The 286,956-nt window shown below is 46.3% G+C and overlaps 5 protein-coding genes and 1 non-coding gene across 9 annotated transcripts in view; 2 read left to right on the top strand and 4 right to left on the bottom strand.

Moving 5' to 3' along the window:
* The window catches only part of Ninl (ninein like), a 77,335-nt gene extending 22,018 nt beyond the window's left edge, over positions 1–55,317 (top strand). Inside the window, exons 2-24 of the mRNA XM_059261598.1 lie at positions 7,078–7,271; positions 7,854–7,950; positions 13,047–13,219; positions 14,672–14,738; positions 17,343–17,533; positions 18,209–18,361; positions 21,929–22,093; positions 24,562–24,698; positions 25,334–25,474; positions 31,145–31,319; positions 34,618–34,728; positions 34,854–34,934; positions 37,313–37,445; positions 39,366–39,472; positions 39,985–40,292; positions 42,458–43,543; positions 46,293–46,397; positions 46,715–46,784; positions 48,673–48,831; positions 49,522–49,635; positions 50,547–50,714; positions 51,202–51,315; positions 54,823–55,317. Coding sequence (XP_059117581.1) covers positions 7,089–7,271; positions 7,854–7,950; positions 13,047–13,219; positions 14,672–14,738; positions 17,343–17,533; positions 18,209–18,361; positions 21,929–22,093; positions 24,562–24,698; positions 25,334–25,474; positions 31,145–31,319; positions 34,618–34,728; positions 34,854–34,934; positions 37,313–37,445; positions 39,366–39,472; positions 39,985–40,292; positions 42,458–43,543; positions 46,293–46,397; positions 46,715–46,784; positions 48,673–48,831; positions 49,522–49,635; positions 50,547–50,714; positions 51,202–51,315; positions 54,823–55,014 — 4,230 coding nt within the window. The 5' untranslated portion in view covers positions 7,078–7,088 and the 3' untranslated portion in view covers positions 55,015–55,317. The remainder of the gene's footprint in view (positions 1–7,077; positions 7,272–7,853; positions 7,951–13,046; positions 13,220–14,671; positions 14,739–17,342; positions 17,534–18,208; positions 18,362–21,928; positions 22,094–24,561; positions 24,699–25,333; positions 25,475–31,144; positions 31,320–34,617; positions 34,729–34,853; positions 34,935–37,312; positions 37,446–39,365; positions 39,473–39,984; positions 40,293–42,457; positions 43,544–46,292; positions 46,398–46,714; positions 46,785–48,672; positions 48,832–49,521; positions 49,636–50,546; positions 50,715–51,201; positions 51,316–54,822) is intronic.
* A 3,516-nt stretch (positions 55,318–58,833) lies between these two features.
* Positions 58,834–79,760, bottom strand: Gins1 (GINS complex subunit 1). Of its 2 annotated transcripts, none has more exons than XM_059261596.1 (7): positions 79,527–79,760; positions 74,414–74,478; positions 71,025–71,123; positions 70,263–70,353; positions 66,046–66,162; positions 63,730–63,804; positions 58,834–59,291 (listed from the first exon to the last, which is right to left on the bottom strand). In XM_059261596.1, the coding sequence occupies exons 1-7, from the start codon at positions 79,599–79,601 to the stop codon at positions 59,223–59,225; spliced, it is 591 nt and encodes a 196-aa protein (XP_059117579.1). In that variant the 5' UTR covers positions 79,602–79,760; the 3' UTR covers positions 58,834–59,222. The 2 variants fall into 2 exon arrangements, with proteins under 2 accessions (XP_059117579.1, XP_059117580.1); XM_059261597.1 differs by lacking the exon at positions 79,527–79,760 and adding an exon at positions 79,388–79,511.
* Positions 79,761–81,992: 2,232 nt separating this feature from the next.
* Positions 81,993–165,897, top strand: Abhd12 (abhydrolase domain containing 12, lysophospholipase). 3 transcript variants are annotated; one of them, XM_059261594.1, is made up of 13 exons: positions 81,993–82,120; positions 139,837–139,961; positions 149,026–149,131; positions 151,162–151,281; positions 154,281–154,311; positions 155,766–155,811; positions 158,073–158,202; positions 159,303–159,340; positions 159,685–159,764; positions 160,691–160,773; positions 162,946–163,024; positions 163,899–164,026; positions 165,280–165,897. In XM_059261594.1, the coding sequence occupies exons 1-13, from the start codon at positions 82,008–82,010 to the stop codon at positions 165,317–165,319; spliced, it is 1,119 nt and encodes a 372-aa protein (XP_059117577.1). In that variant the 5' UTR covers positions 81,993–82,007; the 3' UTR covers positions 165,320–165,897. The 3 variants fall into 3 exon arrangements, with proteins under 3 accessions (XP_059117577.1, XP_059117576.1, XP_059117578.1); XM_059261593.1 differs by lacking the exon at positions 81,993–82,120 and adding an exon at positions 84,929–85,301; XM_059261595.1 differs by lacking the exon at positions 81,993–82,120 and adding an exon at positions 139,400–139,527.
* LOC131910160 (small Cajal body-specific RNA 17) lies at positions 86,822–86,960 on the bottom strand. The gene has a single exon (XR_009379021.1). It is a non-coding gene; the product is annotated as a small Cajal body-specific RNA 17 (non-coding RNA).
* Positions 165,898–166,887: 990 nt separating the features above from the next.
* Positions 166,888–217,362, bottom strand: Pygb (glycogen phosphorylase B). Its single transcript, XM_059261592.1, has 20 exons — positions 217,020–217,362; positions 199,414–199,515; positions 193,853–193,931; positions 191,172–191,275; positions 188,097–188,228; positions 186,304–186,415; positions 185,787–185,869; positions 184,730–184,873; positions 184,127–184,219; positions 182,917–183,063; positions 181,922–182,085; positions 180,991–181,105; positions 179,972–180,073; positions 179,046–179,193; positions 176,643–176,701; positions 174,208–174,349; positions 171,589–171,796; positions 170,315–170,449; positions 169,114–169,180; positions 166,888–168,471 (listed from the first exon to the last, which is right to left on the bottom strand). The coding sequence occupies exons 1-20, from the start codon at positions 217,260–217,262 to the stop codon at positions 168,319–168,321; spliced, it is 2,532 nt and encodes an 843-aa protein (XP_059117575.1). The 5' UTR covers positions 217,263–217,362; the 3' UTR covers positions 166,888–168,318.
* A 14,774-nt stretch (positions 217,363–232,136) lies between these two features.
* On the bottom strand, positions 232,137–253,803 carry Entpd6 (ectonucleoside triphosphate diphosphohydrolase 6). Its single transcript, XM_059261590.1, has 14 exons — positions 253,622–253,803; positions 248,996–249,323; positions 246,822–246,898; positions 243,092–243,235; positions 241,528–241,603; positions 240,667–240,702; positions 239,688–239,776; positions 238,674–238,753; positions 238,118–238,182; positions 236,734–236,835; positions 235,958–236,095; positions 235,516–235,572; positions 233,588–233,700; positions 232,137–233,365 (listed from the first exon to the last, which is right to left on the bottom strand). The coding sequence occupies exons 2-14, from the start codon at positions 249,285–249,287 to the stop codon at positions 233,267–233,269; spliced, it is 1,368 nt and encodes a 455-aa protein (XP_059117573.1). The 5' UTR covers positions 249,288–249,323; positions 253,622–253,803; the 3' UTR covers positions 232,137–233,266.
* Positions 253,804–286,956: the final 33,153 nt, after the last annotated feature.

Raw genomic sequence — 286,956 nt, 5'->3', positions numbered from 1 at the left:
GAGAGTTAAAGAATTCATATGCCTTCCCAGCCAGAGTCACTGCAGCTCTTAGAGATTAATAGAGGAAAACACTCTTTTGTAGCAGTAGGTGACTGCTGCTGTCTGGTGCACCCAAGGGAGCCAGCCATGAACAGGAATCCCTATCAGCATATGTAGGTTCACAGCATATGTAGGTTTGCTTTGGAGACCGGGCTGGCCTCGAACTCACAGAGATCCGCCTGCCTCTGCCTCCCGAGTGCTGGGATTAAAGGCGTGTGCCATCACCGCCTGGCTAAAACACCTGATGGTCTAATAAAGAACTGAACGAACAATGGTAAGGCAGGAGAAAGGATAGGTGGGACTGGCAAGCAGAGAGAACATATAGGAGGAGAAATCTGGGAGAAGAAAGGAAGGAACCAGAGAAGGAGGACATCAGGGGCCAGCCACCCAGCTACACAACCAGCAATGGAGAAAGAAAAAAAGGTATACAAAATAGAGAAAGGTAACAGCCCAGAGGCAAAAGATAAATGGGTTAAGAAAAGCTGGCAAGAAACAAGCCAAGCAAAGGCTGAGCATTTGTAAGTAAGAATAAGCCTCCATGTGTAATTTATTTGGGAGCTGGGTGATGGGCCCCCCAAAAAGAGCAAAAACAAACAACAAGAAAGAGCCAGCCCCAGGCAGCATCATTCCACAGAAGAGGTCTGTCCTCTAGGTATCTTTTCAGCTTCTGCCATTGAAGTAAAATTCAGGATCATTAGGACAATACAACTACAGCACTGGTAAATGGAAAAATTAAGGCTCCTTACAATTGTAGAGAAGAGCAGCAGTCCTTAAAAGGAGATGGTGTGGAGTGTATCTTATATAGATAATAACTAAATGCTGATTCAGCAGACACAAATAGATTAAAGACTGGGGTTTTAAAAAGCAAAATCGATCAGTAGGTGTGAGCATGTGCCTTAACCCCAGCACTAGGGAGGCAGAAGCACGTAGATCTATGTGAGTTCAGGACCAGCCTCGTCTATATTAAGTTCCAGTCTATCCAGGGATACGAAGAGGACCCTATCTCAAAGAAGTGTGGTTGTGTGTGTGTGTATCTGTCTGTCTGTCCAAAGAGCAGGTTTTACATCAGAACACACTGCAAACTGCATTTGTGGGTCACTTTGCATGTATTAACTTATATTTGTTTAAGTGCATAAACTTTGGCTTAATGTGTAATGTGTAGACACATATTTCTGAAAGCAACATATAAAACATCTACTAAAAAGCACTTTAAAATAGTGCTTACAGAGCTGTCTTTTAAAAAATTTTTTAATATAGATACCTGAAATATCTGTTTAAAGACAGTTTCCTAGATAGCCAAATGTCTTTAACATAAATAGCAGAAGGCAATTAAAACAACAACACATAAAATCTTATCTTCTCAATCAGGTATAAAATGGTCCTAAAAGCAACACGTCTGTAAGAGTGTTATTTGCTGTAGATGCAAAAATAATGCTCTAGTTGCATTGATGACTTTTTATTAGAGCATTAACATTTTTTAAAAATAGCTGAATATGGCCAGGCAGTGGTGGTGCATGTCTTTAATCCTAGCACTTGGGAGGCAGAGGCAGGTGGATCTCAGTGAGTTCAAGCCCAGCCTGGTCTACAAAGCAAGTTCCAGGACAGGCTCCAAAGCTACACAGAGAAACCCTGTATCGGAAAAAAAAAAATAGCTGAATATTATTCTGTTCTTCAAATAGAGATTTTAAAAGTTTTGAATTCTTTTTTCATTATGTCTTGTCTCTGTGTGAGTGGATAAGTAAGTGCATGTGAGTGAAGGTACCTATGTAGGCTACATGTGCTTGATACCCTGGAGCTGACAACTTGGAGGTTTTGAGCCACCCTGTATGGGTGCCGGGAAATGAATGTCCATCCTCCATAACAGCAGTAACTGCTCTTAAGCGTCTTTCCAAACCCACACACTCTAGATTTTTATCAGTGGGGATAGGACGCTAATTTCTGTCTTGTAGTCTTCTCAGCCTATGCCTAAATCTATGGTCAGGGTGGACCAAATTCTAACAAGTACACAAAGATCCAACAGTATCAATTAAATGACATTCTTAAGTTTCCTGATGTCAGAAGATGATGGACAGCTGTTTATGTGTGTCGACTTTCTTGCATTTCCCCCAGGTCTTTAGTAGACAAATGCTGTACAAAGCACTAATTACTCCTTAAACAGAGTTCGTATCTACCCACTGTACATTTTAGGAACCAAGAAACTGACCAGTCTCATAATTCAGCTTCTTCATGATTCTTTACTGTTGATTAAATAGTTAATCGATGTTTGGAAAGTGAACAAGCAAATTTGAAGTGAATCCTAGGAATCTATCTCTTACCTTTTGAATTTATTTATGCATTTGTTTATAGACATAGTTTCATTATGTAGCCTGGACTGGTCTGCAGCTTGCTCTGTAGACCACGAATGGTACTAGGAAAATTGGATATTTAATGTGGAAGAGTGAAACCAGATCTTTATCTCTCTGTCTGCATAAAAATCAGCTCTAAGGGGACCAAATACCTTAATGTAAGACCTGATACTCGGAAATTGCTATTAGAAAAGTAGGGAAAAACTCATCTAGGTAGAAACACAGGTAAGAATTTTGTGACTTGGACTCCATTTGCTCAGGAGATTTGGCCAACCATTGACAAATGCACTGTCATAAAATTAAAAAGCTTCTGTACAGCAAAGAAAACAGTTAACTGAGTAAAGAGATGCCTGCAGAATGGGAGAATATCTTTGCCAGCTGTATATCTGATGGAAGTTTAATGTTTAGAATATACAAAGAACTTAAAACTGATGAAGAAGAAACCAATCAAAAAGAGCTAAGGAGTCTGGAGTGATGGCTCAATTAGTAAAATATTTGCAAGGCCAATCAATAGTATAGAAATTGATTCTGATGGCTAAGAAGTGCTGAGAGCAAACACTGCTACTGAAGGCAAGACCGCTAAGTGTGATGTGTGGTACTCAGCTGGATCCTGGGCTCTGGCTCCTGGCAAACCAGGACCCCATTTGGAATGATTACCTTTGGTCTTCTTTGTTCATAGTAAGCAGATTTATAGAGGCCATTTGATGGGGCTTGTTTCCTATTACAGAGGTACCCAGGTCCCACAGAGGAGCATCACTTATGTAGCCTCTGAGCTGCTCCTGGTCTTTGATATTCAGTGGGGTCATGGGGACAGGGATTAGATTCCCTTGGGACTGCAAACCAGCATTGGCTGCCTCTGCCTCCAGAGGGCTTCTCTGTCCTGTAGAGTGACTGCCAAGGGTGATTGGCTGGGGCGGATCCCATGTGTTTGGAAGTAGGTTTTACTCCTGTGTGATGAACAGGCTTTGGCTTCCCTTGGCAGCAATGTTTACCGTTGAGTTTCAAAATCAGCACTTTTGAGACTCCTCATTTCTGTTAGAAAAACATATATCATGAAGCAGCCAAGTGAATTATTACCCCATTTTACATTTAGCTGCCCAAAGCCAGGCTTTTGGGTGGTTTGATGTGCAAATTATCTTACACATCTGTGGAATCCTGAGGAGTATCAAATAATGAATTTTGAGTGAAGAAGAAACAGAAAAGACTTTTGACATGCCCAGGGAAATGGTGTTCATTATTGACAACAAACTGTTTTGCTGCAGGTCTGGCCCGGGATGTTTGAATGGGTACAACAGCTTCCTTAGGAGGCAGTCTAGATGTCAAAAGATTCTTCACCCACTGAAAGCTGGCAACTGAGAATAATGGGAAGCAGTTTGGGTGTGATTTGTTGGGAAAGTAGAAAATCTGCCACATAATATTTTCACAAGTGTTAGGTTACAGACCCTCGAGTTGTGTCCACTTCCCAGAGTCAGGCTCCCCACCCCCAACCCCTGTAGCCTCCTTCCCTAAGGAGTTGGTAAGAGACACAGCGCTGGGACTTTGCAGCCCCCAGCTGAGTCATCTCCTCCTCCTTGAAGCCACGGTCAAGGCCGAACCTGCTCAGTGCTGCTCAGACCCAGGATGTCCTTCTGCTGAAGCTAGCCTTTCACCAGTGCCTTCCTGACCTAAGCAGGCTGGGTCACATGGAATGGAATTTACCTCCCACCCCCAAAACCTGTAAGGGTAAGAAACCTCCCTTTGTTCCTTGGGATCCAAGGCTCTTTCTGCCTTTAAGACCCCATCACTCTGCTGTGGCATTATAACTCTCCTGATATTGTGGAAACTGAGGGAACTAAGGGATTTTTTCCTCATGACCCTGTAATGCTATCCTTTATGGTTAATTCTAAAGTTTTTTCTTGGTCCTGAAGTCTTGCTGTTCCACTTCGGGCCAAGTTGCTGTCTGTAACTGCCTGAGAAATTTGCCCTTTAAGGATGGTTTATTCTTGGCTTCCTTTCTGCAGACTTGTTACATCTTTTATTGTCCTTGACAAGAGGCAGACCTGACCCATGCCTTTTGTGATGGCAAGTGGAGATCGGAAGTGGTGCTGTGGAAGCACCACACTATTCCCTTTTCTAGTAGGAAGGAAACCGGACAGAAGCACACAGCTGTCTTCCTAAGCTCAGCAGCCACAGGCTCCATCCCACCTCGGGGCTCTGGCCAGATGCACAGGCCACATCTGCCCCCTCAGTGCACTTTGATGCCAGCCTGGATGGTGACATGCATTTCTCTCTCAGTTGCTATTGCAGGACGTGGCCCAGTGAGACCTTACCTCCGTCCACACTAGGAACCAGTGCTTCTTGTCAATGTAATGTGAGCTGTGGACATTGCCACTTGGGGTGGAGGCTGTTCGGGGATGACAAGGAGAAGGAAGAAGAGAGAGGGAGTGAGGGGGCACTTGAGACAGACAGTGGCAGGCAAAAAAATGTAGGCACATGTGACATTGGGCCTTGGCTGGATAGAAGCCTGTGGGATGTTGCTGTGGGCCATGAAGATGGCAGAGCATTCTGGTATCCGGATGTATCCTACTTCTCTTTCTGTTACTGTTAAAACACTTGACCAACGGGTGGTGGTGATGCACGCCTTTAATCCCAGCACTCGGGAGGCAGAGGCAGGTGGATCACTGAGTTCAAGGTCAGACTGTTCTATGTAGAAAGTTCCAGGCCAGCCAAGACTACATTGAGACCCTGTCTCAAAAAGGGGATGGGAGGTGTCAATATTTTAATTACACAGTATTCTGGTTTTTTTTGTTTTGTTTTGTTTTTTGGTTTTTGTTTTGGGTTTTTTGTTTGTTTGTTTGTTTGTTTGTTTGTTTTTTGTGTGTGTATGTGTGTGTGAACTTGACACAAACTAGAATTATCTGGGAAGAGGAACCTCAATTGAGAAAACGCCTCCATCAGATTGTCCTTTGGCAAATCTGTAGGGCATTTTCTTGATTGATGATGGATATGGGAAGGCCTAGCTCACTGGGCACAGTGATACCCCTGGATAGTATAAGAAAGCAAGCTGAGGGGCTGGAGATGGCACTGGCTGCTCTTCCAGAGGTCCTGAGTTCAATTCCCAGCAACTACATGGTGGCTCACAACCATCTATAGTGAGATTTGGTGCCCTCTTCTGGTATGCAGGCATACATGCAGACAGAACACTGTATGCATAGTAAATAAAATAAATCTTGAGAGAGAGAGAGAGATTGAGAGAGAAAGAGAGAGAGAGAGAGAGAGAGAGAGAGAGAGAGAGAGAGAGAGAGAGAAAGCTAGCTGAGCAAACCAGTAAGCAGCACTCCTGGATGGCCACTGCTTCGGTTTCTGCCTCCGGTTTCTGCCTTGAGTTCCTGCTCTGACTTCCTTTAATAATGGACTGTGATGTAGAAGTGTAAGCCAAACACTTTCCTCCCCAAGTTTCTTTTGGTCATGGTGTTTATCACAGCAATAGAAATCCTAACTAAGACACATGGCCACCCTATCATCTTTATCATCTTTATCATTGATGGACACTTTGAGTGCTTCTCCTCTTGGCCATTTTGGGGTTAATGCTATAATGAATGTAGAAGTCCAAATATCTCTTTAAGACCCTACTTACTCTTCTTTGGGGGTATCTACCCAGAAAAGGCATTGCTGGTTATAGGATAACTCTTTTAGTTTCTCTAAAACTAAAACATCTCTGTGGGGGTTTCCATAGCAGTCACACCATTTTTTATTACCTCCATCCATCCATCTATCCATCCATCCATCCATCCATCCATCCTTCCCTCTTCTGTGGCTGTACACTTCTCCTAGAAAGTAGAAGTTCAAGTTCATCATCCACTCCAGTGGTTCTGACAGCCTGTGTCCGGGAAGAAGATATTCAGCTTCATCTTGACACGGCCAACCACCTGGGAGGTATCATGAGAAAGAGGCTTTAACGTTTTATGCCTCCTGCCTCAGCCTCCCCAGTCTCTAGGACTACTGCATACTTTTATTGGTGTTTCTCTTTCATATGCCCTTTTATTTAGTGAAGTTTAGTGTAGAATTTACTAACTTAAATTTTAAGTAGATATTTTTATGTAAAAGGAGAGATCTTGTGTTTATAAGGTAAAACGGAAGAGTATGTGTTTCTCTGTGTGTGTGTTGAAAAATGGTGTTTGCTCTTTAAGATATTACTAACATTTTTTTTTAGGTATTGGAATTGTGAATGCTTTGAGCTTTTTTGTGCTTATCTCTTTTCTCCTCCTCTCCTCCTCCGCCTTCTTTCCTCTCTTCTTCACTCCTTTCTCCCCTCCTCATTTCCTTCTTTGAAAGGAGTATTGTTATGTTGCCCAGGCTGACCTCAGACTCTGGGGCTCAAGCAGTTCTCTGCTTCAGTCCCATATGTTGCTGGGTCTGTAGGCAAGTGCCATAGCACCAGGCTTTGTCTGTTTTTTAGTTAGTTATTCTAGAGTTTGTTTTGTTTTCACAAGAACAAAATCCCTTTTCTTGTAACTGCTGACTGACGAACGGCTTGGGCCCCTGTCCTAGACACTAGCCTCTCCTGCAAAGAGAAGCTGATTCCTCCAGCTGCACTTGACCCCGAAAGGGCTCCTGATGCCTCTGTGGACACGGCTTTTGTCCAACATGTAGTCCTGAGAGGAATGGGGCCGGGAAACATATCCTAACATGTGCTTTTCTTCTTTGTTACCAGCCTGCTATGGGATGGACAACGAAGAAGAGGACCACTATGTCTCCCAGCTCAGGGATGTCTATAGCAGCTGTGACACCACGGGGACCGGGTTTCTGGACCAGGAAGAGCTGACCCAGCTCTGCACAAAGCTTGGCCTGGAAGAGCAGCTGCCAGCCCTTCTTCAGATGCTTCTTGGAAATGACCGCTTGGCCAGGGTGAGTGTGGGCTCCCTGTGAGGGAGTGTGTAGAGCTGTGCCACTGACACAGACATTTGGTACACAGCACCCAAAGAAAGACAGTTGGGAAAGGAAGGTCGCCAGCAGTGAACCAGGCTTGTTCTAGGGTTGTGGCAAGAGCTTGCGGGAGGGAGTGTAAGCAGTCACCCCCACCATGTGTAGGTAGTGTAGGTGACCCACCACACCAGCTGCTGTTCTCCAGTTGTGTTGTTTAGTTCCGTTTCATAAAATGATTTATTTGGTGGTGGGATGGTGGGTCACGTTTACCTTCTGTATTAGAGTCTTCTAGTGAAAATAATTTTAAGTACATATTTGGAAAAGTGAAAGGAATGTTCTCACTCCAAAAGGCAGTGATCAGACATCTTTTGAGAAAAAAGACTCTTAGTGGTTTGGTTTGGTTTGGTTTTGTCCATCAAATTAAATGTGAATCTGTGGAAAGTTAAATGTGAATCTGTGGAAAGTTAAATGTGAATCTGTGGAAAGTTAAATGTGAATCTGTGGAAAGTTAAACTTGATTCTGTGGAAAGTAACAGTGTCTTCTCCTTACTCAACTTCCTACAGGTCAACTTTGAGGAGTTTAAGGAAGGTTTTGTGGCTGTGCTGTCCTCTGGCTCTGGTGTAGGACCCTCTGATGATGAAGGTAGTTCCTCGGAGTCAGGTAAGAGACTTTCCTCTAAGCACTTAAGTTTTCTTCCTATATTTGTCTGTGACCTCTTAACTTTTCTAAATTCCAGCCTTTCTTTCTGTCACCATCAAGCTGTGTAGACTTGAGCAAAATACCTGGAGTTTCCGCTTCTGTAAATGTCCTGAGATACCTGTAGGGGGCGCTGACGAGTGAACTGAGGGGTGTGGAGCAGGGAGAGGTGGTACCCAGGGCTCTGAGGTACCAAGCAAGCAGACTGGCCTTCTGTCCTGGACAGTAGCATCTGCTGTCTGGTGTTAGTGTGCTAACAGGACCTACAGGAATCCAGTTGTGGAAATGCTTGTGGGGCAGGAACACAAGAATAAGTACAACTGTGTCATGGCAGGAAGCCACCAGGCCCAAGGACTTGGTCCTCAGGTACAAGAACAGTGGGCCTGGGGGCCGGGGGGTGGAGCTGGAGGCAGTTCTGTTGAGGGACATGAGGACTGTATGCGGTGGGTGTTTCACTGGACACAACTACCCCCTCTGGCATGCTGTATGACCATGTAGGGTGACTAGGTTGAAGGACCCTACCTAGTCAGGAGCAGAGACATAGAGATGAGTAACAGTGAAAGTCACAGGGACTGGCACTCACACCAAGTGTCTTCTAGGTGCTAGGCCTTGAACTTCATGTGTATTTTATGTAGATTTTACCCTCTTAGAAATCCCGGGGTCCTGTCATACCCACAGTTGAGCTGAGAAGACATTTGTCCCTGATCCGTCATTAGACCGAGACAGCTTGGGTTTGAGTCCCCGTTGTCCACTGTCCCTGTGCACACAGTGTCAGAACACGTGCTGCTCACTTTGGATGATGTCGTCAGCCCCTTCACCACCTCCTGTCTGATGGCAGAGACCCTGGGCACAGGACAGAGAGCCCTGGGGTCTGTGTCAGCCCCACACCGCGTGCACAAGTGTTTGTCTCTTCCCTTTCTCTCCAAACATGAAGAGGGCTTGTGGTCTCTCCTGACACAGAGTTTGGGCGGTAGTTGGGATATCAAAATGTCTTTGGAAAAGTGAGACCCAGCCCCTCTGTTGGACCCAAGGTCAAAGTTACCCTACTTCCTGTCATGTGACACTGCACAACTTAAAACCCACCGTCTCTGGAACATGTTCTGTTTCCCAAAGAAGTGAACCTCTTTAACGTCTGTACTTCTTCCTCTCCAATACCAGTTCTTTTTCTTTTCTTTTGATAGAATTTGAGAAGCTTTTCTCAGCTAAGTAGCTCCATGCCTTTCCTGAAACACGGCCCCATGTGCCATTGAATGGAGACCAACTCCTGCCCATCTCTGTTGTGGGACCTCCAGGGAAGAGATGTGAACAAAAGTCTGTTTGCTCTAGATAAAGCACTGACTACAGGCCAAAGAAAAGATTTTTACCCGTGCCTCAGTGGGGAAACCAGTGAGATTAGTTAGGCACAGGAGCATGGATGGGTCCCCACTCTCCACCAGCCTCTTTCCCCTGGCTGTTGCTCAGTGCTGATACAGCCTCGCACCGGGGTCTTGTGAGCCTTGTGTCTTCCTGAGCTTCCTCAGTCTGATAGCTTCAAGAGCTCTGCTAGTCTTGTGAACCTCCCTCCTGACTGGAGGAGGGAATGTTTCAGTTTGGAGAAACTCCTTATAGACAGTCTGGAAACATCTACCTCCTACCAGAACTGACCTTGTGTTATGGACCTCTGGCCACAGAGTTGGGTCAGCCCTGCCTTCCCCCTCCAGGGCTGAGTCTGGTTCAGTCTTTTTCATAGTTCTCTGACTTGTCCATTCCTTGTCTCTGGTGCCTCACCCCTGCCTGCTTCTCAACCGTCTGGCTATACTGCCTGCCTTTTTGGTTCCGGTTACATCATCTTCATCCTGATTTCCAGCTTCTCTCCTAGTACCCCCCACCTTGCCATTAGAATGTGTTTATGTGGCCAAATGCCTGGATTAGGAGGGGCCACCGTGCATTTCTGTTCCCCCTTTCTTTTGCTAAAGGCCATTGGTGAACATGTAACTAAATGCGCTTGACTTTCCAACTCTGTTGTACTTTCTCAATAGTCTGTACACTTCATAGTGGCACATCGGTCTCCAGAGTTCTGGCCAGACAGTGGGGCTCCTGCAAGCTGTTATGCAGTGCATATGGAGTTGATGTTGTGATGGACAGGTGGGAAACGCTGGGTCCAGGTGACTTACGGTGCTCCCACCTCATGGGAGAGCTATGGTGCTCTGTCCAGTCGTTTTTTCCACTGCTCTGCCATCGGTGCTTCTGTGCGGAAGAGCCCTGTGTGTACCTTTTCTGAGTAGTGCTTCTCCACAGTGGAGGGTGCTTTCTCCTTGAGCTGCTCTGGTGAGATCCTTAGGACTGTTGCAAGAAGAACATGTATTTTCCTCCATGGTTCACTACTCTAAGGGAAGTGCTGCCTGTCTGTGGTTGAAGATAGAGTCACAGCAGTATGGAGTCTGTGTGGAGCCTGATCATGGACAATAGAGATGTGAACGGCACCGTTGGACAGGAGGAGGCCCACAAGAAAGAGAAGCATGGCAAGTTGCACCGTTTTCAGATGTGACCGACTAACTCCAGGGTGGGGCTGTAGCCATGGCCTGGTGGCCAGGGTCTCCTCTGTGGCAGGCCTCCTGGTGGGGAGGACGAGAGTGGGCATCCTTTTAGGTTGCCCAGGTGTCTTATGCTTTCCACTGCACAGGACAGGGGTTTCGTATTTTAGCCCTACCAGAAAGTGCTTCCCCGGGAGACAGGAAGGGAGCGCCATGCCCAGCTGTACCTTGCGCACAGATAGAAGCCAGTCAATGACAAGAGCCTTTGTTTTGTGACTGCTCCTTCTTGAGAGCCAAGCAAACAGGTTTATTAAGGAAAAGTGAGAGTAACTCTATAGGGTGGTGGAAGGGGTCCCAAGGGAGGGAAACACGGCTGAGACATGTGTAGGGGCTTTTAATAGGATTTATGGCAAAAACTGGACAAAGACTGAGGTCGTTTGAATTGAGATGTTTAATGCTTTCAGCATATCACCCAGGGGATAACTATGCACTGTTCTCCCAGTTAGGAGGGTGGTCATCTGAACTGCCCTCTGTCCCTCTTTGGCTTGCTTTGGTAGCTGCTAACCTTGGCTTCTGCTGGCTGCAAGCCCTGACCGAAACTGTAACTATTGACCTTGCAAGTGTTGCTGCTCTCTGATCGTGCTGGTATTTTGTTGACCTCCAACTGAACTATACACTCTTTGTTTTTCTGTTTACAGGACTAAAGGTCTTGAGTTGGGGTTTAAAGACACTGAGGCAGATTGTTGAAGATATGAAGTTCATTAAAAGAGTTATTGTCACCACAGATAGACAGACAACAGCATAGCAGGGCCTCTGAGGGGAATTGAGGCTACAGGACCCGAGACAGAGAGTGTGCATGGTCTCTGAAAAGAGTATCCATAGCCCTCAAAGAAGTGTAGAGGACCTGCTTGAAGTTTTTTTACCATGTGCCCCCCCCCCCCCGGCTTTTTTTATTCTCTCTGCCTGTAGGGAATTGACTCTAGCCTCAGGTCATTTTCTCATGTGTTCTCTTGATTTCTCTCAGTGGAATGGATGCTTTTCCTTCTTCTCAACATGCCCCATGACCTCTTTCCCTTCAAGGACACTATGTCTAGCCTGCCAATGCCTATTGTATTAGAGTAGTTATTAGTGATACTCATGATGACTGTTAAAGTGTCCCTGAATAAACAACCCTGTGTGTTTTCAGACACCTTGAATGCTACACTATCACTTCACATTCAGCATATCCAGAATGGAACTCAGCATTGACCTCACTAAACCTTGTTTCTCATTCCCAATTCCTGTGTGTCTTCAGGTCACCCGGATTTCTCCTCGGATGGTCCAGGGGTCAACAAGTAGTGACTATCAGCACAGAGGAAAGAATCTAGGTGGTTTTTGGTCTTACGAAGCTGCCTTCTGTTTGATAAAACCTAAGTAACATGTGCTATGAAAGGCCTGGCCTCAGTGGGCTCATCCAGGTCTCCTTAGCTGCCCTCCTTCAGAATCCTGATCCTGAATTCTTCTACAGAATCCACATCCCAACATGACTGCTGATCTTGTTGCCCATCCTGTGCTCTTCTTCCCACCTGTGCTCAGTTAGGATTGTGTAGATGTGTAGATTGGATGAGGTAAGAAGGACCACAAGGAAGTGAAAGGTTTAGAGTATTCCCCTCAGTCTGGAGACTGCAGTCCATGCTGCTTCTGCCTTCAGACTGCACAGGATTGCAGAGTTTGTCTTTGTCTGTTGCCCATGCCTGCCTATGGAGCCCCTCTAGCCCCAAGGGCTTGGGATCCTAAAGTAATCAGCAGCCTAGCAAGAGTGAGAATTTTCTAAAGAGACACATGTGTTCCTCACTCTGGCTATCTGGACCAGTGGAACAAGGCACCCAGAGAATTGGGATTTCCCCCAGAAATCTCACACTGAGAGAAGGAAATTGCTGAATCCTGGTATGAGCCAGAGGAGGATCTTGTCTCTAGGAAAGCAAAGCAGAAGGATTTCACATAGTGCTGGCAGGTTTTCAGCCTTGCAGGAGAAACTGAAGTCAAGACAATGATGGGTCACTGATAGGCAGAACCATACCTTGATTGAGAGTGCCAAATTATGCATATCTCTTGCCTTCTAGTTAAACCTTAACCTCGGGGGAGAGGGGTGTCACTGGATCTCTTTATTCCTGATGGTGGCTGAGCTTGGCTTGTTGGGATACAGGCTGTGACGCTGAGTCTAGTACTAAGAAAGGAGTTCTGGGAATAGCCTGAGTTCTCTAGCTACATGTTCTTGGACTGTTGGCATTTCCCTGAAATATGCTTAGCAAAGAGAAAGAACACTTGGTGTTTAGTAGGCACCCCCTTGCCCAACCTGGCTTTCCCAGTTTTGCTTTAAGTAACCGGACAGCCACTGTTAACTGCTCAGTGTCCTTGTGTCCTCCAGGGTAACGTGCTCAACAGTGTGTCTGTGAGCCATGCTGGGGCTCTAACCTGCAGCTTCTAGGAAAGGACCTTGTTGACAGCAGGGCCACCAGCCTGCTTTATAGCCCTCCCCCTTCCACCTGTCTCCTTTTGTCTCTCCAGCCACTTCCTGTGCTGTCCCTCCGAAGTACATGAGAGGCTCTAAGTGGTATGGCCGTCGAAGCCGACCTGAGCTTTGTGACTCGGCCACTACAACCAAATATGGATCAGAACAGCAGCCCAAGGGTAGTGTGAAGCCACCTCTGAGGCGTTCTGCATCTCTGGAGAGTGTGGAGGTGAGTCAGCCAGCCCTTCCCACTCAGATTGCCCAGCATTAGGGAAGTAATTGTTGGTTCATCACTGTCCACACACATGGTCCTGGAGGATGGAGGCAAGTTCCTGGGCCTTGAGTTGTCAGAAGCCTGGATGTGCACGGCAGCTGTGCTTCATCTGAAACTCTCTTCTCTGTTGGTGGCAGTCCTGGGTCCAGGCCACCCTCCTTCAGATTTGGAGCAATGGGGACTTTGTGATGACCTTTTCTTCTCTTCCGTGGCTCTCCAGCCACAACTTCCTTTCATTGTGGAAAGTTCAAGTTAGGGTTTCACAACAGAGGAACATTACATGCCAGGGAATGGAAAAAGGAGCCTTTGGTGAGCCTCCAGGTTAGGAATGTGGGAGTATGGAGTCCACAGTACTGTCTGCCTCAGGGTATACCAAGGTCCACACATCTGTAGTCCAGCATGGTGCAGCCAGTGCCTCCTGGAGTGTGGGAGCTGAGCCTTTCCCTGCCTCTGAGCCTTTCACTGCTAGCAATGGAGCCTCGCCTGCTTCGTGTAAAGAACTCTGTGCATCAGGCAGGTGAGGAGACTCAGTGGAGAGAGGCACCTCTGCCATCCTGACAGGTTGAGGGAACACACTTCTGAGCCCGTGACTTTCCGTCTCCATTGTGATTCTTCGTCCCTGACTCAGAGTGCAGATTCAGAGAACACTGTGTTGTCAGCTGAAGTGCATGCTGTAGAAGAACGGAACTGTTTACCACCAACTTGAGTTCTGACCTCTGAGAGTTAGGGCAGCTTTAAAAGGGCAGTGTCTTGGTCACCCTGGTGTTCGTTCGGAAATCAGCAGGTCACACAGCACTTGTTCAGAAGCTGGCTTTAGCTCTGGTCTCCTGGTGTGGTGAGGCTTTTACTTAAATCACACATTCCTTCATTGCTCTGTCTTCCAGGCTGAGGTATTAGTGCTTACTATGGATTGTATCGTCCCCAGAGCCCCTAAAGGGACAAGGGCCAGCCCTTCTGTGTGCTGAACTAATAGGGGTAGGAAAGGTTGTGCACAGGGCCATGATACCACAGTATTTGTTACAGGTGTCCCATGAGTAGAATGTTGGACAATTTCTGTCAGATGCTGGGGTGTAAAGCTGGCCACAGTCTGCTGTGAGATACAGGAGCTTTCTGCGTTTTCAGTGGGACCTGTTGGTATTTTACGCTAAGGGCCTGAGTATGCAGAACAAGGCATGTGCTCAAACTCATGTCTGAACCCTTTGCTCTGGAGAGGGCATTAGTCCTCGTAACATACAAAGCTCCATTTAGTGGGACCACAGCCAGCTGAACTTCAGTCTGAGGGTGTCAGCCCAGAGTACATCTTCGGTGACCCCTCCCACCCCAACATCCTTTGTACTCATTCCTGACGCTTCACCCGCTGTACCACACACTGGAGTACTCACATCCGTTTCTTCACGTGTTCCGCAGAGCCTCAAGTCAGATGAAGATGCTGAGAGTACTAAAGAGCCCCAGAATGAACTGTTTGAAGCACAAGGTAACTATGGCTTCAATTTCATGCTGTGTCTGATTGGAACTCTGAGAGCCATTGCTGGACAGGGCAGTGTCTTGGGAACTACATGTTTTATGTATGTGACACTCATAGGTTCCTTCTCCAGAAGTGGTTAGTATGTTGGTGTCACAGCCCTGAGACAGTCACTTGGTCTTCAGTTTTCCCCGAGACCAGTTCCTGAGATAGAGGCTTCTGGCCGAGGTTGCAAGGTCCTGCTGCTGTGATTCACAGCCTGTGGGGTCCAGGTGTTACCCAGGAGTCTCAGACCAAAGGGCTTGGCTTGGCCTGTTTGCAGGCTCTTGTGCTGTGAAGGGGTAGCCTCTGGCCCTACCAGGGCTTGAGTTGTCCCCAGCAGAGAGTAGCATGTGGTCCTGCTCCTGAAGAGCCTCACACAGCAACCAAATACCCACAGTTGGAGCAAATCAGCATCAGGAGAGTGTGGCTGGTCCAGGGGCTCTCGGTCATCAAAGCTGCTGTGGTCTGTGTGTGACACTGAGCCCCAAATAGCCACTGGGTACACGGGCATGAGCCGGATGTGAAGTACATCTGCACCTTTCTGGGATGGCGATTGCATTACTTGTTCATGGGGATGTAGAAATTCACAAAAAAAAGTTTTTCATAGTAGTACCCCAAGAGATGGTACAGAGGCTTTGTAGGGAGGTGACTTTATTCAAACTCATATTTGCCTATGTTGCTTCTGTGATAAAAGGTAAAGAAATAGTGTTTAAGTGTTGGGGTTGGCTCAGTGAGTAGAGTGCTTACCATATAGCCAGAGGACCTGAATTCAGAGTCCCAGCACTAACATAACAGGTTGGTAAAGCAGAGACAGTGGGATCCCTAGTGTGCTGACCACCTAACCCAATCAGCTCCAGGTTCATTGAGAGACTGTATGTGTGCCAGCAAACACGTGTACACTGACATATACATGAACATGTATGCAGGTGTGTGCATAAACATGAGTTGAATCCTGGAATTTAACTAGGGAGACGAGACCAGGGCCAGTGGCAAACAATTCCAAAGCAAGAAGAAAGTGTAGGGGGCTGCAGAGGTGGCCCAGCAGTTAAGAGCATTGGCTGCTCTTCCAGAAGACCCAGGTTCAATTCCCAGCACCCATATGGCAGCTCACAGCTGTCTGTAATTCCAGTTCCAGAGTATCCAATGCCCTCATACAGACACACATGCAGGTAAAACACCAATCATATGAAATGAATAAATCATTAAAAAAAAAAAGATAGGGTATAATTACATCAGTGATACCGCAGAAGTGATAAAAGGAGCTGGCCAAGGGACCGCCTAGGCTTTTCTGAGCCTTTCAACAGGCAGAAAGCAGCCTGAGCGCCCCTCACTGTGCAAACCACGGCATTTGCAGAGGGTTTTTATGAGCTTGGGAATAAGAGTGAGGATCATACTTGGCCGCAGCGGCCAAAAGCTTCATACTGCTGCTGCAGAGCTGCTCTGGGAAGGGGACTGGGGTACTCATGAAGAGTTGAAGAAGGTGGGTAGCATGACTCAGTGTCATGAGATCCAGGGCCTCTGCTGAGGCTCAGGAAGGCTGTCCTGAATCGTAGGAAGATGTGATGGTGACTCACATATCTGGGCTGAGGCTCAGAGGTGGACTGCTTTTGAAAGTCCTCTCAGCATGGCCCGGCTTCCTCATAGCATAATGGCTCAGGTCTCCCCACACAAGGTCTGGCCAGCTGGACTGCCTATCTTTTGTGTTATAGGAACCTACCCTACAGTCACACAGCATGACTTCTTTCACACAGCATGACTTCTATTGGTGAAAGCTGTCTCCAGACTTCTGAGGTTGGAGGAGAGAGGCCACAGACCCCCGGGTACTGACGGAAGAGAGAGTCAGCATTTGGAGTCATGATGTTAAACTGTTTCATGGGGAAAGCCAAAAAGATGAGGGCAGGCATTTCAGAAGAGGAGAGGAGTAAGAACATGAATGTGGCACATACATCTGTAAGCAGTTGGGGAGCACCCTGTGAGGCCCTTTAAAGCCAGACCTGTGAGACCCCAGGGCAGCAGGAAGCTGTTGTAAATCTTTGGAGAGGGCGGTGATGAAAGAACTTGTGTGTTAGGCTGCAGTGACCAAGGAGGAGGAGTCTGGAGCTGGTTGAAGAGGTTGGTACTCTTCTGGCTGCAGAGTGCTAAGCCCCAAGCCACTTGTAAGGAACTGGGAGGTGCCTAGTGGATGCATTTGTGGAGCTGGTCTGTCTTGTTGGAAAAGACATTAGACCACCTGTGAAGACATGAAGCTTCTAGCTCTGTCTACTCCTGGGCCATGAGTGAAATCTAGGCCTCGTTAACCTACACACAGCAAGTCCCCAACATTGGGCAGAACACTCTGCGATCTATGTCTTGGATCAGGCTGCACTGGCCCCAGGCCCTTTGGTGTGCTTTTCACTACTCAGCCTATGGTATCATTTGGGAGTACTCAGCCTGGCTTTCTTTGGAGGACAGTAGCTTTTATGTTACTTGTTGAGTTATGAAAGTAACTAATGCCCATAAGGCTAAGTTTTCCATTTGATTTTTTTATTATGGGTGTATTTATCAGTGTTTAACTGTGACCCTCCCTTGCTTCAGGCCAGCTCCGATCCTGGGGTTGTGAAGTCTTCGGGACACCCCGGAAATCCTGTAGCCCCTCCTTCAACACTCCTGAGAACCATGTCCAGAGCATCTGGCATGAGCTGGGGGTTGGCAGCAGTGGTCACTTGAATGAGCAGGAACTGGCTGTGGTCTGCCAAAGCATTGGGCTCCACAGGCTTGAGAAACAGGTAAAGGTCTGGGGCCGCCCCAGTGACGTGGTATTTGTAGTGGTCACATTTAGTGCTGAGTCTGGAAAAGCAATTCACCTTCAGACAGCAGTTTTCTTCTGCACTTTGTAATCTCAGATCTTTTGATGGCTCCCAGTGCTGTTGACCAAAACCTCTTGGGGTCCATCTTCACCCACACAGCCCATCCTCACAAACTTATGGCTGCCCTCAAGGGTCTCAGCTGCTGCTGAGACCTTCACTTCCAGCTCTCCTTCTGCTCAGAACAAATACCTTTCTTCCTCTGCCCAGCCCAGCCCAGTCCAGCACCTTTGAGCTTGGCTACACCCCAGGTGTGTGCGCCATTCTTCCGGGAACACTTGGGCAGGAAGTTGGCTGTGGTGATAGCATAGGTCCCTCCTCTTACTGTTCCTGCCCTGTATCCATGATGGACTGTAAGGCCGAGGCTGGGTTTCCAGCAAGGTATCCCCAGTGGACACTGGAGTATCTGTAGAGTTAGGACATTCAGATGCTGCCCACTCCTGACAAGGCCACGTAGGATTCAAACCAGTTGTGCAGCCTTCGTAAAGCAGCTAGACAGCTTAATTTTTGGATAAGCTAAGTGCTCTGTTGGGTGCTTGGAGTGAGAGGGACAGAGAAAGGTGACTCCAGGCCTGAAGAGTGGTGGCTTTTGTCTAGGAACTTGAAGAACTGTTCAGCAAACTGGATCAAGATGGAGATGGCAAAGTGAGTCTTGCAGAGTTTCAGCTTGGTCTGTTCGGTCATGAGCCTCCTTCACTTCCAGAATCTTCCAGTCTGGTCAAACCAAACGGGCCTTGGTCTCATTATCAGGTAAAATGGGAGAATTAAATGTCCAACACCAGCAGGACTTGGTATTGCTCCTTGACTGGTGAGGGTCCTGGCTGATGGTTCTGCCAGTGTCACGGCACTGAGCCCAGAAGCTGGATAAACATGCTCACACACCCGTGCGTGTGCAGCACTCCGTGGACCTCAAGCTTAGCTGGTGATGCGCATTCCTGACGGTATGTTACTCACCTTCTCTGAGCTCTGTGCTCATCTGTAAAATGGAAACAATCTGAGCACCCACTTCGGGAATTTCCAGAGAGTAGTGCAGTGTGGGGCACATGGCAGTTCCTCAGCATGTCCTCTGAGGTGTGCAGTTGGGTGATGTTTTCCTCTCCATTATACACTGAGGATGAGTTGTAGGGTAGTGTAACTTGTCTGGGATTTCTCCCCCATATGGACTGAGGGTTTTCTGACCTGAAGTCCTGAATTTTATTTTGTACAAGCCACTGTACTCAGAGGCTACTGGCCCGGCACGTGTTTCTTTAGCACCAAGACATAGTGCAGGCTAGCTATGGAGACAGGCACTGGTATGGCAGGTGCACTTGAGAATCTTAAGTTTTTGACTGAAATCACTGAGGACAGGCAGAGAAACTCAGGGGAAACACTTCAAGATGATATCAGCCCTTGGAGTCAGAAATACCAAGGACTGGGTGTGGGTCAGTGGTGGAATTCTTGCCCAGCATCCCTGCACCATTCTCATACCATATATAAACACAAAAACATCAAGTCAGAAAGCCTGAAGATGAGACCTCCCCCACCAAGTCAGTGTTGGTTCAGCTGGATCCCCCTCTGAGTGAGGCCATGTGTCTCCTGTGCTTTGGTACCACTGGCAGCTGTTATCAAATGGGATCTCAGAGCCTTTTAGAAGGCCCAGCAACTACCTGGACACTCCAGGCTAGCATATAAGGAGGACTGTATGTCCCATGTGCTTCCCAAAAGTTGCCTCTTCATCTGGTAGCCTCACCTATGGTCTAGAATGTGCTAGAAGTTGTAGCTCCTCTCTGTATACCTTATTACCTTTCCTCTCCTGCACACGGTGAACTGCTCCCATGTTCCCGGCACTGTGGCTATTGGACCAACTTCCCACCTTGTTTTCTCTTCTCCCAAACTACCTACAGACAAGTGTGCAACACACGCATACAGCTGCATGCATCCATACCTACTGTGCTTTGCTCACTGTGTGTACATGCACAATTCACTGAGTACACACACATCCACCATGAATGCATTCCTACTGTGGACATGGCACGTCCATTTTATGTGTGTATCTGCTGTGTACTCACATTGTAAATGCTCACTAGTTGTACACATGTGTGTTCACTGTACACTCATATCAACTATGTACACACATTTTCTGTATGTGTACATCCATTGTACGTTTGAACTTTCTGAAGACACATGTGAATCCACTGTATGTGTGTACATGCTGTAGACCTTGTGTATCCGCTGTATCTGCATATCCACTGTATGTAGATGTGTTTAGGCTCTGTACATGTCTCACCCAGTTTAGAGACATTCAGTCCACCATACCTACACATCCACTGTACGTGTGAATCTGCTGTAGTAACATTCACATCTGTGGTACTTGCATGCCCACTGTAGATGAGTAGTCAGTCAGTCTCTGGCTCTGCACCACCTACTATTGACCTGTGCACATTCAGTATATATCTGTATCTACTGTTAACTCCACATCTTCTGTATGTACACATCTGCTGAAGACATGCACAGGTTCTGTACATGCACACCCATTGTAGACACATGAACAAGTTCTATATGTGCATCCAATGTGGACATGCACATCCACTGTTCTTGCACACTGTACAAACACATCTCACTGTATACACTCCTACTACAAGCACACGTGCAGGCTCTGTACACACACCCCCACTGTGAACAGTTGCTTATTCACTGTGTATGTGCACCCACTGAGTATACACAGATCTTCTGTAAGTGCTCATCAAATGTAGGTGTGTACCTGCTGTAGACACATCCATTATCACAGTAACTTATCTACTGAATGTATAAGCCCACTGTGTGTTTACATATATGGCACACATTCATGCATACTCATAATTTATATACAAATATATATACACATTAACTTTAGCCTATGCTCATTGTACATACTCCATAAGTGCACACACACTGTGTTCTAACATATTATTTCACATGCTGCCAAGATGGAGAGAGGGCAGATTCTGACTTTAGTCTGTGGAGCACCAAATTCCTGCCCTTCTGATGTCTCTTGTTTCAGAATGTCTGCCTCCTACTTTGGGCAGCATTCAGGACTCCAGGGACTTGAGCAGAGTGACCTGCTTAACTGCAGGTCCTGTATGGGCTCTGCTCGCTTTATGTGGCTGTGCCAGATCCAGGAAGGCAAGCTCCAGAGAGATTCCCGTCAGTCCTGCCCTTCTGCTGTTCCTCAGTGCATTTGGGTATCAGGGCTTATGCACAGGTGGCCATCACTAGGCATGGTAGAGATGTTCTCTCCCTCTGTAAATGGGCAAGATGTCTGCTATGTGGGGTTGTTAGACAGCCACACAGCTCAGGAAAAGCTCTCCTGCACATGCTGGAGAGGTAGGGCCAGATGAAAGAGCAGGTGTACAGGGATAAAGGGAGACTGGAGCCGCAGCTGGCAAGAGAGCCGCCAGCAGGCCCTGCCTGGGTGCTGCACCTTGGTGAAGCGTTTCCAGGCTGGTCTGTGGAGCTGTCAAAATGCAGTCTAAGAAAGGGACAAACCAGGCTGGGAGAGGACAGGCTGAAGTGTTGGAGAAGGTATTTCAGCACAGGAGTGTTGAAAAGAGAAGGAGACCTAGGAACTGGAGGTGGTGAGGAGAGTTTGCAGCAGCCCATCTATATCACACAGGCTCCTTACAGCTGAGACTTGTAGGGAAGGACCCCAGGTGGGACGGAGAGGGTGGGAAATCATTCTCACCCTTGGGTTCAGGTAGTAGAGAAGCTCACAGGCAGCTTTCCCTCTGGGAGACTTCTTTACAATCCCATAAACTTCCCCAGTACTGCTTAGGCCTGGGCTGTGGGGCTTGAGTTCTGGGAAATGTGGGGTTCTGCTTGGGCTATTCTCCCCTCCTTTCTGAGCCTGTCTGTCATTTGCTTTCTCATCCTGGCTTTCCCTGGCATGTACTTTCTTAACATAGGAAGAAATGGCCAGATCCCTTTGTGGGCCTTCTTTACATGATGATGTGTTGGGCAGAGCTGACTCAGGCCTAACAGGTATGAGGTGCCAATGACAGATAAGAGCAGGTGCCCATGGAGCCTTGCAAGTTCAGGGCCGGGGGCTTAAGGACTGGGTGCAGACCCACTTGTGTCCCTTGCAGAACCGTGTGATCCCAGGTAAACCCCAGGCCATGCCACACTTCTTCCCGAGGGAAGGGGGCTCAGGTCATTGCGGATGTATGCTCTCTTGTTTTAAGCCTGGATGAGAAGGCAAAATCCTGAACACAGGCTGGCAAGGTAAGGTATGTGTTAGAGGTCACGGACAGCACAGCCTCAAGACAGCTGAGTGCTCAGGGCCTCTTCCTTCCTGATGTGCAGGAGGAGAACGGCTGCCACACAGCCACCACCTCGTCCCTGGTGTCCGTGTGCTCAGGCCTGCGCCTCTTCTCCAGTGTTGACGACGGCAGTGGATTTGCCTTTCCCGAGCAAGTCATCTCCGCGTGGGCCCAGGAGGGCATTCAGAATGGCAGGGAGATCTTGCAGGTTTGGAACGCACTGCTTGTGGCTGCCCTGTTGGGGGGTGTCCACGACACTGTGGGGCTGAGCAGGGGACAGGAGAGGCCATGTGTCTACAGAGGATACATCCAGCAGAGCATGTGCTGTGTGCTGACGAACCCCCACCCCTGCAGAGCAATCCCAAAGGGAACATTTCTCCATCGAGTTTTGCAATTAAAATGTAGGACAATTTAATCTGCAAACTTAAAAGTACAGAGGAACAGTCTGGAAATGTCCATTCCAAGGTAAGTTTCAGTGTCATACACACCGTCCCCGATTGTCACCCAAAAGAAGGAAGTCACACAGCTTCTTTGTGCTAAGAGGAGCTGTAGTTACCACTGTCAGTCAGTCATGACGAGGCCACAGTGAACCAGAACTCCCTCTGAGCAGAGGCGGGTGGACTTTACACAGGTGGGCTTATTCTTGCTCTGTAAGTTTTGGTTGAGTTACATTTGTGGTTTAGATAGAGTTCTGCCCTGGGGCAGCCACACCAGGCTCACTGAGGCCAGCAGGGGTGAGAAACTACTGTCTCCTGGAAGTGTTACAAACTAGATTTAGTTTTCTTTCCAAATTTTGCTTTCCATTGTTTGAAAACAAAAGTTTCACAATTTAGAACGAGACGATAGCTCAGTGATTTAAAGTGCCTATGGCTCTTGCAGAGGACCCAAATTCAGTCCCCAGCACCCATGGCAAGTGGTTAATAACTGCCTCTAATTGCGACTCTAAGAGATTTCAGGTGTCTGGTCTCTACTGGCACGTGTACTTAGACGTGCACACACAGACACACAGATATACACAAAATTAAAATTTTAATATAATATTTTTAAATCACAGCTAGGCCTGGAGAAATGGCTCACTTGGTAAATTACTAGCTACAAATGGATGAGGAGCTAAGTGTTTGTAATCCCAGCCCTGATGAGGCAGAGACAAGAGGATCCTTGGGGTTTTGCTCAATGCCTTCCAGCTTAACCTACTTGGCAAAAAAAGACCCTGTTTCAAAGTAACAGCAGCAAACAAAAAGAAAAAGAAAAAAGAAAGAAATCTAGATGAATGGCGTCTGAGGAAGAACTCCACTGGCTTCCTTCTGAATATGTGCACACACACCCCTGCATGCCATGAGCCTATTGTGGAGTTTTTCCAAGCACAGAAAAGTAATTGTGTTTATACATTCTAGTTTAATTTTTTCAGTATTGGTATCAGAGTGTGTCACCACTAAATTATGCAGCCTTCCCTTGCTATTGGACAGGTGGGTAGGTTTTTCCATTTCTTTTCTCCTCAGCATATGTAAGGTATCAGCTTCCCTGTGCTCATGCTGACGATGCTCTGTGTAGTTGATTCTGATAGATTTTACCTTTTAAAAAACTCTTGTTTCTACTCTATGAGTTCTAGGAATAGAGGCATGAGCTACCACCTCACTTCATTCATTTTGTTTTTGGGGTGCGTGCATGTGTGTGAGCGCGCATGTGTGTGAGCGCGCATGTGTGTGAGCACGCATGTGTGTGAGCGTGCATGTGTGTGAGCGCGCACACAGGTGGCGGTCAGAGGATGACCTCTGGCGTCAGTCCATGTCTTCTGTTTTGTTTGAGACAAGCTCTCTTGTTCCTCAGTGTGTATACCTGGCTAGCTGGCTTGTGAGGTCCCAGGGACCCTCCTGCCTTTGTCTCTCATCTCACCGAGAGAGTGCTGGCATTACAGATGTGAGCCACGGCACCAAGCTTTCCATGAGTTCTAGGCGTTCAAACTCAGGTTCCCACACTTAAGCAGCAAGCACTGTACCCACTGACCCGTCTCCATAGCCCTCCAGGGTAGTTTCGGTGGCTCCCTTTTACTTAGACAAGAAGCTGCTGTTGCTGTGACATAATTCTGTTACTTTTTGGCTCTGACTCCATCTGAGGACCCTTATAAGGAAGGGCGCACTTGTGTGGCTCAGCATTCTTGTCATGAAACCTTTCTATACACACAAAAAGTAACCTGTTAGGGGCCCGGGTGGCTCCCAGGAGTTGGACATCAAGTGTCAGATCTTCTGTTTTGTGATGGTTTGGGCTGTAGGGGCATCCACAGGCCTACAAAGTACATAAAACTTGGTTTCCAGAGGGCAAAGGGCCACCTTCCCCAGTTCCCCTTTTTAGTTCATGTGATGTGCTGAGGTGAGACATGCCCCTTACTTCATCTTATACATTGTTTACGTAGAAGGATTCGGCCCATCTTTTGTTGTACCCACCAATGAAATGGTGTCTTAGGGACCACAGCATGATGGGGAAGCCCAGGGTTGACAGCCCAGTTGAGTTACTGGGGTTGAAAAGGAGCACCCCAAGAAACACTTGTAGACAGGAAAGGGGCAGGTGCTAGTTATGGCAGCCACTGTGGGTGTGGGCCCCTGAGCTGCCACAGAGCAAGAGAGTACATTTGGAGAAGTTCCTCACTCCCCCTTGCCTTCTGGGGCTTGCTGATTCCAGAGCCTGGACTTCAGCGTGGATGAGAAGGTGAACCTCTTGGAGCTGACCTGGGCCCTTGACAATGAACTCCTAACAGTTGATGGTGTCATCCAGCAGGCAGCGCTGGCCTGCTATCGCCAGGAACTGAGCTACCACCAGTAAGAGCCCATGAGGGAATGGGGATAGGGTCCCGCTGGCCTGGTCCACCTCCTGGGACATGCCTCCCCTGCTTCATCTGAGTTTCCCTGGGTGTCTCCTAGGCTGCCTGTTACCTACACTCCTGCCCTTGTAACCAGGGCTCAGATGCACAGAGCAGAGGAGGTCTGAGGGCCCACAGCTGTTCACTGCGGCTACTACTTGGATTATGTGTCCCCAGAATTAAAGATTACCAGAACATCCTCAAATATGGGATATGCTTAGAAATCCGTGTCTGGGACCTCATTCAGCCACTTTTATGATGTTTGAAGATTTAAACTTGACCCTCATCCTGCTGACTCTGGAGCTTACTGTTGCGGAGGCAGAAACCCTGTGGTTTGAGAGGGATCCCTGGCTAAGGCTAGCAACAGGAAAGGGAAGTCCATTTGAATACTAACCTTTCTGGTGGGCTGGGATCAGGGTTAGCTCACCATTGAGGAAGCCATTTGGCCTTACTTGATGTACGCACTGGTAAAATGGCCACAATTGTAGAGTGCCCCAGGAAGTGGTTGTGGGGCAGTGAGGTCACACTGGGCTGTGAGACCCAGGTACGTCTGTCAGGCTGACAGCAGTGTCCCATCTGTCCTTCCCACGGCAGAGGGCAAGTGGAGCAGCTGGTACATGAACGGGACAAGGCGAGGCAGGACCTGGAGAAAGCCGAGAAGAGGAACCTGGACTTTGTGAGAGAGATGGATGAGTGCCACTCCGCGCTGGAACAGCTCACGGAAAAGAAAATCAAGTAGGTTCTGGGCCCTCAGCTATAGTTCCTAGGCTGCCACAGCAGTGACCACTGCGTGCTTGGGCACCAGCCAGGGGCCAGGGACGCTGCCTGCTGAGGTGATCTTGCCATTTTACTGGAGCCAATGGAAGTTGGGACAACTTTGGGGAACACCTTTTTTAAAAGGAAGGGTTGCATCTGACAAGCAGTGTCCTGCTTTCTCTGATGTGGGAACAGTGACCCCTGGTGTCCCCTGTGTGCCTCTGGCCATGGGGAAAACCCTAGCTCTGTCCATGGATTTATCAGGCTCTGTCTTAACTCGAGTTGCCTGTTTTTCAAGATGGTGAGTGATTTGGAAGGAACAGCCCCTGGACTGATCCATAGGGTCGGTGAGAGAAGGTGGCTGGGTGAGCCAAAGAGAAAAACACAAAGTTGCCTCTTGGGTTTATTAACCAGACATTGGAGGAAACCCTGGCATGAAGATTTCTAGGGCTACAGCATGGAAGGAGCATCCCCAGCTCCACTATGGGAGTCGTAGGCTTCCCGGCCAGCCTCAGCTACGTGTCATCTGCCTGATGCTTTTAATCATCCAGCTCTGGGTTATGATGTAGCCAGAGAGGGCTGCTGCTTGTTTTTCCCTCTTCTCCATCTTGGGTTGGGCACCCAGCCAGGAGAGGCCTGCCCCAGGCCAGAGTCCCAGTCCTGCTGTGCCGAAGCCCTTCCTTCGGCCCCTCCCCTGTGGGCTGGGTAGGGCCAGTCCAGCATCCACATGCTTAGCATTGAGTGCACCACTTTGTCTCAGTGTGGCCTGCGCTGCATGAGGGGAGAAAAAGGGACGGTACTTCGTGTGGAATGGGTTTCCACCTGCTGAGGGGTCTGTGTACCCTGTCATGCGTACTGGGCATTTGAAGGCCGTGCTTCTTCACAGCAGTCCTGACAGCTGTGGAATGTGGAGTTGTATGTCTCCCTGCGTGTTACTCAAGATCTTGAAGAAGCCTCCCACACAGGCTTGATGGGAGTTCAGGGGATTTCACAGGGGTTTTCCTCCTCCTTTATTTGCCTTGGATGCAGCTCTGGTGCTAGAGTCTACCTGGCCAGGGGCCTGTTAGGCCGTCGTGGCCCCAGGGACAAGGGACGAACGGCATAGGGTCAGATTGGAGCCCCAGTGGCCTAGACAGCACTTACCTAGCTGAGGATAGCTGGTTCCAGGTACCACAGGCTCTGCAGGGTGATCCCCGTGCTCCTGGACCTCAGCAGCCAGCCCCTTCCTCTGTCAGTTTGCTTGTGTTCTGAGAAATGCTGGGTTTAAACCAAAGGCTCATTACTGCCTTCACCAGAGGTGCCCTGGACTTTTGCAGGGCAGCACAAAGCTGCAAGGAAGGAGATGACGAGTGCCCAGGCAGTTGTGGTCCAGTCTGTGTGGATGGTGTCTCACCTAACCCCCAACACCCATCTTAATCCCATTCTAGGCAGAGAAATGGAGAGTCACATAAGCTCGTAACTTGCCCACAATTACTCATGGGTGTATGCAGTTGAAGTCTTACCCGGTTCCTTTCTCCCTTCTTCCTGGGTCTTATGCATACTAAGCCAGTGCTGTACTATATCCCAGCCCTTTGTATTTCATTTCAAGACAGTCTTACTAAGCTCCCCAAGCCAACTTCCCACTTGGAATCTTCCTGTCTCAGTCTCCTGAGTAGCTGTGGTTATAAATAGTAGCCTGGGCCAGTGTGGCTAGCTAGTCCTGCTGTATCTCAAAGATAGCTTATTTCTTTAGTGAGTGTACGAACCTTAGGTGTGAGAAGCGCCAAGGGATGCGGAGCCTGCACACTTGGTCAGGCAGGGTGTGTTACTAGGCCTCTCAGAGTCAGCTGTGGCCTTCGGTTCAGCGTGGAGACCCAGTATCTCCCCTTTCTCCATGACCTGCCCCCCCTTCCTGCAGCCAGTGCTGCCCCACACTGGCCAGCTCTGGTAGGACAGGGCTTGTGTCTGTGGCCACATGCGCTCCTCCTCCCTGAGGTCCGGGGAGGGCCGAATACCACAGGCTCACGTGTTTGACAAGGGGTTGTGTGCAAGTTGACATTCTGGAGATGAGGAGGTGAGCCTTGACGCAGCTGTGTTTGAGATGAGTTTGTGAGTGCCAGGTGTGTGGAGAGATGTATGAGTGTGGATAAACAGGTGTGAGACGGTTAGCTATGTGTAGATCTGAGAAGAGGCATGGGGATGGATGGATAAGAGTGTGTAAGTGGGCATGGCTGCACCACCAATGTCTTGATAGGACGATGGTAATTTTCAAAGAAGCTAGAAGTGAGGTGTCTACTTTTAGGTGTTTCCTGTCAAATCTGAGCTGTGATTTCATCATAGGAGGGTGTGTATAAGACTGAAACCAAGTATGGGAGACCCACTAAGTGGTGGAGCCAGGGCACTTGGCCTTGCTGGTCTAGTCCCTCTTCCCTTTGGCATAGGCAACTTTTTTTTCTGTAAGAAATCACTTGTTATGCTTCTGCTGTTGTGAGTTCTGCCTCTGAAGTCTTCCACAGTGCCCTGCCCCAGGCTAACTCGTCTTCACAGTGTTGGTATTTGCTGCTCTAAGAACCTCCCCTTCTTCTTGTCCTCTCAGAACTGCTCATGAAGTCTCTGTTTTCAGAGTGAAGCTGTTGTCAGAAAGAGTAGAGGGCTGGAGAGATGGCTCAGTGGTTAAGAGAATTGCCTGCTCTTCCAGAAGACCTGAGTTCAATTCCAAGCAACCACATGGTGGCTCACAACCATCTGTAATGAGATGTGGTGCCTTTTTCTAGTGTGCATGCATACATGCAGGCAGAAAACTGTATGATAATAAATCTTTTAAAAGATATTTTTTAAAAAAGAGTAGAAAGGGCTTTGGGTTTGGTTCAAAGTTAGAGTGCTTGCTTAGAAAAAAAATTGGCAATTGCCTAAGACAGGCCAGTAGTGCAGTCACTTGAATGTCATTTTCTCTCCCTTGATGTGCCCAAAGGGTTGACACAACCATGACACTTTTACTTTACTCCCAAGTGTTGGGTCCAGAGTGGGTCCAGGGCTTGCTTTTAACTGCTCCTTGTTTGTGACACTGGGACATTAATGCTTCCTCTCCAGATTTCTTCATGCTAGGAGTGTGGGGACCATCCATCCTCTCAGGGTCATGCATCAGCTACTTGCCAGCCCTGAGTCAGTGATGTTCACAGAAGGTTCTCTTCTTTAAACATTGTGTTCCAAATTGATTTTGAAAGCGAACTGAAATCAAATTGATTTTGAAACGTAGTTTGAGATATAGAACTGATCTACCTGGTCAGCATATATAGAGCTTGCTTCTCTCCTAGCCATCTTGGGAGATTTGATGGTGTGTCTTTTGTGGGGAGTGGTCAGAGGAGCACAAACTGTGTGTGTGTGTGTGTGTGTGTGTGTGTGTGTGTGTGTGTGTGTGTGTGTGCGCGCGCGCGCGTGCGCATTTATATACAGGAGTAAATGAAGGTGGGGGTAGGATGCATGTGCCTGCAGATGTGCCTGCAGATGTGCCTGCATGTGGAGACCAGAGGTCAGCTATAAACCACTCATCTTGTTTGATGAGACAGGGTCTCTCACTAGCCTGGAACTGGCTGATTAGTCAAGGCTGGATAGCAGCCAGCCGCAGGGATCCTCCTGTCTTTGATTTTCTGGAGTTGGGATTTTAAGTATCACTACTGTGCCTGACTTTTTCATGGGAAGTGAGGTCCTCAGGCTTGCAGAGCAAGCGCTTAGCTGACAGAACCATCTCCCCAGGCCCAGAGGATCATAAGCTTTGGAACAGTATTCCTGTGTGTGAATCTGCTTGAGGGATGTATGGAGATGCTGAGTGACTCTCATCACATAGCAGTAGGGAATTATCAGTAGGTTCCTATATATAGCTTTCATGGTTTGGTTAGAGTTTTATTACTACAAATATAGTGAGGAATACATATTTGTTATAGAAAATTTAGAAAACCCAGGTAAAATCAGGAATCGCACTTTCTAGAGAGTATCTTTGCTTCTTTTTCATAAGCTTTTCATTACTTACACAATGACATTACAGGGGCTTTAGTAGATGGCTCAGTCAGTATAGTGCTTGCTAAGCAATCATGAAGCCCTGAGTTCAGACCCCAGCACCCATGTGAGAAGCTGGTTACAGTAATACACGTCTGCAACCCCAGCACTGGGAGCAGATGGGGAGGTGGACACAGGTGGATCCTGGAGCTGGCTGGCCAGTCTATCAGAACCACAAGCTCCAGGCTCGGTGAGAGACCTTGTCTTAAAAAATAACATGGAAGAGGCTGGAGAGATGGTTCAGAGGTTAAGAGCGCTAGCTGCTCTTCCAGAGGTCCTGAGTTCAATTCCCAGCAACCACATGGTGGCTCACAACCATCTATAATGAGATATGGTGCCCTCTTCTGGCCTGCATGCATACATGCAGACAGAACACTGTATACACAATAAATAAATAAATCTTTAAAAAAAAATAACATGGAAAAGCAGCTGAGGAAAACACTTGATATTGACTTCTGGCCTTCACATGCATGTACATGAAACAAGAGCATACACAAATAACCCCCCACACACACAAAGCAAGAGCACACATGAACACACACACACACACACACACACACACACACACACACGCTTTCCTGATGACTGCGGAGGTCCCATTGTGAGTGTGCAATCCTTTATCAACTTCCTTTTCACTGTCCATATCTAAGGTTTTTAAATAGGGTGGTAGGTCCAAATATGATAAGATATGTTGTGGAAATACCTCTTTTTTCTTTTCCAGAGTTGAGTACTGAACCCAAGGCCTATGTTTGCTAGTCAAGAGCTCTACCACTGAGCTAAATCCTCAACCTTTAAAATATCTTTAAAAAACAAAAATTTTCCAAGTTGTTTTTGAGCATAAATCACCTTTGTTGTGTTCCCCTCCCCCCCAAGTCACAGCTGCCCTTCCTCCATTTCCTCCCTTTTGGGTATTGTTTCTGGAAAGCTCTGAGCTGAGATTAAAGTCCTGGCTGTGTCAGCTGGAGCAAGAACCCACACCTTCTTCTCTTGGGTTTTTATCACTGACCCTGCCTAGGGTGTCCCTCTGAGGAGGAGCCTTGCTCACGGGCAGCTTAGATAGACTTGAAAAGCCCATGTTGCTGCGCTGCTTCGAGAGTGCAGACTAAGGCTTGACCCTGCTCTCCCCGTTAGCAGCACTTGTGGAAGATGAGAGCGGAGTCTGAGGGAGGAGCCCCTGCACCTGTTCCTCCAGTCCCTGGGAATTCAGTGTCCACAGGTTTTGTGCAGCCTGGTTCCTAGAGAAGGAAGCTGACTTTGATGTGCATCTGGCACCAAAGATGTGTTGCAGGGCTGCTGAGGGGCAGGGCTGCCCAGTGTGGTATGGTATAATGTGGGTGCAGGAGGTAGAGGCAGAGGACATCCAGGGTTCCTGCCCAGAGTGCTCCGCCTGCTTGCTCACCTCAGGGCTCCAAGGGCAATTTGGAGTATTTGCCGTGTGTCCACCAGCACCTCAGCCCCCTTGTCTGGGTGTCACCTCCACCAGCCCATGAGGGAAGAATATCCACTGTTCATCTGTTGATTGACAGGGTCCAGCAGAGGGGGCTTTCCAAGGACAGGTGTCCGGAGAGGCAAAGTGACACTTCCAAATGGGACTGTGTATTTTGTGCTATGTTGTAGGCACCTAGAGCAAGAGTACAGGGGCAGGCTGAGCCTCTTGCGGTCCGAGGTAGAGATGGAGCGGGAGCTATTTTGGGAGCAAGCCCGCAGGCAGAGAGCTGTGCTGGAGCAGGATGTGGACCGCCTCCAGGCTGAGGAGACCAGTCTCCGAGAGAAACTGACCTTGGCCCTGAAGGTAGGTGGGATACATCTCTGTTGTAAACTGTGAAGGCAGAGTTTTAGTTAGGGTTTCTGTCACTGTGAAGATACGCCATGACTACGGCAACTCTTACAAAGGAAAATATTTTATTGGGGCTGGCTTATAGTGCAGAGGTTTAGTCCAGTATTGTCATGGCAGGAAGCATGGCAGCATGCAGGCAGACATGGTGCTGGAGAAGGAACTGAGAGTTCAATGTCTTGAATGCAGGTAGCAAGAAGTGAACCATCTGGGCATGGCTTGAGCTTATATGAGACTTAAAAGCCTATCTCCACAGTGACACATTTCCTCCAACAAGGTCACACCTACTCCAACTAGGTTACACCTCTTAGTAGTGCTATTCCTTATGGGCCATGAATTCACATACATGAGTCTGTGGGGGCCATACCCACAGTGGAATGTCTTCAAACCACCACATTCCACTTCTAGCCCTATAGGCTTGTAGCTATAACATAATGCAAAATGCATTTAGTCCAACTTCAAAAGTCCCCATAGTCTGTCACAGTCTCAACAATATTTAAAAGTCTAAGGCTTGACCCTGCTCTCCCCCGTTAGCAGCACTTGTGGAAGATGAGAGCGGAGTCTGAGGCAGGAGCCCCCGCACCTGTTCCTCCAGTCCCTGGGAATTCAGGGACTGAATTCCACTGCATTCCTAACCCAAACCCCCAAAGTCCAAATTCCTTCAAACTAAAGCATGATCAAGCCTATCACAATACCTCAGTCCCTGGTACCAGCTTCTGTCTTAGGGTTTTTATTGCTGTGAAGAGACACCATGACTACAGCAACTCTTATAAAGGAAAACATTTAATTGAGAGTAGCTTACAGTTCAGAGGTTTAATCCATTATTGTCATGGTAGGAAACATGGCAGCAGAAATGAAAAACAGATCACATACTTCTAACATATAATGGCACAGGATATACATTACCATTCCAATGGAGGAAAGGGAGGCTAGTGAAGAAATATTGGACCAAAACAAGACCAAATACCAGCTGGGCAAACTCCAAACTCTACATCTCCATGTGTGATATCAAAATACTCTTCAGATTTCCAATTCCTTTCATCTTTGTTGACTGCAACATACTTCTTTCTCTTGGGCTGGTTCTACTCCCTGTTAGCAGCTCTGGCATCTCCAACATCTTAGGGACTCCAAGGCAATCCAGGCTTCAACTTCACAGCTTCATACAATGGCCTCTCTAGGCCTCCGTTCAAAGACACCCCTGACACATGCCTGGCCTTAGCAGCTTTCTATAGTCTCAGAGGAAAAATCCATAACCCCTTTCTTCTATCCCTGACTCTTAAAGCCAGAACCACATACTGAAGCTGCCTAGTTCTGCTGCTTCCTAGGGCTAGAAATTGCCCCTTTGTTCAAATACATCTTTATCAGCTTTGTGTTTTTGATGATTTCCTTCATTGCTTAAGCTTGGCTCTTCTGGAACTTGCTCTGTAGACCAGGCTAGCCTCAAACCCAGAGATCTGCCAGTCCCTACCTTCCCAGTGCTGGGATTAAAGGCTTGCACCATCACACCCAGCTCTAAGCTTTTCTTTAATTCCTTTTCACAATTGGAAACTTGGCTGGGTAGGATCTTGCCCTGAGGTCACCACTCCCTTTATTCCATTTCTTAATCTGTTTATTTCCTTGAAAATAAATGGATTAGCTCCATTCCACTTCCTGGTGTTCCTTTTCTCTTCAAATTGTACAGTTTGTATTTTTCCTTGCTCAGCTTGCTCCTTTTCATTATAGATCTTTATTAGAGTTAACAATAATAACCACACAACAGAGTCTATGCTAGGCTCTTTTGAGATTTCCTCTGCCAATGGAATTAATCCAAATATCTTCAATTTAGTTTCAGGCAGACTCTACAAGGGCAAAAGCAGCTACTTTCTTCACAAAATGTCACAAGAATGATCTCTAGGCAACATACTGAAATTCTTCTCCTCTGAAATCTCTTGAGCTAGGCCCCCACAGTTCACATCATCCTCAGCACCAGTGTCTTCAAACTAAAGCATGATCAAGCCTATCACAATACCTCAGTCCCTGGTACCAGCTTCTGTCTTAGGGTTTTTATTGCTGTGAAGAGACACCATGACTACAGCAACTCTTATAAAGGAAAACATTTAATTGAGAGTAGCTTACAGTTCAGAGGTTTAATCCATTATTGTCATGGTAGGAAACATGGCAGCATGCAGGTAGACATGGTGCTGGGGAAGGAGCTGAGAGTTCTACATATTTATCTGCAGGCAGCAGGAAGTGAACTATCTCACTGGGTATGGCTTGAGCATATATGAGACCTCAAAGCCCGCCTCTACAGTGACACACTTCTCCAACAAGGCCACACCTCCTAGTAGTGCTACTCCCTATGGGCCACACATTCACACACGAGTCTGTGGGGGCCATACCCATTCAAACCACCACAGCAGAGCAGGGTGATGCCATGCTCTCACCCAAAGTAAGAGGTCCTGGCTTTGCTCTATCCTCTGTTCTGAGTCATATGATCTCAAAATCAGTGAGTCAGCATGACTGCATCCCTAGGGTCTAAGAACACCTCTAGACCCTGCTGCCATGGCCTGGGCTCACAGTCTGGAGCAGACACAGCTTTTAGGGTTTTGATGAATGTCCATGCCTGTACCTACCCTGTCTTTGGCTCCCAAAAGCTGTCTGAGCTGTTTAGACAGCCAAGTTCCAGAAGCACTCACTGTGAGCCTTCTTGCTGTCCTGCTCCCAGCTTCTCCTTTCCTATGCCTGAGGACCTCTGTGGTCTCTTTCCCTCCCACCCTGCTTCCGGCAGCCCCCACCCATTGTGGTAGGAGTATCTGGACGTAACTGACATCACCCTAGTGTGATGGCACTGTCTGGACCCTTCTCAGCACAGCCCTTGTCTACAAACACTCCTGTTGTGCTAGACCTCTGAGCCATACTGACACAACTTCAAACCCATCATTTTAAAAGCAGCTCAAAGATGATGCATTCCCAGGCCGTTTTTGTGCCCCTCATGAACTTTCTGAACATGGGAGTAGGGGCAAGAAAAGGGGAGACAGTGGGGAAGCAATCACCTTGAAGGTGTTGGGTGTGTCATAGGAAGTTGTGGGTTCCAACAGCATACCCTGCCCGCTTGGTGCAGAGGCAGTAGGCACCCACATGCCCTGTCTTTCTCAGGGCTATTTCTGAGAAATACTGCTAGAAACAAGCCTCCAGCATACAGAGAAGTGACATGGACACTTGTCATTGTCTTTCCCTGTGTCCTGCCTGAACCCATGCCCATATCCATGTCTCCTAGGAAAACAGCCGATTACAGAAGGAGATCATAGAAGTGGTGGAAAAGCTTTCAGATTCAGAGAAGCTGGTCCTGCGCCTGCAGAGTGACCTCCAGTTTGTGCTGAAGGACAAGGCAAGCCTTTTTGCTGTTTCGAGTTTTCAGAGTAGTGCCTGTGGTTGGTGGATCATAGTCAGGGCATCACTGCTTGTCTTCTCCAAACCCTGATATGCTGATTTGTACATGTTTCTCACTTTCAGCTGGAGCCTCAGAGTATGGAGCTCCTGGCCCAAGAAGAGCAGTTTACAGCCATCCTGAAAGAATATGAGCTCAAGTGCAGGGTGCGTGCCTTTCCGAGTCTGCTTGGCCATCTTGAGCATCCCCGAGTCCTGCTCCTACAGCCTGTCCTGCAGCAGTGGCAGGAAAGGAGGACCACTACACAGGGCCAGCACTGTGGCTTCTCAGAAACTCCCTGGCTCTGACCCTGGAGGCCATGTGCGGCCTCCTCTCCCTCCCCTCCTTGGTCTACAGGTGCAGGGTGGCCCACAAGTGACTGCAGGAGCATCTTTCCCAGCAAGAACTTCTTATTCAGGCTGTGCTCAGCCATGCGTGGGCATTGCTTAGTTGTGCAGCAGATATCCCAGTGACTAGTCAATCCCAGGACAGAAGGTGTCCCTGACTGTACTCCCAGGGTGAATCTTCTTAAAGAAATTTCAGTGTAAGAACAGAAAGGAAAATCAGAGTTGACATGGTCTACTAATGATACTGGAAAGACCTTTGGTTTACAAAGTGATCTATCACAAATCCTTAGTCAGTTTTTGGTTAGGCTTAATTTATCAAAAGTTAATTTATGTAAAACTTACCAGAAACATTATTTACAAAGAGAGGCATATGCATGCTTAAAAACTCCTGCCCTTGAAACTGAATATACAGTAATGTGCTGTCTCGGCAAATGTAGGAGCTGATGCAGGAGAATTGCTTGCACCCAGGAGCTACAGGTCAGTCTTAAGCCAAACACATGCTTATAATCCCAGTGCCTGGGAGGTAGAGGCAGGAGTATTGGAGTTCAGGGTCATTCATCTTTGACTACATAGCCAGAGGGAAGTGCACTTGGGCCAACTGAGACCTTGTCTCCAAAAAGCAACCCCCCCCCCAAAAAAAATAAACCCCACAACAAAACAAATACATGGGAGCCTGGGCAGTGTCGCAAAATCTGTCTCAAAAACAAACAACAAAATCATAAGAGCCCACAGGCTCATTTGCTCCTTTATGTCATTGGCATCAAGAAGAGTAAAAGGATAAGTAATATGGGTGCTCAGGTAATGAGTGAGCACTTAAAACTGTACATGAGGTTGTAGTTCATTAGAGGACCCCCATACATAGCATGCTTAAGTTCTGGGTCTGGTCTCCAAAGCCAAAATAAAACAAACCCACTCAATAATAAACCCCACTGACAGAGATAGGAAATCTAAGGAGATCAGTAGAGTTTACTGTTCAGTCATTTATTTTTCTCATGGTTTTACTACAATAAAAATATGACAAACGATAATTTACAGCTGTCTGAAGACATTACTAAAGGATGTGGATGAAGCAGACAGCTGGCTTTAGTTGCATCTGATTCTTTACAGCTCCATTGACTGTAAGGCTTTGCTCTGAGTCAATTCATGCTGAAAATCGGTAGCTATTTCTGGGGATACCATTATAGGCATTGTTAGAACACCAAGAGTTTTATATAACATGAAAGTTGATTCCCACATTGCAGAAGGCTGTAAAGAATTAGACAGAAAACACTCAGAAATGGAACTGCTGCTGTTTTATGCATGTCCTTGGTTCCTCTTCCCATGCTATGTCTTGAGCTTCCTCCGGTTGGAGTGCCCTACAAGTTGCATGTCCTGGGAAGACATGTGGCCTTGCTTTTAGGGCCCTCTGGTTGGAACAGTCACAGGACTGGAGATATGAGCCTCTGTCAGGACTGATTGTTGTCATCCTTCCCAGGATTCTGCAGGACCCCAGACCTCCCAGGAAAGTGTACTAGAAGCTTCTTTTCCTACAATAATAAGCAAGTGTCTGAGCCTGCTCATCCAGACACATGTCATTAAAGGTGGTGCTTGTCACAAATGCAAACTCTCCATCCTCACAAAAGGATGTCTCTCCCAGTTCAATTTCCTGTTGCCCATCAGCCAGGCTTCTGCTTCCCAGATATTATCCTTTCTCTCTGCTAAGTGCATCACTGCTCTATAGCATTTAATCTAAAACAAATGGCCTAACAGCTATGGCTAAAAGAACCTCATGCCAATTCCACTGCAGCTGAGAGGAGAGAGCAAACACATAGCCCCAGACATGTCCCAAGATGTTGATCCCATGCACGTGACATGCCACCACTCTGGTGATAAGTAGCACCCGTTGAAAACTTGCCTGTCTTCACAGCCGCAACCTTTTCCCCCCTTGAGTCCCCTCCATATATCCAGTGATGTCATGTGGTATCCAGTGATATCCATGAGAAAGTCAAGAAATGGTTTCCCCAGTTCTGCTAGGACCTTTAGGTAGTAGAGTCTTAACTCTAGGTTTAGGGTTACATGCTGGAAGTCCAGAATCTACAACTGCCCATATGTCTAGCCTGTGGTGGACACTCACTGCGGATGGGGCTGGTCTTGGGTTTGGCCTTCCAAGGCTGAGTGGCTGCAGCAGCTGGAGGAGGTATCTGGCTCTGCCTACACAGGACCTACAGGATCGCAATGATGAATTGCAAACTGAGCTAGAAGGCCTGCGGGTACGGCTTCCCAGGAGTCGACAGAGCCCCTCAGGGACCCCAGGCACTCACAGAAGGCGGCTCCCTGGACGTGGCCCAGCAGGTAGGAGCTCAGTCCTGAGGGTAAGTTGAAAGTGGAGCTCTCAGACATGGCCACAAGGCTGCACGTTAATTTGGCACCCCAGAGGTCAGAGATGAGGAAAAGAGGGTGGAAGATTTTGTTAGGTTTGTAGAAATCACAAAAGTTATAATTACCTGACCCTGGAGGATACAGGTTTGCCCTAGGGACCTGCTTTTACAGGAAATCCTATGAGATCACAGGCAACTTTGTGGCATGGAAGGTCACTGGCATGGAAGGTCATATAACAAGGTGGCTAATAGTGGGCATGGGATATTCCCAACGGAGGGAGTCCTGGCTGCTGGGTTCAGTTGAAACCACACTACAGGCTCTCCTGCTCTTGGGCAGTGGGGTCAAGACAAAGGCCCATGTTCAAGTATTGTTGGACTTTTCTAGAGACTGACGGAGGGGGGAGGGGCCTGTTGTGGAGGTGTCACAGTCCATGTGGAGAACAAGGGGTACTTGGCTACTCTCTGCCCTCCCACTGGTTGTCCCAGGCTGTCACCAATGCAATCACTCCAGCTCTGCTTCTTCCGGCAGTATCATATGACACATATGACACTCACGGCCCCATCTCTCTGCTGCCCATGGAATCCAACAGCCCTGACTACCCCTACTGAGTTACGCTGTGGCAGTCCAAGCCCCTCCGCATTGTTCTCCAGTCTTTGAGAGCTCGAGTCTCCATGTACCCTACAGCTATTTATGTTGGAAAGCAGAAAAAAAAAATATACCCCAAAGAAACTTAGTAGAGACTTTACCTATGTGGGACATGAATGGCTGCCGGAATCCCTGGGGAGTCTCAGGAAGAAACAGAGAGTGGCCTTGGCACACCCTATGGGGCTAGGGTAGAGGAAGAAGGTGTGGGATGCAGTCACCTGTGCTGTTCTGACAGGAGCCTAGCCTAGTAAAACATGATGGTTGCTCCTCTGGTGTCTAGGGAGCCTGAGTTGCACAGAGCATGTGGCCCTGGTCAGGAGTGTGGGGATAGACCACTGTGGAGGTATTCACAATTCCCTCTGCACTCACCAGAGCCTTCACACACCAGGATTTCCAATGCTGGACTTAGGTGACTGGACCATGTCAGTGTATGATTTAAAAACGGATGACACAGAATCACCGAGAACACACAAGACCAAGACGGAAAATGTGAGCCCATGCATACATGTAAACATGTTCAAGAGTGTGGAGACTTGGGCATGAAGCTCTACACAGTAGGGAGGTTGTGAAGCTCTTGTCTTTCTGCCTTGTCTTCTCCTTTCCTCTGCTCCTGGCATCATCTGGAGCCAGATTTTAAACACAGTGAATACACCCTCTGACAAGGGTCTTTCAGAGAGTTAAAGGCCCTGATGAATCTAGTGGGAGCCTCCTCGTTCTCCGTTAGTAACCAACCAGTGATATGGTGGAGACTTGAACTATGCTGGGGAGATAGTTTAGAGGTTAAGAGCGTGTATTGCTCTTGCACAGGACCTGGGTTCAGTTCCTAGCAACCACATGGTAGCCCACAGCCATCTGTAATTCCAGTTGCAGAGCAACTGGCCTCCTCGATCTCTGGCCTCCACGGGCACTGCACACATGGTATGCAGATACATATGCAAAACACATACTCCTAAAATATAGATAAACCTTTTTTGAAAAAGACTTGAACGTCTGAGTTCTTTGTAGTGTCAACTTGCAAAGCAGTGTGATCCTTCCTTCCATCCCCAGAGTCCTCAACCACTATGTGCCTGGAGGGCGGAGTGACCCTTACCACCAGCCCCACGTTCTTTATACAGTGCAGGTGGAGGGCAGGAAGACCTGCACTCACATGTCACAGGTGGAAAGCTGCCATCTAGAAGTCAGATGAAAGGGGACAAGAAGTCAATGGAGGCATCCTTGGCATAGTGTCATAGAGTGTCTTCTTTGCAGGCAACCTGTTCATGGGTGACTCTACTCCAATGAGTTTGGAAACAGAGATAATGGTGGAGCAGATGAAGGAACACTACCAAGAGCTCAGGATGCAGCTGGAGACCAAGGTCAGGATTTGGGACTTCAGGCTGCAAGCCATGTGTCTAGCTCCTCAGACTGCTTAACAGGACAGGCCATTCTGTTCTACTATCATATCTTTGCGTTTTCTGGTAGATATGCTGGAAGCTTCTGGCATGACTGTGCCTGTATATCTTGATTATTTCCCTTCCCCTAGGGCTTCCAGGCTGTGGAGTGCTACCCCACTGGTCTTGTGAAGCCTCCTTCGTTGAAACATCCTCTAGACTAATGGTACTTGCCAGGTGCTTGGCCAGTCTTGGTCCCGAGCCCCCAGAGCTCACCCACCGACCCTACCCCAGGGTTACTGTGAAGGGGTCCATAGGCACATACACACCTTGGGAATATCACTATCCTGCCGTTCCCTTTTCTAGGCCATGGGACCTGGTCAGGTCTGGGCCATCAGCTCTTTTGAGCATCCTGCCTGATACCCCCCTGTTCATGTGTTATGCTGCTCATCAAATTGTTGCTAGGACTTCCTAATTCACTGCTCATCTTTCTTTAGGTAAATTACTACGAGAAGGAAATTGAGGTCATGAAGAGAAACTTTGAGAAAGATAAGAAGGAGATGGAGCAGGCATTCCAGCTTGAGGTCAGCGTGCTGGAGGGCCAGAAGGCAGATCTAGAGGCCCTGTATGCCAAGTCTCAGGAGGTCATCCTGGGCCTGAAGGAACAGCTGCAGGATGCGGCACGAAGCCCTGAGCCTGCAGCAGCCGGGCTGGCCCACTGCTGTGCACAGGCACTGTGCACTCTGGCCCAGCGGCTGGAGGTGGAGATGCACCTGCGACACCAGGAGCAGCTGCAGCAGATAAGGTTTGGACGGGTTTTTGTTCAGGGCGCTCACCAAGAACCAAAACTTGACCCTAGGCTTATGTAAACTGGTCAGGATGAAGAGCCTGGTAACAGGCAAGATTCCTTCCAACAAAGGCCCAGAGAACACATTTCTATAGAAGGATTTCGCTTTCAATCCACCTTGGGCCATGGAGCAGTTTGCTGTGTGGTGTTTGGACTCTGTTCTTTTACTCCTTCTCACTTGTCTGGTAGCAAGATAATGTATTCCCCATCACTGAATACTGAGGACATTAGAGAGTAGGTGTATTAGTCAGAGTTCTCCAAAGGAGGGACTGATAGAAGAGAAAATACACACACACACACACACACACACACACACACAGAGAGAGAGAGAGAGAGAGAGAGAGACAGACAGACAGACAGACAGACAGACAGACAGATAGACAGACATAGTAAAAGGGGATTATTAGAGTGGCTTACAGGCTATAATCTGGCTAGTTCAACAGTGGCTTTCTCTCAACAGAAAGGCCAAGAGTCTGGTAGTTCAGTCCATGAGGCTGGATGTCTCAGCTGGTGGAATCCTGAAGAAGTAGGGTTCTAATACCAGTGAAGGAATGCTTCAGCAATAGGGTAGATGACTTTGTCAATGAGTGTGAGGGCAAGCAGGCAAAAATCAAAAGCTTCCTTCTTCCATGTCCTTTTATGTGGGCTGCCACCAGAAGGTGTGGCCCGGATTTTGGGTAGGCCTTCTCACTTCAAGTGATTCAACCAAGACATTCCCTTACACATGTACCCAGTTGCTTGGGTTTTAGTTGATACCAAATGTAGCAGAGTTGACAATATTAGTCATCACAGCAGCAGAGGAAGGAAAATCCAGAAGCCCCTCTAAATAGACAGTTAATTTGGGTTGAGAAAAGTCTTGAAAAGCTAAAATATTTGTACCAGGAAGGAAAGGGTCACTTGGAAACTGTGAATGTGGTGGGTTTTATTGTGTCAGTTACCTGAGAAATGTCACCTGCCCTCTATTCCTTGAAGCTGACTTGGTAGAGTCAGTACGTAGTTACTGGGGACACATAGGCAGTGGAGGTTGTCACCCCACAAAAAATGGTCCTTCCTACCTCCTGGCCCAGCCACCCTCATGTTGGGGGCCAGAACCTCCCACTGGCTAGACTGAGCAGATGGTTCACTTGGATGTTATCTTGAGGCTTGTTGGGTCCAGATGTTGACAGTGAAGGGATGCATTCCTGTCATGTGAGAGCCACAGCTCAGGTGGCTGTCATGGTGTCAGTTCCTGTTAAAGTGGGCACTCTCCTTGGGGGGAGGGAATTGAGAGTAGCCAGAAAACAGGATGTGAAGGGGAGAGAATCAGAGCCTCTTCTCCCTCCCTTGGGGACGATAGCAGAGACACTGGGGACCTGAGGGAACTGACTGTTGCAGTCTTGAGGGGCAGAAGCAGCCATCTTCAGGTCACATGCTCTCCCCAAACCTTAAGCCATCTCCTCTTAAACATGAGGATTGTGTTAAGGGACTGGAACAAAGCTCCTTTGGGGCCTGGTGTGGCGCCTGAAGGCAGGGGCATGGGAGCCTTCTGTCTTGCAGCATCCAGGATGTGCCAGGCTCCTCCTTCCCGGGGAGCTGCTCAGCTGGGCACCCGGTAGCTTCTCCGTGGAGGTGGAGCCACAGCTAGTCCAACTGTACTTATGTCCCCTGCCAGGGTGCACAGAATGCCTCACCAAGCTGGGCGTTTCTGTCTAGCCCTCCCCTCACTCCTACATTCTCTCCACTTTCTCTGGGCTCATGAGACCCCAGGCCAAACCACTTATAGAGTTTTCAAGGGGAATTCTGAGTATGGGTCAATTTTCCCTTTCTCACTAACACCCAGTATCAGCGCTGCCCAGCAGCACTCAGTGCAAGGCCCCCAGTCAAACTTTATTAAGCACTTGCAGTGTGCCCAAGGACAGGAATTACCTTTAAGCTGTCAGACATGGTGAATGATTCTGTGCTGTGGAATCCACAAAGGACTCCAGGGAAGGAACAGGGCATCCTGACACAGAGTAGGGCTACAGAAAGGAGGGAGGAGGTTAGCTGGGCACTCAGAGCAGGAGTGGCTCTTTTCTTCCATGAGTTTCCGGAAGGGCCTGGGATTCAGCTGGCAGAACCCACAGTGTGTGACTGTGTTTCTGCAGGAGAGAGGCAGAAGAAGAGCTGAACCAGAAGCTGTCGTGGCTGGAAGCCCAGCATGCGGCCTGCTGTGAGAGTCTGTCCCTGCAGCATCAGTGTGAGAAGGACCAGCTGCTGCAGACACACCTGCAGCGAGTAAAGGACCTGGCTGCTCAGCTTGACCTGGAGAAGGGGTGGAGGGAGGAGAGGGAGCAAGAGGTCCTGGCACACTGTCGGAGGCAGCAGTTGAAGCTGCAGGCTGTGATGAGTGAAGAGCAAGCTCGGATCTGCAGGTCATTCACGCTGGAGAAGGAGAAGCTGGAGCAAACCTACAGGGAGCAGGTGGAAGGACTTGCCCGGGAGGCAGATGCACTGCGTGCTCTCCTGAAGGATGGAACCGCTGTGGTGAGTGACCAGCAGGAGAGGACACCCAGCTCCATGTCCCTGGGTCCAGACAGCAGGCCGCAGCCACCAGTCCAGCAAGCTGTCAGTCCTGATGGAAGGACAGGGGCGCCAGCAGAAGAGTGGCCTGGCCAAGAGAGAGCTAAGGGGAATGAACTTCCTGGTCAACCTTGTAATATAGTTGCCATGCCAAGGCCAGTCCCTACCCCGGTGTCCAGAAGGTCCTCGGAGAGCCTGGGTGTCAGAGACAACCATCAAGGTCCACTCAGTGCTGAGGAGGGAACTGTCCTAAAGGAGCCAGAGCCTCCTGCTAGGACCTTACCAGGCCAGGGCCAGAAGCTGCCCTTGCCCACTCAGCCCCAGATGTTGGAGCCATGGTTGGGCCCAACTGCTCTGGACAGGAAGCCAGCTCCTCTTGGGTTTCAGGGACAGGCTTCAGAGGAGCCAACTGGGGATACTGAGGGTGTCCAAGAGACTTGGCTCCAGTTCAGGGGAAAAGCTTCCAGCATGAGGCTCTCACTGCTCTGCTCTGAGCTCCCAGATCCACAAGAGGCCAAGTTTAAGCACCTTGCCATTCTCGGGGAGACAGAAGCCAAAGTGACATCAGTGATGTCAGAGAGTGAGATGAATGATGTGAAGAGCAAACTTCTGCAGCTGGAAGATGTTGTCCGGGCTCTTGAAAAAGAAGCAGACTCCAGAGACAATTACAGGTTTGTCACTGCTAGTGATAAAATGCAGAAGAACCCCTCAGACTTGGCCCTAGTGACCACTGTACAGTCCCCTCAGTTTCTAGCTCTTGACCGCCAGTGTGGCTGTGTAATTAATATTACTTGTGCAGAAATCACAAGCCCACTCCTGTCTCCTGTCTCCCCTGGTCCCTGGGTGTCAGCAAGTGGGTCAAGAAAAGAAGAGTAGGCCTTTCTGAGGCAGCTGAGCTGGCTCTGGTGTCCCCACATCTCACCTCAGGAGGACTATGCTTTGGAGGCTTCACATAAGTTGTGAGTTGTCTGAACCCTCTTACCTCCGAGTTTCAGAGAAGCAGGGGTTTGGGGTGCAGCATGCCTCTGTGCCAGGCTCTTGGATGAAAGTGAATCAACAGGGTACCATGCTAGTTGTTAGGCAGCAGCCAATGAGGCTTTCTGTGGAATGGGCCCCTGGCTGCAGTGCTTTGGGTTGGCCTGAGCACTGTCCGGTTTGGGGAACATTACTATAGAGCTGTAAATATTTCTGTAGCTGATGTCATTGGAATATCCTCCGTGGGAAGGAGGCTGAGGTTTTGGTCTGTTGGCCAGATGGCCAGGAGTTGAGATATGGATGGGTACCAATTCTATCACAGATGCAAGGATTCTGGGAAGGCTCGCCTAAGCTACAGGCCATGGCTTCCAGAGCCTTCTGGCTCCTTCTTTGGCAGTAGAGGGGAATTTGCAGGCACAGGATTGTGAACCATTTATACTTCTCTTCACTCCCACCATCCCTCCACCAGGGCACCAAGGAGATATCTGCTCATGTAGAGACAGACTACAGGTCAGTACAGGAAGCCCAGGCTGGTGACACACAGTAGGCACACATTTTGTCCCAGGATGGTGCGTGGTCACATATGAATGATACAACCATTATCACTAAAAGGTGAACTGCTCACTGGGGTTTAGGTATGGCACAGTGACATAGCATGTACTTAGCATGTGTGAGGCCCTGTGTTCTATACCCAGCACCAAAATGAATGAATAAAGCGGGATTGCAGACATGTAAATGTCACTATATAAACAGCTTAAGAAAGCAGACATGGCTTCCTTTCAGCAGGAAACTATCTTCCAAGAATTCACCAAAATAGGGCTGGAGAGATGGCTCAGCGGTTAAGAGCACTGGCTGCTCTTCCAGAGGTCCTGAGTTCAATTCCCAGCAACTACATGGTGGCTCACAACCATCTGTGAGATCTGGTGCCCTCTTCAGGCATGCAGGCAACATGCAGGCAGAATGCCGTATACATAATAAATAAATAAATCTTTAAAATAGAGCCCAGCCCCTGTGAATTCATGGTCAGGGAGGGGGAGACGTGAGTGGCCCATCAGCCCTCAGCCCTCAGTTCAGCACACTGCTCCTCTAGACAGGCTGTAGGTCGTCGCAGGGAGTCTGGGCTAGTGGCACATAGTAGGCCACTGAGCCATCTCTCCAGCCTCATTTGTCACTTTTATTAGCTGACATTCTTCTATGCAGAATTCTAGGAGAAGAGATGGGAGAGAAAAAGGAGAGGGGGTGCCAGCCTAGATAGTAAAAAAGGTTCTCTTAATAAAATTGAAGTTTGCCAGGTGTGGTAGCGCATGCCTTTAATCCCAGCACTCAGAAGGCAGAGACAGGCAGGTCTGTGTGAGTTCAAGGCCAGCCTCCTCTGCAGAGTGAGTTCCAGGACAGCCAGGGCCGCACAGAGAAACCTTGTCATAAATAAATGTCTCAACAACAACCAAAAAAAAAAAAAAACCAATAAATAAATTAAATTGTAGGACAGCCAGGGCCACACAAAGAAACCCTGTCTCAAAAGAAAAAAAAAAACCTATAAATAAAATAGATTGAAATGTATTCCTCCGTAAATATTTAAAGCAAAAAACAATACAAACCCCGGACATTTTTGATGGGCTAGAAGCCCAGCACCCTCCAGGCCTACCTGCATGGTACCCAAAGGGCTCGCTCTTCCTGCAGATATCTACAGGTGTTTCTCCACACCTTTGCCTCTTAAGCAGGTGTCTGTGCGGTGTAGAGTATTGTCCTCAGTACCCTGACTTCTGGTAATGCTAGTGTCTGAAGTTCCTGGGGATCTGATTAGGGGTCCGTTTGTTGTTTCTGCTGTCATTCCTGGTGGCCTTTTCACATGTCTGCTAATCTCTGTGTGCTCACATTTACCTGAGGTTAACCACAAGGAATCTTGAGAGCTTCAGCAGAGGGTGCTTTTCTGTATTGCCTTTGCAGAGAAGTGGGACACCACTCACCTGAGACGGCCCGGGCTTCTTTCTGTGCCCCAGCTGTGTGAGTGCCTAGGGTATAGCTTCTCTGCCCTCCTGATAGTGGTGCTGACACAGATCCTGTGCTATGGGCCAGCCCAGCTCTCTGAGGCATACTGCTTGCCCACAGCTTCAGTTCAGCTTCCAGTTTTTTGTTTGGTTTGGGGCCCTTGGAGTATGGCCTCTGTGAAGATGGCATACACTCCAAGTGACTTGGCTCTTCACAGGCTCTAGGTGTCTGCCTAGTCCAGGAGCTGAGTACGTGTAGGAGTTGTGGGTATGGTTCAAAGGGCCTGACGTTCAGGGAGTACACACCAGAGCTTGCTCCCCTGGAGATAGGGAATACCCTTGTGCTTGTCTCCTCCTGAGAGGGGATGCAGCCTGCAGTTTTCAATGAGCTGGCTGTGAGGTTGTGTCCAGCTTACCCCTTCCAGCTTTCAACTGGCCTCTTCAACTTTAACCACAGGGCTGAGTTTCAGAGGCTTTCTGAAGAAAACTTCATGTTGAAAAGTGACCTGGGGAGGATTCAACTGGAACTAGAAACTTCAGAGAGCAGAAACGAAACACAGAGGTAAGGTGGGCCTCATGGTTCCCTAGACCTGTGTCCTGCAGCCTATTGATACTCTAGAATGAACTTAGGAGGGGCAGGTCAGTGGGGGACTGTGAGAAGATGTGCAGGCTTCGGGGCTCTGCAGAAATGTCCCACATGGCACTTGAGGACTGGGGCTGCCAGTGTTTGGAGGGGAGCAGAGCCTAGCACAGCCTGATGGTGGTCCACTGTGCTTTTCTCCAGCCTTTACTATGGGCATCTGCAAGTCAGTGAGTCGGAGCTGGGACAGGGCTGAGCCCAAGCTATGACGTGATGTTTTTAATCTGCTTCTTTAACAGGCAGGAAATCGAGGTTTTGAAGACAGACAAGGAACAGGCCTGCTTTGACCTGGAAGAGCTTGGCACACAGGTTGGATACTGACTGGCATGAAGGTGCCACCTCCCTTTCTTAGTGTCTTAAAGTGGTTTCTCTCTAGTGAAAGAAGAGTAGAGAATTTTTTCCCTACAAGTTCCAGTTGCAGGCGACCCCAGCTCTCTTCCTCATGTCCCTAGCGAGGATCCGAAGGCCCCTCCCTAGGTTGGCAGCTCTCCCAACTGTTAGCAGTCATGACTGCCATCCAGTCTCCTTCAGTCTCCACATGGTAGTCCCTCCGTGAGTATCTGTGTCCTCACCTCCTCTCACGAGGACTCCAGTATCACCTCAGTTATTCTTTAAAGCACTCCTCTCCAAATCTAGTCAACTCTCTGGGGTGCTATGGTTAGGATCTCAAGATTTGAATTTTGGGGAGGACATGCCTCAGCCCTTAACAATGCCAGCCAAAGTACAGTATTGATAGATTCTTAGAGCATATTTAGATCCCCCAGTTTTCATACCTGTCCTCATTGGCTGCTTATGGATTGGATGCTGCATAATTGTATCAACTGAGTAGACTTTTGCCTATGTTCTTGGAAGACATGTGACTGGTGTTCCTACTGGGGAATCCCTGTTACCTTTTAGCTGCCATGCCAGCTTTCCCACCTGGCAACCCCCGTCTTCCCTCCCTTCCAGAAATGTCCTTTCAAAGTGTAATGTAAGTGGAACTATACCAAGTGTGGCCTTTGGGGTTGTCTTTTGTCACACATCACCCTTCCCTGGTGAGTTTTGGGGACTTTCTGTGTAGCCACAGTTTCTCATTGTTGCTATATCTGTGTTTCCTGTGTGTGTGTTCTTCTGAGTCGTATCATGACACTGTGCTCTTAAACACTTCAGCAGGTGTGTTCCCAACAGGTGCATCTTTTACTAAACGCAATCTTGCTCTAATGCCGAAGAGACTTAACTGCTAGCTCAGGTCATACTCACATGGCTTCAGTGATCCAAAAGTTACACAGTAAGCAGCTGGCATATTGCATGTAACTATCAGACCTTTTTTTTTTGGCATAAGCCAGCCACTTTGTCTTGTTTGCATAGTGAAGGGGTTAGAGAATGAGCCTGGCACATCTCTGGTGATGTGCCTTGACCAGCACCATCATGTAGCTGAGAAGACTGGATAGCTGAGGTGATCAATAGCATTCCTAACATGCAGGTCTGTGGGCATGGCACTTCTCTGTGGGGCCAGGTTCTGAGGAGTGTCCTATGCAAAGGTACCAGAGGTCAGCATCCAAGAGGGTCAGGTGGATACTTCTTCCCATGCATCCCATGGAGACTCATGGAAGCTCAGGGTGGCTTCCTCACTGGACCCATGTCTAGTCACATGGCAAACAAGGACCCAGGGGACACTGCTGGGTACAGATATGTAAGCATGGTCTTCTGCAGTGACTCATTAGCTCTAATTGAGCCAGAATACCTGCTTTTCTCCGTGACACTGGCTTTTGGAAGAGACTGTTCTCTCACAGGCTGTCCCTATTCTGTCTCTGTTAGCTGCTTCCTCAGGGTGCCATGCTGTTTGGTCCTATGTTACCTGTTTGACTTGCAGACCAGAAGAATGATAAAGACTAGAAGGCATCAGAAGGGTAGTTTGGTGGCTATGGTATATAATGACCGCTGGTGGCCTGGGTTGTCTCTTGTCTTACAGAACAGAGCAGGGTTTCTAGTTCTCAGCTCTGCTGGCTGCTAAGGTTGGATCATCTCCTGCCTTCTGTGTACAAGTACAGCCCACTTGCCCAGCTTCTTTGATTACTTAAAATGTCTCCAGGAGGTGCCAGATGCCCACAGGGAGAAAAAGTCAGCCCTGGTTGGGAAACTCTGGAATGATCTGAATTGAGCTGCTGTTTAAAGGCTTTTTTTTTTTTTAAATATGTTTTAACTCTTTTTACTGTAGACTCAGAAATACAAAGATGAATTGTCACAGCTCAACTGCAGGATCCTTCAGCTGGAAGGGGACACTTCTGCCCTCCATACCCAGAAGGAGGAAAATCGTGTTGCCATCCAGCTGTTAATGCAGAAGCTGGAGGATGCAGGGTGCCGGGAGGAGCAGCAGGTCAGAGGCCAGGCTGTACCTAGGGAGTGGTTGGAAGGTTGTCTTTTGGGCCTACTGGGTGGTAGAGACCAAGGAGGTAGGTGGGTACCCCCAAAAGTGAAGTAAAGGGCGAGCCCTGGAGAAATGGGTCAGCCCGAGCAGCTCTGGCAAAGCCACCAGGATGTAGAAAGGGACCAAACTGTGTTACTGCAGGAGACAGGAGAGCAACTGGTGAGGGTCTCCAGCTTTCTTAAGTAAATAGCAAGAGCCTGAGAGTGTCCATGTGTGTTGGCATTGTAATTTTGCTTGTGAAGATTGTACCTAAAAGCATTATGGATTTGGCTGGAAGTGTTTTTATTGATGTCCTGTTTATAATAGAAAAGCAGGGCCAGAATCAATTTGAACATCAGCAGTAGGTGAATGAGTAAATGATGGCGCAGCCATTAGATACCATGTTCTCAAATAGCAGTGTTTGGGAATGATCCAGGTTCCATAACTGCAGGACACTATGTGCTTTCTGATACAAGCTCACAGTAGATGTGCACTTGGATAGAAGAGGGTAAAGAAATTAGGTGTGGGCCTCAGGCTCTCAGGGTCATGGGAGATAAAAATTCTGCAGTCTGTAACTTTCTTATTTCTGTGTCTGTGTGTCAGGCTCTGCTTATGATTATGAAAATATTTTTGGGTTTTTTTGTTGTTTCTTATAAACAGGGTGTCCAAATCCAAAACCTTGAAGTTGAACTTGAACGTGTAAATGAAGAATGCCAGGGCTTACGACTGTCACAGGCAGAGCTGACAGAAAGCCTCAAAGAAAGTCAAGACCAGGTGGGTAGATGAGGTGGTTGGAAGTACTTGGTCTAGTCCTAAGCTATGAGAAGTATCAACAGGAGGCTGACAGATCTAGCCCAAAGATGTTATTGGGCCAGCCAGATGCTCCACAGCTGACCAGGAACTCACTGGGCTCAGAGGCATCCCCATTCTGTTAGTAACATGGACAGATCAGCTTTGCCTCAGACACGATCTCTGATAGAGCTAGGCTTCTCACTCCTGTCTCTGGGATCTTGGGGGTAAACGGACTGTGGCAGCCGGTGCTCTGAGCTGTCAAGGGTGTTCTGTGTTTCAGATAAAGCATCCAGCATCACTTATTGAACTTGTGTTTCAGTCTTACCTTTAATTGCTTGATTGAAGGAGTTGGCTAACTTATGCATAGTTTAATAGCAGAGACTGCTCATAGCCATGTTGAGCTCTGTGGCTCTGGTCCCCTGGGTTTAGGACCTTATGCTGCAGTCAATTCCATCCCTGTCCCCAATGTCCTCAATGCCTTGTATATTAATCACACTCTAGGACCTGAGCCATAGCCAAGTCTCAGGACCATGAAATCCCTTCCCTGAGTAAGGAAACCAGGCAGGGCTCACATGGCCTGTACCTCACTCTGGTCACATGAAGTAGGTCATGATGGATAGTGAATAGAACAGAACCTGATCTAGCAGCCGTTGTTTTGAGGGTTCCAGACACAATCTTTCCCTACCACATTGCATGGAGACACTGTGGCTAGTGGGAACTTAGTTCTGAGTCCCCGAAGACTGCTGTACACACACAGGCAGGTCCCACAGCACAGGGAGTGGGCCTTTATGTCCTCTCCAGGGTGACCTTAACAGAGGTTATAACACTAACACTTTCACTATGTCTGATAATGACTCTGCATTTATCAGTCATGCCAAAACTTGTCCTTACAGCTGCACAGTGCCCAGCTGTCACTGGAGGCTGCACAGTCCCAGCATGGCCGGATCGTCAAGCACCTGCAGGAGCAAATGGGTCAGTTGGTTCCTAGAGCTCATGTAGTTGAGCTACAGCACCTGCTCAACCTTGAGGAGGAGGCTGGGAGACGCCTAAATGCACAGCAGGTGAGTAGGGATGTGCCACTTCCTGCTAGCTGCTTGGGAAATGGCATTAAGGACAAGGAATATGGAATAGAAAGGGACATCTAATAGAAGCTGAGGGTAGATCAGGGTCATAGTTGAAGACTAGGAAGCCAGCCAACCAACCCTAATGGCCCCTCCAGCCAGGGTCCACAGGTCCTCCCAACTCAGTTTGTCTTCAGATCACACCATCATAGTCATCATTGGTGAAGAGTGACATCATTGTGGAAACTCATTGGGTAGTGGTCATTTATGATTAAGATTCTGAGGACAGAGTGGTCTACAGTGTCTCCATGAACTAGAGAAAGAGGTGGTTACTATATATAGCCTGGGAGACATTGCTGATATCTGCGCAGCTAGCTGATCATCTATATCATGCTCAGATTTGTGCATTTAGTCATTTTTTCACTTAAAAAACCACCCAGGGGCACTGCTTGTGGTACAAGCACTGGTGTGTGTAACTTCTGTGCAGGAAGAATACAGGCAGCAACTGAAGGCCAAGGAGGACCAGGTGGAGGATGCTGAGGCTCGGTTACGCAATGTGGAGTGGCTGCTCCAGGAGAAGGTGGAGGAGCTTCGAGAACAGGTGAGTACAGCCTCTTGCCCTTCCTCCTTATGGCCCAGGAAGGCTCTGTTTCCAGAGATCCATGAAGGAAGGGTTCATTCAGAAGCACAGGCAGAAAGTGCATAATTTTTCTTTAGTAATTGCTAATCCAGGGAGATGGACTTCTCAATACATGTCATACTGTATTTGTATATCATTCCAAAATTGTGGCTGCCATTCTCAGGGTGGACACTATTCATTCATCCTTTGGCTTATCAGTCATCAGATGCCCCTCCCTAACCCAGGACAGGTTCTTTGTGAAGGCTGTCTGAGGGATCTCACTCTAGAGGCAGAGACAGACCTTAGATAGCACAGGTGATCTCAGCTTTAGTCCTTACTCATACTCTGAAGATTGGAGATTGGAGGGAGGGTCAAGGAGGGTGAGCAGAGCCACTCACTCAGAGGCTGTGCTATCCCTGGCAGGAGCCAGGTGGACTTAGCAAGGCTCTCTACTGGGTCAGACTATCCTGTATGTTAGAGGGGGAAGGCATTTGCACTGTGATCACAGAGCAGCATGGGAAACACACCCTCCTGTGCTGGGTGCCCTGTGGATGAGGTATATGGTGTACCCAAAGGACCCTTAAATGAATCCAGCAGGACGAGACATGTGTGCCTTTCCTTCACAGGCCTCATGGGCTGTGTGGAAGGATCTAGTCCAGAGTCACCCTGTGTAATCTATCCTCTTCTGCATCTTCCTCCTCAACCTCACTGTCTCCTGGACTCCGGTTACAATGTGGCCTCACTTCCACTTAACCCATTGTATTCACCTGTTTATCTCTTGTCTAAGAAACGTTAATTCTGGTCAAATTCTGTAGCTGCTACACACTTCCCACGCCTGCCCTGCTGAAGGGACCTCCCTGCCTCAGCTCCCCTAACCTCACAGCACTGTCCCTGCTGCATATTTCACAGGACACGCTGTTGATGCTTCTGACCCCTCGCTACCTAATGCCCTACACCTGCCCTACCTCTTATGAACATGTTTTTTGGCACTGTCTAATCTTGTTACTGCCTACATACCAGTCCTCCCAGCTGCTGGCTCAACCAGAGACCTTGGGGCCGTGGCCACCTCCTCCCTTACACCTTGTATCATATCTCAGCTTCACCTTGGACACCAAAGCCAGCCACTTGTCATCCCACCTACTCCTAACTGGCTTCCTTCATCCTCCCTTGTCTGCACTCAGCCCAGGGGCAGAAGCCAGCTTTTAAATCACAACAGTCTTAACAAGTAAGATGTGCTGAAAAAAACAAAAATTCTAAAGGGCTGGGGAAACAGCTCAGCTGGTAAAGTGTGGGAGGCAGGCAGACACAGGATTCCTAGAGTTCTCTGGTCAATCAGCCCTAGCCAAAGGAGGGATGGCAATACACCTTTTTTTTTTTTTTTTTTTTTTTTTTTTTTTTTTTTTTGGTTTTTCGAGACAGGGTTTCTCTGTGTAGCTTTGCGCCTTTCCTGGAACTCACTTGGTAGTCCAGGCTGGCCTCGAACTCACAGGGCAATACACCTTATCAATTAAGAGTGCGCACTGCTTGCTCTTACAGAAGTACTGGAGTTTGGTTTCTAACATCCAAGTTGGGTGGCAGACAACTGCCTTTAACACCAGCTCCAGGGGATCCAATGCCCTCTTCTGACCTCCAAGGGCACCAGCACTTATGCCTGTACTCACACACACAGACACACAACATACATATAATAAAAATAAAAAAGAAGCAATTGAGGAAGACTCCAGACTTCAACCTCTAGCCTCCAGATGATTGTATACACACATCAACAGACACACCTAAACACACACACACACACACACACACAAAATTCTGCTGATAGAGTTCCCTTCCTTTGCCTTGCTCCACATTACATAATTGAGCCCTTCTGCCTCCTTGTCATGAATGTCACATGTCAGAAGCATTTGGACACATTTCTGTCTTTCTACAGTGTCAGAACTGATTAGATTAGTCATAAATTCACAAGCTGCTATATCCCTGTCCTTGGCTACAGTTTGACAAGTACTTCTGATTTCCCATGGTAACTGCCCACTGACAATCATAGGTTCTTTTATTGCAGACTTAATATTAACTGTTGTACTACATACTGCATTTCACACAATAATCTACCAACATGTAGGCCACAGGATGAAAGAACAGGTCAGACTGTGCAGCATTCAGGGGGTGTCCTGAAGTTGAAGATGGAGCTGATACAGGTGTACAGAAGAGCGAGACAGTGAGGCAGACAAGGAGTGCAGGCACAGAGCTGGACACTGCAGGTGTGTCAGGTCAGGTAGAGGCCAAGGGTCAGCTTGAGCTAGCTCAGTGTCACATGCAAGAAAAACTACGCTTGAACTGCAGCCCGGGAAAAAGGCAAGATTCCTCCCCTGTGGCAGTTTTCCTGGATGAGGCTTGGGCTGAGGGACCTCATGACTAGAAGTGTGTCCGCTGCATGCTAGCCCTGCACTGCTGCTCCCTTTAGTCTCGGGCAAGGGGTTACTGATGGAGTGGCTGAGCTCCTGGGCCTGGTGTTTCTGACACATTAGTTGGTGCCTCCTGGTGTGCCGCAGATGGCTTCTTTACTTGAATATACAGGACACAGCCATGCTTTTCTTGCCACTTATATTCCAAACACAGTAATTCCATTCGAGGCTGTTGCTTTATAACATGGAGCCATCCAAGGCTAGGCACCAGCTAAAAGCTGCTACTCACACAAGAATAATCTAGGACAGGCCCAGCCTGTTCTCACTTCTACTCCAAGTCTGTGGAACCATAGCTGTCCCCAAGCAGTGCCAGCCACAGGGCCTCTGTATGCGTCCTTCCTCTGCAGTGCTCACGCCGGCTTTGACTAGCCTTTTGACTTTACTCCTATCTCTGTCCTTAGAGAGGCCCTACCCTGTTCATCCCACCACAATGGCACACACTGCTCCGGTTCCTTTGCACGTTTGTTTCCGGCTGCCTCCATTGTTAGCGTGTTCTGCCAGAGTAGGCACAGTGATTATGTCCATGTACTCCATGTGGCCTCTTGGAGCCCAGCGCTCAGATCTCTGTGCCTATGTGTTTTGAACAAGGACACAGCAAGGGCCACTGCCTGGAGATGTCGGTTTCCATCACTGAAACCTGTCCAGACTCCCTGTACCTAGTAACTGGCTCACACACCTAGCTACAGGGTGGCTGTAATGACTCAGTGTGTCCCACATGGCATCACCATGGCAGAGCTCATAGACATGTGTTCTGGAAACTTGAAGGTTTCATTGTTTCTTCACTTAACAGCAGGGTTTTCATTTTGTGGCAAAGACAGTCATAAATTTGTCTTAAGTTTTCTCCACATAGTTCTGCAGATTCTCACTTTTCTCCCTTATGTCAGGGAACAGAAATTTGTCATTGTATCCAGTATGTATGTGTGTCAGAAGTCAAGAACGCCAAGGGTAGGGCTGGAGCAGAGGATGAGGGGCAGGCTGGCCTAGCAGCCTGCAGCAGATCACAGGAAGTGTGGCTCTCTCCTCTGTCTAGTTGGAGAAGAACACCAGATCTGATCTGCTGCTCAAGGAACTGTATGTGGAAAATGCCCACCTCATGAAAGCTGTTCAGCTCACAGAAGAGAAGCAGCGAGGTGCTGAGCGGAAAAACTGTGTCTTGGAAGAAAAAGTTCGAGCTCTCAACAAACTGATCAGTAAGATGGCACCAGCGTCACTTTCTGTGTAGAAGCTGCTGATTCCTAGAGTTCATGTGAAGGAATGTCTTTTCAAATAATGCGACTCTGATGCCATAATTTTCTATGGCTCACTAGCCACACTTCCTAGACACGTAAGGACTGAGTCCTGTTCACCCTACAAGCATTCAAAGAATGTCTACTATGTGCCAGGTGCTGGGAAGTCAGTCTAGGTAACACCCTGGGTTAAGTCCCCAAGTTTGAAAGACAGGCTCTCAGCAAAGAGCAGCAGAAAGAAAGTGGCTGAGCATTTTGAGTGTTGTGCTTTGGGCTGGAAGACTGAAATGCAGAATCAGGTTCTGGGTGGGCTCTGTCAGAATCTGGGTGGGCTCTGTCATCAGAGCTCTCTGTGTGGGTCAGTACACCCCAGGAAGAGGGCGTCCCCCAGCAGTCCTCTGCTGCTCCTAGAGGTGGGAGGGAGGGAGGCATCTGAGGTGGTGGGCTCAGGGATAGCAGTGTTTGTTGATGCAAGTGCAATCTCATTACAGAAATGTTATCACACTGGAAATTGTACATATTTTTTTAAAAAAGGTATAGTTTTATAACTGAGATATACCTAAATTATGACCATTTGGTTTACTACTGTGATATGAAAAGTTACTGTATTTTCAATAACTTCTTTCCTATTAAAATTTATTTAACTCTTTAAGTTTTTTAAAATTGTAAATTATTCACACATAAGTAAAAAGTTGTATTTATCACTATGGGGCTAGGAAGAAGGTCCAGTGGACAAAGTGCTTGATGGACAAGCATGAAGACAGCGTTTGGACTCTTCCAATAAAAATACAAACAGGGATGGATAGGTATAGTGGCACATGCCTTAATCCAGTGGTTCTCAACTCGTAAGTCACAACCCCTTTGGGGATCACATATCAGATATTTATATTATAACTCATAACAGAAGCAAAATTGCAGTTTGAAGTAGCTATGAAATAATTTTATGTGGGAGGCACCATAACATGAGGAATTGTATTAGAAGGTTACAGCATTAGGAAGGTTGACAACAACTGCTTTAATCCCAGGCGAATCTCTGACTTTGAGGCCAGCCTGGTCTACAGAGAGTTCCAGGACAGCCAGAGCTACAATAGTAAGAAAAACAAAAAAACAAGATTCTCTACTCCAGTCAGCTCTTCACCCCAGAAGGGAATGCTCTTAAAGAGTCTAGTTTTACTAACCAGTAAAATACTTAGTCTCAGTATAGTTGCCTTATACCTGTTAGTAAACTGGTTGCAACTCTGTGGATTTGGTGTCCCGGGTTTCCGCACCAAAAATGAAGGTAAATTGGTTGCAACAACTCTGGGGAAAGGTATCCTGAATACCTGGGGAGTCAGGCAACACCTTGAGCTGCTTAGGACAGCTCTGATGGCTGAGCTGCAAGGAGACAATTCAACCCTGGAGGGTGAGGTATCCCAGACATCTCAAGCTGCTCAGAACAACAGCTCTGCCCTGAAGGTGTCCCAGACACCTAGAGCTGTTTAGCACAGCTCTGATGGCTGGAACTGCAAAGCAGCAGCCCAGCCCTGGAAGGGAAATTTTCCTGACTTCTCCGGAGAGTCAGGCCTGGAACTGCTTCAGCAGGGAAGGGTATCCTGACTCCTCAGGAAAGTCAAGGTATACCTGGTGTGATGGGGGATGGTCTCACCGCAGGATATATCAATCCTACTCCTCTCCTGGAGAGCCTCTACAGCTGAGCTTTGCTCAGCCCCCACTTAAGGGGGCTTCCTAGCAGAGCTCTGCTTCTCCGGCCTAAGATGTTGCTTCTTTTGCTTTACTCTGTGAAAGGGGAAACCCCTGCAGAAATGTAGATATCTCCTCGGGCTCCTCCGGAGCAAAGTGTTACTTTTCAGCTTGCTGTGTCCACTGAAAAGATCTCAGCAAAGGTCTGTTCAGCTCCTCCTTGCCCTACTCTTTCAGCTCTCCCTTATTTTGTCCACTGGGGGATGTCTCAGCAAGGATCTTCTCTATGTCAGTGAATGAAGATCTTCACACCCAAAAAACTCTTTTGAGAAAAAGATTTATTTGAAAGGAGTAGTCCAGGAGAGTAGCTGCCTCTACCAGGATGGAGAGAACAGCCTTTTTTTTTTCTAACTGACTAGGCAGGGCGATTTACACAGGAAGTCTAGGGGGTGGAGTCAACCCTGGGCCCAGGATTCTACTATCCTGCTCTGTGATTGGTTGGTTTCACAAGTCAGTTGGCCAGGGGCAGAGATGGCTCTGATCTGACTGAACCAAACTGTGTTTCTTTCTGCCCCGATCTGAGCCATCTTTCCCTAGTTCTGGGCTCCAGGGTCAGGGTGGATTTCTTTAGCCAGCCCCTTTTTCCTACAATACCAGTATAGGCATTGTCAAAACTCACAGTGGGGTGGTGGTGGTAGTGCACACCTTTAATCCCAAGCACTTGGGAGGCAGAGGCAGGTGGATCTCTGTGAGTTCAAGGTCAGCCTGGTCTACAGAGCAAGTTCCAGAACAGCCAGGGCTACACAGAGAAACCCTGTCTCAAAGAAAGAAGGAAAAAAAAAGAAAGAAAAAGAAAACCACCTCCCAGTGGGTGCACTTCTTTACTTTGGGTTCTGCCTGGAACTGAAGTACAAGGTGAGAGGGCAGGAGATATGCGTCAGCTGTAAAGCTCCTGCTGCACAGATATGAAGACCTGAGTTCAGATCTCCAGAACCCTTATAAAAATCTGGCTGTAATCCCATCCCAGGAGAAGTAGAGACAAGAGGTTCCCTGGAGCTCACTCTCCAGCCAGTCTAACTGAATTAGTAGGCTCTAGGTTCAGTGAGAGACTCTAGCTGAAAAAATAAGGTGAAAGCCATGCAATGGGGGTGCACACCTTTAATCCAGCACTCAACATGCCAAGGCTACACAGAGAAACCCTATCTCAAAAAAAAAAAAAAAAAAAAGCAATTGAGGAAAACATCCAACACTCAATATCTGGCCTCTACATATATGTGCATTAGCAACCACGTGTACACACACAAAGTAGATTGGTTAAGGACTGAAAACATGATCAGCTAACTGACATTTACAGAAAACTGACTCCACTCCCAAATCAGCATTAGTAAATAAACCTGTAACAATTACCATGATGGACCTTGTTTGGGGCCTTAATACAAGTCTCAAAAAATTACAGACTGAAGTAGTATCAAGTGTGTTCTGTCATCATGATATCTAATACTGTATATACTAATCAAAAATTTAGGAGGTGAATGGGATCAAAACATATTGTATAAAATTCTCAATTTATAAAAATTGTTTTTTAAAATTAATTTTAAAAATATATTCTCTATATAAATGAAATCAAATTAGAAACCAAATCCTAGCACTCAGGAGACAGAGATGTAGATCTCTGCGAGTTCGAGGCTAGCCTGGTCTACATAGTGAGTTCCAGAATAGCCAGAGCTACATAGAGCCTGTCTCAAACAAACCAGCAACATCAAAAAGAATCCAAAACCAGACTGAGAGCTGAAGCTAGGCGTGGCAGCTCAAGACTGTAATCCTAGCACTTAGGAGGCTAAGGCAGGGCACCAGCAGTGCCAAGGTCTCCTCTGGGCCCTTACAAGGATGCTGCTCATCTACACAGTGTAAGTTACCTGCTCAGCACTGTCCAGCCTCCTCCAGCCTCCTCCAGCTCCTGAAGAAGGCTCAGCCTCACCTTTGGCCTACTAAAACCTTCACTTGGCCAAAATAACTCTTCCTGGGGGCTTATTCTACTGCTAAGGAAACAGATTTATTTCCCTACCCCTGGATGTTTCCATCTTCTACTAGATAAATGTTTGCTACTTTTGAAAAAAATGTATCATGAAAACAGATTCGAACTGAAGACTGTTGATTTTTATTTATAAAAGTACATCGTTTACTGTGGGAATGCAATGATTAGAGATATAGCTTGTAACAAAGCTTAACAGGTGGCAGATTATACTTGTAGCCACATGCTCCTGGTCTATAGTCTGCTCTTTGATTTTTGTTGTCTTGTCTTTTGAGGTGCTAGGGATGGAACCCAGAGTTTCTCAAATGCTAAGCAAGTGCTCTAACACTGAGTCCCCCCACCCCAGGTGCCCTTCGTGGTTATTTTAGAGCATGTTTGTAAATTTAAAATCAAAGAAGGAAGGGAGGTCCAGTGAGGATGTTTCCATGAGCTAGACTTAGCTTCACACCTGGCAGAGCCTGAAGTCCCTGCTGTCGTCATCCTGGAACACAGTCAGGACAGCACATGCTCCAGAACCCCTTGTCTGATTAACTGCTCACACTTCCACCGAGGCAAAAAGTGCTACGAGCAAAAGGAAGCAGAAGGGAAAGAATGAGAGAAATGATTAGGAAAAAAATTTAATTATATTTCACATCAGTAAAAAGCAACAGTTATTATATACCTTATCAACTTCTACAGCTAAGTAAATAAAATTAACTAATTTGCTATTTTTATTTATTTATTTATTTATTTATTTTGGTTTTTCGAGACAGGGTTTCTCTGTGTAGCTTTGGAGCCTGACCTGGAACTTACTCTGTAGCCCAGGCTGGCCTCGAACTCACAGAGATCCACCTGCCTCTGCCTCCCGAGTGCTGGGATTAAAGGCGTGCGCCACCACCACCTGGCCTAATTTGCTATTATAACCAAGTAAAATTGATACTACTAAGAGATGAACACTACTAGTAAAGTTATTATTTTTATAAAAGTCATTGCCTAATTCTTAAGATTTATTCATTTTTATTTTATGTGTATGACTGTTTTGCCTACATGTATCTATGTGTACCACATGTATGCCTGTTGCCCATGAAGGCCAGAAGAGGGCACTAGATCTCCTTGGACTAGGGTCCTCCGCAAGAGCAGAAAGTTTACTTAACCACCTAGTCATCTTTCCAGCTCTTTATTCACCAAGTTTTTAAAAATTATTAAGTGTTAAACACACAAACACTGAGTGATACATTTGATAGTTGCTTTAACACCATATTCATAAGTATTAAAGAATACATGTTAAGCATATCTCCACTAGTGTCTGAACTATGTGGATGACCTACACAGATACACAGTCAGTTTTAGGTGTAGCCAGATATATTTTTAAGTAACTAATTTAGTATGCATGCATGCATGTGTGTGTATGTGTGCATGTGCAGATACAGACATGCATAGGCCATAGCATGCATGTGAAGGTCAGAAGACAACTCTCAGGAGTTGGTTCTCTCTTGCCATCTTATGGGATCCAAGGATTGAACTCAGGTCATTGGGCCTGTGTGCTAGTACTTTTATTTACTATGTCATCTTGCTGGCCCATGATCAGGTATTTTAGAAATTCCTTAACATTAAACAGTAGGGTTTCAAACACAGATAATGTAAGTTGTTGAGGCTGTTCACATGTCCACACAGGAGCAAATGAATAGGCTCAGGCCTCACTGGCTCAGCACACAGTGGGCAGATCAGCAACAGAGCTCCAGAAAACCTCAACAAATTGAAAGCATTTCCACTCATCTTGCTGAGGACAGCTTTGCTCCTGGCAACTGCAGGTTCCCATGGCACCTTCAGAACACAGATTTTTTTAAAACCCCTTAATTCATCATCTGGTTTTTTGGTGCAGTATGTTTAAGGAGACACATGGGAGAGAACAGTTGGTTTAACAAAGATTTTAGGCTATCTTTGAAATCAGTTCTACAGACCTACTTTTGGGAAATGAAAGCTGCACGCTAATAAAGCAGATCAGTCACCCTCTTGGGCCAGAGCACAAGATGACTAGAAGTATTCTGTTCCAGGATGTAAACATTCAACAGCATGATTTAGGGACAAGACACTAACTGGTTAACACCCACATGGCAGGACAGGCAAAGAAGAAAGAGTGGCCCTTATCTTCCTTTACTATGACTTCAGAAAACGGGGAGAGGATAAAAATGAACTGGGTTAATAAGAAGTCACAGCTCTTCAATGACAATTATGGTGATATTTTATTTGTATTAAAATGTTATTTGTATGTTAATAAATAAAGTTGCCCGGGGGTCGGAGCTATTAGCAAGCCATAGGAAAGCAGGGCAGTGGTGGCGTACACTTGTAATCCCAGCACTTGGTAGGCAGAGCTGGGTAAGTCTCTGTGTGTTCAAGGATACAGCCATTATTGGACACACATGCCTTTAATCTCAATACCAAGCAAGAAAAACCTGGAGGCCTATACAGACAGGCCGTGAGGAGGCGGTCATGTGGTTGGGTTTACAACCAATGAGAAGGCAGAACAGGAACACTATATAAAGACTTTAACACAGGGGTAGCCTAGTTTGGAGAGGTAGGACCACCGCAGGAGGAAGGGTAAGGTTTTAGCTCTTAGCTCTGACCTCTTGGCTTTCTTTTTTGCATTGGTTCTGTGTTTCTTATTTAATAAGAAGGTTGGTTACATCTACAGACAATCTTATCCTATTAAGCTTACATATTAAGTACTTAAAAGTTCTTGATCTACACCATGATTTCTTGCTCTAAAGAACAAGGTTAAAATGAGGTATAAGCTGAAAATGGTTGCTTAAGAATTTTCATAAATTCGCCGGGTGGTGGCGGCGGTGGTGGCGGCGGCGGCGGCGGCGGCGGCGGCACACACACCTTTAATCCTGCTGCAGACCTCAGGAATGTATCATAAGAACTCAGCTGGTTATGGCAAAGTCACTACCTGGAGGGATCAGGGAATTCCTCCAGAGGAAGCCAAATTCCAAGAAGTTTTTGGTGTTATTTGGCTTGTTATAAATCAGCTGTATTTTGTTATGAAAATCAAGTGTGCCTTCATAGTTTTCCCAATTGACTTTTCCCTAAGAAGGGCTAACAGTGTGGACTGATCACTCTCTGGACATACACATTCCAGGTATTTGGAGAACAGCCTCAGGAAAGGCTTTCTCTGGAATCAGATATCTCCCTTAGCCACTTTCAAGGATTAACAGAAGACACCGCCTAGGTGGGCGCCCAACTTTCAATGACTAACAGTGATAGCAGCCCACATGCAAGTCTCCTGACTTAAGGTAAATTCCACAAGGAGATACCCCCTAGGTGAGGTGGACGTTAAGTAAATAGCTTTACACAATTTAGCTCGGACCCTCCCTTTTTATACAGGAACTTCCAGGGCACGTAGAAGATGGAGAAGAGAAAAGAGAATGGAAGAACTAGATGGGTAAGAACTTGAGAGGAAGCCGGGCGATGGTGGCGCATGCCTTTAATCCCAGCACTCGGGAGGCAGAGGCAGGTGGATCTCTGTGAGTTCGAGGCCAGCCTGGGCTACAGAGTGAGTCCCAGGAAAGGCGCAAAGCTACACAGTGAAACCCTGTCTCGAAAAAAAATAAATAAATAAAAAAGAACTTGAGAGGAACAAATGGAGATGGGAAAGAACTAGATTGAAGGGCTAGAAGAGAGTACTAGAGGAACGAGATGGAAGATGAGGAAGAGTCAGATGGGAAAGCCCTAGCTGGGTAAGAACAAGGTGAAAAGGACCTGGATGAGGCAGAATTAAGACCAGAGAATTAAGATAGAACTTAAGGGCTGGAGAGATGGCTCAGAGGTTAAGAGCACCGACTGCTCTTCCAGAGGTCCTGAGTTCAATTCCCAGCAACCACATGGTGGCTCACAACCATCTGTCATGAGATCTGGCGCCCTCTTCTGTGTACATAATAAATAAATAAATCTTAAAAAAAAAAAAAAAAAAAAAAGATAGAACTTAAGAGGGAACAGCAGATAAACAGAGAGAAATCAGGCAAGAAAGGAGCTAGGCACGAGAACAGAACTGAAGCTGTGTATATGTGGATGTTATGCCAGAGGAATTAAAGCAAGTGGACTATAGAGCTCGATGTGCTGAGATTCTATTTCCTGAAAATAGTCCTCGCCGTTAGTAGTTCTCTCTCCTAAGCCCCTGGGATGTATAATATTAAGGCTGGTCCCTCTAATATTATACAAAATAATCCCAGCACTTGGGAAGCAGAGGCAGGCAGATCACTGTGAGTTTAAGGCCAGCCTGGACTAGAGAGCGAGTTCCAGGATAGGCTCCAAAAGCTACACAGAGAAACCCTGTCTCGAAAAACCAAAAAAAAAAAAAAAAAAAAAAAAAAAAAAAAATCCATAAAGTCAGGGATAAGCTCAAACCAACATTCTTTTGCTTCTTACTCTAGTACTATAGATATGAACCTATCTATAGCTTCATGCACGCTGGACAGCTGGACAAGTGCCACCATTGAGGCACAACTCCAACCCTCTTTTTATTTTTTGAGATAATATCTCACTAAACTGCCAGGTATGGCTTGGAATTTCCTTTGTAGCCCAGGTTGGTTTTGAACTTGCTATTGTGACCAACCTGGTCTGGAACTCTGGAATTAAAGACAAACACCACTATATGTGGTTGGTCTTCAACTTTTGGTCCTCCTGCTCAGGTGGGATTACCTCCTGAGTAATTGGGATTACCAACTCTTAAATTCAGTATTTTAATAGTCCCCAAATAATCTGTCAACTAATCAGAATAAGGCCCATCATAATAATTACTCAGGAAAATGTTTAGTATTAAATATAATCAGCAGCCTAGTAAATAAATAATTTTTTCTTGCCATATGAAACATTTGCTTCAAGTCTTAGTATTTAGAAAAAGTCCAGAAAAGGTCTGAGATACAGAGGAACATCACAAGGAGATACTCATTTTGCTACTGAATCCAGCATTTCCTCACACACATTCTTAACAAAGTTTAAAGTATATGACAACAGAAAATACCTGACTATTTTTTTTAAGCAGGACTGAAGTGCCGTCATCAACTTCAAATTCTCCATAGTCTTTTAAACACCGTACCTGAAAGAACAAATTGAGACTGTTTTTTCTTTGAGACAGGGTCTTTAGCTGTGTTGACTAGTTGAGTCTTAGGCTCAAGTGATCCTACTGTGTCGGTCTCCTGACTAGCTGAGAACGTAGCTATGCCCCAGCATACCTGGTTTATGTTAACATAGGTAGTAATCAAAAAGAAAACAGGTGCTGCACGAATATCTATGTAATATCTAGATCCACTCCAGCCTCACTTTTGTAGTAGTAGTATGAGAACAGGATACAGGTAAGTTTGCCAGTTCCTACTTTGGAAGAGGAGATTCTTCCAGTCTTCTTCAATAGGCAGACTCATTCCAGGGAATTCTTAGCAGCAGAAAATGAAAGCAGTGCCACAATAGAAGCAAAAATGAAGTTGTACTAAATTATCTTTTAATTTGTAAAAATTCTTAATCATCTCAGCTTGTCCTCATCTTAACCTTATTCTTTAGGCCACCAGGTTACCAAAAGTGAGGTCCTGGTTGGAAGGTAGAGGAGCGAGGCAGTCTTTGACAGCAACTCCTACAAAGAAAAGAACTATCTGGGCCGTCTAGATAGCTGAGAGGGTAAAAACACTTGCTGTGTAAGCCTGGTGACCCCTGACCTCACAGGATAAGGAGAGAACCAACTCCCCAAAGTTGTTCTCATGTATACCAAAGGACACACAACTGCCCTCAGGTACACATTCCATGTAAATATTTCTTTTGAAGGGACAACACTAAGTGCTCTCCAGGAAAACGGAGGCATTTCCACCTCAGGAGAACTGGGAAGGAGTTTACTCTCCTGAGGGTTAGGACCCACACTGCACTGCCACTGACTTCCAGTAATGCCAACTCCAGCAACAAGTACCAGATATTTCTACATGTCCTAGAATTAGTCTGAAATTTGACAACGACTCTCAGAGCTTTTTAACTTAAGGTGAGAAATACTATTAGAGGAAAACCTCCACTGCTGTATTGACTTCTTTGAAAAGACTGGTTTTGGGGAAAAGGTGCTGTGGCCAAGTGTGTCCCCTCAATCACTTTAGGATTACTTTTTCCCCATTTTGAGACAGGGTCTCCTGTAGCCCAGGCTGGTTCTAAACTCTAAACTTCTGCCTCAGCATCCCAACTACTAGGACTACAGGTATGAACTACCACACTTGGCTTAAATTACCTACTTCTACACATTAATATTCTTTTTTTTTTAAAGATTTATTTTATTATGTATACAGTGTTCTGTTTGCATGTATCCCTGCAGGCCAGAAGAGGGTGCCAGATCTCATTACAGATGGTTGTGAGCCACCATGTGGGTGCTGGGAATTGAACTCAGGACCTCTGGAAGAACAGCCAGTGTTCTTAACCTCTGAGCCATCTCTCCAATCCCCGGCATTAATATTCTTAAATAAATAAATAAATAAATAAATAAATAAATAAATAAATAAAGTCAAGCATGGTGGCTCAAGCCTGCAATCCCAGCACTTGGGAGGTGGAAGCAAGAGGATCATGAGCTAAGTAAGAGTTACCCTTGACTACAAGGCATGTTCCAGGTAAACCTCAGCTGCATGAGACCCTATCGCAGTATATATATAGTTGTGTGTGTATACACACACACACACACACACACACACACACACACACACACACATACTTGTCTCATATCATTACTCATTTAATATCCAAAAGTTCCCACTTGTCTCATACATATTTTGGTTTTTTCCCCATTTTATTTCATGTATATGGGTGTTTTACCTTCATGTATGTCTGTACACCACATGTATAGTATCCAAGTGGGGCAGAAGGCATTGGGTCCCCTAGGACTGGAATTACAGATGGTTATGAGCTGCCATAGAGGTGCTGGGATTGAACCTGAAGCCTCTGGAAAAGCAGCCAGTGCTCTTTACCACTGAGCCATCTCTCCAGTCCCTCATGGATATTTTTCTAAGTTTTCATGTTGAAACTAGAATCTGAGAGAACTACACATTGTACTTTATGTCTTACCTTTCAATCTATAGGTTTCTCTCCCTCTTTAGAAACTTTTTCTTTCCTTTTGGCAATCTATTTGTGGTACCAAAACTAAAACTATTAAAATGGGTGTACTGATGAAATTTTAGGTGTCCATGCTAAAGACAGTGGAAACTATCTTCTCCTCACTCTTTTGTCTTAAGTTTCCTTTCTTTCTTTGTAAGAGAAGTTAGTAAATCCTCATCTTTGATAAAGGGTAGCACAATGTGCACATTAAGGTAAGTTCACCTACTTCAATATAGAGGCTTTTTGGGGGTTTCACATCCTGGGTGATGTCCAAGCCTTCCTCTCCTCCCAGTGACCTCATGTAAGTAGCAAGAGACTTTTTATAATGGTTGAACCACTCCATCTGTGAACATAACAATGGTCATTTACAAAGGTTTAAGAAAATTTGTACAGGGCAGTGGTGGTGCACACCTTTAATCCCAGCACTCAGGAGGCAGAGCCAGGCGGATCTCTGTGAGTTTGAAGCCAGCCTGGTCTACAGAGCGAGATCCAGGACAGCACCAACGCTATACAGAGAAACCCTGTCTCGAAAAAAAAAAAAAAAAGAAAGGAAAATTTGTACAAACCACGTACTACCATTTCAAAATTGACACATCCTAGGGCTGGATCTTCCCACAGCAATTAACTTAATTATTAAAATCCCCCACAGACATTCCCACTAGCCCAATGATCTCTTCCCAGGAATTTCAGGTTGTGTCAAGTTGACAAAGCTATCACAACTACCAAAGTGAAGGCAGCTCTGGCAGACATCAGACACTCAGCCGGCATGGTCTGAGCAACAGCATATAAAAACCATAGGGAAGACAAGGGTCCACAAACTCCACTCCACTGACCCTGCCCCATGTGCATGGACCTAGCAGACTCCAACTTCAGAGGACCCTCAAGAACGACCAGAAAGGTGCCCTAGTACCTCACCCCTGTTTTATTTCAAACCCTGTGGAACCCCTCACCCTTTTATTCTTCTTGGTACACCATTAGTGTTACTTTTACCCCTCCCCCTTTTTTTGTTTGTTTGGGATTTTATTTTTTGGTTTTTCAAGACAGGGTTTCTCTGTGTAGCCCTGGCTGTCTTGGAACTCACTCTGTGGGCAAAGCTGGCCTGGAACTCACAGAGATCTGCCTGTCTCTGCCTCTGAGTTCTGGGACTAAAGGTGTGTGCTACTATCACGGCCTGGCTTGCTTGTTTTTTGAGGTGACTATGGTTGAGATATCATTTGTTTTTTTCTTTTCTTTTCTAATTTCTTGCTCTTTTCCCTGAATAACATTTATCTCACTCAGCTTCTTTCCCCATTCTTGTATTTAATCTTGCTTCTCTATTTTCCCCCTTTTCCTGCCTCCTCTTTTTATGTCATTCATTTACTGTTTCCACACTCACTCTAAAAATTACCTTTGTCCCACACTCTACAGTAGCTTTGCTAGTTTTACTTTTGTGGTCACTGATGATCCATTAGTGGGCTGTACTTGACTTTAAGTGTATTTCTATATCTTGCATGGCTTCTTGGTTTGCTGCTATCACAGAAATTTGCTTTCTCTCTACAGAGGGTACTTGAGATTAAGCCTTCAAGAAGATCCCCAAATAAAACAGGAAGAGAGTTCCTGACCAGCAGATAGGCACATCACAAGACAGAGACCCCAAAACATGAGAAAGTGGCACACTGGCTCCTCCAAAAGGCTCTCTGTAATTCACTACCAAACTCAGTGACAGTGAAACAGCTATAATGCTAGCTGATGATCTCAAAAGTTTACTAGTAAAAACTGATCAATGTTTTCTAAGACAATACAAATAAAAGGATTCAATAAATCCAGAACCTAAAGAGAAGAAAGTCAGCAATACAGAGGGTAAGGGAGGATAAGGTAGTAAAATGAATGAATTAGGGACAAAAAGGCTGCAACCTGCTGGTGGTGGTGGTGGTGGTGGTGGTGGTGATGGTGGCATACACCTTTAATCCCAGTGCTTAGAAGGCAGAGGCAGGCCTCTATGAGTTCGAGGCCAGCCTCGTCTACAAAGCAAGTTCCAGGACAGCCAGAGATGTTACACAGAGAAACCCTGTCTTGAGGGGAAAAACAAAAGCAACCTAGTGGAAAATGTCAGAAATTGTGGGGAAACAAAACAAAACAAAACCCATGGAGAAGAGGAAATAACTATATTCAAGATCAACAAGGAAATAAGCATCACCACACAAGGACCGAGAACTCTGGTGCACAATCAAGAGACCAAACCTAAGAATCCACAGGTTAGAAGTGAAGGTAAATTTTAAAGGGTTAAGAGATTCCACTCAATGAGATTATAACAAAAATTTCCCAAATCTAGAGAAAGAAAGATATCAGACATAAGAGGTATTAGAACCCTAAAGACAAGACCAGAGAAGAACCTCTCTAACATATTGTAGTCAAAATGTCAAAAATGCAAAGCAAAATAGAATTACAAGATGATATAACAATTGGAAACATATGTTGAGGGCTATAAAAGGTCAGATAGGTCCTGATCCAATGGCAGTAGGTGATTCAACACACCATTTTCATTCAAACTGAAACCTGAGTTAAATTATACTGCAGAGGCTGGAGAAATGGTTCAGTGGTGAAGAAACACTTGTTGCTCTTGCAGAGGACCTGGGTTCTATTTCCAGCATCAACATAGTGGCTCACAACCAATTGTCATTCCAGTTCCATGGAATCTGACCCCTTCTGACCTCTAAGGGTACCAGGCATGTACATGGTGTCCATACATACACATAGGCAAACCATTCATACATACAAAATAAATCTAAAAAATCAAACTACACTGTAGATCAAATGAGCTTATTAGATACACACAGAATATCTATCTAACAGGTAATGAATATATATTCTTCTTAGCAGCCCATAAGCTTCTAGAAGAGAGAGCACATTCTGGGTCACTAATCAAGTCTTAAAAAATACAAGAGAATCTAAATAACTTCTTGTATCTTATCAAATTGATGCCATAAAACTAGAAATCAAGAAGAAAACTACTGAAACCACACAAATACTTGGAGAATCAATAATATACTTTTGAATGACCACTGAGCCACTGAAGAAATTGGGGAGGAAACTGAAAATTTCCTAGAATCAAACAACGTGAGAATACAATTTGCCAAAATCTTTGGTCACAGCTAAAGCAGTTGTCAGAGGAAAGGTGGTAGCTATAACAAGCACTCACCCAGAGAAATTAGATAGCCCCCCACAAAACAAAACAAAACAAAACAAAACAAAAACCTGGCAATGACTGTTCGAGAAAAACAAGAACAGTCCAAACCCAAATGCAGGAGGACGAGAGAAATTATAAAGATCATGGCAGAAATTAATGAAGTAGAAACTAAAAAAAAATAAAAAATGGATAAATTCCTAGGCACATAAGATCTGCCTAAAGTAAATCAAGAAGAAACAAATCCATTATAATCAGTGAGACTACAGCAACCATAAAAGGGCTCCCAACAAAGGAAAGCCTCAGGACTAGATGGGTTTACTGTCAAACTCTACCAAACCTTTCAAGAAGAACTAACACAAATACTTTTAAACTATTCCATAACAGAAGGAAGGAAACAATGCCAAATGCATTGTACAAAGCCAGCATTATCACGACACCAAAACCCCATGACACAACAAAAAAAGAAAACTACAAAGTTCCCTGATAGAGATAAAAATTTGCAATAAATTCTTAGAGTCAGAATTAAAGAACACATTAAGAAGATCAGACCATGACCACGTTGACTTCACTCCAAGGACGCAAGGTTGGTTCAACACACACAAATCAACATATAAATAGTTACGGACAGAAATCATGTATCACTGATGCAGAGAAGTATCAAGAGTTGTCAATGAGGACTCTCCATAGTGGAGCTAGAAACCACACAGTCAGTGGACTGGGCTTTGGACCTCACTAACAGTGTGGCCTCCTGGAGGGGAGGAGAGAAGACGGCTCTGTCAATTTGAGCCCAGCCTGGGCTACAGAGCGAGTTCCAGGACACCCAGGGCTGTTATACACAGAAACACTATTTTGAAAAACAAACAAACAAAGAAATATTGGGACTCTATTTTGTTAAGTACCTAGTTTTCCACACAGTACAGGCACTTAGAAATACTCCCCACCACATACTTCCTATCATAGTATATAAGAAATTAGTCCAAGGCCAGGTGTGGTGGTACATGCCTTTAATTCCAGTACTCAGGAGGCAGAAGCAAGCAGACCTCTTTGAGTTCAAGGCCAGCTTGGTCCACAAAGCTAGTTCCAGGAGAGCGAGGGCTACACAGAGAAACCTTGTCTCTAAAAAACAAAAACAAACAACAACAACAACAACAAAAAAACCCCAAGAAATTAGTTCAGGTTAGAAATTGCTGAATACTAAAGACAAAAAGAGAAACACAGATAACTACTGTTAGAGAACATAGATAGCATTTTTATACATTTGAATAGTGCTAACTTACTTCTTCAGCAGACATGTGGAATCGTAAAGCATTTGGCAAGACACTGCCATATTCCCACCTGAGTGCTCTAATCCGAAGCAACCGGTCATACCTAAGATGTGAAGGGATTAGATGGTCTAAGAATAAAAGGAGTCAAAAGTCATTCTCATGAGAAGCCTCAAGACTCACAAAAACCTAAATGGAACATGGGGACTTTGTGTGGCTACTGATAGAAAGACACCAACAAGAAGACATCTTTGGGACAATGGAAAAAAACATGCATAAAAACTGTTTAGATTGTTGGTGTGGTGGCAAATGCCTTTAATCCCAGAACTTTGGAGGTAGAGGCAGGAGGATCACTGTGAGTTCAAGCCAGGACTACTTAATGACACCCTGTTTCAATCTTAGAAAATTGTTTAACTCTCCAAATGTGACAACATGCAGTGGTTACAAAAGCCAAGAGATCCTTACTGCTTAGAGACAAAAAGCATTAAGAATTCAGTGGTGAGCTGCCATGATAATCCAAACTAGTGCAGCGTAAAAACAAAATGCAATGAAGTAAATGTGGCAAAACACTAAGGTCTAGGACCTAGGTTCTACAGAGCAAGTTATATTATTTTCACTTTTTATGAATACACTAATATTTCATAATTTTAAATTAAAAAAAAAATAAAAAGGAACAACAGAAGATTTCTTTCTTCCTTGCTACCCACTGAGAAACCAAACTACATCAAAAACCTTCCTAGGTTCCCTGACACTCCAAGCAAAACCCAAGACACTTACAGGTATGCTATAGTGCAGCGTCGATTTCTTAACAAAGAACAGTGCCGAAATTTGATGGTTGGTATCAAATCACCTCGTCCAGCTGCCTTTGCTTCATTCCTGGTAAGGACACATAAAGAGCAAGAAACATATTCCAGTGAAGGCAAAAGTTTCAAAGCCAGAATGACTGACATACATGCTTGCTTTGTCCATTTAAAGGTAGCAGCAGTCAACCCGAGCAGAGTAGCTACCACCATGCCAGTGCTTTCATTAGTACGTTAAAAGATAAAGACCAGAACTGGGTACAGTGGTACACACCTTTGATCCCAAGCATGTAGGAGGCAAAGTCAGAGAAATCTCTTGAGTTCAAGTCATCCTAGTGAGACCCTGTATTTATCAGAGAATCTAGGTTGTTTTGTTCTTGGGGTGCTGAAGATCAAACCCAGGGCCCCACACATGGGAGATGAGAGCTCTAGCACTAACTTCTTCCTGACCACAGAGAGCCAGTCTACATACTTCTGCCCCTCTGTGGAGGTCAGGCTAAGTCTCCACATTCCTTACAACTGCTTACAATGTAAAGATATCATCCCCAGATTATAAGAAACCAATATAATTAATACATTTGGACTAGCAGGGCATGGTGGCACCATGTCTATAACCCTAGCACTTGACGGAACTACAAAATGAGATTTTTTCTCAAAAGATTAAATTTAATAGCCGAATAATGTAGAAAGTACACGTAAACACTCTTCATATTGGGGCTGGAGAGATGGCTCAGAGGTTAAGAGCACTGACTGCTCTTCCAGAGTCCTGAGTTCAATTCCCAGCACCCACATGGTGGCTCACAACCATCCGTAATGAGATGTGGCTCCTTCTTCTGTGTACATAATAAATAAATAAATCTTTAAAAAAAAAAACTCTTCATATTTACACATGATTAGTTGAAGGGTTCCCCTTTATTCACAAGTTATTTTTTAAATTTTTATTGCATTTATTTATGTGTGTACGTAGTTTGTGTAGAGAACAGATCAGAGGGCAACTTTAAGGAGTTTATCCTCTCCTTTTACCATGTGAGTCCTGGGGGCCTAACTCAAACCATCAAACTTAGCAGCAAGTACCTCCACCCACAGAGTCATCTCACCAGCCCTATTTTTTTTTTTTTTTTTCAAAATCCTTTTATTTGAATTGGGTGGTGATGGCACATGCCTTTAATTCCAGCACTCAAGAGGCAGGTGACTCTCTGAGTTAAAGACCAGCCTGGTCTACAGAAAGAGTTCCAAGACAGCCAGGGCTATACAGAGAAACCCTGTCTTGAAAAAAATTTAGAAAAAAAAAATCTTTTTATTTGTATAGGTGTTTGCACCACATGCATAGAGTTCCCACAAAGGCCAGAAGAGGGTGTCAAATCCCCAGGAACTGGAGTTTTAGATAATTGTGAGCTGCCATGTAGGTTCTGGGAATCAAACCCAGTGCTCTCAAAGCAGCTGGTATTCTTTCTTTTTTCTTTTTTTTTTTTTTCAGGGCTGAGGACCAAACCCAGGGCCTTGCACTTGCTAGGCAAGCGCTCTACCACTGAGCTAAATCCCCAACCCCGAGCAGCTGGTATTCTTAACCACTGCCATCTCTCCAGCCCCCTCTCAGATAATTTTAACCAGAAACTAGTAACAATGATCACCTCCCCAGCGAGAATTTAACAAAGTAAGGGACAAATTTCTGGACTATTAATTTGCACAGAGTACAAATACATGGAGTACAGAAAATTCAGTCCCTTACTGGACCAAGACCTAATAGGCCAACTCTAAAATATATCTTTATTCTGTTTATTGTAGTCAATGACCTGAATGACCACTGTGCCTCCTCTCTGCTTGTTAAATACATATAGCAGCCAGGATGACCTTAAAACAGACTGCCTACCCCCCACCAATTATCTCATCTGATGACACCCTCTTCTCCTTGCTAAGTTCCAGCCACACTGGTCTTTAAGTGTGGTTTCCTGAGGACTAGCCTCTTTAAGATCCTTAACATATGCTGTAGCTACTGCCTGAATGCCCTTTGCTCACCTTGATTGTTTTAGTGACTAAAACCCTCTTCTTGAAGCCTCAGCTGAAATATCTTTTCCTCAGAGAAAACTCTCAGTTCCTCAATTTCAGTTATACTTCATATTGGCTCCTATCATTATTCTCTCTTATAGCCTTTCTTTAGAGCAAAGTGTCTTACTGTCTGTCTCCTAAACAGTAAGGGTCATGAACAGAAATCTAGGCTATGTTAGTTATCATGGAAATACCAGAAATATTTATCAATGCAAATTTATTCAGTGTATGTCTATTGAATGGATTAATGAACAACTTTGCAGAATTGAGTTCAAGACTTGTCATTGGACTCACATTTACCACAGTCCTCATTATATTGGTAAAAACTTTTCTGTTATCTACATGTATTGTGTTCCTATCGTTTGTATACCTCACAGATCTTATCATCATATTATTAATTTCTACATCCAAGTAACTCAAACCTCTCTAGGTAAGATTCTGACTACCACTGGGCATTAATCCCAACACTTGAGAGGCAGAGGCAAATGGATCTCTGAGTTCGAGACCACCCTGGTCTACCCCAGCTTTATCCAGTTCTCAGTACTCTTTTTTTTTTTAATCTTACCATGTGATGGCAGCCTCTGAAGTCTGTTCACACAGTCCAGATTCACCACTGTATGAAATGCCAGGCCTCACTTAAATATCCAATAAATCTATAGCCCTCTCTTGACCTGATAAGTGGTAGCCTTTTGTGATACCAGTTCTCAATAAACTCTACTCATGGTGTCAGAAATCACTGCTGTTCCTGCTCAGAGGACCCTTCTCCTTCAAACACACTAAGGCATTGGTTAATGAAACGAAGAGTGGGAACTAAGTATTTACTTGCATTGTGGGTTTTATCTGCTCCTGTCTCATCTTTTAAAATCTACCTTAATTCTTTCAACTTAGAAGTCATACATCATAATACATCACGAAGATGTATTAAGCATCTAGCATATGTGAAGCATTGTCCAACCACAGAGCAGCAGAAACTCCTTTAGGTTCAAGTCCTGTGTTTACTTGTACAACCAGGGTAAGATCAGGTTCAGAAAATTTAAAAAAAAAAAAAAAAAAAAATTACATCCCCCAAAGAGATAAAAGGTTCCGATCTTAACATCTCATTTTTTATTTTTATTTATGTTTGTTTGTTTGTTTTTTTATTGGTTTTTCGAGACAGGATTTCTTTGTGTAGCTTTGGAGCCTGTCCTGGAACTCGCTCTGTAGACCAGGCTGGCATCAAACTCACAGAGATCTGCCTCCCCAGTGCTGGGATTAAAGGTGTGCGCCACCACCGCCTGGCTCATTTTTTATTTTTAAAACATTGATATTATCACAACTTACACATCAGACTGGTTTTGTTCATACAAAGCTTTCATCTCCTCCAGAACTTGTCTGAGTCCATCCTCCTGAAATGTATAAATATATTAATTGATTTCCCGATTAATTTCAATCTGTACTATATTTATCTTTCATTTACATACCTTAACAAAAAATAGTCTTCACAATATATTTCCATGGCTACAGATATTGGTAAGGAACATAAAATGGTATAGCCTGTGGAAATGAGTTCCACAGCTGTTCAGACACTTAAAAGGAATGGACAGAGTTCCTGAACCCAGGATGCCAAGCAGGAGGATCAAGACTTCAAGGTCTTCATACATGACATAGATACCGATCTTAAACAACAAAGGACTATAGGTGCAGCTCATGGGTAGAGCACTTTCCTAGCTAGCAGAAGACCTCCATCCCCAGCACCAGAAAAAAGTTAAACTGAACTACCAACCATATGACCCAGCGATTTCACTTCTAGTTTTAGACCCAATCCCATTCTTAGACATATTTTCTTTGTTATTTTCTTCCTTTCACTCCTTCATTTTTTTCTTTCTACTACTGAGCTAAACCATACACAAAAACTTACACACAATTTTACTGTGTTTGATTTTTTTTTATTTTCAAGTTTTCATAATTTTGTTTTGTTTTGTTTTTTGAGACAGGATCTTGCTAGTACTATGTGACCCAGGCTGACCTCACAATAAATCTTCTGCCTCAGCATCTCATATCCTGGAATTACAGGCATACACTGGGCTTTCTGCAAATGTTCTTGGCAGCATTATTTAAAATAGTCAAAAGCAAAAATCATTCAAAAGACCGACAACAGATGTGGTATATCACCCAATGGAGTATCATTTAGCAATAAGAAGGAATGAGTACTGATACGTGCTACAACATAGATGGATCCTGACAATTCCATGTTAAACCGGAGACAGCAGACACAAAAGGACTGTAATACCTAGGAAGGCAAATTCATAGACAGAAAAGCACTTTAACCAAGCATAGTAGCACATGCCTAGAATCAATCCTAGCAACTGGAAGAGTATCTTCAACAAATGGTCCTGGCATAACTGGATATCAACATGTAAAAGATTGCAAATAGATCCATATCTGTCACCATGCACAAAACTCAAGTCCAAGTGGATCAAAGACCTCAATGTAAATCCAGTTACACTGAACTTGATAGAAGAGAAAGCAGGAAGTACTCTTGAACACATTGGCACAGGAGATCACTCCCTAAATATAACACCAGTAGCAGTAGCACAGATACTGAGAGCAACAATTAATAAATGGGACCTCTAGCCAGGTGATGGTGGCGCACGCCTTTAATCCCAGCACTCGAGAGGCAGAGCCAGGTGGATCTCTGTGAGTTCGAGGCCAGCCTGGGCTACAGAGTGAGTTCCAGGAAAGGCGCAAAGCTACACAGAGAAACCCTGTCTCGAAAAACCAAAAAATAAATAAATAAATAAATAAATAAATAAATAAATAAATAAATAAATAAATGGGACCTCTTGAAACTGAGAAGCTTTTGTAGGGCAAAAGACACGGTTAGCAAGACAAAAAAAGAGCCTACAGAATGGGAAAAGATCTTCACCAACCCCACTTCTGACAGAGGGCTGATCTCCAAAGTATATAAAGAACTCAAGAAACTAGACATCAAAATGCTGAACAATCCAATTAAAAAATGGGCTAAAGAGCTAAACAGAGAATTCTCAAAAGAAGACTCTCAAATGGCTGAAAGACATTTAAAGAAAGCTCAACATCCTTAGTCATCAGAGAAATGCAAATCAAAACGATTCTGAGATACCACCTTACACCTGTCAGAATGGCTATGATCAAAAACACTAATGAAAGTCTATGTTGGAGAGGATACGGAGCAAGGGAAACACTCCTCCACTGTTGGTGGGAGTGCAAACTTGTACAACCACTGTGGAAATCAGTATGGCGGCTTCTCAGAAAATTGAGAATCGGGCTGGAGAGATGGCTCAGAGGTTAAGAGCACCGACTGCTCTTCCAGAGGTCCTGAGTTCAATTCCCAGGAACCACATGGTGGCTCACAGCCATCTGTAATGAGATCTGGTGCCCTCTTCTGTGTACATAATAAATAAATAAACCTTAAAAAATATTAAAAAAAAAAAATTGAGAATCGATCTACCTCAAAACCCAGCCATACCACTCTTGGGCATATACCCAAGGAATGCTCAATCATACCACAAAGATACATGCTCAACTATGCTCATAGCAGCATTATTCGTAATAGCCAGAACCTGGAAACAACCTAGATGCCCGTCAACTGAAGAATGGATTAAGAAAATGTAGTACATATATACAATGGAGTACTACTCAGCAGAGAAAAACAATGACATTATGAAATTTGCAGGCAAATGGATGGAACTAGAAAATATCATCCTGAGTGAGGTAACCCAGACTCACAAGGACAAACATGGTATGTACTCACTCGTAAGTGGATACCAGATATAAAGCAAAGGACAATCAGACTGCAACTCACGGATCCAGGGAGGCTACCTAGCAGGGGGGACCCTAGGATGACTGTGGCTTACAAGTTTTGGTTTTGCCCAATCACTGGGCAAGCTTTAGTTAAACATTTCACTATTAGGATAATAATTTGTACCGTATCAAGCTGATGAAAGAAAGTGTTGGCTGTACTTTCAGGAGGGGAGGCTAAAATCTTTTTAGACTATGGATTAGCCTATAGAAAAATGTCTGCCGTAAATCAAACAGTGAAGGGGAAGATGAATAGGAATCTCACTGACACAACTTAAGTAAAACATAGCTCTCTGAACAGATGAAGATAGGTTTCTTCTGTATCCTAGAATCTAATCAATATTTATATGTATAATTCAGCTATTATTCGGCTTAAAAGGGCTTATTGGGAAATGTTAGCATTTTTACTATTTTCCACAGAGAAAATATTTTCCAGTTTCAAATAACCCTGGAATTTTGAATTATAACCTGTTTTTATGTTCAAGGTATCTGTGTATTATTTCTCCTGCAGTTGTACATAAAATGTTTTTACATTAAAAAAGGACAAATACTATAGAATTGTATTACATGAAATATATAGAATATACAAATTCATAGAGACAAAAAGATTAGATGTTATCTCAAGATGGAGAAGAAAGGAATATAGAGCAATGATTTCCTAAGTACAGAATTTCTGTTTTGTGTGATGGAAAAGCCCCACAAATGGACAGTAGTAAAAGGACATAATATCATGAATGTAATAAATCAATACAATTAATGTAATTAATGAATATCATAAATATAGTTATTGAATAAAAAAATAAAATGGGCAACTTTATATTAGAATGCATATTTTACCAACTAAAAGGTAAAACAAATAGCCATTTAAAAAGTGCATAGCTGGGCGGTGGTGGCACACGCCTTTAATCCCAGCACTAGGGAGGCAGAGGCAGGCGGATCGAGGCCAGCCTGGGCTACAGAGTGAGTTCCAGGAAAGGTGCAAATCCCTCCCTAGTGCTGGGATTAAAGGCGTGTGCCACCACCACCCGGCTACCTCTATGTTTAATATAGCGGCTGTTCTGTTCTCTGACCCCCAGATAAGTTTACTGGGGTGCACAATATATCAATCACACTTGCACAGGACTCAGGTTCAATTCCAGCACTCACATGGTGACTCATAAACATCTGTAACTCCAGTTCCTGCTCTCTTCCGACCTCCGTGGGCACCAGGCATGCATGTGGCCGCAAAACATACATGCATGCAAAATATTCATACACAGAAAATTTAAAAATAAATCTTTAAGCCAGGCGATGGTGGCATGTGCCTTTAATCCCAACACTTGGGACACAGAGGCAGGTAGATCTCTGTGAGTTCAAGGCCAGCCTGGTCTACAGAGCGTGTTTCAGGACATCCAAGGCTACATCAAGAAACCCTGTCTCAAAAAACCAGTAAATAAATCTTTAAAATAAAAAAGCACAATAAAACTACTGAACTACTGAAAACATACACCACAATAAGAATAGTCTTTTTGGGGGCTGGATAGATGGCTCAGAGGTTAAGAGCACTGACTGTTCTTCCAGAGGTCCTGAGTTCGATTCCCAGCAACCACATGGTGGCTCACAACCATCTGCTCACAACCATCTGTAACGAGATCTGGTGCCCTCTTCTGGCCTGCAGGCATACATGCTGTATACGTAATAAATAAATCTTAAAAAAAAAAAAAGAATAGTCTTTTTGAAGTCAGCCTGGTCTACAGAGTGAGTTCCAGGACAGCCAGAGCTGTTATACAGAGAAACCCTGTCTCAAAAAACAAAACAAACAAAAAGTCTCAAATAGATTATACTGGGCAAAAGAGGCCAGATACAGATACAAAGGGTGCGCACTACGTGATTCCATATGGCCCTTCATAGGGCATCAGGCCCTTTCTAGAAGTGTCAGCTCTTAGCAGACTGAACCCAGATACATGAAAGAAAAAAACGTCAATCATCTACACGCAAGAAAAGCAAATGGGTGGTTTCCAAAGGCTGCAGGTGGGACCTGGCTTCACAGCGACCCCCAGAACTACTAGGGTTACATCAAGATGCTATTGGTTCATCAAGAGGCTGGGTATAATGTATGTGGAGCTGGAGAGATTACTCAGCGGCTAAAAGCACTTGCTGCTCTTGCACCCACATCCTGCAGCTCACAAACGCCTCTAGCCCCAGTTCCAGAGGATCCCATACCCTCTTCAGGCTTCCATGGGGCACCTGCATGCAGGTGACGCACATACACGTATTTTGTTGTTGTTTAAAAATAGAGTTTCAAGCCAGCCTGGATAACATGAGGCCTTGTCTCAAAAAACAGAATCACGAAAGAGATGGGGAAATTCACCACGTCAATACATAACATGAATGTGAGTCTTTTCTTTTTCTTCCTCCAATTGGTTTGGCCCAGTTTCAAACTTTTTGTTTCCGATCTCGGCACCTAGCAAAAGAGGTAAAGCGAACCCAGCAACTGACATGTGAGAAGAATCTTCAGCAAGACAAAGCGGACTAGCCCGGGAAAGGTCCACATAGGCCCCGCCCCCAGGTTTGAGGCCCCGCCCCCAGGCCAGAGGCCTGGCCCTCGGCACGCCCCTCCCCGTCCGCCGCTCCTCACGTTGAAGGCCGGCAGCTGCCCTTCCGGCGCGCGGTGTAACTCGCGGACAAGCTCCATAGCTTTTTCGCAGAACATGACGGACGCTCCTGGGTCCCGCGGTCCTGTCAACTGCCAAGTCACGCCAAACGGTCGCTGGGCTCTCGGCCGCGGCACTTCTATTGTTCGGAGCCCCACAGCGCTCAGCAGCTCCTCCTCGCTTTGGCGCCAAACGGGCTCAACCAATAGAAGGGCGCTGTCGGATGGGGGTGGGGTCCTAAGGCAGCCGAGCGGGGACAATTGACCTCATTGAGTAGCCGCACTGAGAGTCAGGGAAAGGAGGGTTAAGAGGATGATTTTTCCCTGGCGAAGCCGGGGAAGTCAGTTGCGTCTGAGACCCTAAGCTGAACCAAAGAGCTGTTTTTGATTGTGCAGCAAAGTAAAGTGCACGTTCTTCCCTCCTTTTTATTTTTTCTATTTGAATTATCTTTAGATTCCAAGAGGAACCTTTAAGTTAAGAGGAAAAGCCGAGAAACTAGTTGTGACGCAGTGTTTCGTTTTAGCTCTGCAGTGCCGGTTGACATTGAAGAGAAACCATCTTTTATTGGGTACTTTCTGTATGGTAGGGGCTATAATTTATTTCAGTTAATTCTCAATTCTCCCTAAGGGGTTATGTAGAACTGATAAGGAAACCAGAACAGTTAATTTACTGAAGGCCACACAGCTTCTAAAATAATTAAAACCTATTTTCTATGCTTTGCACTTTCAGCTCTGGCACTCTTTGATTTTTAAAGCAGTTATTTAAAAATATTTGCCAACTGGAAATGTCACGGATAACAGCAGTTCAAAGTTGGGCATAATACTGTGGTCGAATGCCTGCAGTCCCAAAACTTAAGTGGCTGAAGAAGGCAGATTACTTCAGTTCAGGAATTCTAAAGGAGCCCATCTTTTTTTATTTTTTTGTTTGTTTTTTTTTCGATACAGGGCTTCTTTGTGTAACAGCCCTGGCTGTCCTGAAACTTGCTCTGTAGACCAGGCTGGCCTCAAAATGCAGAGATCCGAGTGCTAGGATTAAAGACCTGTGCCATCACTGTCCAGCAGGAGCACATCTTTTTTTTTTTTTTTTTTTTTTTAATTTTGATAGTTCTCTAAGTTTTTTTTTTTTTTTTTTTTAAGATTATTTATTTATTATGTGTACAACATTCTGCTTCTATGCCTGCAGGCCAGAAGAGGGCACCAGATCTCATTACAGATGGCTATGAGCCACCATGTGGTTGCTGGGAATTGAACTCAGGACCTCTGGAACAGTACGTAGTGTTCTTAACCTCTGAGCCATCTCTCCAGTCCAGGAGCACATCTTTAAAAAAAAAAAAAAAAAAAGAAAGAAAGTTAAGTTTTTTTAAAAAGTCTTGATTTGCCTTCTATTATTGTGATAAAACACCCACCAAGCCCAAAAGCAAACTGGGAAGGAAAGGGTTAGTTTCGGTGTACAGTTGTAGTCATCCAGGGCAGGAACTCAAGCAGAGGCCTTGGAAGAAGGCTGCTTATTGGCTTCTCATGGCATACTCACCCTGCTTTAGCCAGAACCACCAGCCTGGGGGGTGACACTCCCCTCAGGGGTCTGGGCCATCCCAAGTCAATAAGAAAATGCCCCCACAGACTGGTCAATCTGATGAAGGCAATTCCTCACGATTCCCTCTTCCCAGATATGATTAGGTTTGTGTCAAATTGACAAAAAACCAATTGGCACATTCAACTACATGATTATGGGAAATTTCCTAACCTTACATAATCCAAGATAAAAACCACTTGCTTTATTTAGCATTTTTGTTTTTGTTTTGAGACAGAGTCTCACTGTGTAGACTAGGCTGACCTCAAACTCACAGAGATCCACCTGCTTCTGTCTCCTGGGTAGGTGCCACCTTGCCTCACTAGTTAGCTGATTTTTGAAAAGGCGCTATTCATTTCTATAAAGCAGTAATGGATTTTTGTGTTGTTCTTTTGCAAATGTAGATGTCAAGATTACTAGAGGAGCTGGACAGTGTTGAGAGAGGTGTTTCAGAGAGAAGTGCTGAGACAAACTGTCCTTCAGGTAGAGCTTTGGTACTTATTAATGCCACATACAAGTATGGCCGGGTTCTGAAGACAGACACTTCTGTCTCACCAGACTAAGCAGAGGTCTTCTCTAAAATGCTTCAGAGGGATGTGGTCCAAAGCCAGAAGGCATAGGCATGGAAAGTAGCCCATACTACATGCTGGCTGCTTGAAGTCAGTTTGTCTCTGTTTCTGAGTCAACTAGGGGAGCAGGCAAGATTCTGCCTTTTGACTTCAGAGTCATAGCATGGCCTGTCATGTTCCTGTAGCTGATCCTGGAGGGAGGGAGATTGCTGGGAGTGTGGCCTGATCTGTGAGGCTGCAGCTTCTGATCTAACAAGGACATAACATTATCTACAAAGTGGGTATGGGAATGCCCCACTTTAAAAAGGAACTACTTGTCCAGGTGTTATGGCTCATGCCTGTAATTCTACCATTCCAGATGCTGAAGTAAGAGCAGTCCAGAGAGTTCCAGGCCAACCTGGGCTTGAGTGTGAGACCCTGTCTCCGAAAACAATAGATAGGTAGGTAGGTAGCTAAGTAAATAGGGATGTCCTTTTTTTTTTTTTTTTTTTTTTTTTTTTTTCTCTATTAGGGATACTTGGGTTAATGTTGATTGAACACCCAATTATACTGCTGCAGGATCATGATTCACAGCCTGGTAGTTACAACCTTCTCGGCCATGCATCTTTTCAATTTCGGCCAGGAGGCAAGTCCTTTATTGACCCTTAGGCCTCTTTAGTTTTAAAATGGGAACAGTAGTATACCTGTGAGCAGTCTTGATGATTCAGTCTTCCCTTCAGCAAATATTTATGAAGTGTATACTATGAGCCAAGCCTTGGTCCAGATACTGAAGATAATGCAGTAAACAAGGTCCTTTCTTGGAGTCTATCTTGCAGTGTGGAAAACATCAATACAGATAAAGATGTATCAATGTCAAGTATTTTGGTGATAAGCACTAACAAGAATAAACCAAGGAAGGTGAACACAGCAAAGATGAGAGAGTCTGAGGGTTCTGTAGTGTTCAGCAAACACAGTTCCCGTGGGCAGGGGAGTAACTCTGTAGATGTGGGCTTTAGGGAGGCAGAGCTTTGGGGTAACAAGAATCAAAAGAGCCCAGGTCTTAGGGAGGGGCCGAGTAGCATTGTGAAGGACTAGCAGGGAGGCAGCGATCCTGGGAGAGGTTGGCACCTGAGAGTAGGGCTGGATCTCTGTCAAGTAGGCTACTGAAGAGCCTTTTGTATATAACCTTTCAGTTTTGAGAGCGGTGGGAACCCACTGAAGTGGTTTTCGTGACAGATTCAGATCTAGTTAAAAAAGGAAATCCTCTGGCAGATGAGTTAGAAGAAGGTAAAGCGAAAGTAAAGGCAAAAGACCACTTACACCTCTGAAATAATCCAAGTGAGAGATGATGGCTGCTTGGTCCAGCATGGGGATTGGTACAGAAGACAGGGATTGGTTAGATACTGGATTTTGAATAGAGGGCTGACCCAAAACTTGATGACTGGTGTAGTGCTATATAAGAAAGGAAAAAAATCAAGAATGAGCCCAGAAGGACTCCAAGAAGGGTAAGGATGGAGTTTCCATTCCTCAGGAGGGAAAGACTATAGATGAACATGAAGTAGGAGAGTTGGGTGCCTATTAGAAGTCAGCAAGGAGTCAGGCTGTGGTGGCGCATACCTTTAATCCCAGCACTCAGGAGGCAGAACTCTGGGAGTTCAAGGCCGGCCTGGTCTACAGAGCAAGTTCCAGGACAGGCTCCAAAAGTATACAGAGAAACCCTGTCTTGAAAAACAAAAACAACAACAACAACAACAACAAAAAAGTCAGCAAGGAGTAGACCTTTGCATAAAGAGTCTTAGTTCCAGGAAAGGTATGACCCAGAGATACAGTGGGGGCTTACCCAGTGTGGTAGTATATTTAAACACTAGGAGACCAGGAGATGAGGATCATATGGACAAAGTCTAGCACACCCCCCAGCCCCTCCAGATCTTTTTTTTTGGGGTCTGGGTAATGGAACCCTGAACCTCTGGTACACTAAGGAAGTGCTATCACTGAGCTATATCCAGCTCTTTTTATTTCTCTTATTTTGAGGTAGGGTCCACTAAATTACCTGCTTGGCCTGCATCCTGCAGCCTTCCGCTGTCAGCCTTTGTAATAACTTCAGGTATGTCCTACTAGGTCTATCTGCTCTTTTGTTTTCCTATACAGATTTTATGACTGATAGGTTAAAAACTATTTTTAAGCATTTTGCTTTTTGAATTTTCAAATCTACTTTAGTGTTTTTGTTGTTTGTAGATATTCACATGGTATGAATATAGGTTGTGATATAGCAAAATGGTCAAAGAAATTCTTGGGCAACTTCAAAATACCATTACAAAGCCAACAACATAACCCCTTACATTTCTAAATTCTTAATCTTTAATCTTTATCAGTTGCCAATGGTTTTCAAACTGATTGACACACGTGTTGAAATTACAAAAGGAACTCTGGACTAAATAGGCAACTAAATATGTATCTCTTGGTTGTAGGTCATTAGTAAAATTAATGCTACCATATCAAACAAAGCAAAAACTATAAAAAGCTACATTCACGAAAAGTGTCCTTTCCTTTTTTCCTGGGTGGATTGAATTATTACTTAATTTCAGGTGTCATAAGTACAAATTCATCTTTGAAACGGATTTCCTGGCCTCCACCATGTCTAATCATTTTTGTGAAGATCCAAATTTTAATAACAGATTTCAAAGCCTAATTAGGCAGTTCATTTTCTTACATTCAGTCAAAGAACAAAAAGTAAATGTAAACTTGTTTTAAATGATACATTAGCTACAGAGGGCGTGCTTTTTTTCTTTTCTTTTCTTCTCTTTTAAGGTAAAGCTTTTTGTTGAGTATAACAAACCGTAAGAAATCTGGGGATTCTCACGTATTGGGGGGCCAGATCCCCCAGAGAGAGAGTGGAGGGCGCCTATTTGCCCTGCAAGCGGAGCTAGCGCCCTCTAGGGCCCTTTCTGACTCCCTGGGTGCTCACCATTTGGACCACTGAGATGAGGCATGCCTGAATTTGTCTGCAAAGGTCACCTAGCACCTAGAGCAACTCAGCCCGAAACCCCAAACCGACCCTAATCCACAGTGTAATTGCAGCGAGACACTTCCGATCAGCCCTGCCCTGATAATGACCCGAAGCTTGAGCTTCTTCTGCCCTTCTCCAAGATGGCTGTTGTTGGCGCCGGGGATTCTGGGCTTGCTGCCCGCGGAACCAGAGGGGAGGTGATGGGGGCGTGTCTTGGGGGGGCGGAGCTGTCTGGCGTCTTGCGCTGATTGGCCGCGGTGGCCGACCGGCCTCCGGCGCTGGTCCATAGCGGGCGCCGCGGCCTGGGCTGGGATGTGACGGGCAGTGGGCTCCCGGCTCCCGGCGGTGAAGGCTGTGCGCGGCGGAGACTGCGGCCAGGGCGGCGCAGGCGGGCGGGCAGGCGAAGCCAAGGCGCCTAGGACTGCCGGCCGACAGGGCCGCGGGATGAGGAAGCGGACTGAGCCCGTCACCTTGGAGCATGAGCGCTGCGCCGCCTCCGACTCGTCCTCCTCCGGCTCGGCCGCCGCGGCGCTGGACGCGGACTGCCGCTTGAAACAGAACCTGCGTCTGGCGGGCAAGGGGCCGGCAGAGCCGCGCAGCGAAGCCGACGCGGGCATGAAGCGGGCGCTGGGCAGGTGAGACGCGGCGCGGGTACTCACGGGCCCCTCACCTGGTAGGCAGGTAGTCCCACGCCCCCACCTTCAGTGATCTGCCGTGGGAGCATCCCAGCGTCCCATCCTCCCGGCGTCCTCTTCGACCCTTCTTCAGACTGCCTCCCCTCATCTGGCCTGCAGGGACCATCCAACCCCATTCTTTCCTCCAGGCACCTGCGTCTGGAGCGTTCCTTCCATCCTTGCTTCCCTGGCGTCCACCCCTACCCTACGGGCTTCTCACTAAACCCACCCAACACTCTGGCTTGGAGACCCTTATCAGGTTAGCCCGTAGGGATACTTAGCGACTGGGTCAGTAGTAGTCAGGGGTCCAGCAGTTCTGACTGGCCCTGGAAGAGTCTCCTAAGGAGTTAGAAAGGCCGTGTGTAAGAAGAGGGCCACGCAGGGTGGACCTCAGACCCTGCAAATGCTGTTAGCCGCTTCACTTGCTGACCTCAAACGGAGCTCAGTCGCAGCGCTCCTCTGTCTGGAAATTTACGAGTGCTTGGTACTTCCCTTCGGTAGTTCATCCCAGGTAACTATTTCAGAGCAACATTCGCCGACCCTCTTTCGAGGGTTAAGCCGTTTGTAGTGTCTAAGGGAAAGGATGGATGCATCATCCATACTCAGCTGTTGGAGGGAACCGGTGGTTGGCTGTGCAGGTGGCTCCAGGCACTTGAAGTCTGTACAAGAATTGGTCATTGAGAATCACTTTGTAAGGTCCTGAAGTCTTCTGGGGTTGGTCGATTAGTTAGTTTTGCGTCCTCCCTTTGGAATGGAGAAGAGTACAGTTATGTAAAGCTGATTTCAAAATTGAAATAGCATACTTCATAGGTTTCTTTCCCTCTATGGATGGTTTCTTAATCTGACAGTTTGCCAATTTGTAGATTATTATCTTTCATGAAAGTTTTGAGGTCTTGATAGTTCGTGATCAGAGATGTTGCTTTGCAATATTCCCAAGACAGGAATTGTAGCAGTCATTTCTTTTTACATCGTTTGAACGTTCCTTATGTATATGTAAACTATTTACCTAAATAGAAAGAAAATCAGAGCTTGAAGCTCTGTGGTAAAAGGTCATGAACTTAAACTATAGAGAACTTTTAAGCCAGTGATTCTCTGTCTTGCATAAGGGCCAAAACTGGCTGGTTTTGTTTTGTATGTGGGTACAATTAACTATCAAGGGGTAGGTGAGATTGCCTACTTGGTAAAGGCTCCTGCCATCAGGCCTAATGACCTGAGATCCATCCTGGGTCCTAATGGTGGAAGGAGAGAACTATCTCCTGAAAGTTGGCCTTTGACCTCCATGCAATCCACCTCACATACATGCACACAAAATAAATGTATTACATGTAATTAAAAATTAACTAGCAGGTGATTAACCTTTTGTAAAACTGATATACTCATTTTACTTTCTCTTAAGAAAAGAGTGCCTGCATTAAAAACCCAGTTCGATTACATTTTTTTTTTTTAATTTTACCCTCGGCCCCTCACCCCTCAGCTCCCCACACCAGGTCCCCTGGCCCCATCACCTGCCGTGTTTTCATAATCCTCTCAGGCTCCAGACTAGCAGTGCCAGCCACATGAGGCCTGATCATATAAAGAAAATACCTCGGGCTCACTCGGGGCTGGGTCGGGACCCAGGCGCGCCCTGTTCTACCGCATTTCCCCTTCCTTCTCTAGATGCCCCAGCTACCCGTGACCGAAACCCCTAGACTACTAGCTCAGGCCTCCGCCAGCAGTCGAATACATTTTTATTTATATACTTTGCATATAACTTAAATAACTTAGAAGTTCTTCCTTTGAAAAAAAATCAAGTTGCTATATACAGTAATGTTCAGGGGATGGGAATACTGCCCTGACACCTTCCTTGTATTAAAAGGACCTGATTAATATTGTGGGACAAAGAGAAGCATTCAGATGGTGCCCACATCCTCTGAATGAACAGAGGCTTTAGGGGAATAAAGCATAATGAAGGAAGGCCAGATTGGAGTATTACCCCATAGCTTTCTTTCCGGCTGCTTTTACAAGACATTCTGGTGCTTCACTCAGCCCAGCCCAGCCCTGTCTACCTTATCACTTACCTGACATTGTAATTGTTATAATTGCATGCATACTTGTTGAATTACTTTATCTGTCTCCTCCCCAACAAGAATGGAAATGCAATAAGAGCAGGTTGCTTCCTCCACCTCTGTATCCCAGTGCCTGCCAAATAGTAGGTGGTAAAAAAAATGCTTGTTGAATAAACGAGTATCTGTGGAATAAATTCCTAGAAGTGGAATTGCTGGGCCAAAGGGTGTGTTTATAACTGACAGGTAAAGCCAAAGTATGCACTGAAGAATTAGTACTGATTGTGACCTCCATCATTGTAAGTTGCCTGTCCTTAAGACGTGTATAATTACCAAATTTTGACCTTGCCTACTTCTTTTAACTCCGTTCCTTGGATACTTTCTGATACATGAAAGTGAAGAAAACATATAATGGTTCACTATGTATCTGTCACACAATTTCCAGCTTTCACTGTTGAGCAGTATTGAATCATCTCTCTTCTCTGCATTTTTTTTGCAGGATGGGGGCTAGATACTTTTAAACAAATTTTATTGATTGATTGATTGGTTGGTTGGTTGGTTTTTTGAGACAGGGTAGCCCTGGCTGGCCATCTTGGAACTAGCTCTGTAGACCAGGCTGGTCTCGAACTCAGAGATTTGCCTGCTTCTGCCTCTTGAGTGCTGGGATTAAAGGGCATGTGCCACCACCACCCAGCTTTCAAATTTTATTTTTAAGCACTTTAGGGTAACTTGAACAAAAAAAAATATTTGAAACAATATAATAGTGATAGTACCATATATCAACTATATGTACTGTCCAGTCTGCACTCAAATTTCCTAAATTCTTAGAAATGTTTTACTGATTATCTTAAAATTCTGGTTTTTTTCCTTTGTTCCCTACCTATGTACTTGCTTTAGAAAAATTCTATACACTCTTTTTATATATTATTTTGTGTGTGTATGATATGTGTATGAAAGTACATGTACCATGTAAAGATCAGAAGACAGTTTTTCTCCTACCTTTATGTGGGTTCTAGGTTCGAACTCGGTTCTCCAGGCTCAAATGACAGGTGCCTTTACTGGATGAATCATCTTCCTGGCCTCTCCTATACGTTTTTATCCTAATTATTTGATTTTGTTGTTGTTGAAAATAGGATCCTTTATCATAGCATGTGTTCTTATTTGTCATAACTAGTAACATTATTTCTCATAGTTTTTACAATTGATTCTCTTTGATTTTCTGAGTATTCTGTTATGGCAGCTACAAGTAGTAAGAATTTTGTCCCTTGTCTTCCAGCTTTTATGTCACTTGTTTCTTTGTCTTTTCTGATTCATGGTATTTCCAGACAGAAAGCCAAGTACTATTGATACTGGACATCTTTGACTAGTTCATGATTTACTGACAACCAAATACTTAGGGTGATACTGGGTACCTTTGACTAGTTCGTGATTTATTGACAGTCAAGTACTATGGATAATATTGGGTACCATTGACTAGTTCGTGATTTTATGATAGTCAATTACTATGGGTGATACTAGGTACCTTTGGCTAGTTCATAACTTTACTGACGGCCAAGAACTATGAGTGATACTGGGCACCTTCATGACTTTATTGATAATGCTTTTGGTATTTTTTTGACATTAAGCATCATGCTAGTTATTTTGGTAAGGGGTGTGTTGCTGGTGATGCTTTTTAGTAAAAAATGGTAGCTGGATTTTTTTTTAATGTTATTTTAGCATTTGTGGCGGATTCATAGTGTTTTTCTCTTTAATATAACAGGTAATAGATTTTTTTAAATTATAAAATCATTCCATTTGGGGGATAAGTATTATTATATAGAGGTATATTGATTTAGAAATTATACATCATTATTTGTAAGGCTCATCTATAATTTTCTTAATTTGTTTTCAGTACTGGGATAGTGAATAGTTTTTTTTTAAGAGATTTATTATATTTTTAATTACATGTGTGCATATGAGTGCAGGTGCCCAGGCCAGAGGTGTGGGATCCCGGATAGCTGGAGTTATAGGTGGTTGGGAGCCACCTGACATGGTATTGGGAACTGCTCAGGTCCTCTGAAAGATTTGTACATGCCTTCAACACTGGACCATCTCTCCAAACCCCCAAACTTCTTTTTTTTATTGCTGTCTCTATCAGTTGTTTCAGCGTTGTCTATAGTTTGATTAGAAGTTTTCACTGGTCAGGTGTAGTGGCCTGTGGGGGTTGAGGCAGAGGAAGATGCTTGAGCCCAGGAGTTTGGGGTCAGCCTGGGCAACATGGGAATCCGGGTGCAGCTCTTTTCCTCTATGTAAGGCAATTTAAACTACTTTGGACAGAGTTTTAAGTAAGCCATGCTGTTATCTAGTTATCTGTGTAACCAAGGATGACCTTGAATTCTTGGTCCCCCTGCCTCAGACTTCAAGTGCTGGGATTACAGGCCTCTCTCAGACGTGGCTCAATTTAAAATACTTTCAAAAGTGTCTGTTTCTTTAAAATTTGTACAATTTCCATGTAAAACTGCCTAAGTATGGAACTCTTTTAGCATATAGTGTATTGTTAACTGTTACAAATTGTTCTAGGCTATCAGTGTTTAGGCGTTACTACTGTCTGGTTCACTTTGGCTGACTTACATGTTCATGGAATATTGTCCAATCATCTACTTAATTTAGCTTCTCCTGCCTCTCTCTATCTGAGGCTATTTCCCTAATATTATTAAATATTTCCTGCCCTCCTCCTTGATTTAGACTAATGATATGTCTAATACAGATGTACACTGGAATTTGAGGAAATGTCCCCAAGAAAATATTTCTTTCTTTCTTTTTTTTTTTTTTTTTTTTTGGTTTTTCCAGACAGGGTTTCTCTGTGTAGCTTTGCACCTTTCCTGGAACTCGTTTTGGAGACCAGGCTGGCCTCGAACTCACAGAGATCCACCTGCCTCTGCCTCTGCCTCCCGAGTGCTGGGATTAAAGGCATGCGCCACCAGTGCCCGGCAAGAAAATATTTCTTATCCTAGGAGGGCTGGAGGATGCCAAGGGTCACTAGAAATGGTTCTGGCTGAAGGGTGCATTAGCCGTTATGCCCTGTCTTGTTGGTTTTTGTTTGTTTGTGTGGGGTATTGTGTTTTGTACATGGTCTCATCAGCTTTAAAAAGCAAAAAGAAACAACAACAACAAAAACACTGTAGCTAATTGAGATGGAAACAATTTTTGAGATCAGAAGCCCCCATTTTGTTTGTTTTAAGGGGGGGTCAAAAAGTGATTTTTAAAGGTAAATAATGATACAATTAATATAGGAACTCTGTACTCTGGGAAGAGGAATGATATTAATTTGCTTTGTCTGACCGAGCACAGGGCAGATGAACAACTTTGTAGGAGTTTCGCTTTTTTCTTGTAGCCCTGGGATTCTTGACAGTGTCCATCAAAGGTTCAAGTAGTCTAACTTGAACCCTGAGAAGACATGCATAAAATGTATAGGAATGGTCTTTTTTCTTCTCCCAGCCTTTAGACCAAATCCAGGGATGGACAGAGACCAATGAGCTGCATGGGAGGTTTCGTAGTCAGATCACTCTTCATATAAATACCAAAGAACACAATCAACACCCTTCCTTTTTCCTTGGTCCAGACAGAGAAGGGTCCTCATCCAAGATGGGGCTGACTTTATAATAGCCCAGAAAGGCAGGTGGCTGAGGTCAGTGTCCATGTCCTTCACCTTTAGCCTTCCCAAGATATAACCTGAAGCTCAAGCCCCATGCATCCCTGTGTGTGTCTCTTCATGCTTAATTTACTAAGATGAGAGGAAGTTCAGAGCCAACTTTTATTCTTCTGTTTTCCTCTACTGCACCTAAAACAACAGAATTGGCCCCATGTAGTTACAGTGTAGCAAGTTGGCTTGGTCTGTTGTACTTCATCTGGACCCCCGTTTGTAGATGTAACAGTCTTATTATTAAATAAGAAACACAGAGCCAAATGCAGAGTTAAAAGCCCAAGAGGTCAGAGCAGTAGTAAGAGCTGATACTAAAAACCCTTCTTCTTACCCTTCCTGCCGCTGCTGTCCTTTCCCTCAGCAAGAGACCTATTTCCTGTGTATCTGTCTTTTTACTGACTTTCTGTTCTGCCTTCTCATTGGTTGTAAACCCAACCACATGACCTCCTGGTCACTGCCTGTCTATACAGACCTCCAGGTCTTCTGTGGTTGGTATTTAGATTAAAGGCCTGTGTCTCCATGCTGGCTTTATCCTTGAACACACAGAGATCTGCCTGTCATGTGATCTGGATTAAAGGTGTGCACCCCCACCATCCAGCTTCTGCTATGGCTTGCTGTTAGCTCTGACCCCCAGGCAACTTTATTTATTAACATACAAATAAAATCATATTTCAGTACAAATAAAAAAATCACCATACCCTTTGGGTTAGCCTTTTCCTATTGTGCCCTACCTTGTTATGGTTGTGCTATAGCCTGACACCAGATTTTAATAGGACTGCATTTTTTTATATTTCTGTTTGACTCAAAGTTCCGTTCAACCCACACAATTACTCCTCCTTCCCAAGGCAGCTTTCTGTGATGGCTCTGACAGACAGGTCTGAAGGGACCAGTGTGAGCACAAGACACCCTAAGACCAAGTTCTCAACACAAAGGAGATTTCTTTGCCCCAGAGGGACAAAGGGCAGGGGATAAGAGACAAAGACAGGGGATAGAGGACTAGGGAGAAGGAGAAAGGAACAACGGAGAGGAGGAAGGGATATTTGTCCTGAAGGGACAAAGGACAGCCTCCGAATAGAAAGGAGACAGACGAAGCCCATAGGCATGGCAGTTTGTAAAAGTAAAAGGGGAACCTGGTGTTGGGATGAGTTGGTTTGTTTTGATTGGACATGCCAATTAGGGCAGCCAAAAGAAGGCTTTTGATTGCTGGACTTCAATACTTTGATAGCTGGACATTGGCAGTCAGCCTCAGGGGGAGGAAGTGGCCAAATAAGGGACTAGACCTTGGTGGCTAGCTTTAGAAATGTAATATAACGATTTTTAGCAAGGCAGAGGGACTTGGGGAATAGCAAGGCCTGCCAGAGTCATGTTTGTCATGCTAGGGCATTGTTGTTCGATTCTTAGATGGTCTTTTAATAAAAAACCCAAGGCCAGATATCTTACATCTTATATACCTTTCTCTGCCCTGCCATATTACTTCCTGGAATTAAAGGCGTGTGTGCTTCCCAAGCAAAGGCATGAGATCTCCAGTGCTGGGATTAAAGGTGCGTGCCACCACTGCCTGACCTCTGTGTCTAATCTGTTATCTGGCTCTGTTCTCTGATCCTCAGGCAAGTTTATTAGAGTACACAATGTATCACCACAGGGCCCTCTAGAGTCCTCTGAGGTCTACATTGTGGAAGATGCTTTGGGGCAGATTGAAAGTTCTTGACCTGATCATGGAGGCCACCTTAGAAGGAATCATGACATTTTTTAAGTTTAAAAGTGACTGGATAGGAAGAGCAGTAAGATGGGTTAGTGGGTGAAGGTGCTTGTTGCACAAGTTTGGTGACCTGAGTTTGATCCCTGAAACTCATGTATGGGCAGAAGGGAGAGAACTCTACACAGCTGTCCTCTGACTTTTACATATGTGCCATGATGGCAAGCGTGCGCGCACACACACACACACACACACACACACACACACACATTTTTAATACTTAAAAAAAAAAGTCATGGAAGATAGCCACTTTATCAGGTCTGTGCTAATAAAGGTGGAATCCTGTTTCAGATTCCTGCTACTCCTCCCAAGAGAACACTTGCATTTCAAATAAAATATGTAGGAAAAATGTTTAACGACAGTTGTGACAAGCTTCAGGTCAGTGCTCTTTGTCTGCTGCTGGTACCACAAAACTTAAAAAGTTTCAGTGAATTTGTGCTTTGTGAGTGGCTCTGTCAGCACAGCAAGTCACTTGTCTCATCCTTTGTTGTGATGGGCATGTGGGATTTCTGGACAGAGGGACTAGCCAATACAGGGAACATGGTAGCCAGAGTGCTGGGACTCAGATGTCCATTATCTAGAGGACCTGGCATTTGCTTTAGTCTCCCCTGTGCTAAATTCCATGGTTTTGTTTTTGTTTTTTTGAGACAGAGTTTCTCTGTGTAGCTTTGGAGCCTTTCCTGGAACTCACTCTGTAGCCTAGGCTGGCCTCAAACTCACAGAGATCCTTCTGCCTCTGCCTCCTGAGTGCTGGGATTAAAGGTGTGCGCCACCACCACCTGGCTCTAAATTCCATATTTTATAGGATGCTGCATAGTGATCTGAGTCTCAAGTGAGTCTTTTTAGAATCTGTGGCTTGGCATAAGCTACTTAACTTTCTGAGTTTGTTTTTCTCATCTGTAATGTGGGGATAAGAATGTCTCCCAGTTGGATTGTGGCGAGGCCCAGGTGTGTGGAAAATTCCTAGCATCTGGTGAGCATCAGTCAGTAGCATCTTCTGGTGCAACCATCCCCTTGTTATTGCTAATGTTATAAGCTGAGGAACTGAGAAAGCTGTTACTTGTGTCAAGAATTTATTCTTCCTTCCATTCCTGCCCCCAGATTATAATCTAGCACTTCATAGTTGTGCATTTAGTATATCCTAGTTGGTAAACATCTTTTTTTATTACATATATTTATTTGTGGCTTTTTTGGCGGGGAGGCACACACAAATACTATCTGGAGGTCAGAATAACTTGCAGGAATCTGTTGTGGAATATTGTCTTAACTAGGTAAAGATGTGTTGCATTTGTTTATGCTACAGAGTATTACTTTAATTGTAAAAGGTGTGTTACTTTTGTTTATGCTGCATTTGTTTAGCAATGTCAGGGTGTGTGTTTAATTATGTACAGATATGTTGTGTTTGTTTCGCCTTGCCTGCCAAAGGCGTCTGATTGGTCTAATATAGAGCTGAACAGTCAATAGCTAGGCAAGAGAGGGATAGATGGGGTTGCTAGGCAGAGGGAATAAATAGGAGGAGAAATCTAGGCTCGAGAGGAAAGAACGAGGGAACATGCCCGGGGCCAGAAGCCAGGCAGCCACAGCCAACCAGCAGACTTAGAGAAGCAGTGAAAGTAAGATACACAGAAGGAAGAAAAGTAAAAAGCCCTGAGGCAAAAGGTAGATAAAGAGAAACAGGTTAAGTTAAGAGAGCTAGTTGGAAAAGAGCTAAGTTAGGCGGAGCATTCAAAACTACTATGTCTCTGTGTCGTGATTTGGGAGCTAGTTGGTAGCCTAAAAGAAAAAACCTGGTACAGGAATTCATTCTTTTCTTTCACCATGTAGGTCCCAGAGCAAACTCAGGTCCTCAAGCTTTGGCTGCAAGCATCTGGGTAACCATTGAGCCATGGGTCAGCCCTGTATCTGTTGACCTTAGAACATTTCTAACTGTATTGTTGCGTCATCTAACACTTTTGTAAGCCATTTTTCCTAAGCCCCACCTCGTGTGTATGCCTTATGACATACGTGTGAAGGCCAGAGGGCATTTGTGGGAGTCAGTTCCCCCCTTCTGCCATGGATGAAATCCCAGGGGTTAAATTCAGGTTGTCAAACTTGGCAGTAAGTGCCCTTACCCATTGAGCCATCCTGCCAGCCCTGAGCCATTTTTTTTTTTTTTAACAGTTTGAATATCTGTTAGGTATGATAACCCTTGTAAGACTGCAGCAGCGATCATGGACTTTACTTTCCTATGGGAGAGACAGGAGACAAAGAGAAATACGGCAGGTGCTCTCGGTACTAAGGAGAGCTGTAGAGCCAGCAAGAGACCCGCTGTGGACAGCCATTGTGGTAGTGGTCTAAATGAGAAGGAAGCCTTTCTGACAATGGGCACTTAAATAGAAGCTGCTGGCTGCTTTGGAGCAGAATGACACAATAAGCTCTCTGTCTCTGTCTCTGTCTCTGTCTCTGTCTCTCTCTCTCTCTTTCTCCCTCTCTCTCTCTCTTTCTCCCCCCCCCTCTCTCTCTCTGTGTGTGTGTGTGTGTGTGTGTGTAGATAGATTATAGATAGAGAGAGAGAAATATCTTGTCTGTCACGAGACCAGCCTGGAGAAGATGAGGTTAGGAGTGTTGTCATCGGTGTAAGAAAGACATGGCGGGCTTGGGCTAGGGAAATAACCTTGGAGATGGGGAAATGTGGAATTCTGACCACACCTCAAAGGAGGCATTATCAGAATTTACTGATTGCTTGAATGGAAGAGTGTGAAGAAAAAAGGAGTCTTTTCTGAGTAACTGGGAGAATAGAACTACCATTGCTGAGAAGGGAACTGTCTGAGTTGGTTTGCTGCTGCTATAACTGCCGCAGACTGGAGAAGGATTTTCATTTACAATTCTAGAGCGTGGAAAGTCCAGGATCTAATGTCTGCATTTGAGGAGGGCCTTGGTGCTACAGCTTAACACAGCAGAAGGTATCACATGGAGAAAGAGTATTTTAGAGTAAATGGGACAAGGACAGAATACTTGAACACTCAAGAGAGAAGGTTTGCACTTCTAGCAAAGCTACTCTTCATGATTTCTGACCCACTCCTGGTTGTAACAGCCCTAATCTGGTCTTACCACCTCTTAAACAGTCCACCCTCTCAGTACAGTCCTATTGGTAATTAAGTTTCAACATGTGCAGGATATGGCAGTGCATGCCTGTCGTCCTAACTTCTGGGGGTACTAAGGAAAGAAGAAAGGATCACCTGAGTCCAGATGTTTGGGGCCACCACCACCGCCTCTTTTTTTTTTTTGTCATTGTGTATTTTGGAGGAGTTTAAACCACAGCATTTCATTATAATAGTCTCACAGATCTGAAAGAAATCATAGTATAGCATCAATCAAATGTCCCAAGTGCAGAGTCTCATCTGAATCAGATATGGGTGACATTCAAAGCATAGTTCATCCAGAGACCTGTTTTCTCCTGCTGTGAACCAGCCTTCCAAAATATAGTGGTGGGGCAGGAATTCCAAAGGGAGAGGTAGGCAAGAAGGAAGAAGTAGCTGGTCTCTAGTGAGTCCAAAGCCCATCAGAGAAAATAGCATTTGTCTAAAAGCTAAAGAATGGTTTCCTTTGATACTATATCCCACATCCCGAACACTGTAGGATAGTAACAATGTGTTCATGGATGTTTCAGTAGCTTTGTTGGGCTTTTACTAGCAATCATAAGTTGGAGTCTTTTACCTCAGTTCTTCCACAGTTGGAATCTCACTGGTAGCGCTACAGTTCTGGGATCTTTCTGGTGGCCCTCACCCTTATAGCTTTGCTGAGCATTTGCCCTAGCATTTGTGGTGGCTCTGCCTCATGATACCACTATCTAGTCTCCTTGCCTATTGACAACCTACTTTAAAATCAAGTTATACATGCCCTACAGCTCTCATAATGTTCTAGAGCTTGGACAAAATTAAGCTAAAGTTTTTAGAACTCTATAAACAAGAGTGATCTTTGCTCTGAATTCCAATATAGTTCCTCATTTGTGCCTGAGATCTCACAAGGATGGCCTTTACTCTGATTTCCAATATAGTTCCTCACTTTGAGATCTCACAAGGACAGCCTTTATTCTGATTTCCAATATAGTTCCTCATTTCTGTCTGCCCTAGTTAGCTTTGACTGTCAACTTGAGTTGATCGTTAAACCTAGAGTCATCTGAGAAGGGAGTCTTAAATGAGGGATTGCCCAGATCAGATTGACCTGTTGGCATGTCTGTGGGGAATTGTCTTGATTGTTAATTGATGTAGCAGGGCCCAGTCTGCTGTAGGTGGCACCATTCCCTGGACAGGTGGTCTCATGCTATATCAGAAAGCTAGCTAAATATGAAGCTACAAGTGAGCCAGTAAGCACTCCATGGTTTCTTATGCAAGTTCTTGCTTGTTCCTGCCTTGACTTCTCTCAATGATGGACTGTAGTCAGAGGTTTTCCAGTGTCCTGCCTGGCCCCGCAGCCACTTGGTCCCAAATAAACACATAGAGGCTTATATCAATTACGAATTGCATGGCCATGGCCTATGGCTCAATTTTCTTGCTAGCTAGCTCTTATAACTAAACTCAGCCCATTTCTATTAATCTATATGTCACCACATGTTCCGTGGCTTTACCTGTGTGCCATTACATGCTGCTCCCTGGATGGCAGAATGGCGTCTCCCCTCTCTGCCTTTCTTCTTCCTCTCTCTCTCCTGGATTTTCAGCCTATCTCTAAGCTGCCTTGCCATAGGCCAAACAGCTTTATTTATCAACCAATCAGAGCAACACATATTCACAGCATACAGAAAGACATCCCACAGCAATGGACTGTAACTTGTAAGTTGAAATTAACTCTGTCTTCCCTGAAGTTGTTTTTGGCTAGAGTGTTTAATCACAGCAGTAGAAAGGAAACTAAATACTGTCTAAGACCCGACACACACTTTAGCAAAAATGATGAATTCTTGACTTCACTGAAGCTCTTTTTCTGAACCCTTATCAGAATTATCTCTAATGCTTTGCTCATGAAAATATAGGCTTTTTCTAACTTTCTCCAAATTATTCCAACTTTAACCCATTACCAAGTTCTAAACCTTCTTTCACGTTTACCTGTGTGTATGTGTGGAGGCTAGAGGAGGGCCTTGAGTGCCCTTTTCTGTCATTCTCCACCTTATTCCTTTGAGGCAGTCTCTCCCTGAACCCAAAGCTTTCATTTTTCAGCTGACAACCAGCAAGCCCTAGTAATCCTCCTGCGTCTGCCCCATTCAGTTCTGGGGTTCCAGACACCATGAGGATCACTTCCAGCGTGTTATATGCACTCACAAAGAATGCTAGGCTCTAGGCCCAGGTCGTCATTCTTCCAGAGCAAGTACTCCTAAACCACTGTGCCTCTCTCCAGCCTCAGTCTGTTTTCATAACTATAACAGAAGACTACAGATTGGGAAGATTATAAACAAATAGGAGTTTATTTGGCCCACTGTTGTAGAATATGAGAATTCTAAGACTGAGGATCATATCTGGTAATGGCCTTCATGCTGTGTTATATGTAACATGGTAGAAGGCATCATATGGAGAGAGAGAACCCAGGAAATAGAGTAGCTTCAAGCAAGAAATCACATGCCAGAGCCTGTTCACCTTTATTACAAAGCTCCTCCCTTGATCTTTAAGCCACTTGTTCATTTTGTCAAGAACTGAACCAAGGATATGGCCCAGTGGTAGAACACTTGACTTACCACGCTCAAGGCTCTGGGTTTGATCCTCAGTACTGTAAAAAGAAAGAGATGGAGATAGAGAAGGACTGCCAGTTGAGGAAGAATAAAGGGAGAGCCAGGAGTGTTTTGATCTTTTTGTTGTTATGTTTTGTTTTGAGACAGGGTTTCTCTGTGTAGCCCTGGCTATCCTGAAATTTGCTCTGTAGACCAGGCTGGCCTCAAACTCAGAGATCTACCTGCATCTGCCTCCCAAGTGCTGGGATTAAAGGTGCATTTTGATCTCTTATTGGTTCTTGAACTTTACTGGTCTTGCACTTTAAAGTAAAGAAAAAAAAGTTAAACTGCCTTCAGTTGTTATCAGACTAGTGGAAGCTCCACAAAGGATCGGATATATTGACTGGCTCCTCATAGAATGGAAAGGTAAAAGTGTAGGGTTGATGCCAATTATTTTGATGGAGTGAAAGAGGACCCTAGAAAAGATCAAGATATTGATTTTCCATTGCTTTTAATAACGTATGTGGCAGATACACTATGTCCTTTCATCATTGACCTGTGCCATTCTCAATCCTGGAATATCCACATAGCTTTGCCTGAAAGTAACATCAGTGTCGGGTACCTATACGTTATTGTATTCATCAGTTACTGTGCTTTCACAGATACTGAGAAAGCAACTGGTGATGCAAGGAGAGGACACTTTCCCCTAGGAAATCTTGTTTTTCAGCTTTTGTTTGTTTGTTTGAGACAGAATTTCTTCGTGTAACAGTCCGGCTGTCCTAGAACTCACTCTGTAGACCAGGCTGGCCTTGAACTCACAGAGATCCTCCTACCTCTGCCTTCTGAGTAGTGGGATTAAAGGCGTGCACCACCACCACCCAGCGTTTTCCAGCTTGTATGAATGGCAGCCATCAGCTCTTGTACTCAAATGTTTGGATGAATGCTATGGCTTAGAGTATGCAAGAGTGACTGGAGACAGTCTGTCTGCTCTCACATTCATCTTTTTCTCTTAGAGTCTTGTTGTGTAGCCCAAGCTGACTTTAAACTTGCCTTCTGTGGTGGCTTGAAAAAAAAATGACCCCCACAAAGGGAGTGGCACTATTAGGAGGTGTGGCTTTGTTGGGGTATGTATGGTCTTGTTGGAGGAAGTGTGTGTCCCTGTGAAGGTGAGCTTTGAGGTCTCATACATGCTTAAGCCTCGTCCAGTGTTTCAGACAACTTCCTGTTGCCTGTGAGTTAAGTTGTAAGAACTCTCAGTTCCTTCTCTAGCACCATGTCTGCCTGCGTTCTGCCTTGCTTCCCACCATGACAATAATGGACTAAACCTCTGAAACTGTAAGCTGTCTCTCACAGCAACGAAACCCTAAGACACCTTTCTTCTCGCTCAACCTCCTGAGAACGGGGATTACAACAGTCATTTACTCATTGCTATGCTTGATTTCCTGATGTCCTTCCTTCCCTTTTTCTTTTTTGAGATAGGATTTTTTGTAGCCAAGGGTGGCTCTAAATTCCTGATCTTCCTGACTTTACCTCCTAAGTGCTGGGATTACAGGTATGCACTGTAGACCAGGCTGGCCTCAAACTCACAAAGATCTGCCTCTCTCTGCCTTCTGAGTGATGGGATTGAAGGTGTGTACCACCACTGCCTGGCATTTCATCCTTTCTTAAAGACCCATTTATTGCAATATTTCTTATGTGCTGATTTATGTTAAAAGCATCTCATCTTTTGGCCTCTCAATTCATTCAAATGATATCATGCAAAGAACATCACTGACTAGCTACACAGTCTAGAAACAGAAAAGAAAATCTCACAGTTAGGGACTCCAGGCACTCTGACAAAGCATATCATGTCAGGACCCTGAGGAGTAACAAAGAAGACACCATTGTAGAACACTTAATATCTAGCTTAAGGTTCTAGAAGAGCCTCCTAAACCAGTGTGGGCCATGTGGAAGCCTGCCAGTGCCTCCCCAAGGCCTCAAGAGAAAACTGGAAGATTCTGTAGGGCCCAGGGAAGGATTTCTAGGTGTGAAGTCCCCCAGGAGATGCCATCGCTATGGTGAAAGGCTGTCTCAGGGGCCATCACACTCTCTCTCAGCTCCTTGCTTTGTATCTGATTCCATAATAAAGATCCCATAGTGAGAATCAAGGCACAGAAAGATAACAGGGAAGTGAAGTTCTCCTCCAGAGTTTTAACTGTGTGGTGCATATTGAAAATGGGATCTGTGTTTTCTTTCATCCATTTAACAAGTAGCTTTCACTTAGCCTTCCTTGAAAGCTAGATAATACAACTAAAACAAGGCACAGGAGTAGGTAAGTCTCGATCTGTGTAGAGCTTACAGTCTTGTGAAGGAGAAATACAGCCAAAGAGGTAGCACATCAATACCAAGTAAAATTCAACAGTGTGATGAAGTGCTATGGAAAAACAAAACTGAAAAACCAAGAACAAGATAGGAAACACGGCCATGTATGAAGCCTTGGAAAATCTTTGTTTTTGTTACTGCCCGAACCCACCCAGTCTGCCTTCCCCCCAACACAAAGCAGACCTTCCCACAGTGGGGTACTCAGCTGGTCAACTCTGCTAACAAATCCTCATGATTTTGTTTTCCTCTTTGGAAACAACGAGACGTTAGAGGTGGTTGCTGTGTGTTTCACTAAGGTCTTGAAGTTTTTAGCAGTGTAGTGTAATTGTACCTAATACCAACTATGTTGGAATAAGATTTGAAGGTTGTTAAGATTTCTGCCTAGCCGGGTGCAGTGGTGCACACCTTTAATCCCAGCATTCAGGAGACAGAGGCAGGTGGATCTCTGTGAGTTTGAGGCCAGCCTGGTCTGCAAAGCAAGTTCCAGGACAGGCAGAGCTGTTACATAGAAAAACCTTGTAATGAATCTTTTTCTGAACCACCAGCTCTCAAATAAAGGCTTTGAGACTTCTTATTAATTATGAAAGCTTGGCCTTAGCTTAAGCTTGTCCCGCTAGCCTTTATAACTTAAATTAACCCATTTATTTTAATCTGCATACTGCCATGTGGTTCATGGCTTTTACCTCTCCTTCTACATGTCCTGATTCCTCTGAGTGCTGTCTGTCCCCAGAAGTCTTGCCTAAGCTCTTCTTGCTCAACTATTGGCCAATCAGCTCTTTATTAAACCAGGCACAGTGATACATCTTCACAGTGTAAAGGATTATTCTGCAACAAAACCTTGTTTCAAAAAAAAAAAAAAAGATTTCTACCTAAAAATTAACAAATATTTAATTCACCTACTAGTGTTGGGGAATTAATCTTTATTAATGGGTTTATTCTTTTATTCTTTCTAAGAAAATATTCTATAATAAGATCAAAAAGAAAACACTTGAACTCTTTTGATGATTACAGGGACGGAACTGCAATAGTTACTTTCCTCGTTGCTGTATCAGAACATCAGACAGAACAATGTAAGGGTGGGGTTTATATTGGCTCACAGTTTTAAGAGGGTATGACCTACCATGGCAGGGAAAGCGTGGTGGTCAGAGCTGTTCACAGCTCATATGGCAGCTGTTTTACATGTAGCCAAATAGAAACCGGTGAAAGATGAATACAGCTCACTTTCTTCTTTTTCCTCTCTTACTCCATCCAAGCCCCTAGCCTATGGGATGCTCCTGTACTCAGGTTGGGTCTTTCTTCCTCAGTTCATCTTCTCTGAAACATTTTCACAGACACTCAGAGGTATGTGCTTCAATTTCTTTGGAGGTCCTAAATTTGACATTGAAGGTTACTCACCACAAGTCTGCTCATCAGTTTTCAAACACATTACTTGAACCTGCAATACTTTATTTCTCACCTTCATATTCCCATTCACCCCCTCCCAAACCCCACTCCTGTCTGTTTCATCATTTATCTAACTTTGAGTCCCTTCAAACATTATTCAGAAGGTGAAGTTCAAAGTCTCTCTTGAGCCGGGCGGTGGTGGCGCACGCCTTTAATCCCAGCACTCGGGAGGCAGAGCCAGGCGGATCTCTGTGAGTTCGAGGCCAGCCTGGTCTCCAAAGCGAGTTCCAGGAAAGGCGCAAAGCTACACAGAGAAACCCTGTCTCGAAAAACCAAAAAAAAAAAAAAAAAAAAAAAAAAAAAAGTCTCTCTTGAGTTGGTACTTTGACTCTAAGTGTCCTCTTAACTTGAGCCACTGTAAAATTTTTAAAATGTTGCATACTTCCAATATACAGAGTAAACATTCCCATTCTAAAAGGGAGGGGACACAGCAAGAAGTATCAGACCAGACCAAAAGCAAAGCCCAGCAGGGAAAACACCAAATTTTTGTAGTTCCAGGTTCAGCATTTAGGACTCATGGTGCCACTGGCTGGTCTCCCACAGGCTCTGTTACCTGTGATAGACATGGCATCTGTCGTGAGCTGGCCCCACTTGGTCCTCATAGCTTTCCTAGGTGATAGTTCACATTCCTAGCATCTGCAATGCCCAAGAGTCTGTTTCTTTTGCAGCTTAGGCTTCACATTCGTAGTTTTACAAATAGCCTACTCAGGAGCTCCATTCAGGGAATCCTACCCTGTCATACATTGCCTGGCCCAAGTGACTTTCCTGAACCTTGATACAAACCCTCATTATTATCCTACAACACTTGTATTTTTCATACCTGCAAGATGATTCCAAGTTGTGTTTCTGGCTTGAGATACAGCCTGGCCACTTTGAACCATAGCTGCAGCAGCCTCTGTGTCTGTGTAGATGAACCTGGGGAAACATTCATTCCTTCTTCCTCCCTCCCTCCCTCCCTCTCTCCCTCCCTCCCTCCCTCCCTCCCTCCCTCCCTCCCTTCCTTCCTTTCTTTTCTTCTTACTTCATGTTCGTTGGTGTTTTGTGTGAGGGTGTCGGATCCCCTGGAACTGGAGTTACAGACAATTGTGAGCTGCCATGTGGCTGCTGGGAATTGAACACAGGTCCTCTGAAGAGCAGCCAGTGCTCTTAACTACCAAGCCATCTCTCCAGTTCCAGGAAAACAGTTTTCTAAGGGATCCTGCTGCAATAGGGTGTACTGGAAGCTCTGTCTTCTCAGGCATTCTCTTCCATTCTTCTTTTAAATTAATTTGCATGTTTATGCCCTGAAGCTTTTGATAGATTGGGGTCTTGGCTTCATAATATCTTTTCTATTGTCCCAGTTCAGAGTGTGATCTCTCTTTAATTGAACCAGAGTGTCAGTTACAAGACTTTGTCTTCAACTACTTTGTCTGGACTTTAAAATTTGCTCAAGATCCTCTGTTCACAAAAACACAACTATTTGTTTTCCCATCTTCTTGTTCCACTTACGCACTCTCACTGTAAAGGCTAAGAACAGAGATCAGTAACCATGCTATAGACTGGCTATGGTCTTGAAATTACCTCTATAAAATAACCTATTATCTTCTAATTTAGCCTCACTCAAAATTTCAGAACATAGAACATAGTCAGATCTTTTGCTAGATATAATACAAATAGTCTTGTTCACAATTCTTTTTTTTTTTTTTTTTTTTTTTTTTTTTGGTTTTTTGAGACAGGGTTTCTCTGTGTAGCTTTGCGCCTTTCCTGGATCTCGCTCTGTAGACCAGGCTGGCCTCGAACTCACAGAGATCCGCCTGGCTCTGCCTCCCGAGTGCTGGGATTAAAGGCGTGAGCCACCACCGCCCGGCTGTTCACAATTCTTGATAGAATCTTTATTTCTCACTGAAACCTGATGAGTAGTGTTTTCTTATCTGCTTTTCTATTGGCAGTCTAATCTGAGTTTCCAACAGAACAAACAGCTCATTAAGCTATGCTTACAACACTCAGGGGTTTCTTCAGGCCACAGCTCCAAACTCTTCCACTTCCCTCCCACATACCTGTTCCCAAAGCCTATGAGCTATATGGTAAGGTTTGTCACAGCAAGACCCCACCCAGCAGTACCAGTTTCCTGTATTTAGTTACTTTTTTACCCTTTTTGTCAGTGGGACAGATATCTGACAGACCAACTTAAGGGAAGAAAGGTTTATTTTAACTCACAGTTTCAGAGGGTACATTCTGTCACGGTAGGGAGCAACTGGGTTGGCAGGAACATGTGGCAACTGCCTTTTACATGTTGCCAAACAGGAAGCAGGGAGAGGTGAATGTTGACACTCAGTTCACTTTCTCCTTTATCCCATCCTGGCCCCCAGGTCATGGAATGATTGTGGATAGGTCTTTCCTCCTCAACTAATCCTCTCTGATGTATTCATATCACCCATCAGAGGTGTGCCTCAGTCCCCCAGGTAATTCTGAATCCAATCAAATTGACAATAAAGGTTAACCATCATTCAGATACTGCTGAAAAATAACTATGAACACTTCTGAAAAGGATACATAGAGCTTCCACTTCTCTGGGGGTTATGGAGCACATCTGTAACTCCAGTAGTAGAAAGCTGAAGCAAGAAGATCATCAATTTGAGGCCAGCCAGGTATAATTAGTGAGACCTTATCTTACAAAAACAATAACATAGTTCTGCCTCCAGCTCACTTAGAGACACATGGGGTTGAGTTTATCTTGAAGTAGCTGAAACAGCACTACAGCAAAAAAAGGAGACAGTATACATGGAATAAAGGCTTGTTTCTTTGTTTTTTACAGTCTTATGTAGCCTAGATTGGTCTCAGAAGCACTATGTGGTGAGGCAGGTCTGGAACTCCTGATCCTCTGCCTCTGTCTCCCAAGTGCTGGGATTGCAGATGTGCACCTCTATGCTCAGATGAAATAATGTTTTCAAAATACATGGCATTGAGCAACAAGAGCCAATAATCCCTGGAGATGACTGTCAAATAAGATGAACCCTAGGATTGCTTGACCTGACTTCTTTGAGAAGTTTCTGTGTCATAGCACAGGTGTGGAGCCCAGTGGACCTCCTGGGTTATGGATATGGACCCAAGCAAGAGTCTAGAGACTGCTGGATAGAGTACTAAAAAGAGGCATGGGGCAAAGAGAGAGACTGTGGAGGTCTGCAGACCTTCAGGAGGCACTGATGAGCATGTATGTGAGGGAACAACTCTGAAAGATTAAAGCGAATAGTCTATGATCCATCCAAGACCAAATTCTTGGAGCATATGGTAAAATACTCAAGAGCATTGTACTTCAGTGGTGAGAAATAGTTCTAGATTGAATACTTCTCCAAATCCCCTAATTAGTCATAAAAGTAGGACCCAAAAGATGGGCTGGAGAGATGGCTCAGGGGTTAAGAGCACCGACTGCTCTTTCAGAGGTCCTGAGTTCAATTCCCAGCACCCACATGGTGGCTCACAACCATCTGTAATGAGATCTGGCGCCCTCTTCTGTATATATAATAAATAAAGAAATCTTAAAAGAAAAAAAAAAGACCTAAAAGAAGCAGACCTTCTTCTTGTAACTGTGTCCTCAAGCAAGGCTAAGTGCTATTGATAATAATATAAAAATAGGACCTGGTGTGGTGACACACATCTTTAATCCCAGCACTCAGAAGGCAGAGGCAGGAGGATCTCTGTGAGTATGAGCCTGCCTGTTCTACATAGCAAGTTCCAAGATGGCCAGAGCTACATAAGGAGACCTTGTCTGAAAAAATAAATAAATAAATAAATAAAAATAAAATAACAACATCCAGCACCTAACACAGTGAAATTCACAAGACCTAGCATCAAAGATTACAAGGTGTGTGGGTTTGCTGAAGCTCTTACACCAAGGTAATGGCAGGCTGAGTGGCTTAAATGACAAATGTATTTTCTTATAATTTTGGAGGCTGGAATTCTAAGGTAAAGTTGCCAGCACAGTTGTTTTGTGAAAGCTGACTGCCTTTCTTTTTCTTCACATGGTCTTTTGTCTATGTGTGTTCATTAATATCTTCTTTTTGTTGTTCCTCATTTTGATTTTGTTTATTGAGACAGCATCTTATGTAATCCAGGCTGGCCTTAAGCTTACTACATAGATGAAAATGACATTGAACCTCGGCTTTCCCTCCTTCTTTCTCTGAAGTACTGGGTTTACAGGTATGCATCATCACTCCTGGCTCCCAAATTCACCAGCCTCAAAATTCTTCTTATAAGCATTAGTCATAGTGGGTTTGTGCTAACCCAACTGATCTCCTTTAAAGACCTCTCTCTAAATATAGTTACATTCCCTAACACTTTGAAAAACCCAAAACTACATTAAATGGGCACCCAAGTATAGTTGCAACAGCAGTAATATTTTTTTGGGGGGAAGCGTTTCAAGACAGAGTTTCTCTGTGTAGCTTTGGAGCCTATCCTGGAATTCACAAAGATTCGCCTGCCTCTGCTTCCCAAGTGCTGGAATTAAAGGCATGGGCCACCACTGCCAGGCAACAGCAGTAATATTTTAAAAGATAAGTTCATTGTGACAAAGGGATCCATTAATGAAGAGGACATAACAGTACTAAATGTTTATGCACATAATTGGCAGAACTTTGAGATACACTTCTTAGTTACTTTTCTCATTACTATAACAAAATACTTTACAAAAATAAGAGGATAAAAATGTATTTTGGTTTAGTTCAGTGGATCGTGGCAGGGAGGCATAGTAGAGTTCATGGCAGTGTTCATGGTGGCAAGAGAGTGTGGCTGAGGCTCCTCAGATCTTAGCAGATCAGGAAGAAGCAGAGATATGATGGAAGAAGGGCCAGGCTAAAAAACACACTCCTGTGATCCTTCTCTGCCAGATCTCGGTGCATCCACATAGTGAAGCATCAGAAGTGGTTTTTAAAGCTGACTCAGCAAAAGCTGATTTTCTGCCATCCTGGATGTGTACCACATAGTTATGTGTTTGAGAAAAATCCTCAATTGACAACAGCATGTATGAACCTCGCGTGAACTATGAACTCTGGGTCCAAATGTGTTGATGCTGGTTCTTCAGCTGACAAATGTTCCCACTCTTCACGGGATGTTGATACACGGGAGGCTGTAGGTGTATAGAGAAAGGAGTATATGGAAATCTGTGTTGCTTCTGCTCCATTTCGTTGTCAACAGAGCTGCTCTAAAAGATTAAGGGTTTAAAGAGACATGAATATTGATGGGGCAACAATGAGTGAAGAGCACAAACCCTCAAATATGGTGCATGAAGAAAAAAAAACACCTCAGTTTTCTCTAGTGACAGAAAATAGATCCATAGACACTTGAAGTTAGAGCCCAGCTGGAGGGGTGAGAGGGATGAGTGAGTGGAGCTGGAAACAGGATGACAGACAGGCCTATTGGTTTCCCAGGAATTGAAGTTCAAACTTAGTAGGTTATACACCTTTAGGCAGTTAGTGTGTGTCAATTATGTCTCATAAAGCTGTTTTTAAAACTAAATACCCATTACTGTAAAAACAGAGTTTGAAGGAAAACATCTGACTTTGGTCTAGTCTGTGGTAGGATTCTGGGTTTTACTCCTACTGGCCTTTGGTATTTGTGAGTAATTACTTGTCAAGTAATCTGAAACGTCATGGAGAAAGCAAGGTCCAGTTTGCTTTTGCGTTTTTGTGTATTTCTGACAAGGCTTTTTTCATTTCAAGTGAGGATTCAGTGGAATGGAAAGAGTGGCCGAACTCGAAGCCTGGGATGTGAGCTCATTGCCAAGCAGAGGCCAGACCTGGACATGGCATTTGATAGCACTGAGTTCATTTTCCATTTCTCTACAATGGGAGCCTGATCTATGGTTCCTCCCTTGCTGGTCGTACTAAGATTTCAACAGGATCATATCATCAGTATGTAAGAGTATAGTTCTGTAGTTTGTTGTCGCCCATCTGTTCACCCCATCTACTACTGCTGAAACGTATGGCTACTTTTGCCTAGTTTTAACCTCCAGTGTTGGGGTGTACGTACTAGACAAGAGCTCTGCTGCTTGGCTGCAGCCCCAGTCCTGCTTTCTTTTCCTTTTGATACTTGGTGTCACTCTTTACTTAGACTGGCCTTGAATTCACTGTTGTAGCCCAGGCAGGATTTGAACTTGCAAACCTTCTGCCTCAACTTCTCAAGTAGTTGGAGTTAAGTCCTGCACTCTCAGGCCTGACTTTACCCAGATTTTATGATGCTCCTAAATACTGTTACACTGCTAACATAGATCATGTCCTTGTATTTTTGCATTAACCACAGGTTTCAGAATTTTCTCCAACACATTTTGTATGTGTGCTTATAAAGAGTGTTGAAGATCAGGTAATTTTTTTCCTCTACTTGGTAAGAGATATGTAGCTCTGTTTTGTTGTTGTTGTTGTTGTTGTTGTTGTTGTTGTTTTGGGGTGTGTGTGTATTCATACATGTTCATGTTTGTACATGTTCATGTGGAGAGCAGAGGTCAACACCTAGTGTCATTCCTCAGGTACAGTCCTCTTTGATTTTTGAGACAAGGTCTGTCAATGACTTGAGCTTGCCATGTCAACTAAGCTAGCAAGCCCCAGGGTCTATCCCTTCTTCATCTTCTCAGTGCTAGGATTACAAACTCGTACCCTGACAACTGATTTTTTTTTTAATGTGGGTTTTGGGAATTGAACTTACATCCTTGTGCAAAGCAGCCACTTTACTGAGTTCTCTCTCAACTCTCTTATTTTGAGAAGGGTTCTCATTGTGTTGCCTAGACTGACCTTGAACTCCCCAGCTCAAATGATTATTTGGGCTTAAAAAAATTTTGTTTGTTTTTTGAGACAGGGTTTCTCTGTCCTATAATTCACTCTGTAGACTAGGCTGGCCTCAAACTCACAAGATCTGCCCAGCTCTGTGCCCCCACCCCCATTGCTAGGATTAAAGGCATGTGCTTATTTAGAATCAGAAACCTCCACAAAGAGGGAGCTTATTGCAGTTCTTTTGCAGATACCTTAATCTTGTTTTCTGCTACTATAATAAAACACCTTACACTCGGTAATTTATAAAGAACAGAAGTTTATTTTTTACAGTTCTAGAGGCTGGAAAGTCCAAGACAAAAGTTCCAGCAGGTCTGGTATAGGCAGTTGTCCACATTGAAGATTTCACATACCTTGATGCTGTGTGCTCAAATGGTGGAAGCAGAAAGGCAAGCTGGTGAATGTTGTCTGAAGCCTCCTGTGTAAGTGCCTTAGATGGGTTCATGGAGGAGGAGCTCTCATGGTATAATCTTATAAAGGCCATCTTTTCACATAGGCAGCACCTGAGCTTTAGAGGGGCACATTCAAACATGTGACAGCTGATAGTGTTACTGTTTTCTTTCCTTTTTTTTTTTTATAATTTACTTAACTTTATTTTATGTGTGTTGGTGTGAGGGTGTCAGATGCCCTAGAACTGGAGTTACAGACAGTTGAAAGCTGCCATGTGGGTGCTGGGAACTGAACCCAGGTCCTCTGGAAGAGCAGCCAGTGCTCTTAACCGCTGAGCCATCTCTCCAGTCCAACAGTTACTGTTTTCTGAGCTTCCAGTTGGAGCCAAGCAGAATAGAGTTTCTTAGTATTTGCTATACCTCATTAAGGAATAAAAATAAGTGTTTTTTCTTTTAGCCAGGGCATATAGGAGAGCAATGGGGTCCATAGAAAAGGGGGGTAAGGTGAAAGGAGCTACTCCTATCCCAGAACTCTAGGATCTGCATGGTCCTGTTCTGGCCCACAAGAACAGAACAGTGGGCAAGAAAATAAAATGGTACTGTTACTACAGTAGTCCCTTTTGGGTGAGGCCAAGAAGGTTACCATCTTACCATTAATGGAGGCTTCTTCCATAAACAAAAGGAGAATGCCTCCCAGGTGTTGGGATTAAAGGTGCGCATCACCATGCCCAGCTATCAGCTTGCTACCTGGTGTAAGATGTGGGCTGCAGAGCAGGCCATGTCCAGCAGGTAGATCTTCCTTAGTTAAGTGCCAACCTGGGCCTCAAAGCTTCAGGTGCTAGAGAGAGGAGCTAGCCCCTGGTCCTAATCTTGAGGGATGGGGTCTCAACTCCTGGCTTAGAGTCCAGAGTGCTTAGAGCTACATTTCTGATATCTGGAAAGGAAATGAGGAAAAGAAAGATTGGGGCTGGCCAGAGGGTTTGGTGGGTAAAGGCACTCACTGCCAAGCCTGGCAGCCTGAGTTCAGTCCCCAGAGCCCACATGTTAAAAAAGCCAGACACAGGAATATCTGTAATTTCAGTGCTGGGAAGAGAGGGACAGGAGGACCCCTGGGTCTTGATGGCCAGTTGAGTCAATGAGGTCCAGGTTCTGTGAGAAACCTTATCTAGAAAAAAGTAAGGTACAAAAAGATTGAGAAAAGGACCTTTGACCTCCAGATGTGTGCACACACGTGTACATAAGTCAACGACTTAACTTTACAACTTAAGGACTTAGAAAAATAAGAACAAGTTAAACTCAATTTTTTTTTTTTTTTCGAGACAGGGTTTCTCTGTGTAGCTTTGCGCCTTTCCTGGGACTCACTTGGTAGCCCAGGCTGGCCTCGAACTCACAGAGATCCGCCTGGCTCTGCCTCCCGAGTGCTGGGATTAAAGGCGTGCGCCACCACTGCCCAGCTAAACTCAAATTTAACAGAAGGAAATAAATGGTAAAATTAGAGATAAATGAAAATAAGAGAAAATCAGTGAAAGTAAAAATTCTTTTTTATAACTAATTTTTTAGACCTTATTTATTAAAGACTTATTATGTATTTTATATATGAATGTTCATTTGCGTGTATTCCTGCACGACATAATAAGGCATCGGATAGAAGAGAGCTTCGGATGCCATTACAGATAGATGGCTGTGAGCCGCCATGTGGGTGCTGGGAATTGAACTCAGGACCTGTGGAAGAGCAGCCAGTGCTCTTAACTGCTGAACTATCTCTTCAGCCCCAAAATTAATTCTTTGAGGTCAATAAAATGAACAAACTTTCAGTGAGATAAACTGAGAGGAAGAAGATTCAAATTACTAAAATCAGATGTTAAAATGGGGATGTAATTACCGATTCTACAAAGTAAAGGGGCACTCTGAACAGTTGTACACTGACAAATTGGCTGACCTAGATCAATAGATGGATTCCTAGGAAGAAAACATCTGTGAAGACAAAAAATCATGAAATGAAATAGAAAATCTAAGGGGACCTACAAATAACAATACTAAATCAGTAACCCAAATTCGCCCTTGGCTAGGTATATGGCTCATTGATGGAGCGCTTTGCATGTTCAACCAAATCAAAAAAGTCTGAAGCTAGTGTGATGGCACACAGCTGTAATCCCAGCACTTGAGAGGTAGAAGGGACCTTGAGGACCAGTGTCATCCTCAGCAGCCTGGTGAGTTTGAGGCCAGCCTGGGCTTCATAAAACCCTGTATTGGGGGAAAAATCCACGCCAAAAAATATTATGAGACCGTAATTTAGTTCAGTGGCAGAGCTCTTGCCTGGCATGTGCAAGTCTTTTACCTGGTACTCAGCAGCCCCAAAAAGAAAACAGTCTGTGTGGGGGACCAGACACTTTCAAGAGTAAAGAAGTAGCCAACAAGATGGGAGAAAGTATTTGTAAATATCGTATTTAATAATAAAATGATAATGTCTTCACAATATGGAAGATTGCTAAAAGTTGACCAAAAATTCATAAAGTGGTCAAAGAACTTTCACAAGCATTTCTCTGCAGATACATACATGACGAGTAAGCCTGTGAATTGATGCTGAGCATCTCTAATCAGTACAGAAATGCAAGTTGAAACACCAATGAAGTGCCACTGTGAATCTATAGGGATGGCTCATATAAAAAAATAACAGCAGTGCCGGAACGACTGCTCAGTGGTTAAGAGTACTTGTTCTTGCAGAGGACCTTGGTTCTATTCTCTTCACCCACATGACAGCTCACAGCCTCCTGTAACTCTAGTTCGGGGTTCCAATGCTCTCTTCTGCCCTCTCCTTGCACCAGGCATGCATATGGTACAGACCTACAGGTGAGTGAAATACTCATACACATAAAATAAACCTAAAAAAATACAAACATCAGAAGCTAGCAAGGCTGGTGAGGATGTGGAAGAATGGTACACTGTGAATGGAAATGTGAGACAGTATAGCCATGTGAAAAACAGTCTTCTAAAACTAAACATAGAATCGCCATATAACATAACAATTCTATTTCTGGATGTTCTACTCAAAAGAATTGAAAATGAAATCTACAACATGACTGCCTGCATGAGCTGAACAAGGACAACAATGACAGACCTGCTAATGTGGATGGGGGAAAGCCCAGGAAGCCTCAATCCTAGGCAAAGAACTACAGGTCACTAAGGAAGGCTGAGAGCTGGAGAAATGTCTTCCCCAACAAGAGCACACCAGTTAGTTATTCAATACCAAATGATAAGCCCTGAAAACATATATATACAAGTATACATTATACAGACCAAGCAGGTTGTATTTAAGTATTTAAGAGTGTGTGTGTGTGTGTGTGTGTGCATGTGTGTATATAAAATTCCCAAACACGTGTATATATATGTATGTATACACATATACACATGTGTATATGTACGTATGTGTATACACACACAAACACACACACACACACACACATATATGCACCCATGTACATGTGTTAATAACGGTGAAAAAAGAGGCCATGAATTTGAAAAAGAGCAAAGAGGGGTATATGGGAGGATTTGGAGGGAGGAAAAGGAAGCGGGAAATAATGAAATTATCTCAAAATTAAATAATTACAAAAAAGAAAACCAGATCTAAAAGCCACATTCTTCTTGTTGGCAGTGTATTTACCATAGCAGAAGCATGCAAGTGGCTCTGGGGCCCACTTAAGGCTAAGGATAAGCACAATGTGGGGAATGGAATATTAGCTTTAAAAAGGAATGGGGGGTGGGGTGTAGAGATGGGATGGCTCAGCAGTTACAGGACCTGAGTGTGGTTCCCGGCATCCAGGTCAGGCAGATCACAAGTGCCTGTAACTTCAACTCCAGGAGATGTGACGCCACCTCCTGATCTTCGTGAGCCATTGCACCCATGTGTCTACTCACATAGACACACATCTATACATGATTAAAATAAAAAAGATAAAAATAAAAGGGATGGAATATTATAAAATGATTCTTGAAGACATGCTGAGTGAAAACCAAGTCACAAAAAGACAATTTCTGATCCCATTTGTTTGCAGTGCTGGTCTTATCCATGGAGACTGACGGTAGATGGAGGTTGGGGTCTAGAGAATGGGAGCTGTTGTTTTAGTGGGTTCAGAGTTTCAGTTTCATAAGACAAAAAGAATTGTTGAGATGAATGGTGGTGTTGGCTGGTCAACAATGAGTGCATTTATTTATTTAACTAGACACTTAAAATGATGCTTTTTAACATTATTTTTTGTGCATGCATGTATGGGCACATGCATGTATGGGCACAGGCATTCCATGTGGCATGTGTAGAGAACAGAGAAGACTTATGGGAAGCCAGTCTATCCTTCCACCATGTGGATTCCAGGGGTTGAGCTCAGGTCTTCGGTCTTGGCAGCAACCACTTTTACCTGCTGAGCTATCTCGCCGTCCCCAAAGGACCATTTTGTTACATGTATCTTACAATAAGAGAACTGAAAAACAAGTATGTGAGAGAGCTATTACCTATCATGTGCAAGGCCGTGGGTTCCAGTCACAGCAATGGGAAAATAAGAGTGTAATTTTTTTCTTAAAACTAAAAGATTTTCTAAAACTTCCTCCCATTTCCCCTTCTGAACACGAAACTCCTCCCCCACAAGAATATAACTCCCCCATAAGAACATAATATAATATGTTCTCCCTATAGTGCCATCACATAGATGACAGCGGCAAACCATCTTTGTGTGGCATGCTAGCCTCTATTAAGGAGGTAAGGTTCAGCATGTCAGGAGGCCAAAGCAGGAGGATTGACATGGGTTCAAGGCCAGCCTGGACAGCAGTGTGAGGCTCTACCTTAAAGACAAACACAACCCAAGCAAGCCTGTAATCTGTAGGTTTCTTATGTATAAACAAGTGCTTGTTAGACAAGATGAAAGAAAAGATTTTAAAAATCCATTTGTAGCCGGGCGGTGGTGGCGCACGCCTTTAGTCCCAGCACTCAGAGACAGGCGTATCTCTGAGTTTGAGGCCAGCCTGGTCTACAGAGTAAGTTTCAGGACAGGCGCCAAAACTACAGAGAAACCCTGTCTCAAAAAAACAAAAAACAAACAAACAAAAACCCTCAAAGGACACTTGGGGGAAATGCAAAATCCAAGAGACATAGGAGAAGAAAAGGAAAGACTCAGCAAATGTGAAGACACACTGTTCTTGAGTAGCAGACATCGGCGTGAAAGGCTCCCTAGTCCCCTAGATGATTTCTCTAGAGATTCCGAGTGAAAATACCAAGCTGCCTCTCTGAGGCTAAGGGGAGGGCACCTTCCAGAGTGGCAGGAACCTCTGCAGAGGAAGATGGTAGATGGGGCTTGAGCCATGCTGCAGCACTCTTCAGAAAGCTTGGCCTTAATTTTTAGTAACAGGCAGGGAGCCAGGACAGGGGATCAGAAAGATCCCTTCTATAAGTTAGTGTAGGATAAAGATGGAGTAATCCAGGAAACAGTAAAGGCGGACTGTTTCTTGGTTCTAGAGACAAGTCCAGGTCTTTGATCAGGCTAGTCAAGCTTAGTTGCACTTTCAGCCCTGGATTCATTCATTTAGTCTGGTTTTCTAAAAAAAATGCTATTCAGTTCCTTAATTTTTATTTTTAATAATTCTTTGAGAGGCACATATATAGCCACTTGAAATAAAATACCTGAGTCTGAGTCTTTCACGGTATACCAGCATCAAACGTACAATGTGCTGGGTTTGGTGGCCCGTGCTCTTACTCTCAATACTCCAGAGACTTAAGTCAGGCCCTTCTCTGTGATTTTCAGGAGTGCTGGCTAGTCTTAGGTCAACTTGACACAAACTAGAGTTACCTGAAAGGAGGGACCCTCAATTGAGAAATTGCCTCCCTCAGGTCTAGTTGTAAGGCATTTTCTTAATTAGTGATTGATGGGGAAGGGCCCAGCCCATCGTGGGTGGTTCCATCCCTGGGCTTGTGGTCCTGGGTTCTATAAAATAGCAGGCTGAGCAAGCCAGTAAGCAGTGCTCCTCCATGGCCTCTGCCACAGCTCCTGCTTCCAGGATCCTGCCCTGCTTGAGTTCCTGTCCTGACTTCCTTTGATAATGGGTAATGAACAGCTGTATGGAAGTGTAAGCAGAATGAACCCTTTCCTCCCCGACTTGCTTTTTGGTCATGGTGTTTTGTCGCAGCAATAGAAACCCTCACTAAGACACCTGGCCAGCCTGATCTACATTGCGATTTCCAGGACAGCCAGGACTACATAGTGGGACCCTGTATTTTTTTTTTAAAGTGAGTAAATGGATCAGAGTTAAGGGAAGCCAAAAGATACTAGAAGAAAATTGGAATGAAATTTTTTATAGTCTTGATGTGGGAGGAAACATTTTTATTATGAAAATGTTATTAATATATGCTAGTTAAATAGCATAGTGGTCTTCATTATGATGTTGTGCTATATACACTACTATATTCCAAATGAGAACACTGATCTGTTATGTGATCACACAAGAGTCTGTTAAAGAATCTCAAGAATTTATTAAGATATAAAATGGGAGCCGGGCGGTGGTGGCGCACGCCTTTAATCCCAGCACTCGGGAGGCAGAGCCAGGCGGATCTCTGTGAGTTCGAGGCCAGCCTGGGCTACCAAGTGAGTTCCAGGAAAGGCGCAAAGCTACACAGAGAAACCCTGTCTCGAACCAAAAAAAAAAAAAAAAGATATAAAATGGGGATAATTCACTCGGATACAGAACGAAATAGACGCCGCCGCGTATCCAGCTGTCGTTGTCCTCTGTTCTGCGCAGGGTTATGTTATGGGCACCACCTACAAGCTGCTCCACTCGGCCTGATCCTGTCCTCGCTACCCAAGAGAGCAGGATCCCCCTCTCTCTCCTCTCAAGCGATCCCATATGCAGACACAACCACGCCCATTGAATCAGATCCCCTAAAAGCCATTGGTTGAATGGAATGAATTCCCACAACACTGATTTTTTTGGGGGGTGGGGGTGGGTCCTATCCAAGCTGATTCTGAGGCTAAGGTAGTTTTTGGAGTGACATTGTATAATATAGTCACACCCTTTGGGAGGACGTCCTCCTAACTACAAATCAGAGCTCAAATCATCTAGGTGATGACAGTTACAAAGGCAGAGGAACTCAAGTTAGCTGTGTTTTGTGGCTACACTAAGAATCTTGATTCTAAAACCAGTCTACCTCAAAACTCTGATGTTTACATCTTTTTTTCCTCCTTTTTCCTTTTTTTTTTTTTTTTGGCGCAAGCTTTTGAACTTGCTCTGAACCTTCTGCTTCAACCTCCCAAGTGCTGGGATTATAAGCCTGGGTCACCATGCTCCACTTAAATTTGACTTTAAGCGTAAGAACACCTTTATAGTGTATGGAATCATAAAAGACAAATAGTTACAAGGAGCTAACTGCTCTAAAAAGAAGAGCTTCTAGGAATTGGGATGGAGAGATGGCTTATCAGTTAAGAGCAGTTTCAGGGGATCTGATCCTACAAGGGCATGAGGCATGCATATGATACACGCAGGCAAGACACTCATAAAGTAAAATGAATAAATCTTAAACATTTTTCTAAAGCTTCTAGTAACTGAGAAGAAAGAAGATCAGATTGCAGTGGATATTGTGCAAAGACCTAACTAAAGAACGAAAAAAAAACAGAGAGCGCACTTCAGCATGTGCAAGGATGCCCAAATACATAACTTCTCAGTACATGCCTCCCCACCTCATACAGACAGGCAATTGCTCTGCCACTGAGCTACACCCCTAGCCCTACTGATCAAACAAGAAATCATGGATTAAGTGCTTGCTTCAAATGCATAAAACCCTGAGTACAGTCCCCGGCCATGTATAAACTGGTGTGGTAGGTAGCACACATCTGTAATCCCAGCATTCAAAATGTAGAGATGGGAGGATCCCTGGAGTTCACTGTCTGGTCAGCTTACCACAATCCATGAGTTCCATATTCACTGAGACTCTGCCTCAAGAAAACAAGGGGAGGGGGGAGGACTCAGGAAGATGGCTGAGTGGGTAAAGGCTAAATTCAACCCCCAGGAGTCCCCTGTGGAGAGAACTGACTTGTCCTGTGATTTCTGCAGGAATACCATAGCACAGGCCTCCAACCACCACAAAACAAAACAAAACAAAACAAAACCAAACCCTAAGATGTATGAGTGTTTTGCCAGTGTATCTGTATGTGCACCACATGCATCCTTGGTATCCTTGGAGGCCAAAAGAGGGTGTTGGAGCCCATGTAACTGGAGGGGTTGAGAGCGGCCATATGGGTGCTGGGCATTGAACCTGAGACCTCTGGAAGAGAAGCTAGTGAGTACTCTTAACTGATGAGCCATCCCTCTAGCCCCTTGGTCAGTAATTCATAGTAGAACGCTGAGTCCGAGGCTAGCTCTCCACACCTGTTGAATGTTAACTTTTGGGTATTGTCAGTATTCTTTTGCCGTTCTGAGATCCAGTATTACTGCTTTGTGGCCCAATGTGCTTTTTTTTTTTTTTTTTTTTAATTTTATTTCTGGTTTTTCAAGACAGGGTTTCTCAGTGCAGCCCTGGCTGTCCTGGAACTCGCCCTGTAGACCAGGCTGGCCTTTAGATATGCTTGCCTCTGCCTCCCAAACTGGGATTAAAGGTGTGTGCCATGACTGCTCAGCAGAGCTTATGAAGTTTTGCTGTTTTGGCCTTCTGTGTTCACCATTGCGGCCAGCTTGGTATTGTCAGTCTTCTTCTTCTTTACCAGGAATACAGTGAAAAACCGAGCACAGCGGCTCACACCTGTAATCCCAGTATTCAGGAGACCAGAGGCAGAAGAAATGTTGCAAATTTGAGGTCATCCTGGTCTTCATAGGGAATTCTAGGTCACCTAGGGAGGGCTCCACAGCAAGATTCTGTCTCAAACAGCTACAAAAATGACATAATGAAAATGGAAATTAGTTATTGAATTTGCATTTTCACATGTCATCTTTACTTAGTACCTGTGTTTGGGTAACTGAAGAGGCCTAACTTAACATTAGTGCCGCCATGGCAGGCTGCAGACTAACAATACTGGCACTAGGCCTCACCATTACCATAACCAGGAAAAGCCACACACTGTACCCTGCGGGGTACCAATCAGAATTGAGACAAACAAGTACTAGATGCTCCAAGACATAAAGGATAGCTTACATCCGTTGTATATAGGTTGCCAATTTCCTTGCAGCAACGCCAGTACCAATCCCTGTTTGACAAAACTTGTGTTACTTCACTTCTGCCCAATCAGTAGTTCAACCCCAATCTGAATCCAGAATTCCCCTACCCCCGCATCCTTTACTCCTTAAAAACCCTGCCTCAACTGAGCTCAAGGCTCTCCCTGATCCAACCGCTGTGTCGAAATGGACAAGAAGCCCAAGCTTGGCCTTGCAATAAAGGTGTTTTGCTTTTACAGACAAACTTGGACTCCTGGTGATCTCTGAGGGGCTCATGACACGGGCATAACAGTAACAAAATATCACAAAATACTATCTGTCATGTGAGAACAAATTCCCAGTCTACACCCTGGTAAATTTTTGTTGTCTATTTGTTTTTTGTTTATTTGTGAGACAAGGTCTATTCTGTATCCTAGGCTGACTTGGAACTCTCTCTGTAGCTTAGGCTGACCTTGAACTTGTGGGAATCCCCCTACTCCAGCCTCCCAAATGCTGGAATTACAGACATGAGCCACCACACCCAGCTGTTTTATTTAAATAAAAACACAAGTGTAGTGATATCAAGAGCTGTTTCAGTGGTCTCAGACTGGCCTTGATGGGAGGGGGACAGATATTCAATTATTCATCCTGGCTATTTGCCTTCGGTGTGCATTTTTTAAAATATTCATTTTTATTTTATTTGCGTTGGTGTTTTGCTTGCATGTATGTCTGTATGAGAGCATTGGTTCCCCTGGAACTAGAGTTACAGACAGTTGTGAGGTGCTGTGTGGGTGCTGGGAATTGAACCTGGGTCCTCTGGCAGAAAGGTCAGTGCTCTTAACCACTGAGCCATCTCTCCAGCCCCCCCCCCCCCCAGAAAGGGAACTTTTTCTGCTCCATTCTCAGCACAAGGAAGCCCAAGGCATAAGGATTCTCAAGTGGGTGAAAATGCAGATGATTGTATTCTAAAGCTGCTTTTTTTTTAATCTAATGTTTTATTGACAAGTGCTACATCTACAGCATTTAACGTTAAATTTTGATCAAAGACATCTATTTCACCAGCCAGAATTGTAATAAAAAGTGGAATGTCTGTCATGGTATTCACTACCTGATGCCTCTTGGATACTCAAAAAGTATTTAAGTAAATGAAAATTCAAGTAAAGGAGCAGGACTTTACATTTCTTCTCACTGCGGTATAAAACATTCTTCTGACTGTTCTGGTTGTTATGAGAAGGAGCAGTCTAAGAGCTGGAAGGATCGATCATTCAGTAAGGGGCTTGCCTTGTAAACATGAGAACCCACGTAAACAGAGCTGGGTGTGAGGGTACAAATTTGTGATTTTAGCACTGAGGAGATGACAGGCAGCTCAGGCCAGCCAGCATAGCCTACTCGAAAATGTCAAACCAGTAACCGGTGAGAGGCCCTGTCTCAAAACAAACAACCCAAATCTGTGAGTAGCATCTGAGGAACAACATGTGAGGTTGTTCTCTGACTTTCACAGGCACGCATGCGCATGAATACACACCTATACCCAGATCTGCACCCACACAACCAACACATGAACACACACAAAACAAGAGGCCAGAATTGTCACTGCCTGCTTGAAGATGATTTCTTACCTGGAAAACCCTAAGAACAGTGAAAAATAAATGTATGCCAATTGAGAGTGTTCTTACACACCAATAATTGACAACTAGAAAGAGTGGTGGTATAAGCTATATTCATAGTAGTAGCACAGAAATACATAATATCAAGAATAGACATTACTACTGGGTGGTGGTGGCACATGCCTTTAATCCCAGCACTCAGGAGGCAGAGGCAGGCTGATCTCTGTGAGTTCGAGGCCAGCCTGGTCTACAGAGCTAGTTCCAGGACAGCCAAGGCTACACAGAGAAACCCTGTCTAGAACCTCACCCCCAATAGACATTAAATGATATTTTGTCAAGAAAATCGTTAAACTTTACTAAGAAACAATAATATGTATGTAAAGAAATATATTCTTATATAACATTTTTTTCTTTATTTTGTGGTTTTTTCAAGACAGGGTTTCTCTTTGTAGCCTTGGGTGTCCTGGAACTCCCTCTATAGACCAGACTAGCCTCAAACTCATAGAGATCAGCAGCCTGCCTCTGCCTCCCAAGTGCTGGGATTAGAGGCATACGCCACCACTGCCTGGCATAACATTCATTTTTATACTTTTTTCCCCGTTTTTTTGAGACAGGGTTTCTCTGTGTAGCTATGGCTGTCCTGGAACTTGCTCTTTAGATCAGACTGGCCTTAGGAATTCTCCTGCCGCAGCCTTCCAAGTGTTAGGATTACAGGTGTGCATCACTGCCACCCAGCTTTCATAGTGTATCTTTCATAAGTACCTTCCAATTCCCCCTCCTGCTACCTTAACACCCCCATATCCCCTCATTGTCATGTAACAACCCTCCCCCTTTGTAACCTGTTGAGTCTAGTTAGTGCTGGATGATGGATTGCTAACTGAACTTGTTGGCTTGTGTGCAGGTAAGCATAGTTACAGTGAGTTCATGAGTACAATGACTGTGGAAAGCAGGGCTCTTGATCCATACGTGACAAGCCACAATGTGGATCAAGGCCGGGACTTTCAGAAGGTTGTCAGAACCTGCTTGTAACTTTTGTTTCTTAGCTTACCAGCTTCAGCTCTCTGGCAGCGGAGGAGCAAGTGTGGGGTTCCCAGCACTTTTCCTTAGCTTTCCTGTATTTCCTGTTTTTAGTATTTAGAACTCTATGATTCAAACCTTTTCTTTTACCCTCTTGAATAAATAAACTCAGTATTCTGGTAGATCAGAACAGTAGCTCCACTCTGTTCTACGAAATAGGAGTGAGGGTCGGTCAGTCTGTCTGTCTGTATAAAATTGTCCTGATTCCTGTCCCAACCTGAGCAACTTCTAACCTGATGCTGCCAGCTCCTGTGCCTCATTTGTTCACATGCTGATTCAGGGCTCTCTTAGGCATGTTGACTTAATTCCCTGGATTCCTATTCACACAAGCACAATTTTCATTTCTATCTAAGATTTAATTTTGTTTATTTTGGGGAAGGGTCTTACAATGTAGCCCAGAATGGCCTTGAACTCAAGATCTTCCTGCCTCAGTTTCCCCAGTGCTGGGATTATAGGTGGTGTACCACTGTACCCAGCTCTGCACATGATTTTATGAATTGTAACTTGACTACTGTATACTAGATTTGGGTCCAGGTCCTCACGTAGAGATGGCATTGTTTTTTACATTTGTATAGCAAGTGCCTTCCTTGTTTGACCCTGGGGCCTCCCTATGTACAGAGTTGCCATAATGCTGTTTGACTGAAAGATACAAAGGAGTAGGAGTGATCTGATGTGGATAGACTACATGTGGCCTGAATGCCACCCTGTTGTTTTATCTTCATCACAGTGGCTGCACTTTAAACTACTAGTGGCTCAGCTAGCTCAGTTAGTAGAGCACGGGACTCTTAATCTCAGGGTTGTGGGTTTGAGTCCCATATTGGGTGCCAAATGTAACAGGTTTTCTCGGACCACCAACCCCCAAATCATGACCCAGAGACTTATTATTAATTATTAATGCTCAGCCTTATCTTATGCTTGTCCCACTAGCTCTTTTAACTTATTTTAATCTGTTTATCTTCATCTGTATTTTGCCTTGGGACTTTTTACCTTTCTTTCATTCTATATGTCATACTTCCCTGATTCCTCCGTGTCTGTCTGGCTGGTGGCTGCCTGGCTGGCTGGCCCCAAGTGTCTCCCTCTTTTTCTCTCTCATTCTCCTCTCTTGAAACCTAGATTTCTCCTCCTACTTATTCTCTCTGCCCACCAGCCCTGCCTGTTACTCTACTGCCTGGCTATTGGCCATTTAGCTTTTTATTAGACCAATCAGATGTCTTAGGCAGGCAAGGTGAAACAAATGCAACACATCTTTACATAGTTAAACAAATGCAGCATAAACAAATGGTCTTTATATAGTTAAACAAATGCAACATAAATAAATGCAACACACCTTTCATAGTTAATATTCTGCAACATAAACAAATGTAACACATCTTTACATAGTTAAAGTAATATTCCACAACAACATGCTGTGTGCTTTGCACAAGTACTCCTGATAATGCTCTGTGTGGAATTTTCTCCTGTGTGGCCCTGCCTGCCCCTTACTGTGTTTTGACACATATGGAGAATGGTGTACAGGTCCTAGTCCAGATTGCTTTTGCAGAAGCAAAAAAGGGAATTAATGCAGACTGGAGATGACACAGGAGCGTTAGCATGCCTTCAGAAACCACTGTTGCCTACAGGGATGGAATGACCATTGAAAGGGCAAGAGGAACCTATAACCACCCATTATGATGTCAGGGAAGTTCTAAAAGAATAGCTACTGCTTTTCTCAGTCAAGACCGGGTATGATATATACCCAACATCTTTATAATACATGAGTTCATCATTTATTTAATCGACTTCCTACAGATCTGGCTTTTCTCAGTGCTTCTTGCTATTATTAGTAGTTTTCTAGTGTTCAATCTGTTCCTTTTTCAAAGAGTGCCTTGGTACTTTGGGTAATTTGAGATGTGGTGAGTCAGAGTATGAATATTTACAGTTTTGATACTGTTGCCAAGGTGACCTGTGACAAGGTTGTAATGTTTTACCCTTTTGCCTGGAATGTTTAAGTGGACCATTCTTCTCTCACCTTCACTAGCTATTATTAAGATTAAATGACTGTTTATGGATGAAAATGAAATTTTATGTGACACTTTCCTTTGATATATGTACTGCATAATATTTATTTCACTTGAATCTTGCAACATTTTATAGATTATTTCCTTGAAAATATTTTGCTAGTGGAAGTTGTTATAAGAACTTGACTTCTAGCTGGGCAGTGGTGGTGTGGTGGTGCACGCTTTTAATCCCAGCACTCTGGAGGCAGAGGCAGGTGGATCTCTGTGAGTTTGAGGCCAGCTTGGTCTACATAATGAGTTCCGGGACAGTCAGAGCTGTTACATAGAGAAAGCTTGTTTTGAAAAATCTTTAAAAAAAAAAAAGAACTTGACTTCTAGGGATGGAGGTATGTATAGCTCAATGGCCTAGCAAGCTCTAGGTCTTGGGTTTGATGCCCAGCAATTGTCCTGCTGAATTTGTTTTTTCATCTAATCAGAAGATTCTTGATAGAAACTGTAGACTTCTGCCTTTGTTAATTTATTAACTTTGTAAGCAATTATTTCATGAGCACCCGTGTGCTAGGTACTAGTGACAGTGTCAACTCTAACATATATCATGGGAAAGACATATAGAAATTATATATTTAACTATTCCCTTACAGACTGTGGAAGGGAAAGAAAGATCAGATTAGATTGGAGTCACTGGAGGACTGCAGAAGGGTCAGTGAGACACACCTGGCCGAGGACAGGCCTGGAGGCTCCAGGTTGAGAAATGCATTGTGTGTGTGAGGACCTGAAGGATTCCAGCGAGTGAGTGCTGGGGTGCGAGCATCAGCAGGGTCTCATGAGATGCTCAGTGGGGCACCAACATGACCAGATTCCATGATAAAAAGGTTTCTCTGGCTGTACAGTAGAGAATGCCACAGAGCAAATCAGGTGTGAGGCAGAGGCTTGCAGCTGGATGTCGTTCCTGGAGACCAGAGCATTGGTCTCCAAAGTGCATTATCTGACACATAGTCACTGTGGCCTGGGAAGGAACTGTAAGGCCTTCTGATTACATTCATATTTAGAAATTAACCTGCATGAACATGCAGACAGGTCATACTTTTATATCACTTAGTAAGCATGTATATAATGAGGCCCTGTGCTTTTTAAAAAGTTATTAATACAGTGAATAATAAAGAGTGATTGCCAAGCATGGTAGTTAGTTACTTTTCCTGTTACTGTAATAAAATACTCTGACTACAGCAACTTAGGTGACAAAGGGTTTATTCTGATTCACTGCTACAAGCCGCAGGAAAACATAATGGATCAGCTACTATCACAAAAGCTGTTACTTGGAAAGGTCAAGGACTTTTCTGAAGGTCAAGCCATGGCTTAAGAAGTCTTGGTGAATGTCTACCTGCACATCACCATGCTCTCCATCATGATGATGATGCACTGAACCTCTTAAACTGTAAGTGAGCCCCTCAATTAAATGTTTTCCTTATAAGAATAAAAAAAAGAAGTCTTGGTGATATTTTAGCTTTTGTATATATATTAGCCAATTCCTGCAAATGATTTCCTTGTATGCTATGTATGCTTCCAAGAACTCCTAACAGTGTATTTGATCTGAAATACCTGTCAAGCATCCAAGGCTAAATGATCACCTGAATTAAGGTATATTAAGCTCAGACCCTCCTTTCTTATACAGCCTTAGTGGTATTTATACTAACATTATAGACTCCTAACATTCCTAACCACTGCTAGGAATGTAGTTTGAGCACATAAATTCCCTTTTTCTGACATAATTGACCTCCTCCTTTACCACTCCCCTTTTGGGTTGTAAAAGAAAGCCTGGTGGTCACTGCCTGAGGAAAACTCTTGTCTGTCTTTATGACCCTGTAAGAATTCAAGCCTGGTGACCCTGCTTTAGCTAGAGCGCTGCTATTGCATGGGTATATAACTGTAAACCTCAGAGACTGAGGAGGATTTTGACTGGAGAACTAGAAGAATGAGATGGAGGATGAGGAAGAGCCAGATGGGGAAGAACGAGATGAGAAAGACAAAGATGGGGCAGAACTGAGATGAGAGAATTAAGATAGAACTTAGAGGGGACAGCAGATAAATGTAGAGAGAAATCAGGCAAGAAAGGAGATAGGCATGAGAACAGAACTGAAGCTGTGTAGATAGGGTTTTATCCCAGAGGAATAAAGTAGACAGATGGAAGAGCTTGGTGTACTTAGATTCTTTTCCTGACAATTATTCACACCGTTCGTAGCTTCTCTTTCTGGGCCCCTGGGAAGAAGATGATTAAGGCTGGACCATAATAATATTCGAGAACTCACAGTTCAAGGGTACACTCCATCATGTTGGGGAAGTCAAGGCAGCAGACCTGAAGCAGCTGGTCACACTACATCCACAGTCCAGAGGAAGCAGAGAGGAAGGGATGCATGCTGCTGCTCAGTTCCCTTTCTCCACTCATACACCCCAGGTTCCCATCGAGGGAATGGTGCCATCTGCAGTGGGCTGGTGTATTAGTCTGCTCTCGGTTGCTGTGTTAAACACCATGAGCAGCTTGCAGAGGAAAGTGGGGTATTTGGCTTACATTTCCCCCATTATAGTCCATCATTGATGGAAGTCAGGGAAGGAACCTGGAGACAGGAACTGAAGCAGAGACCATGGAGGAGTGCTGCTTACTTTCTTTCTTTCTTTCTTTCTTTCTTTCTTTCTTTCTTTCTTTCTTTCTTTCTTTCTTCCTTCCTTCCTTCCTTCCTTCCTTTCCTTTCCTTTCCTTTCCTTCCTTCCTTTCTTCCTTTCTCTTCCTCCCTCCCTCCCTTTCTTCCTCCCTTCCTATTTATGTGTGTTGGTGTTTGGCCTGCATGCATGTCTGTGAGAGAGAGACAGGTCCACTGGAACTTGAGTTATAGACAGTTGTGACCTGCAATGTGGGTGCTGGGAATTGAACTTGGGTCTTCTGGAAGAACAGCCAATGCTTTTTTTTTTTTTAAAAGGTTTATGTATTTATTATGTATACAGTATTCTGTCTACATGTGTTCTTGCAGGCCAGAAAATGGCACCAGATCTCATTACAGGTGGTTGTGAGCCACCATGTGGTTGCTGGGAATTGAACTCAGGACCTCTGGAAGAGTAATCACTGCTCTTAACTACTGAGCCATCTCTCTAGCTCCAGAGGGACTCTTTTTTGTTTGCTTGCTTGATTTTTGAGACAGCAATTATGTAGTCATGACTGTCCTGGAACTGGATATGTAGACCAAGCTAGCCCTGAACTCAGAGATAGCCTGCCTCTGCCTCCCCAGTGCTGGGACTAAAGAAAGGTGTGTCTTGCCACAAAGATTTCTTTTGTTTTTGTTTTTGTTTTTTTCAAGACAGGGTTTCTCTGTGTAGCCCTGGCTGTTTTAGAACTTGTTCTGTAGACCAGGCTGGTCTCGAACTCAGAGATCTGCCTGCCTCTGCTTTACTTATTTTTTTTAACAACCCAGGACCACTTGCTCAGGAGTGGTACCACCCACTTTGGACTGGACTTCTCACATCAATCATTAATCAAGAAAATGCCTCACAGGCAATCTGATAGAGACATCTTCTAAATTAATGTTCCTTCTTCCAAAGTGACTCAAGTTTGTGACAAAAACTAACCAGCACAGTTGGTCTTCCAGCCTCAGTCAAGGTCATCTCCCACTGGCATACCAAAGGCATGATTCTGTATTCTATCAAATTGACAATTGACACTCTGAGCATAGCACAAGCCTATAATCCCAGCACTTTGGAGGTAGAGCTAGGGGTATCACATATTCAAGGCTGGCCTGGGGGTACAGAGCAAAACAAAAAGGAGGCCGGGCGGTGGTGGCGCACGCCTTTAATCCCAGCACTTGGGAGGCAGAGCCAGGCGGATCTCTGTGAGTTCGAGGCCAGCCTGGGCTACCAAGTGAGTTCCAGGAAAGGCACAAAGCTACACAGAGAAACCCTGTCTCAAAAAATCAAAAAATCAAAAAAAAAACAAAAAACAAAACAACAAAAAAAAAACAAAAAGGAGAAAAGGTGTGTGGCTCGTGGTAAAATAGTTGCCTAGTATGTGTGAGGCCTTAGATTCCATCCCTAGCAATATAATTAGTTGATTAATTTTGTGTAATGTGCGAGAGATGGCTAGTCTGAATTGAGAGGTAGTAGTTGAGATGACTAAAGGTAAAAGGTGGAAGCAGGTGTCCGAAGACTTGGCGCGGCTTGCAAATGAAGAAGAACAAGGAGGCAGATACCAAAACGCTGTCAGGCATTGGGCAAGAGGTGTTTGCAAGATGGAAAATGTCGGGTAGAACCGGTGTTGGGAAGGAGAAAGAAGCAAGAATGTTGGCTTTGAGTAGCCACTAAAACTCCAGATGGAGACCTAAGGAGAAGTCAGGTAAGATAACTCAAATAGTACAGGTGTAGATTTTGCTGAGGATTCAAGTCCACTGAAGCATGTTGCTTACTCCTGCTGTGTGCCAGCTGGTTTTGTGGTGGTCACGCAGGGTCCAGGCCCATTGCCCACCACAGCTCTACACATACTTTCTTCATCTCTCAGGATAGACCCTTCTGCTCATGTTCCCTTAGTCTAAGCAACTGAGTTGGCCACCCCTGACCTTAAAAGTGGAAGAGTACAGTATGCCATCCTTCCATGATCTCAAACAGGGAACAACTCTAGCCATTGCCTGGCAATTTTCCAGAAGACCCACTGGTGCACAGGCCATTAGGTATAGTGGGAACAGCCTTGAACTTACCCCAAACCACGTGGCTCTGGGCATGCCCTGGGGGGAGTCTTAGCTAGAAAGCACTGTAGCCGAATTCCTGCTGGATAGGCAGGCGCAGGTGTCCTCAGAATGAAGATGCTGCTGCCTACACTTGACTGTGGAGTTAGTCTCCCTTCCCCACTGCACTCTTGGGGTGACCTCCGCAGTCTCAAGCTACTAGTGCTGCTGAAGAGCAGTAGTTATAGACGGTACCAGAACAGGAAGTGTAAGCTCGTCATGATGGGTTTCTCCAAAGGGGCCTTGTCAGATTGTATCTGCCTCTCCCTAGCCTCTGGCCAGGCTCTGAGACATTTCACTCCCTGCCTTCTTCAGGAAGCACACTAGTGGTCTTGGTCTCTTAGGGTGTGTTGCATTGCAGTCTCTCTGAGGTCAGGCAGCTGACAGGCAGAGCCAGTGGGCAGGGGGCGGGGGCTGCAGTGACTGAGATAATGCATCTAGGAAAGAGAGAGTCTGGGAAAGTTATGTACTATCCTCTAGAAGATGACCAGAGAGTGACCACTCCCTGGTTTGGTTGATGGATAATTTGAAAGCACTGGTATTTATTGATATATGGCCACTTAAAGGGAATTTGAGGGCCCCAAGGGAGCGAAATCTGAAGCCTCTGGTGCAGGAGCAGAGATCAATAGGAGTTACCAGGAGGCCTGACCCTGGGTGTACTCACTGAAGATTTCATCATATAGATGACCCTGTGGCCACTTGGCTCCCATGGTGGCTGGACTAGCTGTTTTTTTCCCAGGGGGGAAAAAAAAAAAAACAGACCCAGCATTGTATTGTAGTATTGTCTCCATGTCACAGCTTAAAGTGGTGAAAGGTCAGCATTCTGAAACTTAAATGTCATATTTGGAGGCATTTGTGTTTATATATATGCTTTTCTCTATATGTCTCCTTGGGATTTTCTGAAAGGGGATGTTTTATACTCCAACAGGAAATGGTTTAAAAACAAAACAAAAGACAAGAGTAGTGGAACCCAGCTGTAATATTTCTTCATTTGGGAGGCTGAGGCAGAAGATCACAAGGCCAATCTGGGCTACACAGTGAGAAGGTGTTTCCAGAAAAAGGGAGGACATGGGGAAAGGAGACTGTTGGGACAGTCCATTCCCCGCTGTGTTGGAGATCAAGTTCCTCACTGACCATTATGCACTCAACCTCATCCTTGTTTTCTGTATGAGTCTGGATGTTGAGGACAGAGATCTGTTCCTAAAATTTCTTGGCTTTTACTGCCCCACCCCCGGTGATGCTGGAGATAGAATCCAAGGCCTCCCGCATGCTAGGGCAGTGATCTGTTACTGAGGCACACTCCAGCTCCTCCTGTTTACTCTAACTGGGAACAGCAGGGAGTCACAGAACCTCTCTTGGTCTGAGCAAGGAGGTTGCAGTGATTGAGATCATGTACCCAGGAAAGAGAGGGTCTGGGAAAGTTATGTGCTGCCCTCTAGAAGTTGATCAGAAAGTGAGCTCCCGAGTCGGATTGATGGACCATTTGGAGGCACTGGTGTTTATGACCACCTAAAGGGCATTGAGGGTACCATGGGGAATGAAAGTGAAGCCTCAGGTGCAGGAGCAGAGATCCAGGGACGCTGCAGGTTATTGAGATGGAGAGGGATGTGTACCTCACAGGATCAGCAAATTCGTGGAGTGCCAGGACTTCAGCAGGCTTAGCAGAGACTGTGCCAACTTTGACTTGAGGGTGGACCTTTTTCAGAGATGGGGCTTGAGGGAGGGGGCTTACCATTACTTTACCTGTCTTTTGTTCCAGTTACAAACCTCATCAAACAAAGATGCTGTCTTCATTGTTGAAAGCGGTTTAGTTAAGTTTGAGAGGTTTGAGTATCTGTTTAGAAGGCACAGAAGAAGCCAGTGTTGTAGTTCATGCCTGTAATCCTAGCACTCAGAAAGTAGAGGCAGTAGAGTGTCGAAAATTTGAGGCCATCTTGGGCTACAGAGTGAAAATGAGAATGCTTACACACACACACACACACACACACACACACACACACACACACACGCACACGCACGCACGCACGCACGCACGCACGCACGCACACACGCACGGCAGGGCAGGGCAGGGCAGGGCAGGGCAAAGCAAGGCATGGCAAGATAAAAGAATAGAGCAGCTTTCTAATTCTCAGTTGTGTAGGGAAGGCCAAACATGGTCATTCCAAGAGAATAGGATGTGCCAAAGAGGCTCAGGAGGACAGACAGTGAACTTTTCATTCCTCCTAAAATAATGTTTATCACTTACTATTTGCTTTACAGTTACAGCAATCCTGTTTTACCCAAGACTTGTGTGCTGCTGTTTGGTTTTCCAGATTTCTGTTGCTGTCACCATGTTCCGCTGTTCATTAGGGATCCTATGTGTGTCTATATAATGCTCTGAGCCCAGAGTGCCTCTGTCCTGGACACCAGGAAAGGTGGACTGGGTTTAGTTCCAGTGGTTTTGTCTGACATGTGGCTTCTGTAGAACATTTTAGGCCAGAAAATGTAAGGCCTGGAAGTTAACGGTGAAAATCTAGGTACTTATGAGCTGAAGTACACAGGAAAACACGTATTCTGGCTCTGTAGCTGAGACTGGCTGGGGGCCTCTCTGCATAGACTCTCTTAGGCCTTCCTGCCTGTCTCCTGCTTCTGCAGGTACCCCTCCCCCAAAGTTGTTTCTTTCAGGTATGGAGAAAAGTGACTAATATGTGAATATGGTTTAGATATTGTTTAGGGCTTCCCAATCTTTAAGAATTCAAGAGTTTGTTTGGCTACTGTAGGGTAGTTTCATTTGCTCCCAAGTTCCTGTCCCTCTCAGGTTTATACAGAGACCACTGAGAAGGAAACCCCAGCATCCTCAGTACCGTTACTGTCCCGAACACTGGGTAAAGGCCACCATGTGACTCTAAAATACAGGCAGAAGAGGTATTAGTGATTGCAGGTAGGCACTTGTAGATGATGTGTTGTTTGAGAACCCACTATGTAGGACATTGAATCAGCTCTGTAAAGTCAGATGGGAAGGTCCAAAGAGCTAATGGCCCAGGCAGGCTGTGTTCTCTAGATCCAAGACAGATGTGAATCACTCATCTCTAATTCTGAGGTGATTACTTATTTTCAACTTTGACAAGAGCACAGTTGATTCTCTGTCCGAGGCTCTGGGCTGATTACCAGGGGTAGAAGTTGACCTCGCCAGCTCTGCTCCCAGTTGGACCCAGCAACACAACAAGAAGCTGCAGTGACCTCGAACCACATTTAGAGAGAGTATACTGTGAAATGACTGAATAGTTAAGTTTCATGTTGTGCATAGAGACTTGGTTGGTCTATATTCTCACCCCCATGTTCGTACTTTGGGAGTTAGCTTTAAAGAGACATGAAAGTGAATGTCTGTTTGCCAGAGTGAAAACATGATACCCTCAGCTCTTACCGCTTTATTTCTAAAGGGGCGTGTGTGTGTGTGTGTGTGTGTGTGTGTGTGTGTGTGTGTGTATGTGTTCTACTGAGGTTGGAACTCTGGTTCACACTCCACTATTGAGCCCCAGCCCTATGACAAAATATACGTTAAGGATATAAATAATGAGCAAAATGAAAAAATACATGGGACAAGGCCTGTAAGGGTTTTGAGTGCAGGAGCTTCCCTCCCTATGGAGTTTTGCTTCTCCATGTAGAAGATGAATTCTTGTTCACCTTCCCACAAGTCCATGTGACCAGCTGTCCAGCTTTCCAGTGGGTTCCTGTTTTCTTCTTCCCATAGGCATGGTTGAAGCATGTACAACCACATAGAACAGAATTGGACAGAAAGGAGAACCCCAGAAGGCCTGTCTGTCAGCTTCTTGGCCTGTTGATTCAGCAGGACGCCATCTGAAATAAAAATTTAATGAAAGGTTGGGGAGACAATAGTTTACATTATCTGCCTTGAGGAAGAGAAAGTGTGACTGTGTTTTGCCTCGTGATGAAAAAGAAACAGGTGAAAGGGCAGGGTGACAGGTCAGAGGGAGATTTGGTTCCCTGAGACCTAGAACACCTTCTGTCTCACCTCTGTGAAGCTATTTCAGGCAGCTTTGTGACCCGAGGACAAAGCTCAATTGAACAAGATAAGCCTAGTCTAGTTATTTAGGAATCCTGTGCCATCTCACTGAAGTCAACTCAGGGAGTTTCTATCAATGAGGGGCTTTGATACTTTTCTCAAGTCTGTGATAGCAACCAGCATTGTATATAGTCAAATGACATTCCTTATAATAAAGATCATTAATAATTTCACGGGCCAGGTATGGTGGCACAGGCCTTTAATTCCAGGACTTGGGAGGCAGAGGCAGGCAGATCTCTGTGAATTCCATGCCAGTCTGGTCTACAAAGTGAGTTCCAGGACAGCTAGGGTTGTTACACAGAGAAACCTTGTCTTGAAGGGAAAAAAAAAAAATTTCCATGAGAACAGACCACTTAAAAACAGTGTTTCAAAGAGGAAGTTACAGGGGAAATCACCGAACACTTAGGAGAACGAAAATGAAGGGGCAACAAAGCAGAGTGTATGGGCAGAGCTAAAGCAGTGTGTGCTGACCATCTTACAGTGGAAAATAGCCTTATCTTTCTAAAGGGACTTCAAACAAAGTAACCTCCAACATGAAGACCCTAGGAAAAGACTAGAAATAAAGTAACCCAAATGAAGGATAGTACAGAAATGAATGAAATAGAGAATAGAAGAGAAAAAATCAATAGTAATGGAAATTGGTTCTTTGAAAAGATAAAATTGAGAAACCTTTAGCTAGATATCGAACTCTGTAAATAGCTAAAATCAGAAATGAAGGTGAGGAAGTGACTGCTAACTTTACAGAAATTGTACAAAAGCCAGGGGCGATCACGAAGGAACACCATGAGCAGTTATGTGCCCCAAATAGACAGGGGGAGAGGGGGAAATGGCACCTTCCTGGGACCGTACAGGCTCTCTCATTAACTGATAAGAGACAGACACACTGAGCAGACCTGTGGCCAGCAAGGAGATGGGTTAATAATTGAAAATTTACCAAGAAAGGGGAAGGACCAGGTAGCCTCACAGGAAAGTGTTGCCAAACCTCTGGAGACAAACTAACAACTTGTCTTTACAAACTGTTACATGAAGTAAACATGGAGGAAAGGCGTTCCACCTGTAGGACTTTTATAAATGTTATCTCAATAATGATACTGGACAGAATTTCACAATACAACTACAGGTGATATCTCTCATGATTGCAGATATAGAATCCTTAACAAAATGCTAGCAAACCAAATCCAGCAGCACATAAAGAGTATCTATACATCATAAACAAGTGATATTTCATCCTGAAGATAAGTGAGTTTGACATCTAAAAATCAATTAATGGACTGTACCATATTAATAGAATAAAAGACAGAAATCATACAATCATCTCAATAGATACAGAAAAAGCTTTTTGAAAAATTCCAACATTCCTCATGATAAAAACACTCAAACCAATTGAAAATAAAAAGCTCTCCTTTAAAACCCATGTGGGGCTGGGAAGCTCAGTCAATACAGTATATGCTTTGCAAGTGTGAGGACCTGAGCCAGATGCTCAGAACCCATAGGAAAACAGCAGACCTGGGGCTGGAGTGATACCTCCGTGGTTAAGGGCACTTACTGCTCTTGGTGAGGACCGGGGTTCAGGTCCTAGTACCCACACCAGACAGCTGCTTGTAACTCCAGCTCCAGGGGATTCTGCACCCTCTGCTGGCCTCCATGGCACCTTCATGCAAGTGATATACACAAACTCATACACACATAAATGAACCAATAAAAAAGTCTTAAAGAAGTAGCAGACATGGTAGTGTGAGTTTGTAATCTCAGCACTAGGAAGGCAAAGACGGGGATCTCTAGTGCTTGCTGGCCAACCAGCCCCACCTGCTTTCCAAACTCCAGGTGAGTGAGAGACTGTCTCAAAAAAAAAAAAAGATAGATAGCACCTGAGGAGCATGACTGACTTTTTCCTCTGGCCTCCATATGCACCTTCACACGCGCGCGCACACACACACACACACACACACACACACACACACACAAGTAATATAAATAAATAAAACCCACATCTGATTTCAGACTCAAATAGTAAAAAATGGAACACTTTTCTCCTAAGGTCAGAATCAAAAATGTCTAGCATCTCCACTCCTAGTCAGCATTGAACTAAGGGTCTAGTCAGGGTAGTTAAGGCAGAAATAAATAATATCCAGGCTAGATAGGGAGAAGTAAAACTTAACTCTGTTTTCAGATGACATAATCCTTTGGTTTCTTACATTTTTTTTTTTTTAAAGATTTATTATTATGTATACAGAAGAAGGTGTCAGATCTCATTACAGATGGTTGTGAGCCACCATGTGGATGCTGGGAATTGAACTCAGGACCTCTGGAAGAGTAGTCGGTGCTCTTAACCTCTGAGCCATCTCTCCAGCCCGGTTTCTTACATTTTTTAATAAAATAATTTATTTAAATTTATTTTATGTGCTCTGGTGTGAAGGTGTCAGATCCCCTGGAACTAGAGTTACAGACAGTTGTGAGCTGCCATGTGGGTGCTGGAAATTGAACCCGGGTCCTCTGGAAGAGCAGTCAGTGCTCTTAACCACTGAGCCATTTTTCCAGCCCACGTTTATTTTTTTAAGGCAAGGTTTCTCTGTATAACCATGGCTGTCCTGGAACTTACTCTGTTGACCGAACTGGCCTCCAACTCAGAGATCCACCTGCCTCTGCCTCCCGAGTGCTGGGATTACAGGTGTATGCCATCATGCCATGTATACGTATTTTGAGATAGGGTCTCATTCTGTAACCAGGCTGTTCTAGAACTCATCTTGTAGCCCGGGTTGGCCTCTAGCCCTTGGTGATCTTCTGCCTCAACCTCCCTAATGCTGAGTTGTGAGCCACCATACCCAGCCAAGATAATCTTATATACAGAAATTCCTGATGAATTTACAACAAATAACTCTCCTACATACACCACAAAACAAAACTATCAGAAATAATAAACAAGACCAGCAATGATGCAGGATATGAATAGTATATCAAAATTTAATACTATAGTATTATAGTAATGAGCAACCCTAAAATGAAGATAATTAATTCCATTTATCATTGTATCAAAAGAGAGAAAAGGCACCTTGAAATATTCGATCTTTTCTTTTTGAGACAGAATTTCACTGAGTTGTTCAGGGTGGCCTCAGATTTATTCTGTAGCTTACTGTAGACACTGAACTCGGGATTCTCTTACCTCAAACTCCCAAGTAGCTGAGGTTACACTTCTACATAAGATGTATATAGGCCCAGTTTTCTTCATTTCTTGTTAAGATGATTCTTGGAGAATTTTCCTGTTAGGAGTCCGTTCTTTTCTTACTGTTATTTTGCAGTGTTGGGGATTGAGCCCTGGGTCTTGCATGTGCTAACCACGACTCTATCTTTGAGCTACAGCTCCAGCGTCCAGGATAGAATTTAATTTGTAAATCCTGGTATGTGAGGAAGCTGTTGGAATTTATTGGGCAACAAATTACTTTCTCATTGACTTTTAAATTTTTTAATGATTTTTCAGTTGATTTTTTTTGGTAGTACTAGGATTTTTGGTAGTACTAGTACTAGGGATTAAACTCAGAGCCTCACACATGAGCAAGTACTCTGATCTACAGCTATTGCTTGAATATTTTGTTTAGAAACTATCGCCCACTTTTTTTCTTTTAGTTTCAAGGGTTATACTTTGTGTTTCCCCTTGCTTAGCTGTTTTAACATACACGTGCATGATAGTGTTAAGTTCTGGTGATGGCAATGGCTGTCCTGCTGTAACTGGTGTTTTACTCTGAAGTTCTGCTTTGTTTGGATAACTGGTTTGAGGTGGATATGAACTTCCCCTGTGTAAAGGGGGAGTGCCTTCTTCCTATTCCTTTCTCACTAAGTGTTTTATTATTGCAACTGCAAGTTGAATTCTCCCCACCCCAAGACCTTGCTTATGTTATTTATGTTTTTCCACTTTATTTTCTGGATTTCATTATTTATCCAGTGTGTGTATGTGTGCAAACGTGTGTGTGAGTGCGTGTGTGCTCGTGTGCTCACCATGATACTTACATGGTCAGAAAACATGTACCTTCTATCATCTGGGAGTGAACTAAGGTCATCAGGCTTGTCAGCACCTTTACCCACTGAACCATCCTACCTATTCTGTCTTCCTCAAATGCAGGACACAGCTTCTTCAACCACCGTCTCACACCCTTACCAAGCAGTTCTCCAGGCATTACAAGAAAATATACAAGCAATTCAGTGTTCCTCTCTCACACCCTCCCCACAAAGTAGCATCTTAAACAATCATGGTGCAAAATCAAGCGCAGAGCAGGGATAGCAGTGCAATCCCTAGAGCATTTTTGATGTACCACTTCAAGTACATTGCTTGTATGCATGCAGGGGCATGAGTGTGTGTGTGTATATGAGAGAGAGACAGGTACACACAGACTATGCAGTTCTGTCATCACTGTAGTGAAGATAGACACTCCTTGTACCTTCACCACCACAGTTACTGTAAATATCGCTGTGCAAGTGACAGTGAAGTGCTTAAGAGTGCAGTTCTGGGCTGTTGTTTGTTTTTGCTCTTTTGGGGGGCCTGACATCCAGTTCCCAAATAAATCACACTTGGAGGCTTATTCTTAACTATAAATGCCTGGCCTTAGCTTGGCTTGTTTCTTGCCAGCTTTTATTAGATTATACCGTCTACCTTTTGCCTGTGGACTTTTATCATTCTCTTCTGTAAATCTTACTCTTACTCCGTGGCTGGCTGAGTGGCTGGCCTCTCACATCTTCCTCCTTTTCTTGCTCCTTCTTCTTTCTCCTCCCAGATTTCTATTTATTCTCTCAGCCTGCCAGCCCTGCCTATCCTTTCTCCTGCCTCACTATTGGCCATTCAGTTCTTTATTAGACCATCAGGTGTTTTAGACAGGCAAAGAATCACAGCTTCACAGAGTTAAACAAATGTAACATAAAAAAACGCAACACATCCTTGCATCATTAAAGCAAATGTTCCACAGCATAAACAAAAGTAACACCTTAAATAATATTCTACAACACTGGTCCCTATGGAAAACCTAGTCATTGCATTTGTTTTTGCAGTTCTCTTTAGTTTCGTGGCCAGTGAGTCTTGTCTGTGCACTAAGTAACTTTTAAAGAAAAACACTGAAGGATAATACAGTTTATGGGAAAAAATGTGACCATGGACCTGGGTGTATGAAGTTTGGAGAAACATAAGCCTCTAAGAGAACATCAGGTCTCGTTCAGGGTCTTGAAGGAAGGGATGTGTCCCTTTAATGCTGTCCTGAGCCCTGAGGGCAGTCTTGATTTCACCCAGCCATCAAGGACAGGATGCTCACTGTGGGACTGACTATAAACAGCAGTACTGGCTGTGATGAAAATTACAGCTAAAGGAATCTCTGAGCATTAGGGCTGTAATCCTCACACCCAGGATGTTGAAGAAACTGCCCCCCACCCCCGAGACAGGGTTTCTCTTATAGCCTTGGCTGTCCTGGAACTCACTCTGTAGCCCAGGCTGGCTTCAAACTCACAGAGATCCGCCTGCCTCTGCCCCCCAAGTGCTGGGATTAAAGTTGTGCACCACCACCACATGGCCAAAAGTACATTAATTTAAACATTAATAGTCATAAACTCAGGCCAGGCAGTGATGGCAACTTGAAGGAGTTGGTTTTCTCCTTTTTTCTGTGTGGCCCAGGGGATCAGATTCAGATCTTGAGGCATGGCAGCAACCACCTTCACCCATTAAACCATTTCATTGGCCCTATGTTTTCACAACTTTCTTAAAGCTGGATTGCTCAGAAGCTATCTGCTGCTTTCAAGGTTACCAATACCACATGAGGTACAGCATCTAGAAACTTCCATTGTACTTAGACGGGAAAGAAAGGGGCAAATTTCAGGTCAGTGTTATGAAAATCAATGATCTCACTGGCCCCTGCAGGATCTTGGGGACACATGAGCCTGCAGTGCCCCTGGGGAACTGCTGTGTCACTTAGCATCTCATTCAGCATTTTTTCACTCAGTGTGTCAGGTGAAGCGTAGCTGGAGCCAATTGCTTGTTTCTGGGCTATTTCTAGATAACACCTAAGATGATTTTTAAAACATCCATTGGACTGCTGACACATGGAACAGCAGAGGTGAACCTCAAAGGACTGTGCCAAGTTAGTAAGACGGCCACAAAATCAACTGAATGACTATTTATCGGGAAGTCTAGAAAAGGCGAAAGTGTGGGACAGAAAAGCAGAATAGTGGAGCTGAGAGCTTAGGTTAGAGGGAGACCGACTGTGAGGGGTCCGAGGGAATTCTGGAGCAATGGGAATGCTCTTCACTCTGTGTCCCTCCCACAACCTCTCTCTCATCTTTTATTCTACTGGAAGGTATTCAGTAGTTTGGGATCTTATGCCTGAGGAGAGAGAAAGCATATCTACACAAAGACTCACCAAGTATTCATGCAGCTTCATCCACAATGTCCTTAAACTGAAACTCTATCAATGCCCACCAATGGGTAAATGGACAGACAAACCTGATGGTATCCTCAGACTAAACATAATATGGCAAAAACATGGAGAAAACCACTGTTTATTCATCTAGAAGTTATTCATCTTCATGTATTATTTCAGAGTGATGCTTCCTCAACAGTGAAACCAGTAGCTCTTTATCAAAAAAGATAAAAAATTTCAAAACACATTTTTCCTTTCTTGTGTTAGGATCAGACCCAGGGCTTCATGCATGCTCTGTTATTAGGCCCTTTTTCTTTATGCTTTGAAACAGCTTACATAAGATGGAATCATCTACTCTTTATAAGGTTAAAAGAACTTACCAAGAGGAAACTAAAAACAAAAAAGGTATGGTGGGGGGAGCAAAGTCTCACTGTGTAGCATAGACTGGCCTTGAACTCGGCATTCCTCATTTTGGTGTGAGTGGTGCTGGAACTCAAGGCCTTGTATGAGCTAGTCAGGTCCTCTATGACAGCTCCTGTCTTAATTCCTCAGTTTTATCTCCTTGGATGACAGCAATAAATATAAATAAGTGCGCCTTGGGATACTCATTTTTTTTTTAATGTAGAGTTAGCTCAAGACTACATGTTTGAAAAGTTTAGAGACACCTTTTAAAGGGGATTGGGAAGAAGCCGAGGGCCTCTTGGTACTACCCAGGAATCAGAAGTCTTGAGAGCTGAGGTACTGACCCTGCCTGAAAGGGATTCCGTGGGATGGGTCTAAAGGCTGGCCTCATTTTCAGCCTCTGCAGTCTCCAGGACCTGGTTGGGCAGGTTCTGCTGATGTCCTGGGTGTAGGTACTTCCTGCTTCCCACGGGCAGCTAATGAGTAACTCAGCACTGAACTGAATCAAAGTAGCTTAGCAGCAGTGGGGCTTCAAGGCCCAGAGAAGCCACTCTGCCGGGATGAGGTGGAAGCGGGGGTCTGATATCAGGTGGGATGCTTTCTGAGAGCCTTTTGCCTCTGCTGGATTCTTATCCAAGGGCCAATATAACAGATCAACAGGGCTGGACTGTCTTTGGCTTTTAAGAAATAAAACTAAAACATTCTCTCTAGTACAGTTGAAAACTCAAAAGACTATCTCAGTTAACTAACAAAAGCAGATGGGAGACCATTTTATCAACAGCAGGGTCCCCTGTGTGGAAAGATGCCTGTGGCACTTGTTTAGAGATCTAAGGTGCTATTACTAAGCTGATAGAATCGTACCTACTGCCTTTTGACCCATATTGCTTCTGTTTCATAGACGAAAGAGCCTATGGTTCCGACTGAAGAAGATAATTCTCTGTGTTCTGGGGTTCTACATTGCCATTCCGTTTCTTGTCAAACTGTGTCCTGGGATACAGGCCAAACTGATTTTCTTGAATTTCGGTAAGTCCTTTGTATCAATTTTTCTTTAATTTTACGTAAGAGTTCATTTTCACGATGGTGGCTGACTTTAAAAAGTATCTTTTTATTTTAATTGAGATTGAACTTACATGTAGTAAAATGTATAAATTTTAAGTGTACAATGTGTAGGGAAGTAGAGCTACCACCCAGACTCAGGAATAGTATGGGTCTGTGACCTGGGACGTTCCCTTCACCTTTTGTCCAGTTGAGTGACATGGCAATGATGGCATTACCAGCCAGGGTTGTATTTGGGTCTCTAGGTGACTGTACTGCATTGGAGGCGATTATCTCTCTTGAGCCAAAGTGGGTAAAAATGTTGGCAGCGTGAACAGTTGTCCTGTTAGAGACATGTTGTCACTTGTATAGTCCAGGTAAATTGAAACCATAGAAAAGAACAGAGTCTTTAAAAATAATAATAATAATGAGGCCTCATGGTTTTTTTTAATTGTTGTTATTATTGGTCCTCCCCCCTCCTTTTTTTTTTTTTTAATCTGTTTTGTTTTCCATAAAAGAAAAAAAGCCGGGTGGTGGTGGCACACGTGTTTTAATCCCAGCACTCAGGAGGCAGAGGCAGGTGGATCTCTGAGCGTTCAAGGCCAGCCTGGGTTACAGAGTGAGTTCCAGGAAAGGCTCCAAAATTACACAGAGAAACCCTGTCTCAAAAAAAAAACAAAAAAGCCGGGTGGTTGTGGCACACGCCTTTAAAACCAGCTCTCAGGAGGCAGAGACAGGCAGGTCTCTGTGAGTTTGAGGCCAGCCTGGTCTACAGAGTGAGATCCAGGACAGGAAAGGCTCCAAAACTACACAGAGAAACCCTGTCTCGAAAAACAAAAACAAGAACAAAAACAAAACAAACAAAAACCTGACACTTTTCGATTTTTGTGGAATTTTGTGCTGTTTACAAAACATATAGTTTTAGGTCCTTGAGTTAACATTCACCCTGTGTGGTTCCAAAGCTGTTTGGGGTTTAAGAAGGAGGGAAAAGTGAGGAAGTATTGTGCTATAAGGCAGGAGGCAGAGGGTCCTAGGTATGTTTGCTAGAAACAGTCCTTTCAGAAATATCATTTTATACCCCAAATGAGGCAAAGGAGGGTGGAGGCATTAACTATGGCCATGAAAATGGCTATGGTCAGTGTTGGGATGGGATGAGGTGGACTCCTCACCAGATCTTTGGCAAGGTTGGCTTACTGAGTGACAGGCCCTTGTGTGTTTGAGAGCTTGAGACTCAGAAGCAGGTTTGATGCTGGGAGACAGCAGGCAAGCTTTGGGCAGGGAGAAGGGACGGTGAGGATCCAGTCCATGTGAGAGTATAGCCCAGGATATGGTAGAGCCAAGGATACAGGGCCTGTGGGAGGCATGTCTCAGGATTCAACACTCCCCCCTCCCCTCCCCACACCTCACATAGTAACAGAATTCCAGGCTCTGTAGGGTCTGGTTTTACAAAGTTTGGGTGTTCAGTCTATGACAGACTTAAGATACTAGCAAAATACCAACAAGGAATTTCTATTCTTTAAGCTAGTAAGAGAAACAGAAATGTGTGTATTGTATATTAGGAGATACTTTAGTTTTTCAAGAGGAAGGTTCTTCTAGGAATTTATGACCTCTAAGTTTGGTAACTTGTAAGGAATAAACTTAAGAAGGAACAAAACCATTTAAAACAACAAGGCGGTGTTTTTCTGAGTTAGTGTCCCTTAAAGAAGGTACAGAAGAGATGCTGGGGTTTGCAAACACAAAGCACAGAGCTGTCAGTGTATTGGTGGAACCCTTAGAACTGACCCGTGCAGCCTAGGGCTGTGTGTTCTCTGTTGTGTGGCACACAGGTGCCAGCAAAGATCTGGATCGGGTTTTCTCACTAGATTCTGTGGGCTGCTTTAGACACGGCCCACGGTTTTGCAGAGCTGGTTTTCTGAAGACATAGTAACTGTGCCATAGGCACAGAACTTTGGGTTCTCTAGTCTAACGTGTGTCACAGAGAGGAGGTTGTGTAATGGCTGCCCCCTAGGTTGATGCTCCCCGCTAACATTTTCCTTCCACTGCCTACCGCTTGGGGGCAGAGGGGCCTGGAGCAGGTTTGGTTTGGGATTGTGTTGATTTTGGAGTAGTGGGATTTAAACCCAGGGCCTCACATGCACTGTACCAGTGAGTCCCTCCCTGTGCAGTGTTTCTAAAGGGATAATAGGATAAAATCTGTCTCTGGATTGCTGGTTTTGTTTGTTTTGTTTTTTAAGTTACTCAAAGAGCTGAGGAGGTGGTTCCGTCGATAAAGTACTTGGTGCTGCTCTAGAGTAAGGATCTGAGTTTGGATCCCCAGCATCCACATAAAAAAACTGAGTGTGGTGGCACATGCCTGTAACCTGGTCACTGGTAGTAGAGATAGGCTAATCCTGGGCTCAGTGACTAACTAGCCTAGCTGAAATGGGGGAGCTCCAGGTTAGTGAGAGATTCTGTTTAAAAAACTGAGGTGGCCGGGCGGTGGTGGCGCACGCCTTTAATCCCAGCACTCGGGAGGCAGAGCCAGGCGGATCTCTGTGAGTTCGAGGCCAGCCTGGGCTACCAAGTGAGTTCCAGGAAAGGCGCAAAGCTACACAGAGAAACCCTGTCTCGAAAAACCAAAAAAATAAAAAATAAATAAAAAAAAAATAAAATAAAAAAATAAAAAACTGAGGTGGAGCTGGGCATGGTGGTGCATGCCTTTACCCCAGCATATGGAAGGCAGAGCCAGATGGAGCGCTGTAATTTCAAAGCTAATTTGGTCTACATAATGAGTTCCAGGCCAGCCAGATAGACTCTTTCTCCAAAATAAATAAATAAATAAATAAATAAATAAATAAATAAATAAATAAATAAATAGAAAAGTGACTAAGAAAGATATTCTGATATTAATCTCTTGAGCAAGCATAGCCACGCACGCACGCACGCACGCACGCACGCACGCACGCATGCACGCGCGCACACACACACACATTCCCCAACAAAATTTATAAAAGAATTTTTTGAGTTACTTAAGGTCCAGAGAAAGGCTCAGCAAGTAAAGCTTTGCTGTATGACAGCCTGGAACTTCCTGTAAAGGTGGAAGGAAAGAACCAGCTCTACAAAGTTGTCCTCTGACCTCCATTCCTGTGCGCTAGCACACGCATGTACCACCCACTACAAAGAATTATGTTTTGTTTTTGTTTTTTTTTGAGTTACTCAAGAACTTGGCACTGTTGGGCATCATTTTAGGGCCGTGGTTAGCCATCCCCACAGCCTTTCCCACAGCGGCACTGGCCTGCCTCTCTTTACTATACTTTCACTGTGAGGGCTGCTCTCCTGGGAGGAAGGGGCGTGCTAGTTTTCTAGGTTAAGTGTGGCCAACTTTAATTGCTTGTGCCTGTTTCCTCTGGACTGGAAGCAGTAGAGGTGTCTATCCATCCTGACAGTCTTTAGGGCTCAGGGCATGGTTAATATAGTCGTGAGTTTAGAGCAAATTTATCTTAAAATAAATTTACAGCCAGATAAATAAGCTTTAGAGGAAGTACAGCACCTTTGATTTAAGGCAGTATTCTCCTTTAGATGCATTTTCTTAGAAAGAAAAAAAAACTATAATTCTTCTACAAAGAAAAAAAAGTTAGCTGGAAAACCCTGAATAGAATAAGTAACAGTGAAAATCACTTTGAGCAACTCTTTGTTAATACTGTAGTTTATTGCCTGCTGGTCAAGTGCCTGATCCTATAAGCATGCTTCTTGGGTCCTGATGTTCCCTAGACTGATTCCATCCCAGTGATATTTTTTAAAAGATTTATTTATTATGCACAGTGTTCTGCCTCCATGTATTTCTGCAGGCCATAAGAGGGCACAGATGGTTTTGAACTACCATGTGGTTGCTGGGAATTGAACTCAGGACCTCTGGAAGAACAGCCAGTGCTCTTAACCTCTGAGCCATCTCTCCAGCCTCTTCCTAGTAATATTTGTGTGATGCCTGGCATCTGAGGTCTGAGAGGCTGGAATATGTCCCCAGCTGTCACTCTGCTATCCTGTTTCAAGGGTTAGGAACATGTCTCCCAGAAAAAGAACATGTCTTGGTTCAGAGGCAGAGGCAAGGGAGAAGTTCAGACCTTCTTGGGAAATGGGTTAGTTTTGTTAAACACTGGCCTCTTTCATCTTTCCCCTGAGCAGTCCCTGTTAAACCCACATAGCTTTCTTATTTCTTTATCTCCCATGGAAGCCCCTGGTTGATCTTATAAAGTAATTGGAATTGATAAAACCCAGATAACCTGCTAAGCCCTTCCTTTGTTGGCACCACACCTGGTACAAGGAAGTTCTGTTACTTAAAAAGATGGAATGAGATGCACCCCATAACAAAAATCCCCAGGCAGTCACAAATGCCCATCCTGGTTTAGTAGCTCCAGGCTTTTACCCTTTCAGATACTTTTCCAGGTCAGCTTTTAAAAAGGTGTGAGAAATCAAGTTGTTTTCTAGTCGTTTGCATATTTATTCTCTCGCTCTTTACTGAGTACCTGCATGTGAAGGATCTTTTCCAAGTCATGCCCCTTGGTGTTTATGATTGCTGATACATAGTGGCATGGCTAAAAAAAAGGCGGGGTTGATGAAAATCTGGAGAAGCCAGACACGTGCAGAGGTAGGGTTTCTGACCTGTGTGTCCAAGCCCCGTTTGAGAGGAACCTGTGAGAGATGGTGATGAGAGCGGGACCGTCACATCTGTGGAGGATGGAGTAATGAGTGCTCTGTGGAGGGACCTGCTTCTTCTGTGATACCCTTGAGCCACATACTCCGCTCCTGCTTTAGCTGTTGCATGAATCAGTGCCTCAACAGGGTAGGCTCCAGACAGCCTTCCAGTCCTGGGGGTCACAAAGGGTTGATGGCTAATAATAACCGCTTGAGAGGAGAGGGAGCCAGGATTGGGCAGAAAGAGTGGGCTACACATCTGGCCCAGGTGATCCCATGACTGCACTCAAGCTACCTTCACCTAATGCACTCCTTATCCCAATTTCCTGCTTTGTGGCATTTCGGATCTTTTAGACCCACACTGGCCAGGTGGTTCTTGTAACTGCAGTTCTCTGGGGGCAGTGTGACCCTGGGGACTGACCAGGCTCTATGTCAAGGTCTACATAAGCAAGGACATGAAGGGCAGCATCTGCTGACTGTAGGGTATTCCCTATGCTTCCCTTTCCACTGCTGACTAAATTGGGAATAAAAGTGAACTGACAGACCAGCTTCCTGGGATGATCTGGTCGTAAGAACAAAGCTTCCCAGTTCCTAAATTTCCTGGCCTAGAAGCTTTCAAGATTAGCTGTTAATCCTCATAAAACCACTTGACCAGGAATTCCTCCAGAATCCCAGAATCCCAGGGTGGTTTATGTTTCCATATTGGCCTCCTTTTCTTTCTGTACACAGTACTGAGTATGTTAGGATGCTGAACCAGGAAACCAAGTGTTCCAAACCTTTCTCCCCTTGGGAGGGTGGCAAGGGGTTCACCTTGTTAGCAGTGGCAGGCAACACAGCCCAACATAGCCACCAGCAGCCTGAGTTCTCTTACCCCTTAAGGATCTCTATTCAAGTAAAGACAGATTCTTGACTGTGCTGCAGAAAAGAATTTCAGGATGAGCCACAGTGAAGCAAAGTGAGTTTATTCTAAGTGTTTAGAGAGAAAATCATTGTATTAGTTACTTTTCTGTTGCCGTGATAAAACACTGTGACCAAAAGCAACTTATAGAAGAAAGAGTTTCTTTTAGCTTATGGTTCTTGAGGGGTAAGAGTCCATCATCATGAGGATGCCTAGCAGCAAGCTGCAGGCATGTGGCAGGAGCAGGAAGCTGAGAGATCTCCATCTGTACATCTCCAGCTATAAGCACAAAGCAGAGAGAATTGGATGTGCTGAGGCTATGAACTCTCAAAGCCCAGTGATCTAATTCCTCCAGCAAGGCTGTACCACCTTCCCACCTACCCCACCCCAACAGCACCGCCAATTGGGGACCAAGTCTTCAAACAGCTGAACCTACAGTGGACATTTCTCATTCAAATCACCATGATCATAGGAAAAAGGATAATACATAATCATGGGTCTAGGCTTCTCAAGAGAGTCATGCTAAGGTCAGCAAGGTGGTTCAGCATGTAGACATGTACAAGCCTGATGACCTGAGTTTAATCCCCAGGACCCACCGTGGAATGAGAAAACTGACTCCCCAAAGGTGTCCTGACCTCCACATATATTCCATGGGACATCCACAAATGTCCGCATTCATACAGAAGCATACATATACAATAATAATAACTTTATATCACACTACACTTAGGCTTTTTTTTTTTTTTTTTGGTCTTTCAAGACAGGGTTTCTCTGTGTAGCTTTGCGCCTTTCCTGGAACTCGCTTTGGAGACCAGGCTGGCCTTGAACTCACAGAGATCCGCCTGCCTCTGCCTCCCGAGTGCTGGGATTAAAGGTGTGTGCCACCACCGCCGCTGGCACATTTGTTTCTTTTTATCCTATCTTAACTTCACCTGCAAATGAGACTGCAGCTTTCAAGTTCCAGTGTGTGGTAAGGTCTGCGAGGGAAGCATGGGCTTGGCTTGTACAGCACAGGAAGTAGACTTCTTTCTAGTCAGAGCCTCATGGGTCCCACTGTCAGCAATGGAAAACTTAAATCAACCCTTAGCTCTCTGATGGGTGCTGCAACTGGACAAAAAGCCCTGACATTTCTATGGTCCTTCCTTTGCTGCCACCGTCCCCAAATCAGGTTCTATTCACCCTCCTGCAGAGCTGCTGATCCTCTGTGCAGCTGGTTTTCTGCCCATGGAGATTTCCAGCAGCTCCAGTCCATAGTTCACCCTCTATTCCACCTCAGGCCAGCCAGGAAAGGCCTGCTTCTCCTTTGTTCAGGGAGCAGCCAGTGCTGGCTCCTTCCTTCTTGGAAGCTGGAGCCCCATTAGAGCCTTGCATGTATGCCTTTGCTTGGTTTCATTCTGATTGTTTCCGTGCCAGACGACTCCCAAGTCTCCAGTACACCATTGTCACAATAAAATCTGAATGCGTTAGTGTAACTGTCCATTTTCCTGACAGGTCTTCAGGGTAGCTTAAAACAAAAACGCTGTCTCGGAGTACCAGTGGCTGAAAGTCTAAGATCAGAGTGTTGGCACCCTCTGAGGCACCTGGATAGAGTCCATCCTTTCTCCCTCTTCTCCCTTTCCTCTCTCCCTTCTGTACTAGGGATGGAACTCCAGGGCCTTGTGCATAGTGGACAAGCACTCCATCGCCTCCTGCCTGTTCCATCAGCTGGCAGTGGCCTGCAATCTTTGATATGTCTTGGCTTGCAGAAACTTCAACCCGTCTACTCACAGTCTTCACATGGTCTCCGTCTTTAGAAGTCTGCTAGTCATGATGGGTTAGAGGTTACTCTGGAAACCTCATTTACACTTTGTTACTCTGAAAAAACCTGGGTTCTAAGTGAGGGCATGGTGTTGGGTTCTCAGAGTTTGAGGGAGGACATTATTCAGCATATAACAGAAACTTAGAGGAGATTTAAAATTTCAGCCTCCTGCTTTAGGGAAATGTGGATTAGGAAGGTAGTGATGTGAACAGCAGTCCCAGGAAGAATTCCTCTCCCAACACGGCCTGGGGGAGATGCTCAGAGGACTTTGTGAGAGGAAGCATGTACATCCCTGTGTCCTCATAAGTCAGATGGTTCATTTATTCAGTAAGTGTTCACTGAGGCCCATGGCATTTCAGGAAGTGAGTTAGACCTGCTGTATGATGTGTGAGGTTAATCTTGAAACCCCCCTCTTTACCGCCCCCCCCCCAAGCTATGAATGGATTCCGTCTAAAGATGGCAATCACCCAGAAGTCAGGACCATCCCACTCTTTGTCAATCTCCCCCATGGTGAGGATAAATTACACCTTGGGGCTTACGCTTTTTGGTTTATTCATTTAAGTTTTTCATATTTCCATTAATTTTTTTCTTCAAAAGTTGTTTGCCATTGCAGTAAAGTACAGTGATATATAAAGGAAAAAATAAGTCTCTCTGCACACTCAAAACTTGGCATGTGTCTTTCTGTGTTCCCCCTCCCAGCCACATGTGGTGTGGTTGTAGTTGTTGATGTCCTTTGCTTGTGTTAGCAGTGATAGTGGAACAGTGTCCTTCTTGCCTACCTGTCCTGCATGGTTCCCATAGCTGATGCTTCTGTGATCTCCTATAGTTTGGCATACAGGTTGATTCAGTTGGGGCCCTACTGGCCCATGACTATTAACTGTAAGACTGCATAGTAGCCTTGAATTCACTATGGATGAGGTTCTGGATTCATCCATTTTGATGTCTTTTCTGGGTTAAGCGATGTACCAGAAACTTGGACCTCTGCCGTCTTTCCCTCTTGAACCCATCATCTTATTCATTATCCCCTTTCCAGTGTCTGCCAGCCACCCTGGCCCCAGCCTTCAGCTGTGGCCTAGCTGAGCTCCTCTGCAGGATCTTCTACCCTGTGTCTCAGCCTATCTTGTGTTGACTTATCCCATTAAAGACCATCCCTTCAGCTGGGTGGCGGTGGCACATGTCTTTAATCTCAGCACTTGGGAGGCAGAGGCAGGTGGATCTCTCTGAGTTTGAGGCCAGCCTGATCTACAGAGTGAGATCCAGGACAGGCACCAAAGCTTCACAGAGAAACCCTATTTCCAAAAACCAAACAACAACAACAACAAAAAAAAAAGACCATTCCTTCCCTTGCCTCTGTCTTCTCCACCCAGGCTATGCCCTTACTGCAGTGTTTTCAAGCTGTATTTCAGTTCTTCTTAGCTTTACCCCTTCCCTGAAGTGTGCTTCTCATGTCGCAAAATCCTGACAGAAAAGCACCTAGTGCCTTTTGAGAGTTTGTCCTATGCTGTGGGGTGGGGTGTGTACTTGCAACACATGTGTGTGTGTTGGGGGGGTATGTGTGTTGTAGTGGTGTGTGTATGTGTTGTGTGCTGGAGAGTGTATGTGAATGCACGGATGAGCAAAAATGTTTCTTTGTGTGTGTCCATCCTCTCCCATTAACCTGGACTTCATCTCTTTGTCCCCTACAGTGAGGGTTCCCTATTTCATTGACTTGAAAAAACCACAGGATCAAGGTTTGAATCATACCTGCAATTACTACCTCCAGCCAGAGGATGATGTGACTATTGGCGTCTGGTGAGTGTCTGCAGCCCAGGCTGCAGGGTCGAGGCACTAGCTTCTTTGGCCTCTTCAGGAGGCTCCAAGGGCCCTGCTCAGCTCAGGCAGTGTCCTTGACGCTGGGCTCGGGGTACTGCTGATTGTTTTTATCTTCACCCATTCTTAAGGGCAAGGGCAGAGCTCAGCTAAATTTGATCCCAGTGGTGTAGAGTGAGATGGCACCACACTCTCTCCTGAGGTCTTTGAAACAGCAAAGGCTTTGTAACCACATTGTTTTTAGAGTCTTATTTCCAAGGTTTTTTGTTTTTAACCAAACAAACAGTCTAGAGACAAAAAGAATGTAAGCACACAACCGGGAATACAGGCTTGAATGTACTTCTTCAGAGAAGTGAAACATTACTACCTGTAGTACTTCTCAGGAACCTGTGAGAGGGATGTTTTCTTTCTTCTATAAATTTACACTGGATGTAAGCCCTGTGGCTTCTCCCTGGTTTCCTGGGATGTATTTTAATGACTCTTTCTGTAAGTGATGATTCCTGAACAACTGGGCCAGAGTTGACCAGCACTGCATCAGCATTTCTGCTTTCCCTTTGAAGCTGCTCTGAATAACTGCCCCTTTATCTTTGCTGGGTCTAGTTTTCTAGTTTTTGCCATAAAGTCCCTTTCTGCAGCCTTAGAAACCCACCGTGTATGTGAGCCGTTTGTAAATGAACCCAGTGAGTAGGCTGCCAGTGTGGATGAGGGGACCTTCAGATGCTCCGGTTGACAGTCTGTAGTAAAGAAGAGAGAACAAGAAGGGAGGCTCTTGTTCTCAGCAGAACTCTTGTGCAGGAGGAGTGTCATGGTGGTACTTAGGCAGAAAGCATGGACAGCACCTGTGTGCATTGTTAGGTTCCCACAAGAGTTAGAGGGATGGCCATGTAAATCTCAAGGTAGTGGACAGCCGCTGCTGCCCCTGCCTGTCCACCTAGACCATTCCATGACCTTGGGCCTAGGGAAGCAACAGGCTCCGCTCTTGACTGCCCTCACTACATCTCTTCAGATTTCCCCACCAGCTTCCGCAAAGGCCTGAGTGCAACCCAAGCCCCATTCCTAGCTACTAGCTCAGTGTCAGCTGCCCTCTGCCAACAGGTTGGAGGTGTGTACACTGGGCCTCTGCCAAGAGTTCCAAGATGGGATAGTCTGGCTTCTAGAAGAATGTCAGCTCCAAACATCTAAAATAGGCTACCTTCTTTCCCCCACTACTCCATCAATACTAAAGATTACCTAGGCTAGCTGAAAACTCCTAGAATCTAGCAATCTTTCTGCCACAGCCTCTCAGGTGTAAATAGCCGGGCGGTGGTGGCGCACGCCTTTAATCCCAGCATTTGAGAGGCAGAAGAAGGTGGATATCTTGGGTTTGAGGACAGCCAGGGCTATGCCGAGAAACCCTGTCTTGAAAAAACAGAGAGAGAGAGAGAGAGAGAGAGAGAGAGAGAGAGAGAGAGAGAGAGAGAGAACGAGAAAGAACAAGAACAAACTTAGCTACTTGATTGGTGTCTAGAATGAATTTGGTTAAGATTTTTAGAGGAAAAATAGACATCAATTTAGACCATCCCCAGTGATTAACAGTATTCATTTTAGCCTTTGTATATCTCTGAAGGAGAGTATGGCCAAATAGAATAGCAATATCTAAGAGCCTGGGTCAGCCTGGCTGATGGTGAATTTGTCCATGTATTTGTGGTTCTAGAATGCAGGAAAGTTCTATCTAGAAAGTTCTAGTTAATGCAGGATAGATCTCTTTCTTATCTGGAGAAAGGCCACCAGAACAAGCTGTTTGACCAACAAGAGGCCCTTTTGCTCTGTCTAAGGCTATCAGCCTCTGACCTTGCAGCTTTCATTTCTTGTTACTTATTTGAGGGATGAGAGAATATGCCACCTACCCGTTTGTCCACTTGTATGTAGATAGGAGCTCTGCTGCTTTCTGTCTCCATAGACCTTCATATAAGCGCCACTGTCTGGGCAGAAGGGACATCTGACTTTGCTTCCCTCTCTGCTTCTGTCTTCAGGCACACCATCCCCTCCATCTGGTGGAAAAATGCCCAAGGGAAGGACCAGATGTGGTATGAGGATGCTCTGGCTTCCAACCACCCCATCATTCTATACCTGCATGGGAATGCAGGCACCAGGTAAGCCCACACAGTGGTGTGACACGTATGTGGTACCCGGCCAGCTCTTTCCTAGGCTGGAAATGTATTAGCTTAGACTAGCTGAAGTGGGCCTGTGTTCTACATAATCAGGTTACTGACCTACTGCATTCGAGGGAAGCTTCTCCAGAACAATGGAAGGTAGCCTTCTTTTGGGGCCGGGAGAGTTTAGAGGCATCCCCATGTGCTGAGGACCAGTGGATCTACCCAGAGCTCCCTGGGAGATAGTGCTGAGCAGCAGCTTTGGAAGTTGAATTTAAATCTGGTGGAGAGGGGATGTGTCTCTGCCAGAGAGATTGAGCTCCTCCCGCGCCGTAGGGTGTTCCTTCTTCCTGCTTTGGGTCAAAGGGCACTGTGCCTGCTAGTGTGTCATTTAGGAGGCAGAGCTTCTCTTTAAAGAAGGGGTGGGGATGGCACTTGTTGGTGCCTCAGTCCACCTTGAGGAAAATGCTGACTCCCTTTCACCTCTCTGTGTTTGCCACCCCTGGTCTGAAGAGTGGCAGGCAAGTCTGTCTTAGCTGAGATAGCCCCAGGGTATAGACCTGGGCAGCGATAGAAAAAGGCAGGCACGCCCCTTCCCCCTCCCCGCCCCTTCCCCCTCCCCGCCCCTTCCCCCTCCCTGCCCCCAACTTCTAAAAAAGAGACAGAGAGTATTAAAAAGTGGCCAGAGGGGAAGCCAAAGGCTGAGCATGCATGGACGTGTCCTGGGCTGCCTGTGTGGCTGGCAGCTTTGACACAAGCAACATCAGTGTGTCCTGATGGGCTGTTGAAAAAGTACACACTTTGTCCATTTGGGCCTTTCTGTTTTACCTCAGATGCTTCTCATGAGTGGGTTTAATGCCTTGGACTTCAGGCTGGCTTAAACTGAATTTGCTCTTCCACCTAACAAGCTCATGCTCTTTTTACACCACAGCATGTTGTTCAGAAGGGGCAGGGGAGGCAGGGAGGTGCATTTTTCTAAGGAAAGCATTGTTTGAAAATTCTAGGGTCCCTTTTTCTATGCTTCTTTGGGTTGCCTGTGAGAGAGCCTGGAGGAGCCAGAAGGGAGGCAGCCTTCCCCAGCAGGGCAGTGTGAGGGTAGCTGTAGGTAGGTAGACCTTTTATAGGTAGAAACAGCGAGGAGAACAAGGTTTGAGTCTTTCTGGAGGGGAAGGCGGTCCTGGGTAGACATGTGCTGTGGAGCCGTACAGAGGGCATTGTACAAAGAACCCAGAAGCACAGCCCACGAGGCTGGTCTCTGTGCCAACAGCAGAATGTTTGACTACTGAGTCACACATGCTCTGCACAGTTTAGTCTGCTCTGTTGGGGACAAGCTGCAATAGGTTTCTCTTCTGCTTTTCAAAGACCAAGTAGCTATAAACAGCTCTTGTAGCCTCTTTCCATAAATGAGAAAATTGTAGTCGGTTGTGACACATGTTTCTGGCAGTCACATGTTAAATAAAAAGGACAAAGCTTTCCTGTAGCTATGTCTGAAAGGAATAGGGTGACATTCAGTGATTTACTGCGCCTTCCTACTCCCAGAGACAGCCTTTAGTGCCTGCATTCTGTCTAGACCTGTCTACACCCCATTTCTCAAAGGCTTTGGCTCGCTTACTGACACTCTTCTCTAGCTATGCCTCCCTCCCCAAGCAGGGTCCCATCAGTCTCGCAATCCTAGCTTTGATGTCTCTCAAAGGTGTAGTTTTCAGAGCTCTCAACCCCACTTTCTTTTTTCAGTCAATGGAGGGGGCTTGGGGTTTTTAGGGAAGCCAAAGATAACTAACTAAAAACATCTGGCAAGAGTTCTTTCTGGTCTGGAACATATTTCTTTGCATTTTTGTGCTGCAACAATGTATTGGTTTCTCTCTCACTCACTCATGTGTCCCTGCCATGGCATTCCCATTTACCAAATCCCTGAAATAGCCTCAGCCCTCATTATAAAAGAAGGAAAGTAGGTTTGAAGGATGAAGAGGGGAGTAAAAAAGGCCTGATAGTCTGCTGGGGAGCTAGCCGTTCTCTTATACTATGATGAGAGCCAAGGGTCTGCTGATGAAGGTCCAGCAGCTAGGTCCAGGGCTCACTTACCTGTGTCTAGGTATATCCCATATGTGTGTATGGCACATGCATGTGAAGAGATATCAGTGTAGCCTGATGAGGCAGCAGGCGGAAAGGTGCTCCCATGACCAGGGGTCTAGATAAGAAATGAGGGTCCAAGCCGGGCGGTGGTGGCGCACACCTTTAATCCCAGCACTCGGGAGGCAGAGCCAGGCGGATCTCTGTGAGTTTGAGGCCAGCCTGGGCTACCAAGTGAGTTCCAGGAGAGGCACAAAGCTACACAGAGAAACCCTGTCTCAAAAAACCAAAAAAAAAAAAAAAAAAAAAAAAAAAGAAATGAGGGTCCAAATAGGAAGGTACCTGGACAAGTTCCTTGGGGTACAGCTTCCATACTCATAGGTAGCCCTGGCCCTAGGAAGCTGGGGATGTCTGAGTGGCACAAGCAGGCGGGGTGGAGGTCTGTTGTGTTTCTTGAATCTGGAGCGGTAAGTGTTCATTCCTATGAAAAATTAGAGTACACACCATAATTAAGAAATATCCCTAAGATGCTGGAGAGAAGTTTGACACCACTTACAGGGACCAGAGAGTCATGTGTCTACCCTGGGTCCCTCTTTGAAATGGGGTTTGGGATCCCAGAGTTAAAATTAAAAAATATATACATGTATGTGTGCCTGCATGGGTTTATGTGCACTGTGTGCATGTGGGTGCTCACAGATGACAGATGGCAGAGGGCGTCGGCTCCCTTGGAACTGTAGTTACAAACAGTTGTGAGCTGCCTAAAGTGGGTGTTGGGAACAACCCAGGTCCTCTGCAAGAGCAGTAAGCATTCTTCACTACTGAGCCGTCTCTCTAGCCCTGGGATCCCAGACTCTCGTGGGTCATCCTGTGCCTCCCCTTGAGCAGGGGTGCTAACACCACTTCCTGTTTCCTTCCCTCTCCTGATGCAGAGGAGGTGACCACCGTGTGGAGCTGTACAAGGTGAGTGCTGAGGGCCCAACAGAGCAGTGCTGTTTGCTGCAGGCTGCTGGGGTAGAAGGGGTCGCTTGAACTGGCCGCTCGGAAAAGTCACCAGTCGTGGACATGCTGGGAGGGGAGGATGCTTGGCCAGTTCTCCCAGGGTTCTTCCATGGTGCTGCTTCTGGGGTGGGCTCCAGAACCAATGCATACATGAATTTGCTAATGAGATGAAAGGCATTTGCCATTGTTTTAAATGTGTGTTCCTCAAATATAGAAGTGCTCTGGGAGCTATCCTTATTGTAGGATCACCCTTGGGGTGTAGGGAGTGTAAAGGCAGATGGGATTTGAGTCAAGTTCCAGACAGGCTTTTTAGAAACCCCTGCAAGTAAATGTTCATGCCTTGGGCATGATATGGAATCCCTTTCTGTTTTGTAGTTGTGTGTGTGTGTGTGTGTGTGTGTGTGTGTGTGTGTGTGTGTGCTTACCATTGTGCAAATCAGAGGATAACTGTGAGAGTTGATTCTTTTCCTTGCACCATGTGAGACCTGGGTATCAAACTCGGATTATCAGGCTTTGCAGCAAGTGTCTTTACCTGTTGAACCATCCTGCCAGCCCTGTGGTTTTGTTCGTGCTCTCGGGTCTTGGAACCTTGGTACAGCATGCTTGGCCCACCTATGTCCGCTCTCCTCTCCTTAGAGAGTTGTCTGTATTAATAGGGCAGAGGAGAGTATACACAGATATGTGGACCTAGTGTGCTCTGGGTAGCGGGAAGTTTTTATTCCCTGGAGTAAACTGGATCAAGGCAGGAAAGGTGAGTGGCTGAGAAGTTAGCAGTTCCCTTGATGTTTCTGTAGTAGAAAAGAATCTCCTTGTCCAGGCCCACAAGGCTTTGAGTGCAGGCCAGGAGAGGACAGGATTCACCAGGCTGCCTAGGAAAGTACCATGTCTTCCTGAAGGTGGAATGCTAAGTGGTTCTAGGTGACAGTGGTGGCGTGGAAGTCTCTTTCATTGTTCTGGGCACACCCTAGCCAGTGTATTGGGCACTGCACATGAGTAATGATCTTAATGAGAATGGACAAGGACAGCTAGTAAGTCTGTAGGGATTTTTAAAAATAATAGAGAAATTCACCAAAATCAGAGAAATACTAGGTTGCAGGAAGGATTCTCAGATGAAATCTCTGAGGTCCACCATGCCACATTGACCTGCTGACAGTATCCGAGAGCTGTCTGGGAACTGTGGGAGCCGACCACTTGGCCATCTAAGCAGCAGCAGAAGAGGCACCCTTCCTGTGTCGCTCAGCCAGAGGAAGTTAGAACAATCTACCGCAGCAGGTCCAGGCAAGAGCTTCATGTCAGCAGTCTGTTAAGTTCCCACTGTATGCAAGACTCAGTACAGAACTCTGGATGAGTTTAGCAGGAAGCAAGCTGCTCAGTCCAAGACATGTTGCCAATGATGGATGTTTTTCACTTCACAGGTGCTGAGTTCCCTTGGTTACCATGTGGTCACCTTCGATTACAGAGGTGAGGGTCTTTTTGAATGTATCCCTCGAAAAACAAAACAAACAAACGAATGTGTCCAGGCATGCCCTCACTTCTGATTTTACATGATGGGCAGACTTGAGTGAGAGCTTGGAGCGAGGCGGACAGCCTGTTTGTACAATGCTGGGCCTGGAGGGCTGTGCTATGAGTAGGAGGGAGGGTAGTGGGTGTCTTGCTGTAGCTTCTGGGTGCTGACTTTCCTGTCAGTGCCTCTATAGTTTAAATACAGAAAAGACTCTTTTCTCCTTATTGGACTCAGATTGTCCCTGCAGCTGGGCATTAGACCCTAGCTTAGTAGCACAGCTAGTCTTGGAGAAATGATGAAAACTGGAAAAAGATCCATTGGGAACAGATCCCTCTGTCTTGATGGTCTTGATTCTTTCTTTTTGTCATTAGTCAGGGTCGCCACTGGGCAGACTGAGAATCCAGTTTGACGTGTGCTGTGAGCGTTCTGATTAATGAGCAGCAGAATTTCATTTTCAACAGTGAGCAACTGTTTTAAAGGAATATTCTTCCATAGAGTCCCTTGAAGAGCTCACGGGACAAAGGCTGCTTAGCTAGCTTGTTTGATTCTTCTGGAGGAGGGCAGTTATTCAGATGTCCTCGGGCCAAGGGATTGGGAAGGGATGGAAGCCACTGCCACCTGCAAGTAGGTTTACATTAGTTTTCTTTGGTTGATGTAATAAATTACCACAAAGCAAAGCAAATGTATTATCTTGTAGTTATGGTGATCAGAAATCTAAAATCTTTAGCAAACCCTGCGATAGAATTACGGTGTCTGTGGGCTTTGTTCTTCACTGACTTCTGGGGAGGGCCTAGCACTTGCCTTTCCTCGCTGCAGAGGCCACTACACTGTTTGGCTCATGGCTGTTTGGATCCTGGCATCTGACCTCTCTTTCTGTTATCAAAGTGTTTATGACTACTTGGGCTTTACTCAGATGATCTAACGTCACCCCAACTCAAGGCTGGCCCATTAGTGGCCTTCCTTCTTTCTGCAGCTTAACTCCCCTGGCATGAGGGTCACGTGTTTGCCAGTTCTGTGACTGAGATGTGGGCTTCTCCAGGAGTGGTTATTCTGCTGACTTCAGTGATGGCTTTCGATAAAGAAAGTTACATCAAGATGAATGTTCGGAGCCGGGCGGTGGTGGCACACGCCTTGAATCCCAGCACTCAGCCGATCTCTGAGTTTGAGGCCAGCCTGGTCTACAGAGGGAATTCCAGGATAGCCAGGGCTACACAGAGAAACCCTATCTCAAAACAAAACAAAGGATGAATGTTCTGGGCTCAGAAAAATTAAGTGAAGAGCTGGAAGGCCCTGCTCCCTTTCCTGCCTTCTTCCTTCTCCATGATGCGAAGGTTTTTGGAAACCTTCCTCCTCTGTGTGCTGAGACCCTAGGGTAATGAAGAGAACACCTCCTCCCTTCCGTGTTCTCTTCCTGTAGCCTATCAAGATATCTCCGGCATCTTCTCTTTCCAGGCCAGGTCCCTGCCTGTCTGTGTGGTGTGGGACCACCCCATTCCATCTCTGACCCGTCTCCTATTTCCTGTGACTGTCTCTCCTTCCTGTCTCCCACAGGATATCCTAAGCCTTTACCCATGTCCCTCCTCAGGCCTTCTTCCCTGGGCTTGGGAGGCTGACGTTATAATTAGAGGGGTTGCTTACACAGCAGAATTGTATCTCTGGACCTTGTGGTGTATTCAGGTCACGTGATGGTGACTCAGTGCTGAGCCACTAAAAAGGCAGTGGTGCTTGATCTTTGCTGGAGACCATGAGGAGAATCAGGAGAATCAGAGTTGCCTGAGGTGGGGAGGCTTCGCCTCCCTGCAGCTTCATGACTTCCTCCTCTCTGACCTGCTCCTTCTGTGGGCCCTGGCAGACTAGGCTCTCTTATCGGCCAGGCCCTCCTGAGTTTCAGTGCTGGCCTGTCAATAGAGCAGAGGAAAAACTAGGATGTTTATACCCGTGGGCAGGCACTAGCAAGACGTGTTAGAGGTTCTGATGTGTGTTTTGCTGACTCTGTTCTGTTAGTTACCAATCTGATGTGCATGTAGACTGACAGGAACCTCTGGTTTGTCGGCCAGCAGAAGTAGGAGAGCTTCACTTTCAGGCCCTCCTGCCAGTCTCCCTGCCGCCAGAGCTGGAGCAGGAAGGAGGGTACGGAAGTGGGTCTGCAGGGTTTACGGGGCAGCTTCTTCGTGGCTGCTTTAGTTTCACAAGCTGCCTTTCAATTTCTCTTTCTCAGGTTGGGGTGACTCAGTAGGAACACCATCGGAGCGTGGCATGACGTACGATGCACTCCACGTTTTTGACTGGATCAAAGCAAGAAGTGGTGACAACCCTGTGTATATCTGGGGCCATTCACTGGGCACTGGGTAAGAGCTCTCGGGCAGGAGGAAGGCGTAGTGAAGGCAGGCCTAATCTGTGACCTCTGAGCTTGTAGCGGCATCCATTCTTACAGTCTTGCTTCCTGGCCCTGTGGTAGGGGGTGAGGGAGTGGAGCACCATGAGGGACTAAGGAGACTGAATTTCTAGAACTATTCCTCAATTCAGAAGTGCCTTCGAACCAATATGGGCAGTGGAGATGACAGCCAGTGTTCCAGGGAGCTCCTGTCCCCCGAGCATCTTTGGAGTACCACTAGAACACCTAGACTACTGTGTCAGGTGTGGGCTAGTGTGTGTTTACCAACCACTGAGTCCAAGACCACTATGTAGAGATGTTTGGAAGCCTCTTTGTCACGTTGTCATGTTCAGCTCAGCAGGGCGAATCAAGAAGAAAGATGTGTGGTTAACCTGGATTCTGCTCAGCAAGGGCCCAGATGTTCTTAAAAGAGCCTTGGACCTCAACCTTCCTGATACCTTTCCCTACAGGCATACTGGCTCAGCTCTTTCTTAGCCCTTTTCCCTCACTTGGGTGGCATCCTGCAGGCCAGGGTTACCTGTCCTTCATGGGGAGAGGGAGGCTGCCCCATTGAAGGATACTGGCCATCTCTGCAGAGTATCTGCCAGGTGTTACCGAAGCCAGCAGAGGTCACAGGACAGTAGCACTTGTCATCCACCCGAGTGCCAGCTGAAGGGAGGGGGCAGGGAACCTGTGGGAGACTTCCTGGAGAGAGATCACATGCCTGAGGACACCTTTTAAGAAGGGTCAACTAAGCTGGGCGGTGGTGGCGCACGCCTTTAATCCCAGCACTCGGGAGGCAGAGCCAGGCGGATCTCTGTGAGTTCGAGGCCGGCCTGGGCTACCAAGTGAGTTCCAGGACAGGCGCAAAGCTACACAGAGAAACCCTGTCTCGAAAAACCAAAGAAAAAAAAAAAGAAGGGTCAACTGATGTCTCACCTTGTTTCGATCACTTACCCTGGAGCCCCAAGTTAACTTCAGGTGGGATTCTCTGGGCCCTTTCCAGGATCAGTGCAGTCTAATCTAGAAGAATTTGCGACGTAATTCAGCTGAACTCTGTTCTTTTCTTCCCAGAGTGGCAACAAATCTGGTACGGCGCCTCTGTGAGCGAGGTGAGGGAGCCAGGCGCTGAGGCTGGGCACCTTGTTGTACATGTTAGTGGTCCAGCCCCTGCTACACGTTCTTGCCAAGCAAGTTCTAACTGGCAGGCAGCACGGTGATGCATGAGCTGACCATCAAGGGTGGGGCCCCAGGGGTGCTCAGTTTACCCAACCTGCCCTCCCAATAGGATCCTCAAAAGTCATCTGGGGCCCCTTGGGGGCAGGGGTTGATGGTGGTGAGAGGCCCGCAGAACTGGGTCCCTGGGCTCCCTGTCCTGTCCAAGCTCCTTAGCCACCCAGTCCCACTAGCTCTATCACTTCTTACCCTCATCTGCTCTCTCTGTTTGCTTATGTAGAGACGCCACCAGATGCCCTTATATTGGAGTCTCCGTTCACAAATATCCGGGAAGAAGCAAAGAGTCATCCATTTTCAGTGGCAAGTACATGATTTTATGAAAACTTATTTTCATTATTGATAAAATTGCTATGAAAATAAGAGCAAGTAGACAATGAAAATAGTTATTGTAAAGAATAGTTTGACGTTACTAAAGGACTCTCAGTTCTAGGCACTGGCCTGCCCATAGAGCTGCCAGAAAGGGGGACAGCTTTCAGCCAGGGACACTGGGACTACAGGGGGCCTTGGCCCTGGGGCCTCATGGTGTAGCCAGTACCCATGTGGCTTCACTGCACACCTAATCTCACAGTATCACTGTTCACTTGGTGCTGTGGGAGGCTGCAGACTATCTCCTTCCATGGGGTGGAGCCTACACTTTGGGTACTAGAGGAGGATTGGAACCCAGGCTCTGTGCACAGGAGAATATAGGCTGGACCTATTATTGTTTTCATTAGATTTCCCAGCAATGTCTCAGATTAAAGCCCAGGTAATCCTTGCTGGGGACTCTAGGGTGGGTCAGTCCCCATCTTTCCCTCTTCAGGTGGGATCCATCTTTTTTCTGGCCTGCCCTCCCACCTTCCCACTTCAGCTCCTGACCAGTGTGTGTTATGGAGTCTCTATGTTGACATGCTCTCATGCTACCACCTGTGGGCCACAGCACCCCTTTATTTTCTCTCATATCATTGGTATTGCTTTTTTTTCTGACATTTTGTGAGGAAGCCAGCTTTTGATCCCTATTTCCTTGGTGGGTAGTGGTCTTCTGTCTGTGGGGAGTCCAGTTTCTGAGCAGGATTCTGGTTGTACCTGAGGTGTGGAAGCCCCATCTGATCAAAGCCAAGACAAAGCTGGGAATGAATGGAAGCTACACATCCGCCTAACTACCTGAACCTAAACTGCCAGAACTCCTGGCCTTCCCTCTGCACAGCTATCTTAATCCTTCTGAAAAATGCTTTCCGTCTTGTGTTCAGATATATCGATACTTCCCTGGCTTTGACTGGTTCTTCCTCGATCCCATTACAAGCAGTGGAATTAAGTTTGCAAACGACGAAAAGTGAGTATTGTGGTCAAGTGAGTAGGAAGACACAGGGGTTGCCCGCATGGCTCACTGAAGTCCTGTTAGCCTGACAGAGTGGGGTTCAGAAGACTTGTGGCTGATCTCTAAGAAAGTATCTTTTGAAAGGGAAAATCAAGTGGAGCTTTGTATTAGAAATGAGAAAAGCATTGAGATGGCAAGGCAGACAGGCATGTGCATGCCACGGTTTGTGTACGGAGCCAGAGTCTCAGGAGTCCGTTTTCTCTGTCCGCCTTGTTAGGCAGGTTCTCTTGCTGTTTCTGCCATGCTGCACACTCTAGGCTAGCTGACCCGCAAGGTTCTGGGCCATTCTCCTGCCTCTGTCTCCTGTTTTACTCACTTCAGGAGTGCTGGGATTTTAGACGCCTGCCATCACATTGATCTTTTTTAACACATACTCCAGAAATCCAATTAGTTTGTCAGGCTTGCACAGTGAATGCTTTTACCCACTGAACAAGTAGATAATGACAATAGTCATTATAAAAGGTCCAGCCTTCTCACTAGCACAGAAATAAAGAATTTTCAAAGATGAATAGCACATTTTGTCCATATAATTCTTTTCTTCAGTCTTGAAACCACGAACGACTCCTGAATAGACATGAAAGCAGTATTTAAATTTAACAGTGAACACATTGAAATAGAGGTTTATACATAAAGTAGTTTTCCTTCAAGTACGTATTTTTGTTCTAAAAATTAAAATGTACCAGATTAAAATTTCAGTAAACCATTACAAACAAAACCCCTTGCTTAATTATTGCCATTGTAGATCTTAAAGGAAAGTTATCTGTATAAGGCAAATTTCTTTAAAAACAGGTGGACCTGGGAAGCTACCTTTGGCTGCAACTCTCCCACAAAGATAGATAGCATATGTGTAGCTGCAGGACCATACACCAATAAACCCTTAACCTTCACATCAGCCTCACCTATGGATGGGGCCTTCCTCAGCTCAGACGGGCAGTTTCTGTACCAAGGACTTGCCACTTTCTCCAGGGGCTCAGGTTGAAGGAACCAGCTCATCAGATGTTCCACCGTCAGTCAGGGAGACAGCTTAGTCAGTGAAATGCTTGTCTTGCAAGCATAAAGACCTGGGGTTAAGCTCCAGAACCCCGTTAAAAAGCCAGACAAGATGGTACGTGTTTGTAATCCTAGTGTTAGGAAGGCAGAGACAGGCTTCCGTGGGGCTCTCTGGCCAGCCAGCCTAGCCCTACTTGCTGAATTATAGGTCAGTGAGAGATCCTGCTTCAAAACAAAAGGTAGCTGGGCACCTGAGGATGATGTCCAAGATTATCCTCTGGCCTTTACCTACACATGCATACGTGTGTGGGTATATACACAAGAAACGTTCTACCACTGAGTCATGTGTGTGCTGGGTCCACGAGTGGGAGGCTGTTTGGGTAGCAGGCTGTCTCAAGGCTTGGTCACGCTCTGTGTGCTAGGATGGCACTGTGCTGCCCTCGGGGAATGCACACATCTGCTGGGGTGGTCCTGTCCAGTCTTGTCAGCTCGTCTTTCTACTATGGCTTGTGGAAGAACTCTGGCTCTGTTGGACCTATTGTCCCATTTACCATCAAAGGTTCAAAGTTAGAGTGCCTTAAATGTTATCAGTTACACCAGAGATTAAATAGAGTACTGATTCTTTTAACCAACAGATTCATACTAACATGAACTTGCAGTAAGCCTCTTAGAAGACTTAAGTATTCCCACTTACAAAGATTGTCTTTTTAACTTTTAATACATCTACTGGCAAATATAATGGTTTTCAGTTTTCATAAAATACACAGGGGTCAGATGTTGGGGAGTAAAATGAACTCTGGAATACATACTGATTTTTTGTTTTTTGTTTGTTTGTTTGTTTGTTTGTTTTTTGAGACAGGATTTCTCTGTGTAGTTTTGGAACATATCCCAGAACTCACTCTGTAGACTAGGCTGGCCTTGACCACCGGCCTTTGCCTCTTGAGTGTACATACTGATTTAAAAAACGGAACAAAACAAAACCCTGAGAAGTTATTTCTTAGCTCTATAGTAAAAAGAAACCCTATTACATCCAGACTGTTAAGCACCAAGGCAGAACACACCATAAACTCAGACCCCTGCCAGGGTGAGGGTGCAGGTGACCCCTCTTTGGTCTCCACCTAGCCTTTTCTCCCACAGTGTGAAGCACATCTCCTGTCCTCTGCTCATCTTGCACGCTGAGGATGACCCAGTTGTGCCCTTTCATCTTGGCAAAAAGGTAGGTGCTGTGTGACTCTGCCCCGGTGCAGTGGGTGCCACTGGCCCCACGTGTGGATCAGGTTGGGCATGCAAGGTAGGGTGTAATGGAGTGGGTTCAGGTCACACTAGTCTGCATCTTCTCCAGGTGCTTGACAGCCTATGAGGTCTGATGTCAGGGTCAAGAGCAGACGGCTGTTGTATCCACCAGAAACTATGACAAACAAGCATTAGAACCCAGGCTGCCATGAGAGGACCGAGGGGACAACACCCGGCCCAGCTGGCAGAACTGATGTGAAGATAGCCAGTCTGTCTTCTTGCCTATGGAGATAAACTGCAAGGACATTGCACTTGTTTCTACTAAATCTGCTTTGACTTTGCTGCTAGGAAGCTAGATTAGATTTGTGGAGGGGAATAAAAGTGGAATAAAGAATACCATGTGGGTCCTTGGCATATGAGCAGGTGAGCCTAGAGGAGTGCATGCCGTGCCTCGCCAGCCTAGGACTTGGCCTAGGACTCACTTTGAGCAGGCTTTATAAAGTACACAGACGATGAAGCCATTCTGAGAGTGCGAACTGCCCAGCAATGCACCTCTGGTGCATGGAGCTGAGGTGGGATTCCATTGCCTCTGCCATTGGAGCCGCCCCCACTTAGCCGTTCCTCAGAGGAAGAGCACTCTGGAGGTATAAGGGCAAAAAAGGGGCTTAAGAAGTAGGCCTGCCTAGTGTTTGGCCCATTAGCCCGGACTCGGGCTTCTTGGACCCTGGCTGTTGCGGGCTGTAATGACAAAAGCAGTGTCCATGGGCACTTGTGCTGTGCTCTGGAGGAAGCACCCAGTCTTTATTGTGAGAGGTCTCCACTGGGCTCTGGGCTGATTCATCCCTCCCTCTCACCAGCTGTATAACATTGCTGCACCATCTCGAAGCTTCCGAGACTTCAAAGTTCAGTTTGTCCCCTTTCACTCAGACCTTGGCTACAGACATAAGTACATCTACAAGAGCCCTGAGCTCCCACGGATACTGAGGTGAGACATTCTCTCCCAACCCATGCGCCTCTCCTGGATAGTGACGCCTCCACAACTAGCTGTGCAGCAGATAGATGGCCACCACTGAAGCCATTTGAGGCGCTCAGTGGCCTGCCACAGTCACGGTGATTCAGGAGCCTCCCACTAACATCACAAAGGAGTTACCAAGTATGTTTCACTTCCTTCTGGATAATTCTTATTAGGTGGGGTCTATGTCTCCCCGAACACATTGTACAGACCCACATGAACATGTATAGGGAGTACCTAACACAGTGTACACATGCACCATCCTCACTCACAGACTGCCGTGTGTGTATAGGAGTGTGTGAACATCCTAAAGGCCTCTCAGTGTGCATATGTACCACTCCCGGTACACAGAAATGTACAGGAGTACTCAGACACAGCTTCCTGAAAGGAGGACATGTTTCTGGCTACTGCACACTAATCATATTCTTGGACAGAATGTAGGCTGCAGCCCAGAAAGCCAAAGGCCCCCATCTGGCCTGGGCCCAGAGCCCAAGTATGAATGTGGAACAAGAAGGAGCCGAGTTTCAAATGACGGGCCCTGCCTCTCATGCATGCCTATCCTCCATGCTATGAAGATTTCCCCATATCATCACCTAGTGACCCAGGTTCCACCCACCACCGCTCACAGCAGCCCTGGTGACAAGCGTAACCCTCCCTGCACACCAAGGAGAGGGTGCATACTTGGGCTGCTGTGTAGCACATGACCCAGGGCACTGGGCCCGTGGAGAGCCCTGTTGCTGCTGAGTGTGACAGTTCTGCTGTTTGTGCTGGTAAGCTTGAGAAGTGGGTTAGAGGCCAGTTACTGCCAACCTGTGACTAAAACTGGTTCCATAGATTGTCTCCCAAAGAGCAATAGCCTGTGTCAAATTGTAGTCTACATTCTAGCTCCTTTGAGAATTCCAGGGGCAAAAGTACATTTAGTAAAGGATTCCTTGCCATTTGGGACTGACATCTTTTCCCCTCACAGTAAAAGGGAATATGGCAGAAAATTTCAACTGACTATGGAGCCCCAAAGCCTAACTTTGTCTCTACTCCGCACTGGGATTTGACCTGGGGGCTGAGCTGCAGTGCCCCGTCTGCTCCCGGGGGCTCACTCTTGTCAGGCAGTCTGCTCCCCCAGTTCTTTGCCGCCTCCACCACCTAAAACAGCCACTTGAGGATTGTGGGGAGTGGGATCTCGGGTCCACGCACAGTTCGGTTCATGCGCTTGTCCTTTTCTGGTCTAGGGAATTCCTAGGGAAGTCGGAAGCGGAGCGCCAGCACTGAGACTGGCCGTGAAGGAGCATGCAGACCCACCTCCTTCCCTTCTTCCCCAGCCAGCGGTCTGGCACCAGGAGCCCAGGGTGCCACCGCCTGCGGTGCTCAGGAGCCCAGGGTGCACCTGGAAAGAGGACTGGACACGGCGGGCAGAGGCTCCGCACATGCATCTGTGAGGAAGACGTGATGGCAGGCAGGCGGCCCCTTGGTGGCCACCCTACCTGAGCTCCTTTTGGAACGGTTTACTGACAACAGGTGGACCCTATATGCCTTGCGCTGGATATAGGGAATCTGGGAGGGGCCCAGGACCACTCCAGGATCTCTGGCACCACCGCTTAAAAGATGGGGAAATGGTTCTTCCTGCCCTTCCTGGAGTACATGGAATGGACTCTGGGTGGCTTGGTTTGTCCCCTTCAGCTCGCCTACCTGCTTGCCTGCCTTAGCTGACCCTGCCTCTCCTGGCATCTGCTCACCCACAGTAAGGGGCACCTGGATCTGCACTTCCTTCCATTCTGCCCACCTGTCTGTCATCTAACCTGGCTGTAGACTGAGCATTTATTTAAGAATAAAATCTTGGTGGTGGTCTATTTGTCATTCTTCTCTACAAAGCAGGAGTTATCGTTGCCTCCTCCACTGTCGCAGGCGCATCCCCACAGGAAGTACAAGGGCTGCTCCCAGCTCACAGGCACCGAGGTCGACTGATGGGAGGCACACCTTTTCCATCTCTGCTGGGTAGCCTTTTCCTCCAAGGCAGGCCTAGCCAGAGGCTGCACCACCACACGTTATCTGAGCACCGGCACTTCTGGCAAACAAGCACTGCCCTTGCAGAGGATAGGCGCTCCATAACCTGGACTTGGAAATGTGCCAGACATATTTCACCATGTGAAATCAAGATCAAGGTTGTCTCAATCAAGTCTTTACAGACCAAGCAGGTCTGAGAAGTGTCCAAGCTTAGCAAGAACTGGCATGAGGAGCAGCTATGGTCATGTACATGCACTTGAGTATAAGTATCTCCCCCACATCTGCATCCTCTAGATGCAAGATCCTCTGGGTGCAAGTGCACTGAGGACCCAGCCTTTCCTGATGGTGGACTTTCTCCCCGGTCCTCAAACTGTAGAACTTTACATCTCTGTTCTCCAAGGTCAGAGGCCTAGCACTAGGGGTGAGTTTAGCTGGAGGACCCAGGACTGGAACTTTATACTCACCCTTTCCAAAGCACCATAGAGCTCTCTCAGTGATTTTCAGGACATGGGAAACAAACCTTCCCTACATCACTCTAGAACCAGGGATTTAGCCTTACTAAAGCCAGCCTGTGACAAGAACACCTAGCTTCTGTCTCTTGGCCTGTAGCTAGGTGTACCCATCTTATGTTACCCATCTACAGTTCATGGTCAACAGGGCATGGCCATCAGGGAGCCCTTGGCTTCATTGTGTAACTGGATGGCAGCAACCTGGGCTTCATCACAGAGGGACAACTATGGCCTGTTCTGTGTGGTGCCTACCCCAGGCTTACATCCTCCAGCCTCCCCTGGGAGTTACCCGACACTCTATGTTGTGATAGAAACACAGATACCACATTGGCCAACCATGGGCATAGATGTTTAATCCATTTCTCACACAAGGAGGTAACAGCAAGTAGTGGAGTGATGGTCATGTGTCGTGGCTTCAGGGACCTCATGCATAAGGCCACCACACAGGGCAGCCGATGACCAGCCCTAGAACCTGTCCACCCCACAAGCTACCACAGTGGCTCCGGTGAATTGAGTACTGAAAGCAGACACTTCCCAGCCAATGCTGCTGGCGTGAGGGAAGTGAGGGGGTCCCCTGCCGACCCCCAGCCAGTTACAGCAATGCAAGGTGGCAGAAGCCCCTGGAGAGGAGAGACCCACATAGTTTCTCTGATAAGCCACTCTCCTTTGGGCATCACTTAAAGCAGGTTCTGCCCTCAGGGAGGAGCATGGCTCCCTATAGTCAGAGGGGTGGGGGTGCTCAACCTCTCTTCCTCACTAGGCTGCTGTAGCAAAGTGGAAACTGGGCTTCTTTGGGCCCACGGGCCCTTTGTCCAGACTTGGCTGCTGGAAATGGAGGCAGAATGGTACCTGGTCTTTGTGCAATCAACAGGAAATGCACCTCAGGACATGGACAGAATGTTAGGGGGCCTCAGAGCCACTGCCCAGGGCCTCAGGACAAGCAGCTGACTCTTCAGCCAGGCAGACTATCCCCCAAGTAGCCAACACCTGACACCAAACTGACCTAGTACAATGTTTACTTGCTGAAAAAGAAAAAGGCTTTAGCTAGTTTCAGTTCCTCATGAAGTGTTATTTCCTGTTGAAAAAGCGAAACACCAAGCTAACTGTGGAATTGCCAGTCCTTAACCAAGGCCTCAGATATGGGACACAGGTCCCTCTTCAGTGCTGCTCTCCTGAAGTCCTGGGTTCGACATGACATCCACATGGTTCCACAGATGGCTACAGAGGCGTGGCCTACATGGATCAACAAGCCATATCCCCAGTATAGCCAAGGGCAGAGGGCAGAAAGCTGTGAGCATGAAGCCTGAGGAAATGATTCTACCCAGCAGGGCCAAGGAGGCCACATACTGGTCTTGACCCTGGCTTACAGCTAGTGAGCCAGCTACCGGTAAAACACAGAGATAAAGGCTTCATCACAGATCCCTACACAGACTCCAAATGCAAAGGTTCAGAACTAAAGACTTAAGCTCCCTCCGCTATGTGCAGGGTTTCAGGGGCTCAGCTCCACTCCCTCCCTGCTCATCCTCTGTGGGGACCATCTCTGCCCATCTGTGCTGTGAACTCTGCAAGAGTTCTTTTGCAAGAAACCAGGAGGATGCCACACACTCCTTTATATCCAGGTCCTCAAAACCATCCCCATGGCCCCTCCTGGAAACACAGCACATCAAAGGCTGGGACCAGCGGCTGCTTGCAGTGCCCAGAGACTGGCATGGGCATGGAGTCAGCCAAACAAGCCGCTGGTCTCACTGCGTGGGGTCATTAATCCTTGGGGAGGTTGGGGGGTGGGATCTGCAGGTCGGAGGGCTCTACGCCCCAGATCTCCCGTGCGTACTCAGTGATGGTCCTGTCACTGGAGAACTTGCCAGAGCAGGCAATATTCCTGATCACCTTCTTGGTCCACTCCTTGGAATTCTGTCAGAGAAAGAAGAGATGATTAACTTTCGGCAGAGCTAAGGGGTCCTAGGAGAGCCCAAGCTTCTGGAACAAGAGGACTGTTAACAGATTAGCTCTAAGCCTTGGGACTGCCTGGTGACAGATGAGACTGCCACCATGTGCTCAGAGAAGAGGGGCCCTCACTGGCCAGAAGAGTGACATTAGACATAAGGGACCAGGAGCTTAAGACGGGGTCACTGTCCTGTCCTCAAAAGGCTCCTAGGCATGGCCCACAACATTAAGCAAGGAGCACAACCAGGTAAACAACCACCACAGGCAGACAAATGTCCAAAAGTGACCAAACACTCTCTTCTAAGACTTCAGCCCCATTACAACTTCCTCTGAACTTCACAACTGCCCCCAGACTTCAATGGAAGGGGCCTTCTAAGGAAGGGCTTGACTCCTGTGGGCCAGCCCCTCTGGAGTCTAGTCTCGGGTATCAGGAGAGGTTTTCCCCATGACACCTAGTGACAGGGCAGCTGACCTAGACGCAGCAGGCTGGATATACTGATAACAAACCACCCCACCCCTCTGGTCTGACTGAGAAATGGTCCAACCCAACAGGTCCGCACAGACCCATCCAGCCACATCCTACCCATCTTAATGGCCCACAAACCTTACCCGGTAGAGATGGTCCACCTGGGCCTGGCACTGTATGTAGGCTTCATAGTCTGCAAACACCTTGAACCTGAAATAGTAATAGGAGGCTGGGTCAGGGCAGCAGGTACAGTGGGTGAGAAGCCCTGCCTGGAACATCCTGTGATATTTCCCAGAGGACAGTCTCCCAGCCAGATCAGGAACGGCCCAGGTCATGTCCTCTCATATCTTCCCAGCTATATTGGGAGGCCAAGGTGGAGACTACCCTGCTTGTGGATGCACCAGGTCCACATGGCCACAGGCTTCTCTGGGAGTCCTTACGTTTTGGGGGTGCTTTTTAGGAAGTCTGGTTTCAACCCAACATTTCTTTTAAGGAAACTGTCATTTCCAAAACAGGTGTTGAAAATGTACATGCCTAGAGACAACTGCAGACCCAGAGCAGCAGGTCCATAGTGCATTGTATTTGACTATCAAATTAGAGGTATGATTCACTGTTTAAAAAGGCCCTCCTTCATCACAGGCCCCAACTGGGTCCTACTCCATGCTGGACACATGGGTGGAGCCATGATCTAGTCTGACTGAGGCCAATGCATGGCACAGTCTTCATAGAACAAAGACAAGTTAACCAGAGGCAACTGAAGATGGAAAAGTTAATACTGGATTCAACTTCTACCAGCAGGGAAAGCACTACCCTGAGGCACCAATGTCTTTACAGACTTGTAACTAGGTTGGTTGTACCCATACCAGGTGTAAATGATAGGATACCTCAACAAAATACTGAGTACATTCTAAGCTTGTGATGCAGCAAGTTGAGTCCATTTTAACCAGAGAATGTCCATGTAGGCTAACACTTGCCATGGACCCATACCCTCCCTGCCACCACTCTGCAAGCTCTAGGCTGTCCTGCCTGCACTCCTGAGCACCCTCTGCAACAGCCCTAGGACACAGCTCCCCTTCTGGACAGGGTGGTGCTGCTGGCTGCCACCCATGACCCAGGGTCCCAAGGCACCACTAGAGGCCACTGCAGACTGGCCCTGGTTTGGCTGTGACTGGCTGGGGTAAGGTCTCCTGAGCTGAGGTGGAGAGGGGAGATCCTAAAAACACAGGCAGGCCTTACACTCCTCACAACATGGAGTTTTTAGCGCACCAGACGAATCCAACTATCTCAATGGTGGGGAGTGGGTGGCCAACATGGAAAGACAAAGTAATAGGATTTGTGTGCTACCTGTCATGGTACATCAGCATGTTGACCACATCCTTGAAGCAGTCTGGATCTTTGGGAGAAAAGAAGCCGCTGCTGATCTGGTCCACAGCCTGTCTCAGCTCAGGCAGACGCTCATAGAATTCTCTGGCATTGTACCTAGGGGAGATAAACTCACTTAGCACTAGGCACCCCAGGCAAGCAGCCTCAAAGACAGTTGGTGGGACCAATTTATGCTTGACCCAGACTCTACCCTGTGGCAACCTTCCCTGGTGGCTGAGGGCATCAGCCACTGACTCCATGTGGTTCCCTTGAGAGGCAGCTGGTTAGACAAACTCAATCCCTGCTCTCTTCACTGTTCGGAGAAATGTTACCAGGATACGTGTATTACACACAAGGCTCCCTTTATCTTTCTGGTAGAGAATACAGAGCCCAGCACAAGCTTACCACTCCAAAAAATCCTGGCTAGGGTTCTGAAACAACCAAAGGACACTCTGAGAGACATGATGCCTGGGAGGGTCACTGGCTGGACCGTAGAACGAAGGAATAAAGCCAGACAGGATGACATAAAGCTAGCCGTGACTCACCAAGAAGCCTGAGAGGACAGTGAGGGACATGCAGAGCTGAGAGGACACATGAATTGCTGGGAGAGAAACTGAGACACCCTAAACAAACACATGAGCTCTTGGGGTGACAGGACAGCTTGACCTCAGTGACTCCCCAGGAGCTTTGAAAAGCAATTAGACTACACTGCCTTTTAAATTTGGAGGCCAGGATCCCTCATCAATGCCAAGGTCAGGAAAAGCAGCTGTTTTCAGATCAGAAATGGGGATACATGATGACCCCAGCCACCAAGGGCAAGAAAGGGCAATGCAACATGGCCTTTCATGACAGTGTGTCACTGGGAGGCTGCACCACCCACAGGAAGATGTAAACAGTGGGGAACTGGGAGAGTGGGAGACAGATGCTCTCTGTACTGTTGGAGATTCTCTGCATTCCATTTCAAAATGGAAAGGTCTGTGGACTGTGCCCTGAGTGGGATGTCCCTCCCTCTAGGAGGAGACCTGTAGCCAGGGCTTCAGCTGACGGGAGGGTGCTTGTCACGGGGACATGAAGGCGCAGCCAGCTTCCTACCCCAGCGGCCTCCTTGAGACCTCATGTTTTGTGCTTATGAATGGACTCCGTCTGAGCACTCAGTCCCTGACCCTTGCCCTGCTTCAGCTTCCTACAGGCCACCTCTCACAGCCCCTCCCCAGAGCTGCCACACACATCCCGACAGGAAGGGAAGGGACACATACCCTTTCCGGTCCAGGGCCTCAACATCCTCCACTCGCATACCAAAGATGAAGAGGTTCTCCTCCCCGGCCTCCTCGGCCATCTCCACGTTGGCACCGTCCATGGTGCCGATGGTCAGAGCGCCATTGAGCATGAACTTCATGTTGCCAGTGCCCGAGGCCTCGGTGCCCGCAGTGGAGATCTGCTGTGACAGGTCAGCGGCTGGAATCACTGCAGGGAGGGACAGACAGACAGACAGGATGGCAGCTCAGCCCAGGAGGCAGCTTGTCTCTGTGGAGGGTGATCCCTGGATAGGAATCATAGTCCTGAAGCCATTGAGCTCACTGCCAGAGGAGGAGACTGACCCCAGAGCAGCCACCTGAATTTTCCAGACTCCTCCTCTGAACCAGGTCAGCTAAGGCGGAAGGTCTAAGATGGAGACCCTTGAGGAGAATCCTCACAGTGGCATGGGATTTTTGTTCTGGAATTTTCCTCTTATTTTTTTGTTTTTTGAGACAGGGCTTCTCTGTGTAGACTCAGCTGTCCTGGAACTTACTCTGTAGACCAGGCTGGCCTCAAATTCACAGAGATCTGCTTGTCTCTGCTTCCCGGGTGCTGGGATTAAAGGCGTGTGCCACCACCACCCCGTCCTTACTTTTAATTTCTAAAAATGTGTATGTATGCCTTTTTTTTTTTTTTTTTTTTTTTTTTTTTTGGTTTTTTGAGACAGGGTTTCTCTGTGTAGCTTTGCGCCTTTTCCTGGATCTCGCTCTGTAGACCAGGCTGGCCTCGAACTCACAGAGATCCACCTGCCTCTGCCTCCCGAGTGCTGGGATTAAAGGCGTGCGCCACCACCGCCCGGCATGTATGCTTTTCCTATACATGTTTATGTACTTCCTGCATGCCTGGTGCCCACAGAAGCCTGAAGAGGGCTTTGGATCCCCTGAATTAGAGTTACAGATGGTTGTGAGCCACCATGTGGGTGCTGGGAACCAAACACAGATCCCTTGGAAGATCGGGCAGTGCTTTTAACCGCTGAGCCATCTTGACAGCCAGTTCTGGGATTTTCTAGGAACCATGCCAATCAATCAAGTTCAGTGGGAGGACTGGGTCCTGGTTTACCGACATTGCAGATACTTCTTCCTCTTGACACTGGTGTCTTATTCAGTTATAACACACTCCTGATTAGCCTGAGGAGGACTTAGATCCTGCAGAGCCAGAAGATGGGGAAGGCTGAGTCCAAGCTTGAGGTTCAGAGCATGGGAGGTAATTCATGTGCACAGGGGCACATGCAGGCAGCCAAATACCACAACCTCTTCAGGCTTCCTGTATTTATGATGTAGCAGGCAAGAAGTGATATCCTTAGGGATGGGTCACTGCCCCAGGTCCTAACCTGGCTGGACACCTCATCTCAGCATCTACAGCTAAAGCCAGAGCTCAATTCAGCAGACAGCAGAACCTCAAAAGAGGAAAGGCCCAGGGTCAGGCATCTACAGCCCCCAGACCCCACAGTCCAGCTGATGGCAGCTGTATGCTTCCTAACAAGTCCAAGGAGCCAGAGAGAAAGTGGGGGCAGACCCCGCCTGAAGCCCAGACTGGTGCCCTGTGGCCGATTCTGTAGATGAGGTGGAGCCAAAGGGTCTCAAAAATAAAGGTGAAGAGAGTCGCAGGCAGAAAGGGCACAAGATGCTTTGGTGGTAAGTCCCGCCAGGGTTCCCAGCCACCACCTGGGCGAAGTCCAGTTCCTTGAGCCCACCAAGGGACGTCAAGCATCAAGTGCACCCAGCAGAGGTGGGAGCAACAATAGCATGGCCACGACAGCTGGACCAAGGACCAGGCCGTGGAGGAGTCTGAGCTCACAGGGAAGTGAGCAGGCCAGGCTCCAGGGCTTACAGCCACAGTCTAGAAAGCAGCACTATGTAGCTGGACATGCGGGCATCTGACCTCACTGGCAGAAAGGGAATGGGAAGCCCAGGCTCAGACTCCTTGTCATCCATCTGATTTAAAAACATGTTTCCTAGCAAGAAAGACTACGTCAGTGAAGATCCTCATCTCTTAGGAGAGGTCCCCAGTGACAGCCTAAGTGGACAGCCCCAGACCAAACTCAGAAACCAATGCCAGCGGTGCTGGTACATCACAAATGAGCAGTGCATCTCAGAGGAAGTGGCAGTGAGGAGGACTATGGGGGAGAAGAGACGTGTGAGGATGGGGTTCAAAAGCAGGGAAAGAGAGGGAAGGTGGCAGGAGCTGGCGGAGGTGAGCAGGGGAAGGAGGACAGGTAGAAGGTTCTGGGAGGTCAGGGGAGTCACATTCTACTGCCAAGAGAGACCCACGAGCATGCAGGCAAAGCTGAGGGAGGAGGAGGAAGGAACAGTGAGATCCAGACAGGTGTGAGATCCAGACAGGTGTGAGATCCAGACAGGTGTGAGATCCGGACAGGTGTGAGGAGGTCCAGATGGCAAGAATGACAGTAGATCCCCCTGGGACGTGCAAAGGTTCTCAGACACTCAAGAAACACAGTGTCCCCCTGGCAGGGCCTTTGTGTCCAGGACAGAAGCTGACCTTGGTGGAGAACAGCCCTGGTCAGCACGGCCAACCCCCCACCCAGCCCCAAGCAGAAGCCAATCAGAGTTCAGGGCTACCTTTCTCAGCTAAGGACACCCGGTAGTTCTCCAGGAAGATCACTTTGAGCCTGTCACCCACAACTGGATCATGATTGACAACGTCTCCAATGGACGTGACCAGCTTGATGATCATCTTAGCCATGTGGTAACCAGGAGCTGCCTGGAAAGAGGAAGGTGAGGTTAGGCAATTTTAGCATAAGAAGGGTCCACGAGCACCTGGTAGCACTCCTGGCTCCTGGGCATGTGAGGCAGGGACCTGTGAGCCAGGGAGCCCTGTGCTGGACTGGTGGGGAGCCCTGCAGTGGCCCTGCTGGTGTTGGGGAAAGGGAAGAGCCTAGCTTTGCCCGAATGTCTTGACTTCTACTGACTCCACACGTCACCTCACTTGTGAATTTGCCAGCCTTGAATCTGATTTTCTGACTCTAGTCAGTGTTTTAGAAACTATAAGATGTAGCTGGGCGGAGTGGTGTACACCTTTAATCCCAGCACTTGGGAGGCAGGGGCAGGTGGGTCTCTGTGAGTTCAAGGCCAGCCTGCTCTATATAGTTCCAGGATAGCCAGGGTAACATAGTGAGACCCTGTCTTGAAATAACAAAACAAAACAAACAACAACCCCCCCCCCAAAAAAAAAAAAAAAGAACAAAACCACAGAAGGAAAACACACAGATTCTAGAAAAATTAAGGGACCAATCTCAATTCTGGGACTTAACTTGAAGTCTTGACTAAAACAATTAAAAATCGCAAACACTTAAAAACAGGGCCCAGTGACAGAATGCTTGTCTAACGAGTGGCAAGCCCTAGGTTCCATCCCCAGCACTGCAAAGGAAAGGTAAATGTAACTTTGGCTGGGCCTGGTGACGCCTGCTTGTTCGGAGCCGAGGGAGATGACTTTGAAGCCAATTTAGGCAACAAAATGAGAACCCCCAACTCACATGAGAAAATGTTTAAACTTTAGTAAGACAAAGTGGGTAGTGGTTGTGGTGGTATTGTGTTCCCCAAAATATTGTGCACTCTAATAAACTTATCTGGGGTCAGAGAACAGAACAGCCACAATATTAAACATAGAGGCTAGGCAGTGGTAGCACAGGCCTTTAATCCTAGCATTTCAGAGGCAGAGATCCGCCTGGATCTCTGTGAGTTCAAGGCCACACTGGAAACAGTCAAGCATGGTGACTCATGCCTTTAATCCCAGGAAGTGATGGCAGGAAGCCGAAAGGTATTTAAGGCGTGAGGACGAGGAAATAGAGCCTGGTTAAGCTTTTAGGCTTTTGAGCAGCACAGTTCAGCTGAGAGGCATCCAGTCTGAGGAAACAGAATCAGCTAAGGAATTGGCAAAGTGAGGTAGCTGTGGCTTGTTCTGTTTCTCTGATCTTCCAGCATTCACCCCAATACCTGGCTCCATGTTTGATTTTATTAATAAGACCATTTAAGATTCACGCTACAAGTGGTGCCAGAGTGGGTTGGTATTTATTGGCCTGGAAGAATCCTTGTCCAGCGTGATGGGTGTTTGATCAGACAGTGATGCTGAGAATCTAAACATCTTATGGTTTTAGAGATACATCTTGTGAATCTGGACAGTACGGTATAAAGTATATCATCTGGACTCCACTCTGAGGTGGTGGAGCAGGACGTTCTGTGGTCCTTCCTACTTTTCTCTAGGTTTAAGTTTATTCATTTTAATACTTGAAAACTTTCGTAAAAGTCCATATTGCTTTGGGCTGTACATACTAAAATACTAACAAAGTAGTATGACATCCCAATTTGCTTCCAAAATACCAGTGATGGGTGTGGGCAGAGACCAAACAAGGCGAGGCACTCGGATGCTGAGTCTGACCCTCCAGACCCTAACATCAGAGGAGAGGATGGCCTTGCGGCCAAGGGCAGCCTCTGTCTGCCTCACCCCACCATGGAATGGCACGAACAGCAGGAATGCCATCTGTGGATGGCCATGAGAGGCTGTCCCAGGGCGCTCACCCCAACAGCTCATCTCCACTGATGAGACCCAGTCACTGGCTGAGTACAAGGATGTGGCAAGCATGTCCACTACCCCTGGAATGTGTCACAGTGAATAAAATCAATTCAAACCATGCTAAACCTAGTGTCGCCTCACGTGTGGCAGATGAAACTGTCACAACCACCACTGCACTGTGAAATCCCAGAGGCAGAGAAAGGATGGGGAGCGGGGGTGTACTCCATAAAGCCACTGGGATCCAGCCCTTGGGGCTGGGGATCCCCTAACTCCTTTTGAGTGCAGCCAGCAGGCTTGAATCCATTTCCCTCACAGTCTACTAATTGTGGAAAAGGTTCCCTGCCCCAGCCTGGCTCCTCACGGCCAGGTGTTACTGGCTTGTGTACTGACACCTATGTTCTGAGTAGGCAGGCTGCCCAGGGCAGGAAAGCACGTGCTTCTAGGTCCAGCATTAAGACAAGGAACGAGGAGGAAGTTACCTCACCTTGCCCCCGATCATAACAGTCCTGGGCACAAAGGCCTTGGCTGGATCCTTCTTTATTCCTGGAGGGCAAACAGAAGAGGCAACTTTACCAGACGGTCCCTGCCCAGCTCCCCAGGGTAACCTAGCAAGAGGCACATTCATCAGACTGTTTTCACCTAGGACATACACAGCTGTGGCTAAATACCGCTGTAGGAACCTGTCACTCAGAGGAACAAGGCTTCCCCTAGGCTTTGCACTTACACACCAGGCTGGTGGAGAAGGCTGTCTAAGACCACTGCTGACAAATCACGCAGTATCCTGAGCTTGAGGAAAGCCACCCACATGGTTCCAAAAATAAATGTCAACCCAGGAGCTGTTTGCCTGTGGTCATGAGGAATCAAAGGCCTGCATGAAACATGCACTGTGTTCTCAAAATGTGTTTTTCTTTTCTTGCTATGTTGCTATGGTTACTATGTGCTCATGTGTGTAATGTTGCTATGGTTACTATGTGCTCATGTGTGGAAGCATGGGTGTGCATGTGCTGCTGTCCACATGTGGAGGTTGGTCCTCTTCGACAGTTAGGGACAGAATCAGGTTTTCAGGCTTCTGCAGAAAAGCTTTTCCTTGCCAGGCCATCTCGCCAGTCCTTAAAACACGTTTTAGACACATCATTTTAATGATAGTGAGAAAGGAGGTGACCTCAGGATTGTGTCTGGCACCATTAGCCCTTGAAACGTGAAAGTCTCCCCACTGCCTGTGTGTGGCACGTGTATGCTATCTATCATTTGGAAATGCCCCCAAAGGCCCCTGTGCCAAAGGCACAGTCACCAGCACACTGTCATGAGGAAGTAATGGAGCCTAGTGAGGCTGTGGAAGGAAGTTAGTCACGAGAAGGGTGCCCTTGAAGGGGACACTGAGAGAGGCCTTCTCCTGTCTCTGTCTCCTGGCTGTCATGACATGAACAGGCCTCTCTGTCCATGTGTTCCCACTGTGAGATGTGTGCTACCCCGGGGCCAGGTGACCGAAGCCTGGAACCATGAGCAGGAACAAGCTGTCCTCCTTACAGGCTGAGTCTCAAGTCTTCTGTCACAGAGGCCCCTTCACTTCACAGGCTGAGAAGCTCGAACCTGACACGTTCCTGTAGAGATCTGGTCAGAGGCCTGGGACGTGGTGACCACTCATACCCATCCATTTACACATTCCAATCGGGGGTGAAAGTGTTTGTAACAAGCATCCCCAGACAGCCATTCAGCAGCCAAAGCTAAGGAGTGGGCTTACCTTTGGTTCTGTGGGAACATGCATATTTTATTTCTAAACTTCCCACTTTTGGAAACCAGGCAGAATAACATGAAGAAAAGGGAACAGTAAAAAGGAGGCTGGCCAGGGTGGCCACACCTATAGGCCAGTCACTTGAAAGGCTGAGAAGGAATTAAAAAAAAAAATTTAAAAAGCCCAAGAGTTCAGGACTAGCCTGGGCAACAACATAGCAAGACTCTTTCTCTTAGTAAAAAACAAAATAAAACAAAACAAAACCCCACAAATTACATCTTCACCAAAACTACCAAAGTGGACACCAGGCAAACTTCAGATCATTTCTAACTCCTATCAAGGACAACAGGCGTGGAGACACCAGGGTCTCAGGAATCTAACAGGTCTCAGGGCGGGCCAGACTTCAGCTGGACTACCCATAAGGCGAAGGGCCACGTGCTAAGGAAACGTGGCTTAGACTCATTTCTGGAGGAAAGCCGGAAAACTGCCCTGGCAGAGGAACCGCCTACGGCATCCTCCTGGGCATCCAGCTCATCCCGAGCTCAGGAATAAGTGGCCTGTAGGCCCAAGCGCCCAGACACAATGAAGAATAAGCTGTTTACATGATCAAAAAAAAAAAAACCAGAGCGCAGGGCTGGAGAGATGGCTCAGTGGTTAGGAGCACCGACTGCTCTTCCAGAGGTCCTGAGTTCAATTCCCAGTACCCACATGGTGGCTCACAACCATCTGTAATGAGATCTGGCGCCCTCTTCTGTGTACATAATAAATAAATAAATCTTTTTTTTAAAACAAGACAAAATTCATTATAGAAATAAACCTAAAACAAAAACTCAAATGAGCTAAGACCTTGCTTGGAAACTCTACAAAGCCCCACCTGCACTGAAGCTCGACAGATTGTTCTTGGCCTCCACAAACAAACAAACGAACAAAGAAACAAACCAACAAACCATGTGTGTCCCAGTCCTGAGGTTTTCCAACCTCAGGCTCCAATACTGAGCACTTAGAAAACCCAGCAAAGGAACCATCACACACACACACACACACACACACACACACACACACACACACACACACAGAGGCCGGGGTTGAGGACGGAGTCCTGGGCCACCTGTGGCTCTTGAGGGAGGGAGGACGCCGCGGGGACCCGGGACTCACGGTTGTACAGGGTGATGACGTGCAGGCAGTTGAGCAGCTGTCGCTTGTACTCGTGGATCCTCTTCACGTGCACATCAAACATGGAGGCAGGGTTGATCTTCACCTTGTAATCCTTCTCTAGCAGGGCAGAGAACTTCAGCTTGTTTTCCTGCGAAACGGAAGATGGAGACTGTACAGATACGGGAACTGCCTGCAGGCTCTCCCAGGCCCACCAGCACCCCCACTTTCCACCTGACCCAAGAAGCCCTTGTCTCTCCAGAAACCAGCGTGGACAACACTGGGGGCTTAGAGACCAGAGCTGGGGACCGAGACGGCATTGGGAGAGAGTGGGGAGCAGGGAAACGTGGACGACAGTGAAGACAGATGCGCGGGCCACACAAGTAAGTGAAAAACGAGGGCCAAGTCCAGACCTGGAGCTACGCAGAGAAAGGAGAACTAAGTAAAGGGGCCACGGTGTCCTGCAAAAAGCAAGCGGGGTCAGTGGGAGTGTGGCACAGTGGTGAGAAGTGGCTGGAGAGGGGGCCTTGGAAACTCCGCACTATCACGGATGCCCAAGACACAACTTCCTGCTGCCCCAAATGCTGCCGCCAACATCCCTGCCAGATGGCACCACAGGGGGACCTTCCTAGGTTCTGTTGAACCGGAGGTGCCAGTGACCTGACCAGGGACTATTAGAGGCCACAACCTCAGCTCGCCCAGATGAAAAACGGAATGCCCCTGCCGGTGGCGTCCAGGGGCTTCTCCACTTGTTGCTGATGGAGGGGCAGAGCGAGGTGAAGACTCATGTGCCAGTCTTTTGCCTACCTGCACGACCCTGAAGATAAATGAGTCCTTGTCTGGAGAGCTGAGGGAGGTCCTGAGCCGGGCCTACCCAAGTCCCAGATGCTGAGCCTGAGGGAGGCAGACTGCAGGCTGAGGAAGCCTACCTGCTTGATCTTGGCTATGTCTCTGATGAAGGCCTCATCATCCACCAGTGACAGCAGCTTCTTCAGTTGGCTCAGATCTGTCAGGAAACCTTCCCCGATTCTCTGGGTTAAGAGGACACATGCCTGTTCATCACGCCTCAGCCATCATGAAGCTTGTCCCTCCATCTGTCACCCTTCACTCTACTTTCTCTGGGATCTGCCTGCCCTTCTGGGCCCTCCTGCCACCCCCTCTCACACCCACAGTCATATGGCCACTAGGACTCAAGAAACTCACAAGCCTTGTCAGTTCCCACTGCCCAGTATCTCCTGCTTGAGACACCCTGTCACAGGTGATGCCTTGGACCAGCAGAACAATTCTTCCTTCCAACCTCCACCACCATGAACCAAGAGGCTGCCTTCTCGTTACCATAGCAACAATCATTTCCAACACATGCCATTAAGGGCCTTCCCCACAAGAGGTCTAGTGCTATATGGACAATGCACTGACTTCCAGACCCCTTCGGGGCATGGGTACTGTACCAGATCTGTCCCCAGCAAAGCTGCTCCAGACTTCCCTGGCTTTTTTGGAGAGCCTCCTTCACCCTGCCCACAAAGTTCCATGTGGACTGTCTTTCCTAGCCTCAGGGCACTGTGCCCTTCAAGGGAGGCCTTAGGTATGCTCTGTAGTCCTGACTCCAGCAGAGCCTCTGATACATGGAAGCATGTGATTAGGGACCTAAGATGCTTGGGGTACAGCGTCATTTAGTCCTCTCAGGCTGGTGGCTGCCACTCAGCTACATCCCAGGCCTTCCTAAAGCCCAGACTAGCTTTCAAGCTGGCACATAGCCGGAGCTGGGCCATTATGGTGTGCTGAGGGGTCTCGACTGCTCCTATACCAGGCCCCTGCTGGACATGAAAGAAATACTCTTACTAGTTCAACAGCCACTCTGGGAAAAGCTTGGTGAGTCTAATTGTGCCCACTGCTCCTTTCCAGACTGGCCTAGTATCTCTCAGGACAGAGAGCAAGGCCAGAGACTCACCTCCACGATGACGTCCGCCAGCCCCGGGTTGCACAGCAGCAGCCACCGGCGGGGTGTGATACCATTGGTCTTATTCTGGAACTTCTCTGGCTCTAACTCATAAAAGTCCTTAAAACTGCGAACACAGAAAACAGGGTCTTCTCACAAAGGCTGTTCTAAACCAGGCGAGACTGAAACTGAGATCTTTACAGGCAACTTCCGAGAGGCCCCAGAGCTCAGCCGCTTGGTTTTCTGAAGCAGGAGGAGGGTATGCACTACCACTGAAAGCTGTGGCTGTGGGCTTGTGTGACTGTCATGTCCTAGGTGTCAGAAGGAACAGTCAAGGTCATGAGAGTGGAGACTGAACAGGCAGGAGAGCTTAGACTCTGGGGCTCACTTTCCACACCCACATGCTAAGAAGTCAGATATGGGGAGAAATATACAAAGTGCTGGACCAAGCCCCAGAACACAGGAGGGCTTCCACAAGGATGATGGGGCTAAGGGCCCTGCACCCACGGTCTGCTCGATTGATAATGGTGGTGGATATTCACGACTCTGGAGGAAGAATGGGAGGAAGAAACTCCTCAGTTGCATCACACTCCTCACCTCATCGGCTGGACCCAGACACTCGGCCCCACGTGGGGCATCCACATCACCCAATCAGCCGCAGATGCCCCTTAGCTAGACATTTTAAGAAGGTAGAAGCACATGAGGAGCGAATACTGGCAGCAAAGAAAGATGTCCCCCCAATGTCACCCAAGTCACCTGTGAACGAACATACTGGTGTGTGATGTGGTGGGGGCTGTGGGCGCCTTCACCGTGTCCGAAAGTGACTTAGTGGCATGAGGGCTATGTGCCACACCTTGGTCATGGTAGGGTAGTGGACAAGTCCAAGTTGGGCTGGAGATTAAAGAGGAACCCCCCTAGGCTTGGTGAAGAGCCCCTCACTCACACAGACTGCTTCACAATCTCGGAGTGAATCCTTGCCACACCGTTCACAGCATGGGACCCAATCACACACAGGTGTGCCATGTTGATTCTCTTGCAGTCCCCTTCCTCAATCACAGACATCCTCCTCAGGCGGTCCACATCCCCAGGAAACAGGGAAGCCACGTGCTGGAGCCAAGAACACAGGAAAAGACAGGCTGAGCATCCCACAGTAATGGAGGTGCTCCCCAGTGCCCAGGAACACCACCATGGCTAAGGAGGGTCCACTACTGCCAATCAAGTGCCTGCGATGTCCAGCCCTGAACACCAGTGTCCCTGAAACTAGCCACTTATCCAAGTGTCTTCACCCAAAACCTAGCTTGGATGTGCTCACAGGGGCCCTGAATTGCATACTTCACCCAGATAAGGCCCTGGGACCAATAGAGCTGTATTGAGGAAGTCGGGACACCAGTGGGGTAGGAGAGTGCCATCCAGTTTATGAGGAGAGAGCTAGGCCATGGTCCCTGTTGACCTGAGCAGCATTAAGCCATACTTTCATTAGGAGGACAGCTGTTCTTGAGGAAGTCACAAAAATGCTGGGGTATGGCTCAGTGACAGAATGATGGCATGGCAAACTCATCTCCAGTACTATACACATGCAAAGGCATGGCAACTACCCCAAACCAGAGATTTCCCTGCTCATGTGCCACCATCCTCTCTGGGGGTAATACAGAATAGGCAGGTTCTAGTTCTGAATCGCCTGGACCTGTCAGGACACCGCCAGTGCAGCCCAGGAAAGACACTCAGATGTATAGCCTGTTCAGAATGGACTTTTTAAAGAAGATCTGCATTCATGCTTCCCATATACAGAGCAGGGCTCTCACAGGTCAACCTGGAACTCTGCCAGGTGACAGTCCTTAGCCCTCACAGTAAGATACCTCCTCTGCCAGGCAGGATAAGGCCAGTATGGTGGAGCTAGCGTGTGTTGTTGTCCAGTCCCTACCCCCAACCCATGCTCACATCCAAGTGCCTCTGGTTGATGGCGTAGATGATGTCCAGGTGCCGTGGCAGCAGCTTCTCAAACATGGACACTGGCCAGCGTTCCAAGGCCTCAGGCAGCACAGTGTGGTTGGTGTACGCACAGGTCTTCTTGGTGATCTCCCAGGCCTACACATGGAGAACAGTAGATGTCACAGGGACACACGGGAGCCAGGAGGGAAGGCCCTCATTCTATCTCTGCTCTCTGTTCTTCATTAGCCCAGGCTAGTCACCACACTGACACGACCACCTAACTTTCACATCCCACACATGTAAATACACACAACAGACCCTATTCCCTGACCCTACTCTCTGACAATTAACTTCTAATTTCTCCTTTGTAATCCTTCTGCTGTTGGCGAACTATCAGACAATGGAGCAATTTTCTGCTAGTTTCCGTTAAACTGTCTGACACCACAGGTCACCATGTGGCCTGCCCCCAGGGGATAGCCTCAGTGGGAGTGTACACCATCAGGCCAGAGAGGGGCTCTGGTTTCTGAAAAGGAACAAGAAAACTGCCCTATGGTTTTCTGGTGATCTAGTTAAAGCTCAACCAAGAAGATGCTGCTGTACCAAAGCGGAGGACCAAGGAAAATGGAGCCTCTAGACAGTCTTCAAACATGAACACTGCCGACTCCCCGAATACTTTTCCTTACTATGTACCCAGGCTGGATTTGAACTTACTACCTTCCTGCTTCAGCCTCCTGAGTGCTCAATTATAGGTATGCACCACCACAGCCAACTAATATATTCCTGAAAGCTTAACACTTCTAGGTTGTTTGTGAAACAGGATATCACTATGTAGCTCAGGCTGGCCCAGAACTCACTATGTAGATCAGGCTGGCCTCAAATTCATAGAGATCCATCTGCCTCTGCCTCCCAGGTGCTGGGATTAAGGCATGTGCCACCATGCCCGGCCAAACTTCAAGGGAGAAAACATCTTTATCCTTGTCTCTTCTGCTCGGTCACCCTTGCCCTGCTATGCAAATGTCCCACAGAGCATCCATCTCCTGGAGCCAGACACTCTCTCCAGGGCCTTTGACACTCTCAAAGGTGAATTCCCAGACCTCCTGAGGCTCGGGGACTATCTCAGCCCATAATGACCATGTGTCGCACAGCTTGAGGTCTACCAAAGATGCTGTCCCCCAACCCTGGTCCAAGGAGGACACTGTCTTTCCTTTCTCACACTCACCTTATCCCAGTCTACCTTCTCCACATCCACCAGGATCCGCATGAGCTCAGGAATGGAGAGCGCGGGGTGGGTATCATTCAGCTGGATGGCTACCTAGAGTTCAGGAGGGGTGCTGCTCAGTTGTCTCACCCATGGCACCTGAAGTGGTGGACCAGGGTGTGAAGGAACCAGCCTAGGAATGTACTCTGGAGGAGCCCAAGAACTTAGAGGGGCCAGGAGGGTGCTGCTGGCTCTGCAGGTAGCTGTGACCTACAGTCAACTGTCCCCTCACACAGCTGCGACCTGTGGGCATACGTGTCCCTAGAGCAGCTAGGCTCCGAGCAGGTGCAGAAGGGACCCTCACAGGCCACTTCCCCTCATCTCAGATGGGACAGCTTTAGTTAGAATTACTACCGTGAGCCTGTCACATGCATCTGGACCCTTTCCCAGTGACCTCCCTGCCTCTACTTCTGACACACCAGGGCTGCACTGGTTTTGGAAGAGACCCCAAGACTCAGGACACAATGCCATCCTCCTCCTGCCCCTCCCGAACACGAGGGAGAAACCTCAGAAGCCTGAGGATGTCCCATCCCTATGACAATGAGCTCACTCCTTTTTACGGACCTTGTCCGGGAACGTCTCGAAACAGGTTCTCACTGGGTCCCGGCAGCCGAACCTGGAGGACTTGAACCTTCGAATGATGTCCTGAAGGGTGGCAGCCACCACAAAGTACTCCTGCTTCAGCCGCAGTTCCTTCCCCTCAAAGAACTGCAAAACAGCACCGCTCTGGCACCCAACACCAACACAGTATCTCAAGACTCTGATGGGTTGGGGGGGGTGGGGAGAGGCTGCATCTTGCATTTGCTTGTCCCTTTCTCCCATGCTTATCCCTCTAGAGGGCCAGGGCAGGAGCCCTACTCAAGGTGGAAGCCTGGAGGGCTGCACAGTGGAAACCAGCCTGCCTGACAGCAAGGCCTGCATATACACCTTCAGCACAGGGTCACCTAGTTACAAGTGTCTGGTCTATCAGTGGGAGTGACAAGTCCAACTATGAGGAGTGCCACAGCTGCTCAGAACCAGTTCTCAAGACAGACATCAGGAGACACCCCACACCTGAAGTTCTGGAATGTACCTACCTAGTCTCCAGGGACAGGAGCATTTGGTTTCGGCCTCCTGCACTGACCCCGTTACCATGTGCACAGACCTCCTGCACTGACCCCATTACCATGTGCACAGACCTCATGCACTGACCCTGTTACCATGTGCACAGACCTCCTGTACTGATCTCCCTGCTACCATGTGCACAGACCTCCTGCACTGACCCCCCTGTTACCATGTGCACAGACCTCCTGCACTGACCCTGTTACCATGTGCACAGACCTCCTGCACTGACCCTGTTACCATGTGCACAGACCTCCTGCACTGACCCCGTTACCATGTGCACAGATTACTTTGAGAGAAGAAAAATTCCACTTTGAAGAGTGCACAACCAATCAAGATAGGCAAATTCTGGTGGTTATTTTTGGTGTTGGGGACTGAGCCCAGGGCTTTGGACATGCTAAACATAGGGTCTACCACCGAGCTATGTTCCTCCCAGGGCTCCTCTGATAGTAACAAGCCACCAGACACTAGACTCCACCTCACGTGTCTATACTTTACAGAGAGTACACTAGCCACTCACATTATCATTGGGATACAGGACCCTGGAGATGTTTTCAGCCAAGTTCCTGTCCAGGACAGCTTCGATGTAGTCCCCAACGTTGACTAGGGAGAGACAGAGCCCAGTCAGTGCAGCCTCCACTCAGGCCCACAGGTCTTGTGAGGCAAGGCTGCTACAGCTCTTCAGCGGCATCCTAGAGGAGTCTGAGATGCCCTTGGGCCACTGCCAGCATCATCTCATCACAACAGAGGAGGGAGGCATCTCCCCTCTCACAGCGCCTCATTCCCACTGCACACTACCAACCCCTAGCTCTTTTCTTGGGGACGTGTGGTCTGAATGACCATGACCCTGGCTGGCTGGAGCCTGGCATCCTGTCTACCCTACATCTTGTTTATAGGGGAGCTGTAAGGGCCACCCACTTCACAAGATGCCCCACCCCAGCAGAGAGTATAAAAACAGGGACAGGAGTGGTGAGGGCCCAGTGTTTGGATAAAACATCTAAACAGACAAGCGTACAGGAGCCACAGTGGGAACTTACAATCCTTCAGCTTGAAGTCATTGGGTGCCTTGGCAGACCAGAGCCTCATGGTGTTGACGGTGTTGTTCTTATACCCAGGCACTGGGGTGTCATAGGGCATGGCAAGTACCACCTGACCATAAGAAAGCACATTTAGGGCCAAGTCAGCAAAGACCCCTTCCTGCCCAGTCACCATTCCCTGGCGGGACAGCTCTAGTTCTCCATGGTCCCTAACCCATCTGCTCCCATGCTCCTTCCTTCCCCTCCTGCTGGACACACTCATCTGTCAGAACACTTACCAGAGTGCCGCCCCTGCACTCTCAGGGTGCCATCCAGACACCCTGAGCAAGGCCATTCGGGAGGGATAGCAGCCACACTGACATCTTTCCCAACCACACCTATCTCCCAGCATCATCTACTTTAGTACCGGCGGCAACTCAACAATCCTCCCACGCTGGCCTCTCAAGGTGCCACAACACAAGCACCCTACCCCTCCCCCATACACCCATGCTCTCTCTTCAGCCACTCTGCTTTGGCGAGTCCAGGCCCTGGCTAACTCCTATCGACACCTGCTCCCACTTTCTGACATCTTTGGCAGGGCTCCTCTTGACCGTACCTTAACCATACCGTCCATGTACCTAAATCAGCCCAGACAGAAACACAGCCACCCTGCCCTGTTCCCTCCTTGCCAAGCCAGCCAAGCAGCTCTGCAAAAGTCAGTTAGCTGACAACCGTAAAGGACAGTGTGTCTGGGTCACCAGGAGTAACCCGGGTATCACCTTGCTCTCCCTCTTTGCTGCCAAGTCTCTCTCCTGGCCTACACAGGCTCACCTTATGGAGGACAGGTCCAGTCACCCCACGGCCTGCCCACAGTCTTCAGAGCTAAGGCTCTCACCATGTCCACTGACCAGTCATCACACACGCACGCACGCACGCACGCACGCACGCGCACACACACACACACACACACACACACACACACACACACGCACATTAGAATACAGGATCACTTTTCTGCTTCTTTATGTACGGCCTGCACAGTATGGCTCTAGACTGCTCTGGCTCTAGACGGCTCTAGGTCCAGGTTTCCTATTTAAAACTCTGTTTTGGAATATCAAAGAGCTTCCCCAGCCACGTGGCTTCCACGTCTGCTTATCCTTCTCCACCACAGATAACTGAGGCCACTATTCTTACCTTGTTCCCGCATTCCCCGCTTCCAGGATGCTCTCCCCTTCGCCAGGGAACAGGGTGTGTGCTTCCAACCCCAGAGCTGATTTGTTCTCTTGCACTACATCTTCCCAGACTAGCACCACACAGGGGCCAGCTGGGAGGGAGGGACACTGGCCAAGGCCTGGCATACCCACCAGGAGCTTGGCTAGCTCAGACACCGCACAGATCTGTGGGTCATAGGTGGTACCAGGAGACAGCAGTAGTCAGTGCTCTGTGATTCACCTAGGAGCTGTTCTCATGCTCCTAGCCAATACCTTTCTCCCCAGCAGGACAGGATTCTGAGCTCTGTCATTAAGCACTGGCTCTGTGTCATCTAGTAGAACAAGACATTCTGGCTGCCAGCATTGACCCCAACACACAGCACTGGCTAAACTACTGCTGTGTGAGATGCATCATATTCTACTGCAAGGAACACCCACTGAAGTGCAAATATTGATGATGTGTATGTGAGAATAATCCCTTCCTTGGGTTTTACCTTAAGTCCTCCAAAATTCCCAAAATGAAGTCAAGGTGATAACAAAGGCCCTCACTCAGGGCAGCCCTCTTGCTCAACAGCAGTGTGTCCCTGGGCTGGGCCTCCATACCTGTGTGTCCAACCACAGGACACCGTCAGGGGTGTGTTCCACTCTCCCGTAGAAGTGCACAGGCAGCGTGTACTCGGGCCGTGCTTTCTCCCATGGGTTCCCGTAGCGCAGCCAGTCATCAGCTTCTTCAACCTGGAGGGGCAGCCGGGAAGGAAGTTCTCAATGTGGAGGAGAGGATGCCAGCAAACCAACCCTGCTCTTGGGCAGGGCATGCAAAATGCAGAGATCACACGGTGCCCGGCACCAAAACATACAGTCAAAGTTCCAACCCAGTCAGGCCACACACACTACTAAAGCAACAGAGTCCTTCACTAGTCAGAAAAAGAGAGCTAAATAAAGACACTGAAAATCACCCAGGTGAAGGACTGACGCCTTTGCACTATGGGTGAATCTTGCAAAAAATGATGATAGAAGTTAAAGAAGGCTGGGTGGTGGTAGTGGCGCACGCCTTTAATTCCAGCACTCGAGAGGCAGAGGCAAGTGGATCTCTGTGAGTTCGAGGCCAGCCTGGTCTACAGAGTGAGTTCCGGGACAGGTTCCAAAGCTACACAGAGAAATCCTGTCTCAAAAAACAAAAACAAAACACAAAACACACAAAAAAAGGGAGAAGTGAAAGAAGACAGACAGACACACACACACACACACATACACACACCACATACTCACACACGCACACCACATACTGAATGACTCCATTTACAGTAAATGTCCAGAGCAAGCAGACTCACAGGACAGAAGACAGAGGATTAACAACAGTCAGACCTAGTCACAATGATAAATGGATAAATATTCTGGAGACAGTAAGTGAGGCTGTGTTCCCACCTGTGAACCATCCATATATCTGCTAGTAACATGGAGGGAGGCCAGGGAGATGGCACAGCAGTTAAGGATCTGATCCCCAGAACCCACAAAAATTATGGATGGTCAGGACTACTTGGATGTGTGCTCTACGTACGTGCATGCACATGCATGCACACATACACACACACATGAATTTGTACCCATACACATGCAAAAAAAAACATGCATACACATATGCACACCACACACACATGAAGATGGAAAATGGGGGGAAAGTTACCTCAAATAAAAAAGGACAGTCATAGTGCAGAGTTAGGTATGGTGGCACATTCGTATCATCACAGTACTTGGAGGTGGAGACAGGAGAATGAGGAATTCAAGGCCAGCCTCAACTACTAGTGAGTTGGAGGCCAGCTTGGGTTGTATGAAATTTTGTCTAAAAAAAAAAATAGGGCAAGCCCTAAAGTCACAGACCAAAATCAATGTGCACCGGGAGGGCTGTGGCCTGGGAGTTATCCCCATGGGAACGAATGCCTGAACACATTTCACTAGAGCAGTGGTTCTCAACGTGTGGCTCCTGACCCCTGTAGGGGTCACATATCAAATATCCTGCATATTAGATATTAACATTATGATTCTTAACAGTCGCAAAATTACAGTTATGAAGTAGCAGTGAAAATAATATATTTTATGTTGGGGGTCACCACAACATGAGGAAGTGTACTAAAGGGTTGCAGCATTGGGAAGGTTGAGAACCACTGCTCTAGAGGATGCTGCTGATTGGACCAACCATCCTCAAATCTGCATTTCCCCAAACCTAGATCAGTGAATATGCAAAACCCACTCCCATCAGAAACCTAAAGGTTTGAGTGAAACAATTGTTTTTTCCTTTGAATAAACAAGTGAGCCCAACATGTTACTCTGAAGGTCTGTTTTGTTTTGAGACAGGTCTCATGAAGCCCATGCTGATCTCTTTTTTTTTTTTTTTCTTTTTCTTTTTTTTCTAGAGCTGAGGACCGAACCCAGGGCCTTGCCCTTGCTAGGCAAGGGCTCTACCGTTGAGCCAAATCCCCAACCCCCCCATGCTGATCTCAAACTCAGGATGAAGCTACAGGTGACCTTGAACTCCTGATCCTTTTGTCTCCTCCTCCTGAGTGTTGGGATTACAGGGGTGAGGCACTCTGGCCACTTTATAACATGCTGGGGACTGAGCTCGGGGCCTTGTGCATGGTAGGCAAGCATTTAACCAATGAAGAAGCTGCATCCTCTCTGAAGGGATTTTTTGGTTGTTGCACAGAAGTAAAGAATCTCTATAAGTGTATCTAGGGTGTTCAGGAAGGTGACATGGAGTCAGTCACCATGCATCTTTTTATTCCCAGCAAGATGCTTCTGTGCATGGTGATCAGTCCTGCCTTTGACCCTATGGCAGCATTCCCATGTCTGTTACTGAAAACGGTCAGTACCACAGCTGGTGTAATCCTACAGAGTAATCCCGAAGTCAGCTACCTTCCCACTTCAGGTGGCAGCAGGCCTACCCTCGGTCAGGCTCCTCTATCTTTCCACCAGAGGGCTCCACAGGCCACAGCCCTGCCTGTCACTTGCTGTTATCCAACTGCTGCCTCAGTGGTGCTGGGAATGAAGGCAGCAGGTGGGAACCAAAGCTATAATAATTGCTTCCACTCTCCTCCAATCAAGTCTATGGTTTTGATACAGGGTCTTGCTATGTAGGCCTAACCGGCCTAGAACTCAAAAAGTGGACCACACTGGACTCAAGCCTGTGTCAATCCTTCTGCCTCTGGCCTCTTGGAGGACTGGAATTACAGGCACGAGTCACCATACCTGGCTTTGCTCCTTTAGCTATCAAACTGTCTCAGAGATGAACCCCAACAGCAATACCCTCACCCCCAAAACAAGCATCCCAGGACACTAGCACATAGCTCGTGGTGTCCTGGAGCTCTCTCCAGGGAATGTGGAGCTCAGTAAGATGAACTCCAAGAGTGCACACTCACTTCCACGTATGAATGAGGACTGAAGGGGCTGGAGAGATGGCTCAGCAGGTAAGAGCACTGACTGCACTTCTGGAGGACCTAGGTTCAATTCCCAGCACCCACATGGCAGTTCATACCTGTCTGTAACTCCAGTTTCAGGGAACCTGATACCAATGCACATGAGAGAGAGAGAGAGAGAGAGAGAGAGAGAGAGAGAGAGAGAGAGAGAGAGAGAGAGAGACAGAATGAGGATTGGGAAACAATGGAGACGCCTAAGCTCACCCACCTGCCAGCCATTGACAATCTTCTGGTTGAAAATCCCAAATTCATAGCGGATTCCATAGCCATATGCAGCTAGACCCAGGGTAGCCATCGAATCAAGAAAGCAGGCTGAAATACCCAATGCAAAAATCACAGATCAACACCAGAACTCAGACTGCTGGACACCAAGGTTCCACTGGGATTCAGCCAAGAAGCTGGAGCTAGTGATAACCATAGCAACCTCAGTTTTCACAAAAGGGTACACTTGAGTTCCCCTTACCCAAGAACAGGGGGCAAAAGTGAGGAACCCCAGAGATCATGCTTAAGTCCCCTCATTGCCATGCCAGCCTGCTCACAAATGTGCAGCTTGACTTCTGTACATTCAAAATCCACAGCTCTGACAGCTGGGGCACATCTGACTCTAGCCATGGGAGTCAGGCACAGAAATGGAGCCACTGATATGAATCTCCTGGCCCAGATACTAAACATCCAAGCTCCACAGTGCCTCTAGGGTCACTGGTATATACCCTCTGGCCCAGATACTAAACATCCAAGCTTCACAGTGCTTCTAGGGCCACTGATATAAGCTCCACAGTGCTTCTAGGGCCACTGATATGCACCCCCTGACCCAGATACTAAACATCCAAACTCCACAGTGCTTCTAGGGCCACTGATATACACCCCCTGGCCCAGATACTAAACATCCAAGCTCCACAGTGCCTCTAGGTCCCAACATGAGCTGAAGCATCATGTCCCCACATGGAGCTCTTGGTTTGTTCCAATCAGAACCTCCTGAGGGGCTGGAGGGGTGGCTCAGTGGTTGAGAGCACTGGCTGTTCCTGCAGAGAATCCAGGTTCACCCACAACTGTCCTTAATTCCAGTTCCAGGGGATCTGACGCCCTCCCTCTTCTGACCTCTGTAGTTCCAGGCACACGTGCAGTGCACATCCATCCACGCGGTGCAGACAGAACACTCATACACATAAAGTTAACTTTTCAAAAAAATCAATTTTAAAAAACTTCCTGAGAAAGAGATAAAATAAAAAGTGTTTTGAATAAAAATGCAGAAAGAAGCTATGTTATATTTCTGGCTTAGGCCAGGGAGATGGTGATTGCCTCTAATCCCAGCATTCAGGGGGAAGAGAAAGATAGATCTCTGTGAATTCAAGGCCAGCCTAGTCTACATAGTGAGTTCTAGGCCAGCCAGGGCTACATAGTGAGATTTTTTTTCTCAAAACAAACAAAAAATCCAAAAAGCACCTTCTGGCTTTAAAAAGGAGGGCGGAGGTAGATCTCAGTGGTACAATGCTTGTCAGGCATGTGTAAGGCATCGCCAGCTTTACAAAGAAAAGAGGGAGAGAGGAGGAAGGGGCTACGGAAGGCGAAAGGAAGCAAGAGAGAAAAGAGAAGGGTGCCACAGGGAACACTAGCAGATAAAACGCGTGTCTAATTCACCAAATGAGACACCTGCAAGGCAGAGCAGCAGCGAGGAAGTCCTGGACTCCTGGGAAAGAAACAGATCAGTCAAGCCATCATGGACTCACTCCCACCAGGTCAAAGAAGAGGCTGGACAGGGAGGGGGAGGCGTCCAGGTCCCGGCCACGCAGGCAGGTGACAAGGAAAGGTGCCTGGCATCAAAGAACATGCAACAGGCGCCAAGGCAGAGGTGGGACACCCTGAGCTCAGAGGTGGGACATCCTGAGCTCAGAGGTGGGACATCCTGGGCTCAGAGGTGGGACACCCTGAGCTCAGAGGTGGGTTCGCCAGGCTGCTGCAAAGCTGATAAAGAGCATGGGGGCTTCCACCCAGGAGGGCACACAGGCTCTGCATCAGCAGAGCAGGGACAAGGCAAGATAGCGATGACTGTGTGTCATGAGGGCCGGGCCAAGAGTAGCTGGGACATCTGAAGAGCGGGCTCACTTTCAAAGCCAGCACCATGCCTGGCCTGACCTGTAGCTTCTGAGAGGAGGCTGTAAAGTGTAGGGGGTGGGGTGGGCAGGACCAGTCATTTCTTTATGTAGATTCAAGTACACAGTTTTATTTGAAAGAGACATCATGCCTTAAAGAATCTTAAAGGACTTAGTTACTATTTGAAAACACACAGGTACATTTCAGAGCCTATCTCAGTTTATAAAAGGGCAACTTCCAAAAAGCCTGGGCCTGGATGCCCTCCCTCCCTCACCCCACCACAAAGCCAGACTGCTTTTTTAGGTTCTATGTTTATTACCTGGCTTGCTCTGCCCCCAAAAGTCTGTAAAATACTCAAAGAGGAAAACATTTGGTGCTGTTCTCAAAGGTGGTAGCCAGAGAAAGCAGCATGGTCCAAAGCCTGGCCCTAGTCTAACAGGAGCCATTAGCTCCCTATGTGGGAACCACAGCCTCACTGGACGTGGGCAATACTCCCCAAGCACTGGCTTTTGAATCCTGGAAAGTGGTGGGGGAGGGAAGCTCGGGGAACCTTCTTGGCACCCCTGACTCCACGCCAGCAAAACGGGCTTCATGATAATTACAAAGTGTTGGCTGGGAGACAACGTACATTTTCCTCTTTGTCTAGCGATGGCAAAGATTTTGACACACATTTGCCCATGCCTCTGATGGAGGCCAGTTTATGATGATGGATGGACATCAGGAGGATCACAGGACGTTGGCCCTGTCCTGTGATCCTCCACCAAGCCAACAGGTTAGAGAGATGCAGGAACAGATTACCTGCCAGCCGCCCCAGGCCGCCATTCCCAAGGCCAGCATCCTCCTCTATTTCCTCCAGCTCTTCCAAGTCCAACCCCAACTGCAAACAAACACAAAGGTGATATTTCAGTGCTGTTCACTACTGCCCCCCAACAAGTCGAAAGTAATTACATTTTGAGTCTGATTTCTTTCAGACTGAAAAGTCAATGGTAAAACGTAATGCTAATCAATGCACGGAAGTGAAAGTTTTCAGGTATTTCAAAACCTGCTAATGGTGACCATTCAAAATGAGATACATCTCGTGGGTGTGCTGACCCTATCTGTAATCCTAGCACTCAGGAGGCTAAAGCAGGAGGACTCCCAATCCTAGGCCAGCCTGGGCTACGTACTTAGTAAGACCCTTTAAGATAAAAGAAGAGCTTAATAGCTACAAGTACTTGTTGCCGGGCTATGAACCAAGTTACAGTGAGCCGATTCGACAATCTGCTTAACTATGGTTTTGATGAAGGCCAATGTACCCACTCTTTTCTTTTGTTGATTATGCTTTTTGATGTCAAAAAACTACTGCCCCATACAAGGTCATGAAGTCTTACCTCTATACATTCCTCTGAAAATTCAACAGTTTTAACGCTTACAGCCTGGTCTGTGGTCCATTTTGACTAATCTGTCTACTTAGTGTGAGGGAAGGGTCTGACTTTACCTGTCTGCTTTGTGTCCAAGTGTCCCAGCATCACTTACTTAAAATACTGTTCTTCCTCCATGGAACTATTTGGGCATTCTTTCCTTTTATTTTATTATTGTTGTTGTTTGAGACAAGATCCTCCTATGTAGCCCAGGCTGGCCTCACACTTGCATTCTCCTGCTTTAACCTCCTGATTGCCGGAATTACAGGTGTATGCACCCATATTCTTTCCCGCTTTTAAAAGATTGGTTTGTGTGTGTGCATGTGTATGCTGTGTGTGTACAGATGCTCACAGAGGCTAGAGGAGGGTGTCTGATGCCCTGGAGTTGGAGTTACAGGTGGTTGTGAGCCACCTCATATGCTAAGAACTGAACTTGGGTCCTCTGTGTGAGCAGCAAACACTCTTCATCACTGAGCTCCCAAATCTCTCCAGCTCCCAAGTCCTTTCCTTTAAAGGAAATGCTTTACATGTGACACCAAAAGCACAGGCAATAAGAAAAGCAAACGAACAGTACTGCATAAAACTTTTACACTTAGCCTGGCGGTGATGGTACACGCCTTTAATCCCAGCACTCAGGAGGCAGGGGCAGATGAATCTCTGTGAGTTCAAGGCCAGCCTAGTCTACAAAGGTCTAGGACAGCCAGGACTGTTAAACAGAGAAACCCTGGCTTGAAAAGCCAAACCAAAACAAAAAACTTTTACACTTTGTGAGTCAAAGGATACTATCAACAGAATAAAAAGACAACTTAAGGAATGGGAGAAAATATTTGCAAACCACATATCTGATAGGAGACTACTATCCAGAATAAACAGAGAAATCTAAAAACTGAGTATCGAGAGACAGGCAACCTGACTCAAAAGTGGGCATTTATACTTGACTTGACATTGCCCCAAAGATATACAAATTCCCAAGAAGCACACTACACTCACCACCACTGACCATCAAGGAAAGGCTGCTGGCAGGTTGGAAATGCCACTTGGTGGTACAGCACTTGCCTGGCACACGCAGGGATTCAAGTTCAAGTCCCAGCGTCACAAAGGACAAAAAAAAAAGACGGACGCTCTATCGACTGCACTTCCTGCTGCAGACTTGAAGATCCTAACTGCAGGGTCTTACAGAGCTACGTGTACACTCATGTTCATGGCACCATTATCTGTGATGGCAGAAGGTAGGAGCAACCATGTTCATAGACAGATGAATGAATGAAGCATGGCACAGACAAATGATAGCGTGTACTCATATGATAGAGCCTTAAACAATAATGAAGGGAGATCTGTGGAGGGCCCCAAACCAGCTTGACCACACAGCAGCCATGACAGGCTTAGGGGACTAGACACAGCTTCTGGGACAGGCTTACTGGCAGGCAACACCCAGATCCAGGAAAAGCCTTAAGCTGATACCACCCAGGGATATACCAAACATTCTAACCATCAGATAAGGTGGCCAGATGCCCTTGAGTCTAGCACACACCTATTTTTGTTTTACAGACACCCCCAGACAATTGTCAGCCAATCAAGGTCCTGGACCCTGGAAATCCCCTCACCCCAACCTCTGCTATGATAAAAACTATGACCCACCTGAGCTCAGGGCTCTCTGCTCTCACGGCTATGTCGGACAGACAGAGGGACTGAGCTCCAGAGCTTGAAATAAAGGCTCTTTGCTTTTACATGCGGGATTTGGTCTCCGTCGTGGTCTTTTGGGGGTCCCCAAGATCTGGGCATAACAGATCCAGGACCCAAGGAGAGCCAGGGACGCTGAGGTGATGGGAGCAGCACCTTGGTCTTTCTGACCTCCCTGATTCAGGTGCTGTACCAAGGACTTTTGTATTTATTATTTAATCTTTACAACCTAATGAATGCCTTTGCTTTTGCAAGTGAATTAAGTTTACTCTATATTAGCTCTGTGAGGAATATATGTTCCTATAGGATATGGGCAATTAAATACATATGAGTGTAAAATTGTTACTTTTTTAAAAAGGCAATGAAGGACCAACACACAGTGCATGCAACACAGGTGAACCTTCGGGACACTGTGCTAAGGACACTCCGTAGTTAAACGCATGACATACCAAGAATAGCCAAGCGCACAGAAACGTGAAGAACAATGGTGGCTTCCAGGGACTGCGGTGGGTAAGGTGTGGCTTCATTTTGGGAAAATGAACAGGTTCTCCAGATGGGCAGTGGTGATGGATGCAGAATACTGTGAATGTACTGAATGCCACTCAACTGCACACTAAAAATGGCTAAGGCGGCCAACTTTATGTGATATGAACTTTTCCAACAATTATTTTAAATTGAAAAAGAGAGTTTTACCCTCAACATGCAGGTTATTTCTGGACTCTCAGTTCTATTTGGTGGCTGACACACGTGACTTCCTGCCAGCAGGACTCAGGCTGGTCACTGTAGCTCACAGTGAGTTTTGAAACTGGGAAGTGTGGGTTTCCAAGTAGTTCCCTTTAGAGACTGTTTTGACTGCTCCTGACTCCTTGGGAATCCACCCAGACATGTGGATCATTTTGTCAGTCTCCGGAGAAACTGACTAGTGTTGTGTGATATTTTGTTTGTGTTCTGATAAATAAAGCTTGCCTGGAGATCAGAAAGGCAGAGCAGCTAGCCATCAGAGACTTCTTACCTCTACAAATCCTCAGACCGAATGGGGGAGATTCTGCCTCTATGAATCCTCATATTTAATGGGGGCAGATCCTGTCTCTACCTGCCTTTATGTTCCTATCTCCACCTCCCTAGTGCTGGGATCAAAGGTGTGAACCACCACCGCCCAGCTCTATTTCTCTTTTAGACTGGTTCAATCTCATGTAGCCCAGGGTGGCCTTGAACTCCTGATCTTTCTGCTTCCTCCTCCCAAGTGTTGGGATTAAAGGTGTGTGCCACGACTGCCTGGCTTCTATGGTTAACTAGTGGCTAGCTCTGCCCTCTGATCTCCCGGCAAGCTGTATTTGTCAGAACATGAACAAAGTATCATCCAACTGACTGGGAATTTGAAGAGGACTGAATTGAATCTATAGATCAATGTGCAGAGCTCTGCATCTTAACAATACCAAGTCTGCTAAGGCGTAAACAGGAGACGTCTCTTCCATTTTTAAGCCTTCCCTAGTTTCTTTCAACTTCCTTTCAGAACATAAATGCTGCATGGGGTGGGGTGGGGTGGGGTGGGGTGGGATCTTTGCTACATTTTCACCTATTTAATTCTTCCTTCTGCTACTATAAGCAGAACTGCCATCTTTGTTCCAATTTGGATGTTAATCTGCAAATTTATTTATGCAGAATATTTATGCATGCAAAATAGATGGTTTCTGCATCAATTTCAAACATTCTGTTTTCGAAGTTCTAAGGCAGTCTGGGGCTGGAGAGATAGGTCAGCAGTTAAAAGTACTGGCTGCTCTTTCACTGAAAACAGGCTTAGTTTGCAGGACCCATGTGGTGGCTCACAGCTGTCTGTAACTCTAGTTCCAGGGGGATCTGATGCCCTCTTCTGGCCTCGAAGGGCACTGCATGCACATGGTGCATAGACATAAAATACCCACACACACACAAAAATTAAAAATAAAATTAAAAAAGGAAGAAGTTCTAATATGGTCAGCATTATGGGGTGGGTGTGTCTGAGAGTCCCTGTCTTATAGAGATCATATTGAAGTCCAGAGTTAAAGCTGATGAGAATACTTTCCATGCGCACTTAAAATTTTTTACAGTGCAAATGATTTCCAGTGCACCGCTGATATGTTCACTCAGAAGAAGGCTGCTTGTTCTGAAGTTCTAGTTGTGAGAGTAAGCTGTTCCCTGAACATTCTGGCATGTCATACCTTGAGAGGAGGCTGGATCATGAAAGCTGTGACCTTATGGATGGGTTGAGCAACTGATGAATTCACAGGCTGGTAAAGACTATCAGGAGAGTGTCTAGTTAAAAGAACTGGGTCATGGTGGGGAAGGCACCCTAGAGGAATGTGTCTGTCCCCAACCCCTGTCTTTGATTTCTAAATCCTGGGAGGGGAGGCTTCTCTGCCACATGCTCTAGACACCAAGACATGCTGCCTGTCTCAGACTCAGTGACACTGCCAGCTAAAATGAACCTTTTTTTTCTTTGATTTCTCTCAAGTATTTTGTCACAGCAAGAGAATGGAGATTAGCACGGCCTCAGAGAAGGAGAGACATGGGTCTCCAGCAAGGCTTACACCATGACAGACTTATGTCCCTATCAGGCCCCCCAATCTCCTCCTACCTATGCTCTTAACAAGCAGGTGGGGTACTGCAGTTATGCTCTAAACAAGCAGGTGGGGTACTGCAGTGTAGGTGGGAGGACCCCTCTCTAAAAACTTTCATATATCCATGCCGCAGGGAGGAGCCTGCGGGGGTCTTACCACAGAACTTCTCCACCAGAGATCAGTGTTCCAGGGGCGAGAGGAGAAGGCAAAGACGGCTGGGGAGACAAACCTAGCTCTGCTGAGGCTACAGATGACCCGTGCAGGAATTATCCCAAAGAGAATGGGGTCACGAGGAGCCCTTAGGAAGGGTTAGCTTCTTCCAAGGAGAGGAGGGTACCTCCATACCTATACAGTACAGTGAGTTCAGGAGGATGTCTTGAGATGGGGGAGTGAAACCAAATGGATCATGGCATATTCAAAACCTACCTCTGGGGTGGGAGTGGAGAGTACATCTTTCTAGAAACTTCCAAACCATAGCATCACCACTCAACTCAGTCTTCTCATAATAATTCCATTTATTATCTTCCCTTACAATCTTACATTCTTCCCTGAGGAGAAAGCATGCTACCTGCCAGCACAGTCCTTTCTGGTGGGCAGCACACACCAGAGCACAGGTGTCCACTCCCAGAGGACACAGGTCCTAATATCAGTGATCACTCTGCAGGGGACAGATTAAACATACCTGGTAAGTGGCTTCATCACATGCAGTCTGAAGGCCCAGGTTCACCATGGTGTTCTGCAGCGTGCGGCCCATGTAGAATTCCAGGGAAAGGTAATAAATTCGCTGAAGAAGTAAAAGGAAGAATCTTAGGTTCCCCATTCTGTCCGCACATGGGGGAGGCAGCGCAGGGAGAGAGTCCCGAAGCACCTAGGTAGGATTTTCATATGAATCAGTGCTGATCCCTACAGGTTAACCCCACTCTCCTGAGTCTTTAGTACACAGAACTGACTTCCTGTGACAGGGGTTGTCCTAGAACCTGGGAACAGGCTTCCATGGCTGGCAGATCCCACAATGAGCTAGGCTGGCCTCTTACCAGCTGTTCGCCCTAAGACGGGCTGCTTTTGTAGCTCTAACGTGGGATAAAACAGCCTACAGAGGAGGGAGTGTTTTCAATTATTAAATATAAATATAAATATAAATAAATATATGCTGGCCGTGGTGTGTGTTCTGTTGCTCTAGATGCCTGAGAGACTAAGGCAGGGGGATGACTTAAGCCCAGAAGTGTGAAGCCAAACTGGGTGACCTGGTGAGATCCCATGTTCAAATGGGTGGCTTCTTGAGCTCACAGGAAGTGCACCATAACCAGGAACGCGGATGCTGGCAACCTATTCCCTCAAGGCAAAGTCTGGTTTTTACTGGCTGTGAGGTAGTTTGCTTGGTGTGGGGTGTGGGGTGTGTGCATGACATAGTGAGATGTTTTAACTTGGACTGTGGCCACACACAGTGCTACCAGACCCGACAGGTTCTAGGAGCTACTGTCAAGACTCAGAAATCAACATCCCATCAACAGGTGCTAACACTCAGAGACATCTTGGAAGCCACTTCAGAACCAGACATCCCAAGACAGCCAAGTTCCCTTATCTACCTGATGAGAGTCCCCAAAAGAGGAACATGTTGCTTCCATCTTCTTCCTGACATCCTGTTAGCCACAAAGCACTGACTCCTCAAAGACACTGACTGTCATGTTACTGGGCAGTCTTCTGTTACACCCTTGTCCTCTCCCTCAGGCACACTCAACATTGCAAAGAACCGCCCCCCACACACACACAAACTGCTGCTAAGTCTGTGGGCCAAGGCAACCTTACCACAGGCCGTGCCATGCTGTCTACGGATTCCCTGAAAAACTGGCTTCTCCATGGAGTTCTCTAACTACGCATTTGCTATCCCTCTGAAAACTGCTAAACCTGACTTCCTTCTGCTCCGTGCACACGGTATTTAAGCTGTAACCATCTGCCACTACCTCTCACCTTAGCATGTGCTATCAAAAGTCAGTCCTGACTGGGCCTGGTGGTGGATGCCTGTCACCCAGCTACTTAGGAGACTGAGGTAGGAGAAGGAGGATCACACTTTCGAAGCCTGTCTGGGCAACTTAGTGAGTCCCTGTCTCAAAACAAAACCTTAAGGTGGCACATGCCTTTAATCCCAGTACTTGGGAGGCAAAGGCAGGCAGGTCTCTGAGTTGGAGGCTAGCCTGGTCTACAGACCCAGTTCCAAGACAGCTAGGGCTACACAGAGAAATCCTGTCTCGCAAAACCCAAACAAACAAATAAATAATAAAAAGTTAAAAAGCTGAGGGTAGGGGTTGGGGATTTAGCTCAGTGGTAGAGTGCTTGCCTAGCAAGTGCAAGGCCCTGGGTTCGGTCCTCAGCCCTGGGGGGAAAAAAAAAGGCTGAGGGCAGGAGCGGGAGAGATGGATTGGCAGTTCCAGACCAGCCTGATCTATAAATTTCAGGACAAATTCCAGGACAGCCAGGGCAACACAGAGAAACCTCGTCTCAAAGGAAAAAAAAAAAAAGAATTTCCCTAAAAAACCAGGCAGGAAGATGGGACAGGAAATATAATAGGCAAAAACCACACTGCATCTACCACGGGATGAAATTAGTTCAAACACAAACTCATCCCCCAAAGTCAAGGAACCACAAAGGATCCAACTGAACACTGACCAGAAGAAAAACCAAGAGATGGTGGAAGACATCTCTGCAGCTCTGGCCTCTGTGAATACCTGCACAAGTGTGAAGGTACACTCCTGTAATTCCAGACTCAGGGGACAGAGACAGAAGGATCACAAGTTCAAGCCCAACCTGGGCAACAGAGTATTAAAAAAATAAATAAAAAAAAATAAAAAGAGAAAGAAAAAAAGAAGGAAAGGAAGAAAGACAGACAGGCAGACAGACAACAAGTAACTTTTGGACTTAGATGTATCTATGTACTGAAACATGACATGTTTCAAAACATGTTCAAAAACAAAAACTCACCCCTCAAAGGTTACCATGGAATTCAAGGAAGAGCAAAGTCAGAAACAAGAGTGTGGCTTATTGGGTACTATGGGGGTCCAGCCCCTTGATAGTTAATCTTTGATGAAAAGAAATGAATCTATGTACACAAAACTCCTTAGTCCACACACTTTATTATTCTGTGTGAGTTCTCTCTCTACAAGCTTCTATTCTGCTCTCATGCCTAGCTCCTTTCTTGCCTGATTTCTCTCTATATTCATCTACTGCTCCCTCTAAGTTCTATCTTAATTCTCTTGTCTTAATTCTGCCTCATTTAGGTCCTTTTCATCTCGTTCTTACCCAGCTAGTACTTCCCCATCTGACTCTTCCTCATCTTCCATCTCATCTATACGTTCTCTCTCGTCAAAATCCTCCTTATCCCTCTCCTTTCTCCATCTCTCTGTCCTCTCCAAGTCTCTCAGGAGTTCAGTTATAAACCCAAGCAATAGCAATCCCCTGGTTGAACAAGGTCACCAGGCTTGAATTCTACGGGGTCATAAAGGTAGGGAAGAATTTTCCTCTGGCAGTGACCACCAGGCTTCCAGGGTCAAACGGAGGGGTGATAAGAATCACATAGAGAGGCAGTAATTGTTAATTATCATTTGCAACCCAAAAGGGAAGTGACTAATGAATTAACTAAAGGCTAAATTTGGGTAATATCTAAGAAGAGGGATCTTATGTGCTAAACTATAATCTTAAACATGATTGGTAGAAAATGTTAAAACTCTGTAAGTTGCTAGGTCAATGGGAGAAAATAAAACTGCCTTCTTTTTTCCTGTGGCTCCTATCTGTCCAAGCTATCTGCCGTTTCTTTTTCTGCAGGGTGGGGGAAAGTGTGCTTGGTCGCTAGGCAACCTGTGTACAGCTAGACGCCTCTGGTGATAGTTAAAGGGAGATCTGGAACTAGAGGTAAGGTTTAGAAAAGGAGGAAGTTAATTGGCACATCCGCCAGGCCTTCTCAAACAGGTAGCCTGGATGCTTAAGTCTGTTCTTAGAGAGTACAGAGGTATCTCTGATAAGGTACTTTCCTCCATCTGGGGATGGACCTGGCCGGATGCTGCCAATGATGATAATTACAGGGAGGCTTGAATTGGGGTTCTGGCTGAGCATAGCTGTCAGCACAGTTAGTTATCTAAATATTCCTAGAAGTGGTTAGGTAAGGAGTTAAAGGTCTATAAAGTTAGTAAGGCTGTAAGAAAGGAGGGTCCGAGCTAAATTGTGTAAAGCTCTTACTTAACGTCCACCTCACCTAAGCAGTGTCTCCTTGTGGAATTTACCTTAAATCAGGAGACTAGCATATGGACTGTTATTACTATTAGTCCTTAAAAGTGGCTTAGGGAGATATCTGATTCCAGAGAAAGCCTTTCCTGAGGCTGTTCTCCAAATACCTTGAATGTTAGCCCTTCTTTTTTTTTTTTTTTTTTTTTTTTTTTTTTTTTCCGGTTTTTCGAGACAGGGTTTCTCTGTGTAGCTTTGTGCCTTTCCTAGGACTCACTTGGTAGTCCAGGCTGGCCTCGAACTCACAGAGATCCGCCTGGCTCTGCCTCCCGAGTGCTGGGATTAAAGGCGTGCACCACCACCGCCCGGCGTTAGCCCTTCTTAAGGAAAAATCAATTGGGAAAACTATGAAGGCACACATGATTTTCATAACAGAAGACAGCTGATATATAACGAGCCAGGTAACACCAAAAACTCCTTCGAATTTGGCTTCCTCTGGAGGAATTCCCTGATTCCTCCAGGTAGTGACTTTGCCATAACCATCTGAGTTCTTATGATATATTCCTGCTGCCCGTAGCAGTGGATGAGGAAGACTGGACAAAATGAGACAAGAAAATAATTAGTGGAAAAAATACTGATATTGATGAGAAAGAACAACACAAACAGAGTTGGTGTGCCAGAAAAGGAAATAAAATGTCAAAATTCCATAACACTAAAGCTAACCATTGAAAGAATATATTAAAAGTCACAAAGTCAGAGTGTGTGCTGCCCCACCCCATTCTTTATTTAATTATGTGAATTAATATTGAATTTCTATCCGAATTCCAATATCCTCTAAATGACATAAGCAAACATATTGCAGGGTAACTAGCAAGTCCCTGAACAGCTGTAATTGCTCCGGCTGTTACTCCTGGTTCACAGTCCATTGCTTCTTGCTTTTTAATCACCTTATGCTTTATTTGCACTACACTTGAGTCAACTTATTATTTTATAGAGTTTCCACAGTGCAAAGGAAGCTGCAAGTCCTGTCTGGGTGAGGTTTATTAACAAATGTGGAAACATACAGAGTCCAGCTAGATCCCAGCTGCCTGGGAAAATACTGAGTGTTCAAGGTCCACACATACAAATTCTTCTTCTATTATGGACTATCTCCAGCCTTATCCATGGGTGATCTCTAAAACTCTCAACAGACGTCAACGTATGTCTAAACTCTATATGGGTTGAGCATCTCTCAGCTGACATTTTTTGGATGTGAGATGCTAGAATGGTCAGGTCTATGAAAATACTCCAAACTCCAAAATCTAAAAGCACTTTTGGTTCTACGCATTTGTGATAAGAGACTGTCAACCAAAGCGTACCATGTTTTCTCATATATGTGTGTACATGCATGTATATGTATGAGCCTAATTCATAAGTTAATAGCAATAATGAAAAAGAAATATAACATTGCTATTTGATAATAACAAGGAATACACTCCAAATGAAGTTATATGATTGTGGTGCCTCTAAAAAATATACTAGTTTGCACCAGATATTAGCAACCCCAGCACATTCTTTTCTTTCCTTAGGTCAAGAGCTTTTACTTGTTTGTGTAAAGGAAGGTCTTTACAGCCTCGATTTGACATGAGAATTGCTAGCACTGCCCTTGTGCCAACAAAATAAGTCATTTGACTGCAACACCATGATACTGCAATAGTCCGCATGACAACTATAAGCACCACTAAGTAGCCAATGGACAAGCAGATTATACTGGACAAAGGAATGACTCATCACCCAGGCAAAGCAAAGAATGGGTGCAAATCAAAGCTTCTGGTGTTGTCAGTACTGGGAACAGGTTACCTCTTTTTGAGCTGTTAGTCAGAGGGGCCTCATAGACCCAAATGGAGGTCCAAATCAGGCTGGCCTGCCTTGGCCAGCTGGGTGCCGAGCACAAAGCTCTCACCCTCTGAACACAACAAAGCACCCTTGGGTTTCCACTGGGCCAGGCTGGAGCTCAAGAAGCACTGGTTCCCTTCATCACACCATGTTTTAAAGGGGAATTGCAGAACCCAAACAGTTAGCAAGCAGCAGCTGTGGGAAGCAGCTGTGAGGACACCTGTCCAAGCCTCAGGCTGCAAGCCACTTCTCAGTGCTCTCCTCTTCACACTCTCAGTCCTGCCTACCTCCAGGGCAATGTTGCTCTGGGCTTCCCTGCTCAGGGATGGGAATGAGAGAATCATTTGCCTATTCTAGCTAGAGAATGGCTGTTGACCTTTCTCTGGAGTCTGTTCATAGGACTAGAGCAAGTGTTAAGTTGCCTGGTGGACGCCTTTGTAGGTTGTTTTTGTAGTGCTGAGGATGGAACTTAGTTTTTACTCTTTTGGGGGGCCCACCACCCAGCTCCCAAATAAATCACACACAGGGAGGCTTATTATTACTTATAAATGACCGGCCTTAGCTTGGCTTGTTTCTTGCCAACTTTTCTTAACTTTAATTATTCCATTTATCTTTTGCCTCTGGGCCTTTTCCTTTTCTTCTGTATATCTTACTTTTACTCTTACTCCGTGGGTGGCTTGAGGCTGGCCCCTGATGTCCTCCTCTCCTTCTCTGGCTCCTTCTTTTCACTCCTCCATCTCTCCTCTTGCTCCTCCCAGAGTTCTCCTTCTATTTATCTTCTCTACCTGCCAGTCCCGCCTATTTCTCTCTCCTGCCTTGATATTGGCCATTCAGCTCTTTATTAGACCATCAGGTGTTTTAGACAGGCACAGTAACACAGCTTCACAGAGTTAAACAAATGCAACATAAACAAAAGTAACACATCTTACAATAATATTCTACAACACTCCAGTGCTTTGCTCATGATATGCACGTGCTCTACCAATGAGCCACACTCCCCACCCTTCTTTTAATGTTAGGCTTATTTATCATATGCAAAGCCTACACTATTAGGAGAAATCACAGAAGAACACTAATGAAGCTCTCCAGCTAGAGAGGGAGATTCAAACACAAATACCACACAACATAGTGACCTTCCAAAGACATTAGAAGTAAAGGGCTTATGGAGGTAGGATTTAATACCAACAGGTGAAGCCTTCATATAGCTACTTTTTTTTTTTTTTGCATTATTTTCTCAATGGGTTTTGAGACAGGACCTAACTGGGTATCTCTGGCTGGCTTTGAACTTGTGATTCTCCTGCCTCATCTGAGTACTGAAATTACAGACATGTGCCGTTACCATCACACCTAGCATGATGCCCTAGGCTCAGAACTGGGTCTTTTAGACTCCCCTATTCTCAACCAACTCCTTTTCCCTTTTCTGGAAAAAAAAAAAAATCCTTAATTAAGAGTCTCCGATTGCAGAAGTGTCTGGGCAACCTGCTGGAAAAGGAAAGAGAATTTTCCAACACTCGGAGCACAAAACAAAGGCCTGGGCAACTAACTGCTTTCATCAGAATAATCAAGGCTGTAGGCAGCTGGCCTGAGATCTATATTCCTGTTCCCAGGATCACGAGGCAACATTCCCCTTGTCTACTTGGTTCTGTGCATTCACCAGTGACTAAGGGCACAGAACAGCTCTCATCAACAGACTAACATGCCACAGGCACACAATTACAGACCAGTGAGCACAGTGTAGCACACACAGGCCAGGTCCTGAGAAGGCTCCTTGCCGCTTTAGACACACAGAACCATTCCAGGGGCTGGGTCTTCGGCTTCCTGCTGCCTTCCTATAAGCCGACCAAGGCCCAGACCCTTTGCAGCATGAACGGAGGTCTAATGAGAGGAGAAACAACCAGGCAGGGCAGGATCCAGACAAGACCTGCCATTACCTTCTAACCATAGCACTGTATCCACACTGCAGCATCTCAGTTCCTGTGTGTGTGTGTGTGTGTGTGTGTGTGTGTGTGTGTGTGGTGGGGGTGGGGGTGGGGGAGTATGTGGTGGGGGAGTGGGGGGTGTTACTCCTAGATCAGCCTTACACACCAAGCATGGCATCTGCCATAGGATACGTGGCCTGCCTGCCGCAACTCTGAACCCCCCACCTTATCTAATGGGCATTCTGGGGCTTCTTTTTCTAATGGTGAGCTCAGTCATAAAGCAGACTGCTGGCAGCTTTCCAACTCTGAGACTAGCAGGAACCAGGACCAGCTATGGGAGGAGGGGCCCAGCACCTCCTGCTTATCTGTGACTCTGAGCTCTAAGCACAGCAATGATTTTGTCTTGTTTCATTTTAAAATTTTATTTATGTATGTGAGAGTTTTATCTACATGTATGTCTGTACATCCCTGACCAGAAGAGGGTATCTGGATCTCCTGGGACTGGAGTTAAGGATGGCTGTGAGCCACCATGGGAGCCCTCTGGAAGAGCAGCCAGGGTTCCTAACTGCCAGCCACCTCTCCAGCCCAGCAGTAATTTCTTACAGAACTATCCACATCCTCACTTCATGTTCACCTTAAACTGCACTTAGAGGCCGAGGAAAGCCACCGAGCTACAGCCAAAATGACATAGCACACTTCCTCAGCAAAATCCTGTTGTAGACGCCATTCACTAAACTTCTGTGTCTCAATGGCTTTCTAAGTTTCTGGATCACAGAGCTTCCCTTTACTACATCCTGAGAACCCTACTCTGCAGACAAAGGAAAAGCCATTCCTATGTTGTGCTGGATATTTGGTTCATGACTGCTTCGGTTTGAGTGTGCACTGTCCCCTACAAGCTCCTAAGCTCATGTGTGTTTGAAACTGTGGCCCCCTGGCTAGGAACACTGCCATGGGGAGGTGGTCAGACTTTTGGACACAAGACTTGGCTAGAGGAAGTGGCTCACTGGGAGTTTTTAGACCAGCCCCTTTCAGCCTCTCCTGATCCACCAGATACAACAGGTCATGCCGCAAGCTTGTACTGCATGCCTCCCCACTGTGGAACCGTGAACTGAAATTCCTTCGTCCTCTAAGTTCCTTCCATTAAGTATTCTGTCCCAGTGACATGAAAAGTAGTATAATGTCTTATAATGTGTCAGGGATTATTGGAATTTTGTTTTTCCAGACAGGGTTTCTCTGTGTAGCCTTGGCTGTCCTGGAACTTGCTTCGTAGACCAAGCTGGCCTTGTTTTTTGTTTTTGTTTGTTTGTTTGTTTTAAAGACACTGAGACAAGGGTCTTGCTATGTAGCCCAGGCTGGCCTTGAATTTGAGGTAATCCTCCTGCCTCAGCCTCCTGAGTGCTGGTATTACAGCTATGTGCCACCACACTCAGCTTTTGTTTCTTTCAAATGAGTTCTGCTATGCAGTCTAGGTTGGCCTTGAATTCCTAGATGTAAGTAAGTGGTCTTCCTAATTCAGACTCCTAAGTAGTTGGGTTAGGTGGCACCATCACACCCAGGCTTAAAGCCTTGCTTTTTTTTTTTTTTTTTTTGGTTTTTCAAGACACGGTTTCTCTGTGCAGCTTTGTACCTTTCCTGGCTAAGCCTTACTCTTTTTAATGAGGAAAAAAAAATAGATACAATCTAGTTTACAAAGTTCTAGTTTCTTATTTTTATTTTTCATAACTGTCTCACTACATTTCCCCGTGTGTATGTGTGTGTTTGGTACAAGGACTGAACCTAAGGCTTTGCACATGCTAGGCAAACACTACTACTGAGCTACCTGCTTAGACTGTTTGTTGTTCTTCAGCCACAATCTCACTCTGTAGCCCAGGCTGGCCGCGAACTCACAGCAATCCTTCTGCCTTAGTCTCTGATTGTGACAGAGGAACACCACAGCAAGCTTATTACATCTTATTGTGCTATTTAGCAGTGGGAGAGCTGGTGGAGCTGAGCAAGCAGAGGGCAACACCTTACCAGTGAGAACGTCGGACTTGAGCAGTGTAAGAGACTCTGTGAAACCTGAGACTTGGAAGGGCACACTGAGGTCACTAGTGGTAGAGGGACGCCATGGCTGCAACTAACTTTCAGATAATTCAGAGGAAAAACTGAGTTTACAGACAAAAAGACCTGACAATTACATTAAATTGTTCAACATTTGGGGAACTCTGTGTATGAGTCATGCCAATTTTATTTTGTTTTGAGACAAGGTCTTACTATGTAGATCAGGCTGGCCTGCCTCTGCCTCTCAAGTGCTGGGACTAAAGATGTGCACCACATACTCAATATCTTGCAAATTTTAAGTCTATAATCATGTAAAATAAAGTTGTGAAAGTCATATAAAGGGCAGGGGCTATTGCTCAAGGGTAGAATGTTTCCTGTCCATGATCAAAGCCCTGAGTTCAATCCCAGCACCAAAAATATTTTTTGTGTGTGTGTGTGTGTGTGTGTGTGTGTATTGTTGTTGTTGTGCATGGAAGGGGGAGCTGTACACATCTATGTGTGTATCCTAGAGGTCAAAGGAAGGCATCAGGTGTCCTTTTTTTTCCTTTCTTTCTTTCTTTCTTTTTCTTTCTTTCTTTCTTTCTTTCTTTCTTTCTTTCTTTCTTTCTTTCTTTCTTTCTTTCTTTCTTTCGTTTTTCGGGGCAGGGTTTCTCTGTGTAGTTTTGGTGCCTGTCCTGGATCTTGCTCTGTAGAGCAGGCTGGCCTCGAACTCACAGAGATCCACCTGCCTCTGCCTCCCATGTGCTGGGATTAAAGGCGTGCACCGCTGCCGCCACCACCCAGCCCTTCTCTATCTCTTATTACTTTTCTCCTTATCCCTTTGAGGTGGGGTCTCGAACCTGGAGTCTGTGTCACATCATCATTCAGCTAAACTAGCAACCAGCAAGCCACAGCAATCCTCCTGCTTCCTCCCACTTCGATGCTAGGGTTACATGCACGGAATGGACCATGCCTACCTTTTACACAGGTGCTGTGATCTGACCTCCAGCTGGGCCATTTCTCTGAGGCCCCCAAAATATTTGGACTTATTTTTATTATTTGAAGTTATGTGTATATATATATAGGTCTGTGTGTAGCTAAGTGCGCATGAACTCCAGTCCTGTGGAGGCCAGAGATGTCTGATCGCCCTGGAACTGGAGTTACCACAGTTGGGAGCTATTCAACGTGAATGCTGGGATGTACTCAGGTCTTTTGCAAAAGCAGCAAGTGCTCTTAACTGCTGAGCCATCTCTCCAGCACCACCAGCCCCATTTTTTTAAATGAAAAAAAAATTAAAAATACTTGAGGTACAGAGGTGAGGTCAGTTGCAATATTTCATAAAGATACAATGGCCCTTGCAGGCATTTACAGGCTTTCCATGTTAGGAAATCTCCAGAGAAACGAAACCAACAAACAGAACACATTGGATGGGGGGTTCTGCAGACTGACTGTGCAGCAGGAGATGAAGCTCTCTATGATTCTGCAGGACAGACCAGGCTGGCAGAATCACAAGGCCAGTTCATAAGCAGCCAGTTAGCAGAATTCACTCTATGAGGTGCTCAGGCCCTTGAGGAATGCACTAAGATATATACATTTGGTCTTCGTGGCCAGAGTGCCTTAACCCTTGTTTGTTTCTATCATTTTTCTAAGTGGTAAGAGTAATAAATATAAAATGAGCATTGCTGGGGATATGGTGGCACAGACCTATAATCCCAGCAGAGAGGCAGAGATGGAAGGATTTGGAAGTGGAAGTCAGCTTGGTGTTACACAGCAACCCCTTGCCTCAAATGATAACAAAAAGCAAAAAAAAAAAAAAAAAAAAGGCAAGGAGTGTCTTTTGTAATCCAGCCTCATCTGACTTTGTGTTCCTCAGGTAACCTCAAGGAAGCCACAAGAATGGAGACTGGCAGCCATGGGAATCACATAGGTGATTAAGGGTCAGACAGTGCAGGCTCAGTCTGGCCTTGACCTTGCTGAGTAGATGAGGATGAGCCTGAATTGATTTTCCTGCCTCCACGAGACTGCTGGGATCACAGGTGTATGCCACCACACCCTACTTACGCAATGCCTGGATGAGTCCAGGTCCTTGTGCATGTCAAGCAAGCATTCCAACAACTCAACTGCATCTTTTCCCCTCTCTTTTTAATCTTAACCTCATTCTGAAATTCTTTTCTGTAGCTAAGATTCAGATTTACCTGAATAGGGTCTGTGGTGATTTGAATAGGAATGGCCCCAAAGATTCATATATTTGAATGCTTGGTCACCAGGGAATGGCACTATTAGGAGGTGTAGCCTTGTCAGAGGAAGTGTGTCACTGGGGGTGGGTTCTGAAGTTCAAGCCAGGCCCTGTCTCTCTCTTCCAGCTGCCCGCAGATCCAGGTGTAGAACTTTCAAGCTACTTCTCCAGCACCCTGTCTGCCTGCATGCTGCTGTGCTTCTCACTATGACTATGAACTAAACCTCTGAACTGTAGGCAAGCCCCAGTTAAATACTTGCTTTTATAAGAGTTGCTGTGGTCATGACATCTCTTCACAGCAACAGAACAAATCCAGTAGCAATTAAAATTTTAATTAAATAAAGCTAAGCAGAGTGGTATAGGCCTAGAATCCCAGCCAGGAGGCTGCGGTAGGAAGATCACAAGTTCAAAGCCAACTGGGCTACACAGGGAGACTGTGTCTCAAAATAAATAAAATGCAAAAACAAATCCACTGATTTAAATGTTAATCTCATCCTCTAAATCACCTTCCTCTAAATCAGGATAATGCTGTCTGTCTGGGCACTGTGTCCCAGCCAAGTTTACACATACAATTAGCCATCACAGCCTGTAACAGCAGAGGCCAAAGGTGCATGCTCACTGACAGAAGTCTTCATCCAGTCAACACTGAACAGCTGCCGACCATCAGTTTCAGGCCAAAGACCTTCGTTTATCTGCTGTTGGGGAAGCCTGCCGGAGGGAAAGGTCACCTTCACACACACAGTCGGGAACACACACATCAGGAAACTAGGAATGTCAAAAAGGTATTGCATTTGCTCCTACTGCTGATGAATTCTAACAAAGCCCCAGATGTGGGGCTCACAGAGGGTCTTGGCTGCTGGATTACCTCCTTAGGTCCAGCCAGACTGCAAATTCATTGTGGTTATTTTCCCAGAAGACCTGCTTTTCCTCAGCCTACTGCTACCATTGGGCCTCATGCTTATGGGACCAAACCACAGTCCAGGGGGCCCCAGAGTGAAGGTCACTAGCCACAGGGCACTCAACTGGCTTTGCAAAGGCCTCTATAGAGACCAAGCACCTGCACACAGCACACATAAGAGCAAGACTCTGGTGTCTCCCAGAAATGGATTTCATCTGCCATTTGCTGAGTTTAGTTCCTGACTTCTTGCCCAAATTTAACCCACCCTCTGCATTTGTTAGGCACAAAGTGAGGTGGGCACCCTTAAGAGCAGACTCCTCAGTCAATGCACATTCAAGACATCTTTTCCTCTATTTTCAACAGAAGTTTTATAATACCAGGTGCAAATGTCCAGAGGCACTCCAGACCATACTTTAATCTTTCTTTCTTGGTTTTGGAGACAGGGTCTCACACTTTAATATTTTTAATTTAATATTTATTTTTGGTTTTTCAAGACAGGGTTCCTGAGTTGGTTCCAGTTTTGGTGCCCGGCCTGGAGCTCACCATGTTTGGCTATACCATGATGTCTTACCCCAACTTCACTGAGGCCTTCTACTAATTTGAACCTTTTATGTTACACCTTGCTTAACCATCCGCAAATCTTTCTGGACAGCAGTTTTTGGTTTTGTTTTTTTCTTCTTCTTCTAGACAGGGTTTCACTGTGTAGCTCTGGCTAGCCTAGAACTCACTATGTAGACCAGGTCGTGAACCTAGAAACCAGCCTGCTTGTGCCTCAAAGGCATGTGCCAGCAACACCCAGTAAGATTTTGGTTTTTGAGACGGGGTCTCTTGCATGGTTCATGATGATCTCAAACTTGCTATGTATCCAAAGATGGCCTTGAACTCTCTGGCTCTCGGCATTTTGGATAGCCGGAATGTCAACACAAAATGGAAACATTTTACAAGCAGACACAAAGCTTTAACTCGTCAGAATGTCAAAAACCTCAAAAATAGATTACATATCTCAACTCTCCTCATTTTAAAGATGTAAAAAATGTGAGGCTAAGAAAGGCTAAAACAAAACAAAACAAAACTACACTCAGCTAGCTGGTGTGTGGTGTCACTCAAGGCCATTCTGGGCTACACAGAGGGATCCCGCCAAAAGGGGGGAGGGGTGTCAACCCAAACAGACAGTACCACACCACAAACAAAGTGGAAAAATCAGGATGGAAAGGAGTTTGAGGCTGAAAGTGTGGCTCAGTGGTGAGTGTTTACCCAGGATGCATCAGGCCCTAGGTTTGATCTCCAGCACGAATGAGTGAAACAAAAAGTGTAAAGGAGGTTAGACTCAGGTCCAGCCCTCCTTTGCTACACAGGTCTGCTGGTCCCTAGATTGAGGAGCTGTTTTAGGATGGACTTCTAGACTTTGTCAGAAATTAAGAGAATCCATGCTAAGTACTGTTTCTAATAACCACGATTCTAGGGCTGGAGAGGTGGTTCAGTGGTTAAGAGCACTGGCTGCTCTTCCAGAGGACCTGGCTTTGATCCTAAGCACCTAAATGGCAGCTCACAACTGTCTGTAACTCAGGTCCCAAGAAATCCATCACTCTCTTCTGGCCTCCATGGGCACCAGACTCAAAACTGATGTACAGAAATAAATGGAGGCAAAACACCAATTTTACATTTATTTATATAATAAAATATATTGATTTGTTATTTTATAAAATAATAAAATTAAGAAAAAAAATGAAAACACAATGCCTCTAAGTGAAAGAAAAATCAAGAGCCAATGGACGAGTTTAAGAATTCGGGAGGCAGAGGCAGGCGGATCTCTGTGAGTTGGAGGCCAGCCTGGGCTACAGAGTGAGTTCCAGGAAAGGTGCAAAGCTACACAGAGAAATCCTATCTCAAAGAAACCAAAAAAAAAAAAAAAAAAAAAAGAAAGTCTTTGGGGCTGTGTAGTCTGAGAACCAAACAAATAGAAGGCTTTAAAAACTAAGAGCCCCCAGGAAAGGCGCAAAGCTACACAGAGAAACCCTGTCTCGAAAAACAAAAAAAAAAAAACAAAAAACTAAGAGCCGCCAAGATGGCCCAGTGGTCAAGGCTATTGCCACCAACCCTGATACTATGAGTTCAATTCCTGGGACCCATGTGTTAGGAGAGAACTGACTTCTGCAAGCACATGGTATGTGCCTGCCTCATACATACACAGACACACATACACAAAATAAATGTTTTAAATATAATAAAAAATAAATTAAAAAAAGAAAAGCCTGCCAGGCGGTGGTGGCGCACGCCTTTAATCCCAGCACTCGGGAGGCAGAGCCAGGCGGATCTCTGTGAGTTTGAGGCCAGCCTGGTCTACAGAGCAAGACCCAGGACAAGCGCCAAAACTACACAGAGAAACCCTGTCCCAAAAAAAAAAAACAAAAAACAAAAAACAAAAAACAAAAAAAAAAAAAAAAGAAAGAAAGAAGAAAAGCCCCAAGTGCTTCTCCCAGTATAGAAAAAAGATGTAGAAAACAAACTGAATGGCACTTCTAACATAAGCACCATGTGGCGAGGCCATAGTTAACATCTCCCTCCTAGTCACTGTATATGCCGCCATGCTTCCACAGTCTGAGACTTGCAGGTTCACAGCCCTCAGGCACTGCCGGAGCCCGGGAGGGCTCCGGGGTGTACTGTTGGCAGTCCATTCCCATTCCTCACATGGACTTGTGCAGAGAGGTGACTGGCTGATTGTCATCATCTGTTACCCAGACAAGTATGGAAAACCAGGGCATCAAACACTCAAATCTGGGCTCTACCACTGTGCTACACCTCTCCTGTCTCTTGTATGAGACAGGGGCTTTGGCCCAGGCTACCTCAAACTCTGGAGTAGCTGAGTCTACAGGAGCACATCACCATACCCAGAGCCACTTTTAATTTATTTACGTTTGTGTGATGTGTGTGAGCATAGGCACACATAGCCACAGGTCAACTCCAGAGGTCAGAGCACAGCGTCTTTCCTTCCTTCCACTAGAGGTTCTAGGCACCAATTTCAGGCTCGCATGGCAAGTGCCTTTCACCTCACTCATCTCACCAGCCCTCAGCTTTCCAGTTTTATATAGCTTTCCTATGCGGATCTGACAAACAACAGCCTTCCACTCACAAACTGGGCAGGTTACTTATCTTTTGGTTTTTGAGACTGGGTATAGGGTATGCTGTATGATGGGATTATCAGTGTAAACCACCAAAACATACCCATCCACACTAATTAATATATGATATGTGTATGTTAAGTGGAGCACGGGGAGAAAGGTTTCCATCTATAGTGAGGACAGCGGACAACCCATCACACCTGAGGACCAGGAAATCTGCTGGGTAGACTGCTGCACTGAGAGACATTTCCTTAATCCTTGGACCCATCATAACCGGAGCCCTAGTGTCCTCCAACTCCTGGGAAATGACCTTGAACACGCAGGCAAAGCCATATCCCTTGTCACCCACTGCCTGGACAACACCAGAGAATCTGAGCAACACAGCTCTTCTACTAACAAGGCATTCTGGGGGAGCCACTGCCGCTGGCCAGTTTCCCTGGCAGTTATCCCAAGCCCTTGTTGTAATAACCTGCTTTAGCCATTCAGGGCCACTTCTTTACAAGCTATCTTGAATACTAAATACAAAGAGGCCCAACTGGTAGTCTAACAGCCTGTCCTTACCATCTTTATTTCAGGAAGGGGAAAAGCCTCAGAATGCTTTTGGAAAGCAATTAATGTTTACTCTTACCAATTATCAAATATACTTCAATGCCCCGTATAGAAAGTTCTCTAAAGTTCTGTCAGTCAAGCAGCCGCCGGGTGCCCAGGTTTCCACTACAATGAAATCATTACTAACTGGCCCCAGATGTCTGTTCCTTGCTAGTTTTTAACTCTATCTTAGTACAGGGTAGGCACAATTCTCCATACCAAGAGGAAAAAAGGAAGGGAGGGAGGGAGGGAAGGAAGGAAAGAAAATCTGGCAACAGGGGGCTGTGCAAAAATATGATTCATCCATAAGTTGAAAAGCACCAGTATGTGTTATTGACCAGGAACCCTGTTTATGGGTGAAGCGACAAATGGTTTGGGGCGAAACAAAAACCACAAAATTGTGCAACACACAAGTGTACATACCTGTGTATTTAGGAACAGAAATTACCTGGAAGCACAAATGGCAAAAAATAATGAGGACTGTGGGGCTTGGTGGAGCTGGCTGCGCCTTTAACCCCAGAACTTGAGACAGAGGCAGGGGGATTTTGAATTTGAGGCCAGTTTAACTGCATACGGTTACAGGTCAGACTGGGCTTAACAGTGGGGGTGGGGGATGAGAACTGTCAGAGGCTTTCTTCAATTACTTCGTTTTCCCACTGAGAACAAATGTTTGCAAAATAGAGAAAGTAACAACTTCTAAAGCAATCTCCAGACAAGTTTTGCCAGGGTGAAAACCTCAAAGACAGCCTTCAGATCCCTCCCGTTTTAGGCAGGCTTTACAATGATTTTTTTCTCATCAGTCCACGGTATGTGTGTGTGTGTGTGTGGGGTAGTTTGGGGGCGGCCACAATTCCCTGAAGAAGATGACTGATCTGACCCCTATCCAACTCATAAAAACTACCGGGCCTGATTCCAGTCCCTTGTTCTTCACTCGGGGCTGCAGAAAAACAAAGGGGGTGGGAAGCACCAACTCTGCAGCCATCTCGGAAACTCACAGCTGGAAACCAGCCGGAAAATCCGCCTGGACTTGGGGCCTGGCAGCTGCTCAAACAGCAGACCCCTAAGGCACTTTTTGCAGACCTGCGACTCCGCTGAGCTCAGAGGCCTGGCTCTGGACTGTCAGATTCCGGACGACACACCCCAGGGGACAGACTGCAGTGGAAGACCAGGGCCACTCAAAGCCATCCTCAGGGACTAGGGGCTGCAGGCAGGGCGGCCGGGGGATGGCTCTCAATCAGAAGGAAACCCGCAAGCGCACGGTATGCACGAGTCCTTCGAAAGAGGATGCATAGCTCCACTGTCACTTCACTGGTCACTGGTGAAAGTGGTGCAACAGGGACCGGAGCCCACCGGCGACACTGGGGGGCGGAGCCCGCCCTGCCCAGGGCCGGGTCTCCCTCCCGGGAATGGCGGGCGGCTCACCTTGGGGTCCCGCTCGTAGTAGTGCTGCTGCGTGCGGATCCAGCGGCCCACTAGGTGGTCGCGCACGGTGTGTGCCAGAGCGAAGAAGTAGTCGCGGGGCGTGGCCACATTGCGGTCCTTGACCAGCGTGAAGTGCAGGTGCCTGTTGAAGCTCTTCCGCACCTCGGCCACGTCGCCCAGCCCCGCGAGGCCACGCACGCTGATCTGCTTCTGCCTCTCGCTGTCCGTCAACGGCTTCGCCATGGCGCCAGAAGAGGCAGCGGACGAGGGATGGACCTGGAGCGAGCGGAGGAGACTCTAATGGCTAGGATGCTGCGGCGTCTCTGGTGCCAAGGACTGCGGCGGAGGACGGCTGATACGGACTGCGCTTGCGCAGATCGAGTGGGCAGGGCCGCGCCGAGGGGCAGGGCCTGAGCTGGAGGCGGGGCTGCGTGGAGAAAAGACCACGGATTAGGAGAACGTTTTAGCCGGGCAGACAGCATAGACTCTGGAACGTGGGGAAATGGTTTATCCCTTTTACTGGTGTGTCTGAAGCTGGAGTGACCGGCCTACAGCTTCACCATACCTGAGATCTACCTCCTTTATGGAACAAAATTAGAAACAGAACTAGTGGCTGGTGCCTGCCACACCAGAGGGCGAACCCTTTCCATCCAACTTCCTGGAGTTTCTAGGGCTGCAGGCGCTGGCTCTGCACAGAATCACCAGATGTCCCCGTTAGGACTGCCTTGGGTGCTAACGTGCAGCAGAGTCCTGTTAAATGTTGAGCGCACATGCTTGGCAGGCAGCCTCCAACACCTGCTGTGGGCCCTGTCGCTGAGCTGACAGGTGGCTCTGAAAATACACCTAAGAAAATAAAAGGTTGTTTATACAAAAATTGCAAATTCAGAATTCCCCATGACACTTGATTTCAGCTCTGGGGAACAAATTGCATGGAAACCCTCCAAACACAAATTGCTAGTCTAGGCTAAAGTATCATAAAATACTGAGATACATATTATATATATGTGTGTGTGTGTGTGTGTGCAGAATACATACATACATGTATATATGTATACACATATTCATATGATACAATTTATATGTGTGTAGGTATATACATGTATGTATATATATCATCTCCTTATCGCTCTGAATAACTAGCAAGTCATTCAGAACCCCTGCTCCCTAAATCACACACTAGCAGACACAATGCCCTTTGACCTGCAGCAGGAAGAAAGAACACCCCACATCTGGAGGAGCTCAGTCTGTCTGGCAGAGACACATCCCCCTCCACCTTAGGTGGGGCAAGGCTTCCAAAGCTGATGCTCAGCACTAACTTCCGGTGGTCAGATGGACCCACCGGTCCTCAGCACAGAGGGCGGCCTCCTGTAAACTCCCCTGACCCCAGAAGGGCCTTTCCTTTGTTCTGGGGAGGCTCCCCTCACATAAGGAGGCCTTCCTTGGCTCCTTTCAGTGGGCTGTTGGGGATGCAGAAGTTTCTGCTTGTGGAGGTAAAGGTTGCCACAGGGGATATCATAAAAGTCCAGGTGTAGAGGAGGTGTGTCACTGGGGGTGGACTCTGAGCATTCAAAAGCTTGCCCTGTCTCTTGCTCCCTCTGCCCCCAACTTGCAGGTAAGATGTGAGCTCCCAGCTACTGCTCTAGTACCATGCTTGCCTGCCTGATGCCAAACTTCCTGCCATGATGGTCATGGACTCTAAACTTCTGAAACTGTAAGTAAGCTCCCAATAAACTCTTTCTTCTATTAAAAGAAAAAAAGGCCTGGCGGTTCTGGCGCACGCCTTTAATCCCAGCACTCGGGAGGCGGAGCCAGGTGGATCTCTGTGAGTTCGAGGCCAGCCTGGGCTACCAAGTGAGTTCCAGGAAAGGCCCAAAGCTACACAAAGAAACCCTGTCTCGAAAAACAAAAACAAAAACAAACAAAAACAAACAAACAAAAAAAAAAAAAAAAAAAGAAAAGAAAAAAGTCCAGGTGTAAGGTTGGAGGTACAGCTCAGAAATAGTGTGGCTTGCACAGTGGATACCATCCCCAGCTCCAGAAAAGGCAAAACCAAAACTCCAGGTGCAGCTGTTTTCCTGGTTTGATGCTTCCAGAGTTAACTGGCCTCTTCATCTACAGACTTCTCAGGAGACAACACACTGGAACGCCTCCCCTTACTCTTGTATGCTCAGGAATTCGCTTTACCGCTTTATCCTTGTGATTTTGAAGCCAGCAAGATCAAATTTCAGCCACTGATGGCAGGGCCTGTGGGATTCCTGATAGACTGGAGGCTGGGGACTCTGGCTAATGTTATCTCTTTGACAGTGACTGTGCAGTTCAGAAGTCATACCAGTGTGTGTGCTCCTACAACACCACTTGCATAGTCCTGGGGAACAGATTGCAAGCTTCAAAAGACAAAAATATTAGAGCTGGCCATGCCTGTAATCCCAACACTGGCTGACGCCAGCCTCATAGGCAGACCCGCTTCAAAACAAATAGTTGTTCAAAGACAGATTTTCTGGTGTAACAGATTGTACCTAACATCTGGGAAAGGTTCAGCCACCTACCTTGGCAGGGAATAGCGACCCTCTTGCTCTAACGATCTACACTTACCTCAGAGGTGTGGAAGACTGAAGCTCCCTGGGTTCTAGGCAATACTGCTGGCTTCTCTATGCCAATCAGTCAAGTGTTAAATAACCACAGACCAGACTTTTCAAGAAATGGACACAAATGGCAAATGCATTAATTAGGCTGGACCAGGTTAAATAGAGAACCTCACCCCACCCCCAGCAGGAATGATCTGGTGACATGGAAGCCCTCCCTCACTGTTCTGGTTCATTTTTGTCAACTTGACAAAGCTTACAGTCATCTGCGGAGGAGGAACCTCAATTGATAGAAGGCCACCGTCAGATTAGCGTATATGAAAAAAAGGGGGAGGGGAGCATTTTCTTGATTAATGCTCGATGTGGGAAAAGCCCAAAGCACAAGCTGAGCCAGTCACAGAGAACAAGCTAGGAAGCGATGTTCCTCCATGGCCTCTCAACATGAGTTTTAGAGGAGACAAAGATTTAAACCACAGTATATGCTCCACACTCATATAACCCTGCCAGTCTCCCAGCCCAGTCCTGCGTCCACTAACCTCAGACTCCTCACCTGTGTTTGCCTGGTTTTCAATTCCATCCACGCATCTTCCCATCTCCCAGACCTTACACTGAGATTTTCTTGTGTCTTCCCTCCACCTATAGCAGATGCTGTTGATTCTGATTCAGTACGGTCTTGTGTAGCCCAGATGTCAGGTGAAGCTGATGTTCCTGAGCTCAGGTCCCTAGGCTCATCCAACACACACACACACACACACACACACACACACACACACACACACACACAAAACGACTGTCTACCCTACAGGCAAATGCTAGGAATAAAAAAAGGACTTTATTTGGTAGCCAAAGAATGGGAGGGAGGAACTTTGCTAGCAGGTCATCCAGGAGCGTGAGGTCGAAGATCTAAGACAGGGACAATGAGGGAGAGGCAGGCTAAGAGAGAGGAAGGATTCTCATGTTCTCCCTGGAATAGGTAGAGATCTCCCAGGAATCCCAGCGTCACTATTTTTTTCTTCTTCTCATTTCATAGTTTGATGTTTCTAGTCACAGTAGCTGGTAGGTGTCTTTAGCTTTGAAGGGAGGAGGAGAGAGGCTTGGCAAGTCTAGGTCAAGTACTCTTGGGATTACAGTCCCAGCAAAAACATTTCTCAAATGTTTGACGTGTCAACATGTAGGGCCAAGTAAAGTCTGACCCAGAGGTAAAGGTAGCAAGGAAGAGAGACACAATGTAAAGACAGATGTTAAGCTTGGCATGGTAGCACATGCCTGTCTGTAATCACAGCAACAGAGAGGCTGAGGCAGGAGAATTACCAGTTCCAGATCACCTTGGGCTACATTGGGAACTTTGGCCCTGCCTGAGCTACAAGGTGAGACTCTTTCTCAAAACAAAACAAAACAAAACAAAACAAAACAGAACAGAACAAAAGGAGACAAGCACCCATCAAACATGAGCACGCTCAAGTGAAGTGTCAGAAAAAGTGGTATTGTGTGACACTAGCCCGAGGAGTCACGAACCAGTGTCTGCTTACACAAATAGGGAGCTGGTGACGGGCTGAAGTAAGGATACCACCAAAGTCCAACGTGGTGAAGCAGGAAGTTTTATTGGGATCACTTACAGGGGCGGAAATGACTCAAAGACAGTTGCACCAGCTAACCTACCTCCAGCATGAATGACAACACTCAAGAACGCTGGAAACCTGGAGCACACTTTACAAGCCGCTGACAGCCCAACAGATCGGAGAGTGTCTCTTCCAGGCAGCTTCATTGGTCCCAGCCTCTTCCAGGTGGCTTGACAGGTCTGCTTCTTCCAGGCAGCCTGGACTGTCCGGGAGTATCTCTCTGCAGTTCTTACTGCTTACTTAAGCTTGGAGAGGAAGCCTAGGGAATCTGGTCAGTTTCAAGGATCTCCTGAGGCTACTGAGGAAACTGTTTACTTCCTGAGTTCCGGCTTTGTTTGTTTGTTGTTTTTGAGAAAGAGTCTCACTATATAGATCACACTGGCTTTGCTCACAGATACTGACCTGAGTGCTGGAATTAAAGGCTGACTACGCCAGAGTAGTGGCGCACGCTTTTAATCCCAGCACTCGGGAGGCAGAGCCAGGCGGATCTCTGTGAGTTTGAGGCCAGCCTGGGCTACCAAGTGAATTCCAGGAAAGGTGCAAAGCTACATAGAGAAACCCTGTCTCGAAAAACCAAAAAAAAAAAAAAAAAAAAAAAAAGCTGACTACTTTCTGAGTTTTAAACAGCTTCCCTCCAAGTCTGAACTCTTTATTTGCCATGTTTTTTTTTTGTTCTCTGAAATTTCCATACAATGTCTTTTGATCATATTCTGCCCCCTTTCCAAATTCTTCCCAGACCTACCACCTCCCCCTACCCACCCAAATTCGTGTCTTTTTTTTTTTTTTTTAAACTCATTAAGTCCAGTTTGTGCAGCCCATGTCCACTAGGGTCTTCCACTTCAGTACCACCAACCTCCCAGGGACCACAACCTTAAAGGAAACTGCCTTTCTCAGAAGCTATCAATTGCCAAGAACTCCTCAGCTAGGGCTGGGGCTTCGGGCCCACCTTCCCTCTCCATGCTGGGCTTTTGTCCGGCTTGAGCTGGTGCCGAGCCTCTGTGTGCTGTGACAGCTGCTGTGCTGTGTGCTGTGACAGCTGCTGTGCGTTTGTCTGTGCAGCTTTCCTGCTGTGTCCCCAAACCAGTTTCCTTCTAGTCAGCCACCGTCTCTGGTGCCTACAGTCTTTCCACCCCCTCTTCCATGATGACTCCTAAGCCTTGGAGGGAGGGGTGTGATACAGACATCCCATTTAGGGATGAGCATTAGAAGATGGAATATTTTATCCAGAATAAATTACTATACAAGTGGCCTTCAAGTCTCTGAAAAGCCATCTATCTAGAAAACCATTACCATTATAACCCACATTCAGGAAAGCTAGTGGGAACTGGTAATTTTTGGGAACTATGGGGGTCTCCAGCCCCTCAATAGTCCCCTCCCAGGGTCCGGGAAGAATCTACAACCAGCTGATAATTAATCTTTGATGAAAAGAAATGAATCTGTGTACACAAAACTTCTTAGTCCATACACTTTATTATTCTGAGTTCTCTCTCTACACATCTTCTATTCTGCTCTCATGCCTAGCTCCTTTCTTGCCTGATTTCTCCCTGTATTCATCTACTGCTCCCTCTAAGTTTTTTTTTTTGTTGTTGTTGTTGTTGTTTTTGTTTTTCGAGACAAGGTTTCTCTGTGTAGCTTTGGGCCTTTCCTGGATCTTGCTCTGTAGACCAGGCTGGCCTCGAACTCACAAAGATTCACCTGGCTCTGCCTCCTGAGTGCTGGGATTAAAAGTGTGCGCCACCACCGCCCGGCTCCCTCTAAGTTTTATCTTAATTCTCTCGTCTTAATTCTGCTTCATCTAGATCCTTTTCATCTCGTTCTTACCCAGCTGGTACTTCCCCATCTGACTCTTCCTCATCTTCCATCTCGTCCACATGTTCTCTCTTGTCAAAATCCTCCTTATCCCTCTCCTTTCTCCATCTCTCTGTCCTCTCCAAGTCTCTCAGGAGTTCAGTTATAAACCCAAGCAATAGCAATCCCCTGGTTGAGCAAGGTCACCAGGCTTGAATTCCACGGGGTCATAAAGGTAGGGAAGAATTTTCCTCCGGCAGTGACCACCAGGCTTCCAGGGTGAAACGGACAGGTGATAAGAATCACATAGAGGGGCAGTAATTGTTAATTATCATTTGCAACCCAGAAGGGAAGTGACTAATGAATTAACTAAAGGCTAAATTTGGGTAATATCTAAGAAGAGGGATCTTATGTGCTAAACTATAGTCTTAAATGTGATTGGTAGAAAATGTTAAGAATCTATAAGTTGCTAGGTCAGTGGGAGAAAATAAAACTGCCTTCTTTTTTCCTGTGGCTCCTATCTGTCCAAGCTATCTGCTGTTTTTTCTGCAGGGTGGAGGAAGGTGTGTTCAGTTGCTAGGCAACCTGTGTACAGGTAGATGCCTCTGGTGATAATTGAAGGGAGATCTGGAACTAGAGGTAAGGTTTGGGAAAGGAGGAAGTTAAGCTTAAATGGCACATCCGCCAGGCCTTCTCAAACAGGTAGCCTGGATGCTTAAGTCTGTTCTTTCTGTTCTTAGAGAGTACAGAGGTATCTCTGATAAGGTACTTTCCTCGATTTAGGGATGGACCTGGCCGGATGCTGCCAATGATGATAATTACAGGGAGGCTTGAACTGGGGTTCTGGCTGTGCATAGCTGTCAGTGCAGGTTATCTAAATAATCCATTAGTAGAGGGGAAATGGTGCCCAGTAAATGATGGAAAAGCAGCCAGGCAGTGGTGGCACACACCTTTAATCCCAGCACTCGGGAGGCAGAGCCAGGCGGATCTCTGTGAGTTTGAGGCCAGCCTGGGCTACCAAGTGAGTTCCAGGAAAGACGCAAAGCTACACAGAGAAACCCTGTCTCAAAAAACGGAAAAAAAAAAAAAACAAAACAAACAAACAAACAAAAAAAAGATGGAAAAGCTACAACAGCACACAAGAAACTCATAGCAGAAAACGGCTGATAATCAAAAGCTAAATCTCACCAAGGCTCCTTGAGCCTCAGCTTGACCTCTGGAAGGCCCTTGGCTTCTTCCAGGTATGGCTTTGTCATAATCAGCTGAAATCCTACTTTGTATATTTTTGCGGCTTGCAGCAGGTAATGATTGGCTGCATTTCCTCAACAGTAGTGACTTTTGTTTCCTCCGTGCCAGAACTGAACCTAGTGCTCTGCACAGGCTAGGCATTTGCCCTGGGCTTCAGACAGGATGCTGCCGTATTCTCTAGGCTGGCTTCAAACTCACAGTCTTCCCACTTCCACCTCCTGAGTACTGGGGATCACCAGTAAGTGCCGCTCTACCTCACATCAAAATTAGGATTTTTTTTTCCAGCCAGATAAGAGCAAATGGAGAAGCATCTTTAAGTTTTCTTCTGTAATACCAGAACATCTGTGAAATGACCAGGAACCCCTTGGGTTGCACACTCTAACATCACTGGAATGTCCTTGACTTCAGTATTGACTGCTGACTCAGAATGCATCCTAGTCTCTTCAGTTTCTACAGCAGTGAAACTCTTTACATACAAACACTCGAGAAGCTGGCCGTGTACACAAAAGTAAAATTATCCTTTCTTTCTGACCTTTCTACTCCAAAGAAAACACCCAATAAAAATGCTTATGTCCACCTGAAGTCATGTGCAAAAAACGCTACTAACAGTATGTAAATGTCCATGAATACTTGAATGGGCACATAAATTGGGACATAACCGCATAGCCACAAGACATCCACAGCCATTCCCACTAGTGCAGATGAGTAGTGCTGTGTGGTAGAGGCCAGCTCAGAAGAGCATGCCCAGATTGCTGCTGCTCATGACGCTCTGTCAGATGTCAGCATACATGAACCTTGGGGTAGGTACATTTGAGGGGTGAAAATCTCTTGGACTACTTCTTAGGTTTCAGATGTTCTGCTTGCTGGTCCTCAGCTGTCAGCCACAGCCAGCTTGTGGGCTCACCTTGTCCCCAAAGTGACTGAGAAACCCGTTGCAGATGGCAGTATCCCAGGAGGAGCTCCTGGCATATTGATCTATCCTGGAGTCTCTCTGGGTACCACCCTCAGCTGCTGCTTTGGTTTCCTCCTAGCCTCCCCTGTCTTTGGATGTCCCCCATTAGAGATACACTGCATAAGTTGCAGGTCCCACACTTCCTCAGGGGAGCTCCAAGCCTAGACTCTTCCTGCAAACGAACACCTCCTAGCAAGGGGCATTGTCAAACCCCACTCTCTGTAGCCCACTCCCCTGTGGCTGGGCATGGAACGGCAGGAGAGGGGCTGGGCAGTTGGTAACTGAAGGCAGACACTGAGCCAAAGGTGGTGGGTGTTCTGATGTGTGAGACTCACGCCTTTAATCCGAACACTCTGGAGGGAGAGGCAGGTGAATCTGAGTTGGAGGCCAGCCTGGACTACATAGCAAGTTTCAGGCCAGCCAAGGATGGCAAGACCTTGTCTTCAAAAAAAAACCACACAAAGCTGGATAAGAAGAGCATATACTGTGTGATTCCAGTCATGTGACATTGGAGGGCTAGAGGTGTAGCTCAGTAGTACATGTTCAATCCCCAGAACCCAAAACAGATGTGTGTTATGATGGAAATCAGACAATGGTTGCCAGGACCCTGAGTGAAACCCTCTGGGGTGACAGACATGTTCCATATGTTTTAGGGGTGTGAACGGCACAAGGACAATCATTTCACAAAATCACTGAAGTAGCAGTTTGAAGATCTGCGCATTTTACTATATGCAAATGCTATCTAATGAAGGAAAATCGGCTGGACTGGAAAAGGCTAGAAACAGCCTCTACAAAGCGGGCAGCTGTGGCCAAGAGTGATCCTTCAGATCAGCCCTGAGTTCCCACTGAGTGCCATTTCATGCAGAGCAAGTTCATCGGAGACGGAGCCAAACATGGAGCTGTGTCTAAGAAGGGAGGGCAGGGAAGACTTCTTGCCAAAAGTCTATTTGCTTTGAGGCTGAACCCTGGCTGTTTGGTTTGGGTGGAGCTCTGCCTGGGAGCGCCCACTGACAAGGCAGAAGAGCAGAGAGCCCTACAAGGAAATGCCAGGCAGGGCGAGGAGGCAAGGCCCCCACGACCCATCAGGGATTTCATCTTCTTCATTCTTCTGGGCAGACTTTTCTCAATTGAGCGCCCCCTCCCTGCCCCCCCACCCCCCAGGATCCCCAGCTAGTTAGCTGGCCTGGCTCTTCTCTCAAGCGTTAGTAAGACTGCAGGTCTGAAAAAGGCCTGCGGGTTGAAAGAGAGCATCTGCTGAGTTAAGAACAAAAGAAAGTATGTGGTCAGGCTTGGCTGGAGAGACCTGCCCAAAGAGAAACCTGTTGTTTATGATTCCTCTGGCAGAGTTGTACCAGGAACACAGGACCTCACAGATCCTGTGGAAGCCCCTGAATTTCATTCCCAGACTCATGCTTCCGTTTTTTCAAACTGCTTTACTGAGATGTAGTTCACCTATCATAAGCTACCAGTGTAAAGGACAATTCAAGGCAGTTTTAGTGTATTACAGAGTTGTGCCATCATAATTTAAGTGTACATAACCTTTTCACTGTCTCCCCCCAAAATACTGCATCTGTACCAGTTTGGAGTTACTACCAATTCCTTCCTATCTGCTCTGGGAAACTACCACCTTGATTCTGCCTTGACTTTGGATATTTTATGTAAGTCAAATCATACAATATGTAATCTTTTGTGTCTAGTCCCTCTTTCCACCACTGTTCTAAGAATTAAGCTGTCTAGCATTTCTCGGCATGCTAGACAGCTTCACCCCATGGATTTAACCACAGCCCTAGAATTTAATTTCTTTTAAAGGCTGAATTACATTCCAACGTGCTCCTTTTATTTTATGGGTATTTTGCTTGTCTGTATGTCTGTATACCGCATGCATGCCTGGTGTTCAGAGGCCAGAAGAGGGTATCAGATGCCCTGGGCCTGGACTTATAGATAGCTGTGAACTGCCAAGTGGGTGTGGGATTCACATCTGGGTCCTGGAAGAGCAGTCAGAGCTCTTGACCAGTGAGCCATCTTCTCAGGCCTAAAGTACTTATTAAAAAAATAAAGGTCCTTTAAAGGTCTGGGATTATGGCTTAGTGGTAGAGTGTTTGTCTAGTATGTGTCCCCCAATCTTAGAAAATAAATATCCTTTGAAATCTCCTACTCCTCAGAAAGTTCAAACCCCTTATTTTTATCCCCACATCTCTCTCGCCTTAAAAACAAGTCCTGGCAGGCCTCTGAGCTTTGGCATTTTGATTTGCAAAGCTGTTTGATCCTGAGCTGTCCTCCCTGGATGGGTTCCAACCTCGAAGCTGACTTTTCAGAGCTCCCCCAGCACAGCAGACATCCCCCTGCCTGGCTCTGTACCATGGGACCTACCTCATCAGGGGCTGGAGGTGGTTCAGCGGGAGAACAAGATCATGCATGCTCATGCTCGGCACTCTTCAGACCTTTCAGATTGCTACTGGGGACAGCCTTATAGGGGGATATCTGCTTGGGAATGATGTAAACCACGCAGCTCACACTAGGATTTACAAGACAGCACTGACCCTCTTCCATAGAAACCTTTATCTCTACAACCAACCACACAGCAAAGGACTAAAGGTTGTTGGGTGATAAAGGGGCAGCCTAGAGATGTTGCTTCTCATTATGTCTATTTCCCTAAGCATCACAGAACACATAACTATGACTGACTCTTTAGGGTGGAGCCCAGCCTGTGGGGTGTGGGTCTGGGGTGACCAGGAACACTATGGTGATGCTCCCCCACAAGGAATGAGCTAGCACATTAGCTTAGGGTAAGAAGAAAAACCTCTGGGCCTGTGTCTCACTCACTAAGCCCTAGGGAATCCTTTCAGCTCCTTAAGGCCCAGCTTGCCAGTGTCAATGAGAGGGCCAGTTGTGTGGCTTGTGACCCTAGTGACCACACAAGATGTAGTTAATGTAATGCTTGGCACAGTGAGCACTCATTAAGCAAAGCAACTGCTATTCTAACTTAATCGCAGGAGAAGAGATGTAGTGTGCTCCCTGGGGTTATGACTGGAATGAGTCCCTCATACACGGCATTGGAAATATGATTTCTGATGCACCAGTGTGAGGAGGTGGAGCCCCAATAAAAGGGGACTGGCCCCCTTGTGAACAAACCGAGGTGACTATCAGGAGAGTGGGTCAGTTTTCTCTAGCGTTAGGAGTGCAACTTGGAGGATGGGACTCAGTGGGTGAAGTGCTTGCTGTTAAGCATGAGGCCTTGAGTTCAAATTGCCCCACACCCAAGCAACAGCCAAGCATGGTAGTAGGTACATGCCTGTACATGCCTGGAACTCCAGGGCTGGGTACAGGAATGGGATTTTGTTGGCAGAGACAAGTGATTTCCCAGGAAATCAAGCTCTTGGTCCAGTAAGAGAGAGTGAGCTTGATTTTTTAAAAGAGGATAGAAGATACTTGAAGTCAACCTCTCTCTCACTTTATGTGCACACACAGATGAGCATACCCACACGTGTATACACATGTATACACCACACACACACACACACACACCCCAAAGAGTGTAAATTGGATCCCCTTTGCTTTTTCCTATGGCCTTCTCTTGCCATTCTGCTTTTTTACCATAGACATAGTATGAGGATCCCCGCCACAGGCCTGTACCAAGGTCTTAGACTTTGTAACTTCCAGAACTATGAGCCAAAGGCATTTCTGTGCAGTGTAAATTATCCAGGGTGTAGTTTTCTGTTACAGTAGCTGAAAACAGACTAAGACACTTGTCCATGATTTTCAAGGCAAATCTAAGAATCTTGAAAGTGAAGACATTGGAATTCCTGATTTTTTGTTTTGTTTTTGAGACAGGGTTTCTCTGGGTAGCCTTGGCTGTCCTAGAACTTGCTCTGTAGACCAGGCTGGCCTTAAACTTACAGAGATCCACCTGCCTCTGCCTTCTGAGTGCTGGGATTAAAGGTGTGTTCCACCACCACCTAGCTGGAAGTCCTGATTCTAATTCCGCATCCTTTGCAAAATCCCTGGATGCTCACAGGAGGCATTATTTCTTGAGAGGAAGAACGTCTTTTTTATTATTTATTCAATTTTATGTGCATGACTGTTTTGGTTGCATGAATGTACTTTCACCATATGCATACTTAGTGCCTGCCGAGGTCAGAAGAGGGTGTTAGATCTCCTGGAACTGGAGTTACAGAAAGCTGTAAGCTGTCATGTGGATAGACGCTGGAAACTGAACCCAGGTCCTCTGCTACAACAACACGTGCTCTTAATCACTTAGCCAAGTCTCCAGCCCCAGGAAAAACACCTTTTGTTCTTATTTCAAAACCTGAAAGCAGCTTTCTTGTGACCCGCTCCTTCCTGGCACTATGCCAGAACCTGGCCCCTGGAAAGGCACAAGCCTCAGGTCATGCTGGCCCACCTGTCATCTTCCAACCCAACCCAAAGCTTTCCAAAGTCATCTCCGACTGTTTCAAGCATTCCTCACATTTCAGTGTCTCCAAACAAGTCCCACAAGCATGACGTGACTGGAACCCTCACACCAAGTCTTTTCCCAAGGTCCTGCCTGGCTGGGGTGATGGCTGCTGATACCACTCCGACTGCCAGGCTTTGCAAAGTGCCAGCCTGGAGTTGTCTCTGTCTTTACCTCAGACAGTATCGTTAGCCTGAACTCACTCTTCCAAGGACTCTGAAATGGTTCTAAAAACGAGTAGATCACAGTGACTTCTTGAAAGTATCCAAACGCGTCGAGCTCTTGATTAATGGAAAAACTAAAACTATAAAAAGTCCGTTTGGTTAGTCTGTGGTGCTGGGGGTTGAATTCAGGGTCATGCTGCCAGTGCACCACACCCCCAACCCCAGGACTTTAAAACTGTTTAAGTGAGGAAGCCTCTGTACTTTGTGACACAAAGTCTAGAAGCCACATGATAAATTTGTATGTAAATATAGATTTGATCAGTTTATACACTAAAAAGCTACCATAGAGTCAAAAGGGAGTGGTGGAGAAAAAAAATTGACCATCTTATCACAACGGGCTGGCTATTTCCTTAATAAAGATCCTAAAATCAGGGGGAAAAATGACCAGTGTTCTTGAAAAATGGTAGATCTTGGGGGCTGGAGAGATGGCTCAGAGGTTAAGAGCACTGGCTGCTCTTCCAGAGGTCCTGAGTTCAATTCCCAGCAACCACATGGTGGCTCACAACCATCTATAATCTGGCGCCCTCTTCTGGCCTGCAGGTGTACACGCAGGCAGGATACTGTATGCACAATAAATAAATAAATCTTAAAAAAATGGTAGATCTTAACAGATATTCCACAGGAAACACAACTGGCACTTAGATACAAAGATAGATTAGAGAAATCATCAGTCTCCTTTTACAATCTGCCAGAATGGCAGACATCAAACTGTGGGGAGTGGCTGAGCTGGTGAGGGAAGCCAGCACCGGTTACCTGCAGGGTAAAAACCTGGCGATGTCCACGCCAATTTAAAATGCTAATGTCTTTGACCGGACAGTGTCAAGATGGCCCACATATACGGGCCTGTAGGTAGGAGGACAGCCTGAGGTCCTGTCATCCAGATGTGGGAGTGTCACCACCCCCCACAGCACGCAGCCAGGGTCTCTGCCATTCAAGTCGGAGCAGTGTAGGGCAGGGGCATGGCAGGAGGTGCTTGGGATGTGTCGGATGGACTCAGTGAGGCACACAGGCCTACAGGCCAGAGTGATGCAGCTATTTTAAAAAAAGACAATAAAGTCCTCTTTATTATTATGAGGGATGCCAAGAGTGGAGTGACTCGCATATTTTGCTGGGCCTAAGAATATCCCATAGTTTGTTAGTGTTCTTTTGGGAGGTATCCAGCTGTTTACTTTTTCATGAGTGAGATCATTAACCTTTACCTGCAATGAATCTACTTCCGTATTTCCGTCCTGTGGATTTGGTGCTTCGCCTCTGTAGGTCTTTAAATATTCAGGCCATTAGCTACAGGAGAAAGTGAGCGGTGGAGACTGCCAAGGAGTGGGTGGCAGTGTGGGAAAGCACAGGGTTTTCCATGCCCTCCTCGGCAATAACCTCCGGGCTCTGGTCCCGGGTGACTTTTTATCTGGGAAGACCCCTTCCCGCTTTATCTTTTCTGGACACCTTATACACACTGGCCACAAGCCCCTCCAAGGTTTCATTAACGGGAGACCACCAGGCTTACTTTGCTCTGCTTCTGGGGTCTCCCTACTGCCTTGGAATTGGGGTCCCACTGACCACCCCCCCCCAGAGGTGTCAGGTCTTACCCAGGCACCCTCCTACCCCTGTCACCTGTGGAGCTACTGCTTCTGTAGTGAGAAGCCACCCAAGATATCAACTACACCCCTGCAATGCAGGCTCCACTGTACAGGGACCAGCTTCTTCGGGGTCATGTGACCATCAAGAGGCCAGACCCTCTTGGAGCTACTTGAGCGGCATGAAAAAGGTGTCAGAGAGGTGAGAGCTGGCTCTTTGGAGGCTTCACTGCCCGCTTTGTCTGTAGAACCCTTTCCTCTGCACTGGCTGGTCCAAGTGGCATTCTTCATGTAAGGGGTGGGGGGTAGGAGGCGTTTCTCGGGACCAGACTGTAGATGTAACAGTCTTATTAACACCAGACCTTGTGAATCTACCATAGGCTGGGAGCATTTGGGGTATCAGTGGACCCACCGTCCTTCCCCTGCCAAGTGACCCTTTTGGGATCATCGTTGAACCCAGAATGACCTAGAGATGATGCACCCAGAGCTGTCCCTAGCCAAACTGTCACCATGTCTCAGGAGAGGGAGGGGCTCAACAGAGAGCTGGGACAGGTGGCCCCTGGACCCTGAAACAATCTAGGCTTGGGTGGCCTGCTGTTGCTGGTTACTGCTACCACCTGCTGGGCAGGTTTTAAACGCTGGGTGCTCACTCGGGAGGCAAAGGAGAGAAACCCTTGTAACCCTTTATTCAGAGTAGAACAGCAGCGGCTCAGCTTATTCTATAGACTGTACATTCACTGAGGGGGCCACAGGGAGCCAGCTGCAGCCCGGTGAGGAGGATGGGGTAGAGGGCAGTATGGTTCCAGGGCTGAGCTTTCTGATCCGCCCCGCTGGTCTGCAAATGGCTCACAGCAGTAATACATTCACTGGGACATAGTTGTGTCCAGAAAGGGGGCTCAGTTTTCACATACAGCACTCACAGCTCACAGGGTAGTGCTTGAGTGCACAGCCCTAAATATTCTTATAGCTCTGCTCATAACCATATGCTCTGCAAAGCTGGAACACTGGGTCTGTAAAGAGGCATTGTTCCAGCTGGGCGGTGGTGGCGCACGTTGTTAATCCCAGCACTCGGGAGGCAGAGCCAGGCGGATCTCTGTGAGTTCGAGGCCAGCCTGGTCTACAGAGCGAGATCCAGGACAGGCACCAAAACTACACAGAGAAACCCTGTCTCGAAAAAAACAAAAAACAAACAAACAAAAAGGGGCATTGCCCCACCTTCCTCCTACTCAGGTCCCCACATCAGTTAATGCTATACCATCCAAAGAGGGAACAGTAAATCTCCAGTAACCTCATGTCCTTCCTGAGGAAGAGATGTACACACTCAAGATGTGTGCTCCCCTGGAGACTGTACTGTGTCTGGGCCAGCCTACTCCAGCTCCCACAACTCTGGGAAAGTAGAGAGAGGCCTAGCTCACGAGGGAACAGGGACTGGGAGACAAAACAAGACCCGTGTCACAGAAACACACAAGAGCAGCCACAATCCCGCAGATGGACGGGATAGGAAGAGGGCTGCATCTCTGTCTCAGTCTGTGCCCTGGGCCCCACCTGGCTGCCTGCACACTTGGAGGCGAGGCAGGGAGACGGCCTCAGGCCAGGCAGCATTCCTACCCTGGCCCTGCCCCAGCTAGTGGGCTGTAGCGGGGCTGGTACATGGGCCGTGTCCCAGGCCCATCTGCAGGAGATGAAACTGCAGGCCAAGGAGGGTCCCAGCCAGGTGCAGGCTCCTCAGGGAGGGTGTCACTTCCAGGACAGAGCGGTCCGTGGAGCTGGGAGCCTTGGGATTCGGGCTAGGGTGGGGACTGGGGCTTGGCTGCTACAAGGCAGGAATCTTCTCTCTCTTCAGGGAGTCGATGTAATGAAAAATAGCCCCCAGAGCCCAGCTGGTCTCAACGTTGTCAATTTTCCGAGCCAGCTTGAAAGGACAAAGAGAAGGGAAGGAGAAGGTCACAGGCCTGAGGTACAGAGCCGGGGTGCATCTGCGAGGAGACCGTGGCTGAGGAAGCTATACACAGTTTTGGGGCTGTTTCTTCACAGCAAGGATGGGAGCAGGAGATAAAAACGCAGACAGCAGGGTCAACAGTCCCCAGCACCCCATCCCACAAGTGGAATGCGGAATCCAAGACACAGTGCTTACCTTCAGCACCTTATCCCTGGGAAAACCAAACTCATGGAGCAGCAGGCTGATGTAGGTGAGGTCCATGCAGGCAAAGGGGCTGCTTGGTGGCTGTGTCTCCAGGGTGCGGCATACTGGGAGAGACGCCCGTTCCCAGTCACGTTCTAGACCAGTGGTGGTTCTTAACCTTCCTAACGCTGCAACCCTCTAATACATTCCTCACGTTGTAGTGACCCCCAACCATGATATTATTTCCATCGCTACTTCACAACTGTAAGTTTGCTACTTTTTTGTTGTTGTTGTTTTGAGACAGGGTTTCTCTGTGTAGTTTTGGTGCCTGTCCTGGAACCTGCTCTGTAGACCAGGCTGGCCTCAAACTCACAGAGATCCACCTGCCTCTGTCTCCCGAGTGCTAGAATTAAAGGCCTGTGCCACCACTCAGCTAATTTTGCTACTGTTCTGAATCGTAATTAAATATTTTTTGGAGACAGAGGTTTAGCCAAGGGGTCATGACCCACAGGTTGAGAACCACTGTTCTCGACAGCCTGGGGTTGGGGAGGAGGCAACCCTGACCCCACCTGCTGTGGGTACCCATCTTGCTCTTCACTTCTGATTTACTGTCAAACTGCACTGTAGTGACCCCACTGGCAGGCCAGGAGGCCAGTCTCAACCTCCACTAGGCCTGGACGCCAGGACCAAGACAGACTTGAATGTCTTACTTTGGGGTAACAGTGGAACCTCCCCCTCCCTCGGCCATACCTCTGCATCTGAGACCCTTGACACTTCCTAGATGTCAACATTACTAGAACCCAGCCTTTCCAAGGCATGGAAACGACACTAAAGCTGACTCCAAATCTACTCGTGTGTGTGTGTGTGTGTGTGTGTGTGTGTGTGTGTGTGTGTGTGTGTGTGTGCGTGTGCGTGTGTGCATGTGTGTGTGTGTGTGTGTGTGCGCGCCCTTGTGTGGGCACAGCGGAAAACAGCTGGTGTCCTGCTGTATCACTCTACCGTATTCCCTTGAGACAAGCCTCTCATTTGAACCTGGAGCTCGGCTGGTGGCCGGCAAGCCTCAGTGACCCTTCTGTCCTCTCCCCCACAGCCTGGGCTTTGCAGGCACAGGCAACCACAGCCGCTCTTTATGTGGATTCTGGGGATTTGAACTCAGATCCTCATGCTTGTGTAGCCAACACCCTTACACCATTTTTACCGCTCCCAGAATCTATTCTTAATAGAGGGGCAAATCCATCCATCTAGAGACCCAATGTCTAGGGAAAAGCCAAGAAGTGACTGGAAGGCATACAAATACCCTGTTTTTTGTGTGGGAGGGTGGGAGAGGGAGAGGGAGAGGAGGGAAACTTCCTGTGGAGAAATGCACAAAGCTTAATTGCTCTGAATAGCAAACTGGGAGCAGCAACCAGAAGAGCAGAATATGGACATGACACTCAGTCTCGGGTGCTAGGGTGGCGTGACCCAGACGGCTGCAGCAATGGCGTCGGGGAGAGGAAAGGCAACTCGGTGAGACGCCAGGATGCTGCCACAGCAGGTGCCATGGTCCTAGAACCCCCCACCTCCTCAGGGCCATTTGACCATCAGGAAGTGGCTGTGACCATCCCAGGGAAGACTCTCTTGGGGTTACTTTGGCAGCAGAGAAAAAGTGTCAGAGATTTGAGATGAGGGACCTGGTGCCTCAGGGTCCTGTGGCAGGCACTGGAACTGTGGCCCTTCACATCTGGGGATACCCTCCACTGGGAGGCTGTATGTGGGGTTTAGGCCCTAGGTGATGCTAGTACACTTTGAACGCTGCCCTTACACACCTCTTAGGACTAGCTAACGGACAGAATAAGGTACTAAACCCAGCAGTTCTGGGCCTTGTGCCCATCACAAGCACACGGGGTTTCTGCTCCCATATCCCCTTGACCTGTCACCCTGACAGGTGCAGCACCACTCACCATACTTGGCTGCCGTCTCAAAGTCTCCGACTACAAGGCTGCCTCCTTTCTCTGCATCTGTTGGATAAGATAGACACTGTCAGCCTCGGCAAACTTCACTGGCTGACTGGTTACCCTACCCTGGGTCCTTGGGTCTAGATGAGCCCCTCAGTGCAGGTCCAACCTCTTCCTCAGAAAGAGAGCATGTGGCCACCCATCCCAAGTGGCTCCTGGGCAAAGCCAGACAGTAAACCACAGAGAACGAGTCTAGTGGGATCTGTATCCACAGCAGATCCTTTCTATTTTACTAACTGGCTCAAAGGAACTAGCTTACCTATGAAAAGGGGCTTATAACTTCCTGCCTCTCTCTCACATTGCCTCCTCAGCCCACTTACTTCACCCAGACCAACACAGCCACTACAGGCTAGCATCGGCCCTTTGCCCAGACTGACCCGGCCCTTACCTATAAGACCAAAGCTTGCTGCAAGGTCATAGTAGTAGGAGAAAGCATAGAAGTCCACATGCTGGGCCTCTTCTGTCCTGTGCACTTTGTTTCTGAGGATTTCTGACACTCTGCTGGCACACAGCTCATAGAGGCCCACTGCAAAAGGCAAGAGGAAGCACCCAGCCCAAGTTAGCAAGGCCAAGGCACATAGGTCACACAGCACGCATCCACGTGAACCAGGCTAACCACACACCAAAGGCGGACATGCCACATGTTTTGTGTCCAGCCTGGGAATAACAGTCCAGTATTTCTCCTAGAAGAAATTCAAAGGACCCAGAATAACAAGACCAGGCCAGTCCAGTGACAGGGTGGTGGAGGCTGTGTGTCCTGGGCTGCTGGCAGGAAGCAGCTTCCACGTCTCTCTGCACAGAACTGGCCAGAGCAAGGCTCCTGGGCCAGGAGCCCAAATGTGGCCATTTGTCTCAGGCCCCAAGGCAGCCAGTTCCTTCCTCACTGGCGTTTTGTTGGGAAACTGGGCTATTTGGAAAGAAGTGTTAGGTGACGACAGACAAGGAGACTTTGTGCAGAGACCCTGAAGAGGGACATAGCCAGAGGAGGCCCCAGCTCTCAACAAAAGCCTTCACAGTCCTGCCATGGCTCTCGGTTGCCTGTGCTCTAGGGGAAGGGACAGTCTTGTCTGTATTGGTGTCTGCTTTTTAGAGGTATCTGGAAAAGGAACAGGCGGAAGCAGACTACCTTTGACCCTCAGAAGCCTGAAGAGCAATGCTACCTACCTGCCTTCTGTCCTGAAATTCTATAGGTGACCTCAGCATGCTCCCACTCTCCTCTGAACTGGGGAGACAGACAGGGGCTGACCAGTTCTTTGTCATCCTCAGCTGCAATAGAGAGATGACCATGAAGGGAAGAAGGAAAGTGCTGTGTCCATTACACAGAGCTTAGAGGACTGGGTGGGCCTGACAGAGAATGCTACAGGCTGTAACAGGGTGCTGGGGGACAAGGGGACCTGTCTCCCAGGGCAGTCCAGGGCAGTCCGGGCCAGCTGGAGAAAACCCCTGCCACAAGGGTGGCAGCCAATCTCACTTGCCCAGAACCATGACTGTGGCCCTGGTGAAATGCAGCAGCTCATGCCTCCTGGGCATCTGTGGTTCCAGATGTTACTTCACCATTTATCACAATGACACTATTTGGAGGAGACTGTCGCAACCCAATTTTACAGATGGCCGAGGCTGGCAGTAACTGACAGCTTGGTAGGAAGGCAAGGGTAGGTGGCACCCGGTGCTACCATGCTACAGAGTGAGTCTGTGCTCCCCAGCATGATCCAGGCCCAGGAGCTGTGTGCTGAAGTGTCCAGCCTTTAGCACTACTGAGATGGGGAGAAACCTTTGACAGGTGGAGTCTAGGGGCAGAAGTTAGGTCACCAGGGCATGTTCCTGAAGGGATACTGCAGCCTGACCTTTCCCCCTCTTTGCCTCCTGCTGTCAGCTGGGGGACAGCATCCTCTGCCACATGCTTCCACCATGATGTCCTGTTTCACCACAGGCCCAAAGGCAACACATTTAAGTGATGGTGAACTTAAACCTCCCAAACCATAAGCTGAACAAACTTCTGAGTCATTTGTCATTTGTCTCAGTTACTGTCAGTGACAGAGAGCTGACTCACGAGGTGATTCTAAATGCGGGTGACATGGTTCAGAAATTCTTTCCCTACTATCTCTCCTTTTTTAATGAAAATTTTCCCATTTTATGTACATGGGTGTTTTGCCTGCATGTACGTGGGTATAACACATGTATGCAGTGTCTGCGGGGGGCTAGCAGAGGGTGTCAGATCCCCTGGGACTGGAGTTACAGACAGTTGTGAGCTACCATGGAGGTGCTGGGAATCGAACCTGGGCCCTTCAGAAGAGCAGCCAGTGCTCCTAACCACTGAGCCATCTCTCTAGCAACCTCCTAGGATCTCTTTTAAGAATGGTAACTTAGAAGGTTGTACAAAGGTAAACGTGTCACCCCATATTCTATGTCCCCTGTGATAAGGTCTGGGCCCACCCCATCCAGGCTGGCTGGGGGGAACGAGGCAACGGCTGATACTCTGCTTTGTAGCAGAAGGGAAGAGGCGCTGGGAGTAGGGACAGAGCCTGGATGGAGCAGGCGTTCTACTCACCAGGCTTCCCCTCCACACCACCCAGAATGGCCAGTCGTGCCGACATCAGTCCCAGCCCCAGGTAGCTGTGGAGACAAATCCTGGTGAGGCTGGGCCACGCATGCTCCTGCCCGGGCTTAGTGGGAGTAAGAAAGGCGTTCCTGCTTCTTCTACGAGCCTTCCACCAAGGCTGAAACACTAAGTCATTGAACTGGGAGCCTGTCATGAGCTCTTATGGAAGCTGTGCACGTGGCAGTGAAGGAGACAGATCCCATCTGTTTTTATGGGGTTCAAGAAGGATCTATTGCAAGTGCCATGTGGCCGGTCGACAGCCAGCTCCTCACCTCTTAGTCTTTCCAAGCCTCCCCCAAAGTGGAACAGAATGAGCAGAAAAGAAGAACGCGATTTTACAGGAAATTTAAAAATGAAGCATGCAGGAGGAGAAGCAGGAGAGGCAGGACAAGAAGGGCCCAGGCAGTCACTTGGCACAAGGGATTCTGGGATCCGGCATCTACGTGGGGAAAGGGTCCCACCATAAGGCAGCGGTGGGCGGTGCACCAGGAGCAGGCAAACCCACCTGTAGGAATACAGCTTGTAAGTCCTGTTAAACATCTGCAGCGCGGTCAGGTGGCCAGGCGGGGAGGCCTGCAGGGTGCCCTGGGGAGGAATGCGAAGCTACTGTTGCCCGGTCTTTCCAGAAGACCAAGGCCTCCTACCTGAATCATTTGGAAGAACGGGGACATTTAATGAACTTTCCATTAAGTCTTTGGCTATGAAATGAGGAGCAAGTGGTGAAAAACCAAACCATGCAGAGTGTTTCCCCTTAGGAGCTTTTTTTTTTTTCTGTTTTTCTTTCCATATTAGGGATCACACCAGGGCTTCTGGGTACTTAGCCAGTGAGCAATATCCTCAGCACATCATCATCATCATCATCATCGTTTTGAGACAAGGTCCTGTTAGCTTGTCCAGGCTAGCTTTGAACTCCTAATCCTCCAACCTCAGCCTCCACAGTGCTGGGATTACAGGTGGACAACATTGGACCAGCTGCATCTTGCACCTTCTGCCACACAGAGTCCAATCAGACCAGACCAGCGTCTGTCTCTAATAAACTGAATAGGACCACAGCTTCAGTTATTAGGTGTGTACGGGTGGGTGCATTTATTTACACACTCTGTTCCACTGGAAACAAGATGTGATTGTTAATAAACAGTGTGGGTGACGAGAGGTATTTAAAATAGCAGATGCCATTAAACCCAAGTGTTTCTATCTCTTTAGAACATTTATCTTGAAGAAGGCTGAGACCCCCAACCTCCATGAGCCATCCTGTCCACTCTTGCTCCTGGAACTTCGTGGGGGATGGGAGGTGTCTAGTCTCTGGCCCAAAGCTTCCTAGTCATCATTTGATTTCACCGCACTGGTTTCTATTTGGTTTTTAGTGTGTAATTAAAATCTAAGAAGCTATCCGTGAGAGAACCCAGAGGGGCGGAGCACCTTCCAGTGGCCAAGGGGCCTTCTCTGAGGGGCCTCCTCTGGGTGCCTGCAGGCCCTGACTGCGATGCACACACCTGGTGAGGCAGACAGGGCTGGTTACCTCGACACGCGGGAGGAAGGTGATCTGAGTGGATCCTCCGCCCAAATCCAGCATGCCCACACTGCTGCTTCCTGGGCTTTTCAGACTGCCTAGATCACAGTGAGTGAAGACAGTGTTAGGAAGGATATGAGAAGCCAGGGAGATCAAAGAGAGGTCAGAAGACGCCCTTCAGTGGGGTGGGGGATGGGGGAGCAGGGAGGCTGCGGAAGCTGCTGCAACTACTTAAAAAATAGCAACTTAAAAGTATCCAAGAGCCCCGGCTCTACCAGCTGTGGCTTTGATGTGAATGACAGCCGACTCCGACCACTGAGAGAAACGCTCACACTGGCCTATCTTCTGGCAAGGCCAGCCTCACCTCCCAGGGAACACCAACTTCTTTGCTGTTCTGACACAGGTCCTCCCTACAAGGCATTCTCTTTGACTAGCCCCATCTCAGATTCTGTTCTCCCAAAGCATCTGAGGTAGCCATCCCCTACCTATCCACCAGTGTCCTTCTGCCCTCAAATCGGTGAGACCTGCCAGGAAACTGCTTTTTTCTTTCTACATACAGACACTACCATTCTCCAGTACAGGGGCCACCCTGAAAACAATCTGAAAGTATCTCTTCACGACCCGTTTCCAAGGCAGATGCTTTGGTGGGGTGACCAGCACTCACATCATATCCAGTATCTGAAGACCTGACTAGGTTTAATTCTCTGCTTCTCTCAGCAAACAAACTACAGGTCAAAGTCCCAGTGGATGCTGAGTGGGGGCTGTCCTGAGAGAAAAGTAAGGGCCGTGAGGAGCTATGAACACACGCACATCTGGGCTCACACCGCCTGACCTGTCTGGATACGCCGCTACCCCATTCTGCTTCCAAGCCAGCAACACTGAATCTGGGTGTTATGGTAATGGGGCCTCTGTGCTTCAGGAAGCCTGGCAGGCACTCCCTTCCTAGGGATGGTGAGCCATTAGCCTTTCCCATCCAGTAGACACTCACCTGTCAGGAAGTTGACAGTGATCCATGCTGAAACACCTGTAAGAGAACAGACATTTCAATTCCTTTAAATAAAAAAATAAATAAATAAAAATTAATGTATTTTTTGTGTATGGGTGTTCTGCTTGCATGTATGTCTGTGGATTTCGTGTGTGCCTGGTGCCCAGGGAGGCCAGAAGAGGGGTTGGAGCCCCTGGAACTAATTATGGATGGTTATGGGCCACCATATGGATGCTGGGAGCTGAATCTGGGTCTTCTGTAAGAGTAGCAAGTCTCTCCAGACCCCATTTTATCTCTTGACACGTAGGGCTGCTACCTATTTCCAGATTTCAGGGGCATGGTGGGCACTGCTTGCCATTCCCAGCCCTCAGAGAGGAGCAGTATTCACTTAAGAACCCAGGGGCTTTGGGCACACACTAAAAACCTAGAACACATTACTAAGTGCCATGTCTCCTCCAGGACCTTGTCCCCAGCTTCCATTTTTTAAGGAGGCAGGCAAAGAACCCAGTGTTCCCCCCCCCCCCCCCAGACAAGCTCACTCTTAAGGTCATATTGAAAATTACAGGCCTGGGAGGAACCTCAAGTGTCTGTTTCAGAATGAGCTACATAATCACAATGTTCCCAGCACAGCAGCAACCGGCATTTTCTAGATGTCCTTAAAACCCAAAGCATGATGTTTTCTGAGGTTTCATCTGTACCAGGTTGGGAGCTGGTCAAGATAAGAACCCGTCTTTAACAAACTGGGAACAGGATCCTGACAGGCTAGCTACAGTGCCTCCAGGCCTGGAGTCTGGGCAGCGGCAGTGGACAGTCATTTGTCTGACTGGGGCATGCACTGAGGAGATGCTCATTTGTCTACGGTACCTTCGTCTGTGCCATTCATGATGGAAACACAGTCGTCCCCTACCAGGAAGGGTGAGGCCTGGAATACCTCCTTCACCTAAACACAAAGAGAAACACTTCTTAGCCTGGCATGGAGCTGTACACTTGTACAGAACTTGGGAGGTTGAGGAAGGAGATCTGGAGTTTGAGGTCAGTTTGGTTTACACAGTGATTATCTCACCCTCCACCCCAGTCAGGGCAGAAGGATGTGTTCATTCTCCAGAAGCAAGATTAGGAGATTCCGAGGGTACTGTGTGTTCAGCTGGCTGGGACAGAACACTGAGGGTTCTTCGGTGTTCTAAGATGCAAAGATTAAACTGCTTCAAGCTTCTGTGATCTTCTGTGGGGGTGTTCTTGACTGATATCCCTAAGATAGCTAAGAGACATGCTACTCCAGGTACCTCATCTTTAACTGCTGGGGATAGGAGAGTTCTGAGAGAAAAGATGGCCTAGAGAGAGCTGGAATACACTGAGCCTGCAGGGTCCCCAAACACTGCCCGGCTTTGGGTTGAGAGATGAAAGGCAAGAAGCCCCGAGTCAGGGCTTAAACTGGGCACCACTCATATGGCCTGTGTATATATAGGTGGGGGCACAGATCCAGGGACATGTGCCATCAGAGCCCGGAAGAGGGAGGTGAAGGTGTGAACAACTAGGTATACTTCTTTCTCCATTTTCTAAGGAGCTCAGAACATAGAAACTTTGGTACATGTAGCCACCCCTACCTGCCTTGTGTCCTAAGAAGGTGTACTGTGCCACCATCTTGCAGGTAAACAGTATAAGAACAGTCTAGAAGTTGAGGGAGACTGTATCTTCCCAAACTTGGTGGGAAAATTAGAAATGCGTTCTGGGGTTGAGGATGTAGCCCCAGTATAGAGTGCAAAGTGGCTATCTGGGGACACCAGGTTCCCCAAGAAGCACTGGGGATGGGGAAGAGGCCGAGGGTCTCTTGGGCAGTCACATCTGAGTTTGGGCTAAGATGCCAGCTCAGTTCACACACCCGGGGGTGCCCTTCAGGAGCACATCACAGTTGTAAAACAAAGCAGGTTTTTTTTTTTTTTCTAAGTAAGTTTTATTTTATTTAACGATTTATTTAGTTATTACATATACAGTGCTCTGTCTGCATGTATGCCTGCAGGCCAGAAGAGGGCACAAGATCTCATTACAGATGGTTGTGAGCCACCATGTGGTTGCTAGGAATTGAACTCAGGACCTCTGGTAGAACAGCCAGTGCTCTTAACCTCTGAGCCATCTCTCCAGTCCCAGTTTTTTTAAATGTCACATAGACGATTCCAAACTGTGATACTGTGAACATGCCAAGGTTTTTCTCTTCACTTCAATGCCCTGCCTGCTTGACACTAGCTGGAAGGTTAGTGGCTATATTGTTTAGAGACAGTGTCTCACTCTGTAGCTCAGACTGGCCGCTGGTTTGAAACTGTCCTGCTTGGCCACCCGGGTGCCGGGGTGACAGATGTGCACCATCATGCCCAGCAGGGTTAGCGTTTTTAGTGACCCTTTCCCCCTCCAGGGGGGAAATGGCTAAGCTCACCTTTTGCAGCAGCTTCTGGGCCTTTTCTCCCGGCAGCAGGCGCAAACCAGCTGTGGCCTTGAGGACCAGAGGGGTGGCCTTCCAGAAGTCATAAGGAATGTGTTGCTTAGCAACATTCAGAAGCTCCTGGATCCCCTGAGCACTCTGTGGATGTAGAGAAAGCAAAGCAGCGCTGTTATACAACACTGCCCAGTTACCACCACCCGTTAAAATGCGTATTAAACGTATTACCTAATTTAAAAATTAAACTTGGGGGATGTGTGTGCACGCATGCATGCACGCACGCACGCATGCGCGCACACACACACGCACATGTTCACATGTAGAGATGGGAGGCCGACTTCCAGGAGTCAGCGCTCACCTTCTGCCTTGTGTGGCAGGGCCTCTCTTGTCTCTGCTGCTGTAGACTCACTTACAGGTTAGCGGACTGAGCACACCAGGCTTTTTAGGTGGGTTCTGGGACTCAAACTCAGGTCCCCAGGCATCTGAAGCTGGTGCTTCTGCCCACCACCCCACCTCCTGGCCCCTTTCTCGGATCTTTTTCAAAATCAGCAGGAGCATAGCATCAAGCAGCACTGGCCATCTGTGAGAACACAAGGGGTCAGAACACAGAGGACAGCCCTCGGCATAGAATGCTGCGGGTGAAGGCAGGTCAAGGGTCATGGGGCTGAGCCGCCTCCTAGAGTAACTGTCATGCTTTCTGAGCAAGACCCATCATGCCCTGGCCTGTCACCACCTGTGCTGACTAGTTTTGTGCCAACTTGATACAAGCTAGAGTTATGTGAAAGGGAGTGAGACTCAGTTAAGAAAATGCCTCCCCTGGAGAGCCCAGAGACCTAGGGTAGAACCAAACAGGACTGGCAAAAACAGACAGACAGACAGACAGACAAATGAAATTATCCCTAACAATATTCTGCCATACTCATAGACTGGTGTCTAGTCCAGTCATCATCGGAAAGGCTTCCTCCGGCAGCTGGTGGGAGCAGATACAGAGACCCACAGCCAAAAATTAGGTGGCAAGAGAGCCCAGGTTGGAGGTCTCCATTGAGTCCCTCCCCTTGGAGCTCGGGGAACCCATGGAAGAGAGGGGAGAGGAACTATGGGAGCCAGAGAGGTTGAGGACACCTTAAGAGCATGCCCACTGAATCAACTAAGCAGGGCTCATAGGGGCTCACAGAGACCGAGGTGGCAATCCTGGAGCCCGCATGGGTCTGCACTAGGTCCTCTGTGTATATGTTACAGAGGTCGGCTTAGTGTTTTTGTTGGACTCGCGACAGTGGAAGAGGCGGGTGTCTTGGACTCTTTGCCTGCTTTTGAACTCTTCCTCCCTCTGGGTTGCCTTGTCCGGCCTTGACGGGAGGGTTTGCACCTGGTCTGACTGTAGCCTCTTGTGCTGTGTTCAGTTGGTGTCCCTCAGAAACCTGCTCTTCTCTGAGGGGAGGGAGAGATGTGAATCTGGGGGAGAAGGAACTGGGAAGAGTGGAGGGAGGGGAAGCTGTAGTTGGGAGGTATTGTATGAGAGGAGAATAACAATTAAAAAAAGAAAAGAAAATGCCTCCATAAAATCCAGCTGTAGGGCATTTTCTTACCTAGTGACTGATGGGGAAGGGCTCAGCCCATGGTGGGTGGTACCATCCCTGGGCTAGTGGTCCTGGGTTATAAGAAAGCAGGCTGAGCAAGTCATGATGGGCAAGCCAATAAGCAGCACCCCTCCATGGCCTCTGCATCAGCTCCTGCCTCCAGGTTCCTGCCCTGCTTGAGTTCCCTGGCTTCCTTCATGGACTACAATATGGAAAAGCCCAATAAACCCTTTCACCTACAACTTGCTTTCTGGTCATGGTGTTTCATCACAGCAAAGAAACTCTACCTAAGACATCAGGTGACCTCACAGGGTTGTGATTTCCCTGGATATCATGAGCATGGGGGAACAAGTAAATTCTAGGGTCCCTTGTAGAACTGAGTCCCATGAATAACCTCACTGAGGGGGTCACACCACCTGCCAGAGAGCTCAAAGGGTGGCTTGGCATGTAAACAGGGGTAATCGGTAAAGTCTGCCCAAGGGGAAAACTTACCTTCTTTTTATCCAGAACTCCTACTCCACAAATCCACCCAAAGATGCCCTTGTGCATGTGGGTGGTAAAGTCTGTGTTAGATGACACTGTCCCTCTCTACTGTGTATGCAAAATAAAAACAAGGACAAGTCTCAAGTATCTATCTGTCCAAGGACGCACAAGTGGCTCTTGAAGGCTCCGTGAGAAAGCAGGGCATGTAGTGGAGGCAGCCCGGACACTCCTCCCCCTGAAGTGCGTCACCTACCTACAAGTCGGATTTTTAAAATCTCACCAGCTTATTACTCTAAACCTGTGAAATTTAATTTGGCTTAGCTGGATGGCTACCCTTGAATCACTGATTCCTCTGGTGTACAGCCAAGCCTTGCACTACCCTGTCTGAAACCACACGATGCACCTGTGGGCTGAACAATGGACCAGCTCAGGGTCTGAGGAATGCTGACTTGGACTAAGGATGGTGGGTACTTGTCTAACACATGAGAGGCCCTGGGTTCATACCCAGCATTTAAAAAAAAGGGGGGGGGGGTGCCAGGGAAGTCACAACCCTCTGGGCAAGCAGTTTCTGCTTTAGAAGAAACCCAGGAGTCCTTGGTTCACATATGTTAGTCCATATGTTAGTGTATTAAAACATTAGGGACATCAGAAGTCTAGACGTTACACACTTTCAGAAATCCCTGTTTCACCGTCATGGAATTTGTTTTACAATTAATTGTTCTTTTACGTTTATTTGGTTTGTGGCTTTCATAAATTATTTGTGTTTTGTATTTGCTATTTATCTTTTCAGGAACAGGTACTGGAGAGGAAAGCTCAGGGTACCAGGCATGTTAGACAAACACTTCACCACTGGACTTCTCTGCGGGCCCTAGCCTAACAGTTTTGACATTGATGTTTGGTTTCAGTAAATGTTATACCTTCCAGCAGAGGACTGCAGTGAAAAATTAAAATTACAAAGTCACTATGGGGAGTCTTGGCTCAGTATCAGAGCACTGGTCTAGCCTTGGGAAGCCCTAGGCTCCATCGCTGGCTCCCTGCATCACACAGTACTATGTAAAACTTACATTACTAATACAAATATTTTAAACTCCAACTATAACCTTTTCTTTTCATTTTCTTGTTGTATGAGTGTTTTGCCTGCACGCATGTCTGTGCACCACATGTGTGCAGTGCTCACAGAGGCTAGAAAGTGGCACCGGATTCCCTGGGACTGGAGTTCCAGGTGGTAGTAAGGTGCCATGTGGGTGCTGGAAACAAAACCTGGGTCCTCTGGAAGAGCACTCAGTTCTCTTAGCCACTGAGCCATCTCTCCGCCCCCCCAATAATGCTTCTGTATGTTTGTGGGTGTGAGCTTCTGAACTGCATAAGGATCAGGGCCTCATGATGTCAGAACCCTGGTGGGTGAGACCCGAACTTCTCCCCACCTCTCTATCTTCCGGGACACAGCATACCCCAGGGTCAGGGCCTCATGATGTCAGCACCCTGGTGGGTGAGACCCACACTTCTCCACACCTCTCTATCTTCCAGGATGCGGCATAGCCCAGGCATACCAGCACTCAAGTCACCTTTCCCTCAGAAGATGGCCAACTGATCCGGTTCATAAGGGGCTGGCTAGGAAGTCAGTTAGAGGACACTGGAAGGACAAACAGACACAAGATGGTGGTTACCTTTTCAACATCATCCGCGTAAGCAGAAAGCCCAGGCTTCAGTGCTTTGAAGGTTTCATGGGTCAAGGTGGGAGTTTCTAAAGGGAAACATTTTTAAAAGATGTAATTATGAATATATACAAGGAGTATTACTATATACAGCAGAGACCAGCTGACCTTAAGAGCAGAGGCCTGACCATGGAGGCCAATCAAGAGGGATTAATTATTTTTGTTTAAATTCTGCCATCTAGTTCACCAGAGCTTTACACACACACACACACACACACAACTCGCACACAGAGGCAGGCTGGGGTGATTGTGCTTGCCTAGCATGCTAGAGGCCCTGGAATTGATTCCAGCACTGCAAACAAACAAACAAACAAACAAACAAACAACTCACACCTCAACTTTATTAAGGATAATTTACTTAAATTTTAAGATAATTTTTGCTGATTTAACAAGATAAATGATCTTAAACTGTAAAATAAAAATGACGTCCGTAACTCTGAAATATTATCCTTATATGGGCCGTGAACAGGCTTCTGAAGGTTTGTTTTTCTTCTTAAGAAGTTGAGTTTTGATGCCAGGAGGAATGGACTAGATCACAACAAGGAAAGTGTCCAGAGGCATCCTGTGGCCAAAGACACTAGTCCAAAATAGGACTATGTGAATATGAAGGCTGAGGAAGGAAAAACAGAACCAAAAAAGCAGGAATAAAATTTTCTCACAAAGACTATTCTCTTTAAAGACAAACACTGGATTATAACTATTACTACTTTAAACAGATTATTTTTTTTTAAATTTGGTGCTACAAGTTGATTGGGGTGTCAAATATGCTAGAAAAGTGTTCTAACACTGAGCAAAACCTCCTAACCACATCTGTTACATTTGGCTTCAAAACCAATTTTGGAGGTAAGTAAGTAGATCTGGCATTTAACGTTTAGCCATTACAAGGCTAGAGCATTATGTATGCTGTTCAGTCAGCAAGAATTAACTGTTAAATTATTATTGTTGCTGTTTTTCAGACATGGTTTCTCTATGTAGCCCTGGCTGCCCTCAAACTCCCTCTGTAGACCAGGCTGGCCTCCAACTCACAGAGATCCACCTGCTTCTGCCTCTCAAGGGCTGAGATTAAAGGCGTGCACCACCACACTCAGATTAACTGTTAAAATTTAACACCTTAAATGGACACAAACTTTTTTTTAAAATCTAAATTATCCTCAATAACATTTATTTTTTTCTTTTCTTGTAAAGCAAAGTTCTGGCCCAAACATATAAAAAAATAAACAGTAATTAAATCAGAAGCAAGTAAAACAGGCTACTGTAGCTTTGGAGAGAGGTACCAGGGATCTCATGCTGATAGATCAATTAATGCCAGGATAGTGTCTGGTCACTAGGGACCTGGATATGGACCCGGGCAAAGCAGAGGGCTGAAAAGCTGGCTGACTGAAGGTCAGATGTACAAGAGGGCAGATTTTAGGGCACCAGATGGGAGAGCTGAGTAAAGAGCCAGGCAGCCAAGCGGTCCTGGAGAAAAAGTCTCCACCTTCTGTCTAAATTCCCCACTCCTGGGAAGCAAAGCTGGCAGGCCTCGCCTGAGGTGCAGACCCCTTCCCAGTGCCATGCTAGGCTCTTAGGACCCACAGCAGCAGGTGCTGCAGGCCTCCATCCCAGGTTTCTGCTACTGTTCTAACTGGCCTGGGCTCTGGGTCCCATGAGCCTGAGTCTGCAGCTGCTTCCTGCCTTGAGATCTCCCAACATCAACATGACATGGCCCAAATCACAGGCTCAGCCACCAGGCCTGCTATGGACAGGGAGGGTACAGGCAACTAAATGTCCTCTAGGGTCTTAGCTGCCCATTAATGGTAGCCACTGGACGTCTCAAAATATAAGAAGAGCCTCAGGCTCCTGGGGAATTTAGGTGCACGTGGGCTTTGTGTCCACTGAGTAAGTATTTTTAGCAACTGCACTTTTTCGCCCCCAAGTGCTGGTGCTCACACCCACGGCCTCACATGTGCTCTACCGCTGAACTTTGCCTTAATAACTTCATGTTAACAGGCTTCTGGGTTATTCTAGGGCAGGAGCTCAAACCCACAGTCTTCTGAAGTAAGGAGTTGTTAAGAGCCTTGCCCTGAGAGAGGGGGAAAGGCAGACCCTATGTCTGAGCCCACAATAACTCACGGTCAGACAGATACCTCCAGGTGGCCGGGCAAACTGGAAGACGTGGATGCGGGTGCCTGTGCTCCCAGCGTCAAACATGATCCCGTAGAAGACCTCGTGACTACGTGTAGCTGAGCCTGGGGAGCTGAAGGCCTGCTGAGTCCATCGTGCCCCTGAGGCAGCCCCAGCAATGCTGAAGAAGGCCTGGGCAGCAGAGGCCCGGTGCCACTTGATATAGGCAACATAGATGAACAGGCCCACGCACAGCCCGAGGGGGTATGCCACCTTCGTCATCCGCAGAGTCCCATGGTTTGGTATTTTTCTCATTTCTCAGTCTGCTGGGGACTAAGGAGCTGCTGCTGGCTGAAGGGAGGAGAATTAGGTAAATCACGTTAGGCTGTAGTCTACAGTGGGTGTCAGAAGTTCCTAGGTCTGGCGACAAAGTATGCTGTAGCTGGAGAATTTTTCTCCAGCTCCCGCCACCAAGTCCCGCCAGTCCCAGAGCCCACTTATAAAATAAACACACAAACTCTTATATTATTTAAACTGCTTGGCCATTAGCTCAGGCCTGTCATTGTCTAGCTCTTACTCTTATATTTAGCCCATTTCTATTAATCTTTACTTTGCCACATGGCTTGTGGCTTACCGGTACTTTACATCTTCCTTGTCCTGATGGCGGCTGGCAGTGTCTCTCCCTCAGCCTTCCGCTTCCCAGAATTCTTCTCCTTGTCCCGCCTATACTTCCTGCCTAGCCAATGGCCAACCAGTGATTTATTTACTGACCAATCAGCAACACATTTGACATACAGACCATCCCACAGCAGTATGCGATTCAAAACTGGTCTGCAGCCTCCCTCCCCCAGAAGTCAGAGGAGACAACTGATTTTCTTGGTGATTCTGGAAGGGATGGTCCAGAAATGAGGGTCATGAACGCTGGGTAACTTCCCCACAAACCACACTGGGACATGCTGCTGATCATATCAAAGAGCCCAGTGTCCACAGATTACTCTGGGTAACAGATCCGCATGCTCCACCCAGTCTTCAAATCTTTACTCACAGGATTCATAGATTATACTGTCAGCAATTTACTTTCCCAGGGGCTTGAAAACTGGCCATTCAACAACCACAGTGAGCCTGAGATAGGTGTGAGACACTGAACTTATTTTTCCGGGTGTTTAATGGATGCTGCTTTTCATTTATAAAAAACATTCCTGTCGAGGGGCAAATGATGTCTGGTACTTTCAAAGCCCATAAAATTCTATAAAAATCGATGCCATCAGTTTTGGTCCAATAAACTCTGAACAAAATCAATCACCCACTTTAAAAACTTAATTTTTAACTTTTTTGAAAGGGTGAGTGAGACAGGTTCTTGCTATATAGTCCAGGCTGGCCTCCAATCTCAATCCTCCTGCCTCAGACTCTTCAGTGATGATGGGAGTCTAGGTGTGTACCATCATCCCAGGTGGTTCAATTTTTTTTTTTTTTTTTTTTTTTTAGTAGCTCTAATCTAAAAAGGATGAGAAGTGAGGGGCCTGCATCTCTAGGCTTCTCCTGTCCTCAAGGGATGTCTGTTGGTCTTTTCACTCCTCACTCTTGTGAGTTATGGAAATGCAGCAGCTAATCCTGGAAAACCCGGAGGCTTGATGGTATGAGCTACAAGAAGGACTTGTGTGACTAGGGCAGACTAGTTCTTCCAGGGGCCTCCTCTGCAAAGTGGCTGCCCATGGCGGGCTATCACATGAATTACAATGGAATTTGGAAATTCGATGTGTTCAAGAGTAGCCACAGCCGGACAGTGGTGGCACACGCCTTTAATCCCAGCACTTGGGAGGCAGAGCTAGGCGGATCTCTGTGAGTTCAAGGCCAGCCTGGTGTACAGAGCGAGATCCAGGATAGGCACCAAAACTACACAGAGAAAACCCTGTCTCAAAAAACCAAAACCAAAAACAAACAAACAAACAAAAAAAAGAGTAGCCACAGAGAACATAAGGTGAAGACAAGCTTTGTAGTGGGGCAGAGGTCACATCACCTGGGAACCAGGGACGACAATGAGCAGAAGGACTCTGTGGCTGTCCTGCTTGGGGAGAGTAACAGTAGTCCTAGGCAGGGCCTGTGTGCTCATCCTAAGGTGGTCCAGGCGAAACAGGAGTGGAATGACACTACACACAGGGCAGGCTTGCCTTGGTTCACCTCTGACGACACTCAAATACTCTTAGGCAAAGAGCTCAGGTCACATAAACACTGCTTCTGTGCCCCAGGCCCAGGGAAGAGGCCCAAACTGGGGCAAGAAAGCAAGAAAACAAGACAAGTCACCCTCCCCAGTTCCTGCCCCATGCAGAGCTCAGAATGGCTCTGGGCAGGTGCCAAGGAGTAAGTCTCCCTCGCCAGTCCCCAGCTCCGGCTTTACTTTGGGTCTTGTTTGGACCCGCTGCACTCAAGAGTTATACGCTGCTCTCAAGATCACATCTCATCCCCTGCTGAGGCCTGGCCCTTGCAACTTGTTCAATATCTTTTATCCTTGCCCATGCATTCCAAGAACTCCGTGCCTCCTTTTGCCTGGCAGCTTCCTGTCCCAGGCCCTTTATGCATACTATTACTCATTCCCAGAATGCTCAGCCACCAAATGGGCCAATTTTGTCCAACTGTCCAAATTCTACTGCCTCCCCCAGCCTGAATGTCTTCACCTTGTGCCCTGAGTGCCCTACACCCAACCTGTAAATACCAGATTCTACTTTAGACAGCCTGACAACACATATAAACTCACAGACCTACAATCATTGCATTTACACACTGGCAAGCTCAGGATGATACTAACAATCCAAACAGAACACCCTATCCAGGGGGCACAGGACCAGACAGACTAGTCCACAGGCAACTCCATGTCTCAGAGGCTCAACTCCAAACACATCAATTTTATTCTGTTGGGTTGAAGTGTTTGTCCATAGCTAAGACACTTGCAGGAAGGACCAATCACTCTTCTGCAGCCATGTCTAACACCCAGTGGTGGTATACTGATCAGACTCCCCAAAGGCCTCCTGAGGAAAACAACTCAACCTTAGTTTGCACTTGACAGGACAGAGTTTAAAAAAAAAAAAAAGCAAGCAGCGTGCAGAAGTAAAGCCAGGTGGTGAATTGGCAGGAGGCAGACCAGGAAGCAGCATGCAGAGGCAAATAGAGGTAGTTAGGAGAAGTCCACTTCCTGTCAGGAGGTAGAGACTGGAGTCAGAGAATGTAGGTATGGCATTAGGAGGGGAAGGGAGGGGAAGAGGGGAAGCCGGATCTCAGAAATATGCTCCATTTGATTTGAACTGGCAGCGGCAAGAGTTTTCCAGGTTGGCACTGAAGTACAGGAACCAAGCCATGATTGCAAATGACTGCTGCACATGCTAAGTACGTGTCCAAAAATAAAGCACACGAACAAAGCATCACTTATTTCTTCTGGTAGTTGTAGAAAATCTTTTCTTGGACAAAAGAAAAAGCCCATACATCAACAGCCCTGGAAAGACGACCTCCTCATTTCTTTTACAGGGTGCCATGCCTTTGTGGGCTGGTACCTATGCTTCTCAGGTTCTGTCCATGAGGCTCCAGGAGGAACTCAAATACACACCATATTAGCCTACACTCCTTCTGGGGCAGAAGGAGAGGGGCAAAAAACCCTCAATTTTTGGATTTTCCATTATGCTTGCCGCATTTTTTAAGGACTACATCGTTAATACGCTGGTAACAGGAATAGGGAAACCTCCCCTTAATGCTATTCAGTCCTATCCATTGCTCTGCAGCGCCCCAGGAGCGCCCCTGTAATCACATTCATCTACCTTTCCCTGGGGGATCTCTTTCGTGGGCGTCTGAGATTTTCCTACTGTGGCTATGAGACTTCGCTATACTCCCTGTGATGTAGAGATGTACGGCTTACCACACATGACCATGAGGTACAAGTGCCTGCAGAGACATAAAAGGCCCAGGTATTTTCAGGCGATGATTCCTTTGGATAGACTCTCAGTATGAAGGGCTGTGTCTGCTGGAACCTACTCAGCAATGTAGTCTCAAAACCACCCAATTACTTCCCGAGGCTCTTAAAATAAAAACCTGTTCCCTCTGATTCTCTATACTTCTACATTCTGGGTGTCTACACCAGGACCTCTCCCTCCTTTTAGCCTGAAGCACCTGTGGCCACACACCAACTTAGGCAGAACCACCCCGACCCCTGGCAGGCTTTTCCCGGTCATCATCGTCCCACCGTCTGTAAAAGCGGAACACAGGATTTTCCCAGTTTCCTGAGTTTCCCAGCAGGACTGGGCAGTGCAGGAGAGGAGGGGCATGGGCCTGGCTCTGCTGGGGGCGGGTCAGCACACGCCGGCCGAATGAATGGGCTGCACTCGGGCAGAGACCCCTGCTGCCTGGCCTACAGAGGAGCTCACAACACTGAACGAGTCCTATCGTGTAGTGCAAACGTGCAAGGCTACGCAGCCGGGAAAGGCAGCAAGGGGAGAGGACCGTGAGCGCAAGTGACCCTGAGGCCTCCTCCCCCAAGGAGCTGCCGCCTGGCTCAAGGAGGTGCCAGGCACTTGGACCCGCACCACGGGGAACCTCGTCACTCGAGCGATGGGAGACCCACCGTAGTCAGTCATCCCAGCCAAGCACACCCCGCTGGTCCCGCTTACCCTGCACGGCGCCGTGGGCCCCTCTGCGGAGGCAGTGGCGTACCCCGAGACAGAGAGCGACCACCCACCGAGGACCAAGCTCTCCAGCCCTGGTCCGCGTCAACACAGCTTTTAAGCGTGGACCCGGACCCAGCAGATGCCGAGAAACTGTCCCCGCCTACGTGCACTTTGCGTCACCGGGTAGGCGGGTTAGCATCGATGCGCGTGCGTTGTGGCGCTTGCCGGCTACGCAGGCGCAGTAACCAAGTAACCAAGTGCTCTTCCGGTGTGTGTGTGTTTGCTTTTTCTGTTGCTTGATTGCTCCTTGGATCCTTCTGACAAATCCTCGAGGCGTGGAGGAACGGAGCCTTGTCTTGACTGGTGTAGGAGTTACTTCAATCTCATCACCTTGTCCTTCTGTAGGCGTTCCCCTTGGATCCCTCCACACTCGAGTTGCTTCCTCTTTTACTTTCAAGGGAATACGTGATAAGATATGCATTCATGATAGAGAATTCAGTGCCGTCTAGCCTCCTTTATCTTGGGGAGATATATAATATACATATTGTCTTCCTGCAAGCCACAAAGTCGCCAGCTAACTGCAGTGAGACCCCGAATGTATGCCCCTAGTTCATCTGTCGGAATGTCCCCCAAGTTGGTTGTCTTTTCTTCATCAGATCAGGGCTCCTCTTCTGCCTGCCCACGTGATGGCATCTGTACATTGGGGTACGGGGTCGTTGGTCCTGGTTCTGGATGATTTCCCTCTCTGTCGTCTGGGAAAGCCCAGAAACTAGGATTTCTAATGGCCGAGACAGGGCACTCGGGATTGAGCGGGTAGGTGCTAGCTACAGAGAGCAGGGACAAGGTGAAAGCAGGCTGGGCAATCGCTAGTAGTCCTGCGAAACCATTGCAAATGGCCACATGAGTCGCTGATTGGACCTTGCCTTGTTTTACTAAACAGACCCCTGAGATTTGATTACAACAGTAGTCTATACGTCTCTTATTTGGTGGATATTAAAAGTCGCTCCCCGACCCCCCTCCCCCGATTTGTTGTAAATAACACTACAGTATCCACTATCTTGCCACCAACTGTGGATGTGCTGTAGGAGAATCTCAGAAGTGGAATTGGCTATGATAAACGATATGGTCCTTTGAAAAACAACTCCATAGATATGGCTGAATTTTCTCTGTAGTCATTGTGCTAATTTACACTCTTCAAATGTGTGGAAGTGTGGGTTCCCCACAGCTTCACCAGCGGAGTCCTTCCAAACTTTTGGTTCTTTGCTAATCCAATGGTAGAAAAACTGCACCTCACAGTTCTGCCTGAATTTTCTAGTGTTTTGTGCGTGGACCTGCCATGACCCGGCTTCTGTCTGCCTCCTTCATACCTTTTACCACCTCCTCTGCTTTTACCACATTTCTCGCACGTTCTAGAATGTGTCTGAGTTTGTATATGCGCTTACTCACTGCCTGTTCTATCAGGTGTTTCCTTTTGTAGAACTTTTCTCAGACCGTTTCATTTGCAGTGACCTCTCCTAGCTGTTCCCTATCATTCTTTGTGTATTTCCTTCACAGGGTATGTCATGCTCATCATGACTTGTTGGCTTGTTTATAGGTTCATTCTCTGTTTTACTACGGAAATGGAAGTTTCATGAGAGCAAAAGAGGCGTCTGCCCTAAGCAGTAATGCTTGCTCATCACCTAGCATTTTAACACATGGAGCCTACAACCCCAGCCTGCCTATGACGTCATCAATCTAGCAGTAGAGAGTGCTCGTGATGGCTGCCATCTCTTTGCTGTTCTCTTTAGAGCTTGGGACGGCCTGGACGTTGAAGGAGATGAGGTTAACTTTCCCAGAAGCAACTGCAGCCAAGTTCTCTGTTGCTTGAACAATTCAATCCCCTAGGAAGGTGGCGTCTTGAGACAAGAGGGAGCTGGAGACAGGCTCTGACCCAAACAATGTCTTCTTCAGTGCTTTAGCCCAAAACATGAGTCCTCTTAATAAAATAATAATAAAACTTAGAGTGGTCTGCTTTTCAAAGTCCGAGGTATAAGTAGAGGACAGGTACTGTTGAGACATCTTCTACTCTAGGCAGCCTTCCTGGACCTTTGTGGAGGAGGGAGATGGCTAACAATGTGTCTAGGAGGCTGTTGTCCCTGACTGCCTATCTGCAGGATAGAAATACATTTTATGTAGATTGTTGAGCCTTAATGTGCTGTGTGTTACTAGGCCGAGACAAGGTGGTAACCAGTGCATAGTTAACATGCTTCATAGCAGCTCTTAACTAATTGTTAAGGTTACTAATCACTAAGCTTTTAACACCCCAGTCTGCCCTTCACAGAGGTGCAGTTTTTAGTCCACAGCAGGCATGAGCCTCGGTTGCCCATAGTAATGGCTTCTCCTTCCCAGGTTTCCTTCCCTCCTCCTTCCCCTCCTCCTCCTTCTCCTCCTCCTCCTCCTCCTCCTCCTCCTCCTCCTCCTCCTCCTCCTCCTCCTCCTCCTCCTCCAAGATTTATTTATTACATATACAATGTTCTGCCTGCATGTATGCCTGCAGGCCAGAAGAGGGCACCAGATCTCACTATAGATGGTTGTAAGCCACCATATGGTTGCTGGGAATTGAACTCAGGACCTCTAGAAGAGTAGTCAGTGCTCTTAACCTCTGAGCCATCTCTCCAGCCCCTTCCTTCCCTTCTTTCTCAGACACATTTCTGGGGGACCACCAGTCAGACAACCTCTTATAAACACTTATCTCAGACAGCATGCAGGGAAACCCGTTAGGACAGTATTCAAAAATGTCTGTTGAAGGAAGAAACGGATTCATCAGGATGCTTTGGAAGTTTTCCCTTCTGAGAAGGAAGATGCTGAGAAGCATCCACTCCAAGGAGGCTGGAGAAGATGATGGAGCAGATAGCAGAGATGTGGGCAGAGCAGGAATGCAGAAGTGTGCTCTGATAGCAGGTAGGACTGGCCCCGCTTTGTGGGCTGAGGAAGTGTTGGAGGAAGTAAATGAGTATGTGTCCTATCTTCGCTTACTCAGGGACTAAGAGTGGGGAGAGCCGCTGTTTTGCATGCCGTCTACTACGTTTGCTTGTGTAGTTACACCAGCTGTAAGTCTGTTAAGTGGAGCAGGAACAGGGCCCGTGATGCTGGCCTGCCATCTTAGCTGCTCAGGAGGCTGAAGCAGGTGGATGGAAAGTTCAGAGCCAGTCTGGACAATTTCATGAAAGCCTATCTCTAATTTAAATGTCAAAGAAGGCCCGAGGATGTAGCTCAGTTACTTGCCTAGGGTGAGGGAGGCTGTAGTGCAATCCCAGTACTGCAGAAGAACAAGACAAACAAAAGAATCAGGCTAACACGGTTCTGCAAGGTCCTTGGTTTCAGAGGCTCTCGGTGCCCACCCACATGATTCACCCCACGGCAAAGTGCCCATGATTCTGGAACACCCGAGTTTTCTATCAGTCAGAGAAATGCCCAGTGACTGAAAGTTCTGGGCAAATGATCCTGGGAGAAGCCTTCAGCTTGAAGTGTAGATCCTGGCTTCCTCCCAAGCAGGGCAACTGGCATACCAACATTGGAATGTTTGGTAACAAAGCATGGCTTTCCTCTTTCGTGTCTTCCTTCCTCGTCCGCCTATTGGTGTTTTCTGAGGTCACTGAGTGGGTTAGTGGGATTGATATAAGTCACTCACCAATTGTAGGTCCTTTGATAATAATACAAGACAAAATATCTAGTTGCCTCTCTGATTTCTTTTTTGTTAGAAATAAAATCTGATGGTTCGTTTCCAAAGATGCCTTGAGCCAGCTTAGATGCAGCTTCCAGAAGACACTAGACTCCTGCTAATGCCCTACAGTCTGGTTAGTCCCCTCCACCCAAACTCTGTTAAGCAACCTCTGCCTGCCCCCACCACACAAACCAGAAGTTCAGAGTAGAAAATTCCTAATAGCCAACCCTGCCTGCAAGGTCAGGCATCTGGTGAGCTTTGAAATAAACAGGACGTAAAACAGAGATAAACCCAGGTATGTTTGTTGAGAAAAGACAAAAGTAAGCAGGGGGAGGATAAGAACCAGATGACACCTAAGATTGCATTCCTAAAAGGGAGGATAGGTCATGTGTTCGGGCTTATAAAGGTTGTTCTTTTCCTCAATAAGCATGCCTGTAATTCTAGGTTGACACAGGTGTTGGCAAGATCATGAAATAACCCACCTCGATTTCACTACTCTGCATTTCCAGTGCTCTGATTATGAGGTGATTATTGTTTCTCCATTTATTCTTCATCGTATATATTCTTATTATGAAGAGATCATTGTTTCTTAATTAAAAAATTATTACATCTTTTTATTTGTATGGGCATGTGCACACATAGGCCATGGCACACGCAGAAGTCAGAAGATAACTCTGTGACGTCACATCTCTCCCTTTATCATGTGTATTCGGGTCATTAGACTTGGCAGCACATGCCTTTACCTGCTGAACCATCTTCCCAGCCCACCTCTGTGGTTTCTCCCTCAAATTATTGCCTTTCCAACCATATGTATTCTCCCTAACTCCTCCCAAAACTCAGGCCTGCTTTGTTCATGGTGAGCCTTGCATTTGACAAAACCTCGTACTGTATGTGGAAGAAACAAGGGCTTTACCCTTGTTCTCAGGAAGCTGGTGGTTTATTATTCTCACCTGCCACTCTGCCATTTTGTGGTTTCTGTGGGCTTCCTGAGACATGGTCCAGCAGAGATCACCTTGCAGTGTAGCAACAATCTGGCTGAGATAAGAGGGACAGCTGTAAAACAGATAATGACCTCAGTAGTTTATTAAGTATCTTGGTGAGCAGAGGTTGGTGGAATTGACCTGTCAATTTGCTGTTGTCTCCTCCCCAGGAAGGCATTAACTCTGTACCCATAAGTGTGATGTTACCCATTGTCAGAGTAAGAACAATCTCTTCCCTTTTCAGTTCATTTGAAAAATTATTTATTTTCGTTTTCTTTCTTTCTTTTCTTTCTTTCTTTCTTTCTTTTTTTTTTTTTTTTTGAGACAAGGTCTTACTTTGTAGCCTTGGCTGGCCTGGAACTGGCTTTGTAGACCAGGATGGTCTTAAACTCACAGATATCTGCCTACCTCTGTCTCCAGAGTGCTAGGATTAAAGGCGTGAACCACTACATATTGCTTTAAAAAGATTTATTTTTATTTTATGTGTATGAATATTTGCCTGTGTGTACATAAGTACATAAGTGCACTGTATGTATGCCTTGTGCTCACAGAGGCCAGAAGAGGGCACTGGAGGCCCTGTTGCTGTAGTTATGGACAATTGTAAGATGTCCTGTGGATGCTGAGAACTGAACCTGGGTCCTCGGGAAGAACAGTACACACTCTTAACCTTAAAGTCATCTTTCCAGCACCATTATTTTTATTATTAATGCTGTGAATTAAGTTCTAACAGTGAGTCATTGCCAATAAAAAGCATTTTTAAATGCATTGCTGGATTTGATTAGCCAAGACTGTATTTTTGAAATCTTTTAAATATACAAGGTTTGAATATTCTATGCCTTGAATAGCTGATAGACTATACATATTTTTACATGAGATATTTGAAACTTCTGACCCCTTTCTAAGGTCAAGGTTTGTATTTTTTTCCAGGATATTTTGGTATCTTTATAGCAATTTTTCCACTTCACTGTTTTCATCTTTATTGAAATAACATTATGTATAGTTTCCTTCTACTAACAGCTTCCATTTTCCTCAGAACATTATTTGTTCTCTCTCTCTCTTGTAGCTTGAGTTTTCCTGCCTGGCCCACAGTCAGGACAAATCTCTCTCACCTGCCAGTCCCACAGCCGCTCCGACCCGACCAAGTAAACACAGAGACTTATATTGGTTACAAACTGTATGGCCGTGGCAGGCTTCTTGCTAGCTGTTCTTACAGCTTAAATTAATCCATTTCCATTAATCTATACCTCGCCACATGGCTCGTGGCTTACCGGCATCTTCACATGGCCGCTGGCAGTGTCTCTCTGACTCAGCCTTCCACTTCCCAGCTTTATTCTCCTCCTTGTCCCGCCTATACTTCCTGCCTGGCCACTGGCCAATCAGTGATTTATTTACCAACCAACCAGAGCAACACACTCTCTCTCTCTCTCTCTCTCTCTCTCTCTCTCTCTCTCTCTCTCTCTCTCTCAATCTACAGTTCCAGAAATTTGGGCATTTTGTTATTTTCCCTTTCAGCAAAAACTAAACTTTGGCACTGTTGAGCTGTCCCATAATATTTAATTTTGTAGTATGAACTTAATTTTCTTTCTTTTTGTACTTTCTTTTTGTGCATTTTTTTGTTTTTCTAGTTTAAGCTAAATACTTCCCCATTAATTTTCAGCCTGTGTTCTAATAAATGTATTTAAAGCTTCATATTTTCTCATTTATTTATTATGTGTGTGTATGTGTGTCTGCTTGAGTTTATGTGTACCACATGCATGTAGGTGCCCGAGGAGACCAGGAGAGGGTGTCAGATTCCCTGGTGTCATCTGGCGTGGGTGCTGGGGACCAAACAAGAACAGTAAGTGCTCATAACTGCTGAGCTCCCAAAGCTCTATATTTTCTTTTAAGTGCTATTATTATTGCTTTACATCCCACAGACTTTAACATATAATACTTTTTATAATGTCACTCTGAAGCTCTCCTCAAGTTCCATAATAGTAATTACTATGTGGGGTTGGAGAAATGGCTCAGCAATTATGAGTTCTTCCAGAGGATTGCAGTTAGCTCCCCAGTACCCATGTGCGTGACTCACAGCTGCTTTTAACTCTAGCTCCAGGGCGTCTGGTGTTCTCATAGGCTTCCACAGGCACTTGCATGCCATGGGGACACACACACACACACACACACACACACACACACACACACACACACATACACACACACACTAAATATTAATAGGTAATTGTTATGTTTCTCTGTTCCACGTTATTAAGAATTGTGTTTTTTGCAAAGCTGCACAGAGAAACTCTGTCTCGAAAAACCAAAAAAAAAAAAAATTGTGTTTTAGCTGGATGGCAGTGGTGCACGCCTTTAATCTCAGCACTCGGGAGGCAGAGCCAGACAGATTTCTGTGAGTTTGAGGCCAGTCTGGTCTACAGAGCAACATCCAGGACAGGCATCAAAACTACACAGAGAAACCCTGTCTCGAAAAACCAAAAGAAAAACAAACAAAAGAATCGTGTTTTAAGATTTTTAATTAATTTTTATTTTAGCTTTTTGTTGTTGGTTTTTAAATTTTTGAAGAATTTCATATATGTAATACAATGAACTATGATCATATTTGCCCACCTTTACCCTCCTCCAACTCTCCCCAGGCTGGTGGCCACAAAACAGAGGGATTCTCTCTCCCCCAGCAACTAGCCACTGCTAACAGCCACTTGGTATGCGGTGGGGCCTGGTGATCATCTGCCCTGCCTTTGTGGGAATTTTGGCTGGCTTGCTCTTGTGTAGGTCTTGTGTAGGTGACCACAGCTTCTGTGAGCTCGTGATTGTGGTAGCCATGTCATACCCAGACGACAGCATTTCACAACCTCCCTTCCTCCTGCCCTAGCCTTCTTTTCACCCCCTCTTCTGTGATGTTCCCAGAGCCCGGGTGGTGGTGGGGTTGATAGAGATGTCCCACAAAGGGCTGAGCATTCAGTCTCTTGGTGTCAGTACTTGGGCGGGTTGCACATCTCCTCATTGACTGCTGCCCTCGGCAAAAAGAAGTGTAACTGACCAAGGTTGGGATCCTATAAATGACATGAGCATAAGCATAAATATTTAGAAGGCAACTTGGCAGCATGGCCACTTTCAAAACAACAACAGTCGATTCTTCTCTTCTTTAAGTTGCTTTTTGTCGGGTGTTTTGGTTTGGTTTGGTACTTTTCGGACAGGATCTCAGTATGTAGCCCTGGCTGTCCCAGAACTCACTTTGTAGACCAGGCTGTCCTCAAACTCACTGAGATCTACCTGCCTCTGCCTCTGGAGTGCTAGGATTAAAGATACATGTGTGTACCATATTTACAGTGTCCTTGGAGGCCAGAAGAGGGTGTTGGATCTTCTGGAACTGGAGTTACGGACTGCTGTCAGCTGCCAGGTGGGTGCTGGGAATAGAACCCGGGTCCTATGGGAAAGCAGCCAGTGCTCTTAACCCGAGCCCTGTCTGCAGTCCCATGTGTTTGTTTTTGTCCTTGTCAAGTAACTGGATGGGTGAATGAAGAAAGGGTTGCCCTTTTGCCAACATACCCATAAAATCTAATAATCAGAGACTTATTTCTAAAATTTTATCACTCCTTTGTGATTAGCAATACTTCGTATGGTTCAACATTGAAAGACACATAATACTACACCACGGTTTTCCCAGCCTCCCAGCCTCCCAGCCTCCCAGCCTCCAGCCCTCTTTCTGGAGGTCTCTACTGCAAACAGTTTAAATCTGCTCTTCGGAGATGTTTTCTGTATGCAGGGCTTGTTCAGTGTCGTTTACCATCCTTGTTTCTTTTTCTTTTCTTTTTGGGAGGGTCTTGTTACATTGCTTAGGCTTGTCTGGAACTTATTATGTAGCCTAGACTGTTTGAATTTAGCATCCTCCTGCTTCAGTTTCTGTGAACACAGGCCTGCGCCTCCAGGTCTGACTGAGATCATTTCCTTAGCAAGCATTAGGTGGCAGTATAAGACCACAAAAAGGATGGAGTCCGCAGCACCATGTCACAAATACTTACATATGTGTGCATATATACATGTAAGTATGCATGTAAGTAAATGAATGGGAATTAAAATTAAATTTAAAAAACTGAGTTAAAAAATCAGTTACAGGGGTTGGGGATTTAGCTCAGTGGTAGAGCGCTTGCCTAGCAAGTGCAAGGCCCTGGGTTCCATCCTCAGCTCTGGAAAAAAAAGAAAAAATCAATTACAAAATTAGTTGTGAGGGCTGACTTGGGGACTCATAAGTATTTACTTTATTGAGAAAACGTATACTGCTAAGTATTTTATACATAAATATGTTTTTAAATTGCCTTTGAAAAAAGAAAGAAAACAGCCAGGCATGGTGGCACTCACCTTTAATCCCAGCACTTAGGAGGCAGAAGCAGTGGATCTCTGTGAGTTCAAGGCCAACCTGGTCTACCAGGGCTGTTACACAGAGGGATGATCAAGTAGTTCCCTGGCCAGATTCCCTAATTATTCTCCCCAGGTCATGTGATTACATCTACCTTACGTCTTTAAGCTGTTAGTATCTGATGATTTAAACCCATGCAGACCTGTAGTCTCAAAGTACTACTATCTCATGTTTATATTTCTCCTGGCCCCATTCCTCATCTCTGCGCTCCCCACCCCGGTGCCTGTGACTGGTGCTCTGTCTTAGCTTCTTCTCCCATTGTCTTCCAGTGAAATTCCAGACACAGGCCAACATAGTTTGTCTATTTCCTTAACGGAGCGGGGATCCCTGTCCCTGGTCAAAGCTTGCATTCCGTACACATTGCCCCAAACACCCTTTTTCATTGGCTATCATACTCTGGAAAAAATTCCCTACCTTTCGAGAGCTCTTTGAAAACTGGTAGTGCTGCCCATGTGGTAAGGTACACAAATCTTAGTGGCTCAGTGGTTTTCACACATGTTCACACCCGTGTCACCACCAGCCTTTGGTGACATAGGAGGCCGGCCTATGGCCTATGGTCATGCCCTCTCAAGTGTCCACAACTGCGACCTGAAAAGCCGTTTACTTACTTACAGACTGGGTTGTTCCCTGGGTCCTTTACCTACTTTGCCTTCCTTTATCTCCAGCTTCTCTTTCCTATGAGAGATCTCTCAGCTTCACCCACTAGTGTGGATTCATTCTATCTCTGTTATTCCCGTTTGTGACCCAAAGTCTGGTGGGAAAACAAACACATTTGCCAGTATATTAAGCCTTCGGATTGTTACTAACACGGAACACCCTTAGGGAGGTAGCATCCATCCACCAACTAAATCATTAGGTAACAAAAGTGCCTGTAATAGTAGACTGTGTGGGCAGGCTACAATTGCTTAGGAGTTTAATAACTGCAATTAGCCTTGTTAATCTCTGTCTGAGACACCGGCTCACACAGTTGCAGTGGCTCATCAAGATCAGAAAAGTATCCAGGCATGGTAGCACTCTCTTACGGTACAGGTAGCTAGAGCAGAGGAGTTCCAGGCCAGCCTGGGCCACCTAATCAGACCTTGTTCCTAAAAAGAAAACAAAATCAGAAACTCAACCCTCACATAAAACCAACATCAAACTCACACTTCTCAGGTTTTTACCAACTTCACTAAGGGGATCTCTGGTGGTTTGTATAGGAATGGCCCCCAAAGGCTCATATATTTGGATGCTTGGTCATTAGGGAGTGGCACTACTTGAGAGGGATTAGGAGGTGTGGCCTTGTTGGAGGAAGTGTGTCACTGGGGGGTGGGCTCTGGGGTTTTAGAAGCCCAAGCCAGGTTCAATGGCTTTCTCTCTTCCTGCTGCCTGCAGATCCTGGTGTAAAACTTTCAACTTCTCCAGCACCATGCCTGACTTCCTGCCGCCACTCTCTCTACCATGACAGTAATAGACTAAACCTCTGAAACTGTAAGTCAGTCCCAATTAAAGGCTTTCTTTCATAAGTGTTGCCCCGTCCCTCGCCACCTGTGGTGGATGGGAAAGCTGGCCCTGAGGTCATCAGAGTGAGGGAATTGGCACTGTCCCCTCATTAAGGAACATTAAGGAGAACAGGCCCTGCATCTCGCCTGGACAGCACAATAGAGCTGACTCTGTTGGTGCGGACACAGGTGGGTGGATCCTTGGGGGCAGGGACTCAGCATGAGAGCAGGAGGACTGACCTCGCTCCCCATCTATCATATGGTGGCATGGGTGAGGAAAAAATGCCCTCCCTCCCCTCACCCCCTGCCACTTGCAGCATGTGAGAGAGCTGGCCCAGGGGGCATGAGAATGGGAGAACTGGCCCTGCACCTCACCAGCTGGAGCACACCTTGCCTGGGCAGCACACTAGAACTGACCCTGTCGAGCAGGGCCTGTGGGTGTGAGAGCAGGAGAGCTGTCCCCACCCGCTCCTTGGTATACTATGGAATAGCAAGGGCAAGGGCAATATGCTATCCACTCCCACCCCTACGTACCTGGAACAGGCAGGAGAGCCGACCTTGGGGGCATGAGAATGGAAGAGCTGGTCCTGCCCCTCACCAAGTGCAGCAATCCAGACAGCAGGACCAGCACCTCCCCTGGGTAAACAGTAGACCTGCTTCTGGTGGTGTGAGTGCAGGCGAGCTGGACCCAAGGGTGAGAGAGCAGGAGAAATGGCCCTGCTCCTTGCTGTCTGCCACATTGGGTGAGCTCGCCTGGGTGGTGATGATGAGGAAAAGCTGGCGGGCTGACCAACCCAGCTACCACCCAGGCCCAGAACCAGGACTACAAGGTAGCACACCCCAATACCTACCTCATCTATGGACTGCTGGAGCATGTGAAGAGGACGAACCTACAAATCCAAAGCTACAGGATCTCCATGACACAAGCAACAACAGGATATCCAAGAAGAGCCCCAGTGAGAGCACAGTATTGACAGTGGAGGAGAAGCCAGAGGCCCTGGACCAGACCAATGGCTCATTGCAATGGACACTTACAAGTAAAGATGTATGGACTAAAGGGTATACTGTATGACTCACTGGGCCACACTATAGCTTCCATGCTGAGACTTTTTTATTTTATTTTTTTGTGGGTTTTTTTGTATTTTTTTGACCCTTTAAATTTTGTTTGTGAGGGGGAGATTGCAAGGGCAGAAGATGGAAGTAGAGGGATGGGGAGATGTGTGGGATCTGGGAAGCATGCTGTGAAATCTATCAAATATCAATAAAAAGTTAAAAAAAGAGTTTTCTGGTCAGGGCATCTCTTCACAGCAGTAAAACACTGACTAATGCAGTATCTTTTGTTATTTACTTAATTATTTTTAATATTTTACTTTATTATTATTTATGTGAATGTAGGTGGGCATGTGAATGTGAGTGCAGTGCCCACAAAGGCCAGAGGAATTGGATCCCTGGGAACTGAAGTCACAGGTGGTTGTGAGTTACCTGATATGGGTGCTGAGAACTGAGCTCAGGTCCCGAGCAACAGCAGTGTGTGCTCTTATCTGCTGAGCCTCCTCTCCAGCCCTCTCAAGGGCATCTTTTAGGAGAAAATGTTAAGAGCAGGAACTTTCTGTCCATTCTTCTTTCTTTCTGGTACAAGGTCCTCCCACATCCCACATCATGTAGTCATCTGTTTAAATTTTGTTCCCAATCTACATGACATCTAGGATATCTAAATAGCTCATTAAAACAGTCACATTAACAAGAAGATAAACAGATGGCCGAACATCACGAGAGGAGCTTAGCATCGCTAGGCATTAGGGAAATGAAATCAAAACTTGAGGCACTAGTTCACCTCCAGGAGGATGTCTGTGAGGAAAAAGGTGGAGGAAAAGACAAGAGTTGGTGAGGAAGTGGGAAAACTAGCCCTGTCATCCGTTCCCAGTGGGAATGTAAGGTGGTGTGGCTGCCATGGAAAACAAGTGGGTGGTTTCTCAAAAGCAGAACCACTGCATGATCAAGCAGTTCAAGTCCTACACAAATACCCAATTAGAGAAAAACCTGGATGCTCAAGCATATCATTGTCCACAAAGGTTCTCAGCAGCACTGTTCACAATAATTAAAAGGTAGACACCATCCAAGCACCTCTCAGCTGATAAATGTATACACAAAGCATGGCATATACATGCAAAGGAATGTTACTTAGCCATGAAAAGGGAAGAAGCGTCGGTGTTACAATCTGGGTGAATCTTGAAGACATCGTGCCAAGTGAACAAAGCCAAGTGAACAAAGCCAGACACAGAAGGCCACATAACTGATGTTTCTATTTATATGAGATATTCAGAACAGGTGAATCCCATTGAGTCAGGAAGCAGTTTTCCATTAAAGTCCTTTATAACGGGAGATCTGATCGTGTATTACAATAGTCATTTCTCATCTCCTTTAATGGGGAACAGATTCTTAGTCTTTATTTTCCCATGACCTTGATCTCTCACCCTCTCTCCCCTTCATTGCCCCTCCCTTTTCCTCTTTATTGGGACTAGTTATTGAATACAATTTCTTATTTATATTAAACATGCATTCCACCACGAAGCTGGTATTGTCCAGGAGTGCAGGAATTGTGAAAGTCAAAGTTACATTTTAAGTTTTAATTCTATGCCTTAGAGATCCATGAAACAAAAATTCCTCTGATCTGTCAGCTCCTTGTCCAACGACAAATAGTTCCTGAAATGTTGGAGGCTATTGTTTATGGGAGATAGCAAGTCACATGTTTTTCACTCCCCTAAACAAGTTTGTTTGACCCATCTGCACCATATGTGCTTGATCACATGTGGGCGGGAGGTTCACAGGCAGGAAATAAATCAGGATGTACACTTGCCACTGATTGGATGTAGGCTGGAGCTACGTCAGGATGTGTGTTTGCCCTTGATTGGACCTAATGGGAAATACTTAAGCAGATGCAAAATTTGATTCAGGGCCATTTTTTTTCCTGGGAAACCAGAGGTGGACCTGGCCAGAGCCCGTCCACCTGGTCAGTATTTAATTAGAGCTTGCTTCAAATTTGGCTTTGAATTGTGGTAGTAGTCTTATTCTTGATTGGTGGGATTAACAGAATGAGTTCATTTTCTCCACCAATTAAAAAAATCAAAAGGCAAAAATAAGTTGGAAAGTCAAACAAAGCCCAAGTTTATTTTAAAAGAACAATTGTACCAAAGTAAAAACAAAACAAATAACAGGGTAGGAGAGCTGTAGATCTCAGCAGCTGGCCAGAGGAGGAGACTGGAGGAGAGAAGGGAAAAGCCATGCTGTGTGAGTTAAGCAGGCTGGAGGCCAGATACTTGGTGGACAAGCAGCCACATAGGAAGGAGCAGAGGTTTAGGGAAAGAATAAGAAAGGCCAAAGCACCAGAAAAAGCATACTTAGGCTCTGGCCAGCATCAGAAAGAAAGAGATAAAAACCAAGAAAAGTGAAATAGTTCCATCACAACTCAAAGTCTGACAGGCCCAGCCAAGTCTCGTGGTAGCTCTAGGGACTGGGCTAGGGAGTGGCAATCCTGGGAGAAAAAGGACATTATCTCATTAAAGGGATAATTATTCCACCTATGTCTTTAGTGTGGGATAAGGTGAGCTGGACTTCCTGGGGGTGGTCTCACCTCACTAAGGGATAGTTTTCTGGCTGTATGAGTAACTATGTTATGTTTTGAGTAGCTTGGGTGTTAGGTTGTTGTAGACTATTATTTTAACTAGGCAAGGATGTGCTACATTTGTTTATACTGCAGAAATTACTTTAACTGTGTAAAGGTGTGTTACATTTATGCTGCATTTGTTTAATGATGTAAGGCTGTGTGTTTAATTATGTAAAGATATGTTGCATCTGTTTCACCTTGCCTGCCTAAGGCATCTGAATGGAGCTGAATGGCCAATAGCTAGGCAGAGAAGCAATAGGCCGGGCTGCCAGGCAGAGAGAATAAATAGGAGAAATTTGGGCTTAAGAAGAATAAGGAGACTGTCAGAAAGAATGGAACAGAGATGTGCCTATTTATCCTGGATAGGTGCCTGCTTGAGTCTGGAGAGGTGGTACTAGCACTGATATCCCAGAAGCTGGGGATGGCATGCCAAATCGGCACCGACTCCCGACTCCCCCCTCCCTATATTATCCCTTGCCAACAGGAAGTAGCCAGATTTGAACCAATGCTCATATATACCCCAGAAGGTTGAGATGTTGGAAATCTCTGCTCCTGCCATTCTAGACCCTGCCCAAAGAAAGCCTGCCAAGCAGTGGCAGCTCCCCTGGGGCTGCTCAAAGACCGCCTACAGGATAGGATATTTAAGGTCCCCTCTTGGGAGCAGCCTCGTGGTTTCCCCTCTTTCCTGAGACCACCTGGTCTTATTAAAAAAAAAAAAAAAAAAAAAGAGGCGGAACAAGAGAAGGAGGAGGAGAGAATGAGGGAGACACCCAGGACAAGCCAGGCAGACACCAGACAGACAGATATAGAGAAGCAGTGAAAATAAGATATACAGAAGTAAGAAAGCTCCCAGGCAAAGGTAGATGAAGAGAAACAGGATAATTAAAGTTAAAAGAGCTAGCCAGAAACGTGCCTAAGCTAGGCTGAACATTCAAAACTAATAATAAGTATCTGTGGGTCATGTCTGGTTGGTGGCTTAAAAGAAAAAGCCTCCTACATTAGGTCTCTACCCAGGCCAGAGATTTTTGTCTTTTTCACTGGAAAGAATTAGTTTTCCCTTGATGGGCGCACCTTTCTGTTGCTGTATCCAAGCTATATCGCAGCTCCTGACAGTTTCTAAGAGTTAGTTATTTAAAATGCCTCTCAGTTTGGGTTCAACTAGCAATCACAGGGCTAATTTCAGAGTTTACCTTTTTGACAAGAATACTCTAAGCAGGGGAGTGTCCCTTTCTGTGCTTCTGGTTAGCAGGCGGGTGGTGCGGCTCCTCCCACAGCTGCTCATTGCTTCAGTGGTTAAGGCAGCTTGGTTTTGGGGTGGGGGGGCTTCCACTGTTAAGTTTCCACACTTCCTTTTGAAATCAGTAAGTATCTTGTGGGGAAACACTTTGAGAGCAGCAAATACCCCCTACTCCCCAAATTTCTATCCATTAACTTCATATACTGATCGGTGATCTCTCTCTCTCTCTCTCTCTCTCTCTCTCTCTCTCTCAAAAAAAAAAAAACAAACCAAAAAAACCTTGTTATTTGAGGCTGTGTTCTTGGTTCCAAAGGCTCTCTATACAGGATGCCTCAGCCAATGCTGAAGTGACCCGTGAGAAAGTTAAATCTGTTTGCAGATAGTCTCACCTTGCACACGTGAGTTTAAAACAGCAGATTGGGTTTTGAGGTAATTCTTAGTCTTCTTAGATATGGGTAGACATAGTAACAATTTGGTGATTTAAAGAAACAAAGTAATACTTTATAGGAGTCCAGAAAAATCTGGATCATTTCATTCATTGACATTTCCAATGTATTAAAATATAAATAGCAAAAAAGCTTTTGAATATGATAAAGAAAAAAAAAAGAATAGGGTTGCCTGTGGGCTAGGGCTGGGTTCTCTATGGAGAATCACTATAACTTTATCAACCTCCCTACATATCTGAATACTTAAAAAAATAAAATGTTGGAGAAATATGGGTCACTGTAAAGTTATGGCATATTAACAGGTAAAAGCCTTTAATAGGCCAAAATACAATGCAATAAAGTTGTGCCGTCCGTCTTCAGGATAACTGTAGGAAGCACTGATAACACGGTAGTGTCAAAGGTGCAGTGTAGTCAAGGACACAAGGTAAGCATTGGATGAAGCAGTTTTTCCATTTTTAAATTCTGTCAGCTCAAAATTGTACCACGTTCTGTACCAACTTGAAATTTTATATAAACTTTGGACATTTCATCAATTTGCTGAGCCCATAAGACAGTATGGTCCTTGTCTCCCGTACACTGGGATGGTGGCGTTCATTATTAATGGCTCCCACTACATTTTACAGAGGAAAGCAATAACCCCATGCAGTCTGTCTGCGCAGGAGCCCCGCCTGGCCTCTTGCCCACTCCGAGACCCCGCAGCTCCTTGTTGTGACTAAAACAAATCACAAAGCTTTAACATTTACTAAGCAGGAGGTGACAGGTCCTTCCCATCTCTTTTCTATTCATGGCTTCAAATTAATAATTAGTCATTTGAAAAATGAGCCAATCTGTCTCCTGGAAGGGGAGAACCCTGAGCCAAGCCAATTAGCATCTTGGTTCAGGCTGCCTTGGGAATTTAATGTAGTTTCATGGCCCATTTAAGGTCTCAGAATATTGTTGTGTCCTGAAGAGGGAAGTCATGATTGTTAACTGAGGGGAGGGCCCTGGGGACCCATATGCTGAGGATGCTCCTCTGGAGTGGCTGGTGAGGGCCCTGGGGCCAGCAGTCTTTGTCCAGGCCACATGCCTGTTCTATTCTTTTCCCAGGACTTAGCAGCTGGCTGTGGGGTGGGCAGGCCTTCACCACCAGCAGAGGGAGTGGCCGCTGCCCCAAATAGCTGCACACTTGAGCAGGTCTTTTGTCTGTCCAGAAAACATTCAACTGCCCATTGCCAGTTGGCCTCCTCACAAAGGAGGGTAGTGGCCCTGGGCAGGGCGGTCTGTCTGTGCAGCATATTGTTGAGGTAGAGTTTGCACACCGACAGCCTGTCAGTTACCCCTTCCAGGGATGTGTGCAGGGAGTGGACGCAAAGGGACGAGCGAGCGAGGGTGTGGGGAGTAGGGACCCAACCAGACAATTTAATTAGGGAGACTTAAAGAACCACAAGATTAAGATACCGGGCTCTAGGAGAACCTGAGGGATGATTTGGCTCTTTTCTCTCTCAGGAACTACCCATGCCTATGACTCAAACATCTGCTTCTTGGGGAGAAAAAAAAAGCCAGGCAGTGGTGGTGCACACCTTTAATTCCAGCACTGGTGAGGCCAAGCCAGGTAGATCTCTGTGAGTTCGAGGCTGGCCTGGTTTACAGATTGAGTTCCAGGACAGCCAGTGCTGTTACACAGAGAAACCCTGTCTTGAGAAACGACAACAAAAATCTGCTTCTTGGGCTGGGGAGATGTCTCAGTGTACAAAGTGTTTTCTGTGCGAGTATGTGGACCTGAGTTTAATCCCCAGCACCCAATGTAAAAACCTGGGACTAATGGTGGGCCCCTGGGGCTTGCTAGCTTGCCAGCCTTCCTTAGCTAAATCAGTGGTCTCCAGGCCAGTGAGAGACCCAATCTCAAAAGACAAGGTAGATGGCACTGGAGGAGGACACCTGAGGTTGATTTCTGGCCTCCATACACATATACACACATACGCACCTGCACACACACACAAATTTAAAAAAAAATCTGCTGCTGCTTTCCCAAGAAGTTGCCACGGACAGAAATTTGAAAAATAGTTGAAATGGAGACAAGAACAACCTGGTGCTGTCTTTCCAGATTCGTTTCATTAACACCCCTCCCCGACTCCTACACACATACAAGAGCCTGGGTCAGCAGACATCATTGCCATTGTCAAGGGGTAAGGGAACAGACTGGAGTTAGGTAACCAGGCAGAAACTCCAGTCCAGTCTGGCTGGTCTCCATGTTGGTTCTGAGTGCCATCTCACTCTCCCCTTTCACAAGGGTCACTGTCAGCCCTCCTCCCTACCAGGTGCAGCCATGGCCCTTGAGTGTCCCCTGGGCAGTAGGGATAACTCTCATGCTATAGGATAATGAGCCACGTTGTGGCTGGCTTCAGGCTTTGCTTTATGAACTCAGCCTCATAGCACCTAGCATGGGGCTGGCGACCTCCGTGCACAGCGAGCGGAGTTCCGTGACCCCACAGCCACTGAGCAGGGTGAAGTCCTTAAAACAAAACAAAACAAAACCACAAAACAAAACAAAACAAAACAAAACAAAAACCAGCACAGCACAGGGAGACAGTATCACAGAACCATTCTGAGATCCAGATAGAACTGGTAAAGAAAGCTGCTCTCATGAAATTCGAGATCAGAAATGTCTTGAGGGAAGTGACATTCAGGAGGAGGAAGACAGGGTGCTGTGACTAGGCTTATGGTGACAGGCAGTCCTTAGGGGTTCTGGCGGGGCTCAGGTGGGCCTGCAAAGCTGGCATAGTGACATGCCTGAAAACTGATTGGGGTGTTCACTCAAAGTGGAGCCTGAAAAGGGGGCACCCTTGCCTGGAGTTCCAGGAGCAGCTACTACTGGAATTCTGGAAGCATGAATTTTAGGAGGTGCAAGGAAAAGTGAGCAGGGAGATGGGCCCCCTGCCCAGCACCCAAGGCCCTGCCCCTGCGCTCTGACTTTGCTGGGTGGCCTCAGTTTTCAAGGGCTGAAGCTCTTGGTCGGCACCTGGCCCGGAAGGTGTTCTGGCTGGTGTCCAGACTTAGGATGCCTGGTGACAAGGATGGAGACCTCAGTGGCCCGCCTCTGACATTCACACATCGTCAGCACTCTCTGCTCGAGGATTCATGAGTCACCACAGTCATTTGCCAAATAACCCAACTCTAGAGCCACAGCAGCTGCACCGCTGGTGACAGAGCAGGCTTGGGAGGCTTGGCAAAGAGAGTTAGCCGTGAAGAGGCCCGGGAAGGAAAAGGTGGAACCTCCATGCTGTCTGTCCTGGGAAGTACCAGGGCTTTCCTAGGACATCGCTGATGTCCCTGAGGGTGTAAAACTGAGACTCCATTGGAGGAATACATGTTATGCCGATTCCTACAGAGATGGTCACCTCGGCCTGATTGTGACAGACCACCCTGTTTTAGTTAGGGGTTCTATTGCTGTGATGAAACACCATGACCAAAAAGCAAGTTGGGGAGGGTTTATTTGACTTACATTTCCACATCACTGTCCATCACAGAAGGAAGTCAGAACAGGAACTCAAACAGCAGGAACCTGGAGGCAGGAGCTGATGCAGAGGCCATGGAGGGGTGCTTCTTACTGGCTTGCTTCCCATGGCTTGCTCAGTGTGCTTTCTTATAGAACCCAGGACCACCAGCCCAGGGATGACTCCACCCCCTAATGGGCTGGGCCCTCCCCCATCAATCACTAATTAAGAAAATGCCTTACAGCTGGATCTTATGGAAGCATTTTCTCAATCAAGGTTCCCTCCTTTCATATAACTCTAGTTTGTGTGTCAAGTTGACCTAAGACATCACACACTACAAGTCATGCCATACCCACCTAAGAGTCTACCCAAATCTTTCTATGCTCTTGCATACTCTTGGGTTACTGCACTATAGTCCCTACACACACACATAAAGGAAAATTTCTTTTGGGGAAATGTTAATCCCAAAGATGAGAGGAAAAAGACCACTGACCCAAATCATCATGGCCAAATTAATTAAAGCAAGCATTTAATTAAAGCAACCTTTTTTATTGGTGTGCATGAGCTGTCTCTCCCTAAAAGTGGGGTTCAAGAGATCAGCCTTGGATGTGAGGAAGACAAAGTTTTTATAGCTCAGGGGTAGGGGTTTCCAAATGGGGGATTTGGTAGGCAAAATAGGGTTATAGGAGCAGAACATAAGCATAACAAATTAAACATAACGACTTTCTAATACAAAGACATGATTGCAAGGTGGTTTTAACAAGGTAGTCATAACAATGGGTAGTCAAAACAACCTTTTGAAACAAAGGTAGGGTTGCAAGGTGGGTTTGAAACGAAGAATGGTTTCTGTTTCCTGAAACAGGCGGAACAGAACCATCTGTAGTCAAGGTTACTTGAGAAACAAGTCTAATCATAAACAGGAATGAACTTAGTTTGTCTTTACTATAAGATTTTAAGCCCAAGATAGAAACAGGCTGGTTCATCAGAAATACAGCAAGCCATCAGGTGGTTTGAAGTCACAGGCATGAGGATTTGGCGTGAAAGGATGTGGACCAGGGACAGGTGTGACCCAAGATATACAGTGGAGATGTGGAAAGACCTTTTCCCTCCCACATGTCCCTCTGCAGCTGGAGAGACAGAAAAGGTGCTCAGAGTCCCTGGTGCCCCTTGCGCATGGGTGTCAATTGTGGCAGAGATCAGAAAGGTGACATTGGTAGCCAGTGGCATGCTGATATTCTGTGGCTGCCACAAACATGCCTAGTGAGAGCCACTTGTGAGCAGACTTTCCTGAGAGCCAAGAACTGGATCAGAGTTAAATATGGACCCTTCCTTAGGTGGTAATGGGGTGGACCTTGGCTTAGTCACTCTTTTGGTTTGGTTTTTCCCAAGCAGACCTAAGACTAGGATTTGCATGCAATAATAGTTGGCCCTCTGTATCTGCAAGTTCCTGTTTGTAGATTGAAGCATCCGAGGATCAAACTATTTGGGGGAAAATGCATCTATACTGAATATACTAAAGCATTTTTCTTGTTATTCCCTAAGCAATACAATGTTAGAACTATTTACTTACTGTTATCATTTGAAATTTTAGTGACTCTTCCCAGGGCTCCTGCTAGAAACTCTGTCCTGGCTTGGCACTGTTGAGAGGTGTGGCCTAAAGGGAAGGCTTGGGTCACTGGAGATATGCCCTGGGAGGGGGTGTGGAACCCTGGTCTCTTGCTCCTTGGCCATGAGAATACTCCTCTCATGATGCATTGTCCCACCACAAGCCCAAAGAAACTGGGGCCAAAGGATCACAGACTAAAGGCTCCCAAACTGAGTCAAACTAGCCTTGGCTTTCTCTCAGTTGATTGTCTCAAGTGTTTGTCCCAGTGATGGGGAGCAGACTCAAATAAGCACTTCTAGGTATGTGTGTTACAGCTTATGTAGCGGTGATCTGAAGTACACAAGAGGTTGAAGGGAAACTATATATAGTCACAACACTATATAGTCACTACCTGAATTTTATACAAGGGACCATGGATTTTAGTATTTGGGGGTTCCTAGAAGTAAAACCCTGCATCCCCTGAGGGATGACTACAGTGTGTTTGTGATGGAATCCTGGACAACTCCAACAGGGGAGTGGGGTTGGGGAGAAGGTACAGGGCAGGGTGTCTGGTAACTAGTGTGGGCAGCCAGGAAGGAGGAAGACTGGGGCGCAGGGAAGGAAAGAAAGAAACTTGAAAATACAGATTATAGAAAATAGGCAAAAGGAAAAAGATCCCCACCACCTAGAGGCTATCATTTATTCTTTAACATATATGCTTACAGAACAGTTAAAATACCAATAAAAGGGGCCGGGGAGATGGCTCTACGGCTCAGGTGTTTGCTGCACAAACGTGAGACCTGGAGTTGGGATCTCCAGAACCAGGCTGACTAGCCAGGCTTGCCACATCAGCAAGCCCTGGGTTCAACTGAGAGAGCCTGTCTCAGTGAAAAAGGTGGGGAGTGATCAGGGTCATCAACCTAAGTCTCTGCATGAATTCACATACGTGTGCATGTGCAGTGGGCCCACACATATGTGAACATGAGTGCGCACACACAAAACTAATACTAAGTACACATGAAGACAAACGTCAAATGGTGAAAGGTGAAGAAGACAGTTAAATTGTCTCTCCACTGTGATACCAAATTGTAAAATTGTACACGGACTGAAAATTGTTTAAATGCAACATGCCAAGCTGGGTGTGGTGGCAGTGCCTTTAATCCCAGCACTCAGGAGGCAGAGGCAGGTGGATCTCTGTGAGTTCGAGGCCAGCCTGGTCTACATAGTGAGTTACAGGACAGCCAAAGCTATGTAGAGAGACCTTGTCTCAAAAACAAACAAAAAAGCCACATACATAACACACACACACACACACACACACACACACACACACACACACACTCAGATACGGAACACACCAAAAATGTTAACAGGGCTAATCTATGGATCAAAGGCTTAAGAGGAACCGTTATTTTCTTATTTCCTTCATTTTCCACAATAGACGCAGAGATTTTATAATTAGAAATGAAGAGCCACTTTAGAAAGTAATCATGGTTATTGTTGAAGTGAGAAGCAGTTGAGCATCCATGTGGGATGGATGAGCAGCTTATTTCCTGTCTGGTGACTGTGTGGCTGTTGTGTTGTTTTGAGCTCTGCTCCCCTATAGAAAAAAAAATCAAATCAGACTGTTATTCAATTCCCTGACATTAACACATGACATTTCAGGGGTGCGTATGCCCTGTGGTCAGTTGATTGGCATGGGGATTATACCATTGGGGGAATGAGTATGGAATTTGCTAGGTGCTTTGCTCTAGTAATCAGGACTTTATCTCTAAGCTAAGAGAGAGGATTGAGTTCCTTAACAATGATCAGAAAATGCTTTTAGGAAGATTCCTTTTCTAAGCAACAATTTCTTAAGTTTTCAGTAAACACGTGGATCACCCTGGTCAGGGGATACCTGCAAACAGCTTGGCGGCTAAGCACCTTGGCCTTCAAAATCAACAAAAGAAGAGAGTCTATAGAGAAAAATTACCTAAAAGAGAAAAAAAAATAACGAAGAGGTGAGTATTGTTATTTATGATATGTTGGCAATGTTCTCTGGCCCTAGTTCTTTTTGTGGGGACTTTGATTTTCCTCAAGTGGCAAGACTCTCATCACCAGCCACCAGAGCATTCCATGATGAATAGAAGGGACGGTTTGAAATTTAGGTCTTAAAACCAGATTCACAGTGATGGGTATATTGCAGCATTATGGATCAATTGTAAATTCTGGTTGGTTGGTTGAATTAGAAGGAGATGCTTCCTGTAGGCTTCCAGAGAGAAGTTGTCCTAGCTCTGATGTCCCTCTGGGGCTGCTTGAGAGCCCAGGACATATCCCTGATGTCTTAGGTACTTTTCTATTGCTGTGGAGAGACACCACAACCAAAGGAACTCATAAAATATAACATTTAATTGGGGGCTTGCTTACAGTTTCAGATGGTAAGCCCGTCACCATCATGGCAGGAAGCATGGCAGTTGGCAGGCATGGTGCTGGAGCAGTAGCTGAGAGCTTACATCTGGTCTACAGGCACATGGCAGAGAGAAAGAGTGACTGGATCTGGTGTGGGCTTTTTGAGACCTCAAAGCCCATCCCCAGTGACACACCTGATAATTCTTCCCAAAACGGTTCCATCAACTGGGGGACCAACCATTCAAACATATGAACCTACAGGGGCCATTCTCATTTCAAACCACCACACCTGGTGTGGCCCAGTACTTACACCTGGTGTCATGCCCCAGTACTTACACCTGGTGTCATGCCCCAGTACTTACACCTGGTGTCATGCCCCAGTACTTACACCTGGTGTCATGCCCCAGTACTTATACCTGTTGTCATGCCCCAGTACTTACACCTGGTGTCATGCCTCAGTACTTACACCTGGTGTCATGCCCCAGTACTTACACCTGGTGTCATGCCCCAGTACTTACACCTGGTGTCATGCCCCAGTACTTACACCTGGTGTGGCCCAGTCCTTACACCTGGTGTCATGCCCCAGTACTTACACCTGTTGTCATGCCCCAGTACTTACACCTGTTGTCATGCCCCAGTACTTACACCTGGTGTCATGCCCCAGTACTTACACCTGGTGTCATGCCCCAGTACTTACACCTGTTGTCATGCCCCAGTACTTACACCTGGTGTCATGCCTCAGTACTTACACCTGGTGTCATGCCCCAGTACTTACACCTGGTGTCATGCCCCAGTACTTACACCTGTTGTCATGCCCCAGTACTTACACCTGGTGTCATGCCCCAGTCCTTACACCTGTTGTCATGCCCCAGTCCTTACACCTGTTGTCATGCCCCAGTACTTACACCTGGTGTCATGCCCCAGTACTTACACCTGGTGTCATGCTCCAGTACTTACACCTGGTGTCATGCCCCAGTACTTACACCTGGTGTCATGCCCCAGTACTTACGCCTGTTGTCATACCCCAGTACTTACACCTGTTGGGACTTGAAAATAGAATTGCCATTTTCTGCATTTCCTTAGGAGCCCTATTTCTCAGGGACAAGGGAATGATTGCATCATTGTGTGAGGCTCAAAGGATTTCAGACTGAAGGTAGAAATAACCTTCATGAAGACAGAAATTATGTGTCTATGTTGACTAAATACAAGATCAGAGTCCAGCACGTCATCACCACTAAATAAATATTTGTTGACTAAATAGATCAGGAACGGAGTTTCTCTCAGTGCCATTTTACCAGTTGATTATGTGGCTCCTAATACATAGCATATTGTGTATGTTTTATTTTTCCCTATTCTTTTTTATTTTTATTATCTTTTATTCACACATATCTGTGTGGGTGTGTACCATGTATGGGGGAGGGGTATGCCCATGCAGGCTAGAAGTAGGTGTTGGATCCCCTGGAGCTGGAGTTATAGACAGTTGTGAGCTGCCTGACATGGACGCTAGGATGTTTCTTGTGACCTTTTACACACAGTGTTTCCAGATTAACCAAATGACTGAATCGGAAATTCTCTTTTCTGGATAAAGTTTGATCCTGAGTCTTCATCCTTCTGCCTCTTGTGGATTCTTTCAGATGTCTAGCTCTGGAGTTCCTGGATAAACCTTTGTTTATGCTTTGCCTTGATCTGAGTGTTGATGCCCTCCAATTCACATGTTGAACGCTAACACTTAGTGTGATGGAATTAAGAGGTGAAGTCTTTAGTAGACAGTCAGGTTGTGAGAGTTCTGAGCTCACAAATAGGATTAGTGAGTGTCTTTATTTCATGTCTGTTGCTGTTGTAAAACATTATGACAAGAAGCAATTTAGGAGAAAAAGAGTTTAATTTAAACTTACAATTCCAGGTTATAGTAGGCCAAACATTGTGGCAAAGTCAAGGTAGTCATATCACATCCACAGTCAAGAACAGAGAGAAATGAATGCATATGTACTTGCTTGCTTGTGCTCCACACAATTTCTCTGTTTTACATAGTTCAAGACTCCTTGCCAGGGAATGATGCTGCCCACAGAAGGCTGGATCTTGCCCTGTCAATTAATTTAATTTAGCAGTTTCCATAATCCAGGGTCTCTCAGCAGCTATTGTTTTTTGTTTGTTAGCATTTAAAAAATTCAAAGTCAACAAAACATCATACAGGATCTAGACACCCTGTGTATTTCCTGTTTTTATGTGGTTTATTCCTTTTATATCACTTTAGTCTCTCTTTTAGACTTCACTATTATTTTTAATCTATGTATTTATTTTTCTATACTCATTTTCTTTTCTTTCTTCAACATCTAAGCACATTTTAAAGCATATCATATCTATCTGAAGGTTTTCTCAGTTTGGAACTGAGACAAACCTTAAACTGTAGGGCTACCACTGCAAAGTGACACTGTTGGCTAGCTCTACACCCTCAGTTCCATGAGAGCCCAGCTTCATGTTGGCACTGGCCTCCGAGCCATATTTACCTACCCCAGCTCTGGGAATTTGTGTCTGCCTGTGGCAGGCATTTGTACCCAGTGCTGGCTGCTCAAATTCTTAGCTGTACAACAGAGCCTGTTAAAAGAGCTGCACCTTTGTATGCGGAGCCTACAGAGGTTGCCAGAAAGCCAGGCCAGGAAGTTGCATCCTCTGTGTGTGGATGCTATTTGTAGCAAGTCTTTCTCTGTACCACCAGCTCCCAAATAATGACATGGAGATTTTTTTTTATTAATTATGAAAGCTTGGCCTTTAGCTTAGGCTTGTCTCAACTAGCTCTTATAATTTAAATTAACCCATTTGTATTAACCTACATTCTGCCACGTGGCGTACCTCTCTTCCATCTTGTACCTCCTATTTTCTCTCCATGTCTGGCTGCCGACTCCCCCTTCCTTCTTCTCAGATCTCTCTCTGTCTGGAAGTCCTACCTATACCTCCTGGCTAGCTACTGGCCATTTATTAAACCAATCACAGTGACATATCTTTCTTTACACAGTGTAATCAAATATCTGACAACATGGTAGTGCTTGTCATGCAACCGTAAGGACCTGAGTTCAAAACCACAGAACCCATGTAAAAGTTGGGTGTGGTAGCATATACATCTTACAATCCAAGTTCTCAGCCAGGAGGCTAGGAGATGGAGACAGCAGAATCCCTGGAAGCTTGGGGGCCAGCGATCTTGGTGTATATAGCAGTAAACAAAGAGACCCTCTTTCAAACAAGGTTGGAAGATGAAGGCCCACACCTGAGACCATCTTCTGACCTCCACACATGAAGCATGGCACATGCATGGCTGCACACACACACACACACACACACACAGTGTGTGTGCACATTCAAGGCGGGGCAGGGGGAGACTTAAAAAAAAAGCATGCTTTCTACAGCTTTGTCATAAAACACCAGATTAATCCACAAGGCCAGAATGTCTATAGATCAAGAGCCACTTACCACTTACGACTAAGCAAGCTAAAACTGGTGGTGTCCGAGATGGCCACACAAATGACAAAGATAAGGGGATTATTACCAAGGGAAAATGCCCTTGATAAGCCTCCAGAATCAACTCAAATGGCAGACAATCTGTTGGAGCAAAATAACAACATTTGCTCTTCATTAACTTAAACATCTCAAATTTTGGAGGACACACAGCTGAGCAATATGTGGTTAGCTTCCACCATAGATCACAGCTCTGATGTGTGGACTGTAGCTGTTCCCAGAGTAATTTGCAAAAACTCTAAGTCCATTCTTGCTAAAAAACACTGACTCCTCAGTGGAGACTGCAGATAGTGATGGGTGACTCAAATGGGATAAAAGACTTGTCTTCACAGTATGTCTGTCCCCTTTGCTCTCTTAACTCAGGAGTCGGACTCCGCTCAGCTCTGCATGCAGAAATGCCCAACATATAAGCCTGTAATACAGGGTGAAATTAGCCTGTTGCCTTTTGGAGCAGACATAGCCCATGCACTATGTCAGCATGTCAAGCACCCATGGTCCTCAGCCTTACCATGAGGCCAGGATGCTAATGCAACACGATGATGCCAGCTGTGGAAGTAACTCAGCAAGTCACTGCTTTAGCTTGGGATCTTTGCACACAGGAAGGAAAGCATCTTTTGAAACCATGTCTATGGCTAGTGGGCAGGTGCCAAACTTTAGCCCATCCCAGAAAATGAATAAAATGTCTATTATTTGTTCAAAGAGCAGCTGGGCCACCCCTAGCTAAGGCCAGTTCCCTGGAGCTAATCTATTCTAGGTGAAGTCCCCACAAAGGATCTTGCCCTGTGTTGTTGATAGTGCGTGGTTTGCTCATTTCTACCATTTTCGTGTCTGTGGTTCCAGCCTGTGACCATGAGGAAGAAATCTTAACAGACATCAAGTCTGCTAGCACCTTGATCTTGGAGTGCCTGGTTGTGGGACTTTGAGCAGTAAGTTTCTGTTGTTTTTAAGTTACTCAGCCTAAGGATTTTAGTTATAGCAATGGAAACAGATGAAGTATGTTCTAGAGTATGTAACCTGTGGCTTGTGAGGTACATGCACCCCAATATGGCTACAAATGTTGCCCAACACAATTTTATAAACTTACTTAAAACATTATGAGATTTTTAAAAACACAATCTTTAGATTGTTTGGAGACAGAATCTTACTACATAAAGTTGGCTGGCCTGGAACTCACTTTGTAGACCAAGTTGGTTTTGAACTCACAGAGATCAATCTGCCTCTGCCTCCTGAGCGCTGGGATTAAAGGTGTGACCTACCATACCTGGCTAATTACAAGGTTCTGAGCATGAACTTTGTAGATGACAATATAACGGTGCAGTGTCAAAAGGTTGATCACACCTGCTTGAACCTCCCTGTGATCAAAATTTCCCATTAGAGGCTGTGTGCTCAGTAGCTGTGAGAACACATTCCTGCCACCTGTTCCTGGATCCCCCTGGGAACGGAAGCTGGCTTGTTCAGAGTGGCTCCATGATGATGTGGCCTCTACCTGCCAGGCTGAGTGGCTGGGGCATTCTCTGCATCCTGGAGAGTATACCTCAATAAGCCCTACACAGAGATTCCTGACTTAACTGTGCTTCTGTGGTACCCAGACCAGGACATCCACTCTGAGCTATTCTTGTTTCTCCAGCTCCCTGGGAAGCTGGGAACCAACCATTTTCTTTTTCCATTTTGTAACCCCTGAAGATCAAACATAGTACAAGGCTTCCCTGGAGCCAAGAGATAGTGGAAACACTATCTAGATGCTACATCTGCTTAGAGAACATCCGAGAATAAGCTGGTAGATGCTTCTGCTAGCTCCCTGTGGGCACAATAACTCAGCTCTACGTGGGGTTTGGTCAAGGGTGGTGATTGGTGACTGACAAGAAGATGCCACCCAAGGTGAAGCTGGAAAACAAAGCAGAGGCAGGTGGATGTGGAGGTGGCTCAGCTTTCATGCCCGGGAGGGGGGTGGGTTGAAGCTGGGATGAGGCAGCCATAGTTGATGAATTCTTCCCTATCTCAGGAAACTCTAGTGGGAAGTAAAGTGGAACAGGAGAGGGGGACCTAAACCAGAACATCATCCTGCTGGCGTTAGAGTGAGCAACACTGTTCTACCCAAGTCAGGGGCTCTGTAGATCCGAGCCCACACCAGAGGGGATCCCACCTAGATATCTGCCTGTGGTTGAGGGCTGTTCCCAGGGGCACTGTTTCTCAGTGAGCTCCCAGACCATTCAAAATCCTTCTACAGTTTGGATAGGAGATTGTTGGCACCATCAGGTAAATGGAATAGGTAGGATGGGATAGGCAGCAACGGCACAGTGAATTTTACTGATATTGTACTGAGTGCTCGGCCTGCCCTAACCATACCACACCACAGTCCTGTGGAATAAGCATGGAGACCATTTTCACTTTACAAGGCAGGGAGCCAAGGAGGCCAAGACTGTTGCCCAGGATGGTACCACATCCTGGGGGCTGAGGGGGAGGTGGAGATGGGGATTTGAGACTCAAGTCAGCCTGGCTCAGAGCATTGTCCTACCACTGCCAAGGTGTTTGGCATCTTACTGGGAACTTCCCCATGTGTGGTGAGGATGAAGGAAGACTCCTGCCTCTGGCATCTGGCCTTGTAATGGGCTCCTTCCAGCCAATCATCCATGCCCTGGATACTGCTAGTCTCGCAGTGGACAGCAGCAGGAAGATACAGACTGTGCCCTCCCCATAGGACATGCCAAGAGCCATAATCAAGCTGTTATACACACATTCTGTGAGTCTCCTGTGGGACTGGGAGGAGAAGCAGGTAACTGAAATTCAAGTTCATGTATACACTGGGATGTGATGAAATTCCCATCGAGGGACTTTCCACTTTACCTCTGTGATAGAGAAGAGCACAAAGGGGTTAAACATTTTATCTAGATGGCTTTGCTTGTTCTGTAGAATTAATGGAAGATAAGCTAAAAGTTCATTTATAAGAGTATTAAAGGATAATTATTATGGAGTAAGTGCAGAGGGTCTAAAGGCATTATGATTCCGGACTTACAACAGAGAGCTGGAAAATAGGCTAAATGCATTCAATAATGCGTACCTGACAGTTCCCCTGCAAATTCCACTATACAGGAAAATCCCCCTCTTTTTTTTTCTCTTTTAATTTAGCTTCTGGTTAGGTCATCTGTGAACTTATACATTGGACCCAGTAACTTATGAGTTTGAGGCCAATCCAAATAGGTGATCTTTTAATAGCAACAAAATAAAAAAAAAGATTTTGTAGGAAATCTGCTTCAATCAGATTAGATGGAAAATGGGTAAAGCTGATTACAATCTTACTAAAGACAGTGTTTGTGCAGTATTTGTTTAAACAATGACATTATTTCTCATTTAACACACATTCTCTGGAAAAAATCAGTAATTAATAAGAGGTCAATTTCAATTCCCTGTGCAGTCCTGACATGGTACAGGGTGTTATAAGCCATGTAATAGTGATTATATCTACATGAGGATGTATGCAGGTTATATGCACACACTAAGCCACTTTATGTCAACTTCTTGACCATTAATGAATTTTTGTTATTTACCAGATCCTGTTTTATTTGCTTTGGTTTTTTGAGTCAGGGTTTCTCTGTGTAGTCCTGGCTGTCCTGAAACTCACTCTGTAGACCAGGATAGCCTCAAACTCAGAGATTCTCCTGCCTTTGCCTCTTGAGTGCTGGGATTAAAGGTGTGTGCCATCACCTCCTGGCTGTTTAGCAGGTCCTGGAATCAGGCTCCTTGGATATTGAAAGGCAGTGGTATTCAGATTTAGAGAGGTCATCAGATGGCCCTCAGGAGCCCATGACTCCACCACCAGCCTGATATGGACTTCCAGTCTTCAGAATTGGAAGAACGTAAGTTTACTTTTTAAGATTTATTTTTATTTTTAACTATGTGTTGTGTGTGTGGTGGGAGCAGTATGTGCCCACAGGGGCCAGAAATGGTCACTGGATCCCCTGGAGCTAGAGTCACAGGGAATTTATTGTGAGCCACCGGTGTGGATGCTGGAATTCTATCTCAGGTCCTCTGAAAAGAGTAGCACATACTCTTCACTGCTGAACCATCTCTACAGTCCTACAAAATAAATTTCTGTTAAAAAAAAATCACTCTTTTCCTTATCTCAATTTCCCCCTTCTTGTTATGGGCACTTGGGCTGGTTATTTTTTGTCAACTTGACACAAACTAGAGTCTTCTCGGAGGAAAGAATGTCAACTGAGGAATTGTTTCCATCAGAGTGGCCTGTGAACGTGTCTGGGGGGATTTTCTTGATATGATTGAGGTGGAAGGTCCCAGCACTTAGAAGGCAGAGGCAGATAGATCTCTTTGAGTTCAGGTACAGTGAGGGCTACCTAGAGAGACCCTGTGTCAAAAACAAAAACAGACAAAGAACCAAAAAGAAAAAGAGTGAAGAAGCCCTAAGTAAAGAAAGACGAAAGAGAAGAATAAGTTACTCAGAAAGGCGAGCAGATCCAACTTCAAGGTGGCTCTGGGGTAACTCTCGTGACATGATTTTATGTGGCACTGGCTAAAATGATACGTCACCGGCTGAAATGATATGTATGACTCCTGTGGGGGTGTACACTCCATTTTCTTTATCCATCTGCCTGTCAGTGGCCCCTTAGGTTGTTTCCATAGGGCTACTGTGAGTGATGTAATAAACATGGGACACATATCTGAGGTACCAACTTCATTCCCTTTAGATACATACCTAGATGCAAGACTGCTAGATCATACAGGAATTTTCTTGTTTGTTTGTTTATTTTTGAGACAGGGTTTCTCGGTGTAGCCTGGCTGTCCTGGATCTCACTCTGTAGACCAGGCTGGCCTTGAACTCATAGAGATCCACCTGCCTCTGCCTCCTGAGTGCTGGGATTAAAGGCATATGCCATCACACCTAGCCATAAAGATTTTTTTTTTTTGTGGCTATTTCATCTGTGGTTACTGAAGATTACATTTAGCATACCCAAAGGATTTGTTTGTTTATTTTTTTTGTGTGTGTATATTTTACCTGCATGTATGTAGATGTGTGCACTATATGCATGCCTGGTGCCCTTGGAGGTCAGAAGAGGGTCGGGTCCCCCAGAACAAGAGTTATGGATGGCTGCGAACCACTATGTGGGTGCTGGAAACTGACCTTGAGTCCTCTGCAAGAGCAACAAATGCTCTAAACTGCTAAGTCATCTCTCCCGCCCTCATACCCAAGTCTTAGCACTTCAATTTGAGTTTAGTCCGCCTCAATTTCAATATAAGAGGAAGTTACTCAGAAAGGTGGGCAGAAGCAGCAGTACAAAGATGTTCCTTTAACAAGTGTGTTCCCTATGCTTTCACTTGTGGACACCACAAAGAGACAGTTTTCATTATAGAGTGTACCCTTTAAATGAACAATTCTTTAGATGGATTGTTCTCTTAAATTATGTAGAAAGAACAAGGTAGAGTTAGAACCCAAGTTATAACGATAGTATCTTTTTTTCTTTCTTTCTTTTTTCTTTTTTCTTTTTGGTTTTTTTGAGACAGGGTTTCTCTGTGTAGCTTTGCGCCTTTTCCTGGAACTCACTTGGTAGCCCAGGCTGGCCTCGAACTCACAGAGATCCGCCTGCCTCTGCCTCCCGATTGCTGGGATTAAAGGCATGCACCACCACCGCCTGGCAATAGTATCTTTCAGATCAATAATTTAAAAAGATATCTGTCTGTCTCAAGCTGGATGTGGTGGTTCATGCTTGCAATCCCAGGACTGGGGAGGCTGAGACATGATGGTGAGTTTGGAGTCAATCTATCTAAAAACAAAATATATAATAGTTTCTTAAATTATAATGAAGAGAGCAGAGTTACCAACTGCTATTAGGGTAATAGTAACCTTTAAAATTGCAATGACCTTTATTGAAATCCTTGTTTCTTCATATGAGGCTGGGTTATTGACTTGCGTCTTTCCGCCTTGCCCTGAGGGACTCTGGGCATTTGTGGCAGACTAGGTCTAGTGCTAGTGAACTGCCTCAGCTTTGGTCTGTCTAGGGACGTTTTAATTTCTCCTGTGCTTTCGAAGGACAACAGTCTGTCAGCTGTAAGATTCTCAGGTGGCAGTATTTTTTTCATACTCTGAGTACTCCAACTCATCTTCTGTTGACTTTCAAAGTTTCTGATGGGAAACTTCATCTTATTGAAGACCCCTTGTAACAACTTACCTTTCACCTGCTGATTTTATGGTTTTTCTCTCTTCATCTTTCAAAAGTTCTGTTTAAGGGCCTGGAGAGATGGCTCAGTGGTTGAGAGCCCTGGTTCCCCTTGCAGAGCACCTGGGTTCAGTTCCCAGCATCCACATGCTGGCTTTCAGCCATGCATAACTCCAGCTCCAAGGGATCTGATGTCCTCTTCGGTCCTCTCTGCATTTCTGTGGGCAACATTGTTTTGGTTGCTTTTTCTCCTCTCCCATTTTCTCTGCTTTTGAAATTTATTTTATTTTATA

The sequence above is a fragment of the Peromyscus eremicus genome, chromosome 4 (genome assembly GCF_949786415.1).
Source record: "Peromyscus eremicus chromosome 4, PerEre_H2_v1, whole genome shotgun sequence".
In the NCBI taxonomy this organism is placed as follows: Eukaryota; Metazoa; Chordata; class Mammalia; order Rodentia; family Cricetidae; genus Peromyscus; species Peromyscus eremicus.
Note: the sequence above shows the minus strand (reverse complement) of the source record. Positions and strands in the feature narration are given on the sequence as shown.

Excerpts from the sequence above, each read along its gene's own strand:
- Gins1 (XM_059261596.1), bottom strand. The coding sequence starts at position 79,601 with ATGTTCTGCGAAAAAGCTATGGAGCTTGTCCGCGAGTTACACCGCGCG. Across the intron at positions 74,479-79,526 it reads GGCAGCTGCCGGCCTTCAAC|GAGGATGGACTCAGACAAGT; the intron begins GTGAGGAGCGGC and ends TATACATTTCAG. Across the intron at positions 66,163-70,262 it reads TCCACATGTCTGCTGAAGAA|ATGGAGTGGTTCAACCATTA; the intron begins GTAAGTTAGCAC and ends TTATGTTCACAG.
- Abhd12 (XM_059261593.1), top strand. The coding sequence starts at position 85,111 with ATGAGGAAGCGGACTGAGCCCGTCACCTTGGAGCATGAGCGCTGCGCC. Across the intron at positions 85,302-139,836 it reads ATGAAGCGGGCGCTGGGCAG|ACGAAAGAGCCTATGGTTCC; the intron begins GTGAGACGCGGC and ends TCTGTTTCATAG. Across the intron at positions 151,282-154,280 it reads CATGGGAATGCAGGCACCAG|AGGAGGTGACCACCGTGTGG; the intron begins GTAAGCCCACAC and ends CTCCTGATGCAG.
- Pygb (XM_059261592.1), bottom strand. The coding sequence starts at position 217,262 with ATGGCGAAGCCGTTGACGGACAGCGAGAGGCAGAAGCAGATCAGCGTG. Across the intron at positions 191,276-193,852 it reads CGGCCTGGGGCGGCTGGCAG|CCTGCTTTCTTGATTCGATG; the intron begins GTAATCTGTTCC and ends TGGGTATTTCAG. Across the intron at positions 171,797-174,207 it reads GGTGTCCTTAGCTGAGAAAG|TGATTCCAGCCGCTGACCTG; the intron begins GTAGCCCTGAAC and ends CCCTCCCTGCAG.
- Entpd6 (XM_059261590.1), bottom strand. The coding sequence starts at position 249,287 with ATGAGAAAAATACCAAACCATGGGACTCTGCGGATGACGAAGGTGGCA. Across the intron at positions 243,236-246,821 it reads ACGCGGATGATGTTGAAAAG|AGTGCTCAGGGGATCCAGGA; the intron begins GTAACCACCATC and ends CTACATCCACAG. Across the intron at positions 241,604-243,091 it reads CCCAGAAGCTGCTGCAAAAG|GTGAAGGAGGTATTCCAGGC; the intron begins GTGAGCTTAGCC and ends CTTTGTGTTTAG.